Genomic DNA, 259635 nt, shown 5'->3' on the forward strand with positions numbered 1-259635 from the left:
CTGTCTGATTAAGGGAACCCTTACTGCTATAAGGGGAAACAGGGGATGACTGCTTTGGCTGCTTCAGGCTGAGAGGGAGTGATGTGGAGCAAGCAGTTTGGGTTTGTCTTTTAGGAAAGTTTTGGGTCAGTCTATTGGTCCGTGGTAAAAGTCTGGTTTGGAAAGAACTGGTTATATAGTCATTTTTGAGGTTGGTGTTTCTATGAGAGCAACAAGAAGACATGAGTACTGGAATGAAAGAGTCCTTTAATTAGGTTAAAAAAATTATTCTCATTGACCCTAAATATGTTTTCTTCCAGTGGTCCTTGCTCATGGAGTCATTAAAAAAGAGAAAGGAGCCACTGCTTGATTTATGGGGCTTTGACTTCTTTTTATGTTGTTTTACGGTTTATAATGGTACTTTTAATTTAGACTAAAATATGTAGCTGCTTTTTAAGGTAATAAATCTATTTTGATTGTCAAGAAACAGTGATAGACATTGTGTTGTTTTTATGCTAACACCAGCGAAATCATAAAAGAAAACAAACAACAACAAAAAACCCTAGGCTTAAAAAAACAACCTGGCTCTAACCATAGAGTCCAGCTATCCCTGCCCAGGATGATTACAATACTGTTAAAAGGGCTTTGCCAGAGGTCACCTGGTTTCTACTTTTTAGCTCCCATGTGACTTATTTTGCTTTTTTAGGCCATGTGTCCTCAACTATCTGATTTCAGAAGCCAGGGGAACCTATGCCCTTCTTGGGGAAGATGGTTGCTTCTACATTAATACCTCTAGGCAAATAATGAAAACATCAAAGTCTTAAAAGAAACATTGCCATCTTGGAAAAAATGAAAACAAAACTGAGGCATGGCCATGGGGTGGTCTGTTATCTCAGATTTTTCTTTTTCTTTTTTTTTGTTTAAAGAATCTTTATATATATATATATATATATATATATATATATATATATATATATATATATATATATATATATTAGTTTTCGGCGGACACAACATCTTTATTTGTATGTGGTGCTGAGGATTGAACCCGGGCCGCACGCATGCCAGGCGAGCGCACTACCCCTTGAGCCACATCCCCAGCCCTCAGATTTTTCAAGACTGGTTTGGAGGGTCCAGGCCCTTACTCAGCCCTTTGCTCTCAATTTTAGTTCTTGTGACATTTCTTATTTTTTTCCCTTGTTTATTTTACCTGCTAATATAAATGTGAATCTTCCAGGCTAAAGCAATTTCAAATCCAGCTAATGTCCATGCAGGGTTTCCAAGCACTATCCCCTGACAACTATCATTTGTCTGTTAACCCATCTTCTTCTGTACCCTCTTTAAACCAGAGAGTGAGAGATTCTCATTCCTCCAGAAACATGCAGGAACAGCACCCAAACCAGAAGGGCCCTGCTCCCATGATCCACTAAGATTAAGGAAGATAAAATCTCTCAGCAGGGAGTGAGACAGCTAAACAATCCCTTCATCTATGGGGGTTAACAAGTGGGCCAGTCTTCAAGGCTGTGAAGATAAAACCCCTGGAGATGGGAGATTGGAAAGTCAGCTTGGCCTTGAGAGAGTATGTGGTCAGCAGAGCTACCAAGAAGGCAGAACAAGGAGAAACAAGGCAAACCTGCTGCTCAGCACAGCTGTGCATGTAGGTAATTCCAGCTACTCAGGAGCCTGAGGTAGAAGGATTGAAAGTTCCTTGCCAACTTGAGTAATTTAGTGAGAACCTGTCTCAAAAAACAAACTCGGGATGTATTTCAGTGGTAGAGTACCCCCGGGTTAAAAACAAACAACAACAATAAAAACTAAGACAAGATAATCATCGGACCTAATAATATTAGGACATTCCAAGACATGTATAATCTAAAGTTACCTTTACTTTATTTGCATTGTACAAATCACACTCCAGTATGGAAATTTCAGATAGTAATGATATAAGTATTGCATGAAGAAGTATCATGAAAAAGAGCCCAGGCACAACCCAAACTCCACCTCCACATGTGCTGATATCAAGAGACCACCTCCCTGTCTACCCCCTAGCTGCCATGAAAGCTATGTATTCTTGTCCTTTGATTGAGTCAGCCTGGGACTTCTGATCCCACATGCTGCCTCCCTTTTGCATACTAAGCTTGCTCCCATGCCAATGCTTTCATCTGATTCTTCTGATAGACAGTACAAGAACCCATGGAGTTAATAGTAACATCATTTGGAATTATCCCCTTTTTTCCCAATTATTTCAGTTTTACTATATTCAGTTCTAGCAAACAAATCAAGGTCCAAACAGGGTTTATTTCACATGAATGTTTTAACTGGATTTTTGTCGGGGGGCGGGTCAAATAAATAGGGAACTCTCTTTAAATAACCATCTCCTCACTTCCTGAGTGGCCCACCAAGAGCAAATCTTCAAGCATCCAGGGGACATGAGGCTTAAAAGGAAGGGGATGGAATAGCTATGATCAGTACTCAGGATTGGGGGGCCCTGGTTTCCAGCCAACCTGCAGCCCCCAAATAGCATGCTTGGATGGACATGCACTCTGGCCCCAGTTGAGAAGCCCCTTGTAGAGGGAGGAGAGACTAGAGGGAAAACAAATTCCAGAAACACTAGTAATGGACAGAAGGGCTTTCTTCCCAGCCAGTGGCCACCACCCAAATCCTGGAGGCTCATAGTAAAGCTCTGAAGTCAGAAATGGTAACAGATGTCCAGGGAAAGGGAAGACAGTGGGCATGACTAGGCCAGACCTGGCTGAATGGAATGGGGTTGACAGTCAGATGGGACAGTGACCTTCCAAGGCCAGGCACGGACCAGTGGAAGGAATGTGAGTCAGACCTGGCAGTGCCTGTTGGCCCACTGGGAAGACATGTGGTGGTCTGAGGGAGCTCAGGAGGCTGATGCAGAATGCCGAGCTGACCAGGGGCTGGACTGCAGTGGAGGAGGTGGCCACAGAGTCCCTCTGTGAGAGGGAGCTACTAGAGTGAAACAGGAACAAGAGGATGACCTGGGGCTCTTGAGCTGAGCCTCAGAGGTGGTAAGAGGGGTTGAGTGGGCTGAGCTAGTGTGGAAGCTGGGTTGCCTGTTCAGAGTCCAAGGATCCTGCCTTCCCAGACCTGGGGAAGAACCTGGTCTGTCTCTGGCATCCTTCCTGGTGATTTGATATTACAGGAGTCACCAGTATAGCACCTGAGAGAGTTAATGTCTCCAACTTCCCAGTGTGAGTTGAAACTAGGGCAAAGGTCTTGGCAAGCACCCAACTAGGTGACTGAAAGGATCAAAGTTCTGAAAAGTCAGCCAAGAGAGGGCTCTCCAGTGTAATGAGGAAGCTCTTTATCCTGAGAGCCAGTGGCTGTTTTGAAAACCCTGCCTTCCCTGAATCTAATCTCCCTGAGTGTTGGGAGCTCTCCCTTCAAGACTAAGAATGAGGCCCTTAAAAGGAGAGGCATATGGGGGCTGGGGTTGTGGCTCAGCTGTAGAATGCTCGCCTAGTACATGGGAGGCCCTGGGTTTGATATTCAGCACCATATACAAATAAATAAATAAAGGTATTGTGTCCAATTACAACCAAAAAATAAATATTTAAAAATAAAAAGAAAAAAGAAGAAAGGAGAGGCATGTGACCAATAACCCATTACATTATCTTCTTCCTCTGGAGAAACTGTCTGCCTCAGTTCTGATGCTCTGAACAAAAAGCACAGTCAAAAAGTTCAAGGTATTTCAGATACAAGACCATACAAAATGAAAATTCTTGTAAACCTCAAGCCACTGGGAAAGTCTAGTGTTTGAGAATATGGAAGAGAAAGGCTTTAACCAGTGAGCTAGAGCCAATCCAGACCCAACTGAATGGTGAACAGCCAACTCTAACCAGTGGCTGTTCACCATGGAAAAGCTGTAGGACCCTCTCAGAAACCTTCCAGGAGTGTCATATTTGGGTAACCAGGAAATTCTGCTCTAAATAGGGGAAGAGAGTTTGTCTAAATAGAGGAAGAAGGTCTCACATTTTGTTAGGGACACAGAAACTAATACATGGTCTAATTCTGGAGTTACTATGTCACAGATCCAGGTATGAGGCTCAGGCTTCAAGTCACGGGACAACACTGGCCATTGTGTGGGGCCACCCTGCTCTCACGGGGACAGAGCACTTTCTACAGCTACTGATTCTCTGCAGATCACAGTACCCCTGACAGCTGGCCTGACACCACCTACTTCTTCCATGGAGCTCTCAGGACAGAGCACCCCAGAGGAAGGGGCTCTGGATGGCCCATGCAGGGCAGGCCACCTCTTCAGCTGCTTTTCCCTCCTGTGTCAAAGAGCCACTCCGTGTGTCTCCATAGCAAGCTGGGCATCAGGGAAGGGGAGGCAGGAGCTGCCTTTCTGAAATCTGAGTGTCCAATTCAATTTTTGTGTTGGTGGCTACAGTCGCCCAGGTCAATTTTTTGCAGATGGTATGTGTTTAAAAATCTGTAGCTGCAGTTGCTTCATTAGGTAGAGTGAGGGAAAGGTCACTGAATTAGGAGAACTGGCTCCTGATCTGATGATGGTTTTTTTTGCCATATTTTTGCACAGCAGAACCCTCTAAACCAGTGAGAGGTGATGGGGGATTAAGAAGACACAACAGATATTTATAAAGAGAAAGCTGTCAGAGGTGGGACACTTTCCTCTGATGGAGGATCAGTGACCCAGAGCTAGCACAGCTTGTTTATTATGTAGGTTTTATCATCAAAAGGTTATTTGTAGGAAAGTTTCTGCAAAGTAGGCAGGCTTGAAGGTCACAGCACTTGGAAGGTATTGTGCAAATTCAACAGCTCTCTGAATGAAAGGAAGAATGTCTGCTAAGAGCAATGTCTAATCAGGTGATCCGTGTGGTGAGTTTCAAAAGAGAAATACAAAGACCACTGAAGCTGAAAGATTAAGAAAGGTACAGTTGCAGGGAGTTGTACCATTGTTTAAAGAGTTCAGGCTCTTTACCCGTCCCAGTCCTAACAAACCTCTACAACTTTTTCATATTTCTCTCCCATTTTTCTCTTTCCTAACAGTCATGTTAAAGGGCGATGAGACCTGCAAAGTGATTGTTGATCATGTAGTACTTCTGTGGCTCTCTGAGCCTGGGGAAGTTCCCAGCCACGACTAGCATGGCTGAATTCCCAGACTCTATCCTTGTGAGTGTGCCCCCCCATATTCATTTTCTCTCTCTCTCTCTCTCTCTCTCTCTCTCTCTCTCTCTCTCTCTCCACCTTAGAGAAGGAGACCCTTCATACTCTCCAAGTCCACTTTGGTAAATGATGGCTGGTATGTGACCCAAAAAGACCCCACTCTTGGGCTAGGTTTTTGCTGCTCATTGCTACATGGACGGAGCAAGGACCTGTATTGGGTGCTTTCTTGGTGTTGGAGGCATCCTCCTTCTAATCCTATTCTCTCCAATTCCTCCCTTCTCTTACACACTTAAACCTCCAGATCAGAGGCTGCTTTTTGCCATTTTCTTCCTGCATGCAACACCAGCCTTCTCATTCTTCAGAGAGATAAGATCTCTTTCTGGTCTCTTGAAAAGGTCTCTTGTCTGAGACCCTCACTCATCTGGACCCCGGTGGTCCCTCCCCACTGAGATTGTAGAAGGGGATGTTCTTTCATTCTCTGTTGGAACTGCTGACTGGTGATGTGAGGTATGCTTTGATCTCATCCGCCATGCTGATCAAACCTCTCCAACATGAGGGCTACTCCCCCATAGGTTGTCTCATAAAAAATTTTAAGTACCTTAAAACTGGATGCCTCAGTAGGCTTAAAACTCTTATTGGGCCACAATATAAATTAGACAACTTGTCCATGGCCCCAATTTGGAATTTGGGACCTTGATCCAAAAATTCTCCAGGATTTAGATAATTTCCTCCAATTAAATGGCAAATGGTCTGAGGTTCCTTACCGCTAAGCTTTCTTTTACCTTCACTCAAAGCCCTCATTATGCCAGCCCTGCTCTGCCTTGCAACTAATCCTGCTGACTCACAACCCTCTTCCTCATTCACTGCCCCAGAAATAGCTGATAAAGCCCTCCTTACAGGTCCCAGGGTCTCTTTCCCCACTCATCCAACCCCCTACTCAAACACCACACTACACTCCTCCTTAATTCCCTGGCCTCCTGGGGGTACCAGGTACAAGCCCTGGGAGTCCCTAAAGTCAGGGAATATCCGCTGCTTCATTGCTTTCCTATGCAAACAACTAGACTCTGTCTATCCTGGCTGGCCCCAATACCTCAAGATTTTAGCTAAGCAGCCCTCCTCATCTCTGAAGCCAACAAATTTACCTTCTGTCAACCTATCGCTGTTATTACCACACACTCCCTCTCAGATCTCCTCAGTTGTTGAGAGCTATGTATAAATTATGGGTTTGAGCCATTAGGGTAGGGAAGCTGCTTTTCTGGGAACTCCTGAGTGAAATTCCCCAGTTGAAGAAAGCCCAGATGATGCTGGTACCCTGCCTCAGCTCACAGTCTCAGGATCAAACCCAGCTGCCCGGAGATGAGTGTAACCTGCGAAGCACCCAACAACCTATTTACTGAAAGACCCCTGAAACCTTATCACTGCCACGCTGAGAGCTTTGATGTTCTTTCTCTTAAATAAGGATTGGGGCCTTTTTCAGTGGTTCAGTTCCAGTTTCTATTAGGGCTGGAAGACCCATCAGGCTCTCCTCTTTTCAATATAAATTCTGGCTTTCTTTATTTCTTACAGATTACTTCATACCTTTTATTTTCCTAAGTGGCTCACACCTCTGAGCAGGAATCTGCCCTACGAGGGTGCTGGTTACCCCAGGATTCAGTCATCGCTCATGCCTCTCCCTTTCCCAAGCCAGAATCTAATTACTGCATGTACACTTGCCTGGACTACCTTCCGGTAAGAATCCTCATTAAACCTGCAAAGAGAAAAACCCTCTTCTCCCAGCAAAAAACTCTTCTGCTCCTGTGGTTTTTCACTCCTGTCCTGACCCCTTGACTTCTTAATGAACCCTTTTTACATATAAAAGACCAACCACTTCCTGACTCCCCAGACCAGTTCATAGATGGAAGCTCCCCAAAATAGCTCCTTTACCTTCAGGCTATGCTATAATTTGAGGTAAAACTACTGTGAGTTCTTCCTTCATCCTAACCCAAATAATTGAAGCCTCCCCTCTACCCTCAGGCACAACTTCCCAACAGACTACTAGTGGTCCTCATTTGAGCCTTATCACTAGCCAGGGACAAATCAATCAACGTTTTTACTAATTCCAAATATACCTATAACATTATTCACTCTAACATCTTAATTTGGAGAGAGCAAAATTTCTTCAGAGTGGAACAACCATCCTTAACACTGACCAAACAAGTTGCTCTCTCTGGCCACCAAGTTGCTCTCTCTGGCCATCACGCTCAACCATCACAAACTCCTAATCCAGTCTTAAACTCTATTTCTACAAAGCTCCAATTTACCCCTGATGAAACCAAAGCTCTGTTATCCTACTTTCACAATCTGTTCCATCCGATCTTTGCTCCCTTCAACTACTCCTAAAGAATCCCCCAAACCTCTCCTTTTCAGATTTACTGCATCTCCAACAAATTTCTCAATCCTGTACCACCTGTCTCAGGCTAATCCCAACTCCAATGTGAGACCACCCCCATTTCCCACACCCCAACCTAGGGGAGCCCTTCCTGCCATTGGTTGGAAACTTGATTTCCCCCAAATGCCCCCTATAGGAAAAATCTAAATATCTCCTAGTCTTAGCTTTAAAATCAGACTACCTTCTCTAAACTCTCACAAGACATGTTTTCTTCTGTAGTCCCCTCATCTGGCAGGAAAAAGACCAAAAAAAATCTGTGTCCCTTTATTAGAGTAAAACTACCCCTCATCTATCTAGTTCAGGAATCCAAATTACTTATTTTCTCTAGTGGAGATATCACCCAGAGCACTAACAGGCTCACAACAGCAGCTTCCCTTACTTCTTAGCTTCTGCCAGATCTCTGTTTCTCCAAGGTTTGCAGAACTTGCAGAGGTTATTGCCCCAAACTGGTTTGAGACCAAAAGGAAAAAAAAATGTCACTTTTAAATCCAAGCTGCTTGCGGCACCTAAATGGCTATCTATTACACTGCTTTTGTTAACAAGTTCTTCCCTAAACACTACAGTGTGAGGGAAGGAAGATGGAACAATCTCATATATATAAGTCTTTTTTACCCTGAGAATCTGTACCTAAGAGCTCTCTCATTCTTCCAATATCTAAACAGACTCTAATCTGAGCCATGAGTGCATGGATCTGACGAAGATGTTCTGCATGCTTCTTTACTAGAGTAATTACAGTTTACTTTACACCTAGCATTTCCAACTGCACAGACTCCTGTATTTAAGTCATAATGTGAAAGTCTGATAAGCTCTATTTTAATTTCTAACAGTTTAAATCTAATAGAGGCTTTAATAACATCTGTAGCTTTGCCTCATACCTGTGGAGAGCTACCTACAAACAGCTACAAGTTCTCTTTTTTTCTATTTTATGTATGTGTGCACACTTGTGTATTGTGTTGTTGTGTCTACATTGTGCTTGTGTTCATATATCATGTACATGGTATCAAAATGGGCATATAGATAAGAGAGCACTCAAAAATCAAAATTTAAAAGAGAAATGGATCCAAATACCTTTTAATTCATGTGAAGACGTCTTTAAAATTACCCACAAGTTTTGCTAGGTGGTCAGACAATTAACAAAGTGTTGCTTTCTATAAAATGTCTAAAATGTAATGTTCATTGTTTCTAGGATTTTTCTTCAATAGAGAAGAGACAGCTAGCACTGTTAACTACACTTGTCTGATGTCTTGGTTTTTATAGTTAAAAATGAGTAAATTAGATTTAACATCAACATCAATGGGATTAATCATAAATATGTTTGTTAGAGGAGACATCTCATTCATTTACAAAGTTAAAGTGCTAAAACATCAACTACTAAATATAAAATCATGTACTCTTGAATTCTTAAATTCCATAAAGTAATATATAAACATGAAATGTGTTTTTATAAATTGGTAAGTAAAAAAGGAGTTTAAGATTGCTTTTTAAAGATCGTTTCTGGGTCTTCACTAAAGCCAGGTTACTAAGAGTTAAAGTTCTAACCGGTTGCAATTCTATATGCAAAGAGTCCAAAAAGTTTTAGCTGTGTTTCAATTAAAGTACTGTAAATAGCATAAAGCATTTCATCTCATTAAGCAGAATAATTGGGGGCTGGGGCTGTAGCTCAATGATAAAGTGCTAGCCTCACACATGTGAGGCGCTGGGTTTAGTCCTCAGCACCAAGTACAAATAAATACAAAGAAAGATATTGTGGGGCCAGGGAAGGCTTTTTCCTAAAGTCAAATATTAATGTACTGATATAAACCAAAAGTTTAATCCCCTACAGGTTAAAGTAACAAAGATTTCTTAAAACATTAATCTGCTCTTATCTATTCTAAATTTTCCTAAATGTATTCATATCTTCCAACTTTACAAATCTTTAAAGTATGGGTTAAGAAGAACTTTTACCAAAATGGTGCTCTTCAAAGTAAAATTTAAAGTAAAGGTTTGGTATTATAAAAATTATATTTTTTAGTTCATAGCTATTATACTTCATTTTGTATTTTCCTTGTAAATCTTAACTATTATCTGCTAGTGTCTTACAAAAATACAACTTCTAATATAACAACCTGATTTATTTGAGATAATAGGTTATCATCTACATTAAAGGTTAAACCCAGTACTCTTACTTTAAAACTAATAAAACTTGGGCTGGGGATGTGGCTCAAGCGGTAGTGCGCTCGCCTGGCATGCGTGGGACCTGAGTTCAATCCTCAGCACCACATACATACAAACAAACAAAGATGTTGTGTCTGCCGAGAACTAAAAAATAAATATTAAAAAAATTCTTTCTCTCTCTCTCAAAAAAAAAAAAAAAAACTAATAAAACTGGCTTGCTGGATATTTAAGACCTTGGAGACTAAATTTAAGGAATAAAAGGGCCAATAAAGAAAATAGCCAATATTTGGCTTTTGGCTCTTGTCCTCTGAGGTCAGCTTGAAGCCAGGGAACAAAGGGACTTCTCTAAGGGCTTTGTGACTCTGGACCACATGACCTTCCAACCAGAGAAATTAATGAGACCCTGGAGAATGAAAAAGTCAACTAGTGCACATGTTGCAAAGAGGAAAGTAACTGGAGAAGGAGATATTCCTGATGCTTCCAAGGGAAGCCTCACAATCAAGGAGACCCTAACCCATCCTGGCAGATGGTGCTGCTCACAAGTTCCCAAGAGTGAGCCCCCTGAGGGAACTCAGCTGACTCTTAACAATAGATGAGAACTAGGTTAATTTGACCAGGGTGGTCTTAACACCTAGCAAAAACAGTTAAAATGAAAGTAGAGCCATACCTGGGCATTTAAAAGAAGAGACAATAGTTCATTTTTTAATATTATTTTTAGCTGTAGTTGGACACAATATCTTAATTTCATTTTTATGTGGTACTGAGGATCGAATCCAGGGCCTTGTACATGCTAGGCGAGCACTCTACCACTGAGCCACAACCCCAGCCCTCCCCTCACAATAGTTCTTTTAATGGAATTTAAGACATACACCTGTCTCAGCCCCACTGCTTCCCAGATTCTGAGGCATTTTTCCTCTGTAAGGCTACCAAAAATTGGTCTGGCCTCTGTATCATTGACATTTTACCTAACAACCAAAGCCTATTCATTCCAATCACAGAATATACCAGATGTAGGAGAGGTCTCCAGATTATTCACTTCCTCATAGGGCTAAAATTTTCTGCTGGGATTGATACAGGAGCAGCAGGATCGGGAGTCTAATTACTATAAAGAGTTACCAAAACAGGTTTTTGAAGACATCCAACAGGTTGCTGACTCAGTACTGACCTTGACTCCTTGGCATCTAGTCCTGCAAAACCAGTCGGGGAAGAATGCTGATTCTATGTCAACCCATCAGGATTGCTAAGAGCCAAGGTTAAACAGCCCCAGGACTGCCTGAAACAGCAGAGACAAGGAACAGCTAATTACCTGTAGTTCTCATTGGGGGATCTAAAACAATGCAACTCCTGGCTACTCCCTCAATATTCACTTTTCTCATAATAATCTTTCTTCTCTGTATGTTTTAAATATTTTTTTTAGCTGCTGACAAATCTTTATTTATTTGTATATGGTGCTGAGAATCAAACCCAGTGCCTCACACATACCAGGCAAGTGTGCTACACTGAGCCCTAGCCCAGCCTCCTTCTCTGTATTCTTAATTTGATACAGAAACAGCTTCTTAGTAAGGTGACTTGTTTAGCTCATACTGCCTCCTAAGAACCCATCAAAGCCATTTTCTTCCTGAGCTTACAATTTGACACTCGGAAACCACAGGAAGGAGACTTTGCCTATGACCTTGAAGCTCCGTCTAAACACACCCCTCTACAGCCTCAACTTTAGGATCTCTGTATTCTCTTCTAGAACTCTGAAAAGGCGGGGTGGTACCCTTAATTCAGCCCTTTTCAGAAGGAAGCAGCCAGACAGGATATTGATGCTGCTATTCATTATCCCCTCTCAGAGTCTGGAATGAAGGATATGGAAAGGAATAACCCCCAGGAAGAAAAGGAGGACACTGGGTCCCTGGGAGAGAAGGAAAACAATGGGCTCTGGACTTTCACAATTTCCCAGCAACAATGGGCTCAACTTTCACAATTTCCCGTTCTACAACTGTTTCCTTGACTGCGCAATCAGAACATTTTGCTGTGATTTAATCTAACTAAACCTATAAAATCCAGACCCCTATTGTAACCAGCTGCCATTTTCTTTCTTGAAAACGTGCTCTTGTGCTTAGTAAAGCCTAGTTGCTCTGTGGAGGTCTGTCTCCATTTCTTTTACTTTATTTTTTATTTGCTTTCATAAGGAAAGGGAAAAGACACTTCTATTAATAATTTTTAAAGCCATCTTTAGGTAGTTTCAATTTTTCAATGTTCTTTTTTTATAAGTTTCTCAGTTTTACAACTTTTTTTTCCCATTTCCATAGTATGTTTAGATTTGTGTAAATTGGCAGTTGCAATAGGAGAAAGTTCACTTCCTAGTAGCTGGGAATCTAAGGAGACTATTGGAGTTTTTATATACATAAAGTTACTGGTCAGTGAGAAAAAATGAAAGGATGTTTAGCCTCATTAGTAATGAAGGAGATGCAAAATAAAACTAGAATATATCTCACAGTTTCAAGAGTGGCAATGATTTAGAAGTCTGACATGACCATTTGTTGCCAAGTACCTCAAGGAAAGAAACTCATGTATGCAGCAGAAGCAGCCACAGTGTTCACCTACTCTGAGAAAGAATTTTTCTGCAGTTACCTAGTTGAATATGGCTTTCTACTTGTTCTGGTACATGTACACCCAGAGGCATATTGTTTGGAAATAGCCCAAATGTCCCCTAACAGTGGAAGTGATGGATAGGTGGAGGCATGTTTTCCAGTGTTAGGTGAAACAATCAAATCCCGGGAGAACACATTCAGTGTCTTTGCATTGAGATAAAATTCAAAAGGCAGGCAAGAGAAAGCAAAATGTTGTTTAAGGTGCATCTAAGTGGTGATATTGTCAAGAAAAGTGGCAGACCATGGTGGCCCAGGAGGATGGGACATTCTAGGACAGCCTCAACAGTTTAAAGAGACCCTGTCCAAAAAAAAAAAAAAAAAAAAAAAGGCTGGAGGTGTACCTCAGTGGTAGATGGCCCCTGGGTGCAATCAATTGCAAAATTAAAATATATATATATATATATATGTAGACATATGTATATACATAGCATTAACCTTGTTAATATCCTGTGGCCAAGGATTGTCTCAAATATCTTAGATAATCCTTATTTTTTCCTTTAAAAACTTTCTCTTGCCTCAATCTCTTTGAATGTGCTAATAGTTTAGTGTGACGTATATAGCTCCATTGCAATCCTATTCTATTACAAATAAATACCATTATTCTTTGGAGAACCTCTGATTGTTACTTAATTTGACACATTTGGTATCAGAAGTGGGAACTAAACCAAGACCACTTTTGGAGGGGATTCCTGACTTCAGGAACCAGGTTTAATACCAAAATCAAATGTGTCGTTCTGTTCCCACATCTTGTCTTTTTCTGTCCTGGTGAGTCTTCTCTTAGCTTGAGCCCCACTCTTTTTGGTAGAGGCTCTCTGCTGACTTTATTTGTAATCTGGCTGGAATAAGGCTTCCTTACAGAAAGGACCTTGTATCCCTGTGAGGAATAACCACAAACATTTTTTATTATTTTTTTCTTCTTGTCTTTACTGCAAAGCCCATTTTCACATAAGGACATTGTTTTGATGAGTACCCAAATTTCCAGGAATTTATATTCTTTGAAGATTTCAGATCTCTCTAGTTGTTCTCTTTTTGTTCAGCACACTTGGTTTATTTTGTTTGATCTGCTGGCCTAATTTAAAATCACCCTGTGAGGGCTGGGGTTGTGCATCGCACGCATGAGACCCTGGGTGCAATCCTCAGAACCACATAAAAATAAATAAATAAATAAAAATAAAGATATTGTGCCCATCTACAACTAAAAAAAAATTAATAAATCGTCCTGTGAGTATTTTCATTTTGGTTTGGTTATTATACATGTTTATAAGTTATTTGGCTTTTAACTCATTTTTTTTTCTCCCAACTTATTTTTGAAAATTTTCTATGAGCAAAAATTAACATTCTAAGTGGTGCGCACAAAGTATAGAATTTACTAGGGCAGCTGCCACGATTTCTGAGAAATTCTAATATCTGAAGATAAACACTCCTTTGTGATGATTCCCTAGTCATAGGAAAGCAAGATTGTCCTTAGGGACCTGTCATGCAGTCTTTATGCAAATACAGACACCTTGGTCAGGGTAGGCAAACAAGGGCAAAATCTGTCCAACAAGCAAAATATTTGCCTACGCCCTTTCAATTCCCTGACAGCGCTTATAGGATTTTCTTTACTCTTGAGAGGATAAGAAACAAAAATGGGACACCTAAATTCTAAAACATGCAAAGAAGTTTCCTTCTCAAGTGCATTATTTTTTTTTATATAAAGAGAGAGGGAGAGAGAGAGAGAATTTTTAATATTTATTTTTTAGTTCTCGGCGGACACAACATCTTTGTTGGTATGTGGTGCTGAGGATCGAACCCGGGCCGCACGCATGCCAGGAGCGCGCGCTACAGCTTGAGCCACATCCCCAGCCCCCAAGTGCATTATTATTATTATTTTTATCCATGCAAAATGGTAATTCTCAAACTGCAATTATGGGGTTAATATGAAAAATCTTTTCGTTAGGTAGTAGCTAGCAATGAGCAGAGAAATGCATGGCAAGGTCACAAGCATTCTTTTAGTTGCTTTAGGGTCTTCTTTAAACTACTTTCAAAATAGATGAGAAAGCAAAGAGTGGCTGTTAATTTGTAGAAAATAAACAGAAGCAAAGGAGCTAATGGTAAAATATGTCAAAAGAAAAGGATTAATGGGACGAACTCTTGAAAGGGCTCATTGAGGTTGGTTTAAAGTGTCTCCACTTGTCTGGGAAGGAAGATTCCTTTAGGAGCACAGGCACACTAAGGTGACTTCTGACCAGCCACTGACCTCAGTGCCCAGGTTAACATGGATTGGCTTATAGATGAAGCTCCCTCAAATGGGATGGCCACCATGACAGTTCTGGAGAGGACCAACTAAGGTCAAAACTCCACTGCTGGATGGAGGAGTCGAACACCTGATTGGAGAAAGCGGCTGAAGGAAGAGCCCGGTTCTCCTGCTAATCATCAAAAGAAATAAATTCGGAGACAGCATTGTTTCCTTTACCGTTCCTTCCCTGCTTGGAGATAGCCCACTCTGTACTGCGAGTGCTCTGTGCCCGAGCCTCACTTTGCTCTTATTTCACTTTCTCCTCACTTTCTCTTTACTTCCACTTATAATAAAGTTCTCTTGCATGGCTTTTGGTCAAGTCTGACTTTGAATTTTCTTTCGTTGGAACACAGAACCAAGGTTTGGAGTTATAGCTCCCTGCTTTCCTCTGACATTTTTAGCTCTTTATCACTATTTTTTCCTGCCTATTTAATGTTGACTTTTTCATTTATGTTGAAGTAATGAGAAATTGAAATAAAAGAGAACAAATACTGCTTGAAAGTTTTTCTTTAGCATTTCAACCAACACAAGAAAAGGAAATAATTTTCAAATTAATGGTTTCACAACTCCTCTAGCAGCTGCATGGTAACCTAGACTCTAAGAGTCATCCTTTTTGAGTTCTATAGCTTTTTCTTGACTAACAATGGCTTAGGGTGACAAAGCGGTTCTGTTTTGTTTTGTTTTTGTTTTCCCAAAATTACCCTTATGACTTCATCAAAATCTTAGAGTAATAATAAAAGATCTCTCTGTCTAAAATTTTTTAAAAATTAATTTTTCTGCCATGTTGGCCAGAAAAATATTCAAGAAAATAAGTGCAAAAAATCTTTCAAAATCAATTTCTAATTTCAGTACCTAGAAATTTTTTTCTTTTAATTAATTTCTTTTAAACTTGTTTTTAAAGACCTTTTAATTTATTTTAATAAATCTTCTAATTTATGAAAAGAGAAAGTTTTTATATGAAAAATAATTTAGTGTGATAGAAAAATTTTTGTCCTAGAGTAGAATACTAGATTGTTCAAGAATGGGGAAAAAGAGGGGCTGGGGATATGGCTCAAGCGGTAGCGCACTCGCCTGGCATGCTTGCGGCCCGAGTTCGATCCTCAGCACCACATACAAACAAAGATATTTTGTCCACTGAAAACTAAAAAATAAATATTAAAAAAAAAGAAGAATGGGAAAAAAGAAATACAGGTAAAATCAAATAATTGTCAGGTATCTGAGGGAGTCACAAAAGGTATATAAAGGACAATTTAATGAAAAGAAAAATCTGTGTGATCAATTTGGCTACAATTATAGGAAAATTATTTGTAGGTTTTCTAAACAATGGACACTAATACACTGATATTAGACCAGAATCTAAGTCTCTATGTCTGAAGCAATAAGGTTTTCTTGAAATATTTGTCTTCCATTATAAACAAATTTGCAAGAGGTTTTGATTGTTAATTCTGATATCCATTTTTTCCTTTCAGCTTCTTTGAGTTCTATAGCTTTTTCTATACTACAATTTCTATTAGTTGATGACTTTTTTAAAAAATTTGTTGTTTTTAGATATACATGATAGTATGATGTATTTTGACATACAGGAAGTGCAACTCATTCCAAGTTTGATCCCATTCTCGTGGTTGAACACAATGTGGAGTTACAATGGTCATGTATACTTACATGAATATAGAAAGTTAAGTCTGATCCATTCCACTCTCCTTCCTATTCCCATACTGCATCCCTTCCCTTTTCTCCCCTTTGTCCAATCCAATGAATTTCTATACTTCCCCTCCCTGTCCTCCCTTCTTATGGATTAGCATCCTCATATCAGAGAGAACATTTGACCTTTGGTTTTTTGGGACAAAAAACTTATTTTACTTAGTATGATAATATCAGTTTCATCCATTTACCTGCAAATGCCATAATTTCATTTTTCTTTATGGCTGAGTAATATTCCATTCCAAATTATATTTTTGTAATATAATTTGGTATATATACCACATTTTCTTTATCTATTCATCTGTTGAAGGGCACCTAGGTTGGTTCCATGCTTCACTATTGTGAATCGAGTTGCTATAAACATTGATCTGGCTGCATCACTGTAGTATGCTGATCTTAAATCCTTTGGATATAAGCCAAGGAATGGGATAACTGGGTCCAATAGTGGTTCCATTCCAAGTTTTCTAAGGAATCTCCATACTGCTTTCCATAATGGTTGCACCAATTTGTAGTCCCACCAGCAGTGTATGAGTGGACCTTTTTCTCTACATCCTCACATTTAATGTTACTTGATAATTTAATATTCTTGATAATTGCTATTCTGACAGGAGTGAGACAGAATCTCAGTGTAGTATTAATTTGCATTTCTTTAATTTCTAGAGATGTTGAACATTTTTTCACATATTTTTGAGCATTTGTATTCCTTCTTCTGTGAAGTGCCTGTTCAATTCAATTGCCCATTTATTGACTGGGTTATTGTTGTTGTTGTTGTTATTATTATTATTATTAGTTAATTTTTGAGCTCTTTGTATATCCTGGAGATTAACACTCTATCTGAGGTGCAGGTGGTAAAGATTTTCTCCCATTCTGTAGGTGCTCTCTTCATGTCCTGATTGCTTCCTTTGCTGTGAAGAAGCTGTTTAGTTTGATTCCATTCCATTTATTGATTCTTGTTTTTACTTCTTGTGTCTACTTTAACTTTTTTTTTTTTTTGGTACCATTGATTGAACTCAGGGGCATTCGACCACTGAGCCACATCCCCAGCCCATTTTTGTAATTTAATTTGAGACAGGGTCTCACTGGGTCGCTTAGCTCCTCACCATTGCTGAGACTGGCTTTTGAACTTTGGATCCTCTTGCCTCACCCTCCCAAGCTGTTGGGATTACAGGTAGGCGCCACCATGCCCAGCTTCTACCTTGACTTTTTAAGCAGGTCCTATAAGCTGTTTTTCCCCCCTCCCCAGATTCTGACTACTGTTGTGGATGACTTGGGATAAATTGATTCTTTACTCTTGGCTTTACTTGATGTATTCGGATTATTCTGTGGAACCAGACAATTTCACTTACTTTTATCATTTTCAAGGTTCTGCCTTCCCCTGCGAAAGGTACTAGTTTTCTTGTTAATGTTCCAGAATAGGCTGTCAATTCATAATTCAGACACAGACCCTTCCAGTGTTTGTGTCCAAACATATTTTCAGAAAGCATCTCTGAACAGGTCAAATACACACTATGAGCAATGCTCTCTGACCTTCCCAAAAATGTAAAGACAAGAAATTACCATTGAAATTAAACAGTGGCAGCTGGACACAGTGGTGCACGCCTGTAATCCCAGTGGTTTGGGATGCTGAGGAAGTAGGATTTCGAGTTCAAAGCCAGCCTCAGCAAAAAAAAGTGAGGCAGAAGCAACTCAGTGAGATCCTGTCTCTAAATTAAAAAAAAAAAAAGAAGAAGAAAGAGAGAAAGAAAGAAAGAAAGAAATTAAATATTGGCAGCCTTGTCCAAGGAGCCTTGCAGGGATTTGATACCTTTTTGAAGCTTGTGTAAGACAAACATATGAGTGAATGTGGCAATGGGTGCATGACAGAATATTGGAATGGTGTCATCTAGAGAAAAGGTATCCTGTTAGAATGCTTGGCAGTATAATTCATAGCAATTCAGCAGAGAAATACATGTCACCTCTGCAAAGGTCCTGTTTTATTATGACGCAAAAATTGGGTCATGTAGGGGTTCATAATAAACTTTTTGTTAAATATTTTTGCCACCGTCAAAAAAAAAAAAAGTATGTTTTCATCAGGTTTCACTTCCAGGTAGGTGAACGGGCCTCATAAAAGCAGAAGCAATGACACAGCAAGAAGTTTTTCTTTACTTTCTGGTAACTGGCTTGGTAAACATAGGTGAGTTTTGTGACAATAATTTGTTTTTTGCCTGCTGTTTTTATTAGGTTTTGATTGCTTGGGAAAAATGAAGCTTAAAGGAAGTATCTTTAAAAAAAAAAACATTTATTTGCTTTTAAAGTCTTTAAATCACTTTGTAACTCCAGTTAAGACATTCTAGTTAAATGAATGACCATTATTTCACAATGATGTGTGATCTTATTTTGATCAAATGTATTCAAACTTTGACATATTTGGCAGGCTTCCTTAGGGTTAAAGTTCTCAATTAGGTCCTTTTGGTTTCTGGATTTTGCAGTTGGATATTATTGTGAAGATAATAAAGTGATTAGGCTTATTGGATATATCATATTGTATGGAAAGCATTTGCAATCAAATGGATGGAAGAGACTCTAATAAGTTCTCTTGAATACAATTTTATAATAGCACTAAGCTTAATGAACTAAATAAAAATTCCAGAACTCTAAGAAAGCAACAGATGGGCTCATGGAACTGCTATTAGAGGGTCAACAAAGCAAGAATTAAAAGAGACTGAATGAGCTGATATAATTTAGGGTTTTGTTTCCTCTCTTATTTAAAAAAAATATAATTGGCTCTTAAATGTTTTGGTTTCCTACACTTAACAAAACTTCTTTCTTAAGCTATTGTTTACAATAATATCCCAAAATATACTTTTATAAACAAAGGTGGAAACATTTACTTTTCTCCCACTTGATTCCTCCAATATTCAAAAGCTATTTGTAATTTACATTTCTGTGGTAATATGATCAATGCATAAGTTGCATAAAAAACAGATTCTTATGTGCAGGACACAATCTGAAATATTGGCATACTTGAAAATATGCATATAATACTTGCCTTCAAGGATTTCCAATAAAAACTGTCAGTTCCAAGTGGGTTCTGGAATCTCAAGTTATTTTAGGTGCAGTAGGTGAAAATCTAAAGTCTACCTCGGTTTGGCAAACTACCTGGGAGAATTGGTAGAGGGCAGGTGGTAATGGGGATTTGACCCCAGGGTGGTCTATCTTTGAGCTACATTCCTAGCGCTTTTCATTTTTTTTTTAGACAGGGTCTTGCTAAGTTGTCCAGGCTGTCCTTTAACTTGTAATCTTCCTGTCTCAGCCTCCTAAGTAGCTGGGATCACAGGAGTGCACCACTGAACCCAGTGGCCTGGAGAATTTTATAAATTTGACATTACTATATGGGAAATATCTTTTCCTGCTACACATGTGTAAACAGTTAAGCCACATCTGATCAAACAAAACTCATTGTACAAGTAAGTTGTTTTTTCTTTGACTGCCTTTGGTAAAAATGGGTGTGATTATAGAGATAACACTTATGATTCCAAAGAAGAACTATAACATACCTGTCCATTATAGTTCTGATCATTGTTTGTGAGGTTTTTAAGTTATCTACCTAACAGATTAGATCCTAAATTCTTCCAGGTTCCTCCAAACCTCTTTTCTGCAACGATATTATTAGGAACAAAAATTGCTCTTTCCTAAAGTCCTATAAACCAGAGCTGACAACTTGAAGAAAATTTCAAGAGACAGACTCATACCTGAAATGTGGGCCACAGTTTTACCAAACTGCCCAATGTCATAAACACAGATATTAAAACTGCAAACCTGATGAGAAATTGATGTAAGAACAGACTCAACATCATAATGAGCCTCTTGCCCCTCTTAATTTTTTTTCCTTTTTTGCATGTGGGAGGATAATGATGTAGTTAAAATTTCACAGTCAATAGTCATTGCAGGTATGCTGAAAGAATAGTGGGTAACTTTGGCAACTTCCTTAATGCCTTTTTTTATTTGTTCAAATTATACAAGCGTTCCTCCTTTTTTTTATATTACTCTTGATTCAACCTAATCATGGAATAACAAATGATAATATTACTCCATATTTTTTAATGGCTAAGAAAGAAAATGTGTGTGTTATTGCTAAAAATACATGCTGGATCTGAGAAATGGAGACTAAACTACATAAAATAAGAGAACAGCCTCTGTGATTACAACAGGACTCGCCTTGTTCCCTTGTTGATTTCTTTTTTCTTTTCATAAATGTCATCACTGGGTTCTTGATTCAAAACTATTCAGCAAAGTGGACCCTTTGTGTTCTTGGTTTTGTTTTCTTTTGTCCCTTTTCAACTTCATACCTATTAAAATTCTTGGCCTTTGTGCAAGGTTATGATATATAACCTTGCACAAAGGCCAATGCAACATACACCAAACTATAATTCTGGAACAACTGAGCCCACCTGTTGTCTGTGCAACAGTAGAAAGACTCAATCCTTGTTATTAGTCCTACTGGCCAAAGATTATTGTTTCAAAATCTCTTATGAAATCCTTCTCATTTTTTCTTTAAAAAGTTCCACTTGCCTCTACATCTTGGAATACACTCATAGTTTACTATGGCATGAGGATTCTCATTCTAATGCCATTCGATTCCAAATAAATATCCTTATTTTTTGGAGAATCTCTCACTGATTCTTTCTACTTTGCGATTTCCTTGTAAGAAGATAAAAGAAGTCCCTTTCACTGATGACGGGGGGGGGGGGGGGGGGGGGGGGAGCTGAAACTGGAGGTCTTCCCTAGGAGGCATATGAAGGTGTGCATGAAGGAGTAAATGAAGGAGTGACTCATGGCAAGGGTCAGAGGCATCAGTCAAGGGAACCCAGCTGCAGACAAATCTAAAAAACGGTGGATGGGACTGGTCTTGAATTACACTTTCGAACATTTAGCAACAATTCAACTGTTAAGGGAAAATGCTGAACACTAACAAAGCAGGGGAAGTATTTAATTATCCCATTTTAGGATAATGAATTCTAGGATAAAGGCAGGAATTGATCAGTCTTAATTTAGGAAGAGAGGAACTTACAAGGAGGACACTTTCTTATATGTGACATTACAAGAGTCAGATGCTCTGTTTCTGTGCTTGATGAGGATGGGGACTTCCATAACCCTAATTATGGCGAATTGGAGAAAAAGAACTGCTAAAATGATCTTCTTTTCCTAAAATATAAAAGAAATTGACTTTCCTAAATTCCCCAAAGACTTAAATCCTCCCATTCAAATGTTGGAGACTGCAGTATGCTGATTTTAAGTCCTTTAGGTATAAACTGAGGACTCATTTGGTGGTTCTATTCCAAGTTTTCTGAGGAATCTCCATACTGCTTTCCATAATGATTGCACCAAATTTGCAGTCCCACTAGCAATGTTAAGAGTTTACCTTTTCCCCCACATCCTCGCCAACATTTATTGTTGCTTGTATTCAAAATGGAGAAGTTTGGAATTGTATGCCTTCCAATCAGTCCTTCTACCCGTATTTCGACCTCACCACGTTGGAAAGCAGGATTAATCATTACTCTTAGCATTACTTATCGCCATCCAGGGCAACTCCTGTACCCTACAAACACTAGGGGTCCTCGCACAGCGGATCGCAACCAATAGAATATGCGAAGGATTCAGTGGCGACTTCCTTTCCGCGACGCCTAGAGAGGCCAGGCGGGGGTCAGGAGTCCTCCCAGCCGTCCTTCCCTTTCTCCAGGGTGAGGATGGCTGCGACACTGATCCTGGAGCCCGCGGGCCGCTGCTGCTGGGACGATCCGCTGCACATTGCCGTGCAAGGCCTGGCCCCTGAGCAGCCGGTCACGCTGCGCGCGTCCCTGCGCGACGAGAAGGGCGCGCTCTTCCAGGCCCACGCGCGCTACCGCGCGGACGCCTGGGGCGAGCTGGACCTGGCGCGCGCGCCCGCGCTGGGCGGCAGCTTCGCGGGCCTGGAGCCCATGGGGCTGATCTGGGCCATGGAGCCTGATAAGCCGTTTTGGCGCCTGGTGAAGCGGGACGTGCAGACGCCCTTCGTGGTGGAGCTGGAGGTGCTGGACGGCCACGAGCCTGACGCTGGGCCGCTGATGGCCCGCGCGCTGCACGAGCGCCACTTCATGCCGCCCGGTGTGCGGCGGGTGCCGGTGCGCGAGGGCCGGGTGCGGGCCACGCTCTTCCTACCTCCAGGTGAGCAACCTCTGTTACTGTTACCCTCTGCCTGTGCTGCTTCATTGGTGCAGTGCCTGGACTTTCTCCCTTTCTCCAACCAAAGTCTCCTAGCGGCCCTTACAAGTCAGTGGTCACTGGGAAACTGCAGATCTTTCAGATTATGGCTGGGTTAATGTCCTGGTCCCAGAGTCGACAGCAGGAGCATTATTGGAAGTTACTTAGAAAAGGGGGAATATCAGACTTTGTCCAAGCCCTGATGAAATAGAATTTCAATAGTTAAAAGACACGCTCCCCCACTGTGGTTTGTGAGCATATTCAGGTATTGTGATAGGCTGCTCTCCTGTGGTTATTCAAGCAGAGTGCAACAGCAGCAGCCCAGCAGCATCACTGGGGAACTTGGTGGAACTTAACCAGTTCAGAAGGATAATGAATAACACTTGCCTACTCAGGAATTAAGTCTAATTGTTACACTCTAGTGATTAAGATGTGGTGATATAAGAATGGACTAATAAGTTAAAGGATAGAATAGATATTTCTTAAATTGATAATACATATATGAAAATATGGAGTATGATATAGTAGCATAAATTATTGGGAAATGGCAGTATTATTGAGATTTATTTAGATCTGTACCTCACATCATACACAAAAATGAATTCCAGATGGATCAAAGATCTATATGAGAAAAACAAATGTAAAAGTTATAGAGAAAAAAAAATGTGGGTATCCTATAACCCTATACAGGAAGGGTTTCTTACATAGACTCAGAAAGGACCAATAATAAAGGAAACTGAAAAACCTCGGTGAGACAAACAAGAAGATAGAGAGATAATTATGTGACAGAAGATGTTACAATACATATAATAAGGGATCAGAATCCAGAATATAGTAAAAAAAAAACTTCTACAAACCAGTAGAGTAAAACATAAGCTTTGTAGAAAAATAGGCCAAGGATATAAAATTGAATTTAAAACATAAACAGGAAAAGAATGTCAATAAGCACATGAGAAAATTCTCAACAGAAATATCCTTTTTAAAGTACTGTGGAATACCATCTCATACCTTTCAATAAGGCAAACATTTTTAAATGATGGTCAAGTGTTGGTGAAGATGTAGTAAAACAAGAACAGTCCATATTTCTGGTGAGACTGTGCAGTAACACAACTTTAAAAATCAGCTTGGCAACTTTTAGTAAAAATTGAAATCTATATATTATATAAATAACCTAGGCATGAAAATTGAACATAGTCCTAGCTAAATGCAGCTGGAGTTTAGAGGATTTGTGTCACTGCAGTGCAAGTAATAATAAATTGCAACAACTTTAATGATCATCAAAAAAGGAAACAGATAAATTGTGCTATGATTATTAACATGTTATGCATGGTGCAGAGATTCCCCACCCTCAGTTTGGAAAGAAAGACAATAATAATCTGAGTCTTTGTTAGTTATAATCTTACTACAAAAATAAAGATCTGGAAATTTGTGACAGCAGGTATAGAAGAAATGTGGACTCAGTTTTTGATGGCAATCATGAAAATCATAAGCGTAGACCTAGAATGTGTAAGCACTGCCTGAGATTTGGAGTTCTGTGATAGTAAAAGCAAAAGTGACTCCATTTTGTTTAGTAACTCCATTTTGGAAAACAACCAAGCCAAGTAGAAGGGTCATGACCAGGACAAGATGTTCTTTTCCTTTTGCTACAGAAACTTTTAAGAACATGAAACTACCTAATGGGGCATTGTTTCTAACTAGGGTAATGGGGCTTTGTTTCTGAAACTGGGGTGACTGGGCTAATTATGATTGGCTAAGTGTCCCTCAGCCTGACTGCACTGTCCCGCTCTGTAACTTGGCTTGCTTGCATTGGCTAGACCCCCAAACATCCCTTTTGCAGTTTTCAGGCTTATAAGGAGCGCCCTTGCAATTTATTGGGGCTGATAAGGGGAACAGCTTTATGTTCTGGTCATTTGCCACCCGTGCTTCAATAAAGGCTTGATTCGATTATTTGTGAGTGGTCTGGAAGTCAGTTTCTGAAACCCAGGGATGAAGCTTTAACTATAACAGTTCTTTTCCAGATGTTTCCAAGATGACCAATGGTACCTTCTGACGTCACAACTCTTTTTTTTTTTTTTAATTTGTATTGAGAATTGAATATAGGGGTGCTCCTGAGCCACAGCTACAGCTATTTTTATTTTTTATTTTTAGCCAGGGTCTTGCTAAGCTGCTGAGGCTGAGCTCAGACTTCTGATCTTCTTGCACCAGTCTGTCGAGTCGCTGGGATTACAGATGTGTGCCACCTCAACCAGCTTAGTCATCACAATTCCTGGAAATTCAAATCAATTCAAATTTAGAATCACAAGCATCAAAAACAAACTTTGGGTTACCTAAATAGGAAAGGAATTTATTGTAAAGCCATTGATTAAGAACAAAATTGAAAGGAATACTGGGGATCAGGATCAGAAAACTGAGAGAATCTAAGGGAGATTCTACCACCCAAACAAACTACGACAGGACATCACTGAAGCTGGATGCTTGTGGCTCCTGTGGACTCAATGACAACACTGCTGACCTGAGTGAATACTAACCTGTGTTAACTCTGTCACTCATGGGAATGAGACCGGGTCACAAGGGAGGTTGGGTCTCATGCTTGCCTTTTGCAGTACAAGGTAGAGCCAGGGAAACAGGAAAGGAGGCTTTGGGTGCTCAGCACCCCCAGCCTGCCCCCCTCCTCACACCAAATTAATGAGAGTCTGATTCCAAGTTGTTTGAGGACTAGATCTATGCTCTGTTTCTTTCCAAGGACCTGGGCCTTTTCCTGGGATCATCGACCTGTTTGGACTTGGAGGTGGCCTTCTGGAGTACCGAGCTAGTCTGCTGGCTGGCAAGGGTTTCGCTGTGATGGCTCTGGCTTATTATAACTATGATGACCTTCCCCAGAGCGGAGACATCTTTCACCTGGAGTACTTTGAAGAAGCCGTGAACTATCTACTTCATCACCCCCAGGTTGACTGATATTTAGTTTATTGATTCCTAAATACTTGCCCCAGACAGGGTCAGATTTTCAACCCTGTGACCTGAAAGATTTACTCTATGACAAAATTAAATATTCAGCTTCTTACAAATTTACAGAGAAAAGTAAATTTCTTTTTTCTTTTTCTTTCTTTCTTTTTTTTTTTTTTTTGAGTTGTAGATGGACACAATACCTTTCTTTTATTTATTTATTTTATGTGGTGCTAAGGATCAAACCTAGTGCTAGGCAAGTACTCTACCACTGAGCTACAACCCCAGCCTAAGAAAAGTAAATTTCTGAGCTAGGACAACCCCACAGGGCATAGAATAAATAGGGAAACCTCAGGTATGAATTCCAGGTAAGGGGACTTAGCATCCCAGTATGCCCAGTACAGTGGGTTTCCTGGGACACAGACCATGAGTGCTAAGACCAGGATAGCATCAGGCTCACCAGGAGGGTTGGTCACCTCAGAAGTGTCACTGTTTTCTGTGAATCTGTGTCCAACCTCCAGGTATGTTACAAAGAGTTAAATGATCACACTGGTGGAGCCCTTGAAATGGGCAGGTACTCATTCCCATGGCAAAGGATCTGGGCACAGTGGGTACAGAGTGAGGAAGATCAGGTTCACGTCCACATGAGCTTAGAATATAATGTGGGAACAGGGGAGAGAGCTAAGAAACAAGGAAACTTAAAATTCCAAGTGCTAACGAGGACACTAATGGGGCACTGATTAAAAAAGAAAACAGTGGGGCTGGGGTTGTGGCTCAGTGGTAGAGTGCTCGCCTAGCATGCATGAGGCACTGGGTTCAATCCTCAGCACCACATAAAAATAAAATAAAGACATTGTGCCAACCTAAAACTAAAAAATAAATATATGTATATTTTTATAAAGTGGAGTGGATGGGACTAGATAGAGCTCAGGAAGAGCCTCAATTAACAAAGATTTAAATGCTGACTATTAGTATTATTAGTGGTGGTGGTAGTGTTGTCAATTGTCAGGAGATAATTCTAGTGATTTTTGAAACATTTTGTTACCTGCTACCATTTATGTGTTAGAAACAAAATACATACAGAACAAAATTAATTATGATTAGTGTCAGATCAATGTACGTAGACTGATACTTTGGGTTTTTCATACATACTTGATTATGATTTCATACACATACATATACTATTTGTCTGCTAGGTAATTGATTCCAATATTCTCTAAAGAAATAACTATTGGGCTGGGGTTGTGGGGTTGAGGCACTGCCTAGCATGTACAAGGCACTGGGTTCAATCCTCAGCACCACATAAAAATAACTAAATAAACAAAATAAAGGTATTGTGTCCATTTTTATCTAAAAATATTTTAAAATAAAGAAATGATTGTTAATTTCAGGAAAAATTTTTTTCTTTGAAGCCCAGGCCTTTTCTTCCCCAGTACTTTCATGGGCATCCTAAAGCCTTACTTACAAATGGAATGTTACTTAGGTTCCCCTTAAATTTCTTTGGACTACCACGAACTTCCATGAGTGCAGGGCCCACTGAAGTATAAAGGCACCACACACTACATAGCAAGCAGTTTTGGGATTTGAAAGCTTCTTATTGATAAGCATCATGCTCAGAGCTCTACACGTGGTTTCTCATTTGAACTTCACATGGATTTTGTGGTATAGGGTTGAGCCTTATTTTACTGTTAAGGAAACTGAGCTTAACAGAGGCTGAATAGTGTTTCCAAAGCTATGATATTGATAGAGCCCAGGTGCAGGCTCATGTCCACCTAACTTCTAGGTGGGCACTGCTCACCCTACCACACTGTTCACAGTCTCATTCTCCTTATTCTTCTGTCCCATTTTCAGGTAAAGGGTCCAGGGATTGGGCTGCTTGGGAATTCCAAAGGGGGAGAACTTGGCCTTGCCATATCCTCTTTCCTGAAGGGCATCACGGCTGCAGTCATAATCAATGGCTCTGTGGCCGTTGTTGGGGCAAGCATACACTACAAGGACGAGACGCTGCCCCCTGTGGGTATCATGAGAGAGCGATTCAAAATGACCAAAGATGGCATCATGGATGTTGTGGAAGCCCTGAAAAGTCCTTTGGAAGACCAGAAGAGCTTTATTCCCCTGGAGAGGTCTGACACCACCTTCCTGTTCCTTGTGGGTCAGGATGACCACAACTGGAAGAGCGAGTTCTATGCTAATGAGGCCTCTAAACGCTTGCAGGCCCATGGGAAGGAGAAGCCCCAGATCATCTGTTACCCAGAAGCAGGGCACTACATTGAGCCCCCTTACTGGCCCCTGTGCAGGGCTGCCCTGCATATGTTGGCAGGTGGTCCTATCGTTTATGGAGGGGAGCCCAGGGCTCATGCCATGGCCCAGCTGGATGCATGGAAGAGACTCCAGACTTTCTTTCATAAACATTTGGAATGTGTTGAGGTGACCATCCCGGCAAAACTGTAATTTTCATTTGCTCTCTCCTGAGAATAGTTGCCACAGTTTGTGTGTCTGGATCCTGTTTCCTTTTTAATAAGTACTTATGGTTTTTCCAAAAACACATTTTTATCAACTGCATCGCTTATCAGTTTGGGATTGGAGTCACTCTGCAGAAAACAGGAAACATAAGAGGTAGAAAAAGCTTCCTTCTCACTCTTGCACACCATGCAACTGACAAGGCTTTAGCTCTGAAAACAAAAATGAGTAACACTGATGAACAGTGCTTGTGCATAGTTGAGAGTTCAACAGTTGTTTGCTAAATGACTGATTAATAAGTAAATGATTGGCTACTGTGTTAGAAAAGCATATACAGTGCCCTTCGTGTCTGTGGGTTCCGTGTTGTAGTTTCAACCAACTGCCAATTGAAAATATTTTAGAAAAAAATTGTGACTGTACTGAATGTATACAGATGATTTTAATGTTAGTTTCCGTAAACAATATAGTTTAGAAACTACTGACCCGGGATTTACATTTTATTCGGTGTTACAAGTACTCTAGAGGTGATTTAAAAATACACAGGAAGATATGTGTAGGTTATATGCAAATACTACATTATTTTATGTAAGGGATTGAGCCTCTGAAGATTTTGGTACCTGTAGGCATCCTACCCAATCTCCCACAGATACCAATGCATGACTATAATACCAGAAAGGTTATAATGTCCCCTTTGAGTTTCTTCTTTTAGAATGGAAGCAACACCTTAGCCATAAACTATTAGTTGGATATAAACTTAATAAAAATTTCCAAATCAGCTATATTTTTGTTCTGTGGTATTTTCTCTTTGGATGAATATGGATTCCCCTAACAAAAAAATTTGTTAGATTCCTGTTTATATATATATAAACACTTATGATTTTGTTGTTTCAAAAGCCAGCAAAACATATTTTAGATGAATTACCTAAGTTATTTGAAGAGTGATATATAGGAAAATTAAAAAATATATGTATCACTTAAGATGAATAGATGAGGAACTTAAATATTTCTTAAACTTTAATTGTATTTAAACACCTCACCAGGCACAGTGGTGCACTCCTGTAATCCCAGTTACTCGGGAGTCTGAGACAGGAGGATTGAAAGTTCTAGGCCATCCTGTGTAGCTTAGGGAGACCCTGTCTCAAATCCCAATAAAAAAGGGCTGGGGATGAATCTCAATGGTACTGTGCTTGCCTAGCATGCATTAATTAGGCCCAGTATTTAATCTTCAGTTTTGCATTCCCCCCCAAAAAAAAATCCTTTAATTTATAGTTATCATAATCTGTTTCCTTTTATTTTTTTACAAATCAATTCCTGTTATATGTATATATTTTCCCTTGAAACTCAAAAACAGTGTTAACAAGAGCACAAACACCACCTTGTTTGGTTAATAGATGACAGAGAACAATTCTGTTATGTCAGGTAACCTAGTCAGAAGTTAATAAGTGATGCTCCATGGCACAGTCTTTGCAGTGGTGTCTGCATGGATTCCTAGTGATGGACAGATCCCTGATCATTTCCTCTTTACTAGCTATACCACACTCTTCTCCCTCACTGGCCTTATCAGCAAAGTAAGAGAAAATCCTGTAAATATCTGTCTCAATAGGTAAAATCTCCTATTTGTACGTCATGGTGTTGCACATGGTTTACTGTGAAAACTGGGAGCAATAAGTAGAGCTGACGGATTTTGACAACTTGCTGTTTGACCAGAAAAATGAACATAAAGCTGGGACCAAGGAAGCTACGATTGTTGAAGGGATTACACCTGACCTTGCCATGAGCCTTCCTCCACTAGGCCCTTCCCCCATGATGTGCTGCCTCATCTTGGGCCCAGAACAATGGAGTTGGTTGTCTATGGACTGAGACCTTGGAAACCATGAGCCCCAAATAAGCTTCTCCTCCTCTAAGTTGTTCTTATTGGGTTTTTTTTTGGTCACAGCAATGCAAAAGCTTACCAAGACAGTGGATAGCTCATAATTTCTTTGACTAGGATCTGAACATCCTCCCTAAACCAGACGAATGTCCTATAAGTCTTAGGAAACTTTCTGGGATGCACAGCCCAAATATCATGGCTGGTGGTGGAAACAGAACTAGGTTAGGGATGACTTCTCTTCATGGAAAGTCCTCAATACAGTGGCTTAAACAAATCAATTGTTAATTACTCTCTCAAAAAAGTCCAGGTTGGTCACCCAAGGCAAGGATTAATTTCCACAGCTATGACCATTAATTACCAAGCTATGACCATTTGGTCTAAGGCAAGCTAATTACTCCAGTTCTTGTTGTTACATCCAGGTCTAGCCAACTGGAAGAAGAAAGGGGCAGAAGGGCACACCCTCTGCCTTGAGAATACTTTCCCATATTTTCACATTCCACTTTTGCCTATACTAATGGCCAGAATTGGTTTTGTTTTGTTTTTGTTTTTCGAGACAGGGAAAATCACTCAGTGTCCCTGGCTGGACCTGAATTGGAGATTCTCTTACTTCATCCTGGGACTGCAGGCACATGCTAGTTCACCTGATTATGGCCAGAGTTTTATTACATGTCCACATCAAGCTTCAAAGTAGGCTGTAAAATGTAGAATTGATTCTTGGTAGTGATGTACTCATAAAATATGCAATCCAGCAAGACATTAGCAGAATTATGGGCATTTATGTAGCTAATAATATAGCTTTAAATATGTAAGACCTTTTAGAAGTGCAAGGAGAAATGTACAGATATCTCATAATCATTGCACCAATCTAGCCCTTCCCTCCATTTTTCTTTTTCCTATTAGGAAGTCAGATATTCAAGACTGGGAAATTGAAAAGCAAATTCACTTATGGAGAGAATTAAAAAGGGACCATGCATGTGCAGAAAAGATATCAAATTAGAAGATCTTAAGTTTACACCCTTGGCACAGACCTAACCCGACATCAAAATGGCAAAACAACATACCAGAACAAACCCAGCAAACTGTGGAAGGTTGAGAATTTGATGTCCAAAATTAACACATGATGATATTTAAATTGTTCAATTTTCAACAAAACAATAAGGCATACATAAAAGAAAGTATGGCCCATTCTGAGGGAAGAAAAATCAACAGAAACTGTCCCTGAATAGGACTTGAAGGCAGATCTATTAGACTACACTAAGTGAGTAAAAATGGTCATTTGCAGGGAGGTCCTAGAATCTCAAGATGCTAGGTAGTACAATTGAAAATCTAAACTTGGCTTTTGTGTGGCTTTCTAGCCTGGAGAAGTTTCTAAATCTGAGGTTACTGTATGGCAAACCCTTTTTCTTACTGCAGTTTTGTAAATAATCAAGCCTATCTGAGAAAACGAAACTCATTTTTACAAATTAATCAGCTTATCTTGACTATCTTTGGAAAGAACTGGTACAGAATAAAAAGAATTTAGAGAATAAAAATATTTTTAAAGAAAAACTATCATAGATTCTACCTCTGTTCATTCTTTTGGGAGTTTTTAAAATTATCTCTACCTATAGGCCGGATGAGATCCTATATTCTTTTAGTTTCTCCAGTCCCATTTTCTCTGACAAAATCACTAAGAAAAGGAACTGTTTGGCTGGGCATCGTGACACACACCTGTAACCCCAACTTCTCTGGAGGCTGAGGTAGGAGTATCACAAGTTTGAGGCCAGCCTATGCAACTTAATTAGATCCTGTCTCAGTACAAAATAAAAGTGCAGAACTGTGGATATAGCTGAGTGGTTGAGCACTCTTGGGTTCAATTCCCAATACTACCCCCCCCAAAAAAAAGAACAGAAACTATTTTTTCCAAAATCCCTAAAAGTTTAAAGCTGGAAAACTTGAAGTAAATTTCAAGGGTGAAGACTCATAGCTCATGTTGATATCTGAGCCACAAAGAAAGTTCATGAAACTACTCAATGCCATAAATAGAGACATTTAAACTGCAAATCATTACAAGGAATTGATGTCAGAACAAAACTCCATACCATAGCAAAAATTTTTCTTTTATTTTTTTATCCTATGTATTTTCATATGGCAGTATGATGCTATATTTAAATTTCATAATCAATAGCTACTATGGATAACTGAAATAACATCTAAGGAATTCTTAAGTCTTCTTATATAGTGGATAATGTTGGCAAAATTTCCAAGTGCAATTTAGGCTCAAATTATACTAATCTTCCATTTTATAACACTCTTAATTCAATCCAATCATGGCATATTGAATGATAAGTTAACTCTAGATGGTTTAGCTGTTGCTAAAACTACATATTGGACCTGGAAAATTGAGCCTGAACTACATATAAGAATAGCCTCCACTGTTAGAACAGGACTCACACTAATGGTCACTTTTGGTCATTTGATTTATATCACTGGTTAATTTTAGCAGTAAATTCTTGATTCAAAACTATTATGCAAAGTGGATTTGTTTTTGTTCAACTTTGCACTTATTGACTATCAAAATTCTGCAGAAGTACAACTCCTAACCAAATAACACCAGCCAACCACTTTGAGATGATAGCCATCACCTATGGAACAGATAAAGCCGAACTGAACAACGGAATCCAGGTAAACCCAGCCTCAGAACAACTCTTTCTAAAACCTCCTTGTTGCTGAAATGTGGCTGTGACACTGCATGCTAGCTACCAGTCCTTCCCCCTGATGTGGAAATGGATGAGACTAACAAACATATCGAGTCCATACTGGCCATGAGGGATGAGTAAACCTAACTATAGGACAGTTGATCCCACATCTTTGCCACCTATTTTCTCAACTCTCATACCAGTTACAACAAGGAAAGAGGTTTGAAACATTAGTCAACAGATACATTATTACAGCATTAACTTGCTTGGTGCATTGTTCTTTGTATGGCCATCTAGGAGTAGGGCATACAAGCAAGCAAGCAGTTTTACAGAACAGTGGGCTCAACCTTGGCAAGCCAGAGTTAATTATAAAAAGCCAGGAAAAGAATCTAAGTGAATCACATGGTGCGAGTCCATGTCAGTAAGAGCAACTAATCCAATAGCCACAATCCTTTACCCTGGTCACTCATGGGACAGGGAAGAAAAAACAGGGGAAGCCTTGATCATAAGACAAAGGGAATAACTTGTTTTTCTTCTTTTTGTTGTACAGATGGGAAATACCTCCTCTGCCATCTACATACTAGTAGAATGTATCTTAAAGAGGAGATGCACAAACTCTAAAAAAGAAACACCTGGTATTTTTCTGCATCCAAGTCAGCCTGAGTATGAACTGGAGGATGGAGAGAAAGGGCCTCAGAGGGGAGTATCAGTTACACATCATCTTAGAGTTAGACCTGTTTTGCAAATGAGGGTACATGGTTTGAAGTCCCCTACATGCAAGCCTTCTTCACTTTGAGAGAGACAACTCCAAATTATCTAAAAAATGCCAGATTCAGCACTTCTGGCTGCTTTCATCTTAGGATTAAATCAGGGAAGAAGTTCTTCCTCTAAAAGGAGAATAATACACTATTCTCCCACTCATCCTTTCCAGGGACTTAAATCAATACCCCAAATTTATCCCTCCCTTTTGCCTTTATGAGAAGCAGATATGGGCCTAGATGGGAGACCCACCAGAATGCCTGCTCCATTCTCTTTACATAACTTAAGACAGATAAAGTCTGATTTAGGGAAATTTTCAGATGACCCTGACAAATACATTGAGGCTTCTTAGGGACTGACTCAAAATTTTTTTTTTTTGAGAGAGAAAAAGACAAGAACATAGTAATATCACCTGTTTACATTTGTTTAACACTTTGAATTTTCCAAAGCCTGTTAACATTCATTTTCTTATCTAACCCCACAACAGCCCTGTGAGGCAGGTCAAGTAGCAAGTGATTTGTCCACACCCACACCAGTGTTAGGGGCTGAGTTGACCCATATAGCAGCTTTCCCAGCTCTCAGGCCAATATACCTTTTGTTTCAAGACACACAGTTCTTTATGCCAGCCAAACACAGGAGCATCAGGGGCACTGAGCCAGAAGCCTCCCTGCTCCCTAAACTTACAGAGGGGCATCAGAAAAGCAGCAGCTGGGGCATCCAGACCAGGGGGTCCCATGAAGACCAAGCAGGGAAAACAGAAGGGCAGGAGTACTAGAGATTCAAGGTCTTCAGTCAGCACTATCAACACCTCTCAGTTGAGCATACACTGTGCTCCCAACATATCTTGACCTTTGTCAGGAGCTTGGGCCTGCCTAGTTTACTGAGCAGACTCTCAGTGCTTGCTCCAGAGAGAAGCTTCAAGGTACAGCTAGGAGGCAAGACGCCTGACTCCCTCCTCTCCCACAGTGCCTTCCCATTCCGTTACATTTTGCAGCCCAAGAAGAGGGGGAAGGTGAGGGCTGGCTGACTCGGCCTGCAAGTGCTTAGAGATCTGGAGCTCAAAGGCCCCAGCACCATTCAGCTAATGATTATTATTAACTCTGAACAGGCCTTGGCACAGCAGCCAGCTGGCTCTGGGAGGATGTCTGGATCTCCCACAGTGAGGTCTAGAAAACAAGACCCACGGCAGCCATGCATGGGGGTGGCAGGGTGGGACAATGAGAAAGGACAGACAAGCCAGTGTCAGGGAGTGGCAAAGGGTGATCTGCCTTGTGAAGGGGTAGGGAGAAGGCACAGGCTGGCAAGTGATAGCAGCCTGTCTTGGATAGAGCTGAAAGCCAAGGAGGTGAGGCTGGAAGACTGCCTTAGACGCAGAGCTCCTGCCATTCAGTACCACCCCCAGTCCCTATGGGGCTCAAGGGAAGGGGTGGTTATAGGAATGATGGGGGCTTAGGAGGGGTAGGCAAACCCAGAACGGTATTCCCACTACCATTTGCACTTGGATACAAAACCATCTATATTTCTAATGTCCTCAAGGTTGAGTCTGAATATAATCAAACTTGGAACACTATCAAACATAGAATCAGGACTTAGTGAACTCAATATGGAAATTTGTGCAAATGACAATTTTTAAAATTTTAATCTGAGCACCCTGGCTTTTCTTTAAAAAAGCAAAATAGGCTGACTACTAGCAGCTTTCCCTAGTCAAGGAACAAGGGCAAAAGGGCAGCCATTTGCTTCTCCCCTGAGGCTTCTGCCTGCTGCTGAGGAGCACAGCTAGTGCCCCAGACAAGAACAGATGGGGGGGGGGGCGCAGAACAGAGGGTGCAGGGAGGAGGGAGCAAACAGCCAGAAGGCACAGGCAGCCAGCAGCCACTGAGATCCCAGCTGGAAGATAGGGCCTTGGCACTGAGTTCTCATGGTTGGTCCAGCTGCTGCCCCAGGATGTGAGGGCAGGTGGTGATAAAGGGAGAAATGGGAAGATGGGAGAGAAGTCCCTTCCCCACCCCATCTAGCCTGCCAGAAAGACTCTCCTGGTGATCTCCCTATACTGTAGTCAGACCTGCTAAGCAAGAGGAGACGACCTGTGTCCTCTTTCTCTCTGCCCTGCCCCTGCCCTCCAGGCCCACTGGTCAGAGAGACAACAGCTGGGTCCCTTCCTTCTGCAGAATATATATGATTCCCCTTCCTCCCAGGGCTGGGAATAGACATCAGATGGCACAGCCCCCGCAAACTCCTGGCTGTCAGCACGCCTGCCCGACCGCCCACCAGCCCCCCGCACCACCTGGGTGGAGGCAACACCTCAAGCAGGATTGGGCTTTCCAGCTTCGCCTGCTTGCTCTCAGAGCAAGCTGGTAAACCTTACCTGGCCCTTCCATAGACAGGGTGAGGCCCTCAGCACTGGTTGTGGCAAAGAAAAAAGAATAATTCCTGGATCAAAATGACCCTAGCTGAGAATCTCATTTCATGCAGCAGGAGTACTAGAGGTTCAAGGTCCTCAGTAACATTTCTTCCAACTTCGTACCATGTTGGATAGTTTGAGAGCAGAAAGAGGGCAAACAGACAGGTACAATCATCCTCTGTACAGCATGGGCTTCCCTCGGACGCTCAGTGTCTAGAGAGCTCCTGGGAGATGCCAACTCACCCAGGAGAAGTATAGTGAGGACCACTGAGAGAAGACTTCTGCCCTTGCAGTCCCCTTTCCTTTGCTATTTAATCATACCAGCTTCTTGTTTCTGAGGCACCTGCAGAGGAGGCTGGGGCATCCAAGTTACTGACATCAAGGACCAGGCCTCTCTCTGGTCCTGGAAACTGAAGCTCCAGCCTCTATAATCCAGGCCAACCAGAGTTTCCAGTGGGCTGTATCTCCCTGCATAAAAAGCTGCACAGCAGCTTTCCTGGCTCAGCTGTATTCAGTTCTTGCGGTAATCTAGGGAGGTCCCATCTCCAAGTGAGCCAGACCCACAGCTAACCAGTCTGGCATCAATCTTACCACCAAGGGCAACCTGGGGAATGACTTTTAGGAGGGGTCTCTACAGGAAAGAGAATCCAGACTGGTTGGCACCAAACTCAGCCCCTTTTGGGGCCAAAGAGCTGGCAGAAGACTGACAAGGGGAGAAGGGAAACAAGGAAGACTTCAGTTTCCTCAGACCACATTTCCTTGTCCCTTATTTTGTTCTAAAAGCTATGTGCTAAGGCAAAATCCTGAGTCCTAGGAATACAAGATGCTCAGGACTACTTTGCCCTGAGAGTAGATGTCAGGGAAAGGAGCACACCCAGGTTTTGAAGTCTAGATCCAGAGGTGGACTGAAGGAAGTTCTCAGCCGAGCTAAGGAGCCCAACCAGGAGTGAAAGTCATGGTTAAGTCAATGCACTTCTGATCCTCCAAAAACTTTAAAGTGACTTTAGTGCCTTCGCCATCTTGGAGTCCTTACTTGGGCCCCTTATCACCACAGTGCCTAACCTTTGTTCCCTGATCCAGGGGACAAACTGGCATAGACTTCTGAAGACTATGAGGGCTGACCTGTCCCTCCAGGGGAGTAAAGGGAGAATGAATGTAAGAATTATATCCTGAGTCTGCTAAGTGGGCCACATAGTCCCAAACTGGGAGGGGGTTCAGTGACATCAACCTGACAGACACTGAATATTAAGAGATGAAAGGAACTTAGAGATTGTTCAGATACATTCACGTCACAGATGAGGTCCTGAGATATAGAACTTACCTAATGGTGTACAACAGAGCCTAAGAGAACCATAATCAAGACCCATGGCTTTCATAAAAGGGACTTAAATATCCATGGCTACCCTTCATAACTTATAGGAACCCAACTCTTTATCAGGCACACAATCAAGAAATCACCACTACCACCACCACCACCACCACCTAATACTTATGTTTCCCATCAAGAGTGGAGGCTTGTCAAGAGCTTTGTAATGTTGTGAACAACCAATAAAAAAAAATTAAAAAGAAAACAACTTTAACATTTAAAAAAAAAAGAGTGGAGGCTTCAGGCTCAAGTTCTCCATCAATTTCTACTTGCATCCAGTATACTTCCCCATTTTGGCCCACTGAGTCATCCCTCAACAACAGCCATTTTTGTAGCACCTGGCCCAGCCATTAAGTGCAAAAACTCAACCACTTCTGAAGCGGGTCCTTTGAAGGTCACCAAGGAATTACTGAAATCCAAGGCAAGGGCTGGGGATGTGGCTCAAGTGGTAGCGCGCTCGTCTGGCATGCATGCGGCCCGGGTTCGATCCTCAGCACCACATACAAACAACGATGTTGTGTCCGCCGAGAACTAAAAAATAAATATTAAAAATTCTCTCTCTCTCTCCCTCTATCACTCTCTCTTTAAAAAAAAAAAAAAAGAAATCCAAGGCAAGTATTCCAACCAGATTCAGAGTTCAGAAGCACTCACATATCCATTTTCTTCCTTGGCAAGTAGGAGCTGGAGATCTGGTGCATGATCACCAGGGCTGGGTAGAGGGACAGTGCCAGGCACAGGTACCAAGCTGCATCTCTGATCTGGGCCTGGAACCACACTGAGTACATGCCCAGAATCACTGTAACTGTAGCCATCAGGTAGACCACCAGTCCACATGTCAAATGGTAGAGCTTGAGGCGAGCCACCCTGGAGACCCTGGCTGCCCGGGGACAAAGTAGGTAGAGCCCACATAGTGCCTGGCCGCCAGTAGCCAGTAATGTCAGTGCTCCTAGCCAGCTGTGCCAGGATACCAGATGGGGCAGCTCACTTCGCATCTTGCTGGAGATGATGAAGCCCAGGCCTAGGGCAGCGCAGAGAATGGCTAGGGTCTGCCCTGCCCAGTGGAGCCAGATCCAGGCCTTTTGGGAGCAGAAGAGAAACACAGAATGCTCAGGTGAGAAGAGGAGGATGGCCTCAGCCATGAAGAGGCAGAACGCCAAGGCCATGAATACAGGGTGCCAGGAGAAAAGACTGGTTCCTGGCTGGGACAGCGCAGTCAGGAAGATGGTGAAGCCCAAAGCTACCAGGTGGGCCAAGATCCCACTGCCTCTCCGTAGCCAGCGGGTCAGTCTCGGCTCCCTCGCTGGAGCGGGATCCAGACCTACCTCCAGGGGCTGCATGGCCGTACCGGGCCGGCCTGCACAGTCCAGCTGCCAGAGCCGTCTTCCGGGTTTGCAATCCTGATTCAAATTTTGACTTGGCATGGAAAGATGTTATGTTGCTCTTTAATAACACCTGACCCCAACTGAAAATGTGGTAGCCCTATAGATAGACAAGGTCTATGGGGATGAATTATATGCAGCCAATGGGAATAGGAATCTCCTGACTGGTCAAGAAAAAAAAATGAACATTTCCCCATGGGAAAACTAGTCATTCCCCAAGATCCCTGTTGGGAACCTAAGTGTACCATAAGGGACTGGAAACAAACATTTTCAGCTCTGCATTACAGAAGGGATTAAGAGGATTCGTACTAAACCTTTAAATTATTCTACATTATCTCAGGACATTCAGGGTTCCAAAGTGACCCCTTCCACCTTCCTGGAAAGGCTCTGACCAAATATATCAGCATGACCTCAAAGTCTACAGAGCCAACTGATCTTGAGAGGTCACTTTATAACCAGTCAGCTCCAGGCACCAAAAGGAAATTCCAGAGAGTTCCCTTAGGACCTGAAAAAAACTCTGGACAATCTTAAAATGGCTACTAAGATTTTTTTTTTTTTTTTTTACATAGAGATCAAGAGGAAACTAAAAGGAAGGAAGAACAGCACAATAGAAAAGTAGTGGTCCTAGTGGCTGAATTACAGAGGTCAACCCAAAACAAAGCTCCCAAGAGAAAGGGAAGTCCTGCTCAGCCTGCTTTAATTGTAGGCAGGAAGGCCACTTCAAGCAGGATGGCCATGGGAGTCAAAGAGGCTGCCCAAACCGTGTCCTATTTGCAAGGGGGACCCCTGGAAGTCAGATGTCCCTGGAGATGGATGTCTCCAAGTTCAGATGCTTCCCCCAAGGTCCAACAACAAGACTGAGGAAGCGCATGGCATAACTTCTTGATTGTCATCTCTGTAAGGGAACCCTAAGTGACCACAACCATAGAGTGAAAAGAATTACTTTCCTTTTGGAAATAGGAGCCAGTTTTTCCATCCTCCTTTAGAATTCTGTCCTTCTCTCAACACTCCAATTCATCAAAAAAGGAATCTCTAAAAGACCCTTAACTAGAAGCTTCTCAAGGCCCTCACCTGTGAATGGGAGGGCAATCTTTTCACTCTTTCCTTCTTAATCATGCCCCAAAGTCCAGCTGCTTTACTGGGGGAGGGACATTTTGGTCTATATGCGTATAACCATTCTTATGGCTCCAGAACAAGTTCTCTGCTACTGTTTTTTTTTTTTTTAAGAGAGAGTGAGAGAGGAGGGAGGGAGAGAGAGAGAGAGAGAGAGAGAGAGAGAGAGAGAGAGAGAGAGAGAGAATTTTTTTAATATTTATTTTTTAGTTCTCGGCAGACACAACATCTTTGTTGGTATGTGGTGCTGAGGATCGAACCCGGGCCGCACGCATGCCAGGCTAGCGCACTACCGCTTGAGCCACATCACCAGCCCTCTGCTACTGTTGATGGAAACTGACACTAATCCAGAAACTTGGGAAATTCCAAGCAAGATAGGAAAGGCAATTGGAGCAATTCCTGTTAAAATCCACCTTAAGGATCTCATCAAAGACAGTACCCCTTAAAACCAGAAACAAAGAAAAATCTGTAATCCCAGCAGCTCAGGAGGCTAAGGCAGGAGGATCATGAGTTCAAAGCCAGTCTCTGCAATTTAGCATGGCCCTAAGCAACTTAGCCAGAACCTGTCTCTAAATAAAATATAAGCAGCCCTGGGGGTGTTTCTTGAAGGGGATTATGAGACCAAGTCTCTCAATCTCTGTCCTTTTTATGGCTTATGGTGGGTGCACAGGCACTCCTCACCATTGACATCTTGTGCCCTCACCAGAAGCTCAAACAAATGGGGCTTTCTGATTTTGGACTGAAACCTCTAGAACTATGATTTAAACATTTTCTTTTTATAGGTCAATTGCCTTAGGTATTTCTTTGTGGAATCACCAGCTGAATAATACGAGTATTTGGGGAAGAGGGAAATATCTGGGACAAGAGAAAGAGTGGCTTCTGGGCTAATGATCTGCTTCTAGTTCTGTTATTGTGGGTTTGGTGTTTATGTGTATATGTATGCATCTACGTGAAAACTCATTGAATTGTAAACATGGAATTCTTTTTTAAAATATTTATTTATTTATTTATTTATGTATTTATAGTTGTAGGTGGACACAATATATTTATTTATTTTAATTTAAAATTTTTTTTAGCTGTAGATGGATACAATGTCTTTATTTTATTTATTTATTTTTATGTGGTGCTGAGAATTAAACCCAGTGTCTCATACATGCTAGGCAAGTGCTCTACCACTGAGCTATAACCACAGCCCCTGGAATTTTTTTGTTATTGTTTTTTGTTTGTTTTGTTTTGGGTTTCTGCTGTTTTAAGAATCAAAATGAGTCTCAGGAATGCTAGATAAACCTCCACCATTGAGGTACAAACCTGCCCAGGATCTTTTTAATATAAATTTGTTATGGCTTGAATGTGTCTGTCTGTGATGGAAACTTAATCCCAAATACCACTGTGTTGAAAGGTGGGCCCTGTAAGAGAGATTGAACAGATTAATGCTTTTATAGCAGGAATGGGTTTGTTATCCCTGTAGTAGGTTCCTGCTAAAAATGAGTGTTGCCTCACCACCACTATTTTTTCCCCCTTTTGGTGCTGAGGATTGAACCCAGAGCTTGGTGTATGCTAAATACGTATTCTACAAATGAGCTACATCCCCAGCTCTCCTCTCACTTTTTAATGTTCTTTTGCTATTCTACTATGGAATGACACAGCAAGAAGGTACTCACCAAATGTGGGCCCCTCTAACTTGGACTTTCAGTCTTCAAAAATGTAAGAATAAATCCCTATTCTTTATAAGTTATCTGATATCAGGTATTCTAATATCAGCCTAAGAAAAATTTATAACTTATTGAAAGGTTAAAAAAAAAGGAAAGAAAAAAAAGCTGTCAAAGAATCCGTAGAGTGGGTGGACTTTGTCGTGACTGCATTCACTGCTCACATCACCACCCAACAACTTGGACTCAAATAAGTGGGAGTGGTGACAGGCATAGTATGTTCCTCTGGCTATGTCCAGCCCTACTGCAAAAAACTTCTGACATCCCTTCAGCCCGCCCAGGAGCTAGTTCCTGGATCTCAGACCAGTTCTTGGCGTGGAGTGCACAGGTATAAGGTCCCAGATACACCGTGATCCTTTCAGCCTCCTAGCGCTCCTGACGCCTCGGTTCTCCAAACCCGCACTGGGACTCAATCACGCGCACCAGCCACCACTTCCAAGGGGTCTCTGCTCAAAGTCCAGCATGGCAGCGACGCTGATCCTGGAGCCCGCCAGCCACTGCTGCTGGGACCAGCCGGTGCACATCACGGTGCGTGGCCTGGCCCCCAAGCAGCGGGTCACGCTGCGCGCTTCCCTGCGCGACGAGAAGGGCGCGCTCTTCCGCGCCCACGCGCGCTACCGCGCGGACGCCGGGGGCGAGCTGGACCTGGAGCGCGCGCCCGCGCTGGGCGGCAGCTTCGCGGGCCTGGAGCCCATGGGGCTGATCTGGGCCATGGAGCCTGATAAGCCGTTTTGGCGCCTGGTGAAGCGGGACGTGCAGACGCCTTTCGTGGTGGAGCTGGAGGTGCTGGACGGCCACGAGCCCGACGCTGGGCGGCTGCTGGCCCGGGCGCTGCACGAGCGCCACTTCCTGCCGCCCGGGGTCCGGCGGGTGCCGGTGCGGGAGGGCAGGGTGCGGGCCACGCTGTTCCTGCCACCAGGTGAGCCCAGGCTGCTGCTGAGTAGGAGTTGTTGCCTGGACAGCCGCTGGTTTCCTGTGCTGCGCTGGCTAGGTTTTGGCTACTTCGGCACCTGTTGAGAAACTGGCATTGGCTGTGTTCATGGCCGACCAATCAAAATAGAAGATTTTGACTCCTTAGACTCTTTTGCATTATCTTATTTTATCTCTATTATATTCCAAAGAGTGAGTACTGTTATTGTTCAACGGAAGAATCTGGTTCACTTTGCTATTAATCACTACTCTGCAGATCTCTCCAGGCACAGCAGGGCTGCTCTTAGGGAAAGTGGCCAGGGTCAAGGATGCTATTGCCTTGTTGCCTCTGTCTCATGTCCTAGGCTTACTGGATCCTTCACTTCTTCATGTCCTTCTCTACCATAGATCACACTTCACATTCACTGCCTTCCTCACAGATAGCCAGCTTCTGGTGTTTTTCTTTCCTCTTTCTACGTAGACAGCTGAAATAGTACACAAACAACGCCAATGGTTGATGCAACACAACATCCAGCTTTTATTCACATTCGTTATTCTATATGCAGTCCTCGAGCACAGCACCCTGTTGTTTTGTTTCTGGTGCTGAAGCCAGAACCCAAGGCCTCCCCATGCCAGTCAAGGGCCCTACCTGAATCACATCCCCATCCCCAAATGATGTTCTAATCCACTTAAAAAGTTCTGTTGCTCTCTTTTACAACAACTGATGGTTCTTAAAACCCTGCAGATAATTTACCATAGAATCTCATGGAGGGTTAAATCACCAATGGGAAGTTACTCTATGTTTTGGATTTTTTTCTCCTTCCAAGGAACTTGTGTCTCTTTTCAGTAGTGACTCAGGAATCTGTCCTCTTTCCTTGGATTTATAGGAACCCCACTAAATAACTTAGAAAGCTCTCTAGAGGAAAGCAAATTCTTCAAGCGGTATAATGCCTTCCTATTCTCTTCTCTAGGACCTGGACTCTTCCCCGGGATCATTGATATCTATGGAGTTGGAGGAGGCCTGTTGGAATATCGGGCCAGCCTTCTGGCTGGCCATGGCTTTGCCACATTGGCTGTAGCTTTTTATGACTTTGATGATCTCCCCAAGGATTTCAGCAACATACACCTGGACTACTTTGAAGAAGTTGTGTGCTACATGCTTCAACACCCCCAGGTTCTCCTTCCTTTGTTTAATCAGTCTCCCAAGAAATGTCTCCATAGCTGGTGTCACCAGAACCAGTGCAGTGATGCTGCTCTTTTCTGTTTTCACTGAGATTCCTTTTGGAGACCTCCTAGGCTTTGGGTGCTTATTATTTCTGCTTTCTCTAACAAATGGGTTCAGGATGTAGAATTGTTCTTATAATCCATGTGCAATTTCACTGAGAAATTCCTAAATTCCTTTTGTAAAGCAAATTGAGCCTCTCATTAGTATCTTTGCATGCTTGTCATTTAATCGGTAATTTCCTGATTTTGGAGAATCTGATCTGAACTTGCCCACCTGTTCAGAGGCTAAGAACTACTGAACTGGAATCTGAAGTATTACTTTGTTTCCATAAAGTTAATCATTTGCCTGTAATGATTATATGGGATCTGATTAATGATTGCCATCTTGGAAGAGAACTTAGTTCCACACAGTTGGATACCAAGCCATATAAAGACTGGAATCAGAGCTACTGAATGAGCCTGAACTTGATAGGCTCCATGGCTCAGCATTCTTGAATGGATGATTCTCTGGAACCAGTTCCTAAATTTGCCAGTGAATTTAAGATTTTTTTTCTTCATGTTTAACCAGATAGTTAATACTTGGGAAGAAACTCCACTGTCACCCGACATTATGGATACTTCACATATTGAAGCTAGCAGCATTTTGAGTTGCATATTCATGTTGAATAAAGTCTTAACTCTTCTTTCTTCCTTTCTTTCAGGTAAAGGGCCCAGGTGTTGGGCTTCTGGGCATTTCTCTAGGAGCTGACATTTGTCTCTCAATGGCCTCATTCTTGAAGAATATCTCAGCCACTGTATCCATCAATGGATCTGGGGGCAGCGGAAACTCAACTATACACTACAAGCAGATTAGCATCCCACCACTGGGTATTGACCTGAAGCGAATCAAGGTTACTTTCTCAGGCATTCTGGACATTGTGGATATTCTGAATGATATTGTGGAGAAGTTTGAGAACCCCAGTATGATTCCAATAGAGAAGGCACAAGGGCCCATCCTCTTCATTGCTGGTCAGGATGACCATAACTGGAGGAGTGACTTAAATGTGCAAACAGTCTCTGAAAGACTACAGGCCCATGGAAAGGAAAAACCCAGGATCATCCTTTACCCTGGGACTGGGCACTACATTGAGCCTCCTTACTTCTCCATGTGCCCAGCTTCTGTGCACAAATTGTTCAACAAAGTTGTGATCTGGGGTGGGGAGCTCAGGGCTCATTCTAAGGCCCAGGTGGATGCCTGGAAGCAAATTCTGTCCTTCTTCTCCCAACACCTTGGAGGCACCCACAAGGGTGTGTCCCCCAAGTTGTAAATGCAAATCCAGATTGTTATGGACAGGGGAAGAGTTGAGATCACATTTTAGTGTCTAGTGACTATGTAAGTTCCCCTGGGTAGCATTAAATGCCTATTTGGCATTTATGTATATTTCATGTCATTTTATTGAATTTGCTTTATTTGTCAACATAGTACTTTGCTATTGTGACACATGCATATGGTAGAAGATTCAGACATAAGCTGCACAAATGCCCCCTTTGTTAAAATTTGGGGGGTTTTCTAGGGTTTTTTTTTTTCATTTTTTAATTCTATCAATTCTTTAATTCTTTTGTTAATGCTTTGTATTAGATGACTTTTAAAGATGGGAGAATTTTTTCATCACTGTGAGAGAATGGTCATCCAATATTCCAATCATTGGAAGCAGAGTAGAATCTTTATTGACCCATAGCATACAGAAAGGTGTTGATATAAGGAGATTCGCGGTGGGGGGGGGGTCCTTTGAGGGGAGGAATTGGGAACATCTTTCTGTAGAGTAATTAAGTATAAACTCTGCACCATGGTGATTAGACTCTGATCTCTCTTCCATCTCATTTACAGATTCTAGGGTTGATGTGGGAAAATTATAGTGGGATAACTTTAGAGGAATCATTTCCTCACTTCCTTTTACTTCAGCATTGCAGAATATTGTGCAAGTATATTTGAAAAGACAATGGCTGGTGAGGATAGAACCTAGCACATAATCTGTTCCCAGAAGTCAGAATTAATTATTCAGAAGCAAACAGATAATCTTAGAGGACTTTTAACACAAAAACTGAAAATCACAGGTAACACTATTTTCTTATGTGTTTTCAACTCTTCTATTAAATTACTTACTAGAAAGGAAGCAAGTCAAGCTATTTGCCTATTTGTTAAAATTTTGTTTCTTGTTCACTAGAAACTATAAAATAAAGAGGGAAATAAAAATCTAAAGACCTGAAAAATCAAGAAACAAGTAGGTCTGTCTTTGAACAATGGACTCAATTTTCTATAGAAAAATGTAGAGGAATTTTTTTTTCTTTTGGGTACTGGGAATTGAACTGAGGGGTGCTCTGCCCCTGAGCAATATCCTCAGTGCTTTTTATTTTTTATTTTGAGAAAGGGTCTCACTACATTGTTGAGGAGCTCTTGCTAAAGGTTGCTGAGGCTGGCCTTGAATTGCCCATCCTCCTGCCTCAGCCTACCAAGTCACTGGGATTTATATTTTTAAAAAGGCAATTTTCGGGCTGGGGTTGTGGCTCAGTGGTAGAGTGCTCACCTAGCATGCACGAGGCACTGGATTCAATTCTCAGCACCACATAAATGTAAAATAAAGATATTGTGTCCACCTAAAACTTAAGAATAAACATTTTAAAAAAGGCAATTTTCCAAAATTGATGTCCAAGATATCATGCTTCATATTCAAGAAGCTCTGTAATCCTGTTCACAATAAATTATCTTTAATGTATCATAGTAAAACCATTTATGATAGTTTTATGACATAGCTATAAATTATTTGCCATTCTCCCACCAAGAGTGGGACCTAGGTCCCCTCCCTTCAAATCTACATGGGCTTGTCATTGGACAATCAGTTGAGAGAAAGTGGTGCTGTGTAGCTTCAGAGATCACCTGGTTTTCTGGGAACACGCCCTCACAGTTCTGAGCTGCCTCTCCTAAAGTTTGACTACATTCAGGCTTTGGTAGTGTAGGGAGCCCAAGACACAGGAGAGGCCAATTACTGGGACCTCTGTGGCACTGACAAGTGAAATGAGATTGTGAGTCATCTCTGCCCAGGTGCCAGATAATCTGAGTAAAATAAAACCCAGATGATTCCAGACCCAGACACCTGAACCTTCCCAATTAATACCTCAAGCACCCTGGAGCAGAGAAGAGCTGTCCCTATCAAGCCCTTCCCGAAGTGTGGAAATGTGAACTAAATAAAATAAATGTTCTTGTTTTAGATGACTAGTGTTTGGAGTTTATTTCAATCACTTACTATGGAATAAACTATCCCAAAGCATCTTGATTTAAAACAATATCTATTTTTCTCAAGACTGCTAAGTGGACAGTATTTAATAGGAGTGGATCACCTCTGTTCCAAGTGACATTGGCTGGGGCAGAGTGACAGGGGTTTGGAGGATCTACTTTCAGAGCAGGGAAGTTGTTCTGGCTGTCAGCTGGGAACTCAGGCAGGGCTGTGAGTTAGGGGGTTCTTAGTTTCTCTCCACTTGGGCCTTTTCACTGGTTACTGGCATTGAGTTCTAAAAGGAGGATCCCAAGTCAGCAAGGTGCAATTGCATGGCCTTCCTTTGACCTGTCATGGGAGTTAGATAGCATCTCTCTTGTCATTACTATGGATCATGGCAGTCATGGACATCTACCAAAGTCAAGAAGAACACACTCGTGAAAGGAGGGCGCCAAGGTTCTAGAAAAACATGTGGGCTGGGAAATACTGTAGCCATCTTAGAACATTACAATTTGCCTTCTGGCCACTCATCCCTCCCACACGCAATCACACACATCCCTCTTCTGAGGTTCTATATTCCATTATTTAGAGCACCTGGCTCAAGCTCTATCCAGGTCTAAGAGCTCCTCATCTGTTATCAGGTCCAGATACAGATGTGGCTCCTTGGAACAGTTCCTTGAGTATCATTGAGTATCGTTCTTCTCAATCCAAACACCTGTGAAATAAAAAAGTTAACTATTTCCACAGAGACACATACACAATACCATGATGGGAAAGGTATAAGACAACTCCTAATGACCTATTCAAAAATTGGGAAAGTGGGAGTAACAACAGTCATTGGCCCTTAGCAACTCTGAAATCCACTGAGAACAGGAGCCATCATCATTATTACCTAGTTTATTCTGTGTCTGTTGTTCTCTGTGGCTCTTGGTTTTTACAGTTTGAACTGAAATCTTAATTTACAATAAGAAAACTACATTAGCAACTAAAAAGTCCATTCAACTTGCTTCTGAAAAAGATTAGGAGTTCAGAGTTCTCTTTATTTCATACTCTCTCTCTCTCCCTTATTAAAGAGCTCCTAGTTCTTCCACCAGAATTCTCTTAAAAGCTTTATTCTTTTTCTAAATATCTCTATTGATTAGTCTCTGCACACAACTTCAAATCTGTTTGAGATAAAAATACTCTACCTTAGACTCCCTGTGCGGGTAATGCAGGACAACACCCTTAAGATTTCCAGATCCCGTGGGGTCTGGTGGTACATGCTTGTAATGCTGTAATTCCATCTACTCAGGAAGCTGAGGCAGGAGGATCACAAGTTTGAGGCCAGCTTTAGCAACTTAGCAAGATTCTAAGAACTTAGGGAGACCCTATCTCAGAATAAAAAAATAAAAAGGATAGTGCCCTAGGTTCAATTAATTCCTTGTACCAAAACATTAAAAAAAAAAAGAAGAAGAAGATTTGCAGATCTTTGCTAAACAGGCTCTATTAGGCATATTATTTAAATATTTTCATTTCTAAGAGTCACCGATAAAGTTCTTCAATGAGGAATATCTTCTGAGACTGAACCCTTAAGAAAGCCTAAGATTATCATGAGACCATGTACCATTTATTTCAATTACTTATATGTATCTATTTTAATTTCATAATTAGTGATGCACTACTGACTGGTAGTGTTACCAATGTTGGCTGGTGACGAGTCCTTGCTTCCCCAATGTTGAAGAATAACACCAGAGAAGAATGCCGAGGCAAGGTCAGAGTAGAAATTAGAAGTTTATTAAAGGACAGCAGAAAAGACTTCTCCTGGAGGAAGAAGGGGACCCAAGAGGTGGAATCCGTGGAAGTGCAGTTGTTTTCCCTTTTTATAGTTCTTTCAGTGATGGAATGTAGGTTGGAAGGCCCGAGGGGTGGGACACAGGTGGGCCAAAGAAGTAATCTGGGCAGGAAGGACTTCATTTAACACTTCTTTGGGATGGGCTATCTCCAAATCTGTTGGGGGCTGTTTCCTAGGTTCCATTAACATTCCTTTGGGATGGACTTTGGGCCTAGGGCTTTTTTGGGACTTCATTAACATTTCATGAGTTGTCCTGCGTTTCCTGGAATCATTCTCAGCATGGCCTCCATTTTAGATTTCACTCGATATTAGACCCGATTTACCTAACTACACTGACTACTAACTTTAAATCTGGCTTCAGTAGGTTCGGGGATTCTTTTTTATTATTTATTTTTTAGTTGTAGATGGACACAATATCTTCATTTTATTTATTTTTACATGGTGCTGAGGACCGAACTCAGTGCCTTACATGTGCTAGGCAAGCACTCTGCTGCTGAGCTATAACCCCAGTCCCAGGTTTGGGGATTCTTATTCTACTTAAATTGATTCATTAGCATTGCAATTTGTCTCCATCTTCTCATTTTATTGTCATCGAGATGTGAATGTGTGATGGTCTTACAGACTGACTACCTTTTCTTATGATGTTGTTCTCTAACATTCTATATATAATATACATGATATGATATCTTGCCCACCATGATCTTAATCTCAAACATCTTTTCATTTTAATCACATAAAAAGATGAAAAGTGATGAAGGAGTTCATCTCTAGGAGCATCTCCTATACTATGTCATCTCTTCTGAGCTCTCTATCCATCACAGAAATGCCACTCACTGTACACAAATCTACCTTACTTCATACTGATAAAGACATGGAAAGACTTTGGTCCACTCCTAGGTACACCACTTATAATCTACATAACTTTATCAACTTTCTGCATTTTCTTCATAATCCTATCATTCATCCTGTAGCCCTCATTGAGACTCAGACACAATGATGAAGCACATCCTTCCTTGGCCCGATCCTGTCTAGTATCTTGTACATGAAAATATGATTCACTGGAATTGAAAGGGTAAAGTTTCTAAGCTGCAAAGCCTGAGTTAAAATGTAAAGGACTAGGTATTGTAAAGTTTCTGAACTGCACACAGAACCTGAAATTCCTGAGGCAGTTAAGACAATGCCCGGTACTGACCATTTAGTTGTTAAATAACCTGGACTCTGTGCAGTTTGGCACATAGGTATTCAGGGCCCAAACCAATCAGTTTAAATGTATCCCCCTCTTTAGGAGTGACCTATCAGCCCGGCCGACCTGTTCCCGCCAATGAATGGACTAATCATGTTTGAGAGTTGTTGTTCAATTTTCCCACGGCGCCTCATGATGATTTGCTCTGATGTATGCAAAGCCCCCGCCCTCCCCAAAAAGTGTACTTAAGCACTGCTCAACCCCTGCTCAGGGCTTTTTGACCGCTCTCCCTTCTTGAGTGAACCTGGAGCCCCAGCGCACTGGATTAGATCCTCAATAAATCCCCTTTTGCTGTTGCATGAGTCCGTCTCTTGGTGGTCTCTTCCTCCGACGTTCGCCGGACCCTTACAGAATGTCTGCCAATGTTCTAGCTAAACCCATCCATTGTGCTATTAAAATCAAGAAGTTAATCACTAGTACAAACCAAAAAAACTTTTTTTTTTTCAGTTAAAGGGAAAGATCTTTGTCATTCTTAAAATATAAATGCTGGAACTTTGGATAACTGGGTTTTTTTAATATTTATTTTTCAGTTTTCGGTGGACACAACATCTTTATTTTATATGGTGCTGAGGATCGAACCCAGCACCCTGCACATGCCAGGTGAGCTCATTACCGCTTGAGCCACATCTCCAGCCTGGATAACTGTTTTTATGAAATATAAATATATTTGTCAGGTGATGAGCAAGAATACAAACAATAAAATGAATTAAGGTCAATTTTATGAGAGTAAAAAGCCACATATCATTTACTTACTTATTTAATTAAGGTCAATTTTCTGAGAGTAAAAAGCCACATATCATTTACTTGCTCATATGTGAACAAACAGGAGAGAGATTTTGTGATCTAACACTGTAAATATTGTTGTGTATTATTAGACAATATTAAACAGCCTACAATCAAGTGGTTTGCAAGCTTAATTCAGTATAATCCACAGTAAAAAAAAATACAACTTACATCAGACCGTATACTTTTTCATATGTATTTACAAGAAAAACAAATACTAACAAGGTGCAGTAGTGCATGCCTGTAATCCCAACTACTTGGGAGGCCAAGGCAAGAAGATAGCAAGTTTGAGGACAGCCTAGGCAACTTAGCAAGACCCTATATCAAAATTAAAAATAAAAAGTGCTGGGGTTATAGTTCAGTGGTAGAGTGTCTCTGGGTTCAATTTCTAGTACCACCTCTCTTTCTCTCTCTCTCTCATATATATATATATATATATATATATATATATATATATATATATTAGTAGGAGCAAATGTGACTCCATTTTGTTTTATGACTTCATCCTGTAAAACAACCATGCCAAGTAGAAGAGTCATGACTGGGGCAAGATGTTCTTTTCCTTTTGCTATAGAAACCTTTAAGAACCTGGAACTATCTAATGGGGTATTGTTTCTGTAACTAGGGTAACGGGGCTCTGTTTCTGTAACTGGAGTGACTAGGCTAATTATGATCGGTTAGGCTTCTCTCGGCTTGACTGCACTTTCCCGCTTCTATAACCTGGCTTGCTTGCATGGGCTAGACCCCCCCGAACATCCCTTTTGTGGTTTTCAGGCTTAGAAGGAGTGCCCTTGCAATTGTTCGGGGCTGATCAGGGGAACAGCTTTATGTTCTGGTCAACTGCCACCGGTGTGCTTCAATAAAGGCTTGATTCAATTATACATGAGTGGTCTGGAAGTCAGTTTATAAAACCCTGGGATGAAGCTTTAACTATTTTATATATATATATATATATATATATATATATATATATATATATATATACACATGACATATATATACCTTAATCAAGAGCATTCAAAATTTTACATAGGGCCCTGGGGCATGGCTCAGTGGCAGAGCACCTGCCTAGCACATGTGAGGCACTGGGTTCAATCCTTAGCACCACATAACAAATAAAATAAAGGCATTCTGTTCATTTTACAACTACCAAGAAGACAGAAAGAGAAAGAATGAGAGAGAGAGAGAAAGAGGGAGAATTCCACTAAAAATAAACTTGATATTGGCTACATAAACTGGAATTATGAATCTAAATTCATTTCCAAAAGGCCCTTAGGCTTTGTCTGTAGCACACATGGCCAAGTAATTAATCTGTGAGCTATAGTCACTAGAAAGTTCAAGAATGTAAACTAATAATGGGATCATGCCTATATCCCCAAGAATAATCTTTAATTACATATATGCTTTCCAACACTTTTTCCAGTCTGTGGTTTTTCTTTTTATTAACAGCATATTTTTTTAAAAAAAAATAATGCATTTAAGGCAAATTTATTGGTACCTACTATATATGATATGCTGTGAATTAAAAAAATTAGATGGGAACCTCTGGATCTTCAGAGATTTGAGTCTATGAATAAATAAGTACAAGGATGGGTATAAGCCACTACAAAACAAGTACACCCATGAACTACTGAAAATAGTGTCAGATGTGGTTATTTTATTGGAGAGAGTCACACATTCTCTGATATACAAATGTGCTATAGTTTGTATATTAAATGTCCCCCAAGCACCCATGTTTAACACATGGCTTGGTCCCCAGCAAGGCCATATTGGGAGATGGTAGAAACTCCAAGAGGAGAAACTAGTGGGAGGTCTTCATATCCCTGGGGGCATACCTTCAAAGGGTATTGTAGAACCCAGGTCTATTCCCCTTTCTCTCTATCACTTCCCAGCCATGAGGTGAAAGGTTTTACATTGCCAAACTTTCCCATCATGATGTTGGGTCATAGCCCCAAAACAATAGGGTCAATTGGTCATGAACTAAAACCTCAAATGTGAGCCAAAATAAACATTTTCTCTTTATAAGTTGATTATCTCAGGTATTTGTTATAGTGACAGAAAGCTGACTAACACAGACAGGTGTGGCTATAAAATTAGTGCAGGATATAAACTATGAAGTTTAGTTAATAATAAAATACCAGTGTTGGCTCAACAATTATTACAAAGGTACCACATTATTGCAAGATGTTAATAATAGATGAAACTGTGTAGGAGGTGTTGATTAGGATGACATGGGAACTCTCTGTACTTCCCATTCAATTGTGAGAGAAGGTGTGGGTGTGTGTGCACACATAGGAAATAGAAAGTGAACCCAGGGTTATGCTCCTTTTTTTTGTCAACCTAAAACTATTGTAAAAAGTGAAATCTAGGGCTGGGGTTGTGGCTCAGTGGTACAATGCTTGCCTAGCATGTGTGAGGCACTGGGTTCCATCCTCAGCACCACATAAAAATAAATAAATAAAACAAAGGTATTGTGTCCATCTACAACTAAAAAAAAATTTTTTTAAAAAAAGTGAAGTCCAGCCAGGTAGAGAATGCCTACAATCCCAGCTACTCAGGAGGCTGAGACAGAAGGATTATAAATTCAAGATCCTGTTTCAAAATAAAAAATAAAAAGGGCTTGGGATGTGGCTCAGTAGTAAAGTGCCCCTGGGTTTAATCTCCACTATAGATAGATACATAAATAAATAAACAAAGGTTTTCAAAAATCCACAATTAATAACTATGGGGTAACGGCGCAAGGGGCAAAATTGCGACATATGCAGTCTAAGAGGAGAAACAAAGAATGTCCACAGCTGCTGCCCCTTCCAATGCTTTATTCACTCAAATTACTCAATACAACTTCACTCTATAGGTTCTTTTTTTAAATATGTATTTTTTAGTTTTAGGTGGACACAATATCTTTATTTCACATCTATGTGTTGCTGAGGATTGAACCCAGTGCCTCGTGCATGCTAGGCAAGCGCTCTACCACTGAGCCACAACTCCAGCCCTCTATAGGTGCTTTTTTTAAAAAATATTTTTTCCAGTTGTAGATGGGCACAATATCTTTATTTATTTCTTTTTATGTGATGCTGAATATTTAATCCAGTGTGTTGAGAGCCACAGCCGAAGAGGCCCCAGCAAACTTCCAGCTGCCAGCAAACTTCCAGCTGCCAGTTGATGATTGGCTCACAGCGGCCCCAGCAAACTTCTAGCTGCCAACTGATTGGCTCCTCTGCAGTGATGCTCATTGGGCTGTTTCCCTGCCCTTTCAGACCATGGAGCTGCTCATTGGGGGACTCTTTTTGGCTCCGCCCATGCGACCCAGGCAATCAGCCTCAAGAGCCGGAGGAGTAGGGGAGGTTGAGAGGCTTGTGGGAAGCCGGTGGTGGCAGTTGGGCTCTGAAGGTTTTCCTGAGGAGCTGTTTTGTTTGGCGTGTGTGGTTCTAAAAATAAAGTTCGTTTCTTTTGACAAGTGGCTCCTGAATTGTGCCCAGCTTTTTTTAAAAAATATTTTTTCCAGTTGTAGATGGGCGTAATATCTTTATTTATTTCTTTTTTTGTGATGCTAAATATTTAATCCAGTGCCCCACGCAGCTGCTCTACTACAGAGCCATAGCTCCAGCCCCACTCTATAGGTTCTTAATCAAGAAAATTACAATCCTTAATGCTAGGCACTACAATATACTTAATCAATTCACAGCAAACAATTCTAGATTAATCAATTCACAGCAAACAATTCTAGATTAATTAAGTCATAGCAAACAATTCTAGATTAATCCTAAGCACTGCAAACACATCTTAATCATGACAGACATTCCCTCTGCATGCTAAGTTCAAAAGTCTCAAGCCTTAGGCTTTACATTCAGCAGATGCACACTCACTCAGACCGAAGTGACCAGGTCCGGAACCAAGGCAGGCTTCTCCTAGTGTGGAGTGAACGACCAACCAGTTGAGGAGAGGATCAGGATCGTAGGAAGAAATTGCGGCTCTCACCAGGGTCCAGATGAGGCAGTAGAGTTTGAGAGTGGTTAGGATTGATGCAGAGGATCAGGCAAATGATGACAATTGATGGGATGTCAGTCTAGGTCCTCATCAGGCCTTCCAGCTCAAGTGCATCCTTGTTTTGGCTGACTGAATCCATGTTCATTAGCTCTATAATTTATAGCAAACTGGGGGGGCTTTTGACCCCCCTTTCAATCCTTATCAGCTACCACCGGATTTCTCAATGGCATCATTTACTCTGGGGTTAAAACATCTGCTCTGGTGGTCTCCACCCTGATTTTCTTATTTTTCCCTCTTATCAGGTGAGGACAGCCTTCCAGAGGCTTCACTCTGTTTAATCAGTGTTATAGTTAAACTATAACACTGTTGGGGTTTCATAAATTGACTTCCAGGCCACTCATGAATAATCGAATCAAGCCTTTATTGAAGCACACTGGTGGCGACTGCCCAGTTACCGGTGGCGACTGTTCCCTGATCAGCCCCGAACAATTGCAAGGGCACTCCTTATAAGCCTGAAAACTGCAAAAGGGACATTTGGGGGCCTAGCCAATGCAAACAAGCCAAGTTACAGAATCAGGAGAGTGCAGTCAGGTGGAGGGATGGTTAGCCAATCACAATTAGCCCAGTCACCCCAGTTACAGAAACAGAGCCCTGTTACCCTAGTTATAGAAACAATGCCCCATTAGGTAGTTCCATGTTCTTAAAGGGTTCTGTAGCAAAAGGAAAAGAACATCTTGCCCCAGTCATGACCCTTCTACTTGGCATGGTTGTTTTGCAAAATGGAGTCACTTTGGCTTGACTATCACATCAGGGTCAGAGGAAGTGACTTGTTTATGTCTGAGTGCCTTCTGGAGGGCTCTGTTAGATGTGCCTAGTGAGACTACAGGTTTCAAACTAGAGTTTTTAAAATGGAATTGCTTAGGCTCAGGCCTAAGGCCATCCTCACAGGTAACTAGACAGAACCTGAGTTAGGTGTATGGTTGAGTTTAGCTAAAGAGAAGCCACTAGCAAGAGTATAATGACAAAGGAAACCTGTTGAACTGGGTGTGATGGTGCATGCCTGTAATTCTGAAAGGTTAATAAAATAGGTACTTGTCACTCCATTTTTCTGTATGCTTAACAAAACACTGTTGAAATCTTAAGAACTGTTTGCTAATCTTGTTCCCAGAATGTGCTGTCCCCAACTGCAAACTGTTTTCTAATCTTGTTCCCAGAATGTGCTGTCCCCAACTGCTAGGAGCCACAAGCAAATAATTTGATGCATGGCACCTTTGGTTGTAAAGTGACGCCAGCTAGCCACTGAGATGATATGATTATTATGTTAAGATTTACATTCATATGCAAATTGGACTCCTGCTGTTCACCTTGGCCTGCTACCGGACTCATGTTACGGGACTCCTGGAGAGTTCCCATTGGTTGGGGAAGGATAGTAGGAGGAAATTCTGGGGGAGGTCCGGGCCCCCCGGTTCCGGGAGACACGCAGTTCGGGCAGATGCCCGCGTGGGAGGACCGGGTTTGGCTTGCCGGCGCCTACGGAGTATTGGCGGCTTTTTCAAAAATAAAGTTTTGTTCCTGCTTGAGTGGCTCATGATTCTGTGCCCAGCCAAGACTGCGGCACCCAACTGCCAAACTACAAAATGTAACTTCCCTCCCTGCCCTTTCCAAGGAAAGTATATCAGCTCTGCTTAAGTTCTTCTCATGGCTCTCTCTCTTTGCTCTATTCAAGTGAGCTCTGAGCCCCAGCATGCTGGTCCCCAAATAAACCCTTTGCTGTTGCATGAGACAGTCTCTTGGTGGTCTCTTCCTCCGACGCTCGCCCGACCTTTACATTTGGAGGTCCCACCGAGATCCGGCAGCGGCAGACGAGGTATCCCCAACGGGCTCCTCTCGGGGTAAGTAAGGCGCCTCTTTCTGGTTTCTGATTTCTGGTTTCAGGTTTCAGGTTTCAGGGGGGCTTGGCAAAGTGGCTGTTGGTGAAGAGCGTGAGCTCTCTCCGACAGTGGCTGACAGACGTGTCACAGAGCCACAGGCCACGTCCCTGGGGGACGCCCTAGAGGACTCTGGAAATCGAGGAACAGTAGTTTCCTTGACTCAGTATTCTGCAGTATTCTGCTTCGGATTCGGTTTGCCAGCCTATCAGGTTTTGCCGGCTACTCAGTCCTGTCTCAGTGTTGAACGTTTACTGTCTGTCTTTATCGTCTGTGTCATGTGTCCTTGCTTTCACTGTTTGTGTATCTTTCATTATGGGACAGAGCACTTCAATGCCTCTGTCCCTGACCCTTGATCACTGGACTGAAGCCAACTTAAGGGCTCAGAATCTTTCTTTTTCAGTAAAACGCCAGACCTGGCAGACTCTCTATGCCTCAGAATGGCCCACCTTTGGAGTCGGATGGCCCCCAGAAGGATCTTTCTACTCCCCACTAATTCAAAAAGTCAGAAATATTGTCTTTGTCTTTCAGCCGGGGCCACATAGCCATCCAGATCAACAGCCGTATATCTTAACTTGGCAGGACCTCTGAGAATCTCCTCCATGGGTGAAGTCTTTCCTTGTCCCTGTCCCCGCTCCTACTCCTTCCCCCACGATTCTATCTCTCAAACCCTCTGCTCCTCCTCCACCCTCTGTTCTCCCTGAGTCTCAAGATTTGACTCTACTGGACTCTCCTCCCTTTCCTTATCCCCTGCCTTCATTCTCCAACCCCCAACACCCTCTAAGTGATTCCCCTGCTGCTGACTCAGCCTCTCCACCATTGGAGGAAGCTGAGCCGGCCCAGCGCCCTCCAGATGACTTCCCCGCAGCACACACAGCCTCTCCTCCCCTGGAGGAAGCTGGCCCAGCTAAAGGAACTCACTGGCAGCGAATGATTAAAAACCCTGAAGCCCCCATGATACTTCCCCTCCGTCCTTATGGGCCAATGATAGAGGATGGCCATGGTGGAGAAATGCAAGCCTACCAGTATTGGCCTTTCTCCTCTTCAGATCTATATAACTGGAAAAATAACAATCCCCCTTTTTCCGAGGACCCCACCTGGCTCACAGGTCTGATTAAGTCATTGATGTTTTCACACCAGCTTACTTGGGATGACTGCCAAAAACTCATAGGAACTCTCTTCATGACAGAGGAACAAAAGAGAGTCCTCCTGGAAGCTAAAAAATATATATATATCCTCGGACCAGATGGGCGACTGACACAACTTCCCAACATAATCGAAGCCGACTTCCCCTTGAACCGACCCAACTGGGACCCCAACACCTTTGAAGGTAGGGGGCATCTGTCCACTTATCACCGGGCTCTAATAGCAGGTCTCCGAGTGGCCGCTAGATGGCCAACTAATTTGGCCAAGGTAAGAGAGATTATTCAAGGGCCTAATAAATCTCCCTCTATGTTTCTGGAGAGAATTATGGAGGCATATAGGAGATATACTCCTTTCGATCCTCAGGCAGAGGATCAAAAGGCATCTGTCACGATGGCCTTTATTGGGCAAGCTGCCCTGGATATTAAAAGAAAGTTACAACGCTTAGATGGATTACAAGATATGACTTTGAGATATTTAGTCAGAGAAGCCGAGAAGGTATACTATAAGAGAGAAACTGAGGAAGAGAAGGAACAAAGGAGGGAGGATGAAAGAAGCAAAAGACAGACTAAGGCATTGACTAAGGTCCTGGTCACAACAACAAATAGGCCAAAATTAAGAAACAGGGAGACAGGAAGGGATACCTGGGCCCATGCCAAAGGCCACCCCTAGCCTCAGATCAATGTGCCTACTGTAAAGAAAAAGGACACTGAGCCAAAGAGTGCCCTAGAAAGAGACAGCCACGCCAGCCAGCTATTCTGACTCTGGAGGATGACTAGGAAAGTCGGGGCTCGGATCCCCTCCCCGAGCTCAAGATAACTTTTGAAGTGGAGGGGACCCCAGTAAACTTTGAAGTGGATACAGGGGCAGTATACTCAGCCCTTAAGGCCCCATTGGGCCCTCTATCAAATAAAAGGTCTCTAGTTCAAGGGCCTAAAGGCAGTAAATATTGGGCTTGGACAACTAAGAGGACCATGGACCTGGGGAAAAGAAAAGTCCATCACTCCTTCCTAGTGATCCCAGAGTGCCCAGCCCCATTGATGGGCAGAGATCTGCTCACCAAACTCCGGGCCAGAATAACTTTTAACCCTAAAGGCCCCCAAATGGAATTTCTAAATCCTTCAGTAAAAACTTCTATAGTCATGGCTTTAACTATGTCAGTAGAAGATGAACATCAACTCTTTACGCCCCCCAAGGCTGATTAAACAGGCAAGCTACCCCAGAAATGGATAACAGATTACCCAGATGCCTGGGCAGAAACTGCTGGGTTAGGACTAGCCGTGAAACAACCTCCAATAACAGTGGAGTTAAAAACCTCAGCCTCCCCAATTAATATTAAACAATATCCTCTGAGCAAAGAAGCTAAAGATGGGATAAGGCCCCATATTCAGAAATATCTGGCCTTAGGGGTCCTAAGGCCCTGTCAATCAGCCTGGAATACTCCCCTGCTACCAGTAGAAAAGCCAGGAACCAGGGACTATCGCCCCATACAAGACCTAAGAGAGATCAACAACAGAGTGCAGGACATTCATCCCACGGTATCTAATCTGTACAATCTGCTTAGCACCCTGAACCCTGAGCGAGAATGGTATACTGTTCTGGACTTAAAAGATGCTTTCTTTTGCTTGCCTCTGCATAAAGATAGTCAGTTGCTGTTTGCTTTCAAGTGGGTAGACCCAGAAACTGGAACGTCTGGTCAACTAACTTGGACCAGACTCCCACAGGGGTTCAAAAACTCCCCCACTCTTTTTTTTCTTTTTTTTATTGATTATTTAAAGCATTACATAGCTCATGATATATCATCTTTCATACATTTGACTCAAACCCCCACTCTTTTTGATGAAGCCCTCCACAGAGATCTCAACAACTTCAGAACTACGCACCCCGAAGTCACCCTGCTTCAATATGTGGATGACCTGCTACTGGCAGCAGACACCAAGGAAAACTGTGAGTCTGGGACCCAAGCACTACTATCCGAGCTTGCTCAACTCGGGTATAGAGCTTCTGCCAAAGTGGCCCAAATTTGCCAGCAAGAAGTAATCTTCCTGGGCTATTCCCTTAGGCGCGGTAAACGATGGCTCACTGAGCCCAGAAAACAAACCGTTGTGCAGATACCACCCCCATCTAACAGGAGGGCAGATGAAAAGGCTAAATTGACAGCCCTAAACAGAGTAACCATGTTAACACTTTCCACACCGGGGGAACATAAGTCAGGAGATTTAACTACGTTGGAACACCCCGACAACTTAACGTCTAAGGACACTGACACTGAACTCCTTGACTACACTGAGCCCAGCTTGCAATTTCAGAAAGCCCTACACTATGTTAAAAATGTACATCAACTCACTCACCTTGGTTCAAAGAAACTGCAGGCATTCCTGAAGGATCAAGATCGGAGTTTTCCACTAACCGGCTCACAGTGAAAGAAAATAGCTGAACGGGTAACAAAAGCCTGTCGGGTCTGTCAATTGGTTAATGCTTACCCTTCCAAGCTTCCTTCAGGAAGGCATCTTCGAGGAACCAGACCAGGACAATTTTGGAAAGTGGACTTTACTGAAATTAAGCCAACAAGGTATGGACTTAAATATCTCCTAATATTTATAGATACATTTTCAGGATGGATTGAAGCCTTCCCCACAAAAAAAAAAAAAAAAAAAAAAAAAAAGAAACGGCGCAAATGGTGGTCAAGAAGATCCTGAAAGATATTTTTTCCAAGATACGGCCTGCCTAAGGGAATAGGGTCTGATAATGGACCTGCGTTCGTGGCCCAGGTAAGTCAGGGGTTAGCCAGGACCCTGGGGATTAATTGGAAATTACATTGCACTTATAGACCCCAGAGCTCAGGACAGATAAAAAAAATGAATAGAACCATTAAAGAGACCTTAACGAAATTAAGCTTGGAGACCGGCATAAAAGATTGGACTATGCTCCTGCCTTATGTACTGTTTCGTGCAAGAAATACTCCCTCTGTTTCTTTGTGTAACCTCACCCCCTATGAAATTCTCTATGGTGCCCCTCCTCCAGTAAGGGACCTGACCCCAACTCCAAGACCTAACGATTCCTTTCACACCCCCTTGCTTGACAGACTTAAAGCTCTTGAAAGAACCCAGCGATACCTGTGGAAACAGCTGGCCACTGCCTACCAACCTGGGGACGAAGGAACTCCACACCAATATCAAGTGGGAAACTTCATCTACGTAAGACGACATCAGGTGTCATCCCTAGAACCCTGCTGGAAAGGACGATACCAGGTGCTACTTATAACACCTACAGCGGTAAAGGTAAACGGAATCACTTCCTGGATCCATGCCTCTCATCTTAAGCCTGCGCCCTGTCCAGACTCTAGCTGGAAATTTAAAAAGACTGGTAACCCTCACAAATTGTGTATTTGCCGTGTGGATAGGGCTATAAACTCTCCCCTTAACCACCAATAGTCTTAACCCTCATCAGCCCGTTCAGCAGCGATGGCTGATCACAAAACCTACTGGACAGGAAGTATGGTTTATCTCACATACAGCCCCCTTAGGGACCTAGTGGCAATCTCTCCACCCAGACATTTGTCAGTTGGCTATAGGTCTTTCCTATTGGGATATCCCTGATGAAGAGGATCCCACTAAAATCCCATTAAATCCCTTCCGTACCATAGATAATGGAAACAAACATTATGGATGTAGAGACACGCAAGCCAGATGCAGGTTGGATAACCTAGATTACTGTTTGCCCGGCGGACTATCAAAGCCACAAACACTCATGGCTGTGTGGGAGAAAAACCGACTTCTTCTGTAAGTCATGGGGATATGAGCATACAGGGACTGCCTAATGGAACCCAAACCTCCGCCGGTTCTCAGACCATTGCCCCCTTGCTGAGGTAGCAAATACTGAGGTATCTCTCCACCCACTCACTCCTCTGTTCTCCTGTCAGTGCCCGCACCAGGTCCCACCAGGTTCTCTTACCAGCTAACCCAAAGCTCAAACCAGCTGAGGAGAGCCCTCAGAACCCTATCCAAGATATAATGAAAATGGCCTTTAAAGTTGCTTTGTCATCACTGAAAACAGGTTACTAAGAATTTAAAGTCCCTCACAGGCTTTTTGGGATACTCACTCTTGTCTTCCCCCTCTGTACCAGGCCCACAGAGAAGTCTTAACTGACCTTCTCCAGAAGTCTTCACCATGGCTGACTTTAGGACTTTCAGCAAAAGAGTCCCTATAAAGGAGTTCAGTATAGATAAACTTCCTCTTTTCATGTTGCCCTGTTCTACTTGGCCACTGGCTAGAAAAATCAGCACTCCTAAGCTAGACACCCCCTTACTAATTTTTCACAAAATATGTGAACAAGGTCTCTGGCCTTGAGCTGGGGCTTCACAGAGATGGCTACATTTCTAAGATAAAGAAGTTACCAACTGGGCTCCATGGTAACAGCTGGCAGGAAAAAAAAAAGGAAGAAAAAGCTCTCCCCCTCCCAGGTGTCCTTGAAAAGTTAACTTGCTCAGAACAGAGGAAAAAACAGAAACAAAAACTGCTTTTTATAAACTTCTGCAGACTGTGAACTTCAGAGCCCCTTCCCTTACATGTTGGGTACAAAATTCTGAAACTACCTAAACTTGGGGTTCAGGGGATTAATTGATTACAACAGAAGCAATGCCTCTGAATCCGGTTGCAACCAAATAGGACTGTTTCCCTGTCTTGGGTACTATCTTAAGTGCCTTGCCTTGTCCGTCCCTACAACAGTATAATTCTATATACTTAAACATTATTTATGTTTTCATGAAATGGTCAACAGATGTAATTAATTATGTAATGGTGCAGATGTTTCCCAGAGTGCTCTATCATGACACAGGTTCATTTGAAGATCAAATAGGGGGGCATACAACCCAGTTCCACCAGGAACCTGTATCCCTCACTTTAGCCATCCTATTAGGAATAGGAGTTGCTGCAGGGGTGGGCACAAGAACCACTGCCCTGGTCCGTGGGACACAACAAATGACCCAATTAGAAACAGCAATGGACCAAAACTTAAAGATATTAGAAACCTCCATCACAGCTTTGCAGGAATCTTTAACCTCTCTCTCTGAAGTTGTTTTACAGAACAGGCGAGGGTTGGACCTTCTCTTCATGAGAGAAGAGGGCCTTTGTGCTGCATTGAAGGAAAAATGTTGTTTTTATGCCAACCATACTAGAGTTGTAAAAAAAATCTATGAGTAAATTAAGAAGACGCCTTGAAGAGCATCAACAAGAGAGAGAGGCCCAAAAAGGGTGGTATGAGTCTTGGTTCACACAGTCCCCCTGGTTAACTATGCTTTTATCAGCCCTGGCCGGTCCTTTAATAATCCTCATATTATTGCTAACTGTAAGACTCTGTTTGCTCAACCATGTAATTTCTTTTCTCCAAGCTCAAATTGGACAAGTTAAACTTATGGTAATCAGACAACAATATACCCCACTAGCAGACATAAAATGTGACACCCCCCAATGATCACTTTTATGATTAAAAGTAGCCAAAAGAAGAAGTGGGGAATGAAAGGTTAATAAAATAGGTACTTGTCACTCCATTTTTCTGTATGCTTAACAAAACACTGTTGAAATCTTAAGAACTGTTTGCTAATCTTGTTCCCAGATGTGCTGTCCCCAACTGCCAAACTACAAAATGTAACTTCCCTCCCTGCCCTCTCCAAGGAAAGTATATCAGCTCTGCTTAAGCTGTTCTCAGGGCTCTCTCTCTTTGCTCTATTCAAGTGAGCTCTGAGCCCCAGCATGCTGGTCCCCAATAAACCCTTTGCTGTTGCATGAGACAGTCTCTTGGTGGTCTCTTCCTCCGACGCTCGCCCGACCTTTACAATTCCAGTGGCTCAGGGGGCTGAGTGTAAGGCTTTAGTCCTGAGCCTAAGCAACTCCATTTTAAAACTCCATTTTGAAACCTGCAGTCTCATCGGGTATACCTACCGGAGCCCTCCTGTATGGCTCTCAGGCCCAAACAGGTCACTTCCCCCAACCCTGACAAACTCAGAGTGAAGTCTCTGTCATGTTGCTCTCATCGGATAAGGGGGAAAGGCAAGAATATCAGGGTGGGGACTGCCAGACCAGATGTTTTAACCCCAGGGTAAATGATGTAACTGAGAGACCCAGTGGCAGCTGATAGGGATTGAAAGGGTGGTCAGAAGCCCCAAAATTTATACAAATGATGGAGCAAATGAACATTTATTCAGCCGACACTGATGCCCTCATGCCTGAGAGCCTGATGAGGACCTGGACTGACATCCCAACTCTTCTTATCGTTTGCCTGATCCTCTGCATTTTCCTCACCGCTCTTAAACACTACAGCCACATGTTGACCCTGGTGAGAGCTGCAACTTCTCCCTATGACCCTCTCCTCCACTGGAGTTGTCAGCTCCACCCTAGGAGAAGCCTGTCTTGGTCCCAGATCTGATCACCACGGTCTGAGTGAGTGTGCATCTGCTGGACTTAAAGCCTAAGACTTTAAAGCTTGAGCTTAGCATCCAGAGGGAATGTCTGTCATGAGCCTGTTATGATTGTGTTTGCAGTGCTTAGAATTAATCTAGAATTGTTTGCTGTGAATTGATTATGTCTATTGCAGTGCCTAGTATTAAGGATTGTCATTTTCTTGATTAAGAACCTATAGAGTGAAATTGTATTGAGTGATTTGAGTGAATAAAGCATTCACAAAGGCAGAAGTGTGTGGACATTCTTTATTTATCTCCCTTGACTGCTTAAGTCACACCTTTTGGCCATCATGACACTGAAGCAAGAGGATCTTGAGTTCAAAGCCAGCCCTGGCAACTTAGCAAGGCCCTAGGCAACTCAGTGAGACCATGTCTCTAAATAAAATACAAAAAAGGGGTGAGGATGTGGCTTGGTAGTTAAGCACCCCTGGGTTTGAGCCCCAATTAAAAAAAAAAACAGGAAACCTGTTGAATGTTTATGGAGAAATGTCTGGGCTTTTAAATTTTGGTTCCACTTTAACGAGTCCAGGTCCAGATAAGCATGTGTTTGATGTTGGTTATATGCATCTAGGTCCCAAGTTCATCGTGGACAAGTTCCTCAGCAGCTAAAGTGAAGGACAGAGTTCTGTGTAACTTCACCAAGTTCATTCCCATCTCAAAGCCTTTTTGCTTTCTGTTCCCACTCCCAGATGCTTTTTCCTTTCAGATTTTCACACGCCCAACTCTTTTTCATCATTCGTGTCTTGGCTTATACGTCACATCCTCAGAGGTCTGCCCTGAGTATTATAGCTAAAGTGGCCCCGAGCCATTTGCTTTAACATCTCCCCATTTTATTTCCTTTATATCATTTACTACTATTTGAATTATCACCTCTCTGTATTTTCTTCCTTGTCAGCTCCCTATGAGGTCATAAGCCATGTATTTCCTGACTCTGTCTACTGAAAGGCCTAGAAGTTACGACAACCCTGTGACAATAAGCACACCTTGCATGGAGATCTTGGTTTCTCCAATAAAAGGAACCATGGCTCCTAGGAGAAATGACTGACTCCAGAGCTGGAATAAGGACAATGCAGGGATCCCATTAACACCAACCCTGCTGGGACATGGAGATCAAGTACCTCCTGACATCCTGGACTGAGAAGGGCACAACAGTACTTCTGTGTATTCTGTCCCCAAAATGCAAAACCTGAATTCATTCATAGGCAAACAGCGGTCCATATGAAACCTAAATGGAGGAACATTCTAGAAAAATCCTAGCTAACACTCTAAAATTGTCACAATCATGAAAAGCAAATAAAGATGAAAAACAACTAACCGTAACATGTGCTCCTAGATTGGATTTTGGTCCAGAAAAAGGATATTAGTAGAAAAATCAGCAAAATTTGAACAAAGGCTATGTAATAGATCAGTAGTTCTTCAAGTATAGCATCTAAAAGGTCAAAAGAATTTTCATAGAGTTAGTAAGATGTTAAAAAAGAAAGAGTACAATGAAACCACAGTATGTACTTCACCTGCACATACACATCTGTGTCATCATCATAGGTTTGCCTGCCTCGCTCTTAGGAAAGTGGCAGCTCCTGACCCTGGAGCCCAGGTGGTCTGACTCCAAAAGCATTAACCAGGAAGCACTTGATTCTTCAGGCCTTCAGTGCCACACAAATCCTTATTGGGTTCCATCGCCCTTTCCCTCTTTCCCTCCCTCCCTCCCTCCCTCCCTTCCTTCCTTCCTTCCTTCCTTCCTTCCTTCCTTCCTTCCTTCCTTCCTTCCTTTCTCCCTTTCCCTCTTTCTTTATTAATATTGTTCATGCATTTGTAAATAGTCCTTTTATGAACTCTTCTCTAATGACCCAGTTTGTAAGAGTCACTTGTTTCCTGCCAGAATTCTGACAAAACCACAAACTCATAATGCCAGTGACTATATCTGTGAGTAGAGAAACAATGTTCTCTTTCCCTGCCTACTGAGGCCACAGTGTTTTTACATGTTAGCCCATTTAATAGTCCCAACAAATCTTTTCAGATGATGAAACTAGATTCAGAGGTTTCATTGGGTGCTCTGCTAAAGATCTCTGAGCAGAGTGACCTTGGAGCCCAGGTGGTCTGACTCCAAAAGCATTAACCCGCTCTGGCAGCTCCAGGTTCCAGCAGCTCCAGGAAAAGACTTGGTAAGGAACTGAGAGGTAAGCGGGGATCAAGGTCATCTTGCTCACTAATCACCTGAGTTACCTGGGATGTCATTGCAAAATGGAGATTTTTGGAACTGTATTTCGACCTCACCACGCTGGAAAGTAAGATTAATCCTTACTCTTAACACTTAAGTTAAGGTTACTCTTAACACGTAAGTTAAAGGTTACCTTTTGGCCGTCCAGGGCAACTGTTTTCCCCTACAAACACTAGGGGGCCTCGCACAGCGGATCGCAACCAATAGGATAGTGCGAAAGGTTCAGTAGCAACTTCTTCCCCCCCACCCCCACCCCGGACGCCTAGAGAGGCCAGGCCAGGGTCAGGAGCTCTCCGATCCGTCTTTCCCTTTCCCCGCGTGGGCATGGTTGCGAAGCTGATCCTGGAGCCCGCGGGCCCAGGCTGCTGGGACGAGCCGCTACACATCACCGTGCGCGGCCTGGCCCCCAGGCAGCGGATCACGCTGCGCGCGTCCCTCCGCGACGAGAAAGGCGCGCTCTTCCGCGCCCACGCGCGCTACCGCGCGGACGCGGAAGGCGAGCTGGACCTGGCGCGCGCGCCCGCGCTGGGCGGCAGCTTCGCGGGCCTGGAGCCCATGGGGCTGATCTGGGCCATGAAGCCTGATAAGCCATTAGGGCGCCTGGTGAAGCGGGACGTGCAGACGCCTTTCGTGGTGGAGCTGGAGGTGCTGGACGGCCACGAGCCCGACGCTGGGCGGCTGCTGGTCCGGGCGCTGCACGAGCGCCACTTCCTGCCGCCCGGGGTGCGGCGGGTGCCGGTGCGGGAGGGCAGGTTGCGGGCCACGCTCTTCCTGCCGCCAGGTGAGTCACCTGCTGCTCAGAACCTGGTCCAGTCATTGGGACACGCGTGGTCCCCCAGTCCTCTTGCCTGGCCCTCGAACCACGTGATTGTGGTTCCCTAACCTCAGTCCCTAAAGTTGCCCCCGTTTCTAGTGAGTTCTGATTTTTTTCAATTTTTAAAAATTTTTCGGAGCCTGGAGTGGTGGCGCACTCCTGTAATCCCTCAGCGAAAGCGAGGTGCTAAGCAACTCAGTGAAACCCTGTCTCTAAATTAAAAAATACAAACTGGGGCTAGGGATGTGGCTCAGTGGTCGAGTGCCCCTTAATTCAATCCCCGGTTAGGGGGAAAAAATTCAGTATTGGAGATTGAAATCAGAGGCGCTCCAGAACTGAGCTATTACCCTCAACCCTTTTTATTTTTTATTTTAAGACAGTGTCTGGCTGTGGCCTGGAACTTGAGATCCTCTTGTCTCAGCCTCTGAGTAGCTGGGATATCTATCCTCTCCTCCCCCGCCCCCCCCCTCTCTCACACACACACACACACACACACACACACACACACACACACACACGGCACTGGGGACTGAACCCAAGGGCATGATAAACAAGCTCTTTCTGCCGCTTAAGTTACACCTCTCTATACCCAAGGGTTCTGAATGAAAGCTTTTCTTGGTTTCTTGACACTCCCTGGAGGCACTATCAATCCCTTACTGTGTGCTAAAGAGTGCATTCAATTTATATTCAGAAATCAATTAGATGCCAGACTTTGGGTGTTTGAATACTTATATCATCACTGTCTTCTGGAGTGTGCAAGGGTGACTTTTGCCTCCTTTCACATCATATTTCCAAAGGGGATAAAACCTGCCTCCCCTCCAAATAGAGAGTGCCCTCAAGTCATTTAAAACACAATATTCCCTGACAGTCCACTCTTATATTGTCAGTGGTCCCCTTTCTTTAGGGACACTTGGCAATATCTGGAGACATTTTTGGTTGTCACACTGAAGGGGCAGATGCTACTGTAGCAGGTAGAGACCAATAATGCTGCTAAATAACCCACAATACACACAGGACAGCCTCCAGAACAAAGAAGTATCTTGCTCAAAATGGCTATGGTGCTGAAGTTGAGAAACCCTAGTCTAAGTAAAAAGAGGGTGCAGTGTATGTAGAAGGGACCTGAATGGTCCATTCCTTCCAATCAAATTCCTGACTTCAACTCTTAGTGTATAAAAGTGCTAGAGTTGCTGTAGTGCACAGTATTCCTAACCTGAATACTGTGATTATTCCCCAAAATAACAGAATGTATTCTGTTTTTTAACTCCTAAAAACTCTTTTTTAGTTCTTGAGCAATCCCTAACCTTAAATAGTTGCTCACTACATGGTGATCTCCTAAGGCTGGAGTAGGGTCTTACACCCAGAAACTCAGTGAGACCTTGTCTCTAAATAAAATACAAAATAGGTCTGGGGGTGTGAGGTAATGCAAGAAGGTTTAGAGGTGAAATGGTTGGGTTATCGGCCTTAGTCAATGAGTTAATTAATCCCTTGATGGTATTCCCTGAGTGGTAACTGTAGGCAGGTAGGGTGTGGCTGAGAAGGTGGGTCGCTGGGGTGTCTTTGGGGTATATATTTTGTCATTTTTGAGCAGAGTTCTCTCTCTGCTTCCTGGTGTGATATCTTCAGCTGCTTCCCTTCACTATACTCCTCCACCATGGTGTTCAGCCTCACTTCAAGACCCAAGGAATGGAACCTGCTGTCTATAGACTGAGACCTCTGAAACCGTGAGCCCCCAAATAAACTCAAAAATTGTTCTTGTCAGGTCTTTTAGTCAGAGCAATGGAAAAGCTGACTAAAATATATACATTTCCAAATTACTAGAGACTGGCACAAGAGTACAACAGGGATTCAACTGATTCAATAAGAATCTTCTAAAGGCTTTCATTTAAAAGAAGGAAGAGCAATCATTCTTCACACCCAGTTGTAGTATCTGATATCCAGTCAAATCAATCTTGTGCTATTTCAGTGTCTACTGTGTGACCCGTTTAATATGTATTGGGAAGCAGTTCCTAACCAAATCAGACAATGGGCTTCATTGTATTCATAGTCTACTTGAGGATATACGCAATTACCCTTGCACCTATAATACAGCGTGGCAGGTGCTATGGCAGGGGAAGTACAGATCCAGCTTTCTGTTGGGAACAAATTAAAGGCTATCAAAGCCAACTCAGCTTCTTGGGGATCTGGGAAGGCTTTCAGGAATGGAGACTTAAGTTTAAGTTCAAAGACTTAGAGTCAATAAAAATCAAAAAGTAAGGAGGGAGGGGCAAAAAAGCCAATAAGTGTCCCACGTATTTTAATCTTTAAATCATTTTAGTCAATTTTAAATTTTCAATTGGGATAAATTGTGAATATTCACAGATATATACACATATACCTGGAGAGAGATCTAAATATATTTAATATTAATTATTGATATAATATACAGACATATACTTATTAGGAATATTTCCAAATGTGTATATTCAAATGAATCTTTTTTTGCATTGAACCTTTAATAGTCTTTTTTTTTTTTTTTTTTGGTACTGGGGATTGAACTCAGGGGCACTCTACCACTGAGCTACATCCCCAGACCTATTTTGAATTCTATTTAGAGACAAGGTCTCACTGAGTTGCTTAGCCTCTTGCTTTTCACTGAGGCTGGCTTTGAACTTGCAATCCTCTTGCATCAGCCTCCAGAGCTACTGGATTACAGGCCTGTGCCACTGTGCCCGGCTGGTAGTCTTATTTTGATCTTTCGAAGTTGTAAAGTTTTTTCTGAAGTATATATTGCACATACCTTCTGTTCTGCCATATATAATTCATTTTGAAAATTTGTTACTCTTGTTGATGTTGTAAATTTACTCATTCACTTCTCTTATACCTTCTAATAAATAAAATAGTTTCTTCTTTTAAAAAAAAGTGAAGAGGGGCTGGGGATGTGGCTCAAGCGGTAGCACGCTCACCTGGCTCACCCTGGCTCGCCCAGGTTCGATCCTCAGCACCACATACAAACAAAGATGTTGTGTCTGCCAAAAACTAAAAATAAATAAATACTAAAATTCAAAAAAAAAAAGTGAGGAGGGAGAGAGAATAGTATTGTAGTTAAATGAAATTGCATATACCAATGTTCAGATGCAAAAAACATGGCACATTTAGGGATGACTCCCTTCAAGTCTAGAGAGAGAGTAGGAGGTGGAAAGTATATTCTAGTGATTTCCTGTAGATATAGAGCACTTTATAGCTCCATTCTCAAATAGATGACTGTAAGAAAAATTCAAAAAAAAAGTTGCTAGAAAATGTATATCTCAGCTGGGTGCTGTGCTGCACTCTTGTATGTCTAGTGGCACCTCAGACTGAAGCAAAAGGATAATGAGTTCAAAGCCTGCCTTAGCAACTTAGCAAGGTCCTAAGCAACTCAGTGAGACTGTCTCTGAATAAAATATTTTTTAAAAGCTAGAGATGTGGCTTAGTTAAGCACCCCTGGGTTCAATCCCCTGTACCAAAAGAAAAAAAAAAGGAAATGTATATCTCACCATATGTTATTTCTAACTTGCTTTATTTATATTATTATTAATGTGAAAATATGTGACAAAATTAGGAGAAAAGAAGGGATTTGTTCACCCTCCCTTCTCCCTGTAGCTTGTTTTTTTTTAAAAAAGAAGTAAAATAAACCAGTCATGGTGACACACGCCTGTAATCTCAGCAATTTGGGAGGCTGAGGTAAAGGGATCGCAGTTGGAGGACAGTCTCAGCATTTTAGTGCCGCAGTCTGGCTGGGCACAAATCACCGAGCCACCACAAAGCACTTGTATGTTCAAACAGGAAATTTTATTGCCTGAACTCCAACAGCACTCCACGCACACTCCCCGGGAACTCTCCTGAACGCCACCCACGCGGCCCCTCTCCGGCACACCACACCAACCGGAACCCCTTCCACCAGAACTTCACCAACCAACATGAACTCCCCTCCCCAGGAAATCCCCGGGAGAACTCCAAAGTAGCGGGGCCCTAGGTGGACAGCAGGGGTCTGTATACAATTGAATCAATCCAAAGTCATCTTAATGGCTCGCCTCTCAACCATTACTTCTGGCAAAATGCCAGGGGCCATTCCAACTCGGCTGTGGCTCTCAACATTTTAGAGAAGGCTTAAGCAATTTAGTAAGACCCCAAGGAATAAAAAAAGGGGGGTGCTGGGGATATAACTCAGTGGTAAAGCTTTCTTAAATTCAATCCCCAGGACGAAAAAAAAAAGGGGGGGGTCCACTTTCACCAACCTCTCTACCCCCAACCTCCCTAGCTTCAAAAACTTATTTGCTGATTGCAGAAATCTTAAACCAAGGATATCTTTTGAGAGGCTAAACCTTCTTGTTATTTGACTTGTGGTGTTCTGCAGGTGAGGGGCCCTTCCCTGGGATCATCGATCTGTTTGGAAGTGGTGGTGGCCTTTGTGAATACAGAGCCAGCCTCCTGGCAGGGCATGGTTTTGCTGTGCTTGCTCTGGCTTACTTCAGATTTGAAGACCTCCCTGAATATTTGAGTGATATGCGCCTGGAGTACTTTGAAGAAGCTGTAGACTTTATGCTACAGCATCCAAAGGTGGGTTCTGTAACTTGCTGAATTCAGAGGAGAGGGGGTCAAGTGGACACAGGGCTGGATTCAAAAGCCCTACCAGGACATTGGAACTAGAAATAAGCAGGAAGACACAGTGCTCCTTCAAAAGTTACTAGTAATATTCTTTCCATGTCCAACCATCTTTCTCCCATCTGTGCCAATGTCTTGGCTGGGCACAGAATCACGAGCCACCACACAGCTTTGTAGATTCAAACAGCAATTCTTTATTCTCGAACTACACCGGCCTCCACACACGCTCTGGGGCAATCCCAGTTCTCCTCCGTCCAATTCACCTACTCCATGAGGCTTTTTTTCCAATATCCCATTTTAATCTCACAAGAACTCAACGGGAACAAGCAGCAGGAACACCCTAATCCCGGCAGCAATAATCTTCAACCTCCAACTTCCCTAAAACCCCTATTGTCTTAAACCAGGAACGCCCTAAACCCAAGGACCGGGATACTTCCTCAAACCTGATCAGCTCTAAACCCGGATCTGCCTTGGTCCTAGCAAGGTCACCTTACATGCAATGTCAACAGCGAAATCCATTTAACATAGGGTACGCTAGCAAGGAAATTTTGATGCGTCATTCCTACTTGGCAATGGCCCTCAGCACATCTGTAAGACTTGACTGTTCAGTTTCTTTTGTAACCATTTACTATAATCCAAAAAGCAATAAAACAATACTAACTTTGAGTTTTGGTTCTGTATATACCACACAGCAGCCTAATCATCCTGAATAAGGCAACTGATCTCTCTAAAGTTTAATTTTTCTCATTTATAATATTAACGTAAATGTGTAGTGGGAAAAGTTTGAGTATACAGAGACATTTTTGAGATAATTGGTGACTTTTGAATAGGAATTGTGTATTTGATGATATTAAGGAATCATTAATGTTAAGTGTAATAATAGTATTATGGTTTGATAAAAGAAATCTTTGATAACAGAAAAAAAGTTAATTCAAACATTTTGGTATGCTTATAAATAATGGAATGATACATACTCTTTGCTACCATCTAGATTTAAAGAGACCCAAACATTCTAATACTAAAGATAAGATGTTCTTCAAGGCCTGTGGGATAATCTAATCTTATTGGAGTTTAGGGACTGGTCTCTTAGCAAAGTTGCTAAAACCTAGATGATCTTAAACTTCGAAGGGTAGTTTATTTAGAGGAGATAAGGCCTGCCACAGTCTTGGCTGGGCACAGAATCACGAGCCACCACACAGCTTTGTAGATTCAAACAGCAAATCTTTATTCCCAAACTCACACCGGCCTCCACACACGTACTGGGGCAATCCCAGTTCTGCTGCCACCCAATTCACCTACCCACGAGGCTTTTTTCCCAAAGTGCTCTCTGAATCTCACGAGAACTCAACGGCAGCTCAGGCAGGAGGAACGCCCTAATTCCAGCAGCAATAATCCTCAACATCGAACTTCCCTAAAATCCAAGGTCTTAAACTGGGAGTGCCCTTAACCCAAGGACCGGGATACTTCCTCAAACCTGATCAGCTCTAAACCCGGACCCGCCTTGGTCTTTGAGCAAGGTCACCTTACATGCAATGTCAACAGCGAAATCATTAACATGGGGTATGCTAGCAAGGAAATTTTGATGCGTCATTTCTACTTGGTAATGGCCCTCAGCATCTCCCCCCTTCTGATTAATTAAACAACAAGCAATGTGGCTTAAGGACCGTGCCTGGTAGGTTGTCCAATTCAACATATGGTTCTTACCCGTCATGGGAAAACTGACCTTTAGGCGTCAGCCTCCTGTCTTAGGTTGAATCCACTGCAATCAGATCAACCCGTCACTGACTACCGGTCCAGCATTCAGCCATGCTTGTGGATAGGCCTATGCACCAGTGGGGGGGTGAGGTTCTTGCCTCACCTCTGTTGGCCCCCAAATTTAGCCTTGGTGCCAGTGGGGGGGTGAGGTACTTTGCCTCACCTCTGTTGGCCCCCAAATTTTAGACCATCACTAGTAGAAGGGAGGAAGATACAGAAATGCCACGACACCAAGCCAATTGACGGCTCCTTTGGAAAAATTGCGTCACTGGTGACACCATCAGCAAAGATGCCAGCATTACCACAATTAACATGGGGTGAGCTGGCAAGGAAATTGCATCACTGGTGACACCATCAGCAAAGATATGCCAGCAGTACCACAATTCGCTGCATCAGATGATATTTCACAATGCATGCAACTGATATATAGTCCAGGCAAGTTCTGCAGGCAGTTCAAATCGGAGGAGTCTATCAATATGTCCATTTCCTCCCAAAGTAAATCGAGTCCTTGATTGAGCATAACTTGTTGAGTTATATTCATTGATGCATCAGTTTATACAGTTACTGTGATGGCTATCATAGAAGCTGTAGTTTGGTTTTATCTCAGTCTTCACCGGAATTGGGATGGAGATGGGAATTCTGGCAATGATGCTAAAGAGACATTATCCTGAACAGAATTATTAAATATAATGAAAAGGAAAGGTGAAAGTAAACAAACAGATCTGTTAACCTCCTAAAAAACAATCCTTAACAGCTGTTTACCTAATTTAAATTAGTAAGCAAACAGATCTGTTAACCACCTTTAAAAACAATCATTAACAGCTGTTTACCTAATTTAAATTAAACCATTTAAATCACGTGAATAATAAAAAAAAAATTCGGATCCATTTTTTCATGAGCGCTCCTCATATATGAAATATGGACATACACACATACAGACATACAACACAAAACAGTGCACACATAACATACAACACATAAGACAATAAAGGCCTTGTAGTTTTACCTAGGTGAAATCTCCATTGCAATGTTTAAAAACTCTAGTCAAAAAATAAAACCCAGTCAAAAAATAAAACTGATCAGAAAAACATTAACCTAGGTTTGTATGAGCTCAAAAAATAAAATAGAACTTTACGATGTGGGAAAAATGCAATAATAAAATAGATATTGAAAAAAAGCACCGTGGTTAATCACTGTCGCAGATGTAAGAATAGCCAAGCTGGAGCTCTGGATATCAGCTGTTATGGATTTGAGTCAAATCATCTTCTTTTTCTGTAGAAATTGCTTTAGTTAATCTCTCTGGAATCCAAATCGGCTGCTGTTCTCCCTGTGGAAACACACAAAGGGAACCCTGATTCCAGACAATAACTGGATCTGGGCCTTTCCATTGTCCTGTTAGAATATCTTTCCAAAGTACCTTAGGCTTATGTACATTTTTCGGGTACATATGTCTTTCCGCAGCACTAAGTCCTGATGAATCCAAATTTAAAAAGTTTAGAGTAAAAAGGGTTATTTTAAGTTTATCTTTGGGGGATATATACCCCTTACCAATTCCCTCTTTTTGCTTTAATAGGTACGTTTTAATAGTTTGATGAGCTCTTTCAACTATGCCTTGTCCCTGTGGATTGTATGGGATTCCTGTTATATGAGTAATTCCAAATGATGAGCAAAATTGTTTAAAAGAGGCAGATGTATAACCAGGACCGTTATCAGTTTTTAACTGTTTAGGAACACCCACAGTGGCAAAATTTTGTAAGCAATGAGCTATAACATCTTTAGTTTTTTCTCCGGCATGAAGGGAGCCCATCAAAAATCCAGAAGAAGTATCAACTGTAACATGTAAATATTTTAATTTTCCAAATTCTGGCAAGTGTGTGACGTCCATCTGCCAAATATGGTTAGGTATCAGTCCTCTAGGATTGACTCCAAGATTAACTTGTGGTAGAAAGGTCACACAATTTTGACATTGTTTTATTATATGCCTGGCTTGTTCCTTAGTTATTTTAAAACGCTTTTGTAAAGTATTAGCATTAACATGATACCTTTTATGAAAATTTGTAGCTTCTTCTAATGTAGAGAAAATATGTACGTCATGTGTAGTTTTATCTGCTAAATCATTGCCCAAACTAAGGGCTCCAGGCAATCCTGTATGTGCCCTAATATGTCCTATAAAGAATGGATCTTTTCTGTCCCATATTAGACTTTGTATAGTGGAAAACAAAGAAAAAACAGTAGAAGAAGGGGAAATCCTACCAGCATCTTCAAGGGAATTAATAGCATTAACTATATATTGACTATCAGAAAATAAATTAAATACAGAATCTTTGAACATCACAAAAGCTTGTAAAACTGCATTAAGCTCTACCTTTTGAGCTGATTGTTTGGGTACTAAAAATGTAAAAGTTTGATCAGGGGTAACTACAGCTGCTGTACCATTATTAGACCCATCAGTGAATATATTTGGAGCATTCATGATAGGTGTTTTCCTTGTCATTTTAGGAAAAACTACAGGATGCTTAGACCAAAAAGACAACAAAGGATTCGATGGCAAATGATTATCAAATGAAACATTAGATTTACACGTGATTATTGCCCAAGTATTTAACTCATTAGCTAACTCATCAATTTGATCCATAGTATATGGAGTAATAATTTTATTGGGAGAAATCCCAAACACTCCCTTTGCTGCTCTTATTCCTTTGAGTATTAATTGTCCTACAGCCTCAGGATATCTAGTAAGAATAGTGTTAGGAGAATAAGATAAATGTATCCACAATAATGGACCTTCTTGCCAAAATACTCCTGTAGGAATATTTTTTGTTGGTAGTACAATAAATAATAAAGGCAAACTTATATCAATTCTATCTAGATGCATATTTTCCATATATGCTTCAATAATTTTTAATGCCTTTCTAGCTTTAGGAGTTAACATTCGGGGTGAATTTGGATCTGATGGACCTTTTAGAATATCAAATAAAGGTCCCAACTCTCCTGTTGGTATGCCTAGATAAGGCCTTATCCAATTTATGTCTCCCAATAACTTTTGAAAATCGTTGAGTGATTTGAGTTGATCTACTCGTATTTGAATTTTCGGTGGACGGACCATGGTTGAGGATAATAGAACCCCTAAATAATTAATTGGAAAATTTAATTGTACTTTATCTATTCCTATCTCTAGATTATAATTTTTTAATAAGTTCGTAAGTGTGGCATAACATTCCAGCAATATGTTTTTATCTTTATGCGCTAATAATACATCATCCATATAGTGAAATATTTTTAGTTCAGGATTTTGATTTCTAAGTGGCTGGATTGCTTTATTTACATAGATTTGACACATAGTTGGACTGTTAGCCATACCTTGAGGGAGTACTTTCCACTCATATCTCTCATCAGGACCTTCATGATTTAATGCAGGGACAGTAAATGCAAAACGTGGACTATCCTCGGGATGAATTGGAATAGAAAAAAAACAATCTTTAATATCTATAGATAAGACATGCCACGTTTTTGGTAAAGCAGACAATTGAGGAATCCCTGATTGAGCAGGTCCCATAATAACCATCTCATTATTAATGGCTCTTAAATCTTGCAATAATCTCCATTTACCCGATTTCTTTTTGATGACAAAAATGGGAGTATTATGGGGAGATATGGAAGGTTGTAAATGTCCTTCCGCTAATTGTTGTTTGACCAGATCATGGGCTACTTGTATCTTTTCTTTAGTCAAGGGCCACTGAGGAACCCACACTGGTCTTTCTGATTTCCAAGTAATTTTGATTGTCTCAGTGGCCCTTTCTGAAAATCCGACCCATGTCTGTCTGTTCCTAGATCTAATTGGACTGGTGCTGCTAAACCTTGTTCTTGTTTTCCTAATCTTTTTTCTTTCTTAACACCTTGTCTAGCCCTAGTAGTGGGCGCATTAGAATTGATGTTATTTGTTAACATCAAACCTAGTTGATCCAGGACATCTCGTCCCCATAGATTAATAGGAAGGTGATCCAAAACATATGGCTGTGTAGTTCCTTCACATCCTTCAGGATCCTTCCAATCTAATACCATAGAACTTCTATGGGGATTAGTCGCCACTCCTAGGCCTCGAAGCGTTTGAGTGGCTTGTTGTAATGGCCAATGTTTTGGCCATTCTCGACGAGATATGATGCTAAGGTCAGCACCTGTGTCCAGTAGCCCATTAAACTCGTGACCTTGAATATTTAGTTTTAGCATCGGGCGAGAATCTAAATTTAAAGACAACATAGCCCAATCTACACCTGTGGAGCCTAATCCCTTAGAACCTCTTTCTATATTATGACTAGAGAACTTATTATGTAGGCTGGGTATTATTAACAATTGTGCTATTCTATCTCCAGGTGAAATTACTGATATACCTCCTGGAGAACTAGCTATAATTTTTATTTCACCTACATAATCGGGATCAATTACCCCAGGACTTATCATAAGTCCTTTTAATGTAGATGAACTACGTCCCAATAATAAGCCTACTGTTCCTTGGGGAAGAGGTCCTTTTACTCCTGTAGGAATGATTTGAACTCCCATCTCTGGAGTTAGTACTGCTCTGGCAGAGGCGCAGATGTCCAACCCTGCGCTCCCTCGGGTTTGTCTGATGAGGGATTTAATGGACAATGTGTCCTGGGCACCACCCTGATGGTGTTGCTGGGTTCCTCCACTGCCCCGTATATTTGTGGTTGTGGGCCCCGGAGCATTGGGCCCCTCAGTCCGTTTTTTGGCAATGAAGCCTGATGCCTTTCTCCACGATATCGTGGGTAAATACCTGATCCTTGTCCGTTTTTTGATAACGGAGTACCTTCTATGGTGGTTTGAGAACGGCATTCATTAGCCCAATGTCTCCCTCTACGGCATCGTGGGCAAATACCCGGTATTCTATTCCTTTGATTTCTAGTTTTGTTAAAACCTCCTCTTATAGGGCAACTCCTTTTAAAATGTCCTGTTTGTTCGCAATTATAGCATGTTTCTGGCCTGGCATCTAAAGCCTGTTGTACTGCAGCTGCCAAGACTTGCCCTTGTTCATTAATATCTCTACATAGTTTAATATATGTATTTAAGTCTTCATGTCTCCATGGTCTAATAACCTCTCTGCAGCAACGATTCGCTTGGTCATAAGCCAGTTGTTTTATTAATGGCATTGCTTGATCTGTATCCCCAAAAATTTTGGCGGCTGTTTGAATAAGCCTATCTACAAAGTCAGCGTAAGGTTCATTAGGTCTCTGTATTGCCTTAGATAGCTGACCTTGTGAATCTCCATGTCCTTGTAAAGTCTTCCATGCCCTAACTGCGTCTGCAGCAATTTGTGCATATATAGCAGGATCATATTCAATTTGTTGCCGTTGACCCTCATAAGGTCCTTTTCCTAAAAGCATATCTAGATTTCTTTGAGGGTAACCGGCTGCTGCATTTCGCCTAGCTGTCTCCGTGCAAAATTCCTCATTGGCAACTTTCCATAACAAATATTGTCCTCCATTTAGCACAGATTTACACATGCTAGCCCAATCTGCTGGCGTCATGTCCAAGTTAGTAATGGATTCGACCATGCTTACCGTGAAGGGAGCTTGGGGACCGTAGGTTGTTACAGCCTCCTTTAACTGCTTCACTGTTTTAAAATCTAAAGCACGGTGAATTCGCTGCCCTCCTACCTGTTCAAGTACAGGGCATGCTAATCTTTGAGGTCCTGTCTCAGGATCCCACTTATCAACTACGGGGTTTGAGGGCCACTCAGCTGTTTCTATCGGTGGGGCTGTTGGTTGAATTACACCCTCTGGTGATAAAACGGAGTTAGTAACAGCCTCTTGTTGTGGCCTTTTTCCTAATAACCCCTTTTCCTTTAAATTTTCTTCCTCTGTCTGACTAGCTCGAGAGACCTTCTCTTTTGCTTGAATGGTCTGAATCTCTAACACTTTGCTTAACACCTTTTCGGTTTCTTTTTTACTAATTTCTAATCTTCTATAAAAATAACGCAACCCAATAAGATAACACAAAACAAAACCGCAACTGAATGAAACAAAAACTGAATAAAAATTCGCTGTATCAATTTTCTCTTTCTCTGGGCTGACAAACTTCAAACCTTGAGCCATCCATTTTTCCCAGTTTGCCTGAGAAATTTCTAGGGACAGGCAGCTTGAAACAAAAACTAAATAAATCAAAACAAGAACACATTGCTTTTTAAAATAGTCACCCATTCTCTCGCCTTCCCTCAGGGGCGAGGAATTTCACTTACCTCCAAGTTTCAGACGCTCCGCGTACGGGCCACCAAATGCCGCAGTCTTGGCTGGGCACAGAATCACGAGCCACCACACAGCTTTGTAGATTCAAACAGCAAATCTTTATTCCCAAACTCACACCGGCCTCCACACACGTACTGGGGCAATCCCAGTTCTGCTGCCACCCAATTCACCTACCCACGAGGCTTTTTTCCCAAAGTGCTCTCTGAATCTCACGAGAACTCAACGGCAGCTCAGGCAGGAGGAACGCCCTAATTCCAGCAGCAATAATCCTCAACATCGAACTTCCCTAAAATCCAAGGTCTTAAACTGGGAGTGCCCTTAACCCAAGGACCGGGATACTTCCTCAAACCTGATCAGCTCTAAACCCGGATCCGCCTTGGTCTTTGAGCAAGGTCACCTTACATGCAATGTCAACAGCGAAATCATTAACATGGGGTATGCTAGCAAGGAAATTTTGATGCGTCATTTCTACTTGGTAATGGCCCTCAGCAAAGGCCCTGAAAAAATAAGAAACCAACATATACTACCAATTCTGCCCTTAAACCTGAAGGAAAGACTTCCATTCTCCACCTTTTAGTTTAGATTACCATACTTTGGCCCTCCTTTGACTGGACCCTTGCCCATAGAATAAGGCAGCTGAGGGACCAAGGGATTGTGTCCACCTGGAACCCACATGCTCTCCACCATGCCCTTGGGATCTGGAAACCCAGATTCTCTGCCTAACAGCTCTGACCCTGCTTCCTGCTCTATGCTCCTTCTTTGGGTCCATCAGTATGTATACTACACCTAGGCTTTAAACATGCATACTGGGTGTCTACACACAAATGTGAGAGGTCCCTCAAGGTATATAAAGGAGCCTGGAGTGGGAAGAGAAGGAGGCTGGCCCAGAGGCTGGAGTCAGTGATTGATTTGTTTTCCATGCCATGTCCCAATACAGAATTCCAGCAAGCTCTAAGATTTTAAATTTGAACCTGACCTTATAAATTGTTATGGTGGTGTATTTATCAAGCTTGGGGAAAAAATGATGCATTTATTTAACAGTTTGCTCATTTGACTTAGAGTATAAGGGCCTCTGTGTATATTCTTGACCCAGACTTCATACATATTAAGGGATGGCCTATATACTAGGAAATCAATTAATTTGTTTATTAGAAGACAACTTGAACTTCATAGATGTTGCATAAGAAAGCGAAGAAAATTGTGAGAAAGCTACTTAGAGAATGTGAAATCACTGTTTCGGTCCTCCACTTAGGAATTCTAAACTTGTTTTCTCTTTATTTTCTTATCAGGTGAAAGGTCCCAATGTTGGGCTTCTTGGTTTCTCCAAAGGAGGTGACCTATGTCTCTCGATGGCTTCTTTCTTGAAGGGCATCACAGCCACTGTACTTATCAACGCCTGTGTGGCCAACACAATAGCTCCTCTGCATTACAAGGATATGATTATTCCTGATCTTGGCAATGAGCTAAGTAAACAAAAAATCACTGAGTCAGGCCTTTTGAATTTGGTAGACATCTGGAAAAATCCACTGGAGGAACACAACCATCAAAGTCTTATTCCACTGGAAAAGGCACAGGGACCCTTCCTGTTTATTGTTGGCCTGGATGATCATAACTGGAAAAGTGAATTCTATGCTCATATAGCCTCTGAACGGTTACAAGCTCATGGAAAAAACAAACCCCAGATAATCTTCTATCCAGAAACTGGCCATTGTATTGACCCACCTTACTTTCCTCCTTCCACAGCCTCTGTGCATGCAATTTTGGGTGAAGCAGTATTCTACGGAGGTGAGCCTAGGGCTCATTCAAGGGCACAGGAAGATGCCTGGCAGCAAATTCAAATTTTTTTTCAAAAATATCTCAATGGTAAAAAATCTGTGCAGCACAGCAAAATATGACTTTGCAATCATAGACCAAATATCATTCATAAAAATATTAATTCTACAATTTCTGTTAGGCTTGCCAGAACACTTAGGAAACTTTTTATCACAAAAACAAACAGCTTCTTTGTCAGGTCCCGCTGGACTCAGCCTTTTCAACCCTCCTTCCTTCGCTGCTGGGCCCATTCCTCTCTCCCTGAACTTTACCCAATGTATAGATTTAAACCTGATCTTATCTGTATAGGATTAATCTTCATTTAGGCAAAAGAAATGTAAGAAGTGCTTGCCTGACTCTCAGTTGCTGGTCTACCTTCAGCCTTGTGTCTAGTTCTGAGGATGAGTTTCCGTATTGTTCTGAAATCTCATTTCTCCTTTGGGCCCTAATTGATCTAGTCTGAGCTTTGGAAACTTTCCCACTCAGGTCCCAAAAATATGGCTTCTGCCACATTTTTGCCATTATGCATTCCTGAAAATTTACTCAAGCCTTGTCCCCGACCGCTAGACTGATGACTGGGGGCACGTCCCTGTTGATATACTTCCTTTATGTTTACCATCTGTATGGATTCCCAGTTACTATATGGTCCCTGCCTGTCAGGAGGAATGCCCTTGATGCTAAGATTTCAGGACTTTACCTTGCGGGCCATGGCCTTCATCTTTGGATGTCATGTATACCTGCCAAATCAGACTTCCTCCCAGCACCATCTTGCTCCTGTTACTTTCCATGAGGGAAGGACTAGAATGGATCTGCTTCAACCCACTGCAGCTGAAGTACAATCTAGAGTCCGGAGATACCAGAGCAGAGGTCTTCCCTGAGCACAAGAAATTTTTTTCTGAGACGTCAGAGAAAACCTGAAGCTTTCTTCACATAAAATCATGGTTTCCTGGGACTGAGGTTTGGCTTAGTGGTAGAGCACTCACCTAGCACGTGCGAGGCACCACATAAAAATAAATAAGTAAAAAAATAATAATAAGTAAAATAAAGATTTGGTGTCCAACTACAACTAAACAAATATTTTTTTAAAATCATGGTTTCCTGGGTACATACAAAATCTTTCACCAAATTGAGTCTATCCAAGCAAATGCCCATTTGGTCCTAATGAATGAAATGAAAGATTCCAAAAAGGTAACTTGAATTTGACTAACTGTTAAAACTCTGGAGTGCAGTCATTCACCATATAGTATAATTTTCCATGATTTTAGCCCACAGCCAGCACAGGCTTCATAAATGAAGGTTCAGCTACGTGAGAAATCCAAAAGGGAGTTTGAATTAAAGAGACAGACTCTAATTACCTTTAAACCAGCTCCAGGACGGCTTCTCCTACCTCCAGCCTCAAGCTACCTATTAGGGTAGTGAGGTTTACTGAAGAGGCCAGTGAAAGAGAAAGAACGAGAACACGACAGGGAGTGGACTTTTATTGGGGAACAAAAAATTCTGGGGAAAATCCCATCCAATGAAGATTAAGGGGGGCAGTGTCCCAAGGTCAGATGCAACAATTGGACATCAGGGTTTGTGGCCAGACACAATTCCACACGGACAAGCCTTCAGACCTGAGAAGGGTGGGGAAAGCTCTGGACACAAAGATGTGTCTAAGCGTCTCTTGCCCAGCCAGGAGGTAACTCAAATCACGTGCGAGGATGGCCTCCCACCATGATGAGACTTCTGAGAGTCTCACCTTTAACTCACTCCCTGGTATACCTTCCACTCTAGAGATGGGATGGGAAAGCCAACTAATTACACAAATTTTACAACATCCATAAAATAAAAGCAAAGCTTAGAAATCAATTTCTCCCAAAGATTATCGCACGAAGACATATTAAGTGATGTAAAAGTTAGTATCACTGGGGATGCCTCTACAAGAGAGATAGATCAGGCTCCATCATTTACTACTAACCTGTAAGTTGTTAAAACTGTCTAGACCTCCATTTCCTCAACTATGAAGTAGGGGGAAAAATAAAGTAGGTATAATAAAAAGCACTTCACCACACTGTTATGAATAAATTAGACAACCCACATAAGGCACTTAATAGAATTTAACTGTCAGATGTTAGCTATTATTTCTTCAGGTGGGGAGATTGGAATCTGGGAGGATTAAGAATCACATCTAGTTGGTTGGTGGGAGAGTTGAGTCAGCCCAACTCTGTACTCTAATGCCAATAATTTTTACTTGAAGCTCAGTGGCTCAAAGTAGTTGACACCTAAAAGGAATTCAAGTGGAGACACTTTTTAAAGAGGAAAACAATAAACAGCAAATCAGAAAACATAACACCGTTGAGCCCAGCATGGTAGTGCACACCTGTAATCCCAGCAACTCAGGAGGCTAAGGCCAGGGAATCACAAGTTTGAGGCCAGCCTTGGCAACTTAGTGTGATCCTGTCTCAAAGTAAAATTAAAAAGAAAAGCTGGGAATGTAGTCCAGAGGTAAACTCTCCTGAGTTAAATTCCCAGTACAGAAGGATTGGGAGAAGGGGAGGAAGAAAAGGAAAATATAGCCAAGTTTAGAGTAGAATGGTGATTACTAGAGGCTGGAGAGTAGGGGCAGGGGGAGGTTGATCAATGGGTACTAGGTTATAGTTAGAAGTAAGAAAAGTGTGTCAAAACACAATAGGTTGACTATAGATGATGATAAGCTACTATATGTTTTAAAAAGCTAGAAGGAAGGATTTTGGATGTCTTTACCATAAAATATGATAAATGTTTGAGGAGACCTGACATAAACACTACATAATGTATACACATATCAAAACATCACATGGTACCCCATAAGTATATATAGCTTTTATGGTCTTAGGTGTCACTTAAAAATATTTTTGCAGGCTGAGGTTGTTGCTCAGTGGTAGAGCACTCACCTAGCATATGAAAAGCCCTGGGTTCAATCCTCAGCACCATATAAAAATGAACAAATAAAATATTGTGTCCAACTACAACTAAAAATAAATAAATAAAATATTTTGCAAGCCTATTATGTATTTCAGGCAGTTTCAAACAAAAAAAAATACTTATTTATTCCAAATTTATCACAACTAAGCTATTTTATACACTTATTTAATTAAATTATTTAATTTATTTATTTAGGGTACTGGGGATTGAACTCAGGGACACTTAACCACTGAGCCACATCATACGCCCTATTTTGTATTTTTTTAGAGACAGGGTCTCACTGAGGGCCTTGCCATTGATCCTTCTGTCTCAGCCTTCCAAGCTGCTGGGAGTCCACAGGCATGTGCCACTGCGCCCCACTACACTCATTTTGAATGACCTTTGAACTCAGAAAATCAAAGCTTGTGGAAGACATTATATTGTTGTAGGTGTTAAAATGCAGGTATGTACAAATTCCAATATTCATGGCCAGTGTAATGATGGGTTTGGAGGCAAAAGTAAAATATCTGAGTAGTTTTTCCATGCATATATGGCTAAAGGACCAAACAGACAAGGACTTTAACAAGTACTTTCCAAAGAAAACAGTATTGTTGGATTACTCCGTGTTGCAATGGGCAAAGGAGCAACATATGCAGTTGAGGGGAGAAAAAAAGAATGTCCATGCGCTATGCCCTTTTCAATGCTTTGTTCACTCAAAATCAATACAATTTCACCCTATAGGTTCTTAATCAAGAAATGACAATCCTTAATGCTGGGCACTTCAAACCCAATAATTCAGGCTGATAAAAGCAATAAACACAATTTAATTCCAAGCAAACAAATTCTAAGTTAACTCTAAGCACTGCAAACACTCTTAATCATGACAGACCTATTACAGACATTCCCTCTGCATGCTAAGCTTAAGTGCTAGATTTAAACTCTTAAGTCTTAGGTCTTAAGTCCAGAAGATGCACACTCAGACCACTGTGATCAGGTCAGGAACTGACAGAGGCTTCTCCTGGTGTGGAGTTGACAGCTGGCTGAGGAGACGATTGGTCCTAAGGAGAAGTCGCCTTTTTCACCAGGGTCAAGAGACTGCTGTAGAGTTTGAAACCAGTGAGGACCATGCAGAGGATCAGGCAGATGATGAGAAGAGTTGGGATGTCAGTCTAGGTTCTCATCAGGCTTTCGGGGTATGTGCATCAGCATCGGCTGGCTTGAATGTCTGTTCATTTGCTCCATTATTTATACTAAATTTTGGGGCTTCTACATGCCTTTTTGGTTCCTATCAGCTGTTACCAGGTTTCTTAGTGACATCTTACATCAGGGCCTATGTTCTGGTGGTTTCCACCCTGATATTACCCTTCTGACTCTTACCAGGGTTAAGGCAAATGACATATGTATATCAAGTGACTTCACACTGACTCTTATCAGGGTTGTGGAAAGTGACTTGCTTTTGTCAGGCTATGCCTTATGACATATTAGAGGGCTCTGTGGGCTTGTGCATGGTGAGACTGCAGGTTTATTTTAAAATGGAGTTCCTTAGGCTAAGGCCATCCTTCCACTCTGAACCAGAAAGTCTTGGTGCAATCCCATATGCTCTCAGTATTGATTAGATTCAGAAATTAGGATGCATAACAATTATTATTTATAGTAATGAAATAAAACATTTGAAAATGTGATTGTTCCCCAAAACTCAAGATTTACATGTACACCATTTTCCTTGATAAGCAGTTTAATTGAATGTGTTCACCTGGATTATTTAACCTCATTTTACCCATGCATATGAATTAAGGTGGAATTCTATAGTAGAAATTAAATTTTAATTTAGGCTTAATGCTACATTCTTCACCATAAGAGATTCAAGTAATACAGACAAAATAAGATTCTTTTATCTCAATAAAATAATACCAGTCTTCTCCCAAGTTTATTACTGTTACAAATTGAAGTGTACCCTTTCAGAACTTTTTTTAAATTCATATACACACAAATATATGAATGGATGAGAAAATACGGTTTTATTTCATGGGTTCAAAGCCACCCCCACAAAAAAGCCAAATATAAAAGGTATATGCTGTATTATTTTTTCTGCATACAAAAATATACATTAATACTTGTGCCAGACCACAGGAGAACAGAGTTTCTTTCTTTTTTTTTTTTTTTCTTTTTTAAATACATGACAGCGGAATGCATCACAATTCTTATTGCACATATAGAACAATTTTTTTATATCTCTGTTTGAATATAAAGTATGCTCACACCAATTCATGTCTTTATACATGTACTTTGAGAGTTTATTTCTTTATACCTCTTATTCTACTTTCTCACTGCAAAAGCAAAATTTGTCTTTCTATTCTTATCCCCTCCCTTGTCCCTTCCATCCCAACTGGGCTACTTTTAGGGCTTTCTGGCATTGAAGTCTGGACAATTTTCTGTGCTAGTTTCTGCTCTCACCCCCTGCCATATTATAGTTCAATCCAGTGTCTCATCTGAAACATTTAAACTTTAACCGCGACAGTCTGGGTCAAAGATTGGAATTTGGCAGGTACCTAGCACACGTGGCTTCCTTCTAGCAGGTTTAGGAAATAGTGCCCCCTGGTGGCCGGTGAGAGATTTTAGCGAAGGCTACCAGCTGACATTCTTTTGTCAGAAATCTTTAATTTTTTCTTTCTGGGGTTAAGATCCTGTCTCTTTCGGGCGAGTTTTCTTCTCCCTCTTGCAGCTCTTTGCTAAGTGGGGCCCCAGGTCCTGTCCCTGGACCCTGGACCCTGGCCCTCCGGCCCGTGCATGCCAGGCCATGTCATTCTCGGCTGGGGTCAAAGCCACCACGATGCCCGCACCCTGTGGCTAGCAGCCCGTGATGCACCTCCAAGCCCCGCTCCAGCCCTGGATGTCAATGCCCACATCGTCCCTTTTCTAGCAAAAGGCCACGACCTTGACGTCACGCCCAAGACTAGGCTGGCAGACGAGCTCCTGGATATTCACGTGGAAGGATCATCGCGCGGCAGCGGGTGACCCGACCGGTGTCTCTCACTCGCTTGTCCACTACCAGGCGAATAGCCAAGCAGGGGGTGGGACCTGCCCAGCGACGGTGGGGCAGTGACTCCTCGGCATGCAGGTTCACGCCGGCCGGCCTTAACCAGATGCCGTGGAGCAAGATGAAACCCCCCCCATCGAAGTGGAGGTGACTGTCCACCAATGCGTCGTCCAGCCGGCGGGGCCCCTGGGCCCTGCGCTGATTCTCCACCCCAGAGTCGCGCCGCGCTGTGCGGCAACTCCGCCACCTGTGCTGCAACTCCGCCACCTGCCGGCCTTCTCCGGGATGCTGGGTACCGGAGGTCTTTCCGCAGAGCGCCTGGCCACGGATTGAGGGAATTGACTGCCTGCTTTTCTTCACTAGCCAATTTGTCATCTGAAAACAAAGTGCTTAATTTTGTGTCCTAGACATCAGGTGGAACATTCATTCACCTAAAAGTTGGCTGGGATCTAAATTTAATCATCTGCTTGCGTACTTCTCAAGACGTTGCCCACCCTCCAATCTCCTAGTGCAGCAGACTGTTGTTTCTTGACAATATACCCTTTCGGTGTTTGCTATATGCTAAGCATAAAATTGCTGCAAACTTTCTGGCATTGACTGCTTGTTTGCCTCTTTCTACTAAGCGGATTTTTGTGTTAATTTAACTTTTCCTGCTGCCGTTTCTTGTTTCAAATGATGAAGAGTCAGGCGTGGTGACACATACCTGCATTCTCAGCTACTCAGGAAGATGAGTCAGAAGAACGACAAGTTCAAGACCTGCTTGGACAATTTAGAGAACCTGTCTCAAAAATTTAACCAAATCAAACAGCTAGGTGATACTAAAATCAGGGTGCGAGTCAAATTCTTTAAACGCCAAGGTTGAGTGTATGAATCAATGACCTAAACAATTTGGTTTTCTTATTTTTAAGAGCCCAGTCTGGCTTATCTCTTATTCTGACCCCCAGGATTCTTAGGAATCGGATATTTTAAGACATAGCCAATAGGGGTAAGTTTTGGAAACTGCAGAAGGTCCAACCAGATTTCCTTCCAGATGGGGGAGTAAACTACTGAACCAAAATAAACAAATTCTCAATCATTCTAAAATAGTGACCAGGTCAGTGACAATATATATATATATATATATATATATATATATATATTTTTTTTCCATTTGGCGACTGGGGATTGAACCCAGGGGTGCTTTACCACTCAGCTACATCCCTAGCCATATATATATATATATATATATATATATATATATATATATATATATTGAAACAGGGCCTTACTGAATTGCTGAGGAGCTCACTAGCTCACTAAATTACTAACACTGTCCTATGAATTTGAGATCCTTTTGCTTTAGCTTCCCACATTGCTGGGATTACAGGCATGAACCACTGAGCCCAGCCCAGATCAGTATCTTAAAGTCTGTGATTGAAAAATTCTATTCCTAGAATGATTTGAGGATCTCTATACTTGTATATATATATTCTGGTTTGCTTCAGAAATTAATCTTGGGGAGCTGGGGTTGTGGCTCAGTGGTAGAGCGCTTGCCTAGCATGTGTGAGACCCTGGGTTCTATTCTCAGACCACATATAAATAAAATAAAGCTCCATCAACAACTAAAAAAAATTTAAAAAAAAAGAAATTAATCTTGGATCCAGAAATGGTTGAGGTTTATCTAGGTTTTAAAGAGGCAGATCAAGATATACAGAGATATTTGAATGTTAACAAAATCACTGTTGGGGCTGGTCTCAGTGGTAGAGTACTTGCCGGCCTGAGTGAGTCCCCGGATCCCCAGCACGTTAAAAAAAGAAAGAAAAACAAATCGCCTTTGTGCTAAAGGACAGCTTCACAGTAGGGAGCTAGCCTAGCATACTTGAGACCCTAATTTTTATCCCCAGCACTGAAAAAAAAAAAAATCACTTTGTAAAACTCAGAGCCTTAATATGTGCACCTGAGCTTTCACTTTAGTAGCTACATGTGTTCTAACTTGCCTCTAGATTTGTAAATTTAGAAATGGTCGCTGGCACTGGAATTTTATATTCCTTAGTTTTGTTTTTTGTTTAACTAGATTTTGGTGCTCTAACTGTAACTTTTTTTTTAAGAGAGAGAGAGGGGGAGAGAGAGAGAGAGAGAGAGAGAGAGAGAGAGAGAGAGAGAGAGAGAGAGAGAGAGAAAGTTTTTAATATTTATTTTTCAGTTTTCAGTGGACACATCTTTATTTTATTTTTATGTGGTGCTGGGGATCAAACCCAGCGCCCCATGCATGCCAGGCGAGCACATTACCGCTTGAGCCACATCCCCAGCCCCTCTAACTGTATCTTAAGTTCATTTAGAAATTGAAAGGCTCTTTAGATTTGGATTTCTGGTTTTATTTGTCTAAACAAGGTATTATAATTTCATAACTTAAAGACTGTAGAACTATTTGCTTAGGTTTATAGGACTTATACTTCAAGCCAAAACTCTCTCCACATCTTTGATGCTAATTTTTACATGTTTTCTATTTACCAGTGATTTTTACAAGGAAAACAAATATAAAAATATTTTTGCATTTACAGCTTCAAAGTAGTCCAAATAAATACCTATTTAAAAACAACAACAAATCATTTCAACTAAAACATGATTTCTTTTCAAATAAAATAGGCAGATATTTTTTAAAAGATAAATTGTACGATTATAATTTTATTTAGAAAGTGTTGTCTGGACATCAGAGTCTATTAAATGTATTTTCATCTAACCCAAAATTCATCCCCTTTCCTGGTTTATTTATTTATTTTCTTTTTTTATTTGTTCTTTTTAGTTATACATGATAGTAAAGTGTATTTTGACATATCAGATATACATGGAGTATAAGTTCCCATTCTTGTGGTTGTACATAATGTAGAGTTGCGCTAGTCATGTATTCATATATGCCCTTTCCTGTTTTATAGGAGATGGTCCTTTTCCTTGTCTGAGTGAAATGTTTGATGATGGAGGATTGAGTGAATCTCAAGCAAGTCTCCTGGCTTGTCCAGATTTTGCTACTCTGGCTTTGCCATTTTTGGCAAAGATCCACATTAAGGAAATTAAACTTAGATTACTTTAGAGGTGGCTAAATTTGTACAAAGCCCCCTAAAGATAAGTGGGATGGGAAAGAGAAATACATTTAGGATGACCACATTAGGACCAGAAGAAAATAAAGTAGTACTAATGGGTTAGAAAATATAGCAAATACATGTTGAATTAATAAACAAACAGTTATCTGATAAACCAATAAAAGGCTTTCCTTTATTGAGGACTTTTGGACCCCCATTAATAATCATACTTTTTTCCTTCTCTTTCCATATTTGTCTCCCCACCACCACCCCGCTTTTGATCTTCAGGTCAAAAGTCCAAACATTGGAGTGATTGACTCCTGCAAAGGGACAGAATTGGCATTTTCCTTTGGTAGCTTGCTCCCAAAGGGCAGATCCTGGGGGTGTAGCTCTGTGGTACAGTGCCTGCCTAGCAGGAGCAATGCTCTGAATTTAATCCCCAGCACTGGAAAAAAAAGGAAGGAAGGAAGAAAAGAAAGAACCCCCAGGCTGGGGCTGTAGCTCAGTGGTAGATCGCTTGCCTAGCACGTATGAGGCACTGGGTTCGATTCTCAGCACCACATAAAATAAATAAAATAAAGTCACTGTGTCCATCTACAACTAATAAAATAAAATAAAAAGATTGCTGCAATTCCTTAAAAGAAAGAAAGAATCCCAAATACAGATGCAGTTGTGACATCAATGGCTGCATCAGCAATTCCCCAGACATGTTGTAGTTTAATCCTGCCAGGAATGCTATTTGGTCTAGACAAAATCTCTGCCACTAATTCGGGAGCGTACAAGGTTAAGAAGCCCTGGAAGACCCCATGGATCCAGCCCATCAGGAAAATCTTATTCTTCTTGAAAAAGCCAGTGCCTATTTCCTTTTATGGTTGGAGAGCATGGGAGGCATTGGAAGAGCTCTGTTTATGCTGACCTAGCTATGAAGTACTTCACAGAAGAAAATTTTCACTCTTCTAAGCTACCCTTGTGCCGGACACAGAATAAATCCTCCTTATAGCCCTTTTATCTCTTTAGACCTTCATTTTATATTAGGGGGTGCCTGCTTTAGAAGGTGAGCAGCTCATGCTCTTGCTCAAACTGAGTCTTGGAAAAAAATCTTGGAATTTTTGCACTTGCACATAGAGTAAAGGCTAACTAGACAGTAAAGTTCAGAATATATTTCAGAGTAAATCAAGAGAATCCAGGCCCTCATGCATGCTAGGTGAGCACTCAACCACTGAGTTTTACCCCAATCCAGAATAGTTTTGAAAAATGATGACAGATCTGAACTTTTCATGGACATCTGCAAACTTTTCAAAGAAGTGAAAATACTCTATTCAAGTACATCACACCCTATAGCTTTGTAACTATCCTCATGTTTCCATGTCTGGTTTGTTTGAGCTTTAGCTCAAGGTAATTGCAAATTGAAAATGAGCTTTCAATCTTCCATTTCCCCACCCTTCTCAACTATCTTCTCTGTCACCCTCTATATTCCCAAGGATTTTGCGTATCTATCCCAAACATTTTAGATATGTTTTTTTTTTAAAGAGAGAGTGAGAGAGGAGAGGAGAGAGAGAGAGAGAGAGAATTTTTAATATTTATTTTTTAGTTCTCGGCGGACACAACATCTTTGTTGGTATGTGGTGCTGAGGATCGAACCCGGGCCGCACGCATGCCAGGCGAGCGCGCTACCGCTTGAGCCACATCCCCAGCCCTTTAGATATGTTTTGAACAGGAAGAAATACATGAATTTAGGCCATTGGTTTTATGATGATGAGCCACTGGGTTATGATAATTTTCTCATAATAATCAGAAGCTAAAGTGAATTTCAGCAGGACAATAAAGAGGCTAGTTGATGGTAGACTAAAGTCACAAAATCTTTTCTGCTGTTAATAATATTTTGATTTTTTCTAGTTGCCACCTCTTCCAGAATCTTTAGAGAAAGTTAGCAACCCTTTGATAATTATTGCCTTAAAAATGGCAATCAATTACTGAGAGACCCTTGCTTTGATTCTACCTTATCTCTGTATTCATAATTTTAAAAACTTTTCTTCACATTTTAGGTCAAAACTATACTTTAAAATAGGCAGATTGTGGGTTCTAGTCCAAAATTGGTAACTACATGTGTAGACGATTTAATTTCTAACATAAATATAGAGTTCCTCTCTCCTACCTTTTGCTCCTCCACCAAAAAAAGTTACAGTATGTGGGTGAGGTTTAACTTCTCAAAATAATCATAGATAAAGTTTTGAATTTTTATTCCAAAGTTTTAAAATGTGTAGAATTGGAAGAAATTACTAGCTTTTGACTTTGGTTGCTCCGTTGATCTTGCGTTCAGAATATGGGAGGGGGGTTCTCGTCTTTGCAAATTGAAGAGCTGTCACTCTAGTTTGTAATATTAATAGTTCCTTCCCCAAGTTAATGTTATTTTAAAAATTGAATTCAAGTTTCAGATTATTACCCCAACCAAAGAAGTGTGTGTGTGTGTGTGTGTGTGTGTGTGTACACCTCCAGATATGGGGGTGGGGGTTCATGTTGTAGTGGCACCCCCTCCTCCACAAAAAGTCTTAACTGAGCTTCTCCAGAAATCTTCACCATGGCTGATTTTAGGACTGTCAGCAAAAGAGTCTCTATGAAAGAGTTCAATGTAGATAAACTTCCTATTTTCGTGTTGCCCTATTTTACTTGGCGACTGGTCCGGAAGAAATCAGCACTGCAAATGCAGGACACCCCCTTACTAGTTTTTCACAAACATGTATCCAGTATAGTAGTTTATAGAAATGTGCAAACAAGGCCTCTGGCCTTGAGCCGGGCTTCACAGAGATGTCTACATTTCTAAGATAAGAGATGTTACCAATTAGGCTCCATGGTAATAGCTGGCAGCTGGAGGGAAGAAAGGGGAGAAGAAGCTCTCCCCTTCTCAGGTGTTGTCCTTGAAGGGTTAACTTGCCCAAAACAGTGAAAGAAAAAGCTGCTTTTATGTGAACTTCTGCAGACTGTGAACTTCTGAGCCCCTCCCCTTACATGCTGGGTATAAAATTATGAACCTACCTGAATTCCTGGTTCAGAATCAAGGATTGATTGATTATAGCAAAAGCTGTGCCCTCTAATCCTGGCTGCAGCCAAATAAAACTGTTTCCTGCTAACTTTGCTGCCTTGCCACGTCTGTCCCTACACAATGTAAAATTTTACAGACAGGGTTTTTTTTAATATTTATTTTTTAGTTTTAGGTGGACACAATGTCTTTATTTTACTTTATGTGGTGCTGGGAATGGAAGCCAGTGCCTCACTGATGCTAAGTGAGTGCTCTACCTCTGGACCCACAACCCCAGCCCTACAGAGAGGTTTATTTTAACACAAACCAAAATACAGTAAGGGAAGAAATAGGCTTTTAAAAAAATATCATCAAATAACTACATTGGAATCGTAATTGAGAAATTGACTATGGAAATTTGATACAATGCTCATTCTAATTCCAACTGATAAACCTCTTGACTATATAAACAACCTTAAGAATTAGTGATTAGGGCTGGGGTTGTAGCTCAGTTGTAGAGCACTGACCTAGCATGTGTGAGGTACTGGGTTGGGATCTCAGCACTTTACATAAATAAATAGACAAAATAAAGGTCCATTGGCAACTAAAAAAAAAATTTAAATAAAGAATTAGTGATTATTACAGCTATTTTGCACAATCTCTAATCATCTGTTAAATGTGACAAGTTTTCCTCTTTTGTTCAATCCACATTTTTGTTTAAAAATTAAAGATTTCTTAATATATTTGGTTCTGTTTTTGATAATTTATGCAATTTAATATGTATTTATCAAAGAATGCTAGATTTTATGAATTTGGGGAAACTTTCAATACTATGTTTAGCTTTCTTTTATCTATGCCTGAAAGAGCAAACCAACCTGAAGCCACATTTTCTGGGGAGCAGCTTTTAGAATCCATTTCATCATTAAACAGGATATAAAAGAATAAAGAAAGAATCCAAGTATAGTTCTTTTGTTTCCTAGATAACAGTCTTAGCCTTAAAGAATCTGAAATTCAAAACGTTCTTGATGTGAAATTTGCCAAGTTATTGTGAACTAATTATGGGAGAAAAGTAAATTTCTGATGAAATACAGTTCATATAGTGGTAGATGAAATGAATTCATGGTCAAAGTTTATGACTTAATGACAAAGAGGAAATAGAAGTAAGATTCTGAAAAGGCATAAAGATACACACACACACACACACACACACACACACGCAGCGCATGCCTGTGATGCTAGTGGCTCGGGAAGCTGAGGCAAGATGATCGCAAGAGGATTGCCAGTTCAAAACTAGGCTCAGCAATTTAGGGAGACCCTGTCTTTAAATAAAATATAAAATATATAAAAAGGACTGGGGATGTGATTTAGTGGTTAAGCGCCCCTGGGTTCAATCTCCCTGGGGGAAGAAGATTGATATTTCACCATTAATGCTATTTGCATAGAGTATAATCCACTATTTTGAGTAAAATGAATATACAACTGGGTTTCAGTGGGACTTTGGGGCTAGTCACAGGGAGTGCGTAAGTTTTTAAAGCTTCAGAAAGACTGTGTCAATTAAACAGCAGAGTGTTAGTGTCTATTCTCCATTCTTCTAGCAACTCTTATAAAGACACTCATTTATTTGCAATTTTAGCTATTCTGGTACGTGGGAACACCTCAGTTCTGTAACACCAACATTTTGTGATAATTTAAGTGTGAAGCCCAACTTTCAGGGTGCCTCTGGCTCTCTAGAAGACCAGGGGTAAAGATACAAGAAATTCTATCGAGTTTAACTCTGGGTATTCTCCGATGGCGAGGTAGAATACACACAGTAGGTAGTTTATTCTCCCCGGTTAAGAAAAGATGGGAAAGACAGTCTTCAACGGAAAAGGATTTTGTAAGTTCTGAGAACGGAAAATGCTATCGGGAGGTTTTAAAGATTTCAACGTCACTCCAGATCGGCTGAAAATGCTTTCTGACGGGAAAAGGACACCTCCTCACCACTGGTGGCGGTTAAGCTCTACTGCCCTCGGCTGTCGGCAGGGAAGCGGCAGCCAGGCGGGAGGACCCCGGCCCGCGGAGCTGTCCCACAATGCCCCGCTCGCGCCACCCCAAGGGCGGAGAGGAAGGACCGCTGCCGGGACAGGCGTCCGCGGAGAGCACCGAGAGCTGCGCATGCGCACTTAACGCGGCGGGCCCTAGCAACCGGAGCAGTGACAGTAGCAACCGCTGGAATGGTGAGTACCCTCCGGGCCTCCTAGCCAAAGCTGAGATGAGGTTGAGACTGGAAAAGGGTGACTGTGAAGTATTGAGGGCCGCGGGGTTTTCGAACAGCGGAAGGGAGTCGATAGCGGATGTTGGCTCAGTGGAGTCCGAGGCCTGAGGCGAAAGGAAAGCCCTGGCAAAGGGTGGTCTGGGGTGAGGGTGGCCTGAGATTGGTTGGAAGTTGGGTTAAGATAGAGGGGCCTGGGAGAAGAAAAAGGAGGGCGAAAAGCAGGAAGTTTTCGGGACAAAGATGATGGAAAGGGGGATGTGGATAAAGATAGCTCTTTACGTAGCAATAATTTTAACTCCCCCACCCCCTGTTGAGATGGAGGGAGCTCGGGCTAGTTAGGGCTAGTTACGAGGGGGGTCAGTGTAGCACCGATTGGCAGCAGTATCCCTAACCTGTGAAGTGCCCAGATTGCCCTCCGAATGACTGTAAGTGCACTAAATTAGGTAACGCTGATGGAATATACTAGGGCAGTGTTTCTCAAATTTCAATATGCATAAATTTGAGCTTGTTGGAATGCAGATTATTAATTTTTAATATGATTGGGTGTTCAGGAATGTGCATTTCAACGATGCACCTCAAGTGATTCTAAAATTGGGGAGCATCACACCACACTTAGAGAAATCCTTCTGCCTTCGATTTAAAACCAACCAGCGGTTTTGTCCAATCAGAGCTTTTATGAAGTAATGATTTTGCCTAGTGATGCTTCTCAGCTCCTAAAGTGTGCACTCACTGTCTTGCTTACCTGCTTGGTAGTTCTAACTGGTAGTTTGAAAAGGTTTACAGATCCAGCTAAAGTTATTTAGCAAAGATGTGATTGTCCTGCTGGATGGAGATGTTGATAAAGAAATATTGGGACTGGGAGTATAATTCAGGAGTAGAAAGTTTACCCAGTAAGGTGACGCCCTGGGTACCATCTCCAGCACCGTGAGATAGATAGATAGAAATAAATACAGGTCCACTTAAATTTACATTTTTAATGTAGCTTTAAAAAGATAATATTACACATTAAAGCTCAGCTTTCTGGCTTCTCTGAAAAAAAATTTAACATTGAACACATGTTGCTATGGGCATAGGTGTGACTTATGCAGTCGAAGGGGAGAAATAAAGAATGTCCACGAGCTTTTGCCCTTTCAATGCTTTATTCACTCAAATCACTCAATAAATTTCACTCTATAGGTTCTTTTTTTTATGTTATAGATGGACACAATACCTTCATTTATTTAGCTTTATGTAGTGCTGAAATCGAACCCAGGGCCTCACACATGCTAGGTGAGTGCTCTACCATTGAGCCACAACCCCAGCACTCTATAGGTTCTTAATTAAGAAAATGACAATCCTTAATGCTAGGCACTGCAATAGACATAATCAATTCACTGTGAACAATTCTAGATTAATTCTAAACACTGCAAACACTCTTAATTATGAGAGACAATCCCTCTGGATGCTAAGGTCAAGTGCCAGGTATAAAGTTTCAAGCCTTAGGCTCTAAGTCCAGCAAATGCACACTCACTCAAACCGTGGTGATCAGGTCAGGACCAAGGCAGGCTTCTCCTGGGGTGGAGCTGATGGCCAGTTGAGGAGAGGGTCGTAGGGAAAAGTTGCAGTTCTCACCAGGGTCAAGAGTTTGAGAGCCGTGAGGAAGATGCAGAAGATCAGGCAAATGATGAGAAGAGTGGTATGTCAGGCCAATCCTCATCAGGGCATCAGTGTCAGCTGGCTGAATGTCTGTTCATTTGCTCCATTTATACTAAATTTTGGGGCTTCTGACCACCCTTTCAATCCCTATCAGCTGCCACTGGATTTCATCATTTGTCCTGGGGTTAAGGCATCTGGTCTGGTGGTCCCCACCCTAATTTTCTTGCCTTTTCCCCTTATCAGGGTTAGAGCAACATGACAGAGACTTCACTCTGAGCTTGTCAGGGTGGGGAAAAGTGACTTGTTTATGTCAGGCCTATGCGATCATATTGGAGGGCTCCGTAAGCATACTGGGTGAGACTGCAGGTTTCAAAGTGGAGTTTTAAAATGGAGTTGCTTAGGCTAAGGCCATCCTTACAACACATTCTTTTCACATTTTAGTGTTATTGAAATATAATGGCTCATAACTGTCAGCATGTTTTCTTTCTTAATGGTACATAAAACAAGGGTGTTACAATTAGTGGAGTTTTTGTATTTGAAGAAATATGATGTTAGGATAATTCGTTTCCCCAAATCCCAACAGTTGTCTGGAGCCAAGTAGAAGTTACGCTCCTTAGTGGGCTCTGCTCTTGGCTGCTCAGATTTCATCAATTAATGATATCCATTTGGTCTTTCAGGCATTTGTGGGTTTTGACTCCTCCTGTTTATTAAGGGAAACAAGTGACCTGCAACAACTTATATTGCCACAGTAAACAGATAAATTGCTTCTCTTTCTACAGTGTTGTGAAAGTGTTCTTTTGGTGGTGTCTTTTTATGAACTCATGCATGCAAGGATTTCTCTGGGAAAATCAACTAGGAATGGATTGTTCAGTGATAGGGTCTATGCATACTTTAAATTTCCTAAGTACTGTCATTGTGTTTTCCAGAATAGCTGGGCCACTTTTTACTTTCTCCAGCAAAGTATAAGTGTTCCCATTTCTCTACATTCTCACCAACTCTCTCACTTTTATTGATCTGCAAATATATCCAGTTGTTTTTGAGTTTTTCTGATTTTCAGTGAGTTCAAACACCTGTTAATATTAGTTACCAAAGTTTAAGTTTCTGTGAATTGTCTGTTTATATTTTTGCCATTTGTTTCCACTTTTATTTTTATTTGTAAAATTTAGGAGTTCCTTGGGTACACACTAAGCCTTTTGTTGCTTTCAAATGAAAAATATTTTCTCCCAATTTTACTGTTAACTTTGTCAGTGGTGTTCTTTACTTGTTGATTGTGTTTGCTCTAATACTTACCAGTTTATTCTTTTGGGTTTTCTTTACTGATGATCATCTGCACATGATGACAGTTTAATGTTTCAATCATTGCACTTTGTATTTCTTTTGTTATAGTGTTTATAAAGATCTCTTGAGCCATAGTAAACAGTAGTAGTGATAGTGAGCATCCTTGATGTTTTTGGGACCTTGAAGGAAATACTTTTAATGTTACCTTTCCAGTTGAGCCCACTTTGACTACCTTATTTAAAATAAATATCCTCCACACACACATATACTTTCTGATACCCCTTACCAACCTTGAAGTTTTTTAAAAAAATCATTGAATAATTATCTTCCAATTTACATCCCCTCCAGCAGATGTAAGTTTCATGAAGGCAGGAATCTTTGTTTTGTTCAACATATCAAAAACACATAAAATAATGCTTAGCATGCAGTAGACACGGAATAGTTGCTGAAATAAATTAATTTTCGAAGTATGGTATTGCAAATTTTTGGTATATAACTTTTATCAAGTAGGAATCTCTCTTTATTAGCTGACAACATCTAAAATCAGATACGGAAATTTATCAAGTGTTTTCTACACTTACTGAAATAAACATGATTTCCTATGAATAAACCACTAATTTTTATACTTTGAAATTTTTCTGTTGTTCTCTTTGTGCTATTGGGATAAACTATTCATTCTTTATTTTTTATTTTTATTTTTTGGTAGTTGTAGATGGACAGCATACCTTTATTTTATTTGCTTATTTTTATGCGGTGCTGAAGATTGAACCCAATGCTTCACACATGATAGGCAAGCACTCTGTCACTGAGTTCCACTCTTGCCCCCAAAATATTCTTTCTTGATCATGATCATTACATATTATTGACTTTGGAGAGATCTAATATTATTCAGAATTTCCAAATCTGTGTTAAAAAGTAAAGAGGACTTTTTATGTGGTTATGCTATCATTTTTCTAGACTCATAAAATAAGTTGGCAACTTTCCTCTTTCTCTGGGTTCTGAAACTACTTGCATAAGAAGGAGTATTCCTTGAAAGCTTATTACAGTTCACTTGTAAAACCATCTAAGCTTGGAGCTTAATGAGAAAAGGATGACAGTAAACTTCTTTGACTATCATTTTAATGTTTCCAATAGTATTGTTCTATTCAAAAGTTTCTGATTCTTTTTTTGTGACAGTTTTCATATTTTAATGTTTTTTCTAAAAATGAAAACTTCATCTAGGTTTTAAAACTATAGCAAATTTTGCTCATTTTATTTAAAACACTTGATAAAAATCTGTGATATCTACCTTATTCATTCTGTATTTTAAATTTATATATCTCTTATTTTTTCCCAGTCATGCTTGCAAGAGAATTAAGAACCCCTTCCCCTTTCTGCTTTTCATTGACCTCTTCCTTTGTATTTCTTCTTTGGGTTTGCCATATGTACTTTTTAAAATGTCTTAAGTTCTTATTAGCCCATTTGTTTCCAATCTCTTGTTTTCTGATGAATGCATTTGAAAATGCAGATTTCTTTCTTAGTGCTGGATTCCTCAAATAAGTTGAAATTGAACTATGACAAATTTTTTATCATTTAGAATTTTTAATTTGTACTTATTGATGGAAATCTTTTAAATAAAAGATTTAGACGTGTAGATTTTTGTCATATCATTCTTTGCAAACATGAAAAGGAGTTTATGTGTATGAAATAAAATTGTTAATATTTTTCTAAAATTTTGCCACTGTCACCTGGCCACAGCAATTGTAAATTGTTCCTAATTGTAATGCATCCAAATTTCAATGTTACAATGTAAAAGAAGATGTAGATTTTTGAATCAATGAAATAGAATATATTTTAATATCAAGTATTGGAAGCTATGTATTTTTTGTAAATCAAGTGGAAGTGAAATGTATGAGCATTACATAGTGATTTCCTTATTTTTTCTGAATGGTCTTTAAAGAAATCATTAAAATACCTTCTTGCCTATAAAATCTCAAAGAAAGACATTAATCCTTTAAAGGTGGAAGCTAAGCTAATGATTAATGAATGAAAATTGAATTAATAAATCACACCAATAAAAACAGCCTGTTTCTTCTTCTTCCTCCTCTTCTTTTTTCTTTTTATTTTTTTCTTCTTCTTTTTTGTTTTTTAAAGGCAAAAGCAACAACAATCAAAGAAGCCCTAGCCAGATGGGTAAGTATGTGAGTTTTTCTTTCTTTTAGAAGCCATACAAGGAAAATTTGGATAGTTATTTAAATCTGACCACTCAATACAAGGTATCCTTGTGATATTGGAACTGTTCAGCTATCTTGTCTGTGGTAGTGAATACATGAATTTATACAGTTGATAAAATTGTTTGGGACTTAATACATACATACAAATATATATTCACTCATACACGTAAGTGAGTACTAGTAAATTTGGGAAAATCTTTTTTTTTTTTTTTTTAAAGAGAGAGAGAGAGAGAATTTTAATATTTTTATTTTTTTTTAAGTTTTTGGCGGACACAACATCTTTGTTTGTATGTGGTGCTGAGGATCGAACCCAGGCCGCACGCATGCCAGGCGAGCGCACTACCGTTTGAGCCACATCCCCAGCCCGGGAAAATCTAAATAAAACTGATACATTATATCAGTAGCAATACCTTAGTTATGATATACTGTAGTTTTATATACTATTACCATTGGGGAGTAATATTCTAGTCAAACTGTACATGGGATCACTCTGTTTTTGTTGTTTTGTTTTGTGGTGCTGGGAATCAAACCCAGGGCTTTGTGCATACTAGGCACAAACTCTACCACTAAGCTGCACCCATCCCCACCCCTCAAATATCTTAACAGAAATGTCAATAAAAATATAAATATGGAAAGACTGATTAACCTATTGCTATAAAATGGCTGGAACCTTTGTATTATAGTACATTTTCTTTTCCAGTTTTATCAGTCACTTTCAAGTAATAGAGTGATAAATATTGTGGATTGTCCAGGCTTTAATCAGATGATAGTTTTAGCCTGTTGGATGTTAGAACAGAGATAGCCAGTATAGACCAATGTAAATTACACATAAACAACTGAAAACACTTGGAGTAAAAATACTAAAGTATATAGTAATATTAGAGAGGAAACACATTGTAAAAAACATACATTAAATATAAACCATAAGTGTGGCATTCAGCTATTCATCACTATGACCAAAATACCTGGCAAGAACAACTTAAAGGAAAAAAGTTTATTTTGGGTTTATGGTATCGAAGGTTCAGTCCAAGGTCAGTCAGTTCCATTGCTCTGGAGTGAGGCGGAACATCAGGGCAGAATGGCATGATGGAAGAAAGCTGCTCAGCTCATAACCACCAAGCAGAGAGGAAGGTCCAGGAACAAAATATGATCCCCAAAGACATACTCTAGTGAAATACTTCCTCCGGCCATGCCCTACCTGCCTACATAATCCACCTAATAGTCTACCGAAATTATTAATCCCTGAAATCATTTTAAATGGATTAATCCATTGATTAGATTACAGTTCTCATAATCTGATCATTGCACCTCTGGACATTCCTGCATTAACATGAGCCTTTTGGGGAACACCTAATATCCAAACCATAACAATGAGTATTTTGAATATTAACATTCTGTAATGTGAACAGTTGTAATTCAGCATTTATAGATAAAATTTCCATAGAGTACAAAGATGGCACCTTAATTTCTGTGCCCAGTGATAACTTTTTTTGTCTATGCTATATAGTTTGTTACAAAATAATGTACTCTTTACTTTTATAGCTTTGGAAAAAAAGTCTTTTTAAAAATTTTTTAGTTGCTGATGGACACAATACCTTTATTTTGTTTTTTAATTGATTTTTATGTGGTGCTGATGATTGAACCCAGTGCCTCACATTTGCTAGGCAAATGCTGTACCACTGAGCTACAGCCCCAGTGCTCACATTAATTTTTTTGAGGCGGGGGTGGGGTGGGGTGAGTACCAGGGATTGAACCCAGGGGCACTTAACCATGGAACCACATCCCCAGCCCTATTTTGTATTTTATTTAGAGACAGGGTCTCATTGAGTTGCTTAGTGCCTCACAGTTGCTGACTGGCTTTGAACTCACAATCCTCCTGTCTCAGCCTCCTGAGCTGCTGGGATTACAGGTATGCAGCATTGCACCCGACTAATTTTTAACATTTAAAAAATGTTCTTTGGGTTGGGGATATAGCTCAGTTGGTAGAGTGCTTGCCTTGCATGACAAGGCCCTGGGTTTAATTCCCAGCACCACACACACACACACACACACACACACACACAAATGTTCTTTACTGGCACATAACTGTACATATTTATGGGATACAATGTGACATTTTAAAAAAAATTTTAGTTGTAGATTGACACAACACCTTTATTTTTATATGGTACTGGGGATTGAACCCAGGGCCTCACATGTGCTAGGTAAGTGCTATATGACTGAGCCATAATGCCAGCCCAACAATGTGACATGATATATGTATATAATGTATAATCATCGATTCAGTATTATTTGCATATCTACCACCTCAAACATTTATCATTCCTATGCTAATATTTGAAATCCTTTCTTTATAGTTATTCTTAAATATATAATAAATTATCATTAACTATAGTCACCCTACTGTGCTATAGAATACTAGAACTTATTCCTCCTATTTGTACCTGTTACTTCCCTACCCCTTACTCTTCCCAGCATCTGGTAACCACTATTATACTGTGGACTTCTGTGAGGTCCAATTTTTTAGGTTCCATAAATGGGTAAGGACCTGTAGTATTTTTCTTTCTGTTCCTGGCAAATTTCACTTAAAATGAATGAGTCCTCCCAGCTCATCTGTGTTGCCACAAATGGCAACCCATCATTTATTGAAGATTTGTGGGGTTTAAGTTTTCTTTCCCTTAACCTACAAATGCGTGATACAAAAGTACCGACTGGATGTATGTTAGATCTCTTTCAATGGACTATATATTTTCTATTGTTGATGTGTGATGAATTGATTTTTTAAATGAGCCTCTTTGTATCCTACATTTCACAAGGTTAATCTAATCAGTGGATTAATCCATTTAAAACAATTTCAGGGATTAATAATTTCAGTAGACTATTAGGTGGATTATGTAGGCCGGAGGAAGTATTTCACTAGAGTATGTCTTTGGGGATCATATTTTGTTCCTGGACCTTCCTCTCTGCTTGGTGGTTATGAGCTGAGCAGCTTTCTTCCATCATGCCATTCTGCCCTGATGTTCCGCCTCACTCCAGAGCAATGGAACTGACTGACCTTGGTCTGAACCTTCGATACCATAAACTCAAAATAAACTTTTTTCCTTTAAGTTACAGAAAACACAGGAGGGCAAAGGAAATGGTCCCTGAGCTTCAAGTTGTGTTGGAAAGAGAGAACTAACTCTAAGTTAGTGATGTGCTTGGAAAATATTAATAGGCAGCTAGTATGGGTAATTAAATTTTAAATTGTATGCTTAATACTAAAACTAAATACTAAGATAGGATTTAGTGAATTAGAGTAGAATAGATAGCTTTGATCTCAGCTATGTTATAAAGAGAATATCTTTAAAATTTCTTATATTTGAGGTTCTAGCTCAGGCTGAAATAAGTATAGAAAAAAGAAGATGAATGAAATCTTACCATTCTGAATCTGATATTTAACGAGGTCAGTTAGGGACAAGGAATATTTTTTAGGAAAATCAATTGATAGACTTTTTATTTTATTTTATTTGTACTAGGAATTAAACCTAAGAGCCTTACCACTGAGCTATATTCCCAGTCCTTTTTTATTTTTCATTTTGAGACAGGATCTTGCTAAATTGCTGAGGTTTCACTAAGTTGCTGAGGCTGACCTACCTGCCTCTACCTTCCAAGTTGCTAGGATTACAGGCACGTGCCACTACACCTGGAAATGGATAAACAAAAGATTTTAAACAATATAAAAAATAAGTGATTTTTTTCTCCTTATTTCCTTTTGCTAGGGACCTAACAATTATCAGATTGAGCCATATAGAAGCCTGGTTATTAGGGTCAGCAAATACATGGTTCAGTAAGTGATGAATAATTATTAAGTAGTTATTAAAATTCTAAAAATGTTGAAATTAATGTTGAAAGGCCTTCAGAAATCTTGCCTCTTTTTTTGTACATCATAACTAGGGATCATTTTGTTCCAAATTAACTTTTCTCATAGGAAGAGAAAACTGGTCAGAGGCCATCTGAAACCAAAGAGATAAAACTTTATGCCCAGATTCCCCCAATAGAGAAGATGGATGCATCCTTGTCCACACTGGCTAATTGCGAGTAAGTTCTCTTTTCATCCTTCTAGTATTGCTATTTAGTTTTCCTTTCTTTTTTCCTTTATGCTAGGATATATTTGTTTTCTGTGATTTTCATATTTTTGTTTGTTTATTGTAATTCTTCCCTTGGGAAAGTTAAATGTGAAAGATGACTGGTTTATAGGATTATTAATGGAATGATATTTTCAATATAGTTTTTATGTTATATTTTTATATTATATATTATAATATATTTTTATATTATATATTATAATATATTTTTATATTATATATTATAATATATTTTTATATTATATATTATAATATATTTTTATATTATAATATATTTTAATATTATGATATAATATAGTTTTATATTATAATATATAATATAAATAATATAATATAGTTTATATTATAATATAGTTTTTATATTATATTTAGAAATGGAAAAGTGCTAGTTTTTTGGAAGAAGCTAAATAACAGAATCAACTGTTACTCTGTCATTTGAGTCAACTACTTTTTCTTGTAAAATTATCCGTCAAATTCAGAACTGCATTTTTTTTACTGATTACCTAAGGAATACGCATTTTTAAAAAAACTAAAAATACATTGCAAATCATCCAGGAAATATAAAGAACACAAAGTATTAATGTCAACCTAAATTGTAGTATCTTGTAAAATCAATGTTAGCATTTTTACATAGAGCCTTTTAATTTTTACCCCCACTACTAGGGATTGAACCCAGTGGTATTCTACCACTGAGCAACATCCCCCCAGCCCTTATTCTTATTTTTAGACAGGATATCACTAAACTGCCAAAGCTGGTCTTGAACTTTTGATTCTTCTGCCTCAGCCTCCTGAGTAGCTGGGATTATAGGTGTATACCACCTCACCAGGCTAATTTTTTTTAAATCCTAATTGGGATAAAATTGCACTTGTTTTGTAATCCTATTTCCTATGACTTCAATGATCAGATCTATGTTAATTTCTTTTAATTTATTTTCTAAATATTCTACTCAGTTTTTAGCAGGATTGTATGCTAATTTGAGGCAATTATACAGTGACACCTCATAACCATATTTTCGGGACCCTATTGTCTCCTGTCAGGGTTGTGGAATACTGTAGAGTACCTGAGGTTCTTTCTAACTTCTTCACCGTGTGTTTCTATAAATGTGATCCCTTCACCACCTGAACTTTCTGCAGGAGATAAGCTCCATCCCAATTTTATAGAATCATACTAAGGAATTCTAAGAATCTCTACAGTAGGCAATTGGGTAGTTCTTGGACACATACTTGTGAACACATATTGGTGAACACATATTTGTAATATTACTCATATATATCTTTGGGATTAAAGGGAAAAGCAAACATATGTATTAATTGTGTGCAATTCATTCATTGTGATGAAAGCATACTGTCTTACATAAAAATCTACCTTGGGATTCATATTTGGCTTCTAGAATGATCTTTTTTGTCATCCACCAAAAAGGTAAACAAACTTGAGAAGATTTTGTATCCCATGCCAAAGCCTTCAGAAACCATTTAGAAAGAGTCAACCTGTTCATATTTTTGCTGACAATGTCTTTGGGAAAGCTATGTAAACAAGATTTAAAGAATTCTTTTCCAATAATATTTCTGGATTTTTAAGGCACTTTATTTATCACTGGTAGGTCTCAGGAATGGGGGATAACTAGAAAATATACAGATTTGGTGAAAACTATATAGTAATTGCTTTTGCTGTTTCAAACAGATAAATGAATAATTCCTCTTCAAGTCAAATATAAGGGTAAGACATGTGTTCTAGCATCAAACTTACCTGGATTTTAATTTTGGACCTGCCACGTTGTGATTGTGTAATATTGGGCAAATTGTTTAACATCTTTGTGCCTCAGTTTCATTTGTAAAATGTGGATAATAATATTTATCTCAGAAAATTGTGATTGTTAAAATAATTCATGTAAATTGTTTAGAATAATAGTGGGCACACATTAAATGTTCAAGAAATTAGCCTTTATTATTATATGTTTTGCATGAAATTTCTAATATATTAAACATTTTAATCAAGGAAGAAAGATTAAGAATGTTAACTATGTTCCCTTTAAAAACTTTGTTTTTATATCATTAAAATATGGATAGAAAAAGTCTAGAAAAATATATGCAAAATATTAAAAGTATGAATCTCTAGGGAGAGAGGGACAATTGGGATTACATATGACATTACATTTTTTCAGTATACATTTCTGAAGGATTTAACACGTGAAAAAATATATCTTAACAAATGTATATACATAATTGTGTTTTTGAGGTTTGGAGCTTTTTGTTTTGTTTTACTAAAAGGAGTTGTATAAAATATATTGTTTTACAAGATGGTTTTTAAATTTAACTTACATCATGGACATCTTCACAAGTCAGTATCTATAGCCCAATATCATTTTTTAGTATCAGCATAGTATATCATTATCTATTCCAAGTTGACAGATTTTTTCAGAGTTTTTTTCTATTATAATTATATAATAAGTAGTCTAGTTTGTATATCTCTTGGCACTCATCTTTGTATTTTAGTAGGCTGCATTCCTACCAGTGAAATACTAAGAACATTTGCATTAAGAATTTTTATAGATAACACCAAATTGCCTCAAAAAGATTTTTTAAATTTCCTACAATAAGTGTGTATTAACATTTACAAGGGGGGAGGATCGTTTAAAAAATGAATGAATTCTATGACTGAATAAGGAAAAAAAAAGTCAATTGTTTAAATATTATCTTCCATGGGAACTACTGTTGAGGAATAATTTCTAATATACTATTATAAGTTTTTCATGTTAATTAAAGTCTTTTCTTTGTTCTTTTAAAGGAAGCTTTCACTGTCTACAAACTGCATTGAAAAAATTGCCAATCTGAATGGCTTAAGTAAGTGATCCATGGTAACAGATGGTTCTTGAATTTTAAACATTCCAGAGATACTATGTAATTCTAGAAGCTGGCACCTGTTTCTTTAGGTTTTTGGTTTTATGTGCTGGGGATTGAACCCAGGGGTACTTTACCACTGAGCTACATCCCCAATCCTTTTTATTTTTAATTTTGAGACAGGTTCTCACTAAGTTGCTCAGGGCCTCCCTAAATTGCTGAAGTTGTCCTCAAACTTGCAGTCCTCCTGCTTCAGCCTCCCAAGTCACTGGCATTACAGGCATGAGCTACCACACTTGGCCTGGCACCTGTTTTAACCACAGTATTGTCAGATGACAGAATGTATAAACGATGAGTCTTACATTTGATTATCCAAAGAAAATAACACTTGAACATTTTAACGATCTTTTAAAACTTTCGTAAAAGTTGAAATACTTTAGATAGGAAATCAGATTTTTGTTATGTATTTATTTATTTGTTTAGATTTGTCTTTTGTGTATTTCAAACTTGTTATATTTAAAATTTAATCCCTCACCATGTCTTGTTTTCCCCATATTCTTATTCTTGTTAATGACATGTCCATCTTCTTAGTTCCCAAGGTCTCTGATGATCAACTGGTTTCCAATTGCTGCCATAACTTGGTGACTTAAGTCAACAGAAATTTATTCTCTCACAGTTTAGGAGGTCATAAACCTGCAATAAGTTTCATTAGACCAAATATCAGGCCACATTCCATAAGAGGCTTTAGGAGGGGATCTTTTTCTGGCCTCCTCCATTTTATTTTCTTTTTCTTTCCTTCATTTGTTCCTTCCTCCCTCCCCTCCCCTCCCTTCCCCTCCCCTCCCCTCCCTTCTCCTCTCCTCTCCTCTCCTCTCCTCTCCTCTCCTCTCCTCTCCTCTCCTCTCCTCTCTTCTCTTCTCTTCTCTCTCTCTCTCTCTCTCTCTCTCTCTCTCTCTCTCTTTGTTGTACTGGGATTGGACCCAGGGGTGCTCTACCACTGAGCTACATTTCAGCCCTTTTAATTTTTTATTTTGAGACAGGATCTTGCTAAGTTGCCCAGACAACTTGCCATTCTCGTACCTCAGCCTCCAAAGTAGTTAGGCCTCTTCCATTTTTTTTCTTTTTTCCACATTTTTTATTGGTGCATTATAGTTGTATATAATTATACAATTTATTGTTACATATTTGTACATGCTCACAATTTAATGGTATAATTTGGCCAATATCATTTCCTAGTATTTTCCCTTTCCTCCTCTCCTCCCTCTCCCTGGTCCCTTTTCTCTATTCTATTTATGTTCCTTTGATTTTCATGAGATCTGCCATCCTCACCATTCTTTTCTTTTCCTCACTAGCTTCCACATATGAGAGAAAACATACAACTCTTGACCTTCTGAGTTAGGCTTATTTCACTTAACATAATGTTCTCAAGTTCCATCCATTTTCCTGCAAATAATATAATTTTATTTTTCTTTATGGCCCTCTTCCATTTTCTAATGGGTGCCATACTCCCAATCTCTGCCATCACACTGACTTCTCCCATTCTGTGTCAGGTCAAACCTCTGCCTCACTCTTGTGAGGATATGTGTGATTGCATTTTGGCCACATTGAGATATTGAGGACAATTTTTCCATCTTAAGATCCTTAATTTAATCATACCTACAAAGTACCTTTTTCCATTTATGACAGATCCTAGGGATTAGGATACAGGTACTTTTGGGAGAACCATTATTTAGCCTACCATATTCTCTCTTCGCTTAAACCCTACACCCAAGTTCATCATTAAGTCCTATTAATTCTACTCTTTGAAGCAGCTTTCAAATAATTTGTTGCTTTTCCATTTCTAGGAGCCCCAACTTGAATTTAGCTTCCCCTTAGATCATGTTTATCAAACATTTTTACCACTTTCTACAGTAAGAAATACATATGAATTTATTATATATTAATATGAATATACATATATATATACCCATCTAAACTGGAATAGAATTTACAAAAAAAAGTATGAACTCTTATAGCATAGGGTCCAGTATGTATTTTTTAAATTTGATTTTTTTTCAATGCTGACCACAACCAAGTTGATTTCACAACTCATTAATGGATTATTACCCATAGTTAGGAAAAAAACTACTTTATGACTTTTGTGATAATCTCCTAATTAATCTCCTTTTCTCCTTTCTATTGTTCAGTTAAACTTTATCAATGATACCAGAGATTTCTTTCTAAAAGTATTATTTTTTCCCAGGCATGGTTGTTGCATGCCTGTAATCCCAGCAACTCAGGAGGCTGAGGCAGGAGGATTCCAAGCTCAAAGCCAGCCTCAGCAACTTAGCAAAGACCTAAGCAATTTAGCAAGACCCTGGAAGGTCCATCCAGGTAGAATTGATGATAAGAGAGAGCCATAGTATTCAGCACTTCCTGTGTGTCCTCACACATGCTGTATTCTTTCAATTCTCAGCTTTTCACTTTGAATAAATAATTATAGATTCAGGGAATGTTGTAAAAATAGTAGGCAGTTCCCCTACACTCTTCATCCAATTTCCCCAGTGGCTACACCTTGCATAACTCTAATACAGTATCAAAATAAAAATACAAAAAGGACTGGGGATATGGTTAAGTACCTCTGGGTTCAATCCTTAGTACAATAAATAAATAAATAACTTGTTTTTATATCATTCTTCTAGATCTGAGACCTAGGCTCTCCTTTGCTTAGTAAAGACCTAATGTCTTAATATCATAGTCAAAGCCATCTGAAAGTTTGTATCAAAAAACTTTAAAAAAAATAGCTGGGTACGGTGATGCATACCTCTAATCCCAGTGGCTCAGGAAGCTGAGGCAGGAGGTCATGAGTTCAAAGCCAGCCTCAGCAATGGTGAGGCACTGAGCAACTCGGTGAGACCCTGTCTCTAAATAAAATACAAAATAGGGCTGGGGATATGGATCAGTGGTTGAGTGCCCCTGAGTTCAATCCCCACTATCAAATAAATAAATAAACAAGATACTTGTACCACTGTATTTATCCCAACATACCATTGCTTTATTATGACTGTACGTATTTATTGATGTAACATTTTTCATGGAGAGCAGCCCCCTCCTATAATAGGAAAATCCTATAAGAAAATAAAGATTAAGAATGCCATATTCAAATGTTACGTCCCTCTCTAAAAACTTTCCTAATTTCCAGCATCATAATTACTTCTTTTCTTTTTTTTATTTTTCTTTTTTTTTTTAAGAGAAAGAGAGGGAGAGAATTTTTTTAATATTTATTTTTTAGTTTTCGGCAGACACAACATCTTTGTATGTAGTGCTGAGGCTCGAACCCGGTCCACATGCATGACAGGCGAGCGCGCTACCGCTTGAGCCACATCCTCAGCCCTCTTTTCTTTTCTTTAGAAGAATTTTTTTTTTTTTAGTTGTAGATGGACACAATACCTTTAATTAATTTATTTTTTTATGTGGTGCTGAGGATTGGACTCAGTGCCTCACACATGAGTGTCTACTCACTGAGCCACAACCCCAGCCCTCATAATTACTTCTTCTTTGAGAATATTTATAAGAGTCTACCTTGGATTGTAATAATAATTATCCACTTCATATAATTATGGTGAAGATTAAATGAGTTAGATTACATGAAGTACTTAAGAATTGTGCTGGTTCAGATAAAGTGCTCAATAACTATTAATCACTATTATAGTTGAGAATATGTTTTGCTCTTTAGATAGTGAGCTTCTTGAGGGCATGCATAACATATTATTAGTCTTTTCTATTCCAGATCCTTTCCCCGCCCCCAATACCTTTCTCAAAGTTGGCACTCCAGGGTCTGGAGGGAGGTAGAGCATTTGCCTACTGTGTGAAAGGAGGGTGGGTGGTAGAGTGCTTGCCTACTATGCGAAAGGCCCTGGGTTCAATCCCCAGCACCACCACCAAAACAAATAAACAAACAAACAAAACACACACACATCAAACTTGGCATTCTATATTTTTACAGTGTTAGAGGGAAGTGTTAACTATTGGAGCAGGCTTAAAATGACTCCCTCTATTCTGTTTTTTTCCTGACTTGTTGAATAATTTGTTCTCTTAGGTAATTAGTCATTTTATTCTCGGCCTCAATTTCTTTTAATGTAAGTATTTTGCTTGAGACTGCACTGAAACACATATTATGATAAATTATATGCTTTTCATTTCATAAAATCATGACTCATAATAGGGTCATGATTTTATGAAATGAAATAGGGTTGACTATGGTTTTTGACCCATATTCTAACTTAGGTTATTTGGTGTGTAACTCTCTGGAAAATTAAATTAAGAAGAATTCCCAGTCACGCATAGTTAGTGGTACACATTTGTAATCCCAGTAACTCAACAGGTTGAGGCAAGAGGATCACAAATTCAAAGCTAGCTTCAGCAACTTAGCAAAGCTCTAAGCAACTCAACAAGACCCTGTCTCAAAATAAAAAGTAAAAAAGGCTGGGTATGTGGCTCAGTGGTTAAGTGCCCCAGGTTTAATACCTTGTAACAACAACAACAACAACAACAACAACAACAACAACAACAAAGATTAAGAAGAAGAAGAAAAAGAATTCCCACAACTCAATGGCAAAGGAAATCTTGATCAATTATTGATGTCTGCTATACACATGGAATGAGAGAATACAGGCATTTGCTATACTTGACTCATCTCATTTTGGTTGTGCTTGTAAATATAAATACTTCCTTAGTCAATGGTTAGGAAATACATTTTATCTGTGACTATGAAGCAGAGAAATTAACAGAACCATATAAAAGACTGAATTTATGCCTCTAGCTTGCCTGTTACCCCCATCCTTTCTTGAATATGATAGTTTATCTATTATGCTATGGCAGAAAGTTTAGAAATACATACATATTCCTATTTAACAGATGGTTTATAGGAAGAATAAACACAAGGACAATTTAGTGTACCAAAACTAGGACTGGAAAACTCTATGACATGACTATATCCACAACCATGACTAAAAAAACTATATATTGTGAGTATTAATAATCTCATATTAAATATTAGAAAATAAGTTTTGTTTTCTTGTATCTTTGGCAACACAAACAAAACTATACTCTTCCAGGTTAGAAATAAACATAAAACTTGAAAGCCCTGTTTTGATTTCCATCATGACATTGTATGAAGAAAACAACAGTGTTTTCTTTCTAGTGGTACCTTAACGTATGCAACATATAAAATAAGGAAAATACATAATCATGTTTTGTTAGAATGTGTAGTCTATTAATTTTGATATCATAATTTACCTATTTCCCTTCATGGCAATAAATAAGATGTTTTGAGCCCTTCATTACCATTTTATGTACATTTTTAAATGGGAGTTTTATATATTAAGTTAAATATCTTTGAGAGTTGCATTTATTTATTTCCTATGACCTCATCATAATTGATCAGTCCGTTTTGGAAGTGGTTCTGGGAATTGAACCCAGGGTACTCTTCCACTAAGCTACATCCTCAACCCTTTTTATTTCACTTTGAGACAGGGTCTAGATTAAGTTGATTAGGCTGGCCTGGAACTTGCAATTTTCCTGCCTCAGCCTCTCCACCTAGCCAATTAGCATATTTTGACATAAATGATTTCTCTTTCCTTTTTTTTTTTTTTCTGGTACAGGGGATTGAACCCAGGGGCACTTAACCACTGTTCCACATCCTCAGCACCCCATTTTTTTTGTAGTTGTAGTTGGATAGAATGCCTTTATTTTGTTTTTTATTTATTTATTAATGTGGTGCTAAGGATCAAATCCATTGTCTCACACATGCTAGGCAAGCACTCTGTCACTGAGCTACAGCACCCCCCGCCCAGTGTATTTTTAAATTTTTTTTTTTGTTATAGTTGGACATAATACCTTTATTTTATTTATTTATTTTTATGTGGTGCTGAGGATCGAACCCAGGCCTCACACGTGCTAGGCGAGCACTCTGTCGCTGAGCCAGAACCCTAGGTGCCATCTGCCAGCCTTTTTTATATTTTGAGACAGAGTTTCACTGAGTTGCTTAGGGCCTCACTAAATTGCTAAGGCTGACTTTGAACTTGCGACCCTCCTGCCTCAGCCTCCCGAGCCACTGGGATTACAGGTGTGTGCCACTGTACCAGGGCTCTTTTTCCTCTTTGGAGCACTTTCAGTATTAGGTTTCTATTGCACCATATCTTCCTGGTTTTCTCCTCTCTTTCTGACAGCCCGGTTTTGTGTCCCCAGCTTTTAAATATTGGAGTGCTGTCAAAACTCAGTTCTTGCATCTTTTCTCTTTGTTCTCTTCACTTGCTCCTCAGATTATCTCATCCAGGGTCATGGCTTTACCACATATATGCAGATGGATCCCAAATTTAAATATCTACCCCTGAGGTCTTCTCATACTCCAGGTTCACACATTCAGTGTCTGAATTCCACTGGATGTCTAATAGATATCTCATACTTTAACGTGAGCCTCTGGGATTATAGGCGAGCACCACTGCACCCAGTGATAATTTTTTTACTCTTTTATATCCCTTCTATGGCTTATTATTTCTATAATTTTATGTTCTGTTACTCTCTTCCTTTATTCTCTCAGGTAACTTCTTGTGTTTTGTGAACAGTTTGGATGTGGTTCTGCTTACAAAGCCTTTGCACTTAAAGTTCTCTAGCTGTTTCACTGCCTTTGAGTATTTGTTTAGAAGTGACTTTCTATCTAAAATATCAACCTCTCCCAACACCTTATATTTCTTTTTTTTTTTTAAAGAGAGAGTGAGAGAGGAGAGAGAGTGAGAGAGAGAGAGAGAATTTTTAATATTTATTTATTTTTTTTTAGTTCTCGGCAGACACAACATCTTTGTTGGTATGTGGTGCTGAGGATCGAACCCGGGCCGCATGCCAGGCGAGCGCGCTACCACTTGAGCCACATCCCCAGCCCAACACCTTATATTTCATTCCTTTTATCTGCATATCTCTTTTTTTCCTTTATACTGGTCATACCTTATACACTTACTCAGTTTATTGTCTGCCCAACATTAGCTTCAGGACAGCAGGAATTTTTATCTTTATTACTCACTGTAATATTATGAGTGCTTATTATTGTTCCTGGAAAATAGTTTGATAACTATGTGTTGAATGAATAAATTTTTGAATAACCTTTTTCTTTTTCTTCTTATTATTTTTTTATTGTGCTGGGGATAGAACCTTGTGAATGCTAGACAAGTATGCTAGTACTTAGCTATATCCCCAGCCCTTAATATGCTTTTGATTCTTCATGAAATAGCTAAAGAGAAAGTCTTCATTTTTCTATATCAAAGAGCTTTAAGGAATAATTTGTTATTCATAATTACATGGGGTATATTAGTTTGTGAAAGCTTCCAATACAAAATCCCAGAGACTGTGTGGCTTAAACAACAGAAATTTATTTTTTCTTAATTCTGGAGGCTAGAAGTCTGAGATCAATTTTTCAACAGAATTAATATCTTCTGACACCTCTGTCTTTGGCTTGTAGAAGGCTGTTGGCTTGGCTTCTCCCTTTACATGGTTTTCCTCTATATATTTGACCCAGTTTTTTCTTCTTATAAAAGCTTCCTTTATATTGGACTGGGATACCTATATGAACTCATTTTATCTCAATTAGCTCCTTATAGCTCCTATCTCCAAATACATTCTAAGATAACTGGGAGTTAGGATATAAACATGAATTTTAAGGAAAATACAATTTAGTCCATAACATGGTGTCTTATTTCAGTGGTTAAGCCATTTTATATGAATTAGATCGTTCTTAAAATACCTTGTTTTGAAAGCTCAGAATTGAAAATAATTTATTAAGTTAAATAAATTAAAACCATAGTTATATGTGCCTGACACACCACATTATTTTTTGTATATGTGCCATAGAATAGGAACTTACTGAATGTTTTAAATAATTGTCTCATTTAATATTTATGTTATTATTATGCTTACATTCTTATATATTTGATAAGACTGAGATTCAAAGAAGTTTGCTTACCTAGAGAATTGCAAGATAATTCAATCTGTGTTCTCACCATTGAATTATGTACATTACAAAATAGTATATCCACCAGAATCATCTGCAATGTCCCAGTAAATTTGCTACTAGCCACATATAGCTATTAAGCACTTGGCTGGTGTGACTAAGAAACTAAATTTTAATTAAATTTTAACTTCAATTAATTTAAATTAAATAGCCATATTTATCTTGTGACTACTACATTAGATAGTCACAAAAGTTTTATTTTTTAAATATTTTTTAGTTGTTAATATACCCTTATTTTTCATTTATTTATATGTGGTGCTGAGAATTGAACCCAGTGCCTCACACATGCTAGGCAAGCACTCTGCCTCTGAGCCACAACCCCAGCCCAATCATAGAAGTTCAATTTGTGAAAACTAAATATATTACTTATACAAAAGTAATCACAGTAGTTTCTTGAAATAGAAGTGAGGTTTCCTATATTTTACTAGAAGTCTTATTTTTTTAATTTGGAAAAATAATGTACACATATGTTTTTATTCAAATGATTCAAATGAGATTACACTAATACAATGAAAAGTAAGTTTTGGCCTGGGGCTGTAGCTCAGAAGCAGACTGCTTGCCTGGCATGTGTGAGGCACTGGGCTCAAGCCTTATCATCACATAAAAATAAACAAATAAAATAAAGGCATTCTGTCCATCTACAATTACGAAAAAACTTTTTTTAAAAAATTATTTTTCTGACCACAGACTCTGAGCTCCTTCCTAAAGTCAACCACTATTTCTATTTTCTATTTTCTTTTCCAGATAATTATACAAAAAACCAAAACCAAAAACAAAAACAAATATCCTTTTAAAAATTAAAAACAGGCATTTTCTTTTTAATCAAATCACAATGTAATTATTTAAAATATTGAAAAACAAAACATTTTTAAATGCTAAATTTATTTCATTTCTCTTATAATACTTCACAGAGTAAAGGGTAACTTTTTTTTTTCTTTTCTCTTTTTGTAGTACTAAGGTTTGAGCCCTAGGCACTCTACCACTAAGCAACATCCCCAACCTTTTTTATTTTATTTTGAGACAGGGTCTTACTAAGTTGCCCAGACTGGCCTTGAACTTGGGATCCTCCTGCCTCAGCCTCTCAAGTAACTGACATCACAGGTGTGCACCACCATGCCCAGCTAGTAAGAGGGAACTATATAAATAATATATTTCTATTTTCCAGTGTGAGTTCTGATACTATATATTTAAACATATTTGAAACATACATGCTCCCCAAATAAAAGTTAACATCTTCTTTACTCTTATCCCTGTAACATTTTAACATTTTACTAGCCAGGCATTCCAGATACCTAATCAGTTTTAAATTTAATATTGACATGATGTGGGGTTATGGTTATTACAGTGCTTATCTTAGATAAATTATCTTAGATAAATCAATGTTATTTACTACTTTGATTACCTATTTTTTTGCTCATCAAATAAGGTTATTTGTTACATAAAACTTATTAAAGCTTTATTATACTAGATTTACAACAATTATATGATTCTCGTAAACAAAATGCTTTCTTTCTTTCCACTACAGAAAACTTGAGGATATTGTCTCTAGGAAGAAACAACATAAAGAACTTAAATGGACTGGTAGGTTGTTATCTAACATTTTTAAAAAGGTACAAACTTTTTTTAATTAAAAAATGTTCATTGCAGAAGCTTTGCAGAGTAAAAAAGCAAGTTAAAAATATAAACCACTGACAGTTTAAACACTGCTGACATCTTTTGCTTTTTACCTTTTTTCTGTTCTTCAGTGGGTATGTAGATTATGAAATCATACAATACATATTGTTTTGCACCTCCTTTTTAACTTAATTTGTAAAATTCACTTTGCCATGTCATTTGTTCAGCAAATTCATTCAAAATATTTCTTGAATGCCTACTTGAAGCTAGGCACTGATTGAGGCACTAGAGAGACAGAGAATATAAAATAGTCCTTGCTCTTATAGAACTTAGATTATATGTGAGAGAGATATAAAAAGATAATTGTATGATGAATCAGGTGGTGATGAATGAAGAAAAACGAGGCATAAGAGAAGATAGAATGATGCAAATTCTCTCTGTGGAAGTGAGATGTAGACTATAAAGCTACAGAGCTGACCAAGGAGCAAGAGCACCAGGCTGAGGGGACAGCAGGTGAAAACGTCTTAGACCTGGTATCCTTGAGTAGGAGCCAGAAGAGTTGATTGAGGAAGGAGGGTGGTCCTCAGTGACATTGGAGAAGGAACCAGGGACCAGGCCGACAGAGATAAGATTTTATTTTATTTTATTTTCCCCAAGTGTCTTGCAAAGTCAGTAGAGGTTTCTGTTTTTATTTTTATTTTATGCAGTCCAGGAGATTGAGCCAGCTACATTCCTGGCTCTTTTTTATTTTTTGAGACAAGGTGTCTCTAAGTTGCTGAAGCTGGCCAAACTTGGAATACCTCTGCCTTAGCCTCCTAAATAGCTGGAATTACAGGTATGCAGCACCTGCCTGACTTCCATTGGAGATTTTTAATTAGAGAATGCAACTTAAGTTTTTAAAATAAATTTAATCATACCCCCTTTTATATTTTTAATTTTTTTTGTAGTGCTGGGATCAAACCCAGGACCTTGCACATGTTAGGCAAATGCTGTACCACTTAGCTATACCCCAGCCCAGTCATACTGTTTTTTTAACAATAGCCTAATATTCTATCTTATTGATGTATCATAATTTATTTAAGTCAGTTACTTATTAATTGTGTAGTTCATTTCTAGTTTGGAGTTGTTATAATCATTCCTGTTATGAATTTTCTTTTAGCTATATTAATGTACGCATTCATGAATAATTCAATAAATTCTTTGAAATGGAATTGCTGGGTCAAAAGATACGAATTTCTTTTTAGGCTTTTGTGACATATATCAAGTTGCCCTTTGTAAAGTTTGAAACAATTTATATTCCTACCAGTAATGTTTGAGGTTTTCCATTTCCCCATACCAACCTTAGGCATTTAAAAAAATTTTTTTTACTACAATATGCTATTTATTTATTTATTATTTATTTATTTAGTATTTGTGGTGCTGAGGATTGAACCCAGTGCTTTGAGCATGTGAGGCAAGCACTCTACCAACTGAGCTATATCCCAGCCCTTATTTTTTTATTTACTGATTATTTCAACTTCCTTCCAAAGAATAGATGAAACAGTATTATGAAAATAGGCAATTTTAGGAAAGATGAAGCTAATTTCTTTTTCTTGTATCTGTTCCCCAAAGGGTAATACTTTTAGAAAAGTGTTTATTACTAAATAATTCATAAACATTCTGAAAATTTTTTGACTCCTGTCTTCATGTCCCCCAGTAAGTCTAGCTTGTGCTTCATAAGGGACAGCAGCAGGTTGAAACTGCAGTGCTTCCCATCAATAATCTCTCAAAATTAGGCCAAAGTGGCCATCCCCCTGCAGAAACAGTTTACCACCCGAATAGCAGTCAGTTTTCAGAGGTGCAATTTTGGAATTTTCTTGGATTTATTAGCCATTCTCTGAATTATATTCCCACTCTGTGTGTCTGTTTATCCACATAAAGTGTTACCAGTAATTTATAAAATGCTCAGAAATTCTTCAGAATTAGATTCTGGAATTAAATAAAAGAAATTTCTTCCCCCAAACAATAACCAACAGCTGAATTGTTTGCTATCTAATTGGATTGATAAGCAAAATTCTAAATGATCTATAAAAATAAAATGTTTTTTTTTAAGTATATTTATAAATTTAAGGATATTTACTTTTTCTCCATTGTCTGAGCCTTCATAACACCCAATTGTTGGTTCTGTTTCCAGGATGTATCAGACATATTTGAGAGGTGTGCGTGTGTGTGTGTGTGTGTGTGTGTCAAAACCTTTAACACTTATATGTAAACTAAAGAGAAATAAACTGCACAGGGATACAGAAGCGAGACTCAAAATAGGTTCACATACTTAGTTGAATTATTCATCCAGACAAATTTTTTTTGATAGCTGAATCAGTAAACTACAAATGATTATAAATTGTGAATATTTAAATTAAAAGAAAGTTATTCATTTCAGACTACTTAGGAAAACTGACTATTAAGACACATTATAAGCCCATTTATATGTATGATCTGACCTATGCTTTCCTTCCCGGTCTTATTTCATAGGGCTCTTCTATTATTAATCTATAGCCACAGGCCTTATTTCACTTCCTTGACCCTGAGAAGTCCATTCCTATCTGGGGACCTTTGTACTTGCTGTTCCCTTTGCCTTAAAAACTGTTAGTATGGATTTCCACTATTTTGGCTCCTTCTTAACCTTAATTTCTCAACTCAGATGTCACCTCCTTACAGGTGACCTAGCCATTCCACCTCCCTATATCTAAAGCAGTCTTAAGTCTTAAAATTTATTTTTTTATATAATTAATTAATCTGAAATTCTTTGTTCTCTCTCTTTTTTTATCCCTCTTATATATACTGCACCCCCAATGAACATATCAGTTTTGTTCATCAGCATCTATAATAGTGTGTGATATATGTAATAGACACTCTATAAATATTTATTGGCTCAATGTTTTATTATAATTATACAAACTAGTACTTAAGTTTAAATCTTAATATAAAAGTGATATGTTCATTATAAAAATAAACAATTTATAAATATATTAAATATAATGTGGAAGTCATTCTTCTTGAACTTCCCTACCACCCCCTCCAGGTCTATGAGATAATAGGAATAAAATTGTTTTGTAGGCTTTAACTTTTTTCTGAACACAGAAAAGTAAATAGATATTTGTATGTGCATGTACGTATGTGTGTGTATATATACATTATATTTTTTGTACTACTAACATACAAGGTATGTTTTTCTGTAATTATGCTTTTTTAATCCAATAATATATCAGGAATATTCTTCCATGTCAATACATGCATATTTAATGAATACTTTTAAATAGTTGTATATTTTTCCACAGTAATGTCCTTTATCACTTAATGATGGGGATATGCTCTAAAAAATGCAGCTAGGTTGTGCAAATATCATAAAGTATATGTATACAAACCTAGATGGTATAGCCTACTTAAACTATATGGTATATACTGTCATGCATGGTTTGTCATTATCTGAAACATTACTACATGCTACATATCTGTATTTCTTTACTACTGGGCATTTAGATTATTTCCAGTTTTTTGTTTTTTGGGGGTTTTTTGGGCACAAATTTGCAGGCTCACCAGCAACGTATGAGTGTACCTTTTTCCCCACATCCTGGCCAACATTTATTGTTACTTGTATTCTTGATAATTGCCATTCTGACTGGAGTGAGATGAAATTTCAGTTAGTTTTGATTTGCATATCTCTAATTGCTAGAGATATTAAACATTTTTCATATATTTGTTGACTGTATTTCTTCTGTGAAGTGTCTGTTCAGTTCATTTGCCCATTTATTTATTGATTGGTGTTTTATTTTGTTTTGTTATTTGAGGTTTTTTTGTATATCCTGGAGATTAATGCTCTGAGGTTTAGATGGCAAAGATTTCCTCCTATTCTGTAGGCTCTCTCTTCACATTCTTGATTGTTTTCTTTGTTGTGAAGAAGCTTTTTAGTTTCATACCATACCATTTATCGATTCTTGATTTTACTTCTTGCACTTTAGGAGTCTTGTTGAGGAAGTTGGTTCCTAAGCTAACATGATGGAGAGTTGGGCCTGCTTTTTCTTCTAGTAAGCACAGGGTCTCCGGGCTAATGCTGAGGTCCTTGATCCATTTTGAGTTTTGTATAGGGTGAGAGATAGGAGTTTAATTTCATTTTGCTACATATGGATTTCTAGTTTTTCCAGCACCATTTGTTGAAGAAGCTATCTTTTCAACAATATATGTTTATGTGATATAATCTTTATACTATAAATAGTAAGAGCAAGAGTTTAAAGCTGAATTTTATATACCAAATAAATAAAATGAATTGATGGATGGATAGATTTGATAGGACAAGTTTAGCAAATTGCTTATAGTGGATAGGTAGAAATGAATATGTGGGCATTTAATATAAAATTCTTTCAACTTTTTTGTTTATAATTTTTCATAAAAATGTTGAAAAAACCCTGAAGTTTAGAGCTAAATGTATTACTTAATATCAGTATAATCTTAGAAAAAGACATGATAGAAATCAAATAATTTGCCTTGTCTCCTTTGAATGTTATAAGAACCAAATTAATCTATAGGAAAGTAATGTGAAACTATATTATTCAATAAAAGTGATCATAGTGCCATTATTCCTCATTTTGGTGATTTCAGTAAACTATTCTTGGTAAAGAATATTTTGTAAGTTTTTGCTCAATGAAGCAATCAGAAGGAAGAGTTCAAATCAGTTTGAAGAAGGGAAGAGAATGTTCTGCTTCATTCCCTCAATAAAAAAGAACTTCCATATAAGAATCAGTGCTCAGCTCTCCTATAAGTGGACACGTGGGGACAGGTGGACAGGCAGGTCTTAGTGTTCTTTGAAAGCTGTTATCTGTTTTTAAGGAAAGAGGTTGGAAAAAAAGGCTAAAAATAAGCGTGTAAATCAGATTGCTTTCTTTTTCAGGAAGCAGTAGGAGAGACCTTAGAGGAATTGTGGATCTCCTATAATTTTATTGAGAAGTTGAAAGGAATCCATGTAATGAAGAAATTGAAGATTCTCTATATGTCTAATAACCTGGTGAAAGAATGGGGTAAGCTGAGAGCAACTCTTCGCTAACTTTATAGAAAATACTCAATAGGGAAAAGAAGCAAAATGGGAATATTTATTTCTAAGCATAGAAATAATTATAGGAGTTCTTATATAGGAAATAGCTATTGGAATTCCTAAATTTTAAAGGCAAAAATATCTATTTAAATATTTACTTAGAGTGAATATAATTGGGAAGATTCTGGTCCTATTAATCATGAAAAAAAATGTTATCCAAGGGCTGAAGGAATCAATTTAAATAATTCTTGGGTAGAAGACTGACTGCTTGAGTAGAAGACTATCTTGCTTTGCTTTTTTATCTCACGCTATTCATTCAGCATGTGATAAAGCTCTGTTATATTATTATAAGTCCATGAATCATGCCAGACTCAACAGGCATGGTTGAATAGGACATTCATTCACCTCTTCCCTCAAGGAGTTTACAGCTTAGTGGGGAAAATTTATTTATAAGCTAATAATTATAAAACTATAATAAATTCTGCAGTAAAGATTTGAATTAGTTGCTTTAATAATTCAAAGATGAGGAATGGGTAGAGATAGAAAGGCAGTTTAGCTTGGCCTACATTGATTCAGCACAGCATAAACAAGACTGTCATGAGATCAACTTGTTATTTTTTTTTTTCAACTCTGATCCTCATCTCTTCTTCTTATCTCACCCTTAGGCTAGCATTAAAGATAGAAGGTCTTCTTCTTTCCCATCCCATAATGTCCTCAGAGAATAACTTCATTATAGTAAAATTTCCCTAATCTTTTTCAAAATCTTAAACAACTGACTGACCTGAACAGTCACAAATTTAGGTTTAGTGATTTGAAGTTCAATCATCAAAATTAAAACAGTAAAACTTAACCCTTTTAATAAGGAAAGTGTGCTTTGTACTTGTAGCTGAATTTGTGAAGCTGTCGGAACTGCCCTGCCTTGAAGACCTGGTGTTTGTAGGCAATCCCTTGGAAGAAAAGCATTCTGCTGAGGGCAACTGGATTGAAGAGGCAACCAAGAGAGTGCCCAGACTGAAAAAGCTGGATGGTGAGTGATCCTGGGCTGGCTTGGAAATGCTTTATAGGTATAAAAATGGAATTTTTGGTATGGGACCATGACAAGGAGGAAAACTAAAGAAAATGATAGGTTGTCAGCCAGGCCTGATGGTGCACACCTGTAATCCTATAAGTTAGACAAGAGATTAAGGCAGGGGATTGAAAGTTTGAGACCAGCCTGGCCAATTTAGTCAGACCCTACTTCAAAACAAAAAGGGCTGGGGATGTAGCTCAGTGGTAGAACACTCCTGGGTTCAATCCCTCCAGTATCACAAAAAAGAAAATGAAAGTTCATCCCTAATCTTCAATACTTTGTGTCCATATGAAATTTAGTGGTCCAGTTTTAGGTCAGAGTGAGATGAAAAACTCCTAGGATATTTACATGGTATGAGATCATCCTTAGATTAAAAGCATATAAGTAAGCTAAGCTTATTTTCAAGTTACAAAAGTATTATTTTGTGGAATGATTAGACATAAATGATAATGATAAATAGTTGAGCTATTTTTCATAGATGGGTTAATGTTCTCTCTTACCCCCTCACCACTGCCCAATTTTAGTTTCTAGTCTCTAAGATCCATGTTAATATTAGTAGATACCCCTGACTGACTGGGTCAAGTCCAAGCTTCACCACTTAATAGCTTTTGTGACATTGTACTCATTAATGAATCTCACTAAACCTTGTTCATTTATGATATAAAAACTGGAGAATGGTAGGGGCTGGGGATGTGGCTCAAGCGGTAGCGCACTCGCCTGGCATGCGTGCGGCCCGGGTTCGATCCTCAGCACCACATACCAACAAAGATGTTGTGTCCGCCGAGAACTAAAAAATAAATATTAAAAAAATTCTCTCTCTCTCTCTCTCTTTCTCTCTCTCTCTCTCCCCTCTCTCACTCTCTCTAAAAAAAAAAAAAAACAACCAAAAAAAAAACCAAAAAAAAAACTGGAGAATGGTAATAATACCACTAGTAATCATTTTAGAGTATATATCACAGTGTTATAATGATGATTAAATTAAATAATCAATTTTTAACATTGTGCTTAGCACAAAGTAGTATTCAAAAATTATTAGTATTATCACTTTTAAAAGATTTAATAATGCCAAAATTCAAATATATGAGAAATATTTTAGTTTATATGGACTTCATTTTGACTTTGAACATCTCCTCCCCAATTCATTTTAGCTAGACTGTTCAGAAATTTAGTCTGTCAGTCATTCTTAAGGTCTCTGAATTATGCCATCATTATAGAAACAGGTCATGTGAAGCATGGTCATAGGTAAACTGTCCGCTAAGGTTACTACCAAGGTATCTATTGTCCCCATTCCTGGGGCCCTTTCAGAACTCATCCTGCCTGCTCCCTGCCTCATCTATGCTCCACTTGGGTTAAGAAAGTGTCATTTTTGGGCTGGGGTTGTGGCTTAGCAGTAGAGCATTCACCTAGCAAGCGCAAGGCCCTGGGTTCGATCCTCAGCATCACATAAAAATAAATAAAGGTGTTGTGTCCAATTACAACTAAAAAATAAATATTAAAAAAAAAAAGAAAGTGCCTTTTTGGGGGCTAGGTTTAGGGCTTATCAATAGAGTGCTTGTCTAGCATGTGTGAGGCATTTGATCCTCAGCACCACATAAAAATAAATAAATGTCCAACTACAACTAAAAAAAATAATTTAAAAAAAAAGAAAGTGTCTTTTTGAGAATGAAATCTTTGTGGCCATAGGATTACCTCCTGAGATAAAACAGACAATCCCTTCTGGGTTTATCTCCTCCCAGAGGTGCTGTTAGGAAGCAGGGCTGAGATTCCTACGGTTCCATAACCTCAAGACCTCCCTCTCTTCTGCCATCCTCAGATGTTTGGGAAAAATCATCATCCCGCTCCTTATCCACATTATTCTGTATCCTCTCACAAATAATATCTTCTCAATGTCTTCTGAAGCTTTTCAAAGACAAAAACAGTGCATTTTTTTCTGCTCTCCATACTCCCCATGAACAGTAATACACAGAGCTGACTAGCCTGTCTGGTTATGTGGATGAAAAGGAAATACTGAGAATAAAAGACTAAGTAATGGGCTGGGGATGTGGCTCAAGCGGTAGCGCGCTCGCCTGGCATGCGTGCGGCCCGGGTTCGATCCTCAGCACCACATACCAACAAAGATGTTGTGTCCGCCGAAAACTAAAAAAATAAATATTAAAAAAAAAATTCTCTCTCTCTCTCTCTCTCTCTCTCTCTCTCTCTCTCTCTCTCTCTCTCTCTCTCTCTCCTCTCTCATACTCTCTTTAAAAAAAAAAAAAAAGACTAAGTAATATCCAAGACACAGTGGTGGTGGTGGTGATGCTAACCATCATTATCATACTATGTGTCAAAGGCGTATTTGCCTTTGTCTTTACTATGAGCTTCCTGAGAGTCACAACCCAAACAAAGGACCTAGTTGTCTGTGCTTCAGGCTTCATTATCCATTATCCCTTCTCACCTCCTTACCACCCAACTTCTCTGTGTTCCATCCTTTCAATCCCATTTTGTCTTCATCCCCCCATGACTATATCTAATATATCTAATATATTAATCTAATATATCTAATGCTCAGTACTCAAAACATTTTATTCACCCCAACTTATTGTAGCAGTTGCTCTTAAATGGAGCTGCATCCCAGTGGAAAGACACTTTAGAATCTCTAGAAAGACAGTCAAGGAAAAGTATACAATTTGATAAGTTTTTTGTATATACATCTATGGAACCATCACGATAGTTTACATAATGAACATGTGGCTTAGCCTCAAAAGTTTCTTTGTGCCTCTTTGTAATCCTTCACTCCTACTCCTTACCATCACCCCTCCCAAGGCACTCACTGACCTGCTTCATGTCCCTTTAGATCAGTTTATGTTTTCTAGAGTTTTATATAAAAAGAACCATATAGAATGTTCTTTTTTCCCATCTAGATACATACCTAGGGGTAAAATATAAAAGGTAATAGATTACCTCTTGTAGGGAGATACAGGAATAATCAGAAAGAAGCTGAAAGACTTCTAAGATACTAGTAATGTTTTATTTCCTAAATTGGGTGGTGAGTATAATAATTAGTTTTATGACTCTGTTTATGCTATATTTGTGTGAATAAATATTATTAAATTTAAAAAGAAATTTAAAATAAAAAGCTCAGTGGTAGAGTATGTACTTAGCATGTACATATTCTTATTCATGATCCCCAACACACATACGTACACACACACACACACACACATATACACAAATTCTTTGGTTGGACTCTAGAAACCATTTGAAATCATTTGTCTTTACTCCCTTTAGAGTTGCACAAAGGAAATGAACCCCTTCCCTTAAAAATGAAACAGAACCCCCCATGTAGACCCTGAATAAACCAAGTCATGTTGTACTTTAGGGACCAAATAATGACCTTAGGCCAATCTGAACAGTTTCAGAAGAACCATCTTGGTCTTTCCTGAATCAAAGGGGTAGAAGAGAACAGAAATGGCTGTGGTCACTAATCTGCCTATTTTTGATACTCTTCTCTTGCTTATAAGCAAAACTGAGGAATCTTAAAAATGATAGACAATGCCAAATGCTAGTGGGGACATGGAAGAGCTAGAGCACTCATACCCTGCTAGATAATGAAACTTTGGAAAACTGATATTATCTACAAAAGCTCTACAAATACATCCTTTGTGGTCCAGCAGCTTCTCTCCAGATATATACTCCAAAGAAAAAGATATGTTTCCAAAAGTCATGTATAAGAATGTTCATAGAGGGCTGAGGATGTGGCTCAAGCTTGCCTGGCATGCGTGTAGTCCGGGTTCAATCCTCAGCACCACATACAAAAAAAGAATGTTCGTAGAGGCACTATTAATAGCTAAAAATTGGAAATAACCCATTCGTCCATCAACAATAGAATAAATTATAGCATATGTATACAAGGGAAAGTAAGCATCAATGAAAATGAATAAACTACAACTTCACACAACATAGACGAATCATACAAATATATTAAGCAAAAGAAGCTGGACAAAGTATATATGATGGTCCACTGAGGGCCTGCAGATATGTTTTGTTTCCTCTGCAGGGGTTCAGTTTTGTTCTTTTTTTAAATCTCCAATCTTTAATAATTGGAGAAGTTCACAAAAAATTCAGATTTCTGGCACCAGAGGACATATTTTTTGTGAAAATGAAAAATATTTCTTTGTACTTAACATAGAAAATTGTTAATGTGTGCAGGGCTTACTTTATTTTCTTTCTTTCTTTCTTTCTTTTTTTTTTTTTTGGCTCTTTTCAGTTTATTGCATGAAGGAGTTACACTAGTCCAAGTTAAAAGCGGACCCCAAATGGTTACATTATACAAGCTGTGAGGTTTTTAAACTTGTGACAAGGGACAGAAGGGAAATTCTACTCATTGCAAGGAAATCCTCACTTAAGCTTCAGTGAGCCACAAGCACTTAAAACCCATGAACCTTCAGCTGATCGTCCTTAGCCAGTCCAATCTCTACCAGGAACTGGCATATGTTCTTGCGCTAGTCACCCTGTAGCTGAATTACTTCTCCATATTCTGGATGCTCAATTACAGTACCATTGCAGGCAAATTTCTTCTTAAACGCCTTCACTAGTTTCTTTTTATCGTAATCATCAGCGATCCCTTGGACAGTAGTAAGGGTCTTCCTGCTGTTTCTCTGTTGAATTCTTATATGAATATAATCCTCAGTGCCAGCAGGAAGCAGGTCATCACCCTTACTTGCATCAGCAAAGAGGTCGAAAGAGTGGAGGTTCTGGATAGCGGACATACCATATGGGGGGGGGGGCGTCGCGAAGCAAGGGGGCTCCAGGGGGAGGCTGCTGAGTCCTTGGTGGCAGCTCAGTGACTGGGCTACTTTATTTTCTGTAGACACTTGTGGTCATTTTTATTTGCAACTCTGCATTTGGGGCACCAAATATTCATAAGTATTTATATTAATCCACTGTGGATTCTTCTGAAAGCCTTTTTAGAGAATTTGAAACTTAAGTGATCTTTTTTTTTTTTTTAAAGAGTGAGAGAGAGAGAGAGAGAGAGAATTTTTAATATTTATTTTTTTTTTTTAGTTCTCGGCGGACACAACATCTTTGTTTGTATGTGGTGCTGAGGATCGAACCCGGGCTGCACGCTACCGTTTGAGCCACATCCCCAGCCCCATTAAGTGATCTTTTTAAAAATATTTATTTTTTAGTTTTAGGTGGACACAATATCTCAATTTTATTTTTATGTGGTGCTGAGGATCAAGCCCAGTGCTTCATGCATGCTAGGCGAGCACTCTACCACCGAGCCTCAGCCCCAGCCCTTAAGAGATTATTTTATAAAATTATTTTTATTATGGCACATTTCATAACATCTCAGACTTCCTTAGGAAAATATTTTCATTTAGAATATTAATAATCTGTTGAAAATGACCAGAAATAATTTTCTTTTCATTTTAGGTACTCCAGTAATTAAAGGGGATGAGGAAGAAGAAAATTAATGCCATATTTTCCACATTGTGTTAACTTATTTAAATGTAATGAGAACAATAGATAAGTTTTGTATAATTCTCTATTTTAAAGATTCTGTGTGGGGCAAAAAGTTCCTAAGATAAAACAAATCTCTCCCCTCCATCCTTTTAAAAACCTATTTGGTGTTGCTTCCCCAAACCGTGTCACCAACTTTATATAGTCTAGTTCTTGTTTTCAAAATTACAAATTTTCCATCTTTGTCTTCAGTCCCAATTATATATTATGTGGCCCCATCTACTGATATTTGTAGACCAGTCATTTTTAATAGCAAAGGAACAAATGTTCTTTATTCAATTAGTTTACTATTTTTAGACTGGGCATTTTAAAAGATACACTTTTGAATCTGTAGAAGGTCCATCTCCTTACAACATGAAGGTATCATGCCTTTGGTTTAGAAGGCAGCATGGTGATGGGAAGAGTTCCTCTCAGAACTGCAGCACAGCCCTGGAACCAAGACTCCAAAGTCCCAGTTGGAAACACTATGGTGAAAAAGGGAAGATTAATATCTTGGAGGCCTTCTAGCTCATGTTATATTTACTTACTTGCTTTTCCAAAAATGTGTACTTTGTCAACTGGAATTTAGGTTGTCTTTATATACATGACCACTTGAGTCACTGTGTACAATCAGTCATTCTGTGATCAAGGTCAGTGGTTAAAATGACTCTCATGATCACTTCTTTGACCAGAAACGTGGCCATGTTACTCAGGTAGGCCTGGCCTTAAGCATACTTTTTGGTTTATAGTTCTTTATATGTTTAAAGCAGCGGTCAGTAGTCCTAGCCTAAATATAGACCATTGATATACATCAAAATTTGTCCCAATTATTTGGTCTAATGACCCCATTGTTATGGTTAGAAGGGTACAGACTTAAATATTGAATTTGATATTTCTCAATAAAATGAAGCTTAGTATTTCAAATATATTTTTTGAGAAGTTCTAGGTTAAACAGCTTGTAGAGTGTATTATGTAAGTGATTGTAGAGGGAAAAGAGAAGAGATGTTTCAGTATGGGATCCCAGGCAAATGGCAGTATGTTTGAGGATTGCCTTCTATATGAAGCATTGTGGATGACTTAACCTCAAAACTGCAAAGCAATAGTTAGATGCAGAAATTAGGAGCTGTCATTCAAGAAATCTTTTTTTTTCTGGAAAATGAAAGATATTATCAGTAACCAGAGGAAGTCCATAGCAGGCCATGACTGAATCACTAATAAATTACAGAAAAGAAGTCAGGGGCCCCCTGCCAAATTGTGCCTAAAGTCTCTCAACCAGAGACTGTTAATTCTTGTTTCCCCATCTACTTGTGTGATTTTATTTACATGAAATCACAGCGAAAGAGGGGAGACACTTTTTTTTTTAAAGTGATTGAATAAGTAGCCCTAGGTTTCAGAAATTTACTGCTACAATTTAAGTAGGAATTACTTGGTTCTTTAAGAATCAGTCTGATCAAAAGGGACCACTGCTTTGACAATCAACTCTAAATCCAAACAAGAATACTTAGTCTAACACTTTTTTAGCTCCTTTTAGCTCTTCCTTTCAATTTTTTTGGAAGAAACCTTTACCCTGACTGGCTTATACATACAAAGCCTTTGGCATTCCTTTTATGAACCAGACACATTGAACCTTCATTCTCCTTGGTGATGTTTAAAGCCTTTAAGCTGAGAGGGAAAACCATCTTCTTCATTTGTAGTTTGCACTTCATTCAGTAGGCAATCTGGAAGCCATGTTGCTATATATGGGTATATTTTCTAAAGGTTACTACAAAAGTGAACATAATAGAAAATGGATGACTTTGTATTGAATTTATGCAATGGCTTACAGTTTTAGTGTTTGGTTTTTCTGAATTATGTAATACAAGAATTAATTTTCTCATAATCTCCTCATCTTTCAATCACTGGTAGATATCATAGAAACGCAAGGTGCTTTATCCATTTCACACGAAATTCATATTCAGTTCTACTCAAGTCTTTCAATAACTTTTGTGCATCCCTTTCCCTGGAATTAAAGCCAGAATTCATGCAGTTAGAAAATGGATGTTTGGATGTATGAAGGTTCAGGATATTCTCTCAAATCATTCCTTAAATCAACCCTTACTGATGCAAATTTAGTTGATATTAAATGCCTTTGGTTTTATGCCTCTAAGATTAGATATTTGACCTAGTTGGAACAGATGCTATCTGTGCTCCTCTATTAGTGAATCATTTAAATTTCTTTAAATGATGGTAGAGCTCTGGAATAGTCCAGTATTTTAATTTTTCACAGTGAATTTTATTTTAGTCTATCAAGGAATTCAACGTTTCTACCTTCCCTAATTCTAAGCTTATGACTTACCCCTTGTCAGATCTTGAAACATAATATGTTCTGTTCACAGGAGTTTCTTCCTTTAAACAAGAGGTTCGAGGCCTTGCCACTATTTCCATTTTGGCCTATATAATTAATTGTTGTGGGTGGCCATCCTGTATATTATGAAGATATTCAGCATCCCTGGCCCGGATAGATGCCAGTAGCTCCCCCTTCCTAGTTGTGGCAACAAAAGATGTCACCAGACTTTGCTATCTGGCCCTTGGGCAAAAAGTAGGAAGACATTCTCCTGTGGTTAAAAACCAGTGCTTTTTGCTCTGGTTCTTTTTGTCCCGGGTCCATTTTTCATTCTAAGGCCATGTGCCACTGGAATTGTTATGAGAATGTGCTGTTTTTAATAATCATGAGTGGGAGGAAATGGCCAGTAATGTTTTCCATTTTTGTAATGCTCATTCTCATAAGTTTCACATAGTATTAGAAACTCAGGGCTGGAAGGTTCAGCTTATCTTTTTTCAACAGGGTCTCAGCTTTTATTTCTTAGCATCCTTGCTTTTTAAGGACAGTGATTATTAACCTACCTCTCTGTTACTATCAACAGAATCCAACTTGTCTCTAAAGTTTAATATTTTGCATATACTTTAGAAAATATATAATCATTGTCTAATGCACAAATTTTTGCAGACTATGACCATCATTAAATACAGAAAAAATATTACGTAAAATTTATCATGAAAATTAGGTTGTATAAACATTGATTTTGAGTGTGACCAGAAGAATGTCTGCCTGCTCATGATAACTGGTCTATAACTTGGTATGTTTACTGGATCCATTCCACATGAAAAGGTTGTAGAAGACACTTAAATGTGGTTCTTGAGTGGGAATTTCCACTTGAATGAGTACTTCTGAAACTTTTTGCCAGTGGTCTGAAAGCATAGAAGGCATGAGAAATGAATCTTGAGTGTTGTCTGATTCTCAGAGTTGGTAATATGTAAATAGAGTTGAATCTTCTACCTGGGTTTGTCTTAGAACTAAATGGAAAGCATAGGGCCAGCTCAGATGGTTGTATTTAATCAATTGCTTTTAAAAATTGGGGAGAAGTGTCAAAGCATTGATCATGAGTAGTTAGTGCCTCTCTGACTGCGGTCAGACCATTAGTTCATTAAGACCTTATACATTGTTAAGTATTGGTAAAAGGAGAAAACTGCTAAACTGCTAGTTATCCCTTACCAGAAATTCATTCCTTTGAATTTGGCACACACTTTCTTTATTTGGGCTGTTTAATGTGTCTGTAAATAATGAAACAAGATTCAGTATAGCAGAGTTGGTGCTGCTTCAGACACAGCTAATGTGACCACATTCCTTTGTCTTTACTCCAGCATGTCTTACTGCTTTCTTTTTGTAAAATTATAAAATAGGTGAAATTTTTAAAAAATTAAGAATTATATGTTTAAAAACACTGAACTTTTAGAAATATCTATATCTCTATTCCTACCTACTTGTTAATCAGTGACTGTAAAGGAAGGACACTGAAAGGAAGAACTAGACTGAGTCTTAATCTTCTTCTAAGACAAATTGGTAAAACTTCACTCAACACTTGAAGTCCACAATTGGATTCTAGCTAATATCCCATATTGGGCAGATTAGAGGGAACCAACCAAATTATGATCTAGCAAATTTAACTTGGGGGTGGGAGAGAGAAAACTATTTTTCAATAGATTTGCACTTTAAAATTATGAACTGGATGTTAGTGGAAAGTACTTCCAAAGGACAGGTGGATAAATACTTAACCTGTACATAGAGTTAAGAGAATCAACCCTCACCCTTGCTCATTCTAAGCCCACATGAGCAGCTGCTGTCTGCCAGTGTAATCAGTCAGGATTTCCCAGTTTCCATGCTTGGGTCATCATCTTCCATGTCTGCTACATCTGAGATCATCCCTCTGAGGATGTGTCAAGTAATTCTGCTCAGATAGAAACTTTGTGAGTTATCTTTCCCACATCTAGTTTTTAAAAATTAATTTAGATGTTGACTAAATGAAGTTGTGGCGAAGTTTTTCTGAGGTGCTACTGCCTCAAGGGATCACTCCTATCAAAAGACTGGTGAATTTGAAGCTGAAGAGAATCTACTTATAGCCAGCTACTTCTCCCAGGTTATGTGTTATGAGTGTGAGCGTCATTCCGGTCTTTGGCTTCTAGAAGCCACTCCATTCTGAACATTTTGACATCTATTAATACTCCAGTAATAATCTTTTATACATGGGAGTTTTGTAGCATGACTTTATGACTAAACTTATTGTGTGTTAAATTATTTAGAAATATTGAGTTTCTGAATGTTATTTTGTGAGACTTGTTTTAAAATAGTAATAAATTGTGTTATTTTATAAATAGTATCTTTGTTATGTGATCATTAGTTTTAACTAATTAGAGCAACTGTAAACTTCTCATGATACTCACTTCTGAAGAAATTCAGATTTTGGATGACGTAGTCCATGCAGCTGTGGATTGGGTGGATGGGTGGGCGGAACAGGAAGTGGCTTAAAAGGAGGAAAATGGAGAGAGAAAGAGTGACTGTCTCATTTCTTCATGCCTAACTTTTTTTTGGTCATTTAGTACCAGTGATAACCTCCTTTCCCAGGTTAATAAATCTTTATTCATTTCAAATTTTTTTGGCTCCTGGAAAGAGCAAATTACTACTGCAATTGCCCATTCCTGCCCTTGCCTTACTTCCAGAAGTGCACAAAGTAAAGCTTGAGGTGCAAGGACAACTAGCAACATCAGTAACATTACACATTGTGTCAGCATATATTCTTTGCTATCAGGCAAAATATAATTTTGGTCATAGAATAGACTGTGGCACAGTCTCTACCTCTTATTCCATAGTTCTTTGATTATGCAAGATTTTTAAATTTCTAATTTGTTCTAAATAGCTATACATGACAACACATTTTGACACACCATACATAATTGGAGTATAATTTATCATACTTCTGGTTGTACATGAAGTAGAGTTACGCAGTCATGTAATCATATATGCACAGGGTAATAATGTGCAATTCATTCTATCATTCCTACCCAGGCCCCCTCCCCCTCCTTTCACTCCCTCTGTCTAATCCAAAGTAATGAGGATGTTTCTTGCTGCTATCCCTTCTTAAAATTTTCTGAGCCTACAGTTCATAGCATAAACAGCTCAGTTATTTCTGGTTGTTTTTTAAGAACAAAGGATGGGCATCTAGGATCCTGACATCATTTTATTTTTATATATTGCAATAAATATGTACATGTGCACATGTAGACACAAACAGTTGTTACATATGATTAAATAAAAGGAGTCAGACCTTACCTCCTAGGATGTAATTGATTCTGCAGCTGTAAAAAGATACAGGGCTGGTTGTACACTTGCAATTGCCTAGAATGTGTAAGGCCTTGGGTTTGAACCCCAGCACTAAAAAAACAAAACAAAAAAACCAACCAACCAAACAAAAAACAAAACAAAAAACGGAGCAAATAGTATATAACCCAAATGTATGTAACCCAACCAGAATGCTCCTAACATATTGGGTGAAAAATGAAAAACCTCCCTTTACTTTTAAAAAATGTAATATGTACGTGTGTACAGATTGGGAATGTGGCTGGTTGGCACATGGTAACAGGATGTGTGTATAAAGTGTGTGAAATGTGTGCTGGGGGATGGAAGGCTGGTGTAGTATTCTTGTGGAAGAACTACATAATGTCTTGAGAACTGAGGAGGAGCCCGGAGTGTGAATGAAATGTGATGCCCGGGATGGTAGGGGAAATTGAGTCTGGTAGGTGGGGTGGGGAGACATGGCAAGTGATTGTCAGGGGAAGTGAAAACATGCATATCTGTTGAGGGGGATGAGGACATAAAAAGGGTGACGTTTGCAAGGGGAGGAATGACACAGAGGAACCGGTTGTGATGTGGAACATAAAGGTACAAGTCTATAGACAAATCTAGAAAAATATCAATATTACTCTTTATAAACCCCATGCCATATGAACATATGCACAAACATATGCACATGTGAGTCAGCTATAATTTTAAAATCTTATTAAGAGAAACCCCAAAAGAACACTTAACATTTGTATTTTTACTTCATGGATATACACCTGCAATCACTGAATCTCTACAGCCAAATATGTTTTTAAGCCTTTCAACTCTTTATATCTTCTAGATATGAAATGGCTGCTGTAAAAATTAACTTTCCACCGAATGATGACTTAATTATAAGTTATTTCTTCAGTTAAGCAATTTTAACTGCAAAGTGACTTTAAAAGGGAGGAAAAAAACATTACCAGATAACCTCCTAAATCTCATTTCAGAATTTTCTAGAATTCTGTATTAATACATATGTTAACCTTCTAACATTTGCCTTGAAGAAAACATGTAAAACCATGCTATTTAAGGTCACATAGTAATTAAAATTAAGATTAGATAGATACTTCTGACAGGGGAAAGTCTTCATAAGAAAAAAATTATAGAGACCTTAGTTACACTGAAAATTTTTATACATGTCAAAAAAATGAGAAGTCCATAGAACTTTTAAATTATTTTTATTTGTATACGTCTATTTGATAACTTCAAATTTTGAACACTTAGAATCAGCATGAACAAGAATTATTTCGTAACAAAGACCAGAAGTGGAGGAATTGGGTTACTCATACCAACCTCCCCATGCGATTTATCTCATCCTGTGAAAACTTGATTTACACAGCTCCATAACTGCAGTATTTCCATACACATTTTGTAGTCTCAGAATACTTTTCAGTTAAATTGATGCCAAAAGATAAGAAATAAATCTGCATTGTAAAGCTGAGCAATAGCAACTAATAAATTCGCATTTAGTTCCATTAATATAAATCAGGAGCAATTTACAGTAAACACAAACTAGTCACAATATTAGTAACAAATATAACAGTTCACATTTTTACTGAACACTTCCCATGAGCCAGGCCCTGCACTAAACATCTGAACATGCAATTTCACATTTATCTCAATAGGAAGTGTCACAGGTTCACGTTTTTTCACGAAGGACGATGATGCCACGATGACAGCTTGCACCAATCATTGTGTCCAAGCCTTTCTCTGGCGTTTTAGCCAGCATGACCCACTTGTATCATTGCTGCAGCTTACTGTGCTCGCTTGCACAATTTTACGGATGTTACAGGGGTATGCAGGCCTGACTCCCCCGCCCTGTCCCACCCACCCCGGGGGGAAAAAAACAAAACAAAAAAATAAATAAATAAAAGGCTAAGTCTTCACTACTCAAGAGACACGCCTGAAGACCGCACAAGTATAACGAAAGCAGCTGTGATCTAGGTCTGCACTAAAGCCCCCTCTCCTGATACTTAGAAGTGCCCCTCCAGGCCTAACTGCAGTAGAGCGGCCTCAGCCTCCTCCTCTTCCTCCTTGGCCTCCTCCTCGCGGATCTGCACCAGCAACTGGAAAAGGTTAGGGGCCGGCCCTTCCGCAGCCCCTGTCAGCCACAGCTGCCTCCGGATGGCCCCGCTGTGGTTGGCCCCGGCAATGACCTGCTCCAGGCGGGCCTGGTTCACGTTATCTTTATCAATGGCCCCCTTCTCCACCACCTTCTGCAGCAAAGGCTCCAGACGAATGACATAAGCAGATAACTTTTCTCCTGGGTTCTGGTAAGTGTTCAGAAATCTGACCTGCGCATCCCTAGAGCTCTCCACGCTCCCAAACACCTGCTCAAGCGCCTTCAGGCATTCCGCGGTGGTTATGGCAGGGTTGTTGGTCTTGAGGATGCGAATAACATCAGCGGCGGGGCCTCTCAGACTCTCCATCAACCGCCGCCTCTTTTCTACATCAGACACCTGCCACTCTTCTATGACCTCATTAGTGTGCTCCAGCCACGGATCAAAGGTCTCCTCTCCAGGCCCAGGGATGTCTCTCCCCGAGAACAGAGTCAGCTTCTTGTACCATATGGACTCAACAAGAGGCTGAATAACATTATCCAAAATGTAGTTGAGCATCTCTGCTGGCATTTCTGGACCTGGGGCGGGAACAGGATTCTGAAACCCAAGGACACGGGCAACATCTTGCACGGTCCACCCCTCTCTAGCTAGAAAGAGGTGCAACCTTTCTAAAAACTCAGCATCGGAAGTGGGGGGCTTAAAGACCACTTTCCAAACTCCTCCTTTACCTGGCATCTCCCTGGGGATCGCGGCGTAATCTACCGCCCCAGTGAGCTCTAACAAGGCTGCTTTCGCATTTTCTTCCCTCCAGAACATTCTCCCAAGTACTCGATAGGGTACCTGAGGCATCGCAGCCTGGAGGGTCTCTTCGATTTCAGCCTCATCACAGTTTACTGGGATTCCCCAGACCAGCAGAGCTCTCTGGGAGTTCACATCCATCCCCCTGCACCAGTCTTCCAACAGTGTCATTGCCATTTCCCCAACTATCAAGGGCGCCAATTATACAAATAGGGATTAGACTGGCTCACCGTACTCTGCGATTTAGAACAATGCGACACACCCTCCAAGCAGGACAGAGGGCGACAAGCTTCACGCAATCACAATTAACAAATGACACCAAAGTTCTGCTCTCGCCCCTTTCCTGCCCCCAAAGTCAGTTGGCCGGCGGGTCCGCGCAGCTGGGTCTCGGGAAGCTCAGTCACGCGGCGGTCGCCATCTTGCGTCTCGGGTTGGGGTCCGCAGCCTGCAGCCGGGGCGTCGCGTCGTTGCAGTGCAGAAGGCGAAAAGGAAGGCGGGAGGCGAAGGCACGAGCCTCAGGGCGGGGAATCGCCGACTGTGCTCGCGGGGCGTGGCCGCTCCTCCTGCAGCCGCGGCGGCTGGGCGCTCGCTCAAAGGTGCTCCCGAAGTCAATCGGACGTTCGCGGTCGAAGCCTGGCCTTCAGGTGAACCAGGAGCGGGTCCTCGGCGGACCGAGGGAGAGACAATCCGCGACGGCAGCCGGGTCAGCCGGCGAGTGGCGGCTTCGCTGGTGCGGGGACCCTTCCGGGCAGCGAGGACTGGGGACCGAAGCAGCTAAGGCGCGGGAGCAACAGAGAAAACGGACTGGAGGCAGCGGAGGCGAGGGCGGGCAGAGGTGGCCCAGCGCCCGGGCCACAGCAGCTGCAGCAGCTCTGGCGCAGCGCGGGAGATGGCGCGTCCTTCTCACAACCAGCCGCTTCGTTACTGCCGCAGTGGAAGGCGGGGCCCGCCAGCTAACACTCTGCACTCCGCCCCTACCGCCCCCGCGGCGGCGCTCGCGCCAGTGTAGCCATGGCAACGGTGTCTCAGACGACGCGAGACCCGAGTGCTCCCGCAGGTCGAATGGTTACTATGGTGCCAGCTAGGGGCTCCAGCATTCTTTTCTCTGATGGCGCATTTCCTTTTTCATATTTTCCAGATTCTTTTTACAGTAAACAAATACTGCTAAGCACCATGTTTAAAAAATGATAATTCTGGAGTGGATGTCGACTAATGTTAAAAATGCATGCATCACGGTGGACTTTTCTCCTCAGGTTACTCATTCATCCTAGGCACGCTGCTTGATGTATATAAAAATACTCTTCAGCACCCCAGCTTCCATGTACCCGATAGCAACAGTCTGTATCCTTTGTATTCGTTTAATCCCAATGAAACGAAAACGTCATAGTATGCCATCTTTATGTTGGTGTACAAAACATTAACTTAAGGCTTCTTGTCTAAATTTTTATAAAAAGATCGATCTATCTATTCAGCTATCATCTTGCACGGTAGCCAGGCAAACAGTGAGTTATTTCTCCTGTTCTGGCCTTTTTGACAATAAGCTGGTAAAACAGAATCTTTATGGCTCAAAAATGTCAAGTAATCTCCCTTCAAACAAAACAAGCCTACTTACATCAACCCCAGATGGTGAAAATCCCCCTAAAAAAAACAGCATTCAACTCTGAATTTTTAAAACCTTATTTAATAAAAGGTTTAAAGATACAGAAGAACATTCAAAAGTAAATAAGTTACATAGGTACATTACAATCACATCAGCAAGATTCTCTTTAGTGTATTAATTTTTTATAAAAAGCACACAAAAAATAAAATCTTCAGTCTGGTCTATCACAACTGTACAGCAAAAGAGGTAATATTTATATATATATATGTACACTATTTTAATATGTAACAGTCTTTTTAAAAAAGGGTGCCACAGGCAGCAAACACACAAAAGGCAGTGTCTGATCATTTTTGTTTCAAAGTAAAAGGAATATACTTATTTATATGCTACTAAAATTTTTTTACAATAATTACAATCTGTCAAGGCTGTTCCTGTGCTCTGTCCCCTCCAACAAGGCCTTCAGTTTAGAGACAAATGAGGAAAAAGGTGAATTAGCTGCAAATTGTTAGAGGCAAATATTAACACAGCCAAATATGGGGTGGACACAAATGTTTTATAAAAATATGCATACTTCCTGTAAACCTAAGGAGTTAAGCTTGCCAGTCTGGTAATAAATAACATCCCAGAAAAGTGAGCCCCATTGAAAACATTGAAACAGTTGAGGCTTGAATATGTGTTGTATTCCTCCTTCATCTTAACATCTGGCACATGAGAAGAAAGAGGTTAGGTCACTGAGGCATTTAAATATAGGCAATCCCTTTAAACATAAGCAGCATAAGACCTCTGTGCCAGGGGTGGAGGTTGGGTGGCAGAGGGGTGGGTGTGTACCTTAGCTGTGAGGGGGCTGCTGAAGGCATGGAGGACAGTAATGATGGCACTGTCTCCTTGGATGGGTAAGAGACCTCAGAAATGGTCTGGAACACAGGCACTAGGTCAGTTTCACACCCTTAGCTGAATGCTGATGGGAGCCGGGAGATGGATATAGATAGATGGTATGGGGGAACATTTATAAAGCTGAAGGTGTTTGTCACTTAACTTCTTAAAGCAGAGCTCTGAATAGGAGGGAAAAACAGCAACAAAAGACAAGCCTAACACGTTCACAGGGAGAAAGCACCATTAAGGGTATACATATCTATGCCAGCTTCTATGCTTGCACCTATTTTACTGACAGGTCACTCACCACTACTGCATCTGCCCTCTAAACATTTCAATTTTCACACTGCATTCTAGATACAAATGTATACTGAAGCATGTGCCCTCCTAAAGTAGGGACTCTGATCTGATTAATACCAAGAGATACCATCTTGATTTTCCCTGGCTACATTTGCCTGGTCTCATTTCTGTGAGTTTAGAATAGAATCACTTTCTTATTCAAAGAGATTTCCAAGAACTAGATGTTACCACTGAACATAAGTCTCATGTGACTGAAGGTTTCTGTTATCACATGTTCATAAAGGGGCCTGAAACCAAGTATGGTTTAAAGAGAACAAACCATGGGAAACATAGGTAGCACTTTGGGGCTAAGCTGTGAAGGCACTCATTATAGAAGTGATTTAGAAGAGAGCCTTAATTTGCTGCCCTCCTGCTTCTAGAGGGTACACCAGATTTTGCCATCTTGGGACTTTTAGTAAACTAATAAGGAAGCTGGAGATCTAGGTAGTTGTCCAGGAATCTTACTCCCATAGCTTGGGTTCTATAGAACCATATTAAAGTACAAATGAATATGAAAAATACCTGATAGCATAGTTAAAACCCTCTTTCATTCGAAGTTGCTGGAATAATGACTTTAGCCTATCTCCTGAAGAGTCTCAGAATAAATCCTTTTTGGATCCTCCCTAGTATGTTGATCTGTCTTACACACATTCATTTGGAATTTCTTTTGCACAATTAAAGTTGGGTAATGAGATCAGAAAATTAACTTAGGCCCCTATGGGAATGGCAAGTGACAGGGCCTCCAGAACCTTCTGGTCTTTTCACTTCAGTGATTCCATGCCAAATATGGCTTCTTCGAGCCAGAATCCAGGCCTGGTAAACAATACTAGAATTCTGACCTTCTGCCAGTTCCCTCAGGCAATTTCAAAGTACAGAAGGGTCAGCAACAAGAACTGCCTTTGATCTCCCTCACTCCTCCTAGTCTCTGTGTGGCTTCGGTGGCACCCTCCTCTTTTCCACCCTCTCTCAATGCTACTATCATTCCTTTTGGCAAGAGCTACCAAAGCAACAAGATGAGGAACCCTAGGGCCTTGGGGTGGAGATGGGGATGTCAAGAAGGTGCCATGTTTTGGGATAAATGCACTTGGGCCTCTGGAATGCATGAGGCCCCTGGTCCCTGAGAGGATGTCAAAAATTAAATATTAAGAATAAATAAATAGCTCCCAAATGACCCGAGTCAAGGAATGAAGGCTCCTGTTCAATCTAGTTAGGAGACCTCCCCCTCCCAGGGAAGGATCCAGAAATCTCCAGAGTGCAGGACTGGGGGCTGGGCTATGGAGATCAACACTGGGTGGGGTGCAGTGGGGTTAGGTGGCAACTGCTGAGGGCAGGAGAGAGGCAAGCAGGGAGCTGGCACCAAGGAGGAACAGGCTGGGCCTCACCAGGACCTGCCTGAGGCTAAGCTCCCTCAGCAGCCTCCAGAGCCCCAAAGTATTTGGCAAAAAGGAGAAAAGCACAAAGAGCCAGGCTTGTCAGAAGCCCCCAGGGGCCTCGCCCTGCAGCTCCCAGCCTCTGGACAGTTCAAGCAGAGAGCAGGGGAAGGGAACACTGGCTCCTTTCCCAAATGTTTGAGAAAACTTTGCAGACCCAGCAGGGCTGCTAGCAAGCAGCAGAGGGACAGTACCTGTCAGGGGCAGCTTCGCTCCGGGGAGGAGGTAGCCTGAAGACAGGGTCACTGGAGCAGCTTAGGCCTGGGCACGGCTGTGCAAGGACAGCACAGGTGCCAGGCTACCACATTCCCTCCCAGTTAAGTCCCATTATCTGGGCTTGAGGCAAGGCAACCTTCCAGAACCTCTGGGGAGGGGAAATAATGCTGCAATGGGGGTGAGCTTGTGCTTGGCTCCACGGTGGCTTCCAGGAGACCGAGGAGGGGGGAGGCCAAGAGGAGGGAAGAGGCTGTGCAGCAGCAAAGAGGCAGCAGAGATCTGAGAGGCAGCTGGGGGCCGCCGCCCCCCGGGGACCAGGACTCTCACAGTTCCAGGAACCAGGAAAGCAGAAGGACAGCTTCCGACAGACTGAATGCAAAGAGAACTGGATCCTGCAGCCCTTACCACTGCTCCTGGGGCCTTTATAAAGAAAGAGCCATTTATTTCACTGTCTTATTTGTTTTGTTGATACAAGTCCACGTGACCCGGTCCTCGCTCCCTGCCCGGGCCTTGGGAGTGGGGCGGGTGGCCGCTCAGCCCTTCTCGCCCGCACCGCTCTCTTCTCGCAGCGCCTGCGGGTGCGGGGCGGCGGCAGCAGCGGCGGCGGCGGCAGCGGCGGCCTCCTTCTCCCTCAGCCTCAGCGCCGCAGCCTTCTTCTCCTGCTCCGCGTGGCTCTTCATGTGCGCGCTGCGGCTCTTCACCTTGTAAAACACCCTGCGGAGCGGAGGGGCTCAGGTAAGGGGACGGTCCCTCCCCCGAACCCTGGGGAGAGGGCTGTGGCGCCCCCGCCTCCCGGACTCGGGCCCGTGTCGTGTCGTCCCAGCCCCTGACGCCACTCTTGGCGGGACCGCTCCTCATTAGCTTCCCCCCCATCCCCAAAAGCTGCTCGGTGACGTCACTGTCCTGGAAACTCTCTGAGCCAATCAAAAGACAAGCCGAAGGCTCCCAGCCGCTTCCCCTAATCCACTTCCGCCCCGCCCCCTCGGATCCTCACCCGGTCCCCGCGTGTCCATCTTACCTGCCACATTTTTTACAAGGGAAAGTGTTCTCCTGATTTTGAGTCTTATTAAATGTCTCTGCTTTTTTCTTCCTCTCCGAAAAAGACAGTGCCCTTCGTGACTTCCCAGGTCCCTCCCGTGGCTTCTCTGAAGCCTGGCCACCGGCCGACTCAGGGGCATTAGACTCGTGGCTTCGGAGAATAAGAATGTCATTGGCCTGGAGAGAAATCAAGGAGTTGAGTGATTCGGGGAAGCATAGATCCATAATTCTGGTATCTCAGGGAACAGAGGCCCTTAAAGGTCATATACTCCTGCCAAATTGTCACCTAGCACCTACTTGAATCCCTCCAGTGACAGGGACCTTACTATCCAGGAGCCCACCGGGTCTTGGGTGGCCTCTAGCTCTATCATTTACAAAGTTGCTGGCACGGTAATTCCAGCAGCCTTTGTGGAAGCCCTCAGTTGGTAAAAACTTCTTGATGCTTCTGACTGGGAATCTTGGTAATGAAGCTTGTGTTCATAGTTTCTGTCATTTAGTGCACTCATGCCGTCATGCCGTCATGCCATAAAAGAGACTCAGGCTCAGATGATGTGCCAAGGTGCTGAGGGCCATTACCAAGTAGATATGACTCATCGATATTTCCTTGCCAGCGTACCCCATGTTAAATTTGCTGTGACCTTGCATGTGTGTTTGAGAAAGGTGACCCTGCTCAATGACCAGGGTGGATCCAGGATTAGGGTGTATCCTGCAGTTTGAGGAAGTATAGTATCCCGCTCCTTGGGTTAAGGGCGTTCCCAGTTTAAGACCTTGGGTTTTAGGGAAGTTCCATGTTGAGGATTATTGCTGCTGGAAATAGGGCGTTCGTGCTACCTGAGCTCCGGTTGAGCTCTCGTGAGATTCAGAGAGCATTTTGGGAAAAAAGCCTCGTGGAGTAGGTGAATTGGGGGCAGCAGAACTGGGATTGCCCCAGAGCGTGTGTGGAGGCCGGTGTGAGTTCAGGAATAAAGAATTGCTGTTTGAATCTACAAAGCTGTGTGGTGGCTCGTGATTCTGTGCCCAGCTAAGACTGCGGCACCAAGGTGCTGGGGACCTAGAGGTTGACAGGAGCCCCTGCCTTCAGAGAGCGCCTGGGCTAATGGAAGGGACAGTGTGTAGCTTGCTGGCTGACAACAGGTAGGTCATGGCAAACAATGAACACAGGGAGGGAAAGAACAAAGGGGAAGACAGGTGTAAGCACAGGACATGTGGTGCAGACCTGGAGAAGGTGCTGCTGCTCTGGGTCCCGGGTGGGTAGCCCCAGATGGGCATCAGAAGTGACAATATGTGCCTGGGGTGGACCCTCAAAGGACAGTATTCACAAAGTCAGTAGAACTCAAGAGCATAGACAGCACAGTTCCTGGTACAGGAAGAGGCAAGCTCAGAATGGAGCAAACAGCCGTGTTTAGTTGATGGGTGTCCTGTATGCAGAGGTGTACAAACAGATCCCACCCCTCTTCCTTCTCCGGAGAGCTTTCTCAACAAGGGCAGCTCTGGCCATATGTCTTGGTCTTGGCTTGAGATATGGAGGGCAGAGTACTGCACTAGAAGTTCAAGGATCTGGAATGTGACCTCAGGCAAGTCACTTGGATCTCTGAATTTGACTTCCCTGTCTGCAGGGTGGGGCTCAAGGCTTTATGGGGGTTATTGTGAGATATTAGTAAGACAAAAGAAATAAAAGCACTTTGCAGAGAACACCAGAGAAGGGCTGGCAGACATGTTTGTCAGGCGGGAGCTCTCTAGGGGGATCTCTGACTGAGCTACCGCTCATGAATGCTTCCTCAGTGTCCCACAAACTTTCAGGGTTTACCCAAAGCCTGTTTCCCCAAATCTCAGCATAACATATAAAATAAACAGCAGAACAGAGACCGGCCACCTACTAGCTGTATTCTCTTGGATCTCAACTTCCTCATCTGTAAAACAGGATTAATAATATTCCCCACCATGCAGGGTTATAAGAATTAAATAAAACACAGCACAAAGTGGTTCTCACACTGGCTGTTATTATGATGATGAGGATTACCATTGCATTCCTGCTCGGCCCTCCTTCCCACACCCCCAGGCCCAGCTCCAGCCCCCCTGGCCTTGGGCTCAGGGAGTGGCTGTGGAGGTCACACTTACCGCCTCATTGGCCTGTAGTGTCTGCGTGGCTTTGACAGCTGCTGCCCGCCGGCTGCGCTCTCGCCCCTCTTCCTGCTCCCCCTTTTCCTGGATCTCTGGTACCTCTTCCTCCCCCTCCTTCCTGGGCTCTTTCACCTCCCTCTTGGGCTCCAGCCTGTCTTCACTTGGGGACTCTCTTCTGGGAGGAAGCACCCTTGGGAATTTCTGGGAAGTCTAAGGAGGACAAGAATGAGCTCAATTACACTGCCATAGTGTACTGAATTGCGAGTCCCCACTTGTCCTGTTGGCCGGGCCTAGCCCTGTGCTAGGACTGTCACAGGTCACAGCCCTCCAGTGACTAGTCTGCTTGGGGACAGAAGGTTATCTTGATACCTGGGAGCCCTCAGGGTGAAACTGAGCACTTGAGATTGAGCAGGAGGCAGGGAGGGAGCATGCCAGTACCCACAGGCCATCTGGCCTCCTAAACAGACACCCAGAAGACACATCCTTAGACTCAATGGTCTGGTGAGCCAGGCAGGAGCCATGAGCTCCAATTCCAAACTCTTTGTAACATTTTCTTTATCTCCACTCCCTTTCCATCTGCAAAATGGGGACCAAACCACTCCTGGTCTTAGAATAGCATGTCACCATGTGTGGACTTGTAACCCCAAGGTGATGTCAGGTGGATACATGGACACAAAATTAAATGACATTCCCTTTTCAGTTCTCTTTTAATCCTGGTTAAGTCAAGGACAAAGTCTCCAGTTGGTGTTAATATGTCATTTTTACATTTCTCTATGGACTTGATAATCTCATTCAGAGAGTTCAGGCCTGGGTCTCAGTATTTGGCAGGTAACACAGCATCTAGCTAGAATTCAGTAAGTATTTGGTTTTCATATATGTTTATTTTTACCAGTACCTTCCATTTATGGGAAACAGTACTGGTTTTCTATTTATGATTGTGATATAAAGCTTCCCTTTTATTTGAGTAAAAAATTAGTTGAATCAAAGAAAACATTAACTAACAGCACGAGTAGTATGTGGACATGACAAAAATAGCAATGGTGACACATAGTAGGATGCAGATAGAGCAGAAATCATAAAGGGGGTGCAAGAATGACTCAACTTTGGGAAACACTGTAGGAGGTCTGCTATGTGTTGCTAGTGCAAATATCATGGAAAAAATCAGTGTTCCATATTGACACCATGTGTTATTAATATGACCCCAGCAGTCTAGAGAGGAGAACCATAAGGTCCAGGGCTTGGGACATTAGCTCCTGGGGGATGTCAGGGACCCTGCTTTTTCCTCTATCCATCCTTTACTCTCTCCCTAGAGAGCTTGACCTCAAACTCCCAGTTCAGCCCTGGTCCCAGACCCAGTCAGGCTCTAGGCAGCCAAGGCTGGGAAAGGAGTCACCTTAATATCCACTTCAACCTCTTCCTGGGCCGACCTCTCATCGCTTGTATCCACGTCCCCAAAGGTGAGAGTCCCATTGCGGCCAATTTTCACCTGCTTCTTGTAGGTGTAGTAGAACTCCACACATTGGGCCACTGTCTTGGTCTGGATCTGTTTGAAGTCAAAATTGAGGTCAGAGCCTGCTGGTTTGGCTCACCTGCCTGGAGAGAATCCAGTCTTTCTTCATACCTACAAGTCCCCCTTATCCTTAGGCCAAAAACTAAACCCAGGAAATTCAAGCATTCCTCCAGTACCTGCTCTACAACAAACCCCTGACCAGTGCAATTAACCAATGCTTCAGCACTATTTCCAACAAATTAAGCTATAAATTATAGGACAATACCGGAACCACTGGAGAATCTGACTATGGCTTGTATATTACAGAGTATCAGGTCCATTTAAATTCCTTGGGATTATTTATATACTATGGTTTTATTGGAAAATAATTTTCAGGAGACACATGCTGAAATCTGCTGAATATTATGTCAGGACATTCATAACCTATAGCTTACTATTTTTTTTTTTAATTTTGTACAGGGAATCCCCTGTACAACAGGGCTCTTTACCATAAATAAGCTGTATTTGTTTGGAGATAGGGTCTTGCCCTTTGCCCAGACTGGCCTTGAAATTGAGATCCTCCTGTTTTAGCCTCCCAAATCTCTGGGATTACAGGTGTGCACCACCATGCCTGGCTGGGTAATTTACTTTTAGTGATTAGCAAAAATAGATAAAGGAAGATAATTTTTATATTTTAATAGTTATATATATATGCAGTAGGTTTATTTACACATAGAGAGGGAAAGCAAATGGGGCCAATGTTAACAACTGATAAATCTAAGTGGGACATTAGTGGGTGTTTATTATACTGTTCCTTCATTTTTTTCTGTAAAAAGCCTGGGCACCATCCACATCCAATGCCAGCCCAAATCTGGCAACACAGACCCCCTTCGTGAATTCAGGCAAACTTTTTCAGTCCTCTCCAGGGAACAGCAACTGACAAGTGAGGTAAAGAAATGTCCCACTGTCCTGTGTGGGGGTTGGACTTGAGGTAAACTAACCAGAAAGCCGTGGGAAAATCTGAAAAAAGTTAAAAACAAAAACAAAAAAACCCCAGAAGATCCAAGTCTTGCTCCTAACTCTGCTACCAAATAGCAATGGGACATTAGGCAAGTCACTCAGCTTTCTAATTTATTTTTTCATGTGTAAATAGTAAATGGGGTGAGACTAGACAATCTCCAGAAACGTCCCAAACCCTGAAATTCTAACCCTCTCATTTTATAAACTATTTGGCCACTGAGTTTGGATTTTAGACCACTTTTCCCCATAGGGGCTGTTTTCTCTAATATTCCCCAAGATCCCAGACCATTCAGCCACTGCTGTGCTGGGAGCTCCTGTCCAGGGAGCCCAGGGGCCAGTGGGGGCCTCTGTGCCTAAAGATGAAACAGACATGCTTCAGCTCCCAGGAATAGGCTACGTCACACATTTATCAATTAGACTGTTAATACTTCTCCTGTCAATTTTCTCTGATCATTTGTGTGACTGACTGTTGATCTGCTCTTTTCAGTAGGCATTAGGAGCTAATGAATTTCAAGGGCACAGGCTTCCTGGCAATATAGCCCAATTAGGGGACAGAGTGTTACGAAAACACAGCAAATGAAGGTCCTTTTAACAGGGCCCTCATAGAACTCATCAGCCCTCTGTCCAATCCCCAGGGCCATTCCTGACATGATCCTCAACCTAGGAGGAACAGTGCAGTTCTGGAAGCTCCTTTCCCTTGTCAATCCATACAACCCACTCTCCCCACAACCCAGATTTTGTGAGAGGGCTAGAAAAAACACAATTCCTTGGATTAGCAAAGTACTCTAGTCTTCCAGAAGAACATGAACCAGATTATCTAGGGAACCTAGGCATGGTCAACTGAGTTACTGGAAGGAAGCCTTAGGACAGACAGGAAGTAGAGGACCCCGGGTCAATGACATAAGCACTTGCTGGTTCTCAGTTCCCCTCCCAGTAGAGTGACTTCCTTTCCATATTCCCTTGGGGGAATGGCTCACTTCTGCTTGTAGCCTTCATTCCCATCTGGTCTCCCTCCTATTTTAAGTCTAATGCCAGGCCCCCTCTGGACCAAGACCATAGAGCATCGCCACACCACCCCAATGTAGGAAAGAGAACTGGAACCAGCAGAAAGGCCAGATCTTCTCTCCTTCTTGTGTTTATAAAATTATCTCCAATGCTACTTAATAGCATTGATCTGACTACTTTTTAAAGAGGGCACCAGCAACTCAGGGCTCCCAAGGGCAGATCAGGTAGGCTGCTCCCGGCCTTCACCAGCCCTAAGACAGAGCCCCAGCTTACCAGCTTCTGCACTAGAAAGAAATCCTTCTTATAGATGGCAATGCCCTTGTTGAACAGCTTCCTCTCAGCCATCTTCCACTGGTCAGAGCCTGAGGGGCAAAGAGGGAGCTGGGGGTAAGGTGGGCAGGAGGACCATGAGCACTGTGGGCTGATTCTGACCAACTGAAAAGTGAGGGGCCATCCACATACGGTCTCTGCAAGCATTCAGAACTGACTCCCCATCCTGCTGGCCACTCACTGTCAGTCGCCGGAAGCCCTACTGCCTTTGCTTGTGAAATTATAACATTAGAATCCACCTTCCCAGGTGTGGTGAGGACTAAGTGACACAATGCAGGTGAAACCCTTAGTGTTCTGCCTGGTGCAGATAAAAGTGACGCTGACAGGAATCAATAACAGTGGCTGCCAGAGTCACGTGATTTGGCCAATGTACCACTTAAAGTACAATGTCCAGAATAAGACATGTGCTCCAAGGGCCATTGAAGTTCCAGGTACCTGAAGCCAAGTTAGATGACACTCCCTGTTCCTATCCCTTGTACCAGTAACTTGGGTTTTTTTGTTGGGAGGGGTTCCCACCTGCCCAACCTCTCCAACCTTCCCTCTGGGGCACAAGAAACCCCTGGAGAACTACCCTGGCTTTGGTGTCCGTTTCTCTGCTCTTCCCTGCCCCCACCCCTGGCAGTGACTCAGCACTGAGCAGGGCCCCGGGGAAGCTGGAAACCCTTGGAGGCTCTTGTACATTCCCAAACCAGTGAAGCCCACCTGTGTAGTGATAAGTTGCCAGTGGGTGGTTGTGGGGCCGCAGGGGCTTCTTCAATAGCAGCTTATTCAGCGTCTCCTGGAAGGGAAGTGAGTTTACAGTCAGGGCCCTGGTGTAAAAGGCCACCTGAGGTCTTTGATAAGAATAAGCGTGGGTGGGGCTTATTCTTGTCCCCCTTAACCGTGGAGGGGCAAGAGATGTGAGATGGTGGTAAGGTCGTGGAGGTGGGGCTCCTTAGGACCTTTTAAGAGAACTGTGGCTCCCAAGGCAGGCAACAGGATCGAGAAGGCCCTCAGAGACAGTTCTGTCTGACAGTGGGAACCCACTAGCCTAGAATCAGGGGATTGGGATGGACTGCACACCCAAATCTTGAATTTGGAAATGGTGGTGCCTGGATCCAGGCCCCTACCACTGATTCCTCAACCAGAGCCTCCTGCTTGCCTCAAATCAGCATTCCAGAAGACCCTGCCTCTGGGCAGCAGACTCAGATCCGTGCCAACCTCCCTGGGCCAATGGTGCTATCTTACCAGGATATCTCCCTTGGACTCGTGAAGATAATGCAGGGCCAGTTCCTGGTTGGTGCCAGCACCAGGGAAAATGCTGGAGCAGGCAGCCGTCAGTAGGTCTTCCACTGGATTCATGGAAGGTGAGGAGGAGAGGAAGTCATGCTCAGGGCCAGGCCTGACCAGGCCTGGCCTATGCCTATCTGCCCACCAACCTGCCTCAGCCTGTTTACTCCCGGGTCCCTCCTCACCTTGCCTCTGCTTCTCCCGGCTGCTCTCTAGGTGCTCCCAGGGCTGCCACACCAAGTCAGCCTTGTGGGGGTCTGAAGCTGCCAGGGCACGGTCCCTTATCAAGGGGATTTCCGCTTGGAACCGGGTGCCCACGTTGATCCGTCTGCAGGGTGAACAGGGCATGGAGTTAGGCCTCACCACATGGGAACAGGGAACCTGACTTTCTCCCTGGGGATGGGAAGAAGACAGCAGCTGACAGAGATGGAGTGCAGCCAGGCTTCAGCTGGGTGTAGGAAACCTAGTTTCTAGTAGACTGTGATGACAGCCTGGCACCTGCTACAACCAGGAGGGCAAGTGAGAGAGGCCCGGAAGGGGAGAAACTGCTCCATGTTGGCAGACAGGAAGAGTCTCCTGGACTCCTGTCCAGCGCTCCAGAAACAAACTCAAGCTGAGCTAGACTCTTCCTTTCTTTGCTACTTCCACACAAAAGCAGGGGGAGAACAGCCCAGGGCCAATTGCAAAAGCCCAAGTGGTACTTGGCCCTCTAGAGATCCCACCTCTTGCTCCCAGAGCCCCCCTACATGCACTGGGCCCACCTGGCCACTCTCACACCATGGGCCCAAGGCCGGGCTATACTTACGGTTCGATGCTCACTGGGGTGGCCTCCCCCATCACAGAAAGCACAGGTGGGGTGACTTCAGAGCTGTCTATGGGACAAAGAGTAGGTTGATAAGTGGCGCCCTCTTCCCTTCAGCAAAACACCAGAGCCCTGGGTGGCTGCCCTGCATACAAAGGAGTCACAGCACTAATTCAATGAATTCACTTCAAACTCAGGCACCTTGAGTCCTGAGTGCAGCCTGCTAAATGTGATGACTTGGCCCTTTTATTAAACTTTTGGGGACCTCAGTTTGCACACCTGCAGAAAAGGGGCTATTTCTATGTCCTAGAATTAAGGTGAAAATTGAATGAAACAATGCAGAGAGCCTGGCACTCAGTAAACAGGAGCTAGTATTGTTACCCCTACTACTAGCACCACTATGCATGCCAAGTTCCTGTTCCCAGGAGCTCCCACACTACAGAGTAACTTCGACATCAAACTATGGTTTTCTAGTAAAGAAGCTGAAACTCTGGGCACACTAGAGAGGTGGTAAAGAGGATTGCGGCTTTAAAATTATCTTCTCACTCCCTTTCTGGATTTTCTGCCTCAGTTTCTTCCAAGCTAATTTCCTTAAGGTTTTGGATCAAAACACACCCTTGCTCAGAGAGAGAGAGAGAGAGAGAGAGAGAGAGAGAGAGAGAGAGAGAGCAAAAAACCAAAAACCAAAAACCATGCAACATGAAATAAAACCTGTAATCATCAGCCCGGCGGGGCTCAAGGCAGCTTCTCTTCCGTCTATATCTCCCATTAGCCCCTTGCCTGGACCCTCAATTCTAGCAGCCTGCTTACCTTGTGGCCCCTCACTCTCTGCACAGCCCCACCATAAGTCTAGCCACAGTCATTTGCTCTGCCTTGTGTGCCCCTCCCCGCCCCTCCCCCTCCAGAGTTCAAGCTCAGCTCTAGCCCCACCCCCTCCTGATTGCTTTCTTCACCTTACCAAGCCTCTGCAGACCTAGAGCTCAGTGTCAGCTTCACTCACTGGCTGCTGCTCTTACACTGTCAGAAACCTCTGCTTTTCTGTCTCCTGGGCTTTCATGTCAACTCCCTAATAATCCTGCACTCTAAGGTCATGGTGTCCCATACGTTCTTGGAACCATCGCAGGACCCAGTTCAAGGCCTTACACCCAAGTGCTCTGTAAAACTTGTGGACAACCTGACCTCTTCTTGACTGCCAAGACTGTGGCACTCTCAACAGTGGCTTTCTGCAAAACCCAGAGGGGCAGAGAAACTTCCCGGGGAAGTGGGGCAAGCTGCTTCTCACCCATAGACACCAGGGGGCATCAGAGACCTACACCATGGGTGAAATCCATTTCAGGTTAAATGGGTGAAGGCATCAAGGTACTAGTCCCACTTAATCCTCTCCACCCACTCTAAGGGAGAGAATTATCTTTTTTTTTTTTTTTAAGAGGAAATGGATTCCTCTGTAGGATACACCTATCAGTGACACACCACGCAGGCCAGCCAAAGTTTTCCAAAATGTCTACTCTTGGCAGAAATAAATACTTGAGAGCAAAGGAGACCATATCTTCCAAATATTATTGCAAACAAACTCAATAACCAAACCTCACATTAAGGGTTTTACCCATGCTAATGCATCTGATCCTCACCACAACCCTAGGAGATAGCCATTAGGATGAATCATAAGAAACTGCTATTGGTGGATCCCAAAACAGCTGAATATTGGCAATTTCATCATTAACAAAGTACTATTAATTCCCATTTTAATGCAGAAGTACCCAAGACCTAGGATGTTTAAATGACTTGCACAAAGAGCTGTAATAGTCAATGGTAGAAGTGGGAACTGAATCCAAACCATGGAAATGACCTACTCCCCAACCCCCACCCCTTGTTCATGTAACAGGACAACCTCCTTCTCTTTCTCAGAGGAGAGAGTAAGTCCCTTCTCCCACAGCCTCCAGCTCAATCCCCAGCAGCCCCATAGGCTGAACTGCCTCCCTGCCCAGAATCCTTACCCCAACATTCCCCACTGCCATGGCCACCAAGGGGGTGATTTAGCACAGTCACTTACTAGACCGGAGCAGGGTGCGGTGGGCACTCTTTGGCGTGATGGGAGGAGGGGCTGGGATGCTGCTGGTTGATATGATGGCATTGAAGTAGAGGCCAGAGCCTTCCCGCACGGGGCTAAGGATGGGGGGTGGTGTGTAAGGGGGCAGCTCAAAGCTCCGCTCAGAGGGATGATCAGCCAGGCGGACAGGAGAGCGCAGGTGGCTCTGGTATGGGGTGATGTTGGAGTAGACAGAAGGAGCGATGAAAGTGCCCGCCTTGGTGGGGATGATCAGGGGCTCCGGCCTGGGTCGCTGCTTTGGTTTCCTTACCGAAGTCTCCCCCTCCAACTTGGTATTCAGGTCCTCAGCCTGGAGAAGAAAACAGGAAAACTGAAGCCTTGACATAGCCTGCCAGTCTCACTTTGAGAACTGTCTACCCACCACATCCACCAGGGCATGCCTGAAAAGGGGGGTAGATCCAATAGACTTCCTCACTGTCCCCCCCTCTGGAGCAGAGGTCAAACTTCTCCTGGAAAAAGGACCCAGAGTAAATATCTTAGGCTTTGTGGGCCACATGCAGTCTCTGTTAACATATTCTTCTTTCTTCCTTCCTCTCTCTCTTAAATAATCCGGTGGAAACCATTCTTAGCTCTGGGTTAGCCCCAGGCCATAATTCCTAACCCCTATTGTAAAGTATGTGATAGGGCAGAAGAGTACAGCAGTGGAGGGTCCAGACTGTGGAACTGGACTGATTGGATTGGGATCTATCACCTTTATTTGCCACTTGAAATTACACATTCTCTCTCTATATATCTTCATTTTTAAACATGGGAACAGTAAGTGCCTGCCTAACACAGGTATGAAGGAACAGGGCTGCCTTTTCCCTACAGGTGGATGCCATTAGTGAAGAAGCAACCAAGAGGCTAAGAAGCTGAACAAACCTGTTAACAAATTCAATTCAAAAAGCTAACAGAGGGGCTGGAATTGTGGCTCAGTGGCAGAGCACTTGCCTCACAAGTATGAGGCACTGGGTTCCATCCTCAGCACCACATACAAATTAGTAAATGAAATAAAGGTATTGTGTCCATCTACAACTAAAAAAAAAAAAAAAAAAGCTAACAGAGGGCTGGGGATGTGGCTCAAGAGGTAGCACGCTCGCCTGGCATGCGTGCGGCCCGGGTTCGATCCTCAGCACCACATACAAACAAAGATGTTGTGTCTGCCAAAAACTAAAAAATAAATATAAAAATTCTCTCTCTCTCTCTCTCTCAAAAAAAAAAAAGCTAACAGAGCCAGACACAGTGACACATGCCTGTAATCCTACCAACTCAGGAGGCTGAGGCAAAAGATGGTGATTTCGAAGCCAGCCCTCAGCAAATTATCGAGGCCCTAAGCAACTCAGGGAGACCCTGTCTCTGAATCAAATATTAGAAAGGGCTGGGGATGTGGCTCAGTGATTGAGTGCCCCTGGGTTCAATCTGCAGGAAGAAGAAGGAGAAGGAGGAGGAGAGAGAAGGAGAAGGAGAAGGAGAGAGAAGGAGAAGGAGAGAGAAGGAGAAGGAGAAAGAAGGAGAAGGAGAAGGAGGAGAGAAGGAGAAGGAGAAGGGGAAGGAGGAGAAGGAGATAACAGAATAAAAACTGGAGTTTAGGGCCTGCCACGGAAGGAGAGCCTCGTAAACATCCAGGCTTCAGATTAGGACTGCACATAGCTATGTCTCAGAATAAAGGAGAATCAGAAACAGGCTAGTCTTGGAAAAGCCAAGCTTTAAATAATCCCATTTCAATCTCTTATAAAATAAAAATGATTCAGGATTGCTAATGCCCTTTGCTATCTGTCTTCCAAAGACTACTTGTCTTTGGAAGAGGAAAGCATTATTATCCAAAGTCTTTTAATTACTTCAACACATTGGGGGTGGGGGGGCTGGGGAGAGGGAGAGATTGATTCACATTTGGGGGGAATTGGTGGGACACAGACACACAGATACATACACATTATTTTTCTCAGGTCAGTTCAGAACTTGGCCATGCAGTCAGTTTTTTTATCTATGATACAAAATGGCCATTAAAAGTGAGTTACTCTAGGGCTGGTGTTGTAGCTCAGTGGGAGAGTGCTTGCCTAGCATACATAAGGCACTGGGTTCAAGCCTCATAAAAATAAAATAAATAAAGGTATTGGGTCCACCTACAACAACAAAAAGTTTAAAATTAAAAAAAAAAAGATGAGTTGCTCTGGAAGATGGGGTGATGTTATAGAAGGCTTTAAAATGTTGTCTAAGGTGGGGAGACAGTAAATAAACATACTGAATGAAGAAAGAGATTTAAATTTTTACAGGGAAAAAATGTATTGGAGTTAGTTATCAGTTCAGGATACCCAGTACTAGGACCATGGGGAAGAAGCCAGTATTACAAGTAGCTTTATATTAGGGGCTGGTGCAAAGCTCCTGGAACCAGCCTTCACACAGTCCCAACCTAGCTCTGGGAAAGAAGCCATTAGAGGGAAAGCGGGGAGGGGAAGTCTTGTGGAATAAAGCCACACTTCTCAGACATTCAACGATTTTCTTTATACAATGTCTGAGTTTAGGGTTTGGATATAGTTTGTCTCTCAAGGGTTCATATGCTAGAGGCTTGGTCTCCAGTGTGGCAGTGTTGAAGAGATGCAAGCTTTAAGAGATAGGGCCTAATGCAAGGTAACTGTGCCATAGGAGCATTACTATTGGAAAAGATATGCTAGTCTTGCAGAATGAGTTAGTTCTTTTAAGTGCAAGTTGTTCTAAAAGAGCAGGCCTTTCCCTGAATCACTCTTGCTTCCCATCTCACTATGGGACTGCTCTCTTCCTCTTGCACATGCCTCCACCATGATGCCATCTATCATGCTGTGATGCAGTCAAGCCCCTCACCAGAGGCTGAACAGATGGGGCTGCCCAACCTTGGGCTTTAAGCCTCTAAAACTGTGAGCTAAATAAACCTTTTATTTTTTCTTTACAAGTGCCCAGTTTCAAGTATTTTGTTATACCAACAGAAAATGGACTATTGAATTGACATTCAATAAAAAATAACCTGATACACAAGAAAGCAAGATGGAATGCAAAAAGAAGAAATAAAAGGTAATAGAAACAGAACAACATTAATGGCGTTATCAGACATAAAATTAAAGGAGACTAGACTAAATTTCTGCAACAAAATAAAAGGTAAGCTCAAGAATTTCATCACAGAACTAGAAACTGTAAAAATGAACCAAATGGAAATTTAGTAATTAAAAAAGTATCCTTGTTGCGAGTTCAAAGCCAGCCTCAGCAATGTAGCGAGATGCTAAGCAAATCGGTGAGACTCTGTCTCTAATAAAATACAAAATAGGGCTAGGGATGTGGCTCAGTGGTTGAGTGGCCCTGAGTTCAATCTCAGGTACCCCCCCCAAAAAAAAGCATCCTTGATTTATTGAAATCCACCAAAAAAGTGGCAGACAGGTTTTAATCTCAAGCATTGTTCTCAATCAGGGAATTAAGCCTCAGTGTCATAAGGCATTCACTATAGATTGTAAGTGAACATCACTCCTATGCATCTAGGATGGTACTCGTCATGTATTGTTCTTCAGAGTTGAGAAAATCAAATCCCTTTCTGTAGGACTTAGTTCTACAGTAGAAATTCAGGGAAGAGCTGGGGTTGTGGCTCAGTGGCAGAGCGCTTGCCTAGCATGTATGAGACACTGGGTTTGATCCTCAACATCACATAAAAATAAATAAACAAAATAAAGATATTGTGTCCATCTATAACTAAAAAAAAAAATTAAAAAAAAAAAGAAATTCAGGGAATAAATCTGCTAATTATTTCACTAAAAGAGAAATAATTACGCATATACCAAATTAACAAAGCCGAAAAATAGAATAACAACCCTGATCAATCCAAGGGAGGTTGGGGGAGGAACACAGCATAGGAAAGGCAGGGATAAACAGAAAGCTAACAGTAGACGGCAGATGACAAACCGCATATATCAGTACATACAGGAAGTGCAAGCTATCAGTGGAAGCTAAAAAAGTGTCAGACAGTAGAATGGTGGTTACCAAGGGCTGAGGCTTAGGGGAGATGTTGATCAAAGGAAACAACTTCAGGAGTTCTTCAGACAGCAGGAGTAAATTCAGTAGATCTACTATACAACATGGTGACTGTCACTAATAATACTGCATCATGTACTTGGAAATTGCTACGAGAGTAGATTTTAAATGTTCTCAGCATAAAAAAAATACAATAAGTATGTGAGCTAATGAATATGATAATTAGCTTGATTTAGCCATTTGATATATACTTACATCAAAACATCATGTTATACAGTATATATACAACTTTATTGGTAAATAAATAAATAGGAACTATACTATACTATACCTATGTTCTAATTAAAGGACAAAAGTTATGAGACTAGAAAATAACAAACCCCATTGTATACTACTTGAAAAACAAGGTGGGGAGACAGTAAATAAACATACTGAATGAAGAAAGAGATCTAAATTTATCCTTAAGTCAAGGATAAAGAAAAGACTAAGGTAGGGGCTGGGGTTGTAGCACAGTGGTAGAGTGCTTGCCTAGCATGTGTGAGGCCCTGGGTTCAATCCTCAGCACCACATAAAGATAAATAAATAAAATAAAGGTATGCATCTACAACTACAAAAAAAATAATAATAATGATAATTAGAGATTAAGGTAAAAATACACCCTGTAGACACTAACCAAAAGAAAACTAGCTGTCCACAAAGATTTTAAAGGCAAAATATTACTAAAGATAAAAATAAAACTTTCATGATAATAATGATGTCTAGATGAGAATGTCTAGATGAGAATGCACCTAATAATACTGCATCAAAATACATCACACAAATAATAACAGAAGTAAAAGAAGAAACAAAACCTCAATTTTAATGGGAGATTTCAAAATACTTAGAATAAGCAAACATCTCTCTATCCCAAAACTTGGCATGGGCCTTGACCCACAGTAGGGGCCAGTCAAAATTTGCTGATCTGAAGCAAAAACAAAAAACAAAAACTCACACATCCTAGATTTACCCAGTCAATTTCAATTTCAAGTATGAAGCTATCTAAATCCCTGTATGTACACCGTCCAGAAGTTTGACTTAGAAAACAAAAACAGTATCTCCACAGGTCCCTAGAAGCCCTCCAATTCCACCATGTTCTCTGCTTCCGGTAGGGTCCTGTACCCCCAGGAGCACTCAAGCAATATCCAGAAGCCTCATACCTGAGCTGGAGCATCCATCCCAGGGTTGCGGGTGGACCGCCTGCGGGTAACAATGACTGATGGCTTGTGCTCAGTGGGGTTCTGTTCAGAACCCTTGCCGTCCTCGGCTACACCTCCAGCCTGGGCTACCTCAGTTGGGTCCACAGCTCGCACAGGCACAGATACTGGGATGATGAGGGGTACCATCCCGCTGTCTTCTCGCAATCGTTTGGCAGCTAAGGAAGCCTCGGAAAACTCGACCCCACACTTGGTAGTTGAGGTCAGTACGCTTTTCCGCTTTTCCTCTGAGCCGTTGGCATCCTGAAGAAGAGGGGACAGGAATAGAAGTGAGGTTCAGAAGGTCAGTCCTGATTTACACTCACAATGACTCTCACTGCTCTTTGACAACCTGGCTTTTTCATGATAATCTCTTCTCACTACATTTAAATATTCTGCATAACCTCGCTGTCAGGTAGGTCCTGTGGTCCTGGCCTGCAGCAGGGGGCCTCAGACAGCCATCTCAGGCTGCAAGTGGCCAGCAGAGGATGGCACCCAACTTAGCATCTAAATATTTTTTTAAAATTTGTTTAGATGTATGGACCTTTATTTCATTCGTTTATTTATATGTGGTGCTGAGACTTGAACCCAGCGCCTCACATGCTAAGCAAGCTCTCTACCATGAGCTACAGCCTCGGCCCCTTAGCATCTAACTATTAAAAACACATCTCTGCAAAATGAAGTAAGGAACCCAAGTAAGGGATGATTTTTCTTTTCTTTTCTTTTTTTTGTACCAGGGACTGAACTCAGGGCACTCGATCACTGAGCCACATCCCCAACCCTATTTTCTCTTACTGAGTCACTTAGTGTCTCACTTTTGCTGAGGCTGGCTTTGAACTTGTGATCCTCCTGCCTCAGCCTTCCAAGCCTATAGGATTACAGGAGTCTGCCACTGTGCCCAACGTTAGGGATGGTTTTGTTTTGTTTGGTTTCTATACTGGGAATTGAAGCCAGGGACTTTCTACCACTGAGCTACATCTCCAGTGCCTCCTGCACTTCCCCACCATATTTTTCGTTTTCTTTTCTTTTTTTTTTTTTTTTTTTTTTTTTTTAGGCAGGTTCTCACTAAATTGGCCAGGCTGGCTTTGAACTTGCCATCCTCCTGTGTCAGCCTTTCAAACAGCTGAGATTATAGGCATGCACAAGGGGTGGTCTTTGCATCTACTTTTCCACAAGTAAGCTGGCAGGAGTGAAGTTTGGCTGTCCCTAAACACAGGGCAAATTCTGCAGCCTTCTACTTCTCAGGCCTTGAGGCATTTGGTGGTTGAGGCCTCTAGTGAAAGAAGGGGCCAACACTGGCTTTGGGGTCAGATACTAGACCTCTATTCCAGCTACATGACCTTGGGAAATCCCACTTTGGACTCAGCATTTCAAGGTAAGAAACAGGGAAAGAAGACAACACCCTTCTCATTGGATTTGATGATAAATTATGTGTGATCAGGTTAAAAAAAAAAAGAGACAGAGAAAGAAAGAAATACTCCAAGCATAACATGTGTGTGTGCTCAAATTCTATTCACTCTTCGTCTTTATTGTTATTGTCTTTTGTTTTTTTTAAAAAAATCAACTTTATTGTAGTATAATTTATAAAAAGCAAATGAACCTATTTTAAATGAAATTTGACAGTTACAATCAGCATGTAAGCACCATCACATTCTTGTCTTTTAGCACATTGGACCTGGAAATGGTCTCACCTCCTTCTCCAATCCTCCATGTATATAAACTTCTGCTTCCCTTCAGGTATGAATTCTTATGTAGGGGTCATTTGCATGTCTTTTTTTTTTAAAGTTAAAAATTCCTTAATTCTTTATTCCTGGTACCACTACTACAATTTATAGGGAAATATACCTGATATGAAAAAGGGCAAAGTTACAATCGATTAAAAGACCTCAGGAATGTACATCTAATTAACAGTGCATTGCATTAATCAATAGCTGCACTTTTTGCAAACTGTGGCTATGACAGTCCTGAACAAGAAGGGTTTCCTGTCTAAGCTACAGTAACTTTTGTGACTATGGATTATCATTCCTTCTGTGGCAGATCTTTTCAATTCTTTTAATGCATTTGGGACGACTGTCTCAAAGTAACCTGGAACTTTTCTGACAACTCCTCGCTCTCTCTCCTGCTAAGAACTGTAGCCCTCTTCTCCTGTTTTTAAAACCTTCTGCTACTATATCCACCACTTCCACCACTAGCTCCATAACCACCACCACAGGAACTGCCAGAACTTCTTTCACCAAAACTTCTCCCCTTCATGGGACCATAATTTGATTTCTTTTGTCCACCGTAATTTCCAAAATCTTTATAGTTCCCACCACCACCATAGTTACCACCACCAAAATTTCCTCCTTCATTGTAAACATCATATCTACCACCACATCCACTGCCTTGGTTCCATACTCTGGTCCACCACCACCATAGCCTCCTCTACTACAGTAACCAGGACTACCGTCCTAGTTGCCACCATCACCTCCAAATTCATTATATCCACCATCACCTCCTCCATAACTACCTCTGCTGCCACCACCTCCATCACCACAGCCTCCTTTTCCACCAAAGTTTCCACCACCAAAGTTACTTCCACCATCTCCAAAGTTACCTCCACCACCTCCAAAGTTTCCTCCACAACCCGTAAAGTTGCCAGATCCACCTCCACGACCCCTTTGTAATCCAGCAGTCTGCGTCTCTTGTTTAGGAAGGGCCTTTCTCACTTCACAATTATGCCCATTAATACTGTGCTATTTCCAAACAATGATTTTGTCAACTGTATCATGCTCATCAAAAGTTACAAAAGTTGGGCTGGGGATTTAGCTCAGTTGATAGAGTACTTCCCTTGCATGCACAAGGCCCTGGGTTCAATCCCCAGCAACACACACACAAAAGTTCCAAAAGCAAGTCCTCTCTTTTTCCCACTCTGCCTATCTTCCATAACTTCTATGGTTTCAATCTTGCCGTACTTTTCAAAGTAATCTCTCAAATTATATTCTTCTGTATCTTCTTTAATACCAACAAAAAATCTTCTTCACTGTTAGATGGGCACCAGGCTTTATAGAATCCTCTCTAGAAACAGCCCTCTCTGGTTCCACTACCTGCCCGTTGACCTTTTGTGGCCAAGCACAAGTGGCTGCATCCACCTCTTCAATACAAAGACACAAAACCACAGCCCCTGGAATGTTTCGTTCGGGGGTCTCTCATTACCACACAATCTGTGAGTGTGCCCCAAAAAACATTTCTTAAAATGTTCTCTTGAACTACCATCAAAGCTCAGATCACCAATAAATAGCTTCCTCAATTACTCTGATTCCTTTTTAAAAAATTTATTTATTTATTTGTTCTAATTACTTTGATAGCAGAATGCACTTCGGTTCATAGTTCACAAATAGAACACAATTTTTCATTTCTCTGGTTGTACACGAAGTAGAGTCACACCATTCATGCAATCCTACATGTACCTAGGGTAAGGATGTCGGTCTCATTCCACCATCTTTGCCACCCCCATACCCCCTGGTTCCTTTGGATTGTCGCCCTCCTCCCCCAGGCCGTGCGGCTGCAGCAGCAGCTGGAGGTGACTAGGCTGTGGATTTACCTCCAGAGACCAGACTTGCCTCTTCCAACTCAAGTTCAATAAGGACCGAGAGGAAGAGGCGGGGCCAGCTGTCACTGCTTGCCTTAATGAATGAAAAGGCTGCCCTTGTGGGCCTAGTGTTACTTACTATCCCCTGCCCCTGCCAGGTCTGTCACCCAATGCCCATCTCACCTTTGAGTTCTGCAGTGAGGCCAGCTCCACCGCCTTCTGGGCCAGGGTGAGCAAATTGGCCTCTTGGGATGCCCGTCGCCTCCGTCTTGTGCTCTGGATCACCCCACCCCGTAGCACCTGTCCACAGTCCCCTGTGCCTCCTGCCCTCAGGCCCTCCTCGTTGCCCATGGCGGGAACCTCACGCTCCCGACCATTGGGTGCCAGTCTTTCCCCATCAGCCAGCAGCTGTGACTCCCTCAGTTCCAGCGGGAATCCCAGAGCTTCAGGATGGGGCTGCCCCAGGGAGCTGGATGGCTGCTGCTGCAGGGGCCACTGATGTAGGAACAGATTGCCAGTGGGCTCCTGCCCGGGTTGGGTGCCAGCTCCATCCAGGGAGGTGGGAGGCAGAATCCCCTCCTTGGAGAGGCGGCGGGATCGGCGGGGGAAGGCAATCTGGGGCTGAGGTAGCATGGGCTGCGGGGCTGCCTCCTGCAGGAGGGCCTTGCGCAGTTCTGGGTTCATATCTGGGTTGTGGGGAAAGGGGTAGGGAGCCATGCTGTGGTGAGCCAGGTGGGACTGTCCCAGTGGCCCAGCCGGTGGCAGGCCAAAGTCCTGGGGCTGCTGCGAGGGTGGCTGCTGCATGGAGTAGAAGTTCTCGAAGAGCTGCATCTGCGGCAGGGCGGCCTGCTGCTGCTGCTGCTGCTGCTGCTGCTGCTGCTGCTGCTGCTGCTGCTTCTGTGGGGGGAAGGCAGCAGCAGGGTTGGGGGGTGGCGGGCCCTGCCGGAAGACCTGCCGGTTCACCTGGTGTCCAAATGCCAACTGGAAGGGTTGCAGGGGCAGTGTCTGGTTTGGGGGTTTCTTGGCATGGAAAGAGTTCAGGGGTGCCTGGGGCCGCCCCACTTCCAACTGCACCTTCTGGGGCATCATGGGACGCACTGTGTTTCCATAGCGGTCCACCTGTGGCCCCCCAACTTTCTCCCGCTTCAGTGCTTCGGGGTGGTTATAGTAGGTGGAGACCCCCACGCTGGGATGAGGGTTCCCTTTGTGTCCACTGTAGAGGGACAGGCGGTTCCATGAATGAGGTGGAGGCTGGCCTGGCTGCTGCTGCCAGCCACTGTCACTAACACCCCCACCCCCTCCATGCTCTGGGCCACGCCCTGGGGCCATCACAGAATTGGGCCACTTGACTGAGCCCACCTGCTGGGACAACATGGCTGTTGGGTTCCGATCAGGCCCATATACCACAGAGTTCAGCAGGGCCAGGCTGTTAGGAGCAGGCAGCTCCACGGGCTGGGAAGTGGAGGCAGCGCCTGCTGGACTCTCGTGCTCACCGTACTGCTCCTCCTTCACTCTGATGGACTGTTGAGGAGCCTGCAGGGGTGGTGGCTGCTCCTTAGCAGCTGCCTCCTGGTCCCCAAAGAGACAACGCTTCCGCTTGTTCTGAGCCTTAGGCTGGGCCTGGAGGTTCATGGTGTGGCCAACGGAGCCCAGCAGTGAGACCTCCTTCACCAGTTGCCCATTCCCTGGGGAAAGGTCCTGCTAGAAGGCTGGCCCTAGTCCAGAAGCCAGTGAGGGCAGAGCAGGGGTTGATGATACTGGATGATGTGGTCAGGCACGGGGAGAGGGAACAGCTGGCATCTCCTGTCTCTTCCAGAAAGTCTCTTGGGCTCATCTACTCTTCCCAGATCATGATGCTCCACAGGGTCCTAGAGCCTGCAAAAAGAGTGACAGCGTCAGTCACAGGATCCCTGGACATCAGCACAAGTGTGAGAAAGAGGCCCCGAAGGCCTTCTAGTCCTTATGTCACAGAGCAGCACTGGTAAGGCTGCAGGATCACAGCCTCTCTGAAGTACTCTTGTCCCACCACCTCCTGGTTAAGCTCCAGGGCTGCTGCATTTGATTGTATAACCTACGCATTTTACGAAGGCACATGTTGAAGGACCAGAGAGGCTGGGATCCATCCTGATCCCCTGGGGCATGCTGGGAAAAAGGGCAACAGAGGCCAAATAGGGCTCCTTTGCCCTCTTAACCCAGGCCTCAGCCCACTGGGCAGGAGCACTAGTCCTCATTGCTCATCTGTCTATACAAAAGCCTCCTTCCAGATCCAAGAGGATCTTTACCCAGCCAATACCTCCTCCGCGACACTCCAAGCACATACCAGACACAGGAAGTGCGTGTGTTGGGGTCATTTCCAGCACAGCCACACCTCCTATGCATCCCCACCAGGCCTTCAGAATCCAGCACCCAGGCCAGGCTCACAATCCTTCAAAGTAAGAGGCTTGTAGGTGAGGCCTCACCCCTGGGAAGAGCTGCTGGGTGGGGCTCTGGCTGCAGGAGTCTTTCTCAATTAGCACAAAACCTGTTTTGCAGCCCTGGCTGGCTGGACGCCCAATCCAGTCCAGAAGCTGGTCAACATGGTTGGGGCTGCTCCCCACCCTATCCCTCTATTGCTGAAGAGCCCCTAGCACTCTGAGCAAAGAATAGTCTCATATATGTGAGGTTCAGATTGCTAGAACTTCGATGCATAAGATTTCTCCACGATGTCATAACTAAAGTGCTTAGTTTTTCTCTTTTTGTTTGCTAACATTTTTCTTTCTTTCTTTTCCTTTTTCTTTTTTGGTGTTGGGGATCAAACCCAGGACTCAACGCATCTGCTTAGCATTGGGTTACGTGCCTCAGCCCTCTCTAACTTGATTTTTTAAAAAGGGCTTCTCTATTAATCCTGCTGCTACAGAACAGAATCCAGACCTGCATTTTACAATTTACATAACTGCTTGCATGTATTTTTAAAAACTCTTTCAGTGAGATTTTTTTTTTCTCCCTGGGCAACTTGGTGGGGGTAGAAGCTACATGCTCACCTCTTCCCCAAGGAATATTCTGATGCTGGGTCACTCAGGCTGGGCGGGGAAAGGAGAGGCAGAAAGCTTAGATCGCTCTGGAGAATAAATCTGCAGGTCCAGGTGACCTCAGCCCCTGTATGCTCCAGGTCATCGGTAGCAGCCCAGGCAATTCCCAGGAAACCAGCAGAGAGCAGGGGCTGGGCGGATCCAAAGCCCTGCCTACACCCAGTGCTGCCCCGTCTCTGAGGCGAGTCTCGGTGCTATCGCTCCTCTGCACGTTTCCGCAGCTCCGGCCCTGGCTCCCAGGGCCTGCCTGCCTGCCTGCCTGGCATGACTCACTGGAGGCCCACTCCCTGTCTTTCACTTTCACCCAGCATCCAGAAGAGGAGTAACTTCCCTTTCGAAGTCCTCCGTGGGCTCCTCAGCCCTGAAGGCAGTAAGAGACCCTCTCAGGGTGCATCTCCTTTGTCTTCATTTAGGGTAGTTGCAGAGAGGATTAAGACAGGGACTGGGGGCATCCAAGTCACCCAGCAGGAGGGGGAGGATTTGGACAAGAATGGAAAGCTTTTAAACAAACCCTTATCTTGCTTTTAAACCCTCTTTCCCGGACAGCCAACCCAATTCAGAGCAGAGATCCAAAAGCCAGTCCCCAGACTGAAAGTCACCCTGGCGGGCTTGTGAAGCTACAGGGTGGGACTGTGGGGCTGTGCCTCTCCCAGGGAGCCTCAGGCCCAGTGAACTAGAAGTACGTGTGTGCAGAAGTGAGACAGAGGAAGGAAGAACGTTTGAGAGGGGAGGGGCAGAGGGGTACCCAGCAGGCCCAGGGGCACCCAGCAGGCCCATGTGCCCTGGTGCCTTGGTGGGAGGAGGGGGGAAGCGTTCACATGCACTCATGCCTCCCCCCTTCACAGCTCTGTCGCCCAGCGAGCCACAGCACAGGCTTGGGGGTTGGGACCTGGAGCAAGGGAAGGCCCACGTGGCAGGCAGGCCTGGGTGCGCGTGCCAGTGTGTGCCTGATAGAGGGGCCCAGGCAGGGGAAGATGTGGGGGAACAGGGTGGAGCCTGTGCAGGGAGCTCCAGAACTCAGCCCGGAGGGGCTGCGCTCAGCTGCTAGGACCCTACTCACTAATTCTGCACATGAAGGGGGCCATGGTTAGGGATACTGAGACAGACACTGCCTTAGAACAAATCAAGGAGCCTGGTTTGGGGGAAGTTGAATTATCCCCAAAAGCTTCCTGCTGCAAAGGCCTCCCTGTCACCCCCACTAGAGAGCACAGTGCCAGGGACACAGACACACAGATCTGGGGCCCCCAAAGAAAGGCCAGCCTCTGGGGGGATGGGGAGAGGAGTAAAAAATGCCTGGGAACCTGGGAGGAAGAGGGGAGGGGACCACCCAGGAGGCAGAGCACTGAGGAGCAGCAGCAATAACAACAAAGCAACGCTGGGCTTATGCCACTAAGGTCCTCAGTACTTTGCATTCTTTTAATTCCCACAACTGCCTTATAAGGTTGGTGTTGCTATTTTAACTTCCATTTCTGCAGGTGAGGAAGATGAGGCTCCTAGAAGCTAAGTAACTTGCCTGTTACTGTGTTCACCCATAATTGTGTCTCAGAACCAGGACTTAAAGCTGGATCTGCCAGACTCCAAGATCAAGCTCTTACTCCTCGAGGAAGCCCCGGGTTCATTTCCCAGCACCCCAACACCTTCAGAGTGAGGATCTGCTGACACAGATACTTCTCTTTGGCAGTGGGAAGTCTCCTCCTCTTGCCTGACCCCTTGGCAGGTAACCCTCTCCCATTCTACCCAAGACAGCTGAGACCCTCAGTCTTGAGGAAGGGAAGGGACCTCACCACAAAGGGGACTGCAGGCACAGGAGATCCAGCGGCAGGGAGGCCTGACACTGACGCTTCCTCCAGCAGAACTGACCACTAGGCTGGGCTCTCTGGCTCCTGCAGTCTCCCAGCTGGCTCAGTTCTGGCTGCCATGGGGGTGGTTCCCAGCTGTGAGCCCATTAGCACCTCCCTGCCTACTTGGGACGGAAGTAAACCACCTCTTCCCATTTCTTTTGCTCCATTCCTACTCCTCAGTCCCTCAGATGGTAGTCAGCCTGGCCTTCCTTGCAGGGAGGAAGAGGAAGGAAGCCACCCTCTGCAAAAGCTGCCGACCTATGAGCCAAGTCCCAGAGGTACAGGGAAGAGGGTGTAAGAAGGAACCCCAGTAGGCAGCTCACCCCTGGGACCAGATGCAGGGCCTCTGACAACGGATGCAGGAACACTGTGAAAGGAAACCCACAGCCACCATGGGGCCCCAGACTCTGCAACCCACTCTATCAATCTGTCAGACTGTCACGCTCTCTTCCCGCATCCCTTCCTCCAGGCTCTTCTCTACTGCAAGCAATTCTTGACCAGACCCACAATTCCCCCTGGGCTGAAGGCAAGGCAAGAGGCAGCACCAGCTGCCCAGAACCTGAGAAGCAAGCAGTGTGTGTCACGAAATAAAAGCTGCCCTGAACCCACCTGTGGGTGTGCTATAAGGGCTTGTAGATGTTCTGTGTTCATGGTCACCATGCTCTGCAGGGATGACAGCCCTAACACAAAGCTTTCTCAAGTGTCATCAGCAGCCCGGCTCATGTCCAGCATTGGCTGGCCCACCCAAGAGAGTCTGGTGAGCCCTTGCCACAGGGCAGAGGACCAGGCCGTAGCCACTGAGGGGACCAGGCCACTCACCAGCCATCTGGAGCAATCAGTGTTTCATCTAAGAAATAAGACTGCTCGGGGCTGGGGTTGTGGCTCAGTGGTAGCACACTTGCCTGGCATCCATGAGGCACTGGGTTTGAGTCTCAACACCGCATATGAATCAATAAAATGAAGGTCCATCAACAACTAAAACTTATTTAAAAGAAAAGAAAAAGAAACAAGACTGCTATGAGTCAAGGACACACAGGCAGAGACGAGGTGCCTAGTGGCCACAGGGACTCAGCTCTGACCTGGGCTAGAGCCAAATGGATACTCCCCACCCAACCCCTCCACCCCCAGGACCTTGGAAGCTAATGCTCCAAGATCCTGCTCTTAAATCTGGGCCACCCCCAGTCCTGCAAGCTCAGCACTAGGAAGCAGGGGAGTCAGGGCTCATCCATCTCCCACCTAAGAGCAAGAGAGATCCAAACAAGGCATCCAACAAGGCCCTGGACTCCAGGTGAGTCACTTTTCTAAGCATCAAAGACAATGTCTTGGGACAAAGTCTAAACTGCCTACCCTGCCCACAAGTCCCTACAGACTTTGGCTCCTGCCACCTCTCCAGACATGGCATATTTGAGTCATACGGTCATACGGTCAGGACCTCCAATGTGCTATTCCCGCTTTGCTTCCAGGTCTCTGGCCAGGCTGAACTCTGCCTACAAGACCTTCCCTCCTTTCTCATCTGGCCAAGTCCTGCTCATCCTTCAGGGCTCAGACGCTGCTTCCTCTGCGAAGCTTCCTGACCCCAAGGCTGAGTGAGATGGGAGCTGCCATGTGAGCTCATCACACCACCTAACCCCACCCCCACATCCTCAGCACATTAATCCTAGGTTCCTGTTTCCTTGTCCCCAGCAGACAGTGGACTCCGTGGCACAGTCTGCAGAACCTTGTGCCTTGACACTGTTTATAACTGCCTCATGGGATGCTCATTCAAGACTGCACCCAAGTGAGTCAGAGCATACCTGGGCAGAGGCACTACTCACAGCCAGGTGTCTGGCTCGGACCCCTGCCTGCTCCCAAGGCCAGTCTCGCTCCATGATGCACACTCCCCACGAGGCTGAATGATGTGAAAAGGTGCAGCCCCAAGACCCTACCCCAACCTCACAGCCCAGGCCCTCTCAGTAAAGTGAACACAAATCCTTTTCCAATGTCTGGCCCAGGATCTACCTGCTCCTGGACTGTAACTTTCGGTCCCACACTACATGTAGGCCACTTGGAAAAAGGCCACAAAACTTCCCACCCCTACCTAAACCATGGCCAGGAGCAAGAGTCTGTGGGTCTGTTTACCTGGTGCCCTGACATGACTGACCTGGGCCTCAAAACACCAAGGTCCAGCTAGGACAACCTGGCAGGGTTATAACAAGGGACCCAGGATGGCCTGGCTGGCCCCCTAGTCCAGGCTCGTGTTCTAAAAGGCTCTCTCCCAGCTATCTGGGGTCCATGGCTACAGCCAGATTGGGTAAGTGGTCTTGGGCCAGCTAGAATTGCCCAGGTCCTAAATAAACTTTCCCTCTAGACACAGTAGCTGTCTGAGGCCATTTGCCCTCTATCCCACCACAACTGGGAACTCACTCACAGTCCAGAAGGTCCCATTTCTCCAAACCACTGGACATATAAGCCCTGTTCTCAAGGGACTTCCAATAAGGAAGGAAGCTCAAAGGCAAAGGGCAGGGACCTGCCTGCCACAAATGTCACTGTCCCTAGGAGCAGGAGAGAACATTCAGGAGGCCTGTGACCTGCCTATTCCCAATAGTGATGCACACAGTCTCTGGATTACTCCATCCCTGTACTGAACTTATGCTCAGAGATGCAGGGTACAGGCCAACAGGGGAAGCAAGACTCCCCAGGGCCTCAGCCATCTAACTAGTCAGGCTCAGAAGTTTGGCCAGGGTTCAAGCTGGCTGTAATCTGAGCTTTGACAGTAAAAATGCCAACCCTGAGTTACTTTTAAAAGAAATACGTGCGAGAGGGGAATCTTTTGCCTCATGAGACACTCAGGGCTCCATCCAGGCACCCACCTTTACTATCTCCATCCCCCACTGCCCCACAAACACCCACAGGGTATCCAGGGGAGGCCTGGATAACTAGGTCCCTTTTCCAAGGGGAAGGTGAAGCAGAAAGCAACGTAGTCGTGGGCAAAGCTGGCAGAGAATCAAGCCTCCAGATTAGGCTTTTACCTACACTGGAGGGACTGACTGGCTACCTCCCTCCGAGGCAAGGGACACCAAGGATCATAGGCAACCCGGGAAACCTCTCCCAACAGGACTCAAGGCTCAGCTGAAAAAGGTGGGAAGCTGGCTGGGTAGGTGCGCTCTATAGAGACGCAGCACGGCTGGGTAGGTGCGCTCTATAGAGACGCAGCACGTATCTTTGCTGCTTTGTCCTCACAAGACTAAACCTCTGCTAAGGGCTTCCTGGGCACTGCTGGGGCCCCTGGTCTGTGCCCACACCCTCTGTTCCCTAGGGGGTTTATGCCACCAGAGGCAGCTCCAGTTCCCACCCCCCCTTTCTGGAAAGGCCCGGCTTCCTTGATGGTCCAGAGCACAGCTCTCTGGAGTCCATGCCTGAGTGCCCTAGTGCCAGCCTTGGCCCTGGGCCAATAGGAGGCCAGTCACAGGGGCCTCCCTTGACATGGCCCCACCCTGTCCCTTCTCCCATCACACATCCTGCCCTGCTGAGGCCCCTTCATCCATTCAGTAAGCATTTGCTGGGTGCTGGCTGCAGGCCACATTCTAGGGACACAGGAGACAAGGCACATTTCTGCCCATGCTGAGCTCACAATCTAGTGGGCGGAGAGAAACACTTTGAGCCTCTACAAAGCTGTTCTCTCTACCTGGAAACCCCCAAATCTATTCTAACAATCAACCTTCTTTCCAAGGCCTGCCTCCTCCAGACAGCTCTCCGGCACATACTGTTGACACTCTGAATCTTCATGCTGTTCCACCGCTATCCCATAATGCTTCTTCAGTTCCCTTCTGTTTCTATCCCGAGGCGGAAGCAGCGGAGCCTGGAGCAGAGTGGGCCGATGGAGAGGGCAGTGGACCGCTTGTTAGAGAACCAGGTGTCTGGGTCCAGGAGGAACGTCATAGCCAGGAATGGGGCAGGGGAGATGAAGGAACCACAGAAATACCTTGTAACAAGGAACTGCCACACAAAACAGTAGCCACCAGCACTACCTGCATGCCCAAGGTTTTGAGCATTGCTGCCTTATGTAACCACTTATTCCCAACTGAGAAATGAGGAAAGGCTGGCTCTGAGCAGTAAGTCACCCCGGCTCACAGAGCTCACAATGAGGAGCCAGGATTTGAATCCAAACCTGCTGACTCCAAATCAGGTCTCTCTATCACACTCTGCTGCTCACCCATGTCTATGTTGAGCAGTGGTTCTCAAACTTCAGTGTAGGCAGGAAGACCCACCCTGACAGGGTTTTTCATGGGTCTGGTGGCAGGAGAATGAGGAGCAGGAGGGGAAATTTGCACTACTTCATAGGCAGCTCAGGTGGGGCCCCAGCACGGAACATCCCACAGAACAGCCCCCCAAAACAGAGGAAGGGATAGAGGACCAGGAGCTAGTATGGTGAAGTTTCCCAGAACCCACTACTCACCACTCCCCAAAAGGAACTACTGCCAGAATGCTGTGCCCTGCCCAGAAGATATGAGGGGTCCCACAGAGTCCTGGGTGGACTCTGCCGGCTAGTCCTAGGGATGACTGGGTTCTTATAGCACTTGGGGCCCAGCCAAGTACTCATGTTTATTGAACACCTACTAAGTGCCAGGCACTGTGCTAAGTATATTGCATGACAATTTAAAAATCTCATTCAAGCTTTATTTTGACTTATTTTACAACCTAAAATGGTATATTCAAAAATATCTACTTAACACAAAGAAGATAGTACGGAGGAACAGTGGATAAAAATACATGATATGAAAATCAAGTAGCAAAATGGGGGAGTTTAAACTTAGCCTCAGCAACTTAGCAAGGCCCTAAGCAAAATGGCAGACTAATATCCTATCTTATCAATAGCTACTTTACATGTAAATGTATTAAATACTCCAATTAAAAGGCAGTGGTTGGCACAATTTTTAAAAAGATGATCCAATTACATATAGTTTACAAGAGACACTTTTTATATTCAAAGACATAAACAGGTTGAAAGAAGAGAAACAAAGAGATAATACCATACAAACAGTAACCATATCAGATATACCAATATCAGACAAATTAGACCTTAAGACAAAAAGTATTACTGGATACAAAAAAGAACATTCTGTAATGATAAAATTTATCTATCCATCAAGAGGCAATCACAGTTATAAACATGCAAGCACCTAAAAACTGGAGCTCCAAAACACATGAACCAGGGCTGGGGATGTGGCTCAAGCGGTAGCGCGCTCGCCTGGCATGCATGCGGCCCGGGTTCGATCCTCAGCACCACGTACAAACAAAGATGTTGTGTCTGCCAATAACTAAAAAATAAATATTAAAGAAATTCTCTCTCTCTCCCTCTCACTCTCTCTTTAAAAAACAAAAACACATGAACCAAAAACTATCAGAATTGCAGGGAGAAACAAGACAATTCAACAATAATCACCAGAGACTTCAAAACTCCTCTTTCAATAATGGACAGTACAACTAAGCAAAAGATCATCAAGGAAAAAGAATACTTTAATAATTTATTAACAAATTAGATTGAAAAGACATCTACAGAACATTTTACCCAATAGCAGAATACATTCTTCTCAAGCACATGGCACATAAAGTTACAAATCAATCCATAAAACAGGTTTTAATAAAATTTTTTAAATACTTTTTTTAGTTGTTTTCCTTTATTTATTTATATGCAGTGTTGAGAATTAAACCCAGTGCCTCACACAAGCTAGGCAAGTACTCTACCACTGAGCTACAACCCCAGCCCGGTTTTAATAAATTTTAAAAGACTGAAGGCCACTCCAACCAACTCAGGGCATGGTGGCGCATGCCTGTAATCCCACAACTCAGAAGACGGAGGCAGGAGGACGGTGAGTTCAAACTTATCCTCAGCAACTTAGCAAGGCTCTAAGCAACTTAGTAAGACCCTGTCTCTAATGAAATATTAAAAAGGGCTGGGGATGTGGCTTGGTGGTTATGCACCCCTGGGTTCCATCCCTGGTACCCCCCCCAAAAAAAAGCCACTCCTTCCTGAGCCCATGTTCCACACACCTTTTGTGCAGCAGATCTCAGACATTTGCAAATGTCTGGGTAGCCCCTTGCCCATCCCTCACACCACTCACACTGATCCTGACCCCAAGATTGATCTCCAAATCAAAACAGCTGTGCAGCGATGAGGGCTTTGGAGTCGCAGCAGCTTGTTGTGCTGCTCTGCTTTTCCTTGGGAAAATGGCCTCGGGCAAATATTTGTGGCCAGTCTACAGAATATAAAAAAGACAGATTCTTCCCCAAAAGAAAGGAACATTCACAGAGCACTTCCCTGAGCTGGACACTTTACATATCCTAATGTATAAACCTTACAAACCTCCCACAGAGGGTCTTATTGTCCCCTTTCTACACACAGAAACTGAGGTGCTGCTGTTAAAAGTCAGAAGCAAGATCCTTCCAAGTCCCTGCTCTTTTCAGCACCCTATACTTGTGGGCCCAGAAGGAATGCTACACTTGAGAACCCACCACGCCAGCACGGACTCTGCCCTTTTGTTCCCTCCCAGGGCGGCTGCTTTTCCTGGCCCACAGAATATAATGTTCTTCTCAGGAAATGATACCAGCCTCAGTCTGCTAGGTTCCCTTCCAGACTAGGGGTACTGGTAAGAGCCCCTGGAAGCTGGCAGAGTGTAGACAGGGTGGAGCAGGGTGGCAGAGATGGGTTGGAAGCTGCAGGGTCAGCAGAACCTCACTCTGGAATAAAGGCCTCCTACCACGTGGAGAAGGTGGCTTGGGCCTCTCTCCGGAGCCAGCTGGCAAAGCAAGGTCTAGCTGGGAAAGGCTGAACAGATTCCAAATATCAAGGGATACTGGAGTTCGCCCAGTCCAATTTCTCATTCCACACAGTAGCCCAGAGAAGGAAAGAAATTTGCCTTAGGACACCCAGCCAGGAGAATAGGAGGTCCCCAGAATCAAGGACTCCAATATAATGCTTCATGCCAAAGTTAATCCCAATACCTTTTTTTTTTCCTAATATTTTTTAGTTGTCAATGGACCTTTATTTTATTTATTTGTAGGCGGTGCTGAGAATCAAACCCAGTGCCTCACACACGCTAGGCAAGTGCCCTACTACTGAGCCACAACCCCAGGCCCTCATCAATACCTCTTAACATTTCTTGAGGGTGCTAGGCATTACACACACTATACCTGTGCACAAGGTAAATATTGCTCTCCCCATTTCTCCACAAGAAACCTGGAAAGATCCCAGGGGTCAAATCACTTGCCTTAGGTCACAGTAGCACAGAGGCAAGGCCAGAACTGGAATCCAGGCCTGCTTGACTCCAGAGCTCTTTCTACAAACTCCCTCCCCAAGTTTCAGGCTTTGCCTCTGGCCTGGGAGATGCGACAGCAGCACCAGGTAGATTGCAGAAGCCTCTGGCCTGCTTGTGCCTTCCTCCTGAAGAGTGGCTTCAGCTGGCCTGAAAACTACTGTGATGTTCTATGAGTGTGGCTGGTCAGCAGAGGTGGCTTCGAGAGGCCCAGCTACAGGTGATTCCCACCCCTGGGCCAACCTGAAGAAGACCCAACACCATCTCCCCCAGGAGGAAGCCACACCCCTCCCACACCCTCAAATCCTGTACCCACAATTGGCCAACAGCTCTTTAAAAATAAAGTCTCGACTCTCCCTTGCTTGTCAGATGTCCCAAATTCCCATGGGGCCCAGGCTCTAGTTCCTTCCTCTAGCCCCCTGAAGTCTGAATCCAATCAGCTCCATGACAATGTGCCCCGCTCCACAGCACACTGAGCTCTAGCCATAACCACTCACACCTCTGGGGGGACTTTTTCTGCCAAGAACATAAGTTCCTAAATAAAAAGCTGTTCCTGGCAAATGTCCTGAGTGGAGGAGACAACTAGTGCCCGTGCATGCCATGGTAGAAATCCTTATTTCATGGCTGATGAAACCCTGAGAGGTAAGGTGACCATGGACCCATGGCCATCTGCTCAGGATATGTGGATGACTTCTTGGGGAGAGCTGTGGTCAGGGCTCCCAGGTGTATGTCCTCACATTTGGCACTGTCTCCCCAGACCTGGCATTGCTGGGGCCTTGACATTTGTTTGGCTCATCTCCTTCCCCAGCAGGGAGGTGTAGCAGCGGGTCTGTGTCTGGGGTCAAGGCTGAGAAGCCTCCATCAGTCTAGGCTCTCCTGCAGTCCAGCTCTAGAAAAGGCCCACCTAGCAGTGGGGATGGGGGACACGCTGGGGTGGGTGTCTGCTGGTTTGGGGTGACAGTGAAGAATGCAGGTAATACTGCTAATGAGCAAGAAGCACAAACAGCTGCTGCCAGCAGTGAAGGGCTCCCAGCATGGCTGACGGAATCTCCTAGAAGGGCTGTGGAGTGGGCACAGACAGCTGCCTGTCTTACTCAGCCAACCATCAAGTCAACATCGGCCCTTTCTCAGGCCTTGGTCAAGATGCAGGCCCTCTGCCAAATGCTTGCACATTCCTTGCATTTCTCCAATCTCTGAGCAGCTGCTGTAGGGCCTTTTCTCCTATGTTGATTTATTCTTTATTGTTCCTGAAATACACCCAGAGGCCTTTGGCACAGCACACCAGGCACCGGCACAGCATTCAGCCTAAGCACCAAATACACACCAACCAGGCTCTCTGGGACCTGGGCCAAGCCAGCAGGAATGACAGGCCTGGGGTCAAACTCAGCAGCCAGAAAAGAAGACCCAAGATTCCACTTGCCCCCAGCCCAGGGTCCCCAGAGATAATCTCAGAACTACAGAGGTTGGGATGTGTTTAGGGAAGAGCAGATACATGGAAGGTCCCTGGAAGGCCTAAACAAAGCCTTTTCCCTCCTCCCATGCAGGAATGACTGACCCAAATTCCTATCATCAGCAATGCATTCCAAAGGTAAGGTATTGTTCCCTGTGCACATCAAAAAAGTCAGGAGAAGTATGGAGCTGTGTGGTAAGAGGGTCAGACAGAATGCCTGATGGCTTTTCCCATCAGCAGCCCCTGTAAGCCTCGGGTTCCTTGTTAGTAAGTGAGCATAATAGCTTTGTCTTGTAAGTATTGTGAGATTAGATGAGATAATTCATAGATGAAGTGCCTGGCACAAACTGAGCACTCAATAAATGTGATTTCCTTCCCCCTTTGCTGAGTAGGGATAGCTCAGTGTTAGTATCAGTCTATAAAACCTTGGGGGGAATGAAGGGCCTGTTTCTTCCAGGGCTGTGCAGGCAGGCACACAGGGCATCTGGCCTACAGACCCAGGAGACAGAGATGGCAGTCCAGAGCACGCACACACACAGCACAGGCCTCCTCTGGGCTCAGCTGTGCCAGCAGGGCCTGCAGGGACACAGTGGGGTAAGGGTATTTCTCACATGATACCTGGCAGAGCTCCCAGGCCCACAAGGAGGAGCCACCACCCTCTTGGGCTCAGTCTAAGAAAAGTAATAAAAGGGAAGGAAGGTGCCATTTTGCCTGAGGGAGTCTGAGGAAGGGTGGCCACAGGAAGTAGGAGCAGGGACACTAGAGACATTGGGCCTGCAGAAGGCAAGCAAGCCTGCCAAAGGCCACCACAGTGAATACTCCACAAGTGGAAGTGCCCGCCTGATTATTTTTGGCACCTCTTCTGCCCAGAGCCAGCAAAGAAAGGCAGCTGCCAACAACGTGGAAATGCTGTTTATGCTCAAGTGTGCAAGCTGGCAGCAAGGACAGAAGGAGCACTAGCAGCTACCATGCAGAGGCACCTCTGCCCACTTTCTTCCTCTCCTGACTGTCCCCGTAAGGCCCAATCAGTGTGTGGTATAGCTGACGTAGTAGTGTGGGTACTTCTGCTTTCACTCAGATCTGGCCTTCCAACCACAGAGCTCACACACACACACACACACACACACACACACACACAAATAAATAACTATGGAGCCAGCTAAGGGCTGGGCCACACCCAGGAGCCCAGACAGTATTCCTCTGGGCTCTTCTGCACTGAAGCAACCCTCTCAACTTCCAAACTGGGAGGGGCAGTGACCCCGGACAGGACACAGGCACAGCCACTCTTCCCCAGCTCCCTGGGGTGAAAGTGGAGCTTCTATGGCAACCTACAGCAATTCACAGCCTCTTGGCTTCCTCATTTGAAAGTGGAGTGGGACTAGATGTCCCAGAGGATTTTCCAGCCCTGCAGTGACTCCCAGGAGCTGGGTAGTTCGGAACGATGACCTATGGCCAGCTGGGGCCTCAGATGGAACAAGGTCAGGTGAGGAGCCAGGTGCTTGTCCCAGGAGCTGCCAACAGGCTGGGAGGAGGAGGCTGAAGGGCCAACCATCCTGTACTCTAGTTACCACTGAAGTTACCCTTCCCTTGCAGAAAACTGGCAAATTTGAGCCCCAGCAGACTGGACTGAGGCCTCTGTCTGCCCAGACTATTGGGAAAAGCTGGGGAGCAAAATCCCTCAACACATTCTTTCCTCTCTGGACCCCATTTCCCCAGAGAAATTGCATGACCTGAGGGAACCCCCTTCTGGCAGCAAGCCCAGGGTGCTTCCCTTTCTCCAGGCTTGCCTACCTCGTCCTGGCTGCTACCCTCCCCCTCCTCCAGACGCCTGCAGGAAGAAGCAGTGCCTGGAAAAAACGTTCTCACCACGAGGGAGCTCCTTGTGGCTGGAGAGAAAGACAAGAGGGAAAAAGGAGCACCTTCCTAGCTGGCCGCAGCAGAGGCTGCGTTCCAGGAAGAGCGAAAGCAAGGCTGCCAGGGAAGTCTCAGGCTGGGTCCACTCCTCCCCACCAGCCCCCAAACCGCAGCAGCAAATGCTTCCCCCAGGGAGACCCCCACCTCCACCCAGCAAAACCTCAGCTCTTCCCTGACATGTGGCAACTTTCTTATATAATGCCTAGATGCTGCCCCCACCGGTGCTCTATTTCAACAGTGAAAGGGCCAAGGTGATCCTTGGAAGGATGACTCCAAACCTCCATCCTGGTCACACTGAGAGGCCCAGGTGAAGCAAAGACAAGGGGACTTTTTCCTTGACTGAGAAAGCAACCTTCCTCCTGCCCTCGCCCACGTGACCAGTTCAGCCTGGGGCCTGGGCGGGTAGGTTCCCCAGAGCACAAACTGATCTCTGGGAAGCTGAGCCCTTAACCCTTGTCTGCAGGGACAGAGTCCCTTGCTAAGGCACAAATGTGCCAGTGACTAGGCTCATCTAGCGGGTAGTGGGTCACAAACTTGTGCCCAGGGCCGTGGAAGTTAGAAAACAAGCTTCATTTGCATAAGCACAGACACTGCTTTCCTACCATAAGCAGGACATGCTTCTTTTCCTGTTCCCTGGTAGGAGCAAAAAGCAACAGCAGCTAGACCAGGAGCTAGTGAAATGATAGCCACCATTGGCTGAGTTCCTACTATGTGCCAGTCGCTTTATACACATGATCTTGTTTAGTTTTCACGGAAATCCTGTGAAATACTACATCCTTCCCATTTTACGCGGAAGGAAACTGAGGCTCAGGAAGTTAAGCAATGCCCAAAGCACACTGCAAATAAAAAAGGTGGAGTATGAACCTGAGCCTGAGCAGGTCTCATTCCCCTACACCTACCAGACTTCCTTCAGTGTCCCTGCCAGGGTAACTGGCCACATACCATCAAGAACGGTGTTCTAAGTGTGGGGGTAGAAGTGGGTGTTGACAAGTTTTGCTTGATGGCTCTGGAATCTGAACTGATGCCCCCACTAACTACTATTGCTTCCAAGTGTGTGACTGTGAGAATAAATGTGCGTTGTGCTGGGGTGGAGGGAGGGTGATCTGGATTCCAAAGAGCAGTTTCCAGCACTAAAGTTATGCTGTAATGCTTCTGATTCATAAAATGAGCTCACAGTCTCATAGTACCCTGAATGTTGCTTTGAATGCAAATGCGGATCCCTTAGTAAGAGTTGGGATTTCAGTAGGCTCCACCTAGCCCCAGCCCAGCGAACAATTTCCTTCAGCCCCACACATTCAGAGTACTAATAGCAAAAGCAATATCTTCGACCAAATACAACCACTGGCTACATTTCCTGCAGCCTGCAGTGAATCAGGAAAGGAGCTGCTGCAGCTGTTCCTGCACCAGGGCATGTGCACACAGGAGGGTGCCAACCTAGCCTGGCAGAAGGAAATATTCAGGTTAGCAGATACCAGGGCAGGAGGCTCCACAACTCTTTCACTCTTTTCCTTTCAGTAAGGATGACGAGAGGTTCTAGAAGGCCAGCTTCAGGGCACTGCCAGGAAACTGGGTTCATCAACACCACAATCATTCATAGGAGACTGATCCTTTTGAAACTAATGACACAGTATAAAGAGGTCCCAGCAGCAGAGACTCATTGTGCCTTCCACATGCCAAGTCCACATTTTTTTCTTTATTTTTCTTTCTTTATTTATTTATTTTGTAGTATTGGGAATTAAACCCCATTCAGGGCCTCGTGCAAGCACTCTACCACTGAGCTACATCCTCAGCCCTTTTTATTTTACTTTGAGACACAGTCTTGCTAAATTGCTGAGGCTTGTCTCAAACTTTGATCCTCCAGCCTCAGCTTCCCGAGTAGCTGAGATTACAGGTGTCCACCACTGTTCACTCATTCAACTTACTTCAACAAGTAAGGTACTACACACCTACTGGATGCCAGGCACTGGGGAACAACAAAGAACTTACACTGGAACAGAGACTACAATTCCCAAACACTCAGAGCCCTCACAGCAACACTGCAAAAGGAGATATGAAAACTAGCCTGAGTCTATAATTTTGACTACCACACTGCAGTACGTGCACAAATAACTACGTAAGATGACAAAGGTAAGACCTTCTTCTGAACACTCATTGTCATAAGACCTAAGAAGTGGCATTTGAAACCGAACTAGAAGGAAAAGCAAGAGTATCCCAGCCACTTGTGGCCACTCCCTCTTCACCATGAGCGAGGTTTTCTTCTTGGAGACCCAACTACAAGAGAGGGGCTATCAAGGCTAAAAATTCCTGACCCAGGCCCATTCACCTTCTAAGACACACACCATGCACACACACACCCAATCACCCTCCCACTCCCCTCTTGCTCCAGAAGTCTTGGCTCCACTGAGCAACCTTTCCTGAGTCTTTTTTTTTTTTAAGAAAGAGAGAGAGAGAGAGAGAGAGAGGAAAGAGAATTTTTAATATATTTTTTTTTTTTTTTTTTTTTTTTTTAGTTTTCGGCGGACACAACATCTTTGTTTGTATGTGGTGTTGAGGATCAAACCTGGGCCGTATGCATGCCAGGCCAACGTGATACCGCTTGAGCCACATCCCCAGCCCCTTTCCTGGGTCTTAAAACCACAGGAGGCCCTCAATTGCAGCTATACTGCATGTTGTCTTTTTTTCCATTTATTAAAAGCAGGAGGCCAAGGGGTCAAACATGGGACTATTTTTAAATCCATGTTTAAAGTTAAGCTCTCATCCCTGTGGGCACTCTGGAGTAGGCTGACAGAGCCAGGGAGAGTCGGGGTTCTGCCTGATGCATGGAGAGGCCACACTGGAAGTAGACAGGGCTGCCCCAGAGCAAACTGTATAAACTGGGGGGTCATCCTCAAGGTTCTTCACCTCCTTGTCCCCTGGGCACTACATAGACCAGAGAAACAGCCAGAGGTCAATCCAATTAGAGTGGAGACTGGACTAGAGCCATGCAATGAGAGGTTTATGAATGTTTATACCGGTATTATTCACTGTACAGAACAGGAGAAAAAGAGGACCCATATATTCTCAACCTGGGAAAGTTCATCCCCTCCCTTTGGTTCTGAAGCCATCTAACACCTGTGAGAAGGGTGCATTTCTCTGATTCTAAAGGGGCAAGCAGCACACCTTCCCCGGGCAGCCTCTGGAGGAAGATCAGTGGTCTCTCCCCTCAATCCAGGCTCCCAAGGTACAAGTGGCTTCTTAGAGCTGCAAATTCTTCCACCTTCACCAAGACCTCCCTCAGTTCTGAAGGTAGATAATACCTCCAGGCTAGGTAGGCTCCCTCTGCTGGAGGAAGCCAGACACCCTCTCCCCTCCCCAGCTACCGCTGCCAACAGGGATGGGGCACACACGTGCCACAGCAGCCTCCATGGCCAGCCAGGACCAGCCAGCACTCTCCCACTCTCCAGTAAGCTCCACATGCTGGCGTCCAACACAGGATGGTAGAGGCAGGAAGTAGCCACCGAAATTGTGGCCAACAGAGTTTTAAATGGGGCAAGTAACTTCCCCTTTCATCCTTCCAGCAGCTAGAGGATGAGCTGGTATGCTCAGTGGCCTCCCCTTTGGGTGGCAAGCACCTCCTTCAGGTCTGCTTGGGGCTGAGGCTTGAAAGCTCTAGGGTGCACCAGGCTCCTCAGCCTCCAGTCAGCCTTTACCCAGAGTGGGTGGGGGCCCAGGAGGGGCAACCTGGTGCTCACGCTCCTGTGTGAATGTTCTCTCTCTCTCTCTCTCTCTCTCTCTCTCTCTCTCTCTCTCTCTCTCTGTGGTGGTGGTGAGGTGATTAACTCCACGGAGCCAGCCATATGCAGGGCCCAAAGGAACCTGGGCTCCGGCGTTCCCGACAAGCACCCCGGATCACAGCACCTGGGCAGGCGCCGCGCGGGCTCCGAGGGCCGCTGCGGCGCGGGCATGCGGGGGCGGGCAAGGCAGATGACAGGTCTGAGGTGCGCCAGTAGCGCCAGGGTGCGCGGGGTGAGGAGGCTCTGCGCTCGCCCACCTGCCCGCCCGCGCTCAACGCTCCAGTCTAGGCCTCTAGTACACTTGCTCCAGTTCCCTTCCTCCGGTGCACCTCTGCCCCCCAGAGTCCCGGCGCCGACACAGTGCCCCAGCCCACTTTCCCGAGCATGCTGGAAAGGAAAAGGGCTTCAGCGCCAAGTTTCCGCAGCTCGCCAGCCCCTCGCCGCGCCTCCGGGGCCTGAGCTCCGTCACGCCAGCCGGTCCCTAAGGACACCACGTTTCGCTCGGGCAGAGGAGGAGCAGTAGTGTTCCTGAGCCGCCGCCGCCGCCGCCGCCGCGGGCTGGGAGGCTTGGAGGGTTTTCCTGCCGGGGCCGCGCCCGGGTGGGCGGGGGCCGCGCGCGAGCTGCGTAGCTGCACAAACACCGTGGGGTTGCGCTGCACACGCAGCTGCGGGCGCAGGGTGCGGGCCGCGCGGGAGTGGACTGCGGGCAGCCCACGCGCGTTCACACGCACCAGCTCCCACCGCCGCCCAGGCCTTAGAAGTTGGCGCGTGGCGGCCCCGGCATCCCCGCACCCGGGCTTCGGGCCGCGCCTGCAGAGCTGCAGCCCGTGGAGCGAGTAGCCACCGTTTGCGCGCCGCCAGGGTCTCCTAGCTGCCCCCGCCGCGTGCAGGCCTCGGCCGTCTGCTGTGTAGCCCACTTACCTCGCTCCTGCCTGAGCTCGGGCCTCTGCTGTCCCCCTTCCGCCGCGGGCCGCAGCCTTCGGTCGCCTCCTGGACTCCGGCCGCTTGCACGCACTCTCCGATTTTAAAAACAAACAGGCGCCGTCGCCTCCCCGCGGTATTCGCAGGTCTTCCACCAGCCAGCGCCTCCTAAAGCTGGGAAGTTTGCTGGCAGGGCCCGGGCGGGACGCGGGCTGTCACCCCCCGCTTGCGGCGCAGGAACCTCGGCGCGCCCCGCGCCTGTACTGTCCACCTCGCGAGCGCTCTTCCCTCCCTCTGTGTCACCCCCAGTCCTGCGATGCAGTGTCAGGATTGCACGGCTCTGACTCATCGGTTGAGCTCACAGCTTGAAAAAAAGAGAGAGAGAGAGAGAGGCAACAGCGAAGGAGGACTCTGGCGTGCTACAAAGGATTGCACAACTCGAGGCTGGGAGCGCTGAGCGCCCAGCGGCCGGCCGGCGCGCGCCGCACCGCGGCGAGCAGGAACCAGCTCTACCACTTCATCAGCACAACTGTCTCCGGGCAGCCTCTCCGCCAGCAGGCCCAGCGCCGCCCACTTCCTGCGACCAAATAAGGCCGAGGAAGGCGTCTTTAAACCTCCGGCGGCTGCCGGGGCTGGGGATTTCCAGCAGACCTCACCTCCACTCCGGAGTCGGTCGCCACCCTCCCCCATCTCAGGCCGGCGCCCCCGATGGCTTAGCTGGAACTAACAGGCCACGCGGCTCGTTCCTTGCACACCAAGGTCAGGAAGAGACGGTGACGAAATGTTTGGAAACCCATCAAGCCTGCCAGGAAACTGTGTGTGATGCTGGGGAGGGCACAAGTCGCTTTCTTCCACAAAAGAAAACTCTGGCTTTGGATACGGTAAATGGTGCACAGTACTCTCCAAGACACTTCATTAACAGCCTCCCTGAGTGTCACTTTCTGGCCCACCGGCATCCACCAGCCTCCCAATGGTATCAGGGTTATGGAGAAATGGGCCCCACGAAAGACCCACAAGGCCATTACTTAGGTGATGAAAAGCTCCTGGGTTGAATTCTAGGCCAGGTTGGGAAACTTCTCTCCAGGCGCACATTTCTCCCTGCCTTCTCTAAATACCCCCCTGATAATTTTCTGGTCCAAGTCCTGTTGCTTGTTTGCCTGACTGGAGGGAAGATGGGAAACAACTGCAGCAGAGCAGGAGGTCTTGCAGGGCCAGAGGAAACTCAGGGGAAAGTGCTCTGTTTTTCCTTCCATGATTTTGGTGTTTTGTTATTTTTTTAAGGAGATGAGTCAAAAAGAGAATTTCCTTTGAAGGAAAAACCATCGAAGAATGAATATACTGTTTTGGTAGTTACTTTTCCCTGTGGCCCATCCTAAGAGTCTGATGCATCCCTTGTCTTCTTAGAAGAGCAGAATATGATTCTCTCACACGCCCTGAGCCTACAGGACCTGGACTTTCACACTCCCCATCCCCCACACTCCCATACCTCCCACCCCTCCTAGGGAGTGGATGCCAACATGAGGACCTTCTACTTAGAAACCCTGCAAAACCTACACTAGCTCCTAAGGGGTAGGTCTCTCCCTCCTCTTCTACAGCTTTGCTGGCTGGCTTACCTGTTATGCACCAGGAAGTCACACCTCACTCAGAGGAAAAGGGCTTATTTGTCCCATGTTATGACAGATATGTCAAAGTAATGACCACTTAAAATAATCTTATCTACAAAATACCAGTAATTATGCCAAGGGACTAGATCCTATGACCTCTTAAAATGCCATCAAATTTAAGATCCATCTTTCTACATTTGTAAAAAGTGAATGGAGGAGCCAGGGAAACCACCTTCTACAGAAAAAAGCCCAGGCTCCCAGATTTAGCATCCAAGATGACTGTATTGCTCCTGACAAGTCTTACAGCATTTCCCATACAGCCTACTGAACAAGGCTGTGTGTGAGAGAGCTGTATCCCTCTTATTCTGTGCATGAGGACTCAGGTTCAGAAAGGTTATGTGCATTGCACGAGGTCACAAGGCAAGCCAGTTATCTGTCACTTCTCTGCTCTTCTTCCAATCTCCCACAGAGTAAAGTAGCAAGCAATCAAGGGACTAAGGTGCTCAGGCATGTAGCCTGGCCTTACCCCCAGTAGAAGCTAGACTCTCAGAAACTCAGTGTAAAAAGCCTTTTTGCTCTTTCTATTTGCCAGTTTCTTCCCTCCCACTGGCAACTCATCCAAGTGAAGGAAACAAAAGCCAAACCTCTTGGCCTCCAGTGCCCGCTGCTGCCAGGTTCTTCTGCAGAACTGCAGCCATCCTGACCTCCCTGAGGGCCCACCCCTGCAACTGGCTTGGGGCCAGCCTAGAGGAAGCCCCAGAGAGCAAGCATAGACCAGCCCAGGGACATTCCCAACTAACAAGAAAACCCAGCTGGGAGCACATTCTTAGAAGAGCCTCCACCATGCGCCAGGGCCCAGCCTCCAGGAAAGAAGTGGGAGCCACTCCAAAGGACACTCCCCAGCTCTGTCCTGCAAGGACTTCCTCCCTGTCCCACACTGGGCTGCCTGATCCAGGAACAGCATGGGGAGTGGACGCAAGAGATACTGAAAAGTCAGTTACCCTGAAGGAACCCTGCTCACCTTGGCGCAGCACAACCTTTCGTTCAGACTAAACTTCCAAATTTGAGCCATCTCAGAGAGAGGAAAGGGGGCACATGGGTGCTCAGGAAAGGAGGACTCAGAGACGATTCCCTGCTTGGCAGGAGGAGAAGTCTATAGCCACAGCAGGCAGAAGAGGATGTGCAAAGAAAGCTGCGGCCTTTCTGGGAAAGACCTGCAGGTCAGTCTTGCTGCAGATATGACAATGCAGAATCACTGACATGTGAAGTGAAAGTTTTGGTTTTAGAAGCTCTAGCACCTCCTTCAAGCCTCTGGGACAACTAAGAAGGTGACCTTTTGAGGTTGGGGGTGGGGAGGTCTTCTTTAGACTTTACCCATAGAGTGATATTTTCCCTACCGTTCCCCTTCTTCACACAGCACGGGAAAGAGAGGAGTACTGAGCTCCAGTTCCTGGGAGGTAATTGTTGAGAAAGAAACACTCCAGGAAGCAAAGGACCTTGGACAAGTTTTCAAACTCCAGGTTCCAGTGAGGGTAGAGTTTTATTTCAGAGGCTTCCTGGCATCGCATTGGCTCTCTGCTCTGGATTCTGTTCGGAGTGGCCCAGCACTGCGCTGCATAGTCCTCCCCTATGTCCAGACCATTAAAATCTTCCAAAGGTAAATTTTATGGTATATCAATTATATCTCAATAAAGCTGTTGAAAAATAAAAGCTTCCAAGGAAGCCAGGATCTCAACACCACCCAGACCTGCCCCAGGCCTGCATGCCTTTTTCCACTGTCCCTTCTCTGCTAGGATCTTTCCATCTAGGCCAGCACATGTAGTGTGTTAAGTGCTTAAACTTTAGAGTGTGAGGAATCAGGGGAACAAATACGGTTGAGGGCATCACAAAATGCCAGGTTTCATATTGTGTTCCTACTGTCAATTCCCTTTGCAGAATAAAGGTCCTACCTCCAGGACGTCATTGCCTACAGTTATAACCGAAGAAAGAGAAAGTTGTAAAAATAATAAGGAACCAGGACTGAGGTTGGGTCTTGTCTAACTAAAATAAACCTATTGCATGATCTTAGGAAAGTTGCTGCTAACCTTCTCTGAGCTTCACTTTTTTTTTTTTTTTTGGCTCCCAATAGATGTGCCATGTTGGTTGCATGAACGAGGAAAGAGTGCCCAAGTTCAAGGGGCCTGAAAGGATCAACTGGACAAAAGAGTGTTTTACAACTGCAGCATGCTATGTAAGCATAAGGGCTTATACCTGTTATTCTTAACTATTTTACCCTAAAGTTCCTTCTCCCAAAAAAGCTTCTCCCTTTCCAGGCAAGATTTTTTTTTTCCTCCTGAAAAGACCCCACTGAGTGATACCTCTGTTAGGAACCTCTGTTGGGATCTGCCCAGGGAAACGTTTTCCAGCATTTATTCAGTGTCCCATTTGAGGTATTCCTCCAAGGCCACCCTTCGTGTCCTTTCCACCACTCTTTCCCACAGTGCTGTCACCACTCTGACACCTGTACCTTCCCCTCACCCCTTCTTTCTTCTTTTAAAAAATATTTTTTTAGTTGTAGATACACACAATACCTTTCTTTTATTTATTTATTTTTAGGTGGTGCTGAGGATCGAACCCAGCGCCCGCTGCGTGCTAATGCTCTACCACTGAGATACAACCCCAGCACCTCCTCACCCTTCTTACCTGGTCCTTTGAGGAAGCAGAGAGCTCAACACCACCCCAGGCACTAAGTTAAGCCACTGTATATTGAGATGTCACTGTACTCTCTAATACCCTTGAAACCCCAGGGGACCCCCCTCTCAGCTCACACTTACTTCACCTGTTCTGGGGCAGGGCCATGCCTGCCACACCAGCCCACAGCTGTCTGCATCTCTCGACCCTCCCACCTGCCCCTCCCTGGCCTCCTTCCCCTACAGGCCTGGGCCAGGTTCTGAGTGCCTTTGTCAGCCCTGAGAGGGAACTTCTGTAGATGTTCCCAGTTGCTGCTGTCACTCTGGGAGAGACGTCTGGCTTGGTGTAGGGAGAAGGACAAAACAGGTGTGGCTGCCAGGGAAGACACCGAACAGAAACACTCTTCTTCACAGAGGGAGAGCTGCCAGCTTCCCTGAGCCTTTACTTCAGCACAGTCCCACATTCCCTGCAGAAGGAGCCCTGGACCCTCACTGACTGTCCTCTGGTGCCTGGCTTCCCTATTTTGTGGCAGTGGTCCAGGAGAAATGGGATCCCCAGAGATAAAATGAGTGCCATGGGGCATGCTTTAAAGTATTATTTTTAAAAGTTTTTTTTTAAGTATTTATCTTTTAGTTGTAGTTGGACACAATATGTTTATTTTATTTATTTATATGTGGTGCTGAGGATCAAATCCAGGGCCTCACACGTGCTAGGCAAGTGCTCTACCTCCTGCTGAGCCACAACCCCAGTCCTAAAGCATTATTTTTAAATTAAAAAAAAAATACTGATAAGTGGTAGACTAGAATCTAAAATTCATCTTCAAGGGAGCGTACAGGTTAAAAGCATAGGTTAAGACCTGAATTTGGCTCATACTAACCTTGTGACTTGAAGCAAGGTACTTAATCACTTAGTTTTCACATCTGCAAAAGGAAGATGGTAAGGACTTACAAATGTCTGGTACACATTAAATCTTTGATAGGTGTTGGCTATAATTTTTTCCCCCATCTCCTAACTGATCTCCTTGCTTCTAGTCTTATTTACATCCAGACTGCCCTCAGAGTGCTCCTCTTCCCCATAGCTCCTGCGTAAAGCTGGGTCTGTAGCCAGACTGTTAACACAACACCCAGCTCTGCCCCAGCCCCATCCTGACCACTGCCAAAGAACCTGAAGTTCCCCAAGACACTTGCTTTCTCACTCTCTTACTCCTCACACTCATACTCCGCCTCCCTCTTCCTTGATCTGCAGTTAAACCCACACCCAGGTCTCCGAGCAGACTGGCGCATCACAGCAGTTCTTCCAGGAATCCTTCCTTGACTCCAAGCAGAGGAAGACTGCTGGAGTATATCCTGTTGGAGCTCTCCCGGATCCCCTTTATCAGGCTGATGTCTCATCCCCCAGCAACTGTGAGCACACAATTGTCCTCCAAAGAAGCCTCTGGTGGGACCAATTCTGTGCTGGGTAGTTCCTGCTGTGGGACTCCCTGTGGGCTCCAGCAACACATCCTTCCTTGCTTAACTGCTCTTCCTGTCTACACTGCCTTCTTCCTACTGAGGGCTCTTCCTAAATAAACCCTGGAATCCAAACACCTTCTTGGCCTCTGCTCTTAAGGATCAGAAGAGTCACTCTCTCCTCTAAACTCCCATGGCATCCTGGTTATCTTTACTCCATTGCCTACATATTATTCTGCTCAGCTTCCTGTACCATCTTGGGGGTGAGCGCTCTATGGTCCAGGATCAGAGGTCCTCAAGGGCACAGCCTAGATCTTCCTCCCCTTGCTATCTGTGGTGATGCTTGTGATAAGTGCATGAATGAAACAGTATATATGAAAATTTTAAATAATAAAATATAACATATCATTATTACTTTTACTCCTATTCTATTTCATTGATTCAAAAAGGTATTTTTCCACTCTAATATCTCAGAAATCAGGATGCTTCTTCAAATGGACAGCATATGATTTTTTTCTTTTTTTGGTGTGTGTGTGTGTGAGAGAGAGAGAGAGAGGGAGAGAGAGAGAGAGAGAGAGTATGTGTGTGTGAGACAGAGAGAGAGAGAGAGGAGAGAGAGAGATGGGGTCTCACTATGATGCTCAGCTTGGCTTTGAACTTCTGGGTTCAAGTGATCCTCCCGCTTCGGCCTCCCAAATAGCTGGGACTACAGGAGTGTGCCACCACACCCAGCTTGCATGTATGGCTTAATTAGCAACATTTTCTCTTTCTTAGCAGTACATAAAATAATGATGCATATTATAATCAATGGCTTATTGGGTTCAATGGTGTATGGTGTTATTATTCTTATTACAACTGATGCTTGGTCTCCTGGTTCTGGGGCCTACAGTGCCAAGTCCTCAGAGCTGTATCTGAGCTTAGTAGCCCTGAAATTTTCAAAAAATGACCTCTAGAAATGCCCATGAAAGCAGGTCTATGTAGAATAACCTCTGGATTGAGAATCATGTGAGCAAAGTTCTAAACCTGGTTCTTCCTCTAATTTTCTGGATGACCCTACATAGGACCTATCTAACTTCTGTCAAGCTTCTGCTACACGCTTGACACAATGCAGGCCCACTGGATCCACTCAGCACCCTGGGAGGAAGCCATTATCCCCATTTTATAGATAAGGAAGCTGAGGTTCAAAAAGGTTAAATGGCTCTCCCAAGGTCATACAGATGGAATTCAACCCTTGGACCCTGATTCTCTCTCTCTACGATATGACAGAGAATACCTCTCTGGGCCTGTTTCCCGAATAAGGAAGTTAAATAAAATGAGGGGTCATAGACTGCAGCCTGACAAGCCATTTTCCCTCACGGGTGTATTTTTTCCACCCATATATTATGTTTTATTTTGATTGAATTTATTACCAACTTTTTTTTTAATCAGAAGACTTAAACTTTTTAAACATTTTAAAACTCAGAATTTCTGGTTCATCATGAAAAAAAAAAATAGAACACAGGCCACAGTGAGCCTTCCTTCTGCAAGGGGGATGGTGCTTGGCTGCAACTCACACATTCCAATTTTCTGTTGGTCCCACCCCTTCCTAGGCCATGGGTCACTGTCATTTATCATCACACTTGTGCAAGCCCCCTAGACTAGATGAACTCCAGTGCTCTCTCCAGCTCTAGCAGCCTGCAGGTCCTCCCCAGACTCTCTCAGAGCAGCTCCCTCCAAGGAGATCACTTTATGACACACACACACACACACACACACACACACACACACCCCAAGAACCATACAGACAAGCCTCCTGCCTCCCTTCAACCGCCTGCCCTTCAGCTCCCATTCCAGGGATCCCTAGTATCTGTCACTCATACCCCTAGTAGTCAGAGGGCTGAGGGCTAGAGTTGCTGGGGTGGTGAACCAGAGAAGGGGGGTGGGGATGGGGGTGGCGCAGACTGGCAGCAGAGAGGGAGGAAAGGAGGAAGGATTCTGTTTCCCAGCAGGAAAGTGGTTCACAGAAATAAATGTAAGAAGGAGGCTCCCCACTTGCGGGAGATGAGCAGGGTTTGACACATGAGGAAACACAAACAGCAAATCATCAAGAGGAAAAATGTATAGTCTCAGCAGCAATTTAGGATATGCAAATTAGAACACCATTAAGGCCCCATTATGGCCCCAGTCAACGTGAAAATAAGTAAATAAATAAGACAAGAATGCAGCCGTTGGCAAGGTTATGGGGGAACAGCTGCACATACGTTACTGTGCTACCATAAACTGTTTAAATCTTTCTAGAATGTGATTTGGCATTGTGTTGCCACAGTCTAAGGCTCTGACCACATAATTACAGTGAAAATAATCTAAAATACCACCACAAGAGTAGTGCCTGTATATAGAACCAAAAAAAAAAAAAAATGAAATCCATGCAGATTCTTGTATGGTATGATAGGGTAATGGAGCAAAATATGAATGAGCTCAATAAATGGACCAATCCAAAGAAACTACTTGATGAAATCATGTGAAGTGACAAAATCAGCACAAAGAAATATGTTGAGGGGGACTTACAAAGTTTTATGTTAACACTTTCACAGGGACCTTTAGAAGCAATCAGAAGAGAATTCTAAGCAGTATAAATTGTTAGAGTGCAATGTTTATTCTGTTAAGTTGATAAAGATAGTTTAAATAACAATAAGGACTAGGATAACCATGATGATCATGATCATGACCCTGGAGCAAGGGCCACTGAAAAGGACTTCACCATCATAAAAATAGCTCAGGGCACAGTCCCAGGGGTAGGAAGACCCAGGCCCTTGGCCCGATGATGAGGACGGGAGAAGGAATGCAAACTGGAAGAGGATGGGTTATGACTAGACAGGAGAAAGGCCTCTAGAACTTTGAAAGACACCTCTCACAGAAGAAAACAAAGTTACCCAAATAAACCCACACCATTTAACCTCTAACATCCTGGTGCTAACTCTTACTGCTGCCTTTGCGCTCTCAATTTTACTAATATCATATTTCAGCAGCTTCTGAGGTGGTACCAGGGCTCTTTGTGGGCTAGCCTAGGAACCCAACCACCATTTATAGCATTGTTTCTATGGAAATGTGTTTTAAGCTTCAAAAAAAATTGAGCTGCTGACAACCTGGGGCACACACGTGGTCTCTAAATTAGGGAACTGAGACAAACTGGGCCCTAAACTCAGGAAGACACCCTGTTACTTAGATTCTGTGGCAGTTAATATTTCCAGCCATCAGCAATGATGGGTACTGAGCTGGATGCACTGGAGGATGAGACTGGGGCCAGGACATCTAGGACTGAACATGACATATTAGGGAAGCCTATGGATCACTGCCTCTCCTACTCCAAACACACACACAAGCACTACTTGTCCTAGAAGATGTGAAACAGGTCTGGGTACCCTTCACGAGCATCCCAGCCAGCCCTAAGCCCCTGCTCTTTCCAGTTCCTCTCTGACCCTGACAAACCTCCAGCCACAGGTTCTATTTCAGTCTGATCACAAAATGAAAAAACTCTGAATCTTTACAGTCCTAGAATTTGGTTTTAGCAGATAATGTTTTAGAGGTAACCAGGGCCCCAGTTGGGCCTAGTTCCCTTCACACGCATTCTGTTGTAGTGGCCTCTGTTCTAGCAAGCTCCAACCTGCCCACTCAAGTTATGCCCAGGGCTGTCCAACCCCCAACCACCTCAGAACTCCAAACAACACCAAGGAATCTCCATTTCCTGTCCTGGTCACACTCCCAGGCTGGACTCAGGGAAAGGCTGAGCAAGAATTCATAAGCCAAGAAATTTCCCTATTCTGAAGCAAAGGCTGTGCACAAGAGGCCAACACAAGGGGGAGTGGTGAGTGAGAAGACCATTCACTAGGCACCTGAAGTTTAGAGATACCACAGCTGATAGGTCAGAAGAAGACTGGCTGCATAGCCTCAGGGCCATTTGCAGCTGCACCTCCCAGAAGACCTCATGGTAAGATGGGGAGTCAGAGGCCCTGCCTGTTAAGCCAGAGGTGGGTGGGATGAATGTGGGACTTCAAGAGGCTCGCACTAAAGAGCAACTCAATATTGAAATGTGTGCAAGAATGGAAACACCCAAGACACTACCTCACTGGGGCCCCACCTGGGTGAGGCTGGCTGCAGGAGGTCAGCTTGCAAAGCACACACACCCTCCTGCTGCCTGTTGGGAACTGCAGAAGAGAGAATCAGCTCCCTCCCGCTGTGGCTGGGGCCACAGTGAGTGGGTGGCTCAGAGCCTTAAGGGTTACATGCTCACCCAGCTGGTTCCCTGGAAACCCAGGTGTGAACAATCTTCTGGGGCTCTGAGGCCACCTGGGGTTGCCAGCACCTGCGTAGGAGGCAGAGTCCACGCGGTGAACCCCGAGGTTATATGGTTGGCCAGCCTGTGCAGCCAGGCCAATCTGAATCCTCCAGCCCCTGCATGCAGCAAGGCTGGCTGATAAGACAGAGCAGCTCCAGCTTCCTGGTGGTAACAGATGGGAGGCTTGGGGTCCCTCCCTGGGCCTCCTTCCCACCCAGATCCAAAGACTGTGATGTTAAGGCCTTGTCTTTAAAAAAGAAAAAGTATGGATTATATATATATTATAATATATATTATAATATATTATATATATGAAGTAATTTCAAACATGCAATAACTTATTCACCTAAAACCAATATTTACATTATGTTAATTTAATACTGCCCATGTACCCAGTATGTATGCACTCACCCAATGTATGCATAGGCAATTTTGTGTTTTACTTATTTTCACCAAAATTCAAATTTTTCCCATGAATTCACATCATTAATGTAACATCAGCACAATATACCTCGGCATTCAAGTATCACGAATTCTACAGCCGCGCTGAACATCGAGGCTGTTAACAGTTTGGGGTTGTTTTTGTTTTGTTTTGTTTGCTATTTTGCGTTTAACATGATGACATAAATACCTCTAGGCTTATAGCTCTATTCCTTTTTAGAATTATTTCCTTAAAATTAACTCCCAAGAGTAATACTAGTAAGTAAATTAATATTTTCTTACATTTTAAAATATATGTTGTTCTGTGTGAATTACCTGGATTGTCTATTTTCTAAAGTAGTTTTCCTGGCGCCACCTCTCAATCCCACCAATCAAGGTCTACTTTTTTATTTTCAGGGCTGGGGATCAAACCCAGGGTCTCACACACAGGTGTCCTCTTAAAATGTACTTTTCCCACCTCCCCAGTGTGATGGGCATCTGGAGTAACACCTTATGATTGAATGGATCCTAGAGGCAGCACAATTGATTTGCTGTGGAGAGAGATGAAGCAGGAGGACAGAAAAATGTGAATAGGAAGGTAGAGGGCTGAGAAGTGTAGGGAGGGGAAAGGGAAGAGAAAGCAGGCCTCATGGAGAGAAAGATGAAGGCAGATTCCATACACTGTCCCTCCCAAAATAAGCCAACACCTCCCTGAACATTGAACCCACCCCTCCCACCACACAGACTCCCCCTGAGCTCATCTTCTAGGGGCCAAGAACAAAGATATCGGAGAGGAGGGGGTATAGGGGTAGGAATGATAGGAGAATGGAATTGGACATTATTACCCTATATGTATGACCTGTATCACTCTACATCATGCACAGAAGAATGAGAAGTTATACTCCATTTATGAGTGATGTGTCAAAATGCATTCTACTATCATGTGTAACTAATTAAACACATTTTAATTTTTTTTCTTTAAAGGACAAAGATATACATTGATGGGCTCCTAAAAGAAACTCTGTACTCTGTAACTGAGTTACTTCTCCTGTCACTAAGTTTCCCAGGTTAGCTTTGAACTTGCAATTCTCCTGCCTGAGCTTCCCAAGTAGCTGGGAATATAGGTGTGCCAAAGAAAAGTCTTTCTAGAAAGATAGTCCAGTTCATCAGCCATGGTGGGAAAGCTGTTCCCCACAGCATTCTCTAAGTGGCATACAGACCCCAGGATAACTATTCAATGACAAGAACTGCTTCTGCAAGAATTACAGGTCCCATGGGGCTGGGGATGTGGCTCAAGCGGTAGCGCGCTCGCCTGGCATGCGTGCAGCCCGGGTTCGATCCTCAGCACCATATACCAACAAAGATGTTGTGTCGGCTGAGAACTAAAAAAAATAAATAAATATTAAAAAAAAAAAAAAAAGAATTACAGGTCCCACTAATGAGGCACCACAGAGACACCTCCTGCCAAGCTCTGTTTACAAGCTTGCAGAATTTCCAAGTGGAAAAGGACTCATGTCATCTACCCCACCCCCATTTCATAGACAAACTGAGACCCCATATTCCTGCTTTGGGGTTCCTGCTGTACCCTGAAGTCACTGTCAGAAAAATCTGTTCCTCTTCACCCTGCAACAGGAAGAGCCACAGCCCGTTTGACAGCCTCGTGACCTGCTGAACAGGGCTTTCATTTGAAAGAGCACCAGTCTCTCCTCCCATGGTCGGCTGACTTGTTCTCTGCAGAAAGCCAGTAGAGAGTGCTGGGCATAGAAACCGAGGTGTCCTCTGAGGGCAGATGGTATCCATCCTTCTTTGAGGTGAAGGAAAGTCTTTGCCACCTTTAAACCAGCCCCTCAACACAGGTCCCTTCTCAGAATGTCCTGTCAGAGTTCTCAGAGTGAGCAAGGCCAGTTGCCAGGCTTTGGGTCCCCAAAGCCCCTTCCCATCTTCACCAAGATCTTGTTGGTAGCCTTAAGGAAGACATAGAGCAACCAACGTGGCAGCTGCACCATGCTAAAGGGAAAGCTGGGGGCGATCATGTGGATAACCTGCTCACCAAGCACAGGTCCACTACACCCCCCCCCATCCCTCCCAGGCCCTACTACGAGACACTGTGAGGTGCCAGGCAATCTAATAGGCAGATGAGGAACCAGACACACCTGCAGCTGCCTCTAGCACTCTACAGTAGGTAAGTTCAGTGGCACAAACACCAAGGTGGTTAGCTCAGAAGGGTACCCTGGAAGCAAGTGACTTCTGGCAGACCCTGTGGGCATCTGCCAAGAGGAAAAGGGCTGGGAGGGCATTCCATGCAGAGGCAACAGTAAGCAAAACCCAGAGGAGTGAAAGTACAGCCAGGAGCGGGATGGAACATAAAGGGCTGCACTAGGTTGGAGGGGAGAGCAGGAGAAGTTGGGAAGGTGGGCTGAGGCTCGAATGAGGGCCTTGGGTGCCATTCTGAGGAAGGCGGGGTTTCTCTCACAGTTCTCAAAGGTCGTTAAAATGAGTAACATCAACTGGGCACAATGGGGTGTGCCTGTACCTCCCAAGCACTACTCAGGAAGCTGAGGTGGGATGATGGCTTGAGTCCTGAAAGTTCTAGACCAGCCCAAGCAACAGAGCAAAGACCCGGACTCCCCCCCCCAAAAAAAAAAGTGACATGACTAAAGCTGTGTTTTGGTAAAATAACTCAGGTTCTTTGAGAGTTCATTCCCACTTTTATCTCCACAATTTCATTTTATCTTGACACAAATGGGTAAGTTCAGTGTAAATTAGGCCAGAGTCAATACTGTCCAGGAACGTCCTGTCCCCTCCCCTTCTGGGGGCCATCCTGACCAACACGAGGATCACTTCCAGTCTGGGGCTGCAAGAACCCAGCCTATGATACACTCAGCATCATGCCAGCAGTGGCTTTCCACTTGGAGGCACCAGAGGAAAAGTCTTGGCCCACTCGCAGTCACCATAGCCAAGAGTTGGTAAGTTCAACACCACGTTTTCCTTCCTTCCTTCCTTCCTTCCTTCCTTCCTTCCTTCCTTCCTTCCTTCCTTCCTTCCTTCCTTCCTTCCCCTTCCTTCCTTCCTTCCTTCCTTCCTTCCTTCCTTCCTTCCTTCCTTCCTTTCCTCCTCCTCCTCCTCCTCCTCCTCCTCCTCCTCCTCCTCCTCCTTCTTCTTTTTTTTTTTTTTTGGAAATTGATTCCTTTGTCTAAGGTTATTGGAATTGAATGACCACAATTCCAATCAAGGGGCCCTTGTTTCAAAGAACTATAACTAGACTATCTAGGACAAGGAAGGGGCTGGAGCTCACCTGGATTTTGCATGAGAAAACTGGGCAAGGATGTGAAGTTGATGCCAACATCCCCAGGCACACAAAGCCTGAGCTCCTTTGGCTCTCTCTAGCAGGAGACTGGGTAGAACACTTAATAGACTGACATCTTCAGAACTAAAAAGGTGCCTGCTGCTGTCGTGGGAACAACTTGGGCACCAGGGAACTCAACTGTTTTCACAGGTTGAAGCCAAAACTCCAACCTCTAGCCTGAAAAGCAAGGTAGTACCCCACAAATACCCCATAGCTCTGTGAGTCTTGCCCAACCCCGGAAGAGGAGCAGAAAAAGAATCCTGTTAGAGAAACAGAAGTCCTCAGAATGCAGTGGTGAAGTTTTCCAAGTGGAATCCAATGTGCAGGATCCAGATGTGGATGATTCTTTTCCACTAGAATAGTTTAGATTCCAGAGGAGAAACCCAATTGTTAATGAGATGTTCAGATCTCTAGAGCATATAAGAATCCTAAAGCTCAGCTAGAGCTAAGAATTTGGAAAGATGTCCAAAAAGATGAACATGACATGGATGTGTTCAGTGGTCCAAGGGGAACATCTTGTCTTCTCCTCCTGCATCCAGCACTGCCCAATCATTCCAGTCTGAGGTCTAGAATGGGCTTCAGATTCTATGGAGGCCACCTATCCCCCTAGCATGTGCACCCCTGTCCTGGTTTCATGCAACTGACATTGAGTCCTGATGGGAAGCAGAGTTCCACCTACCAATGAGAAAGCTGCAGTCTCCAGAGCCTTGTTTTTCAGGACCAACAGCAAGAAACAGGCATATGAACCTGGGCTGACTGGATGTTCAACCTGGGCTTTGCCCCTAGAGTAAGTGGCACAAAAAGTCCTGTAGAGTTCAGAACACATTCTGGAGGGAATGGTAGCCTCCAAGTCTGCTCACAGCAGTGAACACAAGCCAGTGTCTACACCATCCTGGCTTTGGTTCTGGTCACTCAACTTCCCATAAGTCCTGATTGATTTCTGAGACTTGCTATTCACAGCCTTCCAGAACATTCATTGAGCCACCATATACCCTTCCAATAAATTCCTTTTCTCCTCAAGTTTGCCAGACTCAGCTTCTGCTATTTGTAGACCTAAGACCTGGATCACCTCAGCATTTCCTTCAACCTGAAGCCATAGACAAAACCAGAAGCCAAAACTCTAACCTCTAGCCTGAAAACCAAGGGGGTACCCCACAAACACCCTATAGCTCTGTGAGTCTTGCCCAAGGACAACACTTGGCTCCTCTGGCCTCTGGGACAACACCGTGCTTAAGCCTCCATCTTTTCCTCTGTGAGTAGGGTCTACCTAAAATGCACACACCAAGCTGGGAAGCATACCTGAGAGGCTGTGGCAGGAGGAGGGCAAGTTTGAGGCCAGCCTGGGCAACTTAGCAAGACTCTGTCTCAAAAATAAAGAAGGGCCAGGGATAATAGCTCAGTAGCTCAATAGTAGAGTGTTCCTGTATTCAATACTACACACACACACATACACAGAGAGAGAGAGAGAGAGAGAGAGAGAGAGAGAGAGAGAATGAGAATCTGATCTACCTTCTGGGTGTCCGTAGACAATTCACACCCTTATAATGCAATGGGGAGCCTTAAGAGGGTACACAGGGGCCAGGCTTTGGAGCAAGGTGCCACTACACACTCCATCTCATCCTCAGCAGCCCCTACTGATTCAGAAGAAGGTCCAAACCTCTTAGCCAAAAAGCATGGCCAGCCTAAGACCTGCCTGCCCCTCCTGCCTTTGCTCCTTCATGACCCTCCAATTCAGTTAGTTCCCAATCAGATTGTGTTGTGTGCTGCCTCCAGGACTTGCCTGAGCTGCTCCCTGTGCCTAGAATGCCCTGACACCACTTGGCGGGAGCCTACTCATTTCTTGGGCCCCTCGGGCAGCCTCTTGTTCATTAATGCCACAGAAGTAACTGAGCACAGACAATATGAAAGGCACAAGTCCGTCCCAGGCCTTTCCTGACATTCTGCTCCCCCTACCTCCCAGCCCCGGAAGAAGTAACCAATCCCCTCTTCTGAGTCCGGGAAATCCCTGAACACTTTCACATTGATTTCTGTGGTATTTAATGATCTTGGCTTTTGTGCATGATTGTTCCCCTCAGACTGTGAGCACCTGAAAGGGGGAGCCTGAATCTTCTTTATCTTTGTATCCCCAGAGCCAAACACACAGTAGGAGCTCAATAAATGCAAGTAACATGAGTGTGTGAAAGAATGAAAAAGATGAAGGAAAGCACCCTGTAAAGCACGAGGGGCAAGGCTAGCCCTGCTATCGCTAGGGCCGGTTTTCTTTTTGTCCATAATTACAGAAGTCAGATCCTAAAAGCCATCTGCTGGGTCAGCACAGCTTCCCTGGAGAGACGGTGAAAGAAAACCTGAACCTTCCCATCATTTCTAGTGCAAGTGCAAAAGGGGCCAGAGCATAGTTGTTAGCTTCTGAGTTGCCCTAGGATGTCTGAAGAGGAAGTAGACAGATTCACACAGGTAGACCCCTTATAATGCAATAGGGAGACCGGAGAGGGCACTTGGTGGGTCAGGGCCTTACAGCAAGGTGCCCACTACACATGGGCACTACCCTCTCCCAGCCCCACACCAAGCACAGGGCAACCCAAGCATGAGCTTTCATCTGCAATCTTGGGTGAACAAAGGTTTAAACCTACTCCATAGTCTCTTCTCTATTACATCTTGCTCGTCCATTCTAAGGGCTTTTCTTGCTTAACCTCCTATGGTTATTTCCTAACTTTCAGTCTGATGATCTTCTCCTGAGGCCCTTGACAATGGACTCTCTTAGTATGTCCATTCAACTGATACAAATTGAAATAGTCAAGCTCAGCAGAAGAAAAGAAGAGAAAGCAAGGGAGGGAGGGAAAGAAGGAAAAAAACAGAACAAGCAAAAGCCGCATAAACCCGCTGTTTCAATCAGGGGTTAGCCCATGGGCTAAGAGCCCAGAGTCTGCTGCCATAGGGATATCACAGAACAAACATCTCTGTGTGTTGAGTGAGGCTGTAGCATTTAAACACATGCCTATTTCATATTACATGGCCCCCACTACTGGTACTCAACCTTAGAAACAACTTATTATTATTATTATTATTATTGTTATTATTATTATTGTTATTATTATTAACCAGAGATTGAACCCGGAGCGTTTAACCATTGAGCCACATCCCTAGCCCTTTTTATTTTTTATTTTGAGACAGGATCTCACTAAGTTACCTAAGGCCACAGTAAATTGCTGAAGATGGCTTTGAACTTGCAATGCTCCTGCCTCAGTCTCCCCAGTTGCTGGGACTCCAGGTGTGCATCACTGAACCTGGCGAAACTACAACTTCTAAGACTAAAGGAACAGATTCAGATAAACTCAAATATCAAGAGCCAGTATGGCTGCTGTCTACCTAGTGTCTTCTTAAAGGACTTTCAAGGTTAATTTTGATTATAGTTTCAGTTTTCACCTCACATGCTGACGACTCCACCATATTCCATCTTCCCAGTGACAGATTCTCCCTTAGCCAGCTCTTCCCTTTGGGTCTGACCTGTGTCAGAAACTAGGCTGCATACCTTGTTGGGGAAGAAGCATGTGGGATCCCTTTGCACCCCTCATTGTGCCAGACTCAGTGGTGAGCGCTCCATGGCTATTGCATAAAGGCCTGGCAAGGACAGCTGGCCACACTACCTGTTCTTCCAGGAGTGCCACTTCTATGTTCCTGGGCCTTCTCCTTGTCTCATGGGAAATGGGAGAATTTATCTCCTTGGCATTGCACAATCTATGATCCACACTTAGAAAACACTAAGTGATCTTGTTGTTAACATTAGACTTAGACTTAAATGAATCTGGTTAGAAGACTTTGGGGACTTAATTAGGTTGATAGCAACTAAGATCGATTAAGGCTAGTGTGTTGCGAGCTCAGTAATACTGCACAAAGTTCAACTTATAGAAGTCCAGGTTTGAGCCCCAGCACTGCAAAAAAAATGAAAAAAAAAATCAATTAAGAATGCAATAATGGGGCTGGGGATGTGGCTCAAGTGGTAGCGTGCTCGCCTGCATGTGTGCGGCCCGGGTTCAATCCTCAGCACCACATACAAACAAAGATGTTGGGTCTGCCGAAAACTAAAAAATAAATAATTATTAAAATTCAAAAAATATATATATTTATTTTTTAGTTGTAGTTGGACACACTACCTTTATTTTATTTATTTATTTTTATGTGATGCTGAGGATCGAACCCAGGGCCTCACATGTACTAGGCAAGCACTCTATCACTGAGCTACAACCCCAGCCCTTATTTTTTTTCTTCTAAGTATTTCCTTTCTGAATATTTGTGTAATGTCTAAGGAAACTAAAAGTTGATCATTTTGTGAAACTGTAGATCCTGGAAAATACTGAATTGTTAAATTCACTAATAATATATAACTTCTCAGAAATAGTTTTCTATGGAAATTCCAGTTTCACCCTATAATGGTCATGAAAATTTTTTCAATTAAAAGTGAATTCAAGGGCTAGGGTTGTGGCTCAGTGGTAGAGTGCTTGCCTTGCATGTGTGAGGCACTGGGTTCAATTCTCAGCACCACATATAAATAAATAAATAAATAAATAAATAAATAAATAAAATAAAGATCAATCAATAACTAAAAAATATTTTTTAAAAAATGTGAATTTAGGGGCTGGGGATGTGGCTCAAGCGGTAGCACACTCGCCTGGCATGCGTGCGGCCCGGGTTCGATCCTCAGCACCTCATACAAACAAAGATGTTTCCGCCGAAAACTAAAAAATAAATATTAAAAAAATTCTCTCTCTCTTTAAAAAAAAATGTGAATTTAAGCTGGAGGTGGTGGCACACACCTGTAATCCCAGAGGCTCAGGAGGCTAAGGCAAGAGGATCACGAGTTCAAAAGTCAGCCTCAGCAACGGCAAGGCACTAAGCAACTCAGTGAGACCCTTTCTCTAAATAAAATACAAAATAGGGCTGGGATTGTGGCTCAGTGGTTGAGTGTCCCTGAGTTCAATCCCCAATACCAAAAAAAAAAAAAAAAAAGTGAATTCAACATATTAATTTCAACATTATATGTAGTTGCAAATAATTGGAAACATACCAAATGTTCTTCAATAAGTGTCTAGTAAAATAAATTATATCATTTTTATATAGTGGAATACAATTTAGCCATTGGAAAAAAATAAGTCAGCTTTGAATGTATTGATATAGAACAATCTATACCTTGCAAGATACCTTAGTGTATCATTTGTTCGCATTTGTTTATGTATGTATGTATGTTTTCTTCTATCTGCTAGGACTACATCTGAAAGAATGGGTAAAGAATGTCAAACTGTAGGGCTGGGGATGTGGCTCAAGCGATAGCGCGCTTGCCTGGCATGTGTGTGGCCGGGGATAGATACTTGTTTTTCTAATCCTATTACATTTACATACATATATACATATATAGTAGTCTCTTGTCTACGTTGAGATTATTTCTGAGACTTACTTTCTACTGTACAGCACTGTATATACAATTTTGAATTGTAAACTGTATGTATTAGTGCTGCAAATAAAAAAGATAAAACTGAGGAAGAAAGAACCTACCAGATTTTATTTTTAAATAAGACCAAAAAATTTAAAGAATCTAGCTTACAGGGTACCTTCTTTGGTATGCAGGTTATATCTCAATTAAAAAAGAAAGAATGTAGCTTACAAAACAAGGTTGTGATGAATCGCTTGAGAACTGGGTGGAGGCTGTGGAATCCTCCTCATCAAGCCCAATGTCAAGAGCTAGCCAAGATCTCCCCAAGATTCAGTTTTATAGTTTAGCCTAGTTTTATAGTTTCAAACCTGATTGGGCAAAGCCCAAGCCTGCAGCCAGCCTGGAAGCAGCTCTTTGCTCTTCTCATAAGACCTGCCAGAAAGCTGATCCTACCTCCTTCTAACTGTCGGGTCCCCAAAGAGGGCCAGACCAACCCAAGGCAACAAACCGCCTCTCCTCAGGACTGACACCACAGCATAGAAGCCCATCGTGAGGCAGGTCAACCAGGCCAAGACAGGACAACAAGGATCCAGTGCCACAGCTGGACAGATGAAGTCTGATACCCAGGAGAAAAAGGTGCTAGGAATGGAGAAAAACTAACGAAGTGCAAACCAAGAGGAGCTGGAGAGAGGCTGGCAAGCAGGTGAAGGCAGGTTTAGGTCAATGTTTAGAAATAAGATCAGGAACCATGGTTCTTGGCTTGCATGTGCACTTAGGCACAAGCGGACAGAATTTGACAACTACTCCATTTGTATGATCATCAAATGTTTATTGGAACTTTCTATGAGTAGAGCACCAGGTCTGGAGATACAAACATATACAAAATAAAACAAGGGCTTCCAGTTAGTTCAAAAGTGATGACTTTTACCCAACTACAGGCACATTTAAGGAGCTGAACAAGGGTAGGAGCAAAACCACAACCCAAAAGAGAAGCTGAAAATCCCTAGACCAGGATTCAAGGTTTTCTTCAACACAAGGCCCCAGTGGGTGTTACTAAAGTTGCAGGGAAATTCTTAAGGAAGGGAACTTGAACAGAACTGGAAGGGGAGTAGTGCTGACCCAAGGGGAAGAGAAGAAGGAAGCATATTGGGCCTCCGGGGAAGCATGGGAGGTAGGAATGCTTGCCACTGGTGGTTTGGACTAACACCCAGAGTGGGTCACTGGGTCAGGACTGTGAATTAGGGCAGGACAGCAGTGGAGTCCAGACCCCTGTGTGGAAGGCCCTGACTACCAGCCCAGAAGTTTGACTCTTACCGTGCAGACAGTGGGGAGTCATTGAAGGTTGCTGAGTAGGAGGGTGACCCTTGCAAACAGGCATTTTAAGTGAGATTACAGAGCAGCCCTTTATCTAGGGCTTATTCAAAGCCCTGTGAATTTCAAGTGGCACTTCAGACAGAAAGTCCTAACGCTTTTGCCCTGTGTCATGTAGACCAGAAAAGGAAGGTTTAAGAGTCTCACAAAGAGATGCTTCAGTGAGAATGAGAAATGAAGGGGAGGAGGGGTGCTTTAAAGAAGAAACTAGACTTACAGAACTACCAGCCATGGCATCTGGAAAAGTGACCTGCTTTCTTAAGGGTCTGGAATGCCCTCTTCAGCTGGGGGTGCTCAATCTCCTTTTTTGGAGGTAAGTTTTGACGTCAAAACAGTCAAAACACTGGGTTGCCATGTCAGGAGTAAGGTAGCCAGGAGGAAGCAGATGAACAGAAAAATACATATCAGGTCTGGACAGCATAAAAGGTCTCCATTCTAAGAGCACCCGCTTCCACAGGGCTTCTCCATCTGCCTCCCTCAGGAGCACACTGGGGTTTTCTGCTGGAGTTGCTGAACTCCAGTATTTTTCCTCTTGGAACACTAAAATTATTTTGAAATCTGTCAAGTTTTGAATTAGAGCTTTTACATTACTGTCCCTAATTGTGCACAGCAAGGCAGCAGGCAGAGCTGCTCAGAGGCCATGAACTGGGCAGCAACTTCAAGCCATAAATCAGCATTTATGTAAGGTGGGAGAGGAAGTCAGGATTAAGTTTCTGGTCTTAAACTGGGCTGTGTACCATTGCAAGGCAAGCTCTGTGAATGCAAAGGCAAAGCCAAGCAAGCCCAGGAAAGGGCCTGAATTTTGTGCAAAATTCAGCCAGGCTGAAGAAGTAAACAGGGCAACTGTTTGGTAGACCCACCACTCCAAGGAACCCCACTTCTTTCTCTGATCCTTGCAAGAGGCCCCTCCCCTGTCCTCTTCCAGCTACTCTAGGACCTTTGGGCATTTTTAACCCCTGAAAGGTTTGCAAACTCAAAGCTTTCTTTCTTTTGGGCTCCTTTTCTGGCCCTCATGCCAAGTGTTGGGCACCATTAGGCATTCACTAAAACAGTCCCAGTCAGGTGATGCAGCTGACCAGGACCTTGACAGTCAAGTTCAGTAAAAAACCAAATGTCCCTAGAACAGGGTGTTATGCAACCTAGGGTGGCTCCTACTGCAATAGGGCTTTTGCTCTAAACCTCATTCCCCTGTGGCAACTGTAACCAGACATCCCAGGCTTTCCAGAACTGTCCTGATTTTACATGTTTGTCCTGGAGTCTCTGAAAGCACATAGGTGGGACTGCCAGGGACTGTCCCCTAATGTTTTGGTTTGACAAATGGTCACTGTGCACATGATACACAGCTGGCATGAGCCTGCAAAACAGCATATTCCTTCCAGGTGAAGTTCAGCTGTTTGGTCAGGAAGAGGGCCAGGCATGGCGGCGCCTGCCACACTGAGCAGATAGGCTGCCCATGCACTGCAGTGGGGTGGTGCCACTGAGTCACACACCAACCTAGCAGGGCTGAGTGCTGCCCTGTGAGTCTTCTGCGTAGGACAGGGTGTAAGCTGGTTGAGATTTGGGATAAGAGAAGAATGGCCCTGCACAAATCCAGTACATGTTTTTGACAATGTAGTAGAGGAACTGTGTGATCCCTCTACTACAGTTGGCCACCTCTGAGGCCCTCAAGAAGAAACTGCTTTCTTTCCACACTTGCAGGCTTGAGTCCCTTCCTGCAAGCAGCATCTTAGTAGATGTGAGGACCCCACCACCTGGTCTGTACTGCAGGCCTTACTTTGGAAGCAGGCCTCAGGGAGCGCCACTGGAGAAAATGTGCAGTGAGTTATTCCTCTGCCTGCCCCTGGCCCCAGACACCATCACAGACATAGTTTTAAAACCCCAGCAAGATTTCTTTGGCCACAAAGTATCTTTCCCCTGTGGCCAGAACATAATAAAGGAATTAGGACCCCCCCCCATTAAGTTTCTGCAGGTGACACCTCAAGACCCAAGAGGAGTTGGCCAACTCAGACACACATGGTTTGACAAGTCTTCCTAGTAGTCCAGTCACCCATGCAATTCTGCTAATTCAAACAGCTTTCCCGTTTAGAGAGGTTGATAGCCATCACCTGGCTCCTTTACCTGCTGACGTCATCCCACATTTTCTCCAGACACAAATGAGGGTACAGCTCCTGGCACAGTTTCCAGGCTGCCTAAGAGAGGAGGGATCCTGCCCTCACGAGTTCACTCCAACTCTCAGGCCTTTGGCAAGTTGTCAAAGGTTAAGGGAGAGGCAAGGAAACAAATCACCTAGCTAAGGTTGAAGGGCAAAAGAACGTAGAGACTTGCAGCTCAGGCCCAGATCTGTCCTGGGCATTTGCAATGCAAATCTGCGTTTTGTTCGCCACCACCAAGATCTTGCACAATAGCCTATGTTATAAACATCCACGCCAACAATGCCTGACTGTGCAATCACGCTGTAATTACAGGCCGGCAGGAAGCTGCTGCTTGGAACTGCACCACTCAACCTCTAGACATCCCATCTCGGAGTCTCCACCGCTCGGACACACATTCCTGCACACATCTCGAGTCCCCGCCGGGCTGCTGCTGCTTCAGTTGCAGCCACAAACCAGGGAGCCCGGGCGCACCCGCCCGGCCCGCCAAGCCTGGAGTTACTCCTCAGGGATGTCATAAACTTCTCAGCTGTTCTTTAAAAGACCCTGCGCCACCAGGCTACCGAGGGCGGCGGGAACCACCGTCAGAGTTTCCAGGCACATTCCTGCAGCACTAGCAGTTTTAGAAAACAGAAAAGAACGAGATGCCACAGAGTCCACTGGAAGCGGCTTTCTGGGTTTTATATAGAAAACACTCACATATGTACGTGGGCGTGCTGGCAGTTTTTATGGCTAAATTGCAAAGTGTTAGGCCTTAGCGATTACCGTCAGGTTCGGGACGCGGTAGGGGGAAAAGATAAGGGTGGGGGAGTCAGGAGGGATTCGTTGCAAAGGGACTGGGGGGCAATTCGGGTTTTGTTTTCTGGAAATGCGTAGGGTGGTTTTTCCAAACTTCTGAGTTGCTCTATTCACTGGAGGGCCAAGCAAATAAAAGTGGGGGGAAAGTTCCTGTAACTTCCTTCCTGCAACCTCGTTGAGGGCTACGAAAAGGAAGAGAACGTTTCCTAGGGAAACGCTGGGAGTGGAATGGGGGTGGCTGCGCCAGTCTACAGGGATGGGGCGTGGGACAGAGGAGCCGCCCCAGATGTAGGCCCCAGGAAGCCCCTTCCCCGCACCCCTTTTCTCTCAAACGGCGCCTGGAACCCGCCTGGCTGCAACCCTAGCTGTTTTAGGTCCTGTAGCAAAGCAGCGACTCTAGGGGTGCAGCCAGGGGCCCTGATCCCTGCCGCCCAGCTCCTCCCCTGCAGTGCCTCCTCGGTACCACCGCGCCCGGCCCGCCACATCCCCGCCCGCGCCTGGTAGCCTGAGCCCCAGAACATTTCCAAGCCCCACATCTGCACCCCGGCAGCGGAAAGGGGCGCGCAGCCCGCGGCTCACCTGTGCGCTGGATCCCGGAGCGGCTCCGAGGGGCGCGGGGCGCGGGGTTCAAGCAAGCGCGGCCCGCAGACTCAAACTTTGTTGCTCTCGGGACGGCGCAGTCGTCACTTCCTCGCTGAACGGGCGGCGCAGCCTGGGCTGTGACCCAACTGCTCGCGCGGCGGCGCGCCGGGCCCTACAGCCACCAGCCCCGCCCGCGCCCGGGATCTGCGCGCCCAGAGCCCGGGAGCTGGCTCTGGGCTCTGCGCTTCCCGGGCCGCGCGGGGAACCAGAAAGTCTGAGCGATCTTCTACCAAATGCAGCCGCTGGGGAAGCCTCCCTCCACCGAATTCTCCCAGAGCCGTGGAATTGTGTTTGGAGGAGCCGCGCCGAGGTGACCCGCTCTCGGGCTGGTCTGGGAGGTGGTGTTGGGCTTAGGGACCTGGGGACTGAGTTCAGGAGACCCTAGAGAACTAAAGTTCGGGAAAAACACTCCCCTACACACACACACACACACACACACACACACGGCTGAGGGAGGGAAAGGAAAGGTTTTTTGGTTTGGGGTTGGGGTTGGAAAGGTCATGTGAGAAAGCAGTGTGCTCTGTGTTTTCCTAAATGTCTGAACTAGGCCCTCAAACACGGGTTTCCTGTCAGTACATTCGCCCAAAAAGCCTGTGCGATTGTCCTGTCACTTTCACGTGTTGTGCATGCGCAGGACATTTACCAGGTATTAGGTTGCAGGGGCTATTTTAGCGCCCAAGTTGGGGCTACAAAATGGTGGTTCTGTTCGTAGTCCTCCTCCGTGGATTTCCACCTATTTCTATCTCAGAAGATCATTTTGGGGCCTGATGCACTCAGGGTTTCGTCGCTGGACAAAAGTGTCTTTTGGTGGAGTGGAGGGTGGAGTCCTGTGAACTTCAGGCTTCAGGCAATAGTAATTTTGAAATTTTATCGTTTCCTGAAATAAATTTGCTCACCTTTTTAAAAACTACAATAGAAAGCCACCCTTTGGATTACTGATAAGTAGCAACAAAGTAGTTAAACAGCAGTATTCAAGGAAAAATTCGTAATCCTCTAAAGCTGGATGGAAACCGGGGTTAGCCTCTCCTGTGGTTTACAAAAAAAAAAAAAAAAAAAAAAAAAAAAAAAAAAAAAGCAGTCAAAACTGCAGTGGAGGACTTTTCCTAACAGGAACATTCCCTTCATTGTAGCTTGCCCTGGAAAACAGGAATCTGTGAACGGTGGCTCAAAAGCCTCAATTAGTGAGGGCTGGACAATTTTCCCATTTTCCCCATGTGGGTCAGGGAAAAAAACCTCCCTTCTAAAGCTTCATATTTTTACTAAAGGACAGAAAAATCATAAACTTGAGTGAAGTCTTTGTCCAGAAAGGTATATAGATGTAAAACTGATGGAAAATAACATCTGGGAAATGATTCCCAGGTCTGTGTTAATACTTCGAAAGCCACAGAATCACCCAAAGATTGGGAGCATGAAGATCCAAGCTGTCCTAGCAATACAAATCCTCTACATTGAAACTGTTAAGGCCCTAGTTCTGGTTTTTAGAAGCATCAGTGGCACATTATTAACATAAAGCATATTCTATAAGAAAAATAATATTGCTTTAAGAAATAAGTTTATCAAGCCAGGTACAGTAGTGCACACCTGTAATCCCAGCTACTTAAGAGCCTGAGGCAAAAGGATCACAAATTCCAGGTCAGCCTAGGCAATGTAGCAAGACCCGGTCTCAAAGTAAAAAAATAAGGGCTGGGGCTCAGTGGCAGAGGACTTGCCTAGCACATGTGGGGCACTGGGTTCAATCCTCAGCACCACATAAAAATAAATAAAATAAATAAAGGCATTCTGTCCATCTACAAGTACCAAAATTTTAAAAAATAAATAAATAAATAAAAATGAAAAGGGCTGGGAATGTAGGTTGTGGTAAGGCACTCCTGGGTTCAATCCCCAGTTCAGAAAGAAAGACAGACAGGCATCATTAGACTCCATAATTATAATTCTTTCAATTTCATTATATCACCTTACTGGGGGAAGGAGATGAAGGAGGAATTGCCCATTTTTTTTTGTAGTAGAAGTAAGTCCTTAATGCATTTTGCTTAAGGCAACCAATTAGGTGAGAAATGGCCACCAGGCATCTAAAGATAGTTGTGTGAGGGCTCCTGTTGTGGCTTAGCCACGCAGAGTGCTTGCCTAGCACATTCAAGGCCCTGGGTTCGATCCTCAGCACCACATAAAAATAAATAAATAAAATAAAGGTATTGTGTCCAACCAGAGCATACATAAATATATTTTATATATAAAGATAGTCATGCGATACTCCATATTTGCTAAAACAAGAGCAGAATATTTCTTTATTCAGTGTTGTGATTCTAAATTTCCCAGTCACAATTTCATGAATATTCAGTATTTCTGCATGCCCAGGAGTAATTAGCAGATGGTGTAAATGTGTGAAGGTGCACATAGACATTGCTTTCTCTACATAAGGTGGCCTTTGCTGGGGTTTCAGAGCACTGTGTGGAGGATGTGGTAGACAGCCCGTAAGACAGCTTCTTACCAGTGATCTCTGCCTTCTGGTGTTCACACTCTTGTGCAATCCCCTCTCCTTAAGTGAAGACCCAATGATTGATTCTAACATTTAGAATATGGTAGAAGTGTTGTGATGTCACTTCTGAAATTAGGTTATTAAAAAACCTGTGGGGGCTGGGATTATGGCTCAGCAGTAGAGCGCTCGCCTAGCACCGGGGGGACCCGGATTGGATCCTCAGCACACATAAAAATAAAAGGCATTGTGTTGTGTCCATCTACACCTAAAAAATAAATATTTAAAAAAAAAAACCAAAACTGTGAGTTCCATCTTGGGTGCTCTGTCTTTTATTCTGTCTTGGATCACTCACTGTTGGGGGAGCCAACTTCCATGTCCTAAAGTGGCCCTGTGGAAAAGAAGTAAGGCCTGCCAACCACCACTCAAGTGAGCTTGGAAAGGGATCCTTTCCCTCCCCCATGCTAATCAAGCTTTCCACTGAGACCTTCAGCCCCAGCCAACAGCTTGACTACAACCTAACCCCAGCTAAGCTCCCTGGATTCCTGACCCACAGAAACTGTATGATAATAAATGTTTGTTGTCTTAAGCTGCTGCATTTTGAGATAATTTGTTACACAGACACACATAACTAATACAGAGGTCAACAGAGAAGTCCATCAGGGACCGATGACAACCTCACATGACCTTCCTGATCCCTCATAGAAAATAGAACAAAGAGAAAAATCAAGGCCCTGACCCAGATTGAAGTGTAATACATAAATTCCAAGAACAGAAAGCTTAGCCCTCACTTCTTTTGCAGAACAAGAGTTATCCTTGATTTTAAACTAGGTCAGAGGGTGTGGAGTGCTGCTCAATCGCAGGCAACCCAGGTATTGGGTGTCACCTACCTGAGAGCACATGCAGATGTCTTTGTGTCACAAGAATTGACATCTGTATAGGCATCCTCCTTCTCTTCCTCAGGGCATGTACCCTGATCCCTGAGGCCTTGACATAACCAGTGGTCATGAAATCAGGCCTTGGTTCTGAAAGAAGAGCTTGACTTTGACTCTGGCAGCCAGAAGGTATAGGTGATTTTGATGGGATATCTAAAAACCAGAAAGAAAAGTGTGTGGTCCTGCAGTTGAGCAACTAGTAGACTCTCTCTAGTAAGAACCACCTCTGTGCTGCTTCCAAGGCTAGAAAGAACATGCTGTCCACATGATGGTGTCTTTCTCTCCACATCACTTCCTCTCTGGCTGGAGCAAATTATTTACTTTTAAAATACAAAACACAGTTTTAGGAAGCAGAAGAGATGTCATATTCCTTTGGTCCTGACCAGGGCAAGCATCTGCTTGTGACTGTCCCCATGGCCCCCTCTCCTCAGCCAATCCTGTAGAACCTGGCAATCATAGAGGTCATTTCTGGTTTTCCTCCAGGGACATTAGGCTCTGATTTTTCTCATGTGCAGTGGCCACAGCTGCTGTGTTGCCCTGCCGTCATCCGGTTGCTATGACTTATGAGGTTGTGAATGTGCCAAAACGTGAATCTATTAATTTAACAGGAACTGGGCTCAGCACATATATTCCTTGTTAGGTCATTTGCTTTGCTACCTAAACCACATCCAATGTGTTCAGCAATGGGCACATTTCCTAGAGTCTGGCTTTGCAGAAACGTCAAATGCCCTGAATTTTGAGTCTGCACAGTTTTACATGATTAAATTACTTTGAAGAACATAAAGGCGTTCCAGCATAAGGATGCATACAGATCAGTTCAAGGAAAAATTAAGGGGCCATACATGGGTAAAGTCTCTGGTCTTCATTCTTTATGCATTTAGATCCTCTCTGCAAGAGGGGTATGCAATAATATCCTAGGAATCCCTCCCTGAGCCCTGGGTGCATCTAGTCTGAGATCTCCAACACCAGACTAGGTGGTATGTGAAAGGAATCATGGTCCTTTTCCATTGGGTTGAGCACACAGGCATTTTTCATTCATCCATTCAGCTAATTCTCACTGAGTATCTACTACTGAGTGTGCTAGGGATGCAAAGATGACAAAGTGTCTCCTTAATGGGACAAAATGACACTTAAATTACAATGTAACAAGAGAAGTACTAGAATCAATCTCTGCATAGGGCTCCATGAAATCTCAGAGAAGACAGCAAGTAATGTCAGGGAAGAAAAACGGGTGTTTTTCTTTAAAAAAAAAAAATGTATGTGTGTGTGCACACACGCATGTGCTATAAAAATCATCAGGATGTGTTGCATTAAGTAATAGTAAGCATTGTATCATGTAATGTTTGTTTCAGAATGTAAAATAAATAGCCTCAGCAACTTAGCAAGGCTGTAAGCAACCTAGGGAGACTGTGTCTTAAAATAAAAAATAAAAAGAGCTAAGTGCCCTTGGGTTCAATCCCTGGTACTGGAAAAAAAAAAAAATATATATATATATATATATATATATATATATATATATATCCTACATTCAAATGAAGAAGTATGAGCATTCTGGATTTGGAGTGATAAATACTAATAACTAACACACACTGAAGGCCTCTGATGGGCCAAGTATCAAGGTGCCGTCCCATTTTATTGTTGCAGAGACTAGCCATGACTTAGAGGTTTTCCAAATCTTTCTAAAGACTCCCTCCTTGGTCAATCAAAGGTGGATTCCAAATGCTGAGCTCCTTGAGTCCTCTCTTAACAGAGTAGAGGCTCTTTCCACTCAAACAGCAAGGCCAGCTCTAAGGCAGAAAAAGATCCACCCTCTTTCTAGTCCTTCAGGTAGTGGAGAGGGGAAAGAGGAGAGTGGGGAAGGTCAGAAGCGCATCATGCTTTTCCTCCTCTCCAGGTCTTGTAGAGGAGCCAGAAAGGTGCATTACCTAATGAGTGTTACTCCAATCACAGAGGGCACTCTTACCCACTGAGGATTCTGGAATGAAGATGCATCCAAAGTGGGTTTATATTGAACCAAGGGACAGCCATGTCAGAGTGAACCTGGCTGTCAAACCTGAATAGGCAGAGAGAAATTCTGAGACTTAGCTTTCCTGAGTCCTCACTGTGAACTTAGGGGAAGATCAGGGGAATCTGCCCCAGTGAGAATAGAGGGGGAAATAAGCACTAAGTTTCAAGGGTAAGAAGCTGGGGGCAGGGTGGAAGGGGTTGGAAGAGCAAGCAGAAACCCCATGTGGTGGCATGCATCTATAATCTCAGGAAATGAGGATGCTGAGGCAGGAGGATTGCAAGTTTGAGTCCAGCCTCTGCAACTTAAGCAAGGTTCTAAGCAACTTAGTGAGATCCTGTCTCAAAATAAAAAATAAAAAGTGCTGGGGGTGTGGCTCAATGGTTAATCACCCCTGGGTTCAATCCCTGTTATCCCCCTACTCCCAGAAAAAAAAAAAAAAAAAAGAGCAAGCAGAAACCAAGGTGACAAGGTAACTTGGTTGGTGGTTAGGAGCAAGGATTCTGCACTGTCCCCAGACTGTTTGGCTTCAAGTTCTATCTCTGCCACATACTGTGTGACGTTGGACGAGTTACTTATCTTTTCTGTGCCTCAGTTTCTTTATCTATAAAATGAAGGTGATGATACAAATTGAACATACTTAAGGTTGTTATGGAATTAAATTATTTTGGAAAGCTCTTATATATAAGTGTTCCACATGAATCAGTTAAATGAATAGATCATTCATTAACCAAAAGGGCTCTACATGGATATTACATGATTCCAAGACTCCAAAATTGAACTTTCAGTTAGAAATTCTACTAACTATCAGTTCATGAGAAGGACCAGGTCAGCTTAGACTGCACATTTAAGATGTGACAGAAATTGTGAGATCTGAGCTGGGGATATAGCTCAGTTGGTAGAGCACTTGCCTTACATGATAAGGTCCTAGGTTCAATCTCCAGTACCACAAGAAGAAAGAGAGAGAGAGAGAGAGAGAGAGAGAGAGAGAGAGAGAGAGAAGGAAAAGATAAAAGAAATTGTGAGATTTGACCCCTCTACATAGTCCATCTGGAAAGACAGACATTGTGCAAGTATTTACATGAATTTGCCTCTGATTGTCCAAATGTTATTTAGGAGGGGACTGTGGTAGGCACAATAACAGTCCTCCTCAAAATGCTCTCATGTCCTAATGAATACATGAATATGTTAGGTTATATGGCAAAGGGGAAATTAACATTGCAGAAGGAGTTAAAGCAGCTAGTTAGCTGACCTTAAAATAAAGAGATTTTCTTGGATTATCAGGGTGAGCCCAATGTAATCACAAGGGTTCCTAAAATGGACTTGGGAGGACAGAAGAGGAATTGGAGTCAGAAGGAGATGTGATTATGGGAGAATGAATGGTCAGGGAGCTGCAATGTCACTGACTTTGAAGATGGAAAATAGGGAACATGAGCCAAGAAATGTGGGTGGCTTCTGGAAGCTAGGAAAGGCAAGGAAACAGATTTTCCCCCAAAGCCTCAGAAAGGAGCACAGTCTTGCCAACACCTTGATTTTAGCTTGAAGATCCCATGTTGGACTTCTGACATACAAAACTGTAAATTTTTTAAAATCGTGTGTGTGTGTGTGTGTGTGTGTGTGTGTGTGTGTATGTGTTTGTGTTTCTGGGGATCAAACCTCTGTTGTTTTAAGCTACCAAATTTCTGGCAGTTTGTTACAGTAGTCATAGAAAAAAAATAGCAAAGGACGTTTTCTAAATGTGATGTTTTCTGTGATTTAAACTGTGTATTAGAAGTCTTAGAAACTCAATGGCATGAGTCCCAAACTCTGAGATAGTATCTTGGAAGTGCAACCTGTGTAGTCTCCCTTGGCTTAAGAACGGACTCTACTTCCCACACCATGTCTTGGAGCTTCTCAGATTTGTTAGTCTGGCAGGTCACTATGTGGAGATCAAGTACAGAAATGGGTAAGAAAAGTAAACCAGATTCAACTGTCAAAAGCTGTTGTGAGCTGGGGACGGTGGTGCACACCTATAATCCCAGCAGCTTGGGAGGCTGAATCAGGAAGATTGCAAGTTTAGAACCAGCCTAAGCAACTTAAAGAGACCGTGTCTCAAAATTAAAAAAAAAAAAAATTAAAAAGGGGGTTGGGGATGTGGCTCAGTGGCTACACACCCTTGGGTTTAATCCTTGGTACCAAAAACACACACACACACAAAAACAACCCTGCTGTGAACACTCTCTACACTTGATGATCATTTGAGGATCCCAGAACCCCAGCTAGGCTGCACAATCACCCAGAGTTTATAAAGAAACCTTTTTTCCCCCACAATAAGTAGAAAAACAAATTTTTTCTACACTCCCCTCCAAAAACAAACAAACAAACAAACCCAACCATCAAGCAAGGCCAGTGCTCAGTATTCCTGGTATCCAGATTGGCCAGCAGTGCCAGAATCTCATTCTGTCACCCTGCACAGGTTGCTGTTTCCTGTTTGAGACAGGTGACTTTCTATTGTCAGGCTCAGCCCAAAGGTCAGAGGTCTCTGTGCAGTGAGAAGAGTCTTTTCACAATCCTCTACCAGTAATAAATGTTGGTGCTGGGACATCAGTCTTACTTTAATGTGGGAGGTGTTATTTGAATTCACCACCAAGAGATTAAGCATCATAAAGTTGCTTTAGGGCCTATGACTTCTTTTGGGAAGAAGGAAACTCTCCTGTCCTAGGTGTGGTAATGTCTGAAGATTCCAGGAAAGCATCAGGTCTTTGGTAGTATATGGTGTCCATAAGGAGCTACATACAGCTCTATAAGGGATCTTTTGTGAACTGAAATTCTTCCCAGCAGCTCCAAGGACCTGTAGATAAATAGTGTGTGGCTTGCTTGAACAAAGCAAAAGACTCCACATACACCTAATTTATCCCCTTCTACTTCCTAATTCCAAAAAGAGTTCTTTATCAGGCAGTGAGCTAGAAGAGTCATTTTGGACAGTCAGCTCTAATTATATTTTCATCATATTTCCATTTAGAGCAGCCCACTACGTCAGCTGCAGTGTCTGTGGCCATATCCCTCTTTTAGAATCACTGTCTAACCCTGACCCATTTAAGTGGCCTTTGCCCTATAATGTTGGACTTTGCCTGGTTTCCTGACACAGTTTTTGCCCTTTGCCCTCAGTTAGAGGGTGGGGTCACTGACTCATCTGACAGGATCTCATTGCCTGTCTCCAGTCAATGGATTGACTGCCCTATGACATGGTTGCAGAGTCTGAGGACCAATGGAATGCTAAAGAATCCCTCTGTAGACCATATCCCAGGTCCTGATATGGTGCCACGGGTATCTTTCAGTTCCTGTTCCAAGCTACATCCTCTTCCAGGCAGAGGAACACATCAAACTGCCTTTGGCTTCAGAGCCAAGACCCAACTGGATTCTGGATATTATAGATATAAAATATCTGCTTTGGAGATGGAGCCCACATCACAAATAAAAACTGACTTCATGGCCCACACATTTGTGGTTTCAAATGACAGAGTAGACCAAGTCAGGAGTCTTGTCGACTGCACCCTGGTGACTGGCAAACCTTACCATATTTACCATAGGTATTGATGGACATGGTGTAAGAGATGAGTGTTCATCCTACCACCAACTGCAGGGTGGCCTGGCCACCATGGGCTCTCCCAGCATGTGCTATTTCTAGGAAGCAGATAACATTTGGAAGTTTGCATTTTTTACCCATCTGTGAAGTTCTGAACTTCTAGGGATTTCTCACAGTCATGCAAAGAAATGACTTGAATTGTCTAAATGTAGTCAAGACAGTGAATTGGAAGCTATATACATTGAAAAGTGGCACACATGCCAAAATCCACAACAAAGCCTTCAAATGCTCTTTCCATAACTGAACCATTAAGAAGCAATATAGAAAGGATAAAATACTTGAGTCTGGCTTCTATGTCCCCATCTTCCCCAACCCTTGACTTTTTTTTTTTTTTAAATATTTTATTTTTTAGTTATCGGCGGACACAACATCTTTGTTTGTATGTGGTGCTGAGGATCGAACCCGGGCCGCACGCATGCCAGGCGAGCGTGCTACCGCTGAGCCACATCTCCAGCCCAGCCTTGACTTCTGATGTAGCAGAGGACTGTGAGTTCACTTTCCACATATGTACTTGACACTTGGGAGACAGTTCTCCGTGAGTCTCTCACATGTCTGTGTGCTTTGCAAACCGTCACGGACTTCCCTTTGTTTTAGACTGTCTTTTTAAGGAAGCTTCTTTTTCAAAGCAAAGTGCATGCATGATTACTGTCCATTATTTAAGATTCTGACTCTAGATTGGCATGGTGGCTCATACCTGTAATCCCAGTGGCTTGGGAGGCTGAGGCAGGAGGATAGCAAGTTCAAAGGCAACCTCAGCAAGTTAGAGAGGCCTGAGCAACTTACTGAGACCCTGTCTCTAAATTTAAAAAAATAAAAAGGGCTGGGCATGTAGCTCAGTGTTTAAGCGCCCCTGGGTTCAACCAAAGGCAGGCTGTGGGATGGGGCGGGTACGTTCTGACTCTGAGCTCAGGATTCCTCTCTTGTTATATACTTCCCTGTGTTAAGTTAAGGTATCACTTGGCCCTCTTTGTATTGAGAATTGGGGCTCAGGGAGCAAGCACAAGAAAATGTCAATATTCTAGCTGCAGCTCTCTCTGAAAAAAAAAAGACCTTCGGTTCTAATACAGTAAGAAGTCTTGTGCCTTCTGCCAGCACCCTTAAAACTGTTAGCTTGCAAGCAGGGTAAAATCTCAGACCCTACACAGTTCTTGACAACCTCTCATTTCTTTCTCGCATAACACGTCTCTCCAATCCACCAACTAATTCCCCTCACACCTGTGATCCTGAATGCCACCTTGGTAATTTAGGCCAAGGGGAAACTACTCATACAGAGGTGAAGACAGATCAAATTAAAGAGCAAGATTGAAAGTAGGGCAGGACCTGGTGACAGAGCTGAGATATCAGGAAGTTTGGTTTAAGCCCAAGACCAGAGAAGGATCATTGTAATTCTGGGCTGTTAATAGCTATATTGTTAGTTGTATGTTTCAGTCAACTGACTGACAGGCAATTCTAAACATGTTTAGGTGAACGAACTTGTTGGTTTTCCCATCGGTAAAATGAAATAAGTGGGATTAGATTGTTTCTTAGGCTCCTTCCAGCTTTACATTTGTGCTTTATAAATCTGTTAGGCTGCCTAGTGTACACATTAAGCACTTGACCTAATTTGAAATAATGATTGCAAAAGAGGACTATGATACGGTGCAAAGAACACAGCATTAGAAGTTAAAAAGCCTGAATTCTAAACCCAGTTTGCTACTACCTGGTTGCATGATCCCTGGAGGATATAGGTACGGGATATATACCCAAGATGACTCTAGATGGTTCAGTGGTGTGTCATCAACTTACATAGTGAAAAAATTACTTCCTTTTCATTTTTCTGATTATGTTCAAGAGAGTCTTAGCTTAGTGTTGATTTTTTTAACAACTTTCTTTCTCCCCCCCCCCCCAGTGCTTGGGATGAAATCCAAGACCTCACTCATGATAAGCAAGTACTCTACCACTGAACTACACCCTGGATTTTTAAAAATTTTTTAATTTTAATTAATTAATTTTTGAGACAGGGTCTTGCTAAGTTGCCCAAGTTAGGCTCAAACTTGGGATCCTGTTTCCTCAATAGCTGGGATTCCAGGCGAATGCCACTGTGCCCTACTTTCTAACAACTCTTTGATAGCTGCTAACCTCCCCTTTTGGCAAAGAGAGGGAAGTCTGAGGTTCAGACACTTTATAGGCAACACAACTACAGAGTATTTAATAACATTGCCCGTCCCATTGCTTTGTTTATTTTTATTTTGCCTTCTATTTATGGCAGATAATACAAGTTTACCATTTATGGGAATGATAGAATTTTCTTTGAAAATTTTTATGAAAATTTTCTAAAATCAATGGTAGTGATGGTTGCACAACTCTCCAAATATACTAAAAGAAATTGAGTTGTTCACTTCCTGTGGGTGAATTGGGTGATGTGTGAATTTTATCTCAATAAAGGCATTTCTAAAAGTAAATTAGGGACTGTGGGTGTAGCTTGGTGTGTGTAAAGCACTTGCATAAAATTCAGGAGCCATGGGTTTGATCCCCAACAGCAAAAGTATTAAAAAGTGAATTACCTTCTGCTGGGCTTTTCTACTATCAGCTACTTGCCTGTTCAGACTTTGGCCAATTACCTAGCATTGGGGTGCTGACCCTTGACCCCCTGAGGTTTAGCAGGGTATCTTGGTCCCCACCAACTTTCTGGTTTGAGGGTGATTCCTCCTACAGCAAAGTAATCAAACCTAAGCTACTTCTCTGACGCCACTGCCAGTCCCCACCTCAGGCCACCACCATCTGTTGACCAGACAACTATAATGACCTTCAACCTTGCTCTCTCCATGCCTTCTCCAAGTCTAGTTCAAAGTAGGTTTTCTGAAGTAAAACCAGATTGCGAAACTCTCCCACTTGTCCTCCAGTGTTCCCTGCTGTCCCGTGTGTGCAATCTTGCCCTCTCAGCCCGGATTCAAAGCACCTTTGTGAACCAGTGTCTACTGAACTCGCCAGCCTCTTCCCAATCTACTCTTCATCTCCACTGTGCGAGTCATGTGACATGATTTACAAATCTCTGAAGGCTTCTTAGATGTCCTGGACACAAGTACATGCTCATTAAGTAGTAATTAAGGTGCTGAGCCCTCCTGCCACGAGCCTTTGTCCCTGTCTGTAAGATGTTTTCCTCCCCTCTATATTCTCCCAACTAGTTTTGACTGGTCCTTGTAGATTCTTCTTACATGTCATATTCTCAAGGAAGACTTCCCTGACCTCCCTCTTAGGAGCACCTTTATGTACTTGGCTAGTATCCTAGGCTTTCCTCTATCATCATGAGGCAGAACTAGTCAAACTGTCTATATTTATATTCTAGGTATGTACTTGCCATATCTGAGTGACCTTAGGCAAGTCACTTAACCTCTCTGTGCCTCCATTTCCTCATCTGTAAGATGGAGGTAATAATAATAGCTACTAACAGGGTGCCCGTGATGATTACATGAAACAATGAATAAGATCTGGTCAATGTCAGCTCGGAGGCTGGCATAGAGTGAACACTTGATAAACGTTAGATATTATTATTTCAGCACACATCACAATCTATGGTAAACAACAGTTCCCTGCTTTGTCTTCCTCAAGGGCAGGGAGTATGTCTCATTCACCAGCAAATCTCTGGGTGCCATACATGGAACCTGACCCCCATGGTGCTGAGTGCAAATCTTTGAATGGATGAATAGAATGAATGAATGTCTTGCTTCTTAATTTATTTCAGCAGATGTGGCCGGATCCTGAAGTCCTTTCTGGATTCCTAACACCAATTTTCCTTACTCTGGTCTAGCAAGATCGCTGCCTGAACCTTGTTGATGGCATTCTGATTTCAGATTTAAATATCTGGTTTCAATATAAGACAGAAACACCCCCAGGTAGTGCAGAAGGGAAATTTCTTTTTGCACAGTTTGTTAGAAATGTCCTCTCAGCACCGCCACCTCCCTTTGCTTTAATGAGTCACGTTGAGTTGTGGGCAACACCCAAACAGAGCAGGTCATTCATGCTTCCAACAAGGGTTTGCTGGGCTGGGCCCTGTTGGGTGCTGAGGATGCCCAGGAGGGGAGGAGAGGGGAGGGGAGGAGCCCTGCTACCTGGGAGCTTCCTGCAGAATGTCCACATCTAGCTGACCAGACATGGAGACAGGCATTTCTAGCCCTGGGTGCATACAGCAGGTGTCAGGATCTGACTAAGCCATAGGACACTGGGAGCCAGTGCAGGCTTAAGTCAAAGGTGAGGGCAAGAGGTGAGCAGTAGTGACAGGAGGCAGAGCTGAAGCTGGCTGAGGTCAGGGTCCATCAGGTGATGTCCTCCAAGGTCCAGCACCTCAGAGAGAAGACTTCTTCTTCTTCTTCTTTTTTTTTTTTTTTTTTTTTGTACCAGGAATTGAACCCAGGATTGCTTCAACTCCGAGCCATATCCCTAGCCATTTTTTGTTTTACTTTTTTTATACAAATGTTTTATTACATCAATGTAAAATGTATACAACATAAAGTGTTTTATGTTTTATTTTGATACAGGGTCTCACTAAGTCCTAAGGGCCTCACTAAGTTGCTGAGGTTAGCCTCAAACTTGCAATCCCCCTGCCTTCACCTTCCAAGTTGCTGGGGGAGAGAAGACTTCGAAAAGAGCAGGCCTGGTGTAGGGATTGTTGTCAACCTCACTTTTGGGTGTGTGTGCTTTCCTCTCTCCAGGTAAGAGCCACTTAGGACTTCCCACCTCAGGAAAAAAGGTGAAGAAAACAGCGGCAGTCACAGCCAGTATTCCAGAGCAGCCTCGGGTCTCCTGTCAAGACCTGCCTCAGGAAGGTGTGGCTGTGGGGCTGGATGGCCAGGCCTGTTTCTGGGGCTGGTGCCTGGCAACAGGACAATGGCAAATACTGAGGACTGAGGCACAAGGCCCAGAATCTGCTACTGAACCAACCGAGTGTCCTTGTACAAGTTATTTCACCTCTTGTGCCTCCATTTCTTCACGTAGAAAAGAAGTGTTGGGACAATGCTAAGTGTTTGCAACCTTCTGATATGAAGACCTCTTTTAAAAAGTAAAACAATTCAGCTGGGTGCAGTGGCGCATGCCTGTAATCCCAGCAGCTCAGGAGGATGAGGCAGGAGGATCATGAGTTCAAAGCCAGCCCCAGCAATTTAGCAAGGCTCTAAGCAACTTAGCAAGACCCTGTCTCTAAATATTATATATATATAAAAGTAAAACAATTCAGGCGAGGGATGTAACTTAGTGGCAGAGTACTCACCTGGCATGTGCAAAGCCCTGGGTTCTACCACCAGCACCTAAACTCCACATGATAACAGTGGTAATTTTGGTATCTGCTGATTTAAGCACACACACACACACACACACACACACACACACACACACACCAAGCAAAATAATGAAAACCAATAATTTGTGTTCTGCATTTCTTTAATCAATAGGAACACCTACCATCATTTACGAACATTAGAGGTGTAACATCCTTTAAGGCTCAGAGTCACAACCTCCCTGCAAAGATCCTGCCCAAATGCAACCAGTTGCACTTTCATCTTCCTTAAAACTTACAGAAATGAATTGCTTGTGCCTCTGATTTGAAAAACACAGGGACGCCAGAGCACCGAGCCAGTATTTTTCAAACTTGTACTTAATATAATAAGTACTTATTATTACTTATGTATCAATGATATAACTATGATGAAGTAAAACTTAGAGGCAGAGGTGATAGGTGGCATTTGTCACTTTTTTGGCTACCCAGTTTTAGAATCCCTTCCCAGGTTTGTGGAAGACTCTATCTTATGAGTCTCAGTGGAAGTTGAAGCCCATTGCTCAGGTCTCATCCTGAAGGCTGATTAAACTCCAAACACTTGCTTCCCAGCTTCCTTTATCCACAGGGCTTAGATGTATGATCTGGGCTCAGCCAATCAGAGGCACTGCCCTGGACTCTGACCAAGAGCCCAGGCCAACTGCAGAGCCCAGTGAAGTCCCCTTTTCTGGTGAAAGTGGCCATAGCTGTTAGTCTTGTCCAGCTTCCAGGGGGGACAGCAAGAAGATCGTCATGCAGGCCCCGCGTGGTCTCAGAACAAGTTTCCCTCGGATCTGAGGCCAAGCAAGACTCTCTGGAGAACTTCTGCATCACAATTTGGCCTTGCTCCTAGCTGTGGCCCAGCAGCCTTTGTTCTCACTCACGACCTGAGCCTGGCTTTTCAGCCTTCCCAGAAATTCTTTCCATAAATTCCTCTTTGGCTTAAATCATCCAAGGCCAATTCTTGCTGCATGTTTAAGTCAGAGCTCTGACCAATTCAGTCTCATTGTCAGTCTCAACATCCAACTTATTTTTGTATTTTACTTGGGAACACATAGTTCCAAGAAAATATGATCATACAGATGGGAGGTTATACATAATATTAGCACCCACTATATGCTAGGCCTTATTCTCATCATTGTGCATGTATTAACTCATGTAAATCCTTGGAGACGGGTTTATCATTAACTACGACCCCCAGCTATTTTGAGGTACTAGGGCTTGAACTCAGGGGTGCTCTACCATTGAGCTATATCCCCAGCCCTTTTTTATTTTGAGACAGGGTCTTGCTAAGTTGCCCAGGCTGGCCTCAGCTTTCGATCCTCCTGCCTTGGCCTCCCAAGTAGCTGGGATTATAGGCCTGTGCCACCATGCCTAGCTAATACTTGCCTTAGGATGAGAAGTTTAAGATACGGAGGAATAAGTAATTTGCCCAAAAATCAAGATCAAGGGCTTGAATCAAGGATCAAGGCAGTTCACTCCAAGGTCTGTACTCTTAACTCCTGTTAATGGCTTTCCCCATCACAGTTTCTTTCTGTCTCTCTGTGCCCCCCTCCATAGTGCTAGGGGTGGAACCCAAGGCCTCCCACATGTTAGGCAATTGCTCTACCACTGAACTACATCCCCAGTTCCACAGAAAGAGAAGTAGCAGAAATTTTGTAGCAAAGTTGAATGATGAGTAACTATAAAATTATCCAACAACTCCCCTTCATCCTTATCATAAACATAAAAATCAAGCAATAAACAACTAAAACTTACAACCCAAACTTGTACTAAAGGAACAAGACTACTGATCACTCTTCCAGTGGTATTTATTGTGGCAGGCCTGGTTGTTTATGGAGCCTGGTACACCCAGGTGCAGGAAATGCTCAGCTCTCCAAGGCTCTGCCCTTCATAAGCAACGTGCCCAGGCTAGCGCAGCACATGCAAACGTCACACCCACTCTCAGGCCAGTCCAGGCTTAGGGACAGCAGGAGGAACTTGTGTCAACATCTGCATAGAACTGAGTTGAAAGGAAGGAAAGAAAGAGGGAGGAAAAGAGGGAGAAAGCCCTCAAAACAAAACAAATAAGAAACAGACTGAAAGGGTATGTCAGAGGGGCACAGAACCCAGCTGAGGCAGGATCATTCCAAGATCAAGGCCAGCCTGGGAAAGTTTGTTAGAATCTGTCTTAAAATAAAATGGGCTGGGGACATAGCTCAGTGGTAGAGCACTTGCCTAGCAAGTGCAAGGCTTCTGGGTTCAGTACTCAGTACTGCAAAATAAGGTGTGAGGGTAGAGGTCAATGAAAAGAGCTCCCAATGACCAAAGCAGGAACAAATTTTGAGCCACAAAATTTGTGGTACTGAAAAGTAGTACTGAATTACAAGCCAAAGCCTTCAATAGATGCACCTGTAAGCCCCTTCATATAACAAAATTTTTTTAATATTTATTTTTTAGAAGTGTTGGACATAATACCTTTATTTATTTATTTTTATGTGGCGCTGAGGATCAAACCCAGGGCCTCACACGCACTAGGCGAGCACTCTACCACTGAGCCACAACCGCAGCTCCTACAAATTTTTAAAAGAATAGAAACAAACACTTTTTCAGCCAGGTGATCAAGGTCAGCATCAACATTCACAAATCATGTTAATATGTATCTTTGATATGTTATGAAAATCACACTTTGATATGTTATGAAAATCACACTTTATTTCTGGCTTTACCCCCTAAATCTCACAACCCCAGTTACACATAAGAAAAAAAACAGACAAATTCTATTAAAGAGCCGTCATACAAAATTCTCCAATAGTACTCCTCAAATCTATAAGGTCATCAAGGACAAAGAAAGGGGCTGAGAATGTAGTTTAATGGTAGAGTGCTTTCTAGCATGCAAAATGCCCTGGGTTCAATCCCCAGTTCTGCTCTCCCCCCCCCCCAAAAAAAAGGAAAAGTCCCCTAAGAGCAAGAGGAACATAAGGAGGCATGATACTTAAATGTAATATGGTATCCTAAATAGAATTCTGGTACCAAAAAAGGCCATTAGGTAAAAGCTAAGGAAATCTGAATAAACTATGGGCTTTAATAATGTATCAACATTGGTCCATCAGTTGTGACAAAGGTGCCATACCAATGTAAAATGTTAATCACATGGAAAAGTGGGTGCTAGGGTAGGGAAGGGTATGAATGGAACTGTATTATCCACTCAATTTCTGAGAAATCCAAAATTTTTCTTAAAAGTAAAATCTATTAATAAAAATAACAATAAAATTGACCGCCTTTCAAAAAAATGAATTTTTCTTTCTCTCTCACTCTCTCTCACTCTTTCTTTAAAAAAAAAAGCCAAAAACTGAAAAATAAATATTGAAGAATTCTCTCTCTCTTTCTCTCTCACTCTTTCTTTAAAAAAAAATGAATTTTTCTGCTGATGTAAGTTATACCACTAAGATCTCAATGTACTAAAAAGGAATGTTTAGCTAAGGCGTAGTGGTGTACATCTGTAGTCCCAGTAACTCAGAAGGCGGAGGCAGGGGAATTGCAAGTTCAAGGCCAGCCTCAACAACCTAGCAAGATCCTGTCTCAAATTAAAAAAAAAAAAAAAAAAAAACTAAACACTTTATAACAGTTTTTTGAATAACTAAATATATCTTTGTTTTTAAATATTTTTTAGTTGTGGTTGACACAATACCTTTATTTACTTATTTGTTTTTTTTTTTTATTTTTATTGTTGGTCGTTCAAAACATTACATAGTTCTTAATATATCATATTTCACAGTTTGATTCAAGTGGGTTATGAACTCCCATTTTTACCCCATAGGATAGTACAGAATAGGATAGACAGCAGAATACATCAGACACTAGAATGGCAATACTTATTTGTTTTTTTATATGGTGCTAAGGATCAAACCCAGGGCCTCGCACGTGCTAGGCGAGTACTCTACCGCTGAGCCACAACCCCAGCCCCAACTAAATATATCTTAATGAGATTCTTATCCTCCCATTGGCACCCCTGAATCACCTCTGAGCAGCTCAATAGAAGAGAAATCAAAGATAGCGTTCTTAAGTCTCCGTCCCTGAACCTCCCTGGATCTCTGAGATGGAGAGTTAGTTCCTTAAAACCAACTCACCAGTTCCCCTCCTCCCCACTGGTACCCAGACACTGTGTGAGCAACTGTGCGGAGCCAGGCTGCAGTTGTCTTTGTCCTGCATCTGCCTGTCAAGCCCAGTCCTCTGCAGCAGTGGGAAGGGCAGAAGGCTGGAATTAAGTGGGGCAACAGATGGTTTGGACATGTCATGCAGTTGACGCTCAGCGGCACTATCCAGCCTGCCAAGCTGTGTACATTTCAAACGTTTGAGGTTCAACCAAAAGAGACAAGTAATGATTTTAAATCACTTGCTGAAACACATGGCTAATCCTTGCGTAGCCAGCGAAGAGTGCTTTAAAACCCCACTTAAACCCATTGGGGGGAACAAGGAAACCCTGTGTGCTTTCTGAGCTTTGAACCTAGATCAGGCCATCCTGGGGACAGTGGAACATTTGTCCAGGAGCCCAAAGTGTGTTCCTGCTTTAGGAGACGTTCAGGTGTTTCAGTCTATGTGTTTATTTGAGGTGAGGGCGAAAAAGGGAAAAGGCTCTTTGACAGGTAGTTTCCAATCCTGAGAAATTACACACCCTGGCGTTCAATTTGCTCCATAAGTTCAATCACTCTTTTTTCCCTGTCCCGATTCAGATCCTTCTTGTTCCTTGTGTGGATTCTGCCACCAGTCTTTAACAGTTGCTTCTCCGTTCTGTGTCATTAGGCTGTCCTGCTGCACAGGGAATATCCCATCTTGAAGATTTCCTTTCCTTGTCCCCATCTACCTCTCCAGCTCCTTCTTTCTTGGTTTTAATGATGACCTGGTTTTTCCTTCCACCTCTTTAGTTCTTCTTCTGGTCTCCTTAGCAGGCTCCCCTGCCTTCACCTGGCCTATGTACATGGTGGAGTACTGCAGGGCTGGGTATTCAAATAGTATCTCATCTCAGAGCTCTAAAGACCACCTAAATACTGAGGGTTCCCAATTTTATATCTCCTTTCTTGAATCCAGATTCATACATTCAACTGCTTTCCTTACAACTCGTTGCAGCTCACCAGCACCTCAAATATATGTTCAAAAAGGGAGTCCTTGATTCTCTTTATCCTCAAAATCTCCCCCTCATTCATCCCCACCTCCTTACCCTTCAGCATCTTTGTCCATCTCTTTGCTCAGGCCAAATTCTAGAAGTCATCTTTTCTTCTTCCTTTTCCCTCATCCTCCACATGCAATCCATCACCACGTTCATTTATTTCCACCTCCAATGTATCTCGTGACTACCCTATTTTACTTTCCATCTCCACAGGCACCTTCATAGTCTAGGTCACCATTAATTTCCACTTGGACGAATGATAAAGCCTCTTGACTGGCCTTCCTGCTTTTCAACAGTCCATCCTAAATTCATTCTCTACCAGCAGGGAGAATGAGCATCTTAGAATGTGATTTATTGACATTCGGCCATTCTTTCATTAAAAGAATATCTATTTTCTATTACGTGTCAGGTAATAAAGTCCTTGATAAAACCTAGTTGTCTTCTTTTGGGGAAATAGGCAAGCAACATATTTAAAGTAAGTTCATTGTATGTTAGAAAAAAATAGATAAAAGAGAAAAAATAGGTTAGGGTAGGGGGATCCTAGGGAGCCTAAGTATGTGTGTTTTTTTTGTTTTTGTTTTTGTTTTTTTTGGCAGGGGTTGTTATAATTTTAAGTAGGGAAGTCAGAAATATTTGCTCTCTAAATATCATTTCCCATGAAAGGGGTTCTTTGTAGAAATGTCTAAGTGTGAGCTTAGAAATGCATGAGATGATTTCAGAACATCTTGTTCCACCAGAAATCAAAGAAGCTAACCAAAGACCACTGTAGTGACATCAAAAGGATTTGGATGTCAAGTTCAAGAGGCTCCCACTGGTCAAAGATAGAATCATTTGAGTGTCTAAAAGAACAGTGATCTTTATGGATCAAAATAGATACATTTCAAAATCCCTGAGTTCATAATGATACTTTTAAAGGAAAGAACGCAACTCATTGGTCACCTTTGGAGGATACTAGGGATGATAATCAATGAAGGAAAGAATTAAGCAGAAATCCTACTTTCCCTATATGAGAAAAGCCAGGGAAATCAAACAGTTGATGAGGAAATGAGGAAAAGTTTATCTTTATAAACATATTCTGGCTAAGAAATAAAAGAGGGAGTGATGGGATTAAAATATCATGATTTGGGCTGGGGATGTGGCTCAAGCGGTAGCGCACTCGCCTGGCATGCGTGCGGCCCGGGTTCGATCCTCAGCACCACATACCAACAAAGATGTTGTGTCCGCCGAGAACTAAAAAATAAATATTAAAAAAAATTCTCTCTCTGTCTCTCTCTCTCTCTCCTCTCTCACTCTCTCTTTAAAAAAAAAATATCATGATTTATAACCTTTAGAAAAATAATCAATCTAGGCTACCATCATCAATAGCTGCTAACATCATAAAAAAAAAAAAGACAGCCAGATATTATTTGACTCCTCATGGATGGTCACAATACATCTTGTGCAATAGCTACAGTTGGTTCTCAGATGAACAGAGAATGCCCAGTTAAATTTGAATTTCAAGCAAATATCAAATACTTTTTAGCATAAGTATATCTCAAATATTCCATGAGACATATTAAGAATTATTTTTTGTTCAGCTGAATTTCAAATTTAACTGGGCATCCTGTATTTTTGTTTACTAAACCTAGACCCTAGAAGTCATCTGGCAAAAACAGTCAGATCTAAATCTGTTTAAGTCCCCAAATCTAACAAAATACAGGCAATTGAGAAATATGTCAAACACCATGGCAATGTGATCAGCAAGGTTCAGACTGTGGAAAGCTTTGACCTGTGGGATAAACCATCCAACATTATCAACAAATGATAAAATAGTTCCCCCCCCCCAGGGGAAGGGAGTATTGTTTGTTGGTTGGGTTTTTTTGTTTGTTTGGTTGGTTTTTTTTGTTTTGTTTTGTTTTGTTTTTTTTTGTACTAGGGACTGAACCCAGAGGCATTTTACTACTGAGCCACATCCCCAGCCCTTTTTTTTAATCTTTATTTTTATTTATTTATTTATTTTTATGTGGTACTGAGGATTGAACCCAGTGCCTCACACATGCAAGGTAAGCGCTCTACCACTAAGCTACAACCCCAGCCCCCTCCAGCCCTTTTTTTTTTTTTTTAATTATTACTTTCTATTTTGAGATAAGGCCTCACTAAATTGCTGAGGCTGGCTCCAAGTTGTGGTCCTCCTCTCCTAGCCTCCCTAGCCCCTGGGATTACAGGCATGCACCACCATGCCCAGGGATTACAGGCATGCACCACCATGCCCAGCTAAGTAGTCTGTTTTCTGTTGCCAATAACACAGTACCACATATTGGGTACGTTTTTAAGAAAAGAGGTTTATTTGGGCTCACAGTTTTGGTGCAAGGTCAAGGGGCTATATATGATGATGGCCTTTTTGCTGGCAGAATCTTGAGGTCACCCAGGGCGTCACAGGGCAGAGACAGGAAGCATGCATGTGTCTGTGTCCTTGTTTTTCTGCCTCTTCTTAGAAAGCCACAATGTTCATTGAGGGAGGGTGCCACCCTGATGACTTTAATCCTAATCACCTGCCAAAGGCCCCGCCTCCAAAACTTGGTTAAGTTTCCACCCTCTTAATATCTCACAACTGAGGTTAAATTTTAATACATGAAATTTTAACACACTCAAATCATCCAAATCATCAAAGAAAGAGGGGAAAGTGTGTGTGTGTTGTTTGGATTCTGATTCAAAAAAAATCAAAGGTAGGTGTAACCACGATGAAAAATAGCCCAGCTTAGGAGATCCACGGTACTCTGACTCCAGGGCTTTCACTGGCTCCCACCTTACATACTAACGTCCAGCAACATCAAACCAAATCGAATCCCTAGAGCTGATCTTGAGATGTGCCTGGAGTCTTGTTTTACAAAACCAGTTTGCAATGCCGGGTACAGTGGTGCATGCCTGTAATTCCAGCCACTCAGGAGGCTGAGGCAGGACAATGGAAAGCTCAAAGCCGGCCTCAGCAACTTAGCAAGGCTCTAAGCAACTCAGAGCTGGGGATGTGGCTCAGTAGTAATGCACTCCTGGGTTAAATCTCCAGTACCAAAAAAACAATAACAACAATGAAAAACCCCAAACCAAACCAAACAAACAAACAAAAACAAGTTGCAAGAGAAGGAGCAATGTAGGGAGGAGGAAAAAACTCAGACCCTCCTCTTGGGGTAGGACGAGATGAGAGCTGAGATGCAGCAACTGCAATGTGAGTGGAACTTTGAGAAGAGCAGAAGTGTTTTAAGGTGAGATTAGGGAGCTTTGGTGATGATACGCCCCCAACCCTGCCTATTCATGGAATGCCTTTGGAGCAGAGTGACTTTGATGCTGTGACAGATCTCCAAGATAAAAAGCAGGGTGGCTCAAGAAGTCATGATTACCTTCAGGCCATATCCTGCCAGATTCGGTTTATATCTATCTCCCCATGGCAAGCCCCTCGAGGGCAGAGACTATTTTCAACTTTAGATTTCCCGCTGTCTACATAAAGCGCCTGTCACTTCATACACATCTTATGAATGAATGAATGAGTAAAGCCCCCTTCATCCTTTGCAGAGATGGTCTTCTGACATAACACATGTTGTTATTAGATATGTGAGTGCCTCCTAAAACATTGAACCTAACCCTGGTCATCTCCACGGTACTGCGAAGCAATGCTTTCGACTTAGAAACACACTCACTGTGCAGAAGCCAGGGAGCCACTTTCTCGGGCATCCTTGAGACACTCACTTCCCTCTGCGAATGGAAAGCCCGGGCTGCTTCCTGTTTTCACTTGCAGCTCGACTCTGTGAGTGTCTGCGGTGTACATGTCTTGTGATGTGTTACGGCAGCTGTGACGGGGCTCTTGTTGCTATTAAATGACAGCTTCGGAAGGAGAACCCTGCACACGTTGGGAAAAAGACTGAGGGCAACCCAGAGTCACTCTGGAAGGGACCAGCTGTTCTGGGAGGTCTCAGTCCTGCACTGGTCACCATCTGTCTACTCAGGAGAAAGGTAGAGGTGATGAATGCCACGGCTGCCTTCACCCTGATTCTCTGTCTAGAGGAAAGGAAACACAAAGATGAGAGAAAGGTGACCACGTGAGAACCTTGGTTTCCGTTAAAAAAGAGCCTCCTTATATGACCATGATGCGGTAAGCCATGTTGGCTCTGAGGGATACTGGAAGACCCCAAAACTTCTATTCTCCTTCAAAAGTGAGTTGTCCTCACTAAGGGTATGCTGTAAGATAGGCAGGCATTGCTCAATGAGGAGACCCAGAAAGTCCAAGAGAGCATCAGCCCCAGACAGAAGGACCAGGAAGGTCAGGGGCCATTGACCACAGAAGTTATGCCGAATGGGTTTGTTCAATGAATAAATAAATGAATGAGAAAGATTATCATACACATGGAAATGTACATTCTGCAATGTCTATTAAAAAAGTAGGAAAAAAAAGCCTAATTTCCCCATTATTTCAATCTCACATAGGTCCCCAAATTGGCATTTCCAGATCTTTCTCAAGAAGCTGAGTCAAGCCAGGCACAGTGGCACACGCTTGTAATCCCAGCTGCTCGGGAGGTTGAGGCAGGAGGATCGCAAGTTCAAGCCAGCCTCAGCAATTTAGCAAGTCCCTAGCAACTTAGCAAGACTATTTCAAAAAATGTAAAATAAAAAAGGGCTGGAGATTTGGTTCAGTGGTTGAGCACCTCTGGGTTCAACCCCTGCAACCGCCCCCTTCCCCCCAAATAAGCTGAGTCCAACTCATTTAGTATCTAGGACAGCACTAGAAACCCAGGCTTTTTGTTTGTTTTGTGGTACTGGGAATTGAACCCAGGGCCTTGCACACACTGAGCATGTGCTCTACCATTGAGCTGTACTTATAGTCCTTTTTAATTTGGGGGAGGCTGGGTACTGGGGATTGAACTCAGGGTCACTCAACCATGGAGCCACATTCCCAGCCCCATTTTGTATTTTATTTAGAGATAGGGACAAGTTTACTTAGCACCTTGCTTTTGCTGAGGTTGGCTTTAAACTTGAGATCCTCCTGCCTCAGCTTCCTGAGCCACTGGGATTACAGGCATGCAGCACAGCATCTGCAAGCCATATGCCCTTTAACAGAGGGAATACCTCAGCTCCTACCTTCCTGCCCATCCCTCTTGCTCAGTTCCGGTTGCCTGAGTTTCCATGGGTTGCCACCTACCAGGATTTTCCCAGTGTGCACTGACATGTCGATGGGCGTTGCCTCTGCCTGTGGGTGCCTCTTCTGGACTATTCCTCACTCCTCCCTTGGCAGCTGGTATGTGGGCCAGGCCTGGTCACCACACCCAGGTTGATACTCAGCGCCCTGAGCTCTGGCTCATCTGACAGAGAGGTCAGGCAGTCTGTGACTCCATTTATTTATTTTGGTCCCTCCTAATTTAGTTATTTAACAGCTTTATTGAGACATAGTTCATATCCCATAAAACCCACCCTTCTAAAGTGTGCAATATAGTGATTTTAGTATATGTACAGAATTGTGCAACCATGACCATTACCTAATTCCATAACATTTTATCACTCCCCCAAAGAAATCCCATACCATTAACACTCATTTTCCATTCCCACTTCCCCTCAGCCCTTAGCTACTACTCTCTGTCTCTGTGGATTTGTCTATTCTAGATATTTTATAGCACTCTACCTCTGAGCCACATATGTGGCCTTTCGTGCCTGACTCCTTTCAAATAACACAATGTTTGGGGGTTGTTTTTTGTAGTGCTGGGGATTGAACCCAGGTTCTTGCATATGCTAAACAAATGTTCTACCACTAAGCTACAACCCCAGCCCAACAAGGTGCATCTAGATTGTGACCTTTTTCAATATTTACTCTTTGCATAGCTGAATAATATTCCATTGAAAGGATATACCAGATTTTATTTATCTATTCATCAGTTGACAAAAATTTGGCTTGTTTTCCGCTTTGGGACCATAAGAAAACTTTTGCTATGAACATTCAAACATATGTTTGAATTTTTGGACATATGTTTTCAGAATTGCTGTTTAACTCATTAGGGAACTGCCAGAATGTTTTCCAAAAAGCTTGCAACATTTTACATTCAAGGCACAAAGTTCCAAGTTCTCTATATCTTTGTTAGTGTTTGTTATTACACTATGTATTTTTTTTCTTTTTGAGGTGTTGGCAGTTGAACCCAGAGCCTCATGCATGCTAGGCAAGGGCTATACCACTGAGCTACAGCTACAGCTCATATTATCTTTTTTTTTGTATTTATTATTATAGTCATTCTAGTGGAAATGATGTTGGATCTTTCTGTGTTTTTCGTTTGTTTGGTACCAGGGATTGAAGCCAATGATGCATAATCACTAAGCCACGTCTCCAATTCCCAGCTCCCCTGCCCTTTTATGGACACAATGTCTTTATTTTATTTATTTATTTATTTAGTGCTGAGGATAGAACCCAGTGCCTCACACATGCTAAGTGAGCACTCTTCCTCTGAGCCACAACCCCAGCACCTTCCCAGCTCTTTTTAATTTTTGTTTTGTGAGAGGGTCTCACTAAGTTGCTTAGGGCCTTGCTAAGTTTTTTTTACTGAGGTTGGCTTTGAATTTGTGATCCTCCTGCCTCAGCCTCCTGAGCCACTGACATTACAGGCATGTGCCATTGTTCCTAGCATCACTGTGGTTTTGATTTGCATGTCCCTTCCAGTGAGTGATACTGAATTATTTATTAAATAGATATATAAGTGATATTTATGTATGTATTTCTTTGAAAAATTGAGTTTTTTTCTTCTTTTTTTCCCCCTTGAGGTGTTAGGGATCAAACTCAAGGCCACACTCATGCTAGGCAAGCATGCTACTACTAAGCTACGTCCCCAGCTCAGTTACTTGTCTTTTAATGTTGAATCACAATATTTTTTAATATTCCGGCTACAAGCCCCTTATCAGACACATGATTTGCAAATATTTTCTCCCATTCTGTGGGTCATCTTTTCACTTTCTTTCTTTTTTTTAAAGAGAGAGAGGGGAGAGAGAGAGAGAGAGAGAGAGAGAGAGAGAGAGAGAGAGAGATTTTAATATTTATTTATTTATTTTTTTAGTTCTCGGTGGACACAACATCCTTGTTGGTATGTGGTGCTGAGGATCGAACCCAGGCCGCACACATGCCAGGCGAGCGCGCTACCGCTTGAGCCACATCCCCAGCCCATCTTTTCACTTTCTTGATGATATTCTTCAAGATGCAAACATTTTAACTTTGATGAAATTCAATTTATATACCTCTTTTCCATTTGCTACCAAGCGCTTCTGTGATGATATCTAAGAGAACATTGCCAAATTCAAGATCACGAAGATTTACTACTGTTTTCTTCTAAGAGTTTTATAGTTTTAAGCTCTTGTATTTATATCCATTATTCCCTCCCATGATTTTCAGTGTATCATCTCCCAGGGGCAGAAGGGTTTTACAGCATCTTTGTTTGTTGTAATTTTCTCTACATCGTCTGTTGTTACCCTTCCTTTGGGAAAAACCATGTCTTTAATAAAGTTGTTCGTGTTTAGTTCGGTGAAACAGGTTTTCGTACCTCCAATGGCCTTTGACTTCCATCATGTCAAAACTCAGCAGGAATGCCACAAGATATGTTTTTTAGCCTACAATTAGTTGGAGCCCCGAGACAGACCAAGACTGAAGGAACTTCAGGCGTTGACAACTTTGGAGGTGTCAAGCTCGGTGGTTTAAAGTAGGACAATCTCCTGTGACCTCAATCCTGAGGGAGAAGGAATACAAGTGCAGAACTCTCAAAGGGGGTCTGCTGCTTGGCAAGCTGTCACCTCCCCAGAAGCCTGACCACCCAGGGACACTTCTGCATCTGTGGCTTATTATTTTGTGGCTTTGATTCTTCAGTTCAGCCATTGTCTGCCAAGATGTTTGCATTTGGAAGTTCTTCATTATGCCTTTGAGAAAATGATTTCACATTTTTTCTCTCTGAATCCTGTGTTCATTGATCGTTTTAAGTTGGTGGCAAAATTAGTTTTCATTTCCTTGGGCATGGGTTTTGTCTGGTTGTTGATTTTTTTGGTATATTTGGTATATTTGTTCTCAGGTTTGTCAGTAAATCTTTCAATTTTTTTAAATTTATCTGGACCTTTTCCAAAATAACAAATTCACTTTATTAAAAAAATCAAACTCTGTTTCACCTCGTGAATTTTCCTAGGGTTTAAATTTAGCATACCTGGAAGAACAGGGCCCAAAAAATAATTTAAATCAGACACATCTTTTCTCAGGTAGCCATAACTTTATCCCTTTTTGAACCAAATCTCCTAAACAATGTAGTTAACAAGGGCTAAATGTGTAAATTTCTATAAGGAGATAATCACCTTCCTTAAGGGAGAAACAGTTAAAATCTAGCCTTCACTTTTTAGTAAGTCAACTCACACAATATGCAGGGACAGCTCAGTCATTCTTCCAAGGGAGATTTTTGAAGCTGATCTGTGACTATTTTCTGTTATCCAATAAATGGAAATAACATCCATCATCCAGAAAGTCAAAGTGTGGTTACAAAAAAAAATTTAAAAAAAAACCCCACAAGTGTATAAACTCTTAGTGGTCAAAACTCCACTGTCATTTCAAGGTGTGGATTAGGATGATCTGAAGCCCACACAGTGGCATGGGGTCTTGGGCCATCTCACTGTGAGGATGCTTTAACAGAAATAACTGAGTTACCAACTTGTATATAAATGTGTTTTCTTTTTCTTTTTTGGAATAGTAAATTTCACATATGATTGAAAGCCATGAGATTTTGCTAATCTAGTTGAAATGGTTTGTGTAATATGATGGTCCTTTGGATAAAGCATTCATGTAAGAAAAGAGATACATTTGTATTTTTTCAAATAATAAAACTTTTCCCCCCAATTTTTGTAGTATGTTTTACTATGATAATAATAATAATTATAATAATAAAAATTAGGCTAATTATTAGGCTATAATAATAAAAGTAGGCTAATTCCTTAGATTCTCACCCTGAACTCAAATGCACGTTCACAGTTTTACAAACACACAATCAAGAGCACACATTTCCTGCTACTCTACTGGAAAACTTCAAAATAAGCAGCGTTTAATGGTGGAGAAGCAGGCCAAAAGTCTGCTGCTGGAGCTTGGGGCGGGGGCATCCCTAAATTCCAGGTCACAGGGCAGTTTGCCCTGGCAGTTGGCTCGGGGTGCTTCTGCCCCCAACTGGACAACTCAGGGAAGTGCAGGCCCTCTCCCAGGGCGTTTCTACAGGAAAAGGACCCTGAAGAGATGATATTTAAGAACCTAGTGATGTTTGGATAAATTGGCCTCATTGCTCAAAAGTGTTCTGGAAGAGCCTTCCATGGAGCAACTAATCATGTAGCAATCCTTTTATGTTCCCTAACTACTTTTCAACACACACACACACACACACACACACACTTTTTTATACTTTCCAGCACCTTGAATGTGCTAGGCGAGGGCTCTACCACTGAGCCGCAATCCCAGCCCTCAACACATACAGTTTTAATATCCCAGAATTTATTCTAGGTATTTACATACATTTCTAATAAACAGAAGAAAACATAGATTCACCCTATTTTTTGTTTTGTTTTTTCTTTTTTGCAGTATGGAGTATTGATCTCAGGGACTCTCTACCACTGAGCTATACCCCCAGCCCTTCTTGATTTTTCATTTTAAGACAGGGCCTTGCTAAATTTCCCAGGCTGACCTTGAATTCACAATCTACCTGCCTCAGTCTCCAGAGTAGCTGGTATTACAGTGGTGGGCCACCATGCCTGGCTGGTACTTGCTATTCTTTGACCTCCTTCTTTCACCTGTAGCTATAGCCTGGCAGGGTCAGAGGTAGGTGAGGCAAGCTAGACCCTATGCCACCCTGAGAATGGCCTCCTTACATAGTGGGCCTTCTGTCAATACATGCAGATCTGCCTTGTTGTCCTTTTAATGTCTGAATGTTCTGTGGCATAAATAGGTCACAATTAACCATTTCTTTCTTGATGAACCTTTGGGTTTTTTTTTCAAGTTTTCACTATTGCTACAAACTGTTAACATTATTAGAGGTATTTTTTTTCCTCCCATGCAGTTACAATATTTAATTTATCATTTATTCATTTTATATCTTATTTAAGAGACATTTCCTACTTTGAAGTCACAATGCTGTCTTCTTGTATTTTCTTTCTTTTTTTTTTTAATTTAATTTTGGATCCCAGGCAAAGAGAATTGAGTTAATTATTGTCTTTGTTAACTTTCTGTTGCTAATAACACAATACCATAGACTGTGTGACTTTTAAAGAAAATAGGTTTATTTTGGCTTATGGTTCTGGTACAAGATTGAGGGGTTTATCTGGTGATGGCCAAATCTTACAGCAACACAGCACATCACAGGACAAGACTCAGCAAGCATGTATCCTCTCTCCCTTCTAAGAAAGCCACCAGGATGCAATCATGGGTCCTCCACCTTGATGACCTCAGCTACTCCTAATCATCTCCCTAAGGCCCTATCTCCAAAGCCAGGCTCAGAGGTGCACGCCTATAATCCCAGCTACTCGGGAGGCTGAGGCAGAAGGATCACAAGTTTGAGACCAGCCTCAGCAATTTAGCAAGACCCCGAGGAACTTAGAAAGACTTTGTCTCAAAATAAAAGATAAAAGGGTTGGTGATATAGCTCAGTGGTAAAGCACTTCTGGGTTCAATCCCCAACACACACACATACACACCCACCTTTTATCAACTCAAAGGCCCTACCTCCAAACACATAGTCAAATTAACTGTCCTCACTCTCAATACTTCATGATGGAGATTAAATTCCAACATGAGTTTTTGTAGGAGACAAATCATATTCAAACCATAGCAGCCATGCTCCTCCATGCACTCCACAGCGACTGGTCCATGGAAGGTTCCTCTTTTTGTTCATTTATTCTCTTTTATCCCCATTTTCCATTCCCATCTCCCCATCTACTGTGGACAATCATGGCAGTGTGTTTGATAGGTATTATAGTGTCTGTATGCTTCCTAATAAAGTGTATGCACACAGTGTGTTTATGTAAATGATACTGTGCCATACATCTTGGTCTATTTCTGTTTTTTATCAACACTGTTCTACAACCTCTTCACATAGCCCTGAGTATTAGTCAGCTTTTTGTCACTGTGACCAAATACCTGACAAGAACAGCTTAGAGGAGGAAAAGTTTATTTGGGGATCATGTTTTCAAAGGTTTCAGTTCATGGTCAACCAACTCCATTGCTCTGGGCCTGAGATGAGGGAGAACATCATGGCAGAAGGGTGTGATGGAAGAAAGGGCTCAGCTCAGGGCAGCCAAAGATGAAAGAGAGAGTGTGGAGACATAGTCCAGGTCACAACCTAGTGACTTACTTCCTCCAGCCACACCCCACCTGCCTCCGGTTACCACCCAGTAGTCCTTTCAAATTATTAATCCAACAAAAGGATGAGGTCACACCTCTCATAATCTAATCATTTTCCCTCTGAACATTCCTGCATTGCCTAAAACATGAGCTCTTGAGAGGCAATTTTTAAATCTAAACCATAATACCATGGTATGCTTAGTTTTTGTTTCTAAACTGCAACACATGCCCATAGTGTTGAGCTCCTGAAGTCCCAACTCCCATTATCACAAACAGCCTGCGATGAACAACCTCTTGTGTGGTCCTGGGTATATTTCCAGGATGGCTTGCATTTTCTTCTAACATTAGACTTTGTTTTTTTCTGCAGTTCATATACCTGTCCACATTTTATTGGTTCATACATTAGAACATTTGATTTTGCTATGATCTAAACTTTATTATTGAAATTTTCTGTTGGCAAAAAATTCCTAATTTTCACGTAGAACATGTTGGGTTTTTTTTTTAGTTGTAGATGAACACAATATCTTTATTTATCTATTTATTTTTGTGTAGTGCTGAGGATCGAACCCAGTGCCTCACGTTTGCAAGGCAAGCCCTCTACCACTGAGCCACAGCCCCAATCCTTAACATATTGTTTTTAAAAACTCTGAACTAGATTTAAAAAAAAAAATCTTAGCTCCCAGGTTTGTGTTAGATTATAATAATACCATTTAGTTTGGATCCCTCCTAAAGCCTAAGGACAGGACTGGGGTCACAATAGTTTAACTGGGAGAATATCTCAGGGAGAAAGTAAAGAAGAGGTCAGAATGACACAGGGAAGGCGGGAAAGCCAACCAACGGTGGGTCATTGAGCTGGTCATCACTGTAAATGATTGGTTCAATCTCCCTGGACACCTACTGAAGAATTGGATAGAAACTTCCTAGAATTATTCTGCTGAAATATGGGAGGTTGGGACATTCATCAACAACCTTCAGCCTCCACTGGCAACCTCCCACCACCTGACCTCCATGCATACTTCCTGCTATGACTGTGCGTGTAGGTACACTGGGCAAACTTCCAAACTGAGGACAAAATTCTGAGGTAGAAAAGCTGGGGGACTCCATTGGTATTCAGACAGGAAGCCATCCACACACACACATAGGGGCTCTTGACCACAGCTGAGATCTCACACTTAAGTTCCAGCAAGTCGGCTACAGCCACCCTAAGTAGCCTCCTTGTGAGTGTATATATCTTTGTCTCTGTTCTCTGACCTACTTTTTGCCTTGCACCTTGCTACTTATTTATTGACTACACCTGACTTCTCTGTCCCGACCCAGTTAGACCCACTCAAATCTCTCCCTGGTCCTGGCCTATGACAACAGTCCCTCTGCCTCTCTGGCCCCAGCCTCTCCACTCACCCACTGATGAGCCTTCAGCAGCTCAATTCTGGATATTCCTCACTTTGCTCCTGCCCAGCAGATATGCTGCTTTCATAACTCTGTCTTTCTCTTCTGTCCCACTTATATTTTAAACCTGTCAGACTCTCTGTCAGCAACAGTCAGTCCTACTCAGATCACTGGCTTACTTGATGTGTTAGTCAGATTTCTGCTATTATAACAAAATATCTGAGATAATTAACTTATAAAGAGAAAAGGTTGTTTTGGTTCACAGTTGTAGAACTTCCAGTCCATGACTGAGTGGACTTGTTGCTTTCAGGCCTTTGATAGGGTTGCTGGATACAATGGTGGAACAATGTGGCAGAATAAACTGCTCACCTCATGGGCAAGAAACAAAAGAGGAAGAAGAAGGGGTCTGGGGTCCCATGATTCTCTTCATTGGCATGCCCACCCACAATGACCTAAAGACTTCCATTGGGTTCTACCTCCTTAAGGTTCTAACACCTCCCAATAACACCATGTTAAGGAGCAAACCTTTAAACACATGGGCGTTTGGGGGATATTCAGCATCCACCTGGACTTGCACGAAGTGCCCTACTCAGCTTCAAATAATAAAAATAAGGAGTAGGATGCCTAATACTGTTTGAGCACTCACTCAATGCATCATCACCTTGTTCTATTTTTGCTACAACCCCAGGAGGTAAGTCCTACCATCATGTCAACCTTACAGAAGAGGAACTGGGATTGGGAGGCGGCTCAACATGTGGCCTTTGCAGCCAGGGCTCACATGCAGGTGTTTGGCCATAAGGGTTTCTTTCAACTACTCCAGTACCCGTGGGGTCAGCCATCAACTGCTATCTGAGCCTTGGGCAAGGGACTTCACTTCTTATGCCTGGTTTCTGACCTTTCAAACAGAATATTCCATCTTGGCTGGTTTGTTGTTGTTTGTGTGCTTTTATAGTTTTCTTGATTTATGGTGTTATATTGCCATGTTCCTCTGCTCCCAGTGCCAAACTTAGCTGATTCCTCTCCCACCAGCCTCCTGATAACTTAAAATTCAACAATTAAAGGTTAATTCATTTGCTCCCCACCCCCAGTTATATGAGAGAGGATACACATTAATCCTTCTTGGCCATTTATACCTTAGCATGAATAAATTTATGATCCTTTCCTGAGAGCTAGTTTTGAAAGAGGAGACAGAGAAGAAACATGAATGCTCTAAGCCTGGATTAAAGGAAGCCACTCCAGGTCATCACCCTGGAGAAGAGCAAGAACACATGTGTACCGGGATTGATGTGTAAAAATGTTCTTGGCAGCATTGTTTGTAATAGTCTTGAACTACAAGCAAGCTGTCTGTTAAGAATAGAATGGGCTTTTGGCTTCGAGGTTTATCCCTTCCAGGTGGCATGGTACAATGAACTCCTGCCTCCAGCCTTCCCCCACCTGCCGCTGCCAGGACCTACCCTGGCCTTCTTGGTACACCGGCCATGTTTGACCAGGCCCTTAAGCCCTTCTTGCAGAGCCACCATCTCCAACCACTAACTGACCCTGTGGATCATGTGTGGCCTACCACCTGAGACGTGTTAGACAGAGCCTCCCAGAGCTGCAGATGGAAGTCATTGCTGACTACGAGGTATACCCCAACTGGTGCCCTAAGATTCTGGCCCAGACAGCAGCCCATGTGGCAGGAGCTGCTTATTACTATCAACGCCAAGATGTGGAAGCTGACCCATGGGGAACTCAGCACATAGCAGGTGTGTGCATACACCCCTGATTTGGGGGCTTGTTTGCCATCCGAGGTGTCGTGCTGCTGCCAGGGACAGAGATGCCAGATCTGCCACGGAGAAAGCCCCCTGACAGTGTACCTTCTAGAGCTGCCCGAATTACCCTGCTTGAAGGCTTCAATTTCCATTGGCGTGACGGGACTTACCGGGATGCTGTGACACCCCAAGAGCGTTACTCAGAAGAACAAAAAACCTATTTTTCCACCCCACCTGCCCAACGCTTAGCCCTGTTGGGTTTGGCCCAGACCAAAGAGGAGCCTAGCATTATATTCCCTGAGTTTCCCTTTACAACACTCACAAAGAAGCCCCAGATTCCCAGCAGTGCCCGGAGCTGGCTCAGCCCCAGCATCTCACCACCTGTATCCCTGGCCCTTGATACCTTCCCTATTCTGTGGAATCCCATTTATAGTGGTCCTTGCTAGGACTTTTTGGACTTTGGCAAAAGTAAGGTTTTATTTTGGGTACAAGATGACCATTTCTTGGTCCAAATTTTCAATAATAAAGATTAAGGAAGATTTGGTTAAGGCAAAGAAAAAAAAAAAAAAAGAAGAAGAAGAAGAATAGAATGGGCTGGGCATGGTGGTGAAGGCCTGTTATCCCAGTGGCTCAGGAGTTTGAGGCAGGAGGATCACAAGTGCGAGGCCAGCCTCAGCAACTCAGCAAGGCCCTAAGCAACTTAGTGAGACCCTGTCTCAAAAGAAAAAACAAAAAAGAACTGGGGATGTGGTTCAGTGGTGGTAAAGCAATCCTGGGTTAAATCCCCAATACCAAAGCAAAAACAAAAGCAAAAAACAAAAAACAAAAACAAACGAATACAATGGGAAAATGCACCATAGTGTATTCATATAATATGGCAATGAAAATTATAGCTCTAGTCAGCATTTTATTTGAATCTTGCAACCGGAATGTTGAGGGAAAGGAGCGTGATGCAAAATGATGCCTACAGTGGAATCCACGTCTGCAAAGTTCTGATCTAGATGGCAGATTATAAAGAATAAAAAGGGAACTAAGGTCACAGAAGCTAGGATGATAGTAAATAATTCCGACAGGGAGGGAGGAGGTTATGATGCTCTCAGAGGTTGCACGGGGAGCTTGTCAATGCTGATGATTATGGCTTTTTGACTTGAGTGTTGCTGCAAAGAGCGCTATTTTATGATTATTTGTTTAAACGTCCAAATGTATTCTATCCATTCTTCTACATATATGTTTTATTTCATTCTTTCGAAAGACAAACAAGAAAGTAGGGAAGGATTGAGGGAAGAGGAGAAGGAAGGAAGAAAGGAAAAGAAGGAATGAGAGACAGGAAAGCCAGCCCCTCGCCCTGGACCTCACTACTTTGCGATAGATAATCCAGACTAGGTTGGGAGACTTCGGAGGGGGAGTGGTCAGGTTTGGGGCACACAACATCTGTGAATTTTCTACTGTACTAGATACTGCCTGTTCTCCGAAGTGACTGAACCAATTTATTCTCTCATCCCGTTGTTACAGTGACTCACTATTGTTGGATAATATCATTTTAAAAAATTTGCTTCTTTTGTAAATGACTTATTGTTAAGTTACAGTATCCTAAATAATTAATGAAGTCAAATGTTTTTAAAGATATTTTTATCTTTTCTGAAGTGCCTATACAAGTCTTTGGCCTTTCTCTCCCCATTGGTTAGTCTCTTCTTCTTACTGGAGTATGTATAGATTTTGGATATTAGGGGCCTGTTGGTTGAAAATATTCATTTGATGACTTGTTGCCTGTGTTTCTCTAGGATACCTCAGGGGATTGGTACATCTTTATTGGCAACTTCTGCCCTGTCTGGGTTTTTGTTTGTTCTGGTAGCAGGGATTAAACCCAGAGGTACTCTATCCCTGAATTACATCCCCAGACCTTTTTATTTTTATTTTGAGACAGAATTTCACTAAGATGCTTAGGGCCTTGCTAAGTTGCTGAGGCGGGCCTCAAACCTGCCATCCTCTTGCCCCAGCCTCCTAAGCTGATGGAATTACAGGCATGTGTCATGGCAACCACAACCAGCAACTTCTGCCCTTCTTAATGCCATTTGGAGTTTCTGGCACCACAACCAGGGCACTGTTCTTCAAAGAGCAAGCTGCCCAGAGGTGTAGGAATAAAGGTTTGGTCATTGGTTTGATACAATAAGCCAACAATAAGCAGATGAACAAGAGAGAAGACATGCACATATATTTTGTGCACAAAGCATCATAAGAATGAAAAGTACACACCCAACAACCCAGTAGGATTTACAAGCTTAGAAAAGCTCTTTGCTGGAGGATGTAGGCAATTTTAATATTTACTTAGTTTTTAGTTGTAGTTGGACACTATACATTTATTTATTTATTTTTATGTGGTGCTGAAGATGGAACCCAGGGCCTCGCATGTGCTAGGTGAGCACTCTACCCCTGAGCCACAACCCCAGCTCAGGATGTAGGCAATCTTAGAGGAAGAGTAATTGGTTTCTAGGGGAGATGGATGGGCCTGAAGAACAGACAATGGCCCAAGACAAAGCTCCTCTGGGATTTGGGCGTGGTGACAACTCTTTCCTGCCAGTTAATCTTCCCTGTTGGATGACTTTACAGGGTAAGAGCTCAAGACAATTGCATTCCTTCTGCAGGAACTCCTCCTTGGTCAGATAAGGAGAAGGTGGAGAACCACTCCACCCACCCTGTGCTGGGAGAGAAAGAGGAGTAAGAGATGGGGTAGGAGAAGGTCAGAGACACCTTGTTTTTTACCAAGTCCTCAGCATGTCAAAGCTCCCTACTTTGGGGTATCATTCCTTGATCCCCAGCACAAGGGAGAGCCAACCTTGTGTGTGCTGTGCACAGAACCTCCTCTCTCCTCCATTAGAGAGAAAATGGAGTTTTGGCACCATATCCACTTTTACTTCATACATTAGTGCTGCAAAGAATAAAATGGGAAAAGACTTAGAGGTTAGTCAACTTCTGAAGTTCCTTTTGGTACTGTGGATTGAACCCTGGATTCTCTACCACCACTGAGCTACATCCCTAGCCCTTTTTATTTTATTTTGAGACAGGGTCTTGCCAAATTGCCCAGACTGGCTTTGAACTTGGAATCCTTTTTTTGCCTCAGCCACCCAAGTGACTGGCTGGAATTAGTTATGTGCGACCGTGTCTGATCCTGAAGCCCTTTTTTACTAGCATAGATTTTAAGACTACATGAAAATAATAGATGCTCTCTAAACTGTGAGCACACCTGTACCAGGACAGAGAGAGAAGTTCACATCTTGCCAGGGGCAGTCATCCTGCCTGCGCCAGTGTGGGGAGCCAACAAAAAGAACTTTACTAATGGAATGGGAGGCCATTAGCAACCTTCCCTAAAATACCCTTGTGGACTGAGGACTAGCTTTGTCAGGAAGTGCGGGGTAATGGAGTTGCAGATACACTCTTATTCTATGCTATTGCTATCTGAGAAGAGGCCTGACGCTAGTGAGGAGGTGGTACTGAATTTGGGGGCAATTTAAATACTTAATTTTCACATTTGATAGAGACAAGATTTTTTTGAAGTATAAAAAAGTCAGTCTCACTGGGCATGATGGTGCATTCCTATAATCCTACCGGCTCAGGAGGCTGAGGCAGGAGGATCACAAATTTAAAGCCAATCTCAGCACAAGTGAGGCCCTAAGCAAATTCAGTGAGACCCTGTATCTAAATAAATACAAAGAAGGGCTGGGGATGTGGCTCAGTGGTTGAGTGCCCCTGAGTTCAATCCCTGGTACCCGCCCTCCAACAATGAAAAAAAAAAAAAAGTCAGTGTCTTGGGCTGGGGTTGTGGCTCAGTGGTAGAGTGCTTGCTCAGCATGTGTGAGGCACTGGGTTTGATCCTCAGCACCACATAAAAATAAACATAAAATAAAGGCATCTTTCTGTCCATCTACAAATACAAAAACAATTTTTAAAATAAAAACATTGTTGGGGCTGGAGTTGTGGCTCAGTGGTAAAGTGCTTGCCTGGCATGTGTGAGGCACTGGGTTCAAATCTCAGCACCATATATAAATAAATAAGTAAAATAAAGGTCCATTGACAACTTAAAAAAAATCAATGTCTTCTCTCCCCAGTCCTATCCCTCAAGGAGATCCCAACCTCTTGAGGAAACTCTTGGTTGGTGAGGCAGGGAGATTCCACAGTGTGGGGGCCAGTGCAGCTGGGGTGGTGGGAGATCATGATGGAGAGATTGTTTGCAGGGAGTTGGATCCTTTAGAGAACTGAAGAAAAACTTAAGCAATTTCCTATCAGGCAGAATTTTGGGACTAGAGAACTTGTCTGTTGGATAAAGTAGCTCCTTTCCCAATGACTTTGAGAGATATTTAGGAAAGACTTTGTTACTTGCAAGGCTGTTTGGAGTCCTGCTTGGGTTTTATCTGACCAGAACGCAGTGCTGACATCAGTCTTAAGGAGGGAAATGGGGTTCAGATGTATATGGGTCATACTCCCACGTTCTTTATCTGCATCGGCAGCATTTTATACACAAACAACACTTATTCTACTGGGATGGCTGAACAGGCTGTAATGTTATCGCAGGGCTGTGGATGTATCTCCACTTGCTTAGCATGTGAGAGGTCCTAGGTTCAATCCCCAGCACCACACACACACTCAGCTAGAAATCTGGACCCCTGAGTTCCCATCTAGACTTTCCCACAGGCACTGCCAGAAGCCCAACCCAACTCTGAAGCCTGCAGCTGCTCTGTTAAGAGAATCTCCCCTCGATATGTGAAGATGATGTTTTTTTTTTTTAATTTGTTCTGTTAAGATGTACATGACAGTAGAGCGTATTTGACATATCATACATACATGGAGTATAGCTTTCCATTCTTGTGTTTGTACATGATGTGGAGTTTACACTGGTCGTGTATTCATATATGAACATAGGAAAGTCATGTCTGATTCATTCTACTGCCTTTCCTATTCCCATTCCTGCTCCCTTGCCTTCAATTCCCTTTATCTAAGCCAACGAATTTCTATCCCCCCAACCCTTTTTGTGTGTTAGCATCTGCAAATCAGAAAGAACATTCAGCCTTTGTTTTTGGGGGGATTGGTTTATTTCACTTACCATGATAGTCTCCAGTTCCATGGATTTATCAGTAAATGCCATAATTTCATTCTTCTTTAAGGCTGAGTAATATTCCATTGTGTATATATACCACATTTTTTTTATCCATTCATCTGTTGAGGAGCACCTAGGTTCGTTCCATAGCTTAGTTACTCTAAATTGAGCTGCTATAAACATTGATGTGGCTGCATCACTATAGTATGCTGATTTTAAGTCCTTTGGGTATATAACAAGTAGTGGGATAACTGGGTCAAATAGTTGTTCCACTCCAAGTTTTCTGAGGAATCTCCCTTCACTCTGCTTTCAAGAGTGGTTGCTAAAGATGGTTTTTTAATCTTGGGGCAGATCTTTAAATTCAACCTTACCAGGTTCAGTCCATTGTTCCATCCAAGGAGGTCTGTGTCAGGGTTGAGTTTTCTCAACCTAAAGCTAACCCTATGATAAGGATTTGAGTGCAAGTAGTTTATTGGGAAGCATCCGAGGAAGCCCAGGGGGAGCTGGAGGGAGGCAGCCCAGCTGCTGCTCACCCCAAAAAGGAGAGCCAGTACCACGGCTGCTGCTCCACTTCCGTCTTCCAAGTCTCATGCTGTTTTTTTTTTTTTTTTTTTTAACCACCAAACCTAACTCATACATTCCAAGGGAGGGAATTTTGTGAAATGTAGTTCCAGAGGAGCTCGATGGACACCATCACCATGACTCTCCTGATGGATGTACAGAGAATGTGATCTTTGTCCACACAGTCAGACCTTTACAGCAGCATGTCCATGGTTTTCCATTCTGACTGGCCTTCTGCCTCTGAGGCTGACAAAATACTTAAGTCATTCCTAGTGTTTTCTGCTTTGGGATCATGCAAAGATTCTATGGTCTTACCCTAATTCCAAATGAACTGCCCCTCTGTCACGGAGCATTACCATTGAGACAAACACCATCCCCTTTGCCAGTAGCCCCTACAAATCTGGTGAATCATTGTTCCCATGCTCTAGTTGGGACCCGGGATTTGTGTGAAAGGCTGAGGGTCCCTGGGCCTTTTCTCTATGGGGTTTTGCCATCTCCCCAGGACCTTGCCAGGAAACCCAAGTTAAAAGGAGTCCATTCTTTTCAATTTTTTTCTTTCCTTCCTTCCTAGAAATTGAGCCTAAGGGGGCTTTACCATTGAGCCACATCTTTAGCCCTTTTTATTTTTTATTTTGACAGGGTTTCACTAAGTTGCTTTGGGCCCCACTAAATTGCCGAGGCTGGCTTTGAACTTGTGATCCTCCTGCCTCAGCTTCCCAAATTGCTGGGATTGCAGGTGTGAGCCATCCTGTGTGTGGCTTCAATTTTCTTAAACTCTGAAGAAACTCTTGCACCTTTTTCTTCTCTCTTCCTTCTTCTCTACCACAAAATTTCTATATTCTCCTGAGGACTTGGTAAATAAGACCTAAAAAACTCTCTGCATTCTGCCGTCCTATAACCTCCTCTGAGGCAATAAAGCATAAAGAATCCTGCTTGGGGCTGGGGATGTGGCTCAAGCGGTAACGCACTCGCCTGGCATGCGGGCGGCCCGGGTTCGATCCTCAGCACCACAAACCAACAAAGATGTTGTGTCCGCCGAGAACTAAAAAATAAATATTAAAAATTCTCTCTCTCTCTCCTTTCTCACTCTCTCTTTAAAAAAAAAAAATCCATTAAAAAAAAAAAAAAGAATCCTGCTTAATGGGGAAAAGAAAATGCAGGAGGAGGGGCTGTGGCTGTGACTGTGGCTCAGTTGCAGAGCACTTGCCCAGCATACGTGAGGCACTGGATTCTATCCTCAGCACCGCATACAAAAATGAGCACATAAAATAAAGGTATGCTATTCATCTACAAGAAAAAAAGAAAATGCAGGAGGGAAAACACCCCATAAATTAATCTTTTAAAATACTATCCAAGCTGAGTGCAGTGGTGCATACCTGTAATCCCAGCTGCTCTGGAGGCTGAGGCAGGAGGATCACAATTTCAATGCCAGCATGGGCAACTTAGTGAGAACCTCTCAGGATAAAAATAAAAGGGGCTAGAGATGTAGCTCTGTGGTAAAGTTCCCTGGGTTCAGTCCCCAGTACCAAAGTATTATTATTATTATTATTATTATTACTACTACTACTTTCAATAACTGGTGCACACCTACAGTCCCAGCTAGTGGGGATGCTGAGGCAGGGGAGGGGGATCACTTGAACACATGGGTTAGATACCAGCCTGGGCAACATAGTGAGAACCCATCTCTAAATAAATAAACAAAATGCTATCCAGGTACCCTGTCTGCTGTGTCTCCTTCTTGTATCTAATCAAGGACTCTAGGTGGTAACAGCAGCTGGAACTGAAGGCTAGCACCCACTGTAGTTGCCCCCACCCTCTCAGCCTGGGATGCTTCTCCCAGCTGTGCTGAGGCAATGGGAAGGGGAGGTCCAGGCACCAGTGTGAAGCTCCAGTTGCTAGGAAACCCCTAGAGAAAAAAAAAAAAATGATGCCTCTTGTTGCTAGCCATTGTATTCCAGGTGTCTGCGGCCTGGCAAGACTTCCTGCTTCAGAGACCACACCACAAGAGCTGCTGATCAGCTTGGCTTGTATTTCTCTCAGCAAAGAAAACGCAGTCACTCAGTCAGCCACAAACTCAGGGTTGATAGAAGCAAGACCTGCTCACTGAAGTGTACCTACAGATCACAATGACATAAGTGATGGGGTGTAGGAAATTCTGCCCCCAAATATGGCACCTTAGTATTTGAGAAAACCCCAAAAGCTGGAAGGGCACCATCCCTTCCCCTTGACCCTCATCCCTGAAGCAGGTCACAGACCTAGGAAGGTCACATGCTGACCTTCTTCCTCCTTTTTCCCCTGAAGACTTATATGATCAGTGCCCTCTCTATGCCCAGAGGAAAAGAATGTCCTTATCCCTGAAGACACAGAGACACCAGGAGGAATCTGAACAAACAGGTCTTGCTAAATTGCCCCCAGCTTATTACCACAGATTATACTCCCTTCTGTTCTCCAATTGTACTTCTGCTCAACTGTCCATAAAAATGGTGTTTGCTTTGGGTCTTCTTTTCCAAAAGCTCCCATGTTATATAAAACTTACAGTAAGGGGCTGGGGTTGTGGCTAGAGCACTCATCTAGCACATGAGCGGCACTGGGTCCTCAGCACCACATAAAAACAAATAAATATTGTATGCTTTTCTCTTGTTAATCTGTCTTTTGCTGTGGAGGCCTCTGCCATAAACCTAGTGATAGGTTAAGAAAGACACGGCTTTTCTCCCCTACAAAAGCATAGAGGAAAAGGAATTAAAGGAAAAACATTCTCTTTTTTTTTAAGAGAGAGTGAGAGAGAGAGAGAGAGAGAGAGAAAGAATTTTTTAATATTTATTTTTTAGTTCTCGGCGGACACAACATCTTTGTTTGCATGTGGTGCTGAGGATCGAACCGGGCCGCACGCATGCCAGGCAAGTGCGCTACCGCTTGAGCCACATCCCCAGCCCGGAAAAACATTCTCAATGGACCTCACAAACATGCTACCTGGATACCTGATCCATGCAGGTTGACTCCTGAGAACCACCCAAACAGCTGGATTTAAGACAAATCTAGGCAGGTGGTTGGGTCTAGACTAAAGCTGTAGAAATAAGGTCAGCCCCGGGAAGCTGACTTACAATGTCAATCTAGGAAAAAGAGCAGCAAGCTTTCAGGCATTCCAATTATGCTGACAGGCAATGAGCTGGACTTTATGCTCTCTTTGTGGAATGTATGGACTGTCGTGTGTACAGGCATCTAAGTCAGGGGCCTCAGCAGCTGTGACATGGCAGGTACTATAGGAGATAGAGAATAATCTTGGATGACTACGTAATCAATTGAAACCTGCTGTCACTCAAAAATCTACTTACCAGGTTTCTTCTTGCCAAACCTTAAAATACAAAATTCTTAATAATTTGCTCAGAACAATACAACTTCCACCATGCAAAAAGGCTTACACCTTTATTCATGTATTTATCTATTTACTTTTACTATGTATCTGTCATTTGGCTGATGATGTTGAGCAGCCGGCCTCTTAGCAATCCTTTCCAGCTTGTTTCTGAAAATAGTGGCTTAATGTAATGTTCTCCCTGAGTGTGATTTCACACTATTGTCAAGGACACGAATGCATGTTGTGTTTCAGATTAGGTGCACTTGACATCTCTTTCGGTTTATTTTCATTTCTGATTGTATTACATATACCCCTTCCTCCTGCCCTTCCCTAGGTGCACCCTCCGACTCCCACACACCCAGCATATCTCTCCAGTGGCACTGTGTTATCTGTCAGAGATATTATTGCAATGCTGGCTTAATGAATTTTGATGTTCAGGTTGATAAAATGGTGAAATCAACTAAAGGAGGCGTGTTCAAACCCATGTTTGTTAACAGTATCAGAAGAAGTGAAAACCAGGTGCCATGGCCCTGCCTGTAATCCCAATTACTCAGGAGGCTGAGGCAGGAAGATTGAAAGCTCCAGACCAGCCTGGGCAACTTGGCAAGACCATGTCTCATAAGTAAATAAAAATATATAAATAATTATTATTTTTTTTAGTTGTAGTTGGACACAATAAATACCTTTATTTTATTTATTTATTTTTATGTGGTTCTGAGGATCGGACCCAGCACCTTACATGTGCTAGGTGAGCTCTCTACTGCTGAGCCACAACCCCAGCCCCTAAATAATTAATTTAAAAAATAATAATAATATGGAGAATAACTGCAGTTATGAAGAAATAATTGGTTAGAAACCTAAGTTTGCTATTCACATGACACATGTGCTGTTCACATGCACAGTAGGGAGTGCTGGGAGGAAATTGCTTCCCTCGACTCTCCCAGGTTCTTTGCTTGGTCTACAAATTAAATTGACATAAGACAGATGAACAGGAGAATAACAATTTTATTTATATGTGTATACAGAGGAGTCCCTCAAAAATATGAGTCAAGGTAGGGACCTGACATTTGAGACTTATATAATCCTCAGCTACAGAAAAGACAGGGGCTGCTGGGGAGAGAGGAGAGAGGAATTATGGTAAAGCCAGGGGAGAGAATGAATGGTGAATAAAGGTTGCCTTGTTTTGCTGATAAAGTTTTCTCAGGTGATGAAATTTGTTTCAAAGTAGCTCTCTTTGTGATACAGATAACTTTACAAATGACAATTTCCTTTATAAATGTCAATTTTCTTTACAAATGTAGAAATTTATACTTTATTTCATTTGGTTGAGGAGGAGGTAAAGCTTTTCCTACATTGTCTGGCTCTCAGTTTTTTTAGCTCAAAATTATTTGTTATATAACAGTAGTATCTATCAGTTTATTATTATAAATTATTTTCATATAATTAATCGGAAAATGGTCTGCTAATCAAGTACACATACATTACATATTTTTTAATTTGGTACTAGGGATTGAACCCAGGAGTACTTTATCACTGAGCTACATCCCCAGTCCTTTTCATTTTTTGAGACAGGGTTTTGTTACATCACTGAGGTTGACCTTGAACTTTCCATCCTCCTGTTCAGCCTCCTGAGTCGCTGAGATTACAGGCATGTGCCCCCACATCTGGTTTATTTTATTTTTTATTTAAATTTTTTTGTGTGTCTGTGGTGCTAGGGATCAAATCCAGGGCCTCACTCAGTCTAGGCAATCAATCTAACACTGAAATACAACCTGAGCCCCTCAAAATATTTTAATATGCCTTTTTTTTGTAATCATATTAACAAATAAAGATCTAATATGTATATAATTTTCATTTAAAATTATTTTAGGGGCTGGGGATGTGGCTCAAGTGGTAGCACGCTCGCCTGGCATGCGTGCAGCCCGGGTTCGATCCTCAGCACCACATACCAACAAAGATGTTGTGTCTGCCGAGAACTAAAAAATAAATATTAAAAATTCTCTCTCTCTCTCTCTCTCTCTCTCTCTCTCTCTCTCTCTCTCTCTCTTTAAAAAAAATAAAAAATAAAAAAATAAAATTATTTTAGTTGCAGATGGACAAAATACTTTTATTTTATTTATTTTTATGTGGTGCTGAGGATCAAACCCAGTGCCTCACACATGCTAGGCAAGCGCTCTACCACTGAGCTACAACGCCAGTCCCTGATTTTCATTTTTTTTTTCTTAGTTATAGTTGGACATAATACCTTTATTTTATTTACTTTTATGTAGTCCTGAGGATCGAACCCAGGTCCTCGCATGTGCTAGGCTCATGCTCTACCACTGAGCCACAACCCCAGCCCTAATTTTCATTTTTTGAAAGATGTTATTATTATCTTTGTAGTCTTCCACTGCATATCTGATTTTGTTTTTGTTTTGGTATTGAGACAGAGTCTCACAATGCTGCAGGCTGATCTCAGACTCCTGGGTTCAAGTGATCCTCCTGCCTCAGCCTTCCAAGTAGCTGAGACTACAGGAGTGGGCAGATATACCTGGCTCTGCTGGATATTAGAGAAAAGGAAAAAAAAATCACTAAAAGCATTAGAATAAAAAACCAGAATTTGATTAGTTTTTAATATTTGAGGACATTTAAAAAATTAATATGTTGGTTTGACCCAATAAAAACACTTTATATTTTAGTCTTACTTTTAAAGTAAACATGGGGTGGGGGTTGTGGCTTAGTGGCAGAGCACATGTGAGGCACTGGGTTCAATCCTAAGTTACCCCATAAAAATAAGCAAATAAAATAAAGGCATGCAGTTCATCTACAACTACAAAAATAATAAATAAATAAACAAACATGTATTTATCCAATTTTAATATTCATTCCAGTTTGATGTTTGTATGAGTTGACAGGCCCAATCACCATGAAATAATTTCAGAAGAAAGACACAATCTGGGCCCAGCCAGTATGAGATAATCACAGTGTATGAAGTAAAGAGGGAAAAAAGAAAGTATTCCTTTATTCTATTTTAATCCCAACTGGTGTATTGAAATTAGGTCCTAAAAACCATAAATGAAATAAAATTTTAAAAAGAAGAAATTTAGGGGCTGGGGATGTGGCTCAAGCGGTAGCGCGCTCGCCTGGCATGTGTGCGGCCCGGGTTCGATCCTCAGCACCACATACCAACAAAGATGTTGTGTCCGCCGAGAACTAAAAAAATAAATATTAAAAATTCTCTCTCTCTCTCTCTCTCTCTCTCTCTCTCTCTCTCTCTCTCTCCCCTCTCTCACTCTCTCTTTAAAAAAAAAAAAAAAAAAAAAAAAAAAAGAAGAAATTTAGTCCTGGCACTAACCACCCAGAGTAAGTACACAAGTTAAGGGCTTAGCCCTCCACAAGACTACTCTATTCTCACTGTAGATGCCAGTCCCATGTTTTGGGGGCTCCCAGGCCACTTGTACTCTTCTGATTGGCTAAAAAGTTGGGGGTGCCTCATGATGCCCTCAGGTCTGATGGTTCACTGGAATGACATGAACTCAGGAAAGCACTGTACTTACAATTACAGTTTCGTTATAAAGTATAAAAATCAGGAACAGCCTAATGAAGAGATTTATCAGGCAAGGACTGGAAGGATCCAATGAAAAACATTCGTGCATTCTCCCCATGGAATCAGGACACGTCAACCTTCTGGTGCACTAAAGCATTAAGCAACCAGGAAGTTACACTGAGCTTTAGTGTCCACAGTTTTTATGGGGTTTCATTAGATAGGCATGATTGATAGAGCATCGTCCACCTTATTTAACTCAGTCTTCAGCTTGCCTGGAGATTATGCTGGCTCAACATTCCAACCCTTCTAATCACATAGTTGGTCTTCTGATGATCAGAATCCCGTCCTAAGTAAGCCCTTTCATCTTCATGTAATCCTAGGTGTGACCCAGGGGACTTGTGACTAATAAAGATGTTCCCACTATTTGGGAAAGTCCTATGATTTAGATTCTCCCTACCAGGAACCAGGGACAAAACCCCAATTCTTTATTATATAACATTCTTTTTCTTTAAAAGGCAGAAGCATCAGACAGAGAGTTCAGGGGATTCTTTAATTAACTGCTACCCTCTCATTAATTTGCTATAGTATGCAGTAAAACTTTATGATCTCTTTATAGTCAAATATAATAACTTAAAACAATTCTTCAAAAATTTTCATTCTTGGACATAGTAGTTTTTGACTCTGCTATGTTATTTTGTTTTACTATAGTTAAACTATTTGCTTATATGCACTATTTGAATTTTCCCCTTGTGTTTTCCCCTATTCCCCTTAAAGTAGATAAAAATTAAGTATATTATATTTGAGAGTATATAGGCTCAGACACTTCTCTTATTTATTTGGGGTAGGGGGTACTGGGGATGGAAATAGGAGCTACTTGAGAGAGGCGTCTGGAGCTCAGTGTGGTGGTGCACACCTGTAATCCCAGCAACTTGGAAAGCGGACACAGGGGGATTGCAAGTTCAAGGCCAGTCTCAGCAACTTAACCAGAATTTATCTCAACATTAAAAATAAAGGGCTGGGGGCTGGGGGCTGGGGTTGTGGCTCAAGCGGTAGCGCGCTCGCCTGGCATGCGTGCGGCCCGGGTTCGATCCTCAGCACCACATACCAACAAAGATGTTGTGTCCGCCGAGAACTAAAAATAAATATTCAAAAAAAATTATCTCTCTCTCTCTCTTTCCTCTCTCACTCTCTCTTAAAAAAAAAGAGAAAAAAAAAAGAAAAAGAAAGGGCTGGGGATGTGGCTCAAGTGGTAATGTGCTCGCCTGGCATGTGCGGGGTGCTGGGTTTGATCCTCAGCACCACATAAAAATAAAAAAATAATAATAAAGATGTTGTGTCCACTGAAAACTGAAAAATAAATATTAAAAAAATTCCATCTCTTTAAAAAAAAATCTTCACCGTTATTTTGACAATGGGCTAAACAATTAAAAATAAATAAAATAAAGGGCTGGGGCTGTAGCTATGTGGCAAAGTACTTGCCTAGCATGTGTGAGGCACTGGGTTTAATCCCTAGTACCACATAAAAATAAACAAATAAAATAAAGGCATACTGTCCATCTACAACTACAAAAACTTTTTAAATTAAAAATAAAAATGTCTGGGGCTGGGGATGTGGCTCAAGCGGTAGCGCGCTCGTCTGGCATGCGTGCGGCCCGGGTTCGATCCTCAGCACCACATACCAACAAAGATGTTGTGTCCGCCGAGAACTAAAATAAATAAATAAATAAATAAATATTAAAAATTCTCTCTCTCTCTCTCTCTCTCTCTCTCTCTCTCTCTCTCTCTCTCTCCCTCCTCTCTCACTCTCTTAAAAAAATAAAAATAAAAAAAATAAAAATGTCTGGACATATATCTCAGTGGTAAAGTGCTCCTGGGTTCCATCCCCAGGACCTCCCACCCCCAAATAAATAAGAGAAGTGTCTGAGCCTATATGATGCTGGGCCTCATCTCTGCCTAAGTTTTCATGAATGGAATATGGAAGTAGAAAAAGAACAAAGGAAATGGAAATAATACCAGTTAAGATTGTCCCTACAGCATATGCCTTTTCTCTGAAGATCTGTCTTCTAAGCAATAATTCAGTCCAACTCTTGTTTTTAAGATTCTCATGAAATGGCAAGATCAGGAGTGAGGGTATTATTACTGCAATACTGAATGCTTCATTTTTTCATTACTGAAGGAAAAAACTCTTTGGGGAGTGAAATTCAACACTCAATTTAACAGTAGTGCTGCATACTAATTCACACTGAAATGAAAAACCAATTCAGTTAAGAAAACATCCAGATAAAATGAAATGGGCCGTGATAATGGTATGTTTCCATCATGGATCTCATGTTTTAAGGATTACAAATTCTTTCCTAAATATTAATTAAGGCTCTCAATGTCTCTGGTGGTAAATATAAAGGTAGTCACTTTGAAGATGAGAAGAGTGAGACAAAAGAGTTCTTGTGAGTGGCCCAGAGATGAATGAGAAGTCGTGGAGAAGATTTACAGACCAAATTCCTGGTTTCAGCTCCTATTCGTAACTAATACTCTCAAACTCTGGCCACAGAGCTTAAAGATTTATCTGAAATGCTACAGAAACTTGAATTAGGAGAAGAACCCCTAGGCATTCTATTAAATTTACAAATATATATGGTACTGTTTATGAATGTCAAAGACTACAAGTCACTGGGGCTCTAAGAATGAATGAAATACAATTTCTAAGCTCAGGAACCTCGAGCCTAGTAGTAAGAGAAGCATGCAAAAATTGTTTAATAGGGCAATAATGCACTTATATGGAGTAGAGGGGCAACAGATACTCCTTTTCACAAAATAATCTGGAAAAATAGTAGTGTAATTTTATCTCCATTGCAATCACCATTCACCAAGCCACCCAAGGGCTCTCATCAAGGTCTCCAACCATTTCCTTGCTAAATGATCCAAAAGTTGCACTCAGTTCTCTCGACCTTTGTGGAGGCTTGGATACCACTGACTTTGCCCTTTGTCCTCTTGTTTTGTTGTACCAGGGATTGAAATCAGGGCCTTGCATGTGTGTGCTAGGCAAACACTCTACCACTAGTTTACACGTCTAGCCTTAAAAGTAAATCTCTTAACATAGCTAACAAGCTTCCATATGATCTGTTCTCTTTTTTTTTTTTAAAGAGAGAGTGAGAGAGGAGAGAGAGAATTTTTAATATTTATTTTTTAGTTCTCGGCGGACACAACATCTTTGTTGGTATGTGGTGCTGAGGATTGAACCCGGGCCACACGCATGCGAGGTGAGCTCGCTACCGCTTGAGCCACATCCCCAGCCCCTGATCTGTTCTCTTTTTACTCTCTTGTCTGAACCCTTTCCACTCTTCCTCAGATTCCTTTCCTCAACCATACTAAACTTCTTTCAGGTACCTCCAGACCTTCATGTGTAATGTTCCACAGTCTAAGTCAATTCACCTCATCTCCAACCTCTTCTCCAGTTGCTAGACTAATTTGGTCTAAATGTCTTTCAAAGTTCAACTTAGAAAAACAAATGCCAAATGTCTTCTCTGATATAAGGGGGGTGACTCAAAATGGGATAGGGAGGAAGAGCATGAGAAGAAGACTGCCACTAAATAGGGAAGAGAGGTGGGAGGGAAAAGGAGGGAGAAGGGGAATTACATGGAAGATGGAAGGAGAACCTCATCATAATACAGAATACATGTATGATGTTGTGAGGAGAAAAAAAAAAAGAAGTGTGTCACATTAGATTGGATAGAGAGAAGTGAAGGGAGGGGAGTGGAGGGGAATGGGGGATAGGAAGGGCAGCAGAATAAAATAGACATTATAATTGCTGTATGTATATAGGTGACTATATGACCAATGTGATTCTACTATCTGTACAATCAGAAAAATGAGAAATTATACCCCATTTGATTCAAATGTATGAATTGCCAAGACCATTATAATGTCATGAGTAGCTAAAAAAAAAAAAAAAAAAAAGTTCAGCTTAGACATCATTTCCTCTAAGAGGTCTTTGGAAACATGCCCCAGTCAGGGTCAGGTCTCTTCCTAATGCTCCCATAACATCCTGTATTTCCACTCGTGTATCCCTGGAAATGATGTTTTGTAACTGCCTGATTGCCTGTCCACAGTCCCACTAGATTAAGCATGGGGAAGGAAGGTCTGTGTAGGACTTCTTCACTATTGTATCCCAGAGTATACATACAATAGGCAATAAGTAATTACTTGCTCAATGAATGACATATTATTGCCAATCCTGCTCATTTTGATACTTACTGCATATACTGCATATATTAGATTGCAAACTTCTAGGGTCAAGGACTTTAACCTACATTTCTATGATATACCACTTAGCACTTACTATGGTAGTAAACACACAATAGATACCCATTCATTTATTAATTTGACAAGTATATATCACATATTTACCATGTCAAAAGCAAATGTAGAGTTAAGGGCAAAGGAGATTGGAGAGAAAGAAGCAGGGAAATGGGGCTGACTTAAACTCCATAAGTACTTCCATTTTTCATATCCTGTAGTAATTGTGCATATGGCCTTAAGCACAGAAGAAACTTTGAAGGATTCCTTTCTTAGTAAAGAAAATTCGTTACATTTCCATTGCTAAAGGGATAAGGAATAAAGGTTTAAAAATAGGTTTGTAGTGGGCTGGGGTTGTAGCGCTTGCCTAGCACGAGTGAGGTTTGGGGTTTGATCTTCAGCACCATACAGAAATAAATAAAAAAAGGTATTATGTCCATCTACAACTAAAAATATTTTAAAATATAGGTTTGTGAAAGGTCTCTAATGTGGAGAAACAGAAGATACAGAAGAGATAAGAAAAAGTAGGACTAACTAATTCCTAGGACTAGTCTATAGCCAGGGAGTAGCTGTCTTATGGGGCAGAAAGGATCATGGCTGACACCCTATAACAAAAGGCAGGTTAATAAAAGAAAAGCCTAACAAATTTATTTAATGATAGTTTTCCATAACATGGGAGCCTTCAAAATAAAGGCAGAAAGACACAGGGGAGAGTATCATTTTATGCTTAGGTTCAATGAAATAGGGACAGCCATGTGGAAATGATTGGACAAAAAGGGTCTGATCTAGCCTGGTGTGGTGGCGAATGCCTGTAATCCAAGTGGTTTGAGAGGCTGAGGCAGGAGGATGGCAAGTTAAAAGCCAGCCTCAAAAAAAGTGAGGCACTAAGCAACTCAGTGAGATCCTGTCTCTAAATAAATACAAAAAGGGCTGGGGGTGTGGCTCAGTGGCAGAGTGCCCCTGAGTTCAATCCCTGGTATACACCCCTGCAAAAAAGCTTCTGATCCAATAGTAATGGACTGGGTGGGGAAACGCAGTAAGGCCTGCCCAGACTCTTCTTGGGCCTCTTACTTGTGGCATTTCTTCCTCCTGGGTATGGGGTGGGACCCTTTGGAATGAATGCCTTATGACCTACAACTGACAGGAAGGGTCAGAGAAAGTCTTTATGGCCACCTTGTAGGCAGAAAGGTGGAGGGAGGTTAGAGTAATATTCCTAGTTTTTATAGCTTACCTTAGAGATAAAGGGCCCTAGTTTCTGTGGCTTGCCTTGGGGGAGAGAAATTCTGACTTCTTGGAGGGAAAAAAAGGGCAAGAGACAGGAGAAGGTCAGAAAGATCTTGGATCTGAGGCTGCTTCTCAGGCTTTTGGTGCAAAGTAATTAGCATATGAATATAAAATCAACTTGCAGCTTGGCATGGTGGCACACACTTGTAATCCTAGTGACTGGGGAGGCTGAGGCAGGAGGATTGCAAGTTTGAGGCCGGCCTCAGCAATTTAGCAGTCCCTAAGCAACTTAGTGAGACCCTGTGTCAAGATAAAAATTAAAAAGGTGGGGCTGGGGATGTGGCTCAAGCGGTAGCGTGCTTGCCTGGCATACGTGCGGCTCGGGTTCGATCCTCAGCACCACATACAAAGATGTTGTGTACGCCGAGAACTAAAAAATAAATGTTAATAAATTCTCTCTCTCTCTCTCTCTCTCTCTCTCTTTCTCTCTCTCTCTCTCTCTCTCTTAAAAAAAATTAAAAAGGACTGAGGATATAGCTCATTGGGAAAATGCCCCTGTGTTAAATCATCAATGCTAAAATACTCTTTAAAATTAAATTAACATGTGGCAAAGATTTTACTTAACTCATTAATTGATGAGAGAATCAGTAAGATTCTACAATTGGCTCTACAATAATCCAAAGAGCAGACACATATATAGAAAATAGGTAATGCTTGGGCTGGGGCTGTAATTCAGTGGCATAGTGCTTGCCTAGCATGTGTGAAGCATTGGGTTCCATCCTTAGCACCACATAAAAATAAGAAAATGAAATAAAGGCATGCTGTCTATCTACAACTACAAAAGTTTTTGTTTTTTTTTAAATTAGATAATGCTGAAATTTATTTGCTTAATAAATGCAACACTGGTTTCTTCAGTAAAGGGAAAAGAGATCCTAGTATCCCAAGAACAATTTGCATTTATACTTCTTTTTTATTTAATATTTTTTTAGTTGTAGATGGACACAATACCTTTATTTTATTTATTTATTTTTTATGTGGTGCTGAGGATCGAACCCAGTGCCTCACACATTTCTATGGACAAGAATCATTTGCACTGCTCTCAGTGTTTTACAAGGCA

General features: G+C 42.6%; 6 protein-coding genes and 3 pseudogenes across 14 annotated transcripts; 4 read left to right on the forward strand and 5 right to left on the reverse strand.

The window, feature by feature from the left end:
- Positions 1-22032: 22032 nt before the first annotated feature.
- On the forward strand, positions 22033-28718 carry LOC308646506 (acyl-coenzyme A thioesterase 1-like). Of its 3 annotated transcripts, XM_081289503.1 has the most exons (3): positions 22033-22516; positions 25296-25498; positions 27347-28718. In XM_081289503.1, the coding sequence occupies exons 1-3, from the start codon at positions 22060-22062 to the stop codon at positions 27944-27946; spliced, it is 1260 nt and encodes a 419-aa protein (XP_081145629.1). In that variant the 5' UTR covers positions 22033-22059; the 3' UTR covers positions 27947-28718. The 3 variants fall into 3 exon arrangements, with proteins under 3 accessions (XP_081145629.1, XP_081145630.1, XP_081145631.1); XM_081289504.1 differs by lacking the exon at positions 25296-25498 and having other exon boundaries at positions 27347-27768; XM_081289505.1 differs by lacking the exons at positions 25296-25498; positions 27347-28718 and adding an exon at positions 24701-25157.
- Positions 28719-37645: 8927 nt separating this feature from the next.
- Positions 37646-38420, reverse strand: LOC308646510 (putative transmembrane reductase CYB561D1). Its single transcript, XM_081289520.1, has one exon. It carries the CDS (start codon positions 38364-38366, stop codon positions 37677-37679), a length of 690 nt encoding a protein of 229 aa, XP_081145646.1. The 5' UTR covers positions 38367-38420; the 3' UTR covers positions 37646-37676.
- Positions 38421-41207: 2787 nt separating this feature from the next.
- ACOT6 (acyl-CoA thioesterase 6) lies at positions 41208-82507 on the forward strand. 2 transcript variants are annotated; one of them, XM_081289502.1, is made up of 4 exons: positions 41208-41977; positions 66815-66986; positions 71392-71594; positions 80944-82507. In XM_081289502.1, the coding sequence occupies exons 1-4, from the start codon at positions 41693-41695 to the stop codon at positions 81547-81549; spliced, it is 1266 nt and encodes a 421-aa protein (XP_081145628.1). In that variant the 5' UTR covers positions 41208-41692; the 3' UTR covers positions 81550-82507. The 2 variants fall into 2 exon arrangements, with proteins under 2 accessions (XP_081145628.1, XP_081145627.1); XM_081289501.1 differs by lacking the exons at positions 66815-66986; positions 71392-71594; positions 80944-82507 and adding exons at positions 43111-43313; positions 44065-45013 and having other exon boundaries at positions 41208-42149.
- A 13137-nt stretch (positions 82508-95644) lies between these two features.
- Positions 95645-131394, forward strand: DNAL1 (dynein axonemal light chain 1). Its single transcript, XM_081289521.1, has 8 exons — positions 95645-95713; positions 100798-100836; positions 104845-104954; positions 107787-107842; positions 117406-117461; positions 122419-122545; positions 123446-123586; positions 129044-131394. Exons 1-8 carry the CDS (start codon positions 95711-95713, stop codon positions 129082-129084), a joined length of 573 nt encoding a protein of 190 aa, XP_081145647.1. The 5' UTR covers positions 95645-95710; the 3' UTR covers positions 129085-131394.
- LOC308646513 (eukaryotic translation initiation factor 1-like) lies at positions 126680-128376 on the reverse strand (annotated as a pseudogene). Its single transcript has one exon. The product of its transcript is annotated as a eukaryotic translation initiation factor 1-like (transcript).
- Positions 131395-136008: 4614 nt separating the features above from the next.
- Positions 136009-138940, reverse strand: PNMA1 (PNMA family member 1). The gene has a single exon (XM_081292403.1). It carries the CDS (start codon positions 137837-137839, stop codon positions 136778-136780), a length of 1062 nt encoding a protein of 353 aa, XP_081148529.1. The 5' UTR covers positions 137840-138940; the 3' UTR covers positions 136009-136777.
- A 383-nt stretch (positions 138941-139323) lies between these two features.
- Positions 139324-206905, reverse strand: MIDEAS (mitotic deacetylase associated SANT domain protein). 3 transcript variants are annotated; one of them, XM_081293528.1, is made up of 13 exons: positions 206459-206905; positions 162257-163948; positions 158467-158766; positions 153245-153590; positions 151198-151264; positions 150578-150720; positions 150351-150454; positions 149826-149901; positions 149067-149155; positions 146673-146822; positions 145277-145489; positions 143139-143335; positions 139324-142834 (listed from the first exon to the last, which is right to left on the reverse strand). In XM_081293528.1, the coding sequence occupies exons 2-13, from the start codon at positions 163703-163705 to the stop codon at positions 142654-142656; spliced, it is 3315 nt and encodes a 1104-aa protein (XP_081149654.1). In that variant the 5' UTR covers positions 163706-163948; positions 206459-206905; the 3' UTR covers positions 139324-142653. The 3 variants fall into 3 exon arrangements, with proteins under 3 accessions (XP_081149654.1, XP_081149653.1, XP_081149655.1); XM_081293527.1 differs by lacking the exon at positions 206459-206905 and adding an exon at positions 182333-182621; XM_081293529.1 differs by lacking the exons at positions 145277-145489; positions 206459-206905 and adding an exon at positions 182333-182621.
- On the reverse strand, positions 160094-161788 carry LOC308647375 (heterogeneous nuclear ribonucleoprotein A3-like; annotated as a pseudogene). Its single transcript has 2 exons — positions 161376-161788; positions 160094-161298 (listed from the first exon to the last, which is right to left on the reverse strand). The product of its transcript is annotated as a heterogeneous nuclear ribonucleoprotein A3-like (transcript).
- A 33295-nt stretch (positions 206906-240200) lies between the features above and the next one.
- LOC308647654 (cyanocobalamin reductase / alkylcobalamin dealkylase-like) lies at positions 240201-240919 on the forward strand (annotated as a pseudogene). The gene has a single exon. The product of its transcript is annotated as a cyanocobalamin reductase / alkylcobalamin dealkylase-like (transcript).
- The last annotated feature ends 18716 nt before the right edge of the window (positions 240920-259635 follow it).

This window comes from Spermophilus citellus, assembly GCF_964194105.1.
Source record: "Spermophilus citellus genome assembly, chromosome: 4".
In the NCBI taxonomy this organism is placed as follows: domain Eukaryota; kingdom Metazoa; phylum Chordata; class Mammalia; order Rodentia; family Sciuridae; genus Spermophilus; species Spermophilus citellus.

Excerpts from the sequence above, each read along its gene's own strand:
- LOC308646506 (XM_081289503.1), top strand. The coding sequence starts at position 22,060 with ATGGCTGCGACACTGATCCTGGAGCCCGCGGGCCGCTGCTGCTGGGAC. Across the intron at positions 22,517-25,295 it reads CACGCTCTTCCTACCTCCAG|GACCTGGGCCTTTTCCTGGG; the intron begins GTGAGCAACCTC and ends TTTCTTTCCAAG. Across the intron at positions 25,499-27,346 it reads ATCTACTTCATCACCCCCAG|GTAAAGGGTCCAGGGATTGG; the intron begins GTTGACTGATAT and ends TCCCATTTTCAG.
- MIDEAS (XM_081293528.1), bottom strand. The coding sequence starts at position 163,705 with ATGAACCTCCAGGCCCAGCCTAAGGCTCAGAACAAGCGGAAGCGTTGT. Across the intron at positions 153,591-158,466 it reads GGATGGATGCTCCAGCTCAG|GCTGAGGACCTGAATACCAA; the intron begins GTATGAGGCTTC and ends TTTCTTCTCCAG. Across the intron at positions 143,336-145,276 it reads CACTACAGGCCAATGAGGCG|GCCAATGACATTCTTATTCT; the intron begins GTAAGTGTGACC and ends ATTTCTCTCCAG.
- PNMA1 (XM_081292403.1), bottom strand. The coding sequence starts at position 137,839 with ATGGCAATGACACTGTTGGAAGACTGGTGCAGGGGGATGGATGTGAAC.
- ACOT6 (XM_081289502.1), top strand. The coding sequence starts at position 41,693 with ATGGCAGCGACGCTGATCCTGGAGCCCGCCAGCCACTGCTGCTGGGAC. Across the intron at positions 66,987-71,391 it reads CACGCTCTTCCTGCCGCCAG|GTGAGGGGCCCTTCCCTGGG; the intron begins GTGAGTCACCTG and ends GGTGTTCTGCAG. Across the intron at positions 71,595-80,943 it reads TTATGCTACAGCATCCAAAG|GTGAAAGGTCCCAATGTTGG; the intron begins GTGGGTTCTGTA and ends TTTTCTTATCAG.
- DNAL1 (XM_081289521.1), top strand. Across the intron at positions 117,462-122,418 it reads TAAAGAACTTAAATGGACTG|GAAGCAGTAGGAGAGACCTT; the intron begins GTAGGTTGTTAT and ends TTTCTTTTTCAG. Across the intron at positions 123,587-129,043 it reads CAGACTGAAAAAGCTGGATG|GTACTCCAGTAATTAAAGGG; the intron begins GTGAGTGATCCT and ends TTTTCATTTTAG.
- LOC308646510 (XM_081289520.1), bottom strand. The coding sequence starts at position 38,366 with ATGCAGCCCCTGGAGGTAGGTCTGGATCCCGCTCCAGCGAGGGAGCCG.